Here is a 242428-nt window from a genome sequence, read left to right as displayed (position 1 = left end):
TAATGTAGATTGCAATAACATTAAATTAAAATATTTAAAAAAAATTAAGGATGTTGAACTACTCATAAGACAAGTATGTTTTATTCAACTAAATTGTACACTTATTGCGATTGTATATATTCTATAACATTTTCTATTTTAAATGGGTCAAATGTGATTAGCAGATACAAAATTTTAATTTTGAAAGATTTTTAAAAGACTTTAATTTTTTGAAAGAATCTTTAATATTGATTTTTATTATTTATATATAGGTAATGCCTATAACATAACTCAACAAGTTCGTAGAATAACCATAAAAAAAATGGGAACTTTAACATAAAATTGGAATATATTCAGGAACAGATGGTCTTAGCAGTGTGATGTTATGCACTCATTCCTACGAAATAAAAAACATCGACTTTAATAAGCAAAATAATCTTCTTCAAGCTTGCTATTATACATTCATTCAAAGACTAGTCTAACATTTCAATGCCCTTCTTTATAGAACAATTCATATTAAATCGACTTCAATTTCAGTAATCATTTCTTCTTTAGATCCAAATTGTTTCTCTAGAACATTCTTTTTAAATTTATTACAAAATGGTAGTATTCATTGTGAGTCAGTTCTGGAGAATACAGAAAATATGGAACCTTGGAACTTGGAATTTAAGTGCAATTCATACTATATTTTTTCTATTATAATGTCGATGTTTTAGTAAGAGAATAGTTTTTGCTTTTTTAGGGTTGTATGTTTTTTTTTATTTCTTTCTTTAGATGCATCATAATGTAGTATTCGCAATTAATTTTTCTTCCACCCGATACCAAGAATTAAGTTAACTCTAACTAGTTAGTTAATCAAATTAGCCAATCTAAATTCTCCATACAGTTTTTTACATACAGGTTCCAGAACTTTATTTTTAAGACAAATAATGGAACAGTTTTGAGCTATTTAATACGTTAGATGTTCAAGCACCCTTCTTAATGTTCATGTTGTAGTTGGATTTGTAATTTAACGATTTAAATGTGGTTCTGGGTAGAGATATAGAATAATTTTACAGTACTCGCTATCTCTCTCTCATACATAAACGACAATTGTTCTTTATTATGTCTTGAGGAATTATCGTATTATTTTAAATAAATCAAATTTTTCTTGAATTAAATTAATTAGTCTTAAATTAAATTATTCGCAAATAATGTTATGAACTATAAGTATCATGGATTGAGATTAAAATTTAGAGTTAAATTAAAAGCTTAGAGTCAACTGACCCAAAGTCGTACTTGATTTTTGTTAATCCAATTTGATATTTTATTCGCATTCGCCAAAGACTTCACTTGCTCTGAAAGTGTAACAGCTGTTGTGTCTATGTCCAAACTTGGCCAGAACTAGGCTTAGGTTTTTGTGGGCCCCCTTCTTTAACATATTCAACGATAACTCCAGTATTAGCATTGGCCAGGCTCTCACCTTTATAAATGCTTCTGGCTGATTCTAGTTTGATCTTCTTCTAATCATTATTATGAGAAATTGTAGATTCATGGACGGCTTTCTTACCTAATTGACGAGGATTCGTTCTTCCCTCTACTTCAAATAACTATGAAAGTGTAAATCACATTCACACATTATCGAATTAATTATTAACAAACTTAACAAATTGTTTTATAAAATAACTAAATGTTATGATAAAAGTTCACATCTCATTATTTCATATAGTAGTTTAAATCGACGTGACTTTCACATCTTATGTCAATTTACTCTACTACACAAATTTCTTTGCATTAATTATTAATGCTTGTCTCCCAAATATCTGACCTATTTATTGCACATCAGCGGATGTTATCCTCTTTCTACATTTCGTTGTTATAAATCGATAGATACATTCTTCGCTTTAGTAAATATGTTATGTTCTCTTTATGAAAGCTGTTAACCTTCTCATAATTTACAACCATCTCTTATTTTGTCCAAATTATAGAATAATAGAATATGAAATGGGGTCAGCCACTGTTGCAATTCCCACAGTAAAGAACCGACGATCAGATCAAATATTTTATATAAAGATAAAGATGTAAATTTGAGACATCGTTTAGAAATGTATATTCTAAATATTGACTAAAGTGCAACCAATGACTGTATTATTAACAAATCAGTCACTATAATTTCGTTTGCTGTATAAGAAATTCTCAAGCAGATTCTTTTTAGAATGTCAGTAGTTAGCAGCAAATGCATGCAATCAGCATCTTCCACTTGTTAATAAGATACTTCGAAATGAAAAAAAAAAAAAAACAGATGCAAAGTAACTATAAATTACAAACTATAAAATGCAATGACGTATCCATGAAATGGCTTTTGCTATAAATAACATATCCAGTTAAAAATACAATCGACTACTTAATAAAAAAAATATGAAATTTGTTAAGTGGTTAAATGTTTGTACAGATATTCATTCAGTTTTTTATTACAATTTAAGATTGATTGCCATACAGCATGCACAGGTATCTTTTAGTCGCTCGTGATATGAAACGCAAACTTAACTTCTGAGTAAAAAATTCAATTTTAATGTGTTGCGTTTTTCAGACTTTTTCCTTTTCAGTTTTTTTTGTTTTTTTTTTTTGCTTCTTAATAAGAATTTTCTCGTGCGTAAGATACTTATTAGATGCGCATCGCATCGCTTATAAAAATTTCAGTATATAAAAAATAAAACGAAAAATTCTTTTCGTCATTTTGCATATTTTAATTAAGAGCATCAGTTACAGAATCTCGTTTTACCGGATAAATTTTTTTCTTTAATATTTATTATTTTTTTCTTTTTGTTTTAATATACAATTTTTTATTTAAATGTATGCAATTCAATTTTTTTATTTAATTTTTTTTTACCCAATTTGCAATTTTTTTTCATTTCTCAGTGAATTTTTTTTTTTTTGTATCTACATTTTTAATTGAAACTTGTTCGCATCTCTTAAATGCAGGTTTTACATTAAAATTTAATGTCATTAAGCAAACTAGTATAAATTTCAATGTTTAGAATATTGATTGACATAAGAAAGTATCTTTTTTTACAGTTTTTAATGAAAAACTTACGAGCATCGTTTAATAGCTTTTTATAAAATCTAATACAAGTGCTGAGAATATAGTACACTATATATTGGGATAAATATTATTAGTACGAAAGGTAATATAATAGTAATTGCGATGTATGTATTAATGCTATAAGTGAGTGATCTCTCTCTCAAACCAGTCATGCAAAACAGTCAATTGAACTGTCCAACTATATATTCACCAATAAAATTGCAGACAATAGGAAATCGATCCAAGTCACCTTAGTTTGTTTAAAAGTCAAAAGTTCCCAGACCAGGTAGTTTCAGCGGATTTAACTTTAGAATAACTTTATCATTACTAATGACCAATTCTTCTTAATAGCCACATTTTACTAAAATTTGTTTTTATTATGATAGGCTGTATTTTACGTGGTACCATAGTGGGCCATTTGGTATACAAGGCTACCACTCAACCTAACCCATATTTCTACCAAACACCTTACTATGTCCAATAATGTCGATGTCGACGACGTAAACAAGAAGCTGAACATATTTGTAAAATATTGTTCCATTACGATGAATATCTGCCCTGTGCATGATCACTTCCATGATAAAATTGAAAAGATCACATAATAAGAGATAATACTGTCTGTACCCTAAGCACGGCCAATAATTATTATATTTATATACAATAAATTTTTTTATTCATTAGTCTCAATGAACAACATTCATTTCTAAATTTTACCAGCGTGAGCAATGCTCTTTTTATATCCATAGATTAATTTAAAATATTTTGTTAGAGAGATTTTAAATAGTAGTGAATAGTAATAACAATTTTTTATTTATTTTTAATTAAGTGAATACCAAATACCTAGCATCAGTGGTCTTGTAATTATGTTTAATTATTTGTAAGTAATTTTTTGAGACTATAAGTACCTAGGGTTGAACCTGTACTCTACCAAATTTGAAACTCAGAGTCAGTATTCTTTTGCCAAATGACCCAAAGCCGTATTTGATTTGTATGTTCGCAATTTTTTCTGAAGTTTTGTTAATTTGGTGTGAAAGTTCATTAACAAATTCACTTGCTGTGTTTACATTAGAACGAAATCATAAACCAGTTGTAGAATAATTGAATTAATTAAATATTATTTTTTATTTTTAACATTACTTTTCTTATGCATTATTTATTGCATGATTTTATTTCTTTCTTGTGCATATAATCTAATCTAGAAATGTAATACGAATCTATTTTCTGTTCAATAAATTATAATTTTACGTCAGCTATGATGGTAGTGACTATTTTACTTAATAGAAACTATTTTAATTTGTTAGAGAGATTTCGAAAACATTTTTATTTATATATTTTTAAATAATTGCTTATGAAAAAGATATTAATGTTAAATATCAAAAAATTACTACTTATATACTATTCAGCTTTATGTAAAACTTTAATTGTTACTTAATGCTTATAGCTCTATATTTTATATTGTAAAATTAAAGTTAAAGAAAAGCACACAATTTAATTAAATCAACAATTAGAATTTTTATTTTTTATTAATAATTAGTTAAATGAAATTAATAAACATATTGATATATAAATTATCTCAAACATTTTCATTATCTGAAATTAGAATTTATATTTCTGCATAAAAGAAAGAATCTATGATTAAATTAAAATTATTACTTGCGAATTTAATTTTATTTAAATTTACATTAAAAAAAATTTCTTTTTTATTTTGTATGTGTTTATTACGGTTTTAATGTTGAAGTTTATAACATATTTTTACATCTCTATTTCTTATGATGAATAAAATTTTATGACTGCAACTACCTTTGATGATTGCTTATAACCGTAAGCGAACTAAATACCGATACAATTTTCATAGCCAACATTTTTCCAAGCGTTCAACTAGAAAATTCACTAATTTATTTTATTGCTTAGAATATACGAATAAAAACTAAAAAAAAAAATTTAAAAAAAGACAACATAATTCAACTAAAAGCCTTTAGCCATTTATAGTTTACACTTCCACAAATCGCTTCATAAAACCAAAAACTTCCATTGCGATTGGCAATGGACCTTTGGCCAGGTACTTGAAATATTTTATCTTGTTTATTGTATCAACTAATAAATGCCAAAATACACTAAACGTACATATATATAAATCTATGAGTACGTGTTTATTGTATATATACATAAACTATACGTAAACCTATAAAAATCAAAGGCATATCACGATTAACGTTCCGTCCTCTCAGCCTCTCAGCCTCTCGGCCTCTCGACCACTTACCTAAAATTGCACAATATTTACTTTAGCAGAAAGTAAATTGCAGCATTTTTACTTTGCCTTCAAATTGCATGCGATAAATTCTGATTGTTAGCAAAACCCATAAAAAACGGACGAAACAACAGTGTAAAATATTCTAATATTACGACATCAAGATTGTTTGCTGTTTGTTATTGGATTTGTTTGGGTTGTTCGGGTGGTTTGTGGTGTTGTTCTTGAAGGCAATAACAGAGCAGTGATCACTTTATTAGGTTTTTAACGTAGTCTCAGTTTCAGCATCAGCTTCAGCATCAGCATCAGTTTCAGCATCAGCTTCAGTTTCAGCTTCAGTCTCAGCTTCAGCTTTAGTTTCAGCTTCAGTCTTAGCTCTAGTCAAGCAATTATTTCTCATACCAAAAACAGCTGCAACATTAGCTTCAGCCGTCGCTTAGTTTGGAAATGCCGCTAAAGCTGCAAAAGTCACAATAAAGGCAATGGTTGTTAGTTTATCGTTAGGGCTAACTAACGCCTATTTTCAACTTTAAACTGCTTAAACATTTGATAGACTGATAAAAATATAAGAGCATAAATGCAAGTAAATCAAAGCTTTGTGTACAATACATATCTGTAAAAATATATTACATTGATAGGCGGGTGGAAACAGACCACAAGGGATTGGTTAGTGAACATATCTTTATTTCTAAAATAAATTGCATTTTCCGGCAGTTAATTAAAGTCCAACATAATGTGTTGAACGAATTGTGCTTACATACGAGTACACGCAAACATCAATGATTACTAGAAATTTGAAGAAGTTAATAATTCACGTATAACTAAAATCAGATCGATTTGTATCTGTTTGACGATATCTTCTTACAACCATCAAAGCAGTAAATAATGCCGACAAAGAGAAAGATTTTTCAAGCTTTGACTGGTGTAATACAACTACAACTAATAAAGTTTTTTTAATAATAAAGAAAAATAAAAAAAATAATCATAAATTATTTCTAATTAATCTTACTGGTACAACTACCGGGGTTATGTCCTAACGCAATAACTAAAAACATTGAAGTAAACATTAAAAAATTATTTAATATTTTTGCACTTATAAAACCTCAAAATATTATACTGACATTGTTTTGTAAATTTTCGATCACTTTGCCGAAAACAATCACCTCACTTTGCCAATTCCACAATTTATCAAATCGAAAAACCTAATTAAAGTAACTTACTTCTTTAATAACGTTTTGAAATGCTTTACGTGATTTGATAACAATCTAACAGCCCTACTTGATACACCTCAAGTGCAAATCCCAATACTTATCCAACCATTCTAATTTAGGAACTTTACTTCTTTAATAATCATTTGAATTAATTTTTATGATTTTATAAAAATCCTATGGCACTACATAGTACACCTCAAGTGCCAATCCCACTACTTATCAAATCAAAAAACCTAATTTAAGAAACTTACTTCTTCAATGATCAGATGAATTACTTTGCATGATTTGATAAGAATTAAATATTTCCGAAATTCAATCTTTTTGACCGACTATTAACTTTGTCAGCGTATATATACATGATGTTTTTACTAAAGTATTTTGTTAATTTATTATAACCTAAAGCCAGCAAATCAAATAGTCATCAAAGACAATTTAAAGATATAGAGATATATCCGAATAGCGATTTTCGAAACAATGTTTTAAATATTTTTAAAAGCATTTTGCGTATTCGTTTTGAAGACTGGATGAGTCCAATGTCTTATGTAGTGTATACAGCGTGATGCAGACTCTGTCTTAAGCACAATGTCTACATTATCATCATCATTTTTTTTTCACTTAATATTTTTTTTCTTAATTTGTGAGATAATTTGATATATATAATTTTACCAATAATTCTAATTACACATTATGCGATTTCTGTTAAATATACATTTTTATGAAATTACATTTCAAATATAAATCACTTCAATGTCTTGCATAATGTCCTTAATCTGATGCGGACGCTGTCTTAAACACAATGTCTACATTATCATCATCATTTTTTTTTTCACTTAATATTTTTTTCTAAATTTTTGTGTGATAATTTAATTTATAACTTTATCAATAATTCTATTTACACATTATTATTTTTCTTAATTTCCTTACTAGTTCAACTAATAATTTTACCAAAAATATAAAATATAATGTATATTAATAACATTACATTAAAAATATAAACTAATTCAGTCATATAACTACATTTACATATGTATTTATTTTTTATTTATATATACATTCGAAATTCGAATAACTGTTTTAAAATAACTAATGACTTATGTTAACAGAAAAATAAAAAATCTTAATAATGATATCATCATCATCAGCATCACTTGTCAAGTATTTTAAAGTAAGAAACTGAAATGTTAAAAAACAAAAGAATTTATTTAAATTAAATTATTTAATCTGTATGACGCATATATTATTTTTGTGTATTGAAATAATCTCAACTCAAAGTGAGCATCTCTGAAGCAGGCGGTTCAAAATTGAGATATGAAAATGCACGATAAATGATAAATATCTTGTTTTTAATTTTAACACAATTTTAAAATTTAAAAAAATTCAACCTTGTTTCATTATTAAGCAAATTTAAACACACTTTTTTCAAGGACTTTAGTACCTAACATGATCACCACACCATCTGCCCCAAGCCCCAACCTGTAGATTCACAGCTATAGTGTCTGTGCGTGTCTGATGGGTGTGTACAGATTTTAGATACTGTATACCGGATATTGTTTGTCATTTGATGTTTGATGTTTGACAACAATTTTGACGGCTTTTTTATATTTTCAAGCAAATTTGTGTCTATAAAAAGGTGCTACCACGCATAATATTTTAATATTTTGCCATGTACACTTGATTGCAAATGTACTAATAATTGCACTTGGGTACATCAAAATAAATTACATTTATTTAGAATTTTTTTTTAATACCATGAATATTTTATTAAATAAATTGTCTCACGATTTAAAGCTATTAGTGTGCTTTTTTTATAAATTTTTTTTGTTTTTGTTACACTTAAGCTGCGCATGTGCAGATTTATATTTTTAACGCATTTGTCAAACCGTCTTAAGTTTTTTTTTTTTATTATACCTAACATAAATTATGTGTCTGATATATCTCTAAAAATGCTTAGCAAACATAACTATTCCATGTACCTATTAATTTTAACTCATTTCTGACCAATTACAAGGATCCAGAGATAAGGCACATATGCAATACTTAAATTAATTTTCTTATTTCAACGTTTGGCTAGAACTTTTCTCTACTTTTCGTTTGAAATGTCAGCTACAAAATGTAATCCATATAATTTACTATCTTCTAATTGATAGCCTTACCTTATATTGACTAATTAATTACACTTTTTCAATGTCAAACTGTCACAGTCAGTTTCAATTACATTGAACCGCCAACAACAACGTCATCGTCATTTTCATCGCCATCGCCATCGCCATCGCCATCGCCATAGTCATCATTATCATCATCATCGTCATCGACATCGTCATCGTCATCGTCATACTCATCGTCAACCTCAATGGTAACGTCATTAACATTATCAGCGGCATTGGCATGAATGTTGCCACCACCGCCACCGTAACCAATAAAATTATTACCACAGACAGATATTTACCGATAGCCCTTAATATACCAGCAAAAAACAAATAAACGCAACAACAACCACAACAACCATTCCAACAAAAAATAGAAAAAAAAACATATATAATATGTATATAACAAAAAAAAAAAATAATAATAATAATATGGACGGACTCAAATGCTCTGCTGTAGTCGTAAGTCTTTTAGGCATGACAAGTGCATATTTTTCATGCTCTTAATTTAGCTAGAAATAAATCTCGTCGCTGCGCAGATTTGCTATCGAGTGCCCAGCAAGTGCAACCTCAGAGTACGTTGTCTAAAATTAAACTTTTTCCTTTTTATTTACTTTATTTTCGTAATCATTTGAAGTTTTGTTTAATTGCATATCTGCGCAACTTAGTAAGCGCTGCAATCAACTGCATTACTCCTTTACTGCATTGCAGTATCGCTGCATTGGCGCTTACTCTGTAGCTGTAGCTGTGCTGCATTTGCCCCATGCGTGCATCCATTATCCGCGCATTGTGTCAATTTCAAAGTGACAGGTGATTTTGATAGAGCTTTTTATAGAGTCACTGGAGTTTTTTTTGCCCTAGCCCTGATTTAAATATGAAATATTGAGTTCATTTCTTTACTCCTTAGTTGGGCGCAAATTGATTTCAGATGAATTCTGTGATTAATATCGTTGTTCAAGAGGATCCTATTCCTTAGAAATAAATGACAAATGCCCATGAGCTGAGTTTGTTCACAGTTGCGTTTAAAGTACAGCACTTTCGTTTCAATAATAATGTAATATATATTATTTATATGGCTTTCTTTGAAAATATTAATAAAATCAATTTGCAAAATTAATAGATAAATGTCAAATCAACTACGTTATTTATCAATTATAGACTTCACTAAGAAAACTTAACCACAAAAATGTGATTAATTCTAAGTTACTCAAATAACGAACATACACTTTATGTTTATATAATTATTTGATTATTATGACTTTTATTTACTAAAATTAAAGTTTCGAACTACTTGAGCATTATGGTTTTCGAATTGGTCGCGAATAGTCAAATTGAAATATTTGGATCCCATATTTTAAATATATGAAAGATTATAAGCTGCACAAGAAGTTAAGAAGTGGCTCGAGATAATTGAAAAATGTTTGAGCTGCTCGAGAATGACAGAGCTGCTTGAGAATGTTCGAGCTTCTCGAGAATGTTCGAGCTTCTCGAGAATGTTCGAGCTTCTCGAGAATGTTTGAGCTGCTGGAGAATGACAGAACAGAGAATGTTCGAGCTGCTCGTGAATGTTCTACTTACTCGAGATTGTTCGCGCTTCTAGAGAATGTTAGAGCTGCTCGAGAATGTTAGAGCTGCTCGAGAATGTTAGAGCTGCTCGAGAATGTTCAAGCTGTTGAAGTCACAACTGCTAGAGAATATTTGAATGAATGCTCTAGAATGTTAAAGCTGTTGATGAATTTTTGAATTACTCGAATATGTTGGAATATATGAAAATATTAAAACTGCTTGAGAGTGTTAAAACTATTCAAGAATGTTCGAGTTGATCGAGAAAGTAACAACTATTCAGAAATGTTTGAGCTGATCGGAAATATTCAATCTGGTTAAAAAATGTGTGAACTGCTCGAGAATATTCGAGCTGCTTAAGAATATTCGAAAATGTTTATGAATGTTAGAGCTGCTCGAGAATATTATAGCTGCTCTAGAATATTCGAATTGTTTGTGAATATTCGAATTACTTGGGAATATTCGAATTGCCTAAGAACGTTTAACTCGAAATGATTTATGTTTTATTTTAATTTCGTTTCGTTTTATATAAATATATAAAGCACCATAACTCGAACATTATGTGTATAATCATATGAGAAACAGTGAACATCAAAATACCCCAAAACTTCGAACAACTCAAATAATGTTCAAAACTATAATGAAACATCTATAGTTTAAGTTTTTAATCTTATAATTAATATTGGTAAATAATATATTTCACATTAAATAAAGTGATTGTGGATGTACAATACACGAGAAATATGTCGGATGTGCTCTTTAAACTATAGTAATGTGAATTGGATACCAAGCTCATATGGTTCGTTACCTCTGAATTTTTTTGTATAGTTATGCTATGACAATTTTATGGCGTATGAAAAGATATCTATTTCGAATCAAGATGTGTGATAATAGTAAAATTATTCTTAAATGCAAAATAAATTGTTTTAACAATTTTTAATTAATATTTGGACTAATTCTTCACAAAATATTGATCATCTGATGGCCAAATATTCATCATCAGAGGTTTTTAAAAAAAATACAATTAATTGAATATTATATTTTTTCACATCAATACCATTAATAAGTGGACTGAATGTAAAGTTTGATTTTGTAGAATATATATATATAGAATATAGGATTATAAATTACATGCAGATATATGTTATGCATAATGGTTTCCATGTGAACATCAACTTTTACGATAGTTTGCCAATAAAATTTATTAGTTAAAAAATTTAGTGGTTTTATTAGAATATTCATTTTAAAATAAATTACTAAAAATTGTAAAATTGTAAATTATTAGTAGTTTTTCTACTATTTTAGTAAAATTTAACTAAGGTTCAAGATTTTCTGTTTGTTAACATAAAAAATAAATTACATCTAATAGCATATGTGTGTATACCATATAAATATGGTATGAAACATAAAAAATATATTAACGCCTTCCTGTAAATCTAAACTTATTAATGGTAAAAACGTTTTTATTTAAATTTATTTAATGCAAAAATGTCCAAATTTCAGTGCTCACACGCCCCTATCAACTGTCAAATGTCCATATACAAACAGGCACGATCATTAAAAATAAAAATTTAATGCCTGAGAATTTTAAGAATAACAAATTTATGTCTGTCTGGTAAGTGGAAGTTAAGGTGTCGTTTACTTGGCGACTTTTGTCCAAATTCCACTTGGCTTGGTTTGTATTCGACTTCGACAACTGTAGAATCTGAGGTTAATTACCTTTCACACACTTCAGTACAAAGTGAAGCCAATAATTTGGTTTGCTTGTAATCCATGTAATGCTAAAACTGTATGCTTTAATCTTAACATTATAGTTAGTGAATGCTTTAGTTAATAATTGAGATAAATCCTCTTATGCTGCAATTGTTACTTAAAGCAACAATAATATCTTTATCTACAATTGATATTAATGTCATAGCAATATATAGCAATAGAACCCCTATTTATATAGTATCGTAAGCATAGATTGAGTTTCAACACAAGTTGAAGAGACCAGCATATCTCAAAGTGTTCATAAGATTAATAGATTAGATTTGAATAAACGGAATTAAATTTGAATGATATGAATGTAAACATAAACTACACTTTATTAATTTTTATTATAAATCTGGTATTATATATGGTATTCTACTCAAAGAATATGACTTTATTTCATATCACTTGTGTTCGAGACAAGTTTAAGCAATGATAATATATAATTATTTATTGACTTAAAAGGTTTTTTACTATCTGTATGTCATTTGCATTTTGTTGCAACAATTTATATTCTATATATAAATTATAATACCGAATACATAATTTATATGTATATTGAATATATAATTTATATTTAAGTAATTTAAATTAAAAGAAACAATTTTACATCTCGACTTATAAGGTGTCTATTGTAATCTCTGTAAACAAGCTTTTACATTAACCCAAGTATCTTTAAAGTTAGCTTGCACAAATTATGCTATTGAAAAACTTAAAAGTTTGTCTTGATTTAAAGTTCCAGACCTTATATAGTTCGATAACATCTATATGGTAGTATAGAGATAAGATAAGAAAGAACAGGGTATTAGCTCCCATTTGAGCAGAGCACCGCGACCATGATTAATCTTTTGTGCTACAACAGACCTTAACTGAACAAAAGACATTCCGCCTTTCGAATGAAGGCCAAAATGTCGATTGTTGAGGACCTCCTAATGTCGGAAGGTGCAAGCAATTCCCGACCCATTGATCTCCTCCTGGTCCAGATCAAAGCTGGGCAGTCACATAGAATGAGTTCGAAGAGATAGTATAGAGATAAGTTGGATAGACAACTCGCAGTGTAATCTACAGATGCTCGAATCATATTTATAGTGCAGATTATTATTATTTAAAATTACTATATAAATGTATACAAGGTGAGATGAAAAAACTGCAACAAAGTAAAACGCCATAATTTTTTCATTTTTTTTAAATTTTATTGAATGAAAGCAAAAAATGTCGGAAATAACATCAAATTTGAGAATCGGTTTAGATTTGTTCGAATTGGCCACCTTTGGCACGAACTATGGCCTTCAAACGGCCAATGAAACCACACACGCTGCCCGAAAGTGGCTCTGCGGTATTTTGTCCCATTCTCGGCGAAGCGCTTGCTTGAGATGATCGACACTTTGGTATTTTTTAGTTCCAACCTTGCTTTCCAAAATACCCCAGGCACAATAGTCCAACGGATTGGCATCCGGAGATTTTGGTGGCCATTGTGCGGTGGAAATGAAGCGAGGAACCTCATTTCTTAACCATTCTTGGATGGCGCGTGCTGAGTGCGATGGTGCTGAGTCCTGTTGGAATGTCCAAGGTCTGCGGCCGAAATGTTTGCGTGCCCAGGGCTTCAGAACTCCCTCCAAAATATTTTCGCGATAGATTTGCGCATTTAATTTGACACCACGGTCGATGAATACGAGCGGCGAGCGACCATCGGCTGTTATGGCGGCCCACACCATCACCATGGCCGGCTTTTGAGTTGTGATGGCCAACCGAAGTTGCAAATTTTCAGCTGACCTCTCTGGCAAGTAAACACGATCATTTTGTTTGTTTACAAACTGCTGGATAACGAATGGTTTCTCATCGGAGAAAACCAAATTCGGCAGTTCACCACTTTCGGCCAAGCGAAACAACTCTTTAGCTTTTTCGAGTCTAACTTTTTTTTGCGCATCAGTAAGATCTTGCACTTTTTGGAACTTGAATGGCTTTAGTCCAAGCTCATTTTTCAATATTTGCCGAATGGCATATTGCGATATGTTCAGCTCACGAGCCATTTTTCGTCCACTGCGACGCGGATTTCGTTCAATTCGCTTTTTCACTTTTCGAACCATTTCTGCCGATGTTGCTGTTTTTTTTCGTCCACTTCCTTGACGTCGGGCTACGCTACCAGTATCATGGTAACGAGCGATGGTACGAGACACAAAACATTTATTCACTTCTAAATGCTGGAGGGCTCTAACGATAGCCACTTGTGGTTTTCCAGCCAAATGCAAAGCAATCACACTATCACGCTTGAATTCCATCACAAATAACTTTTTTTTTGAAAAATTCCCACCAAAATGCTTTTGTGCGCTTGTAAACAATATAATGAGCTGTCACTAGAATAAATCTGACAGCTGTGGGACGAGCGGTTTAGAAATGACAGCAGTCTGAAGTTGGTTGCAGTTTTTTCATCTCACCTTGTATATATGTAGTGATTATACATGACAATCTTAATAGATATTATATAAGAAAAAAAATTATTTTAAAAATCAATAATATTTTTGAAAAAAAATTTTGTTGGACATATATTAAAATATATTAAAAAGAGATTAAATAAAACCTATAAACAATTATATTATCTAACTAGTAGTGTTCGTTTGAATAAAATATATAAGTTAAATTAATATGTAGATACATTAGTCTTCAACGAAATTTCTAATTAGTAGACCTTATATGTCCAATAGATTGGCATATTAAAGCGTTACTTTCGAAAACAATCTCTTTGCCATATGTCGTATATGCAGACTTTAGTTCTGCCTGTCACTTGACTTGTTACTCTCCCCCCATTTATTGCTTGTAAGCACGTATGAATTGTGGCTCTTTCCTCCATACCTCTTGGGTGTTTGTAATTTTGGACTTTTTTGGCATTTTGTACAGTACAAAATCGTGCTCGCAATTTTAATTCATTAGTTCAACAGGAAATCGTATTATGTGTTTTGTTGCTTAACATTATTACGATCACTTGTAGTACAAGTGTTCATTCAGAATGATTGGCGAAATATCGAATTATTATATAAGCTCATTAAAAAAAAAAAATTGGAAAAACGGTTTTTGCTTTTTTGTTCTACGGTTTTTTGCACTTTTTAGCTTAATTTTTTATTTCATAATTTTTATGCTTTTGAACAAAATTTTAATTGAATTTTAATTAACAATATTTTTTTTTCTTTTCTTTTACAGCAAAAATGAAAATATTTTTGCCACTAGTCACGTGGATAGTGATACTTTCGAGTACAGTAAGTAGAATTACTGCTATATATATAATATTATATTTCACATATTTACTTATGTAAACATATACATTCAAGACTCTTAAGATTAGGCGATTTTATATAAATTATATAGATAAACTATATAATTTAAATTGAAAATATTTTTTATATATTGCTGAAAAACTTTATAAGGAATTATTTTTTATTAAAAATAGTATTAAATATATATTATGAAATATATATTATGAAATATATATATAATTTTTATAGAAAAAAATTTATTTGCCCACAAACTAATAATTTAATGAATTATTAGCGTTGGCTAAGCATACAGCAATCACTAATAATATAATAATAAATATTTAAGATGAAAAAAAAACATTCATAATAAATATTAATTTAGTTTTTATTAATTTAATTAGTTTTTATAAAATTAATTATTATAAGTATTTTATTCTAGTAAAAAATTATTTATTTAAAGGTATATAAATGTTTTATTAAAGATTTTATAAATAGTATAAAACTAATGTATAAAAACATTATTAAAGGAGACAGCATTGATATAAATATAATAATAGTTAAAATTTGAAATATAGAATTTTTTAAAATAATTTAAAATATATAAAATTTATAATCAATAATAATAATTTTTTAATAATAATTTTAATTTTTAATAAAATTAATGTGTTAATGTAAAAATATACTTATTATTAATAAACATTAGTAAATAATAATTAACATTTGAAATAAATGATTATTTATAATAAATTAATATACATAAAATTTAATAAATAATTGGTTGTTTGTTTTCAAAGACTGCTGCCTTTGCATATTCTCCTCCAATTAATAATTATATCCTACAATAGATTTTTTGTTAATCTTATTCATGAGCAGTCTAATAGACTGTCGAGAAAGTATCTCTCTAAAACTCTAGTCTTTCTATTAAACAAGATTGTGCAATCAGAGTACAAGTGTATAATTATCTTTATTTCGTTTAAATATCCACAAGCTCTACATGTTGAATGGAAGACACGGTGTTACTCTAGATAGGATCTTATATACTAAAGACCAGAAAGAACTGCGATTAGTCTAGCATGTTCTAACAATGAACATGTCAATGTTCCTCCACTTCACTAAATAATAATTCAAAAAAAAAATATTTAATATGGAGTTAAGAAGTAGTGAAAAATTAATTATTTTGGTATATATTTTATAAATTTTATAAATATTTTTAAGTTAGTAATATATAATAAAAACAAATTAGTTATGAATTATAACTTTAAATAATAAATATTCAAATATTTATTTATTGAAAAGAAAAACTATAAACAAAAAGAATTACATTTTTATTACTATTTTATTACAATTAATTGATTGCGGGAGTTAATTATTTATTGCAAATTATTTCATGTTATATATTAACAAATTAGAAAAAAAAAATAATTAGTGCACTAGAGTTTTTACTAAATAACATCATATAACAAATATCTATTTTCAATAAATAATAAATAAAAATTTTTAATATTATTTAAAATAAATAATTTTTTATAATAAATTAAAATATGTAAAATTGATAATAATAATTGACTATTAATAAAATATTTTTAATGCCAAATAATAATATATTATAAGTTTTTTATTATTTGTATTGAAATATATTTTATAAATTGTTCGTATATTTATTTTTTTATAATTTATAATAAAACAAAATCAATTATAAGTTACAATAAATATTTCATTATTGAAAATAAAAATTAATAGAGAATTCTCTTTTTATTACAATTAATTTGAATTAATTATTTGCGAGAAATAATGAATAAAAATATGATGTATATTATTTCAGGATTTGTAAATCTATATGTATTAGCGCAATAAATCAAAAAAAAAAATTAGTAAACAATTTATACTAAAAAACATAATACAAAAAATGTATATATTTCATTAATAATGTGAAAAAATTATTATTAATAATCAATATAAATAAATCATTAATTGTAAATAAAAACAAATAAACCTCCAAATACTACTAAAGACCACTGATAATAGATATTTGGAAGTATCCTCTAAACGTCTATATCGTTAAATAAAGAACTCAGTTCAAATAACAATTTGAAATTTTATAAAAATGTTTTATATCAAAGAAGTATTCACATACAATAGAAACTTATAGTATAAGCAATATAAGTCGAAGACAACTTTAATAAAAAAAAAACACAATTAATTAAAATTAAAATTAAATACTTCTAAAGACCACTGCTTATGGATATTTAAAAGTATCCCAAACAGCTATATTGTAAAACAAAGACGTCAGCTCAAAAATAATTCAACAATTTATAAAAATGTATTATATTAAAATAATTTCCATACGCATTTTAACTCATAATACATAACATAATATTAACAATATAAGTTAAAGGACATGAGAATTATAAAAATTCAGTTCAATGATGCTGAAGTTATTTTTCATATTCTAATATTTCATTAACAAAAATACTATAAAAATGTTATAAAAAGCACTATTTTAAGTGTTTCAGTTAATTCAAAGAAAATAATCAACTAACCAATAAAAAAATGAAAAAATAAATAATTTTTATAACTTCTTAATCTTAAGTTTAGCACATTTACCTTATTTTCGAGAACAAGTTTATGAATATCCAATACATAAAAATATCTAAAAAAACATAAATCTTTTCAAGGCAACGACCTAATTAATTATGTTTTAATAAATTTAATTGATCAATAAAAATATCATAAATTATTTGTTAATATCAAAATCTGAACCTTTTACGATTTTTGCAATAAAAATATTTTTATAATATCGCAAAATGTTTGTGTGTGCTAATTGTGCTTTTGAATAGATCTACGAATTATATAGTGTACTAAATTGGATTTGATATTAAACCAAAAAATAAATCACATATATTTTGTTAAAAATTTTGCATATCACAGGTGTTCGTGGAATAATCAGTGTATTGTTGTTGGCAGGCAGGGATAAATAAATTTCGAAAGCACCTTCTTTTCTATTTAAATATTACTTTTATATGAAATATACGACTCTTATATACAATATATGAGTGACCATCTTTTTACTTTCTAAAATCAAATATGGCATCAAAGAGAAATAAATAAAGCAAAATTATTTAGTCATAGCTTAAATTAGTATTGTTAAATCTCACGTATGGCTTTGTATCGAAAATGTGAGATATTTATTTGCATAAAATTATATTTTAACACAACAAAAAAAATATGTAAAAAGTAACTGTTAAATGTGAAAAGATATTTTATAAAAAATTTACCATATCAAACAATTAACCCAAACCCAACACCACACAACACTCAACACTCGAAGAGCTGAACAAATATTGTTTTGCAAACAAAATAAATAATTATTGAAATAGAGTTTTTAACGTTGGTGTCGGTACTTAAATAAGTAATTTTGGCAAAAAATTTAGTAAAAATCTGTTAAAAATCTGAAACAAAACAATCTGAAAGAAAGTACCTTTCATCAGTCATTTGAAACCATAATCGAAAAATGCTAAAAAATGTTGAAAAATGCTGAAAAAGACATTACCGCATCGGATCGGTGCTCACACTGTATTCCTGTAGACGGCGGTATTCTGCATGTCAATTTTTCTAACTTTACGGGAACGGGAACGGAAACAATGCCTTTTTCATACCTAATCACTATGCATTAAGCCAAACCAATTTCGACTAAGCAAATTCAACCTCAACAAATATAAATTACAGCTCCGCTAAACAAATCCACCCGAAACGCATACAAAAATCTAAAGAAATTTTAGCGATCAAAAAGAAAGCAGCAAACGGCGAAAGATCAACAACGGTCAACGACTGTTTATGGCAAAAGACAGCGGATTGTCGGATTGTCGGATTGGCAGATTGGCGAATTGGTGGACTGATGAATATTGGTGAATTGCTGACTGAGTTCAGCATGCTGAGTAACGCTGCTGAAACGGCCGCAGCGTTGGCATGAATAAAAATAGCAGCATTAGCTGTAAAAGTAGAAGATAGTCATCGATTACTGACAATATAAAGCAAGAGGTTAATCAAACATGGAAAAAAAATCTATACAAAAGAAGCAATAATAAATAACAAAATTTGGCCAAAAGCTCTACAAGAAGGTTATTGACTTCGCTTACAAATAGTCGAGCGGGAAAAATGCTAATACCTTTGTTATTTGACGATTGTTATTACTTCTATCTAATATCTCACATCTCACAACTTATATCGCATAATGTATATCTCAACTCAATTCGCGCTAGTATTTATTAGTTTTGATTTTATTTCTTTGATTTAATTTGATTAGCAAGAAGCTAATTAAATTGCTTTTTATTGTTTATTATTGCTTTGCAAACATTATTTCTTTTTTCTCTTTTTTCTCTTTTTTCTGTTTTTAAGTATAAAATATATTAACAATTTGAGTTAATAACAATTGATGGAATTTTGAAGTTTATAACATGACAGCAAGTTAAAGTTTTTATACGCTTGCATATAGCAACACGGATATAACAAAAGACTTAAGCGACAAACTTCCATTAAAAAAAATAAATGCCATTTCATTATATTTTATTTTGCAATAATTTTTTTGCAATTTCAAAAAATTTTATATATAATATTCAGTAAAATATGTTCAACTAATTTGAAACATTACTTATCATTGTCAGGGCTTGTGTGAGCAAATTTTGATGCCAGAAATAAACATTAATTAATTTTCCGTTTTGTATTGGCAACCAAAACTAAGTAAAAATTAATTGCTTGTAATATTTTAAGCTAATCAATTTTTTAACCAATGAAATAAAGAAAAAATATATTATATGTGCTATATAGATGCCCAATTTCTCAAAAGATATGGTTAAAACGATTTGATAAGCGCCAATACCTTAATCTGGTAGATAAAAATAAAAATAAGAGAGGAGTATTTACTTGAATCTATTCCCGCTCTTTTTAGGCGGGAAGTAGTGCATTGAAATTAGAGATTTCTAGCTAAGGGATTAAAATGTTCTATCAACCTTTTATTGTATTTTTTTTTTATTCGGATTTAACTAAGGGAATTTGTACATCTTAGTGGATACTTGCAGTCCTTATATACCATGAGGCTCCAGTGATTGTTTTCAGTATTTTTGACTGAGCTCTTTGGATTATTTCAATATTTGAAGCACTAGCATTACCGAATAGCTGGATACCATAAGTCCATATTGGTTTTATGATGCTGTAATAAAAGAGTACTTTATACTCTAGGCATAGGGAGGATATTTAGCATTATTTTATTTTAACACCAATACTATAAATATTTTTACAATTGAATATAAAGCGTATTGAGATACAAAATCTTTCAATAAAAATTATTCTTAGTCCTAATTTTAATCGTGTTGAAATTAATAACTTCTTCTGTTATTTGAACAATTCGAACCATTACTTTAAGTATTTATGTTTATTATATACAATAAAGATTGATTATGCCATAAACTTTTTAATACATACAATTTCAAATTGGAAAATAAATAATCTTTTCCATCAACTAAAAACAATTATTAAAAAATTTAAAAAATTATTAAAAATTCAATATACAATTTTAATGTGTCTTTTATGATATAGTGTTCACTCTGCGAATTCCAAAAATTAGTGTTAAACCGCAAAGAACTGAACTGATGTATGTGAACTGTTTTCAGATCATTTCTCTTGATTTTGTTTGTTTATTTAGATCTTTATTTAGATAAAAAAAAATATGTTTAGAAAAAAGAACGGACCAATACAAATCCGAAGTACTTAGCTTATCCACGTATTTAGGCCAAATTCCTTTCATTATACAACCACATAATGTGAGTAATAAATGTAATGGCTATAATTAAAAAACTAGAGTGCAAAATAAAAGACAACCAAATATATTGCCATTAAAATTAAACTGCATTAATGGAACAACAATGGAAAAAAGTAAATAAAGTCTAGGAAATACCAAAAAAGAATTGGTATAATTGAGCGAAAAATAGTTAAAATGCACGCGATAAATGCGTTAACGGTCGGCGAGAGAATTCGTTCAACCTCAAAAGTAGAAAAGATACTTCACTCGCAAGTACGAAACCGTCCGCAAGTACGTACTGTTGAAACGTTTAAGCTCCGTCAGCCGATGTCTGGATTGCATGTCAAGTTAAGGAAGAATATTATCAGCCAAATGGTTTGGAGAATTTTTTTGTAATTAAAAATGCACCTAAAATTTTTCTAACTTGACAGTTATAACGGGTGCACATTTACTGTTTACTGTTTACTATTTGCCGTTGAAGTTTTTTATGGTTACGGCATTTGCAGTTATGCAGAAAATCATTTTGCATAATTCTGAAATCAAATGGAAATTGTCTTCACATATTTTAAAGTTTCTATTTTTTTTGTAAGGGGAAAACTAAATGCTAAATACTAGATACTAAATACTATTACAGCATTCTGAAATTAAATTTATTCGTTACCGTATTCGACTCCGACCGTAGAAAATGGACGGACAGACAATTATGGCACAGACGAGATAATCATGAAGTTTTTTGTATAGACAATGTCATGAGACAATTTTTTGCATTGTTTTTTTTTAATTATTATAATTTGTTTTTTTTTTTTTTGCAGTATTTTTCTTTTAATTATTTTACTTTTAAGAATTCAATTAATATAACTCACAAAATCTGAGAAAACTGGAACAAATTATATATTAAGAAAAATATAACAAATTACTTTAGTTAGTGTAGTTAACTTCAATGAAATATAATTCTTTTAATATATAGAAATCAACTCAGTATAGATTTATTCCCATAAGGTTATTTAAGAACAAAATTTATATGAATTCAACATTTTAATTACGGAATAAAAGTATATTTGTTAAGGCTATCTCAATCAATCGTCTTCTTTTTGCAAAAAGCATAATCGCTAAGATACTAAAAATACTAAATATTATAATACGCATACATATTAAAATGCCTAGATACCTAGATTGTGATATCAGAGCCGGAATAGTCGGAACTTCTTTAAGAATTTTAATTCGATGTGAATTAGAACAACCTGGAACTTTAATTGGAAATGACCAAATTTATAATGTAATTGTTATCGCTCATGCTTTTATTATAATTTTTTTTATAGTTACACCAATTATAATTGGAGGATTTGGAAATTGATAAGTATCTCTAAACATTAAATTCATTATAACTTAGTACGACAAACTGTGCTTTGTTTTGGCTTTATCTACATTCTTATGTAAAGACATATTACACAAAACAATCAATAAGACATATTTGTAGTCATCACCTATATCTAGTCTTAACTCTAAAATCTATCTTTGCAAACAACTACTGTTACAAAATATCCACTTCAATATTTGTCAAATGACAAACTTCACAATATTCTTCCCATTTGTCAACTACATTAAGTCTTTAAGTTTATTTTTTAAAGTGTCATTTCCTTACTTTTTACAATTTACACTAAAAACACTCGAATATTCTTAACGAACCCTTAACAACAGCCGTCATTGTCCAAATTTTAGCGCCCTAGTTTGGAATCACCCATAGCACATTTTATAGTAGTGTAATTTTCAGTACTCATTATAAGCCAAGGTTTTGAGATTTTCAAATTATGACAACATACTGTATTTGTCGCTTAAATGTGGGATTGAATACTTTATCATGTTTATCTACCTGTTGATATGTTTACCTATAGCTAATCGAAACTCTTTAATCATTTGAAACAGTGATTTTCCATCTCAACGAATAAAGTTCATAATTGTTATATAAATATTACTACTTCCTAACATTATTATATACATAGCAGTTTATCCGTTCATAGTCAGATCACCTTCTCTAGTCAGATTACGGATACTAATTGCTAGTTTGTCTAAGTGTATCTTGTATTTCAAGTTAATACAACTTAAACAGCCAAATACATTATAGCAATCCTTAAAAGACTGAAAAAGTTTCGTTATATAGTTAATTAGCTGATTGCTTACTGCAGACACAGATTTAGTGCAGTAGTAGTAGTAGTAGTAATGTATGACCCATATACAACAGTCGGATAAATTACATATATTACGGGTCGGAAAAGCCTTATTAAGTAACTGATACTCTATTGGATAGCTTTACTGCACTGCCATTTGTTATAGTAATTTAATTTCATGTATTCATTACAATTGTCATCGTCAAGCTTATAGTGTTTTTGTTCTAAATATAAAAAAGGTCGGGGAATCGTCATTAAATAACTGATAATCCAGTTACCAGCTTTAGTTCGATGCCAATTTCTAAGGCGTCAATACAATTTAGCTTCATGTATTGATTAAAATTGTCATTTCTAGACTCTCGTTGATTCCTATTAGCATGACAAGATTGCTTAAAAACGGTCCGAATATAAATAGAGTCAGAAAACCATGCTCGACTTAAGTTTCGAGATGTAGTGAATTTTCTATTGTATATTGCATACACAGACTGAATGCTGTGCTGGATTGATCGACTGGATTGATTAGCCTTAAAAGCATTTCGTTCCTATTATTATTATTATTTCTATTAGCATGACAAGATTGTTAAAAGATGGTTCGAATATAAAAGGGTAGGAGAATATACTTATATGACATATATTAAGAAGATAGGAATCACTCTTATAAAGATAAAGAAACTGCTATGTTTCTGGAACTAGTCAATATTACTCCGTATAAGGATTCTGTCTCTTATACAATACATGAGTTTACAGTGTAATTGTGTAGACATAACTTTTTTTGCCGACAAATACACTTACAGACTTCAAATAGTGATGCTACCGATATATGTATATTAGAAGAACAGTTAGACTAAGCATATTACTACTCTACTGTATCAATAACTGTTTCAGTTATTTTTTAGTACGTGTATATAATTTGTTGTTATTCATTTAATGCGGTCTTTTGTAATAAAATGGACTATAGTTCAAAAAGTGCTATAAAGAAAATTAAAATACTTCGTCTATATATTTCTATGTACGAAGAAAAGTTTAAACTCAAGACAGTACTTAAAAAACGCACGACCGTGGGAAACAACGAATATTGTGCCTTGACAATCTACGATGTCTTAATAAAAATACAAAATCGCTCTCTTCAGAAACTGTCTAAAAAATAAAAATAGTTATCGTGTTAGCTGATGTTCCAGACGAATAAATCACTAGAATCACTAAAATCATAAATAAATCAAGAAATAGAAAAATGTGTTGTTCCTTTAGATTACGGAGACTGGAAATTATGACATTAACGTTTTTATTTATTATTTATAATGAGTGTAGATCATCTTTTATTCACATTAATGTTTTATTTATTTTTAACCGTACTAAGGAATTTCAATAAAAGCATATAGTAGTAAAACAAAAAAACTTAGAGATACTAAGTAATATGAAATTCAGTTTGATAAATTTATTGTATAATTACTGAATACTATTAAATGTTAATTTAATGAATATTTAATGTTTCTTAAAGTTAGTTAGATTTATTTGTATAATATTTAAATTGAAATTAGCGAAATTTTTTCATTAACTCAAACTTTTTATTAGCCCAAAGAGTGAAAATTCCTTTATGAGTGTGAATAATTATTACCTGAAAACAAATCGTAAAAATGGAAATTTTCTAAGGATTGTAGATATAAATAAAATATAAATAAAATATCTTCAAAGCTAAAGAAAATTAATAGATTTAGTTATTCGTGTTAAGAAAACCTATTAAATTAAAAGTCAAAATTCTGTTGTAAATAAGACATATGAAAATAGCAGAAGAAACTCACATTAAAGTAAAAATATCTGTAAAAATATCTATATCTGATACTCAGATACTCAGATATTCAGATACTTCACATAAATTTGCTTTAAGATATTCTAACATTGAATCATCAATTCTTCATACAAAATAAATTTTCTTTTGTTTAAAAAATTAACAAAAAAAAATAAAAAAAATTAGTTTAATTAAAAAAGTTTTTCCCTCGCGTGCGATTGTATCGCTTGTAAACCTGCGACTAACATTGTAAATTAGCAAGGTCATTCCGTACGATTGTTGGTATTATTTTTCAAATGCTTAGATTTTTTCAAATTATTTTGAAGCGAACTTATGCAATGAGCACTCATACCTAAAGAACACAGACAGCACAGCCAGTTTTTTACCACTTAATAAATTTAACGATAAAAATCTTTTACTTATGCAAAAATGCTGTGACGAGCAGCAGTACAATGTGCCTTCAACTTGAACTTGACAGCTATGACGGTTCTGAACATTAAAAATTATAAATTCATATATACATCTATACATCCACACATGTATACGTTTATATATCCGAAAAAAAACAAAATACTCCTTACACGACTAATACAACTGGTATGAAGTCATTAAATAGAAGTTCAAGACTATAAAAAATCTAATGGACTTTTAAGGCATATTTTCATGCGAATTCTAATTAAACGCTACTCATAAATTTAATTAAAATTTTAATTTTAATTTATAATAATAACACTTACATGTTCTAAAAAATGTGTACATAGCTTATAACTTCATTTGTGGCGTAATTAAGAACTTATATTATTAATCATAATAATAATAATAATAATAATTCTGTAAAATATTTTATTTAAATAAAACAAAAAATTTAACAATTAAAAACACAAAAAAAGAAACAAAATAAAAACATTAATAAAAAAAATTCTGCAAAAATATTTTAATAACTGAAAAATACATAATAAAAACAAATATGAGACACGGACAAGATACAAGATACAAGGATATAAACTGTTTCCAAGAATTATATACTTTTAAATTTAAAAATAAATAAATCCAAGCCTACAGACGAATCGTAACTATTAGCTAAATATTTATAAAAATAAAAATAATTCTCACTAAACTAAACAATTACTTGTAATTAATAAATTATTAACTATAAAAAAAAAATTGGTTTATTTGCTTTAGTGACTTAACACTTTCAACCTTTAAAAATTTAATTTATAATAGAATTCTGCAATTCATAAAACTATATATATGTTAAGCAGACTTTGAATATTTAATTATTGTTAAAAAAAAATATTTATATACATAAAATATTTTTACTTCAGAAATTACTCTTTTTGTTATTATAAGATAAGTCAACGAAGTGAAACATTTAGTACAAAATTTTAAATAGTATCTTTTTCATTTCATTTTCTTACTCTTACCGAATAGAAAGTAAACCATAATATAGAACCAAAATTAAAAAAAAAAACTTTAAATTCAAACCATTAAGTCATAATTTTTTACCAGAGACATGTTTTAAATATTACTAACAAAAAATAACTGCTATACCTTAAATATAAAACGACTTGTTGACTTTTACATTAGAATTACTAGACACGGATTTTATTGCTATAATTATTGCCATAATTATTCTACCTATATTTATTATATACTTATCATACTATATACTATAATATATATTATATTAGACTATATACTTATTTTCTGCGATTTTCTATCTTTGACTAACAGAAAGAACAGCTTTTAAAGAAATACTTACCTATAACAGTTTGTTATCGATAACTGCTGATCGATAAGCACTGATAATTGGTAATAACTGCTTAACAGTAAGTACCGCTTATCGCTGCTTATGATACGAATGAGTCGTCCTCGAATTCATTCGTAAAGACTGCTTATTAGTATGAACTGTTTATTAGTAAAAACTGCTCATCGATAATTACTGATCATTAATAAGAACTGCCGGTAAAGTCCATGTTATGTAGAGTGTCACGGACACGTCAAGATCAAAATTGTTGTTGTTTTCAATACAAATTAAAAAACTGCGAGTGAAAGAAAAAAAAATCTGTTTACATTCCGTCATGAGAGTTGAGGCTATCAATGTCATGTCACTCAGTCAAAGCCGTGTTGTATATATATATGTGCATATTTCCTTTAAAATTTAGGCCCAACCAAAAAGTACAAAAGTCATAATAAATATACGAAATTGACAAACTGATGTGACACTCTGCATAACATGTATTTTCGTCATACCCGAATAGAGGCAATTTTAACGTGCCCCTAACACTCTACCGAACATGGACATAAGGACTATTCATTAGTAAGAACTGCTCATTGGTAAGAGCTGCTCTTCAGTAAGAACTATTAGCAAAACAGTTCATACCTCAAGTAAAATTAGTATATAAGTAAAATTTATATTATGTATAAACTCGAAATGTTACAAGATTCACATTTATGGAAGCTGAAGGAAATTTAACAAGGTGCTCGCTAAACTCTACGATATTCATAAAACTGTACTGATGATTCTTTAAAGAGTGTTTATTTATACTGATCATATGTATTCATAGTATCTCATAGTATCATAGTATCTGAACTGATTTTACTAAACTTTTTTTTGACTTAATTTTCTTATAAAGTTTTCTTTATTATTTATGTTAAACTTCAAGCCTCGTTTTGGATACAGATTATGAAAATTTGTTCATCATATTATGTACAAGCTTAGTTTTTTCTTTGATTACGTTACATATAAATATGTGATATTCTGTTCCCTATTCTTTTCCTGGTCTTTCCAGGTCTTTGCAATATAAAAACGTCAAATACATTAAATTTTATTTCTTCATTTTGCCCGTTTGCAATTATTTATCTTAAGGAAAATACATAATTTTTTCTAATGCCTCGTATACCTTAGGTTAGAAACCTGATGTTGCCGCCGCTGATTTTACTGTCATTTCCGCCGTTGTTAGTTAAGAAATTTTCCCAAGTATTTTGCTTGGCACAAAAATAATGACATAAAACTGATAATTTGAGATAAAAACCAAGCAATCTGAACTTCCGCAATTATTTATATAAAATCTTAGATAACAATTATTTAACACTTAAAAATGTAGCGCAACATATATAATAAATAATAATTTTTGCTAATGCAGATTTAATTATGACTTTTATTTTTTTCTTCTTCTCACATCTAAAAGAAATATTATTAACATTTATGTATGTATATATAATGTGTATTTTTATTATTATTGTTTATTTTATCATAATTTTTAATTTTTTTATATCTGTTCTCGTTTTTGCAGGTATATTCACAACAATTATCATCACCATATCAAACAAATCTCAAAAATAGTCGATTTCGTGGCGAAGTATTTTTTCTAAATCTCGAGGATGGCTATTTCGGCTGTCAAGTTAATGAATCCACAGATTACTTACAAGTATACGACTTATCGAAATTATGCGACGGTAATCAAGATTGCTTTCTTGGTTCCGATGAGCTGAATAAGGAGCTCAAATGCACAAGTAAGTAAAAAAAATGCTATTTGAAAAAATAAATGAATAAAAATAATAAAATAATATTTGGAATATATTGAAATATAAATATTTGAAAGAAAAAAAAAACATAAAAAATTTAATAAAAAAGAAATAAAAATAAATTATGAACTTAATAACATAGAATATAAAAAAAAAAGAAATATTAAATTAAAAATAAATTTAAAAAAATAACAAATATATATGAAAAAAAAAATGAAAAATATATATGAAAAAAAAAATGAAAAAATATATAAAAAAAAAAATTAAAACTATATAAGAAAAAATAAATAAAATAAAAAGCACACAACATAAATTAAATATATGGTACATATAAAATAAAAGTAAAGAATTAAAAATAAAATCAAATACAACATAAAAAATTAAACAAAATTTAAATAAAAATTATAAAAAAATTAAAAATTAAATAAAAATTACAATTGGAAAAACAATAAAAAAACAATTTATAATTGCTTAATTTTGTTATTAAATTATCATATTTATTATCGTAATAATAAAATATAACAAAATTTATTTAAAATATAGAAATAAAGTAAATGAAAAAATTAAAAAAAAATTTTAAAAAAATAAAAAAATTTGAAAATAACAAATTTAATGAAAAAAATAAATAAAAATAAAAAAGTAAATGAAAATAAGTAGAAATAAAAAAATAAATAAAAACAATTTATTTAAAAATATTTAATTTTGTTATTAAATTGACATATTTGCTTATTTAATATTGCAGATGACTGTGATAAGGATGGCACCCACTGCACCAATGGTGTTTGCCTGAATGGTGTTTGCCACTGCAATGACGGTTACGGAGGTTGTAATTGCAATATTCAAGGTAAGATATAGTTAAGATTTTAATTTATTAAGTTTATCGGTTCATTTACCCTGGTCCAAAAAACGAAAAAAATTGTGAGGAAAGAGTGATACGTTTTTAATATTTACTGAGATTACTGATTACTGAGAGTACTTGAGAGAGCGCTACCAAAAAAAATTATACAGTCTATATGATCTTTTTCGTATCTGAAATAAAGTGATTAAAGAAAGAATTAGTATTATTATTCTTCGGTTGTTTGAAATTTTTATGTAAAAATTATATTCAAAATTTATTATTTTATAAAATTCCAAAAAATTATCCAAAAAAGGAAAAAAATTGTATAGGAAGATAAATCCGTTCTTCATATTTACTAAGATACTGACAAATCATTAATACTTCTTTCAAAAAACAAAAAATTTCGTATTTAAAAGGGAAATAGTTTTTTATTATCTATTATAATATTGATAATATTATAATATATTATAATATATAATTTAAGAGAACTCTGCCAATCGAAATTTATACAGTCTAAAAGATTTTTTTTTTGTTTTTTTTAGACTAGATGAATCATTATCTGAATTTAGAAGATATTATTGAAAAGAATTATTATTATTACTGTGTGATTTTAAATTTTTATGTAAGAATTAATATTAGAATTTATTGTTTTATAAAATATAATTACATTTTTTTCTCAATATGTATTTACATATCAAGTTCTGTATATTTTGATGTTTAGTTCATATCTATTCTTAAACAAATTAGAAAAAATGTTCATGCATTCATCATATTTTAATTACTCGACTTAAGGAAGCAATAATTTTAGTTCAAAAAAATAAAAAAGAAAAATAATAATAATAATAAATGAAAATAGTTTCCCATCACTGCCAAACCCTATTAACAATTTAGACAACAAAAAAATTATCAATTATCGCGCAATTGCTGTCAAAAGTAGCTGTTTTTTGTGTCGATTCAGAACTGAAATAATATAAATAATATTATATTAAAATGAATAATATCGTTAAAGGTGCATCTTATTAATTTGTTAATATTTTAAAATTTTTTACAGATGAGAATGAATGCAAATTTCGCCCCTGTGACGTTTTTGCACACTGCACCAATACGCTCGGTAGTTTTACGTGTACCTGTTTTCCTGGCTATCGTGGAGATGGTATTCATTGTGAAGGTAAGTACCAATGCAATCATACTGTACCTAGTAGTATAGACTACCCGTACTCTCCTTCGTTCACTGACTGCTAGTATAACTCTGTACTAAACCAAAACAATTAGCCAACAATAGAACAATGCAACGATGCACAATGCAAAGATGCAACGATGCAGTAATGCAGTAATGCACTTACTTCCGTCTGAATTGAACTTGTGTATGCGAATTCGTTAAAGCGTTGCCATATTGTTGAGTTAAACACTTTGTTGCATAGTTAACGGTAAAAAAACAGCCATTTATAATGTTTGTTGTCATGTCGTTATGTCATCATAAAAATATATATTTAATTGTGTTACCTTTAACCAACAAAAGTAAACAATAAGATACTAACTTAAAGCAAAAGGCAAAACCTCCAGTACGTAATGCAATGCAAAGAAAGAATCTAATCACAATCATAACAAAAACCAACAACTTACAATAACTCTAAGCCGAGCTTAGTGAAAAACACTTAACAAAACGAGTACAAACAAGTTTCTTGTTGGCCATTTCATTTGTTAGAAGGAAAAAAATCAAAGCAATATCAAAGGAAATTTAAACCGGTCAACAAAATAGAGTTTAATACATTATATAATAAACAAGCAAATAATCTAAGAAACTAGTTGAGAGCACACAAAACCAAGAGTTATACTCAGGGCCAGTTCAACCCACTTTAGGGCCCTCCCTAGATATTTTCATCTTACCAGGCTAACGTCTAGGAAAATCACTATCAATATATTTATTATATATTTTATTGGTTTTAGAAGAGGGTACTGATGCAATAACTGCGTATTAATTATAGAAAAATATAGTTAATATTATTCTTATTATCAAAAAAAACTAATCATAAATTATTGAGAAGAATTTGACTTTCACTAAGAATTCATAAGAGCGCATTTTCTTTAGATTTTAGAATTCGCTATTCCCTTACAGAAAGCGATATATTCCATTTTATTTATATAAAAAAGACCGTTTGATCGAACCCTAAACATTTATCTCTGCGTATATGTAGTAATCCAGCCCTGACTATACTTGTAGATACCATTACGCAAAATGTAAGATTTTCGCTGAAAAGGTGTACGGTTACACTGTAAAAAATTAATTGATATAAGCGTTCAAATAGAAATGTTTACTTAAAAAGATACTGTTAATTTTCTTGCAACGTTTTCTTTTCTTTATCTATATAGTATTGTTTGTCATTCATTTTAAAGCAAACCAAGTTTATTATCAGGCATGACTAAACACTAAACAAAATAGCAATTTACGATTAGTTTTTCTATTGTATCGATTACAATAAAAGTAGGTTTTTGAAGCTTTGAATTATAATCTTTTCGCATTTACATAAATTCCATATTTTTTTATAAAAATTTCATTACATTTGAATTAAGATTGTTTCAGATAATAATTTTCTTTCCCATTTTTTTCGTTTGAATTAGATTCGTCCGAGAAAAAAAATGTTAATTCATGCGTAATATTTCGCATGATTTAGTTATGTTCGATTTAGTTATAGTGTTCTATAGGTTATTAATGTAATAACAATAATATATTTGTATTTAAAAATCACACTTCCTATATCTTTACATATAAACTCTATATAGAAGGTATTAAATTGATATTAATAAAAAAAAATCGTTAATATACTTTCTATATGGTATAATAAATACACGGTTGTATTATTTGTCAATAGCACAGGATTGTTATCTGTTTTAAAGATTGTTATATTTTCATGATATATTCCTCAACTTTATAATTATTAAAATTATTTCGTGAACTTTTTTAATGTTTTCTAAAGCAACGGACGAATCCGGCAATCCATGGTGTTGAGTAGTATTGAAACCTGTACGGTCTTTTGTATGTGCAAACTGAGCAATTCATAGATACAGTCAGATAAAACGTTTCAAGCCATTGCTAAATTTACAGTGTATTTTCTTATCAAAAAATACTGATTCAATTTAGATTTTTCCATTATTTTGAAATTTACTACAGTAACGTCATTGAAAGTACTATAACGAATCTGCTAAACGTGACCTTTTCTTGAGATTTTGTCACAAACTGTTCGAAGATTGCCACGTTCTAAAAAAATCATGTGAATATTTCTAAATATATCGTACATCACGAATTTATTGAGTGATGTTATAAGCTATGACTAATCAACGATAGATTCTGCTCACTAAAGATTATAAATTATTGTTATATTAAAGCAAAATATTTTTGTTATTCCAATAAAATTTATTGCTTGGAATAGATGTAATAGTTGTTATAATCACTTTAAATGACAGTAAAGAATTGTTAAGCCAGTCTTAGTTTGCAAGCCTCACTCTTTCAGTTATTACACTGTATGATCTTTACAAACCCAACGAAACCTGTGTTCTGCATTAATACATAAATATAGGAATAATTATCATTCCTAAAACACACCGTAATACTCATCATCAATGCATTTTATAACAGAAAGAAATGTCAGATTATATATAATTTTGTTGGCTTTCTTTTTGTCTATGTGAAAGAAATCTCTCTCTTAACTTTGAGATGAATTATGTAATGCTATTCTTTATTTCACTTTATTTTTATTATTATTTGAAATATGAAAATTCTACTTCCATTTTTCTTTCTTCTTGCTATTGTTGCTAATGCCATTGTTTAGAGTTACATTGTTCTTTTATACGTTATTTACTGGAAACATAATCCATTGTTCAGAACATAGAAGAACAGGTGAACCCTAATATACCTATATGAATGCGGAAAACAGTAATACTGCAACGGAAATGATAAGTGGATCAAGAGTTTTATATCTTGTCCAAAAGCACCGTCATTTCACAAATAGCTTCGTTTAATCTTTTTCTTTATTAGTGTTAAATGGACATTTTAAATCCATACAAAATGTTAATTTGACTTGAGAAACTATAGGAAAATATTTTGCTGGATTAACCTTGATTAAATATATAAATGAAGCAAATTTTACATAAAACTATGTGATATATAATTAAATTATTGAGGTGAGACTCTTAAAAAGTGAAATAAGAGCAACTATATATTAAACATTGAAATACTAGAAATGTTAACAAAAAAAACTTATGATATTCTTGACATACTCGAAATTTGCGCTGAAAGAAAGGACATACTTAACTTGAAAGTTCTGTTCCAAAACTTCATTAGTACGAATCGTATTGAACTCATAATTTATTCCTTCTACTTAATTACAGAAGCGATTCTCCATAGATTTCAAAACTCAGCCTACACATTTTTATTTAAATATAATTGAACTATAGAATTATAATTTAAAAAATTTATTTATTAGTGAACCTAATAAAGTTTCATTAAGAAATATACTACCATTTTCTTTAAACAAATGTTAGACTTATCTATATTTATGACGAATAAGAATTTAAACAACATAGTCCAAAAATTATACATAAACAATTGAACCAACAGATGTTTCCAAAGACCACTGATGGCGGATATTTGGCGATATCTTAAGAATTTACTTGATTAAACATTTTTTGGATTTAAAAATTTTTTCACTATTACCCTGTATTCTATACGAAATATACTCACTGTCATAGGACCAAAATTCTTAATTCGATTTAGCAGCATATGTAACTTATTCTAATAATAAGCAAAGACAAGTAAATTTCTGTTTCAAGTTATGTTCTGTATATTATATAAAACGAGTAAATAGTCACTGAAAAATTTGTTAACCTATATAAATTATATAGCATATTAATAATACAATACCTATCAGTCTACAACATATATATTCAATGTTATCTTTTATTGTTGTCTCTCTCTCACACTCATTTTCTTGATAAAATATTGTTAAAAGCTTCATTAGAGTTAGTCAGTACCATGACATTGTTACTAGATAAAAAAGAACTTGGCTTAATAAATTTTGAATATATGAGTATTCATACTCACAGATTCATAGGGTGATTTTGTATTGATATTTACAGTCATCATCACATTTATCAATTGATATTATAATATTCCTTACACTTTCTCTCGTATCCACATATTTCACGTCTCTAGAATGTCACACATTTCTCCGATATGTGCATTATGCGTTTAAGTACCGTATTACGGTATATATTTAATATATATCGAATTTGTATATATTACGAAGCTTCTCGCTAAGACTATTGTCTTCATTGGCACGTATAATAAGGAATTCGGGGCTGAGCATTTTGAAACGCTTTATTTCCTCTGCTTATATATTCTGTTGTCATATATATTATAGGTGTCTTTTTAAATACATTTAGGAGTTCTTGTAGGTAGACATATAGGTGTCTAACTGCTGGACTCATATCCTAAAAGAAAGAAAATAATTTTCATAGAATCTCCAGTTTTCGTATAGACTGATTTAAAACGATTTCATAAAATAAATACTTTAAGTTTGCAACAAAAAAAAAAATTCGATTAAATACTATTGCAAAAAAATTACAACTTACTTCGTCTATTCTATTCTATTTAAAAGTGATTATATTTTTATATAATATATTTAAATTGTTGGCTACCACATAGTTGGTACATAAGTTGTTGGTAAGAAGAATGTAAAATGCATTGCTAACGCTCATTTTCTGTATATAATTAATGTGTTGTAAGCAATTTTTTATCACAATCACTGTAATCGCAATTTATTAGAAGAAACTTAAAAGTCAAAGTGTCAGATCGACGGGCAGATGTTACATTTTAATGCGCATGTTTGCGTCTCGACCAGCCCTCCATCCAGTAGTTTGGTCTAGTTTCTAAGTTGAACGTAATGGGAAAATGAAGAAGCCTTTCGAAAGCAATTTTTCTTCTGCATTAAAACTTCTTTCCATGCTGAAAATGGTATCTTCTTGTCTTCGTGATTGTGTGCAGTTTCCTGCAACTACAACTCTTGCTCCAGCTGCAACCAATATATGTATAACGGTCTAAAGGCCCCTCCAATTGATGAAAAAAAAAAAGAAAAGCAGCAAAGTGGAATGAAATGCATATTTAAAAATTAGCATTTTGCAAGTTGCAAGTTACCACCTGCTTTAATATTGTAAAATATTTTTGAGTTCAATAGTTTGAACGACGCACTTTAACGTCTATTCAGATGCGGCTTGGTACTTCATTGATAGCACAAAGTTATAGTTAATTTATGCCATTCAATTTAAAAATTTTTAATTGAATAATATTAGCATTTTTTGTGTAGTTTGTGTAGAACGCTATTGTCTAACTAAATAACATAAATGTGGGAGATGATTTATTGGTCTAAGAAACGATGATGAGACATAGTGAGATCTATTTTCAGTTACTAACAGGTTCACCCAAAAATAATGTTCAATCAGAAATATTTCAAAAATAGTGCATATATATAGATTATATTATATACACATATTTATTTACTTCTTCATTTATTTATATTAATTTTAAACTTAACTAAGAATAAGGAACTGGACTACTAGGTCCTTCGTCCTTTATATACATATATGTTTTATGATTGTATGCCGATTAAGTTATTAATAATTATTAATTAGATACTTAATTTAATTCGAAAATTAAATTTATTGAGCAGAATCAATTAAATTTCATTTTTCCCAAAAGTTTCAATTATTTTAATATTTTAATTTTTTATTTTTATTATTTTATCGTATATTATTTTACGAATAATTATTTTAAAAGAATTATCCACCTATCAGGCACCATTTTCCTGCAAACAAACTCTGAAGCGTTGTATAAGTACAATATATGGTTTAATTTATATATTGAGAATTGGGAATTTTATGACTAAGAGATTTCTTTGGTGGACCCATTTATGAACACTTCATAACTTATTTAATATTAATTTTGGGTTTAATACGATCAAAAAATCATGAACTATACTTATGTTATATATTTAGAAGGTACGTTGTATATATAGTAATACAAAACATATTGTTCAAATATCAAAAGTCAGAAAAAAACACCTCAGTGTGTATTACTGATAAATATATGTATATGATTTAACAGCGCTATGAGACTGAATTTAAAAGATTACCCCATATTGTTGAAAGCTATAGTAACAAAAGATTAAAAAAAAGAGATGAATCTATAGTATTTCTTTCAAACATGAATGAAGTTTTGCTTCAACTGCTTATAGGAATAGAGGTGCTTACATTCCTGCTAATTTAAAACTGTGTATAGATTACTAAACATCTTTCTTAACGAATTCCTATTTGACTAGTAATAAAAGTTTAACGGTACAACAGTTGTATATTGAAGACCTGTTTGGTTGGTTTGTTGCAATGACAAGTCAGTAGATATACATCCGCTGTCCATAATTATCAATTTTTCGCCGTTTTACTGCCACATTCCTCACAAGAACTCTTAAGATATAAAAAGACAAAAACTAAATCCATTCCATCGAACTTAGATAATCTAAAAGATGTTTTGTTCATACTTATAAATAATCACGCAAACTGTCAAGAAGGTACTTCCCCACAAAACAGTAGTAGTTGTTTCCGTTTCCTGTAAGTCACCAAAATTTCTACAGTGGGTATTGAGAGTAATTTGCAGTTTCTTTGCAATTTCTATCCAGAGAGAACTACTGCCTTGTAGTATTGAAAACCTACTTAAATGATCACCTCTGGAGAGCCTTTATCTGTATGATCAAAATAGTATTATATTATAAAAATTGGCCAAGAGTGGTGAGTTAGTTAGGAAAATAGATTTATACTCGCAAAGAAATAGTTTTAGTGATAATATGCTTTTATCAAATAACTAAATACACAAAAATTAAAAATCGTAGTAAAAAAAAATAAGTTTAAAATGTGCATACATTTTGTAATCTGGGTGTATACATCAATTTCTGTCTGTATTCTAAACTTAAACCACAGTTCGGTAGTCTAATAGACTGCGTTAACGTCGGGTATTGCATAAATTAATGATTTTAAGAACAAAATATGAAATAATGATCAACAAATGAATTACAAATTCGTTGTTTGCTCTAAAACAAAACTCCCAAGAATAGGTCATTTAAATTACGCACTGCCTATAGAGGCTGGCTCACAGCGTACGAGTAAGTCGGACAATAGTTTGGCGGATATATGGCTAATGCAGATAGACGTACTGCAAGACAAACGGACAATAAAAAACTTTACAAAACTGACCATATTTTACACCTAAGGAAGGTTGCCGTCACGTTGGAAAATTCAAATGAAAATCACGATTTATAAAGGAAGTCAAGCACTTCAAGTATCTTAAAGTGTTAAAATTATTGCAGTAATCGCAACATTAGAAGCTATTTTTTCCAGTGTTCAAGTACTTAAAACGTTTTTCCAATTAATTTTAAACATGTACATGGAAGGTTTGTGCTATTTATTTGACATGCAACCAATATTGGCATTTTCACGGAGTTTAAGTATTTTGGCACCTCCTAAAAATGGAGAGTTACTATTCAGTTCAGTTCGAAGTATTTCGTTATTAATTGTGCTCCAGGTGGGACAGATTTATACTTTAAGAGTAATAAAAACACATACCTACACATGTATATAGCGTTGTTCTTTAACGAATGTATATAAAATACAAAAAATAACTTATCATCATGCCCTTTAGACCGTTTATAGCTTAACTGGGCCAGATTATGCATACGGATAAAAATAAATAAAATAAAATTACAATTTATGCAAGTACATAAGCGGACTTTGTGGCGCTTATATCTAAATAAAAAAAGGGAGTTCGGAGTTCCGCCAACATGCATCTTGGCATAAATTGTGAACGTGTTTTTAGCTTAAGATGCCAAAAATTGATAATGCCAGACTATGATATATATCCGCCTTTAGTCAGTCAGCCTTGTTACACATGTACATGTACGCCACGGACAAGACACTGCGTCCATAAACGTATAAGCTCGCCAACTGGTACTGCTATTAGCGGCTTAAAATATCACAAATCCATACGCTACAGTCTCAGAACAACTTGGCCAGCATTTTTCTTTTATGTTTTATTATAATTTTGCATATCATTATGATGTGAGCTTATCAAAGCAAAATGGTAGAAATTCAGCGTTTAGAACAAACAAACCAAGTACACCAACAACGCACTCGGACTACGAAAAAAGTTTTAAAAAAGTTGTTAAGCTTGGCTCAGTGCGGTGCGCCGCACAGCAGATTGACACGCGTAATTACTTTTGATGTTGCCACATGATATTTAAGCGATGAACATTTTTTCTCAAACGCAGTATATGGTATGTAGTCTGAAAAAATGGTAATAATAATTTAAGACATTTAATTAATGTGCCGCTAATGATCGCAACAAAAATTAATTTATTAATAATGTAAAAGAATAATTTTCACACTGACGAATCATTAATTATTTATGTTATTCACTGGCAAAGCGAAAAGAAAAAATAATATTAAATCATTTCTTTTTCGTTATGTACCATTAACAGGTGAAAGATTCGTTCCATATGCTCTTAATAAGACATCACTAAATAACCTATCCACATGATGGGCTTCATAACAGCAAGGTCACACCTTGCTTTTGTTATTTCAAATTTATAAATAATATTTCTATAATTTTAATTCCATATGCTATACACTTGTAATCCAAACAAATTCAGGGCTCAGCAAGTATTTAAGTTCTAAATATGTAATTTTCCATATATTTTACTATACAGTATACCTGTATAATAGCTACACAATGTAATTTTTATTTTAAAAAATCATATTTATAAAATATTAAATTCTTAATAATAATTCTTATATTAATATAAACATACGTTTATTAAAACGAAACTCACATTTAAATTCAATTCGATTTGTATAATACCTTGCGAAACCCTGAGATATGGTATCTGTGTACACAGGGTACTCTATTTCAATTAAATATATCTATTTGTAATAGATAAACTTTATTAGAAAAGAAGCTTAAAGTGACTGTGAAAGACTGTGTACATGATGACATATAACGTTTTAACGATCCTCACGTTGACTATATTGATATTCAGATGTCTGAGTTGGTGAAACAGCACCTTTACTCTATTTTATCTGTGGACAGTTTTAAGTCACACTAAATACGGGGCTTTACGGGGCTTTATAATATGATGGATCTGATGTCTTTGTATCTGCCTGTGCTTATCAAATTTCGCTGTATTTTTAGGATACTGAGAGTTGGATTATTGTGACTGTCAATTGTATTGAACAGTTTCAGAGCACGATCTTTAATGTATTTTTCAACTGAATCCACTTTCAGATCTCTGTGGATATCAGCTCCTCTTACATACCATGGGGCGTTAACCAGTTTTCTTAAGGCAATATTTTGCCCTCTTTGAAGAATTTTTAAAGTTGAGCTTGACTAAGACATAATTAAATCAGTTACTGAGTGATTATTATTGACAATAATGCTTCTACAGTTGAAAAACCCTAGAACATGTTTTGATTATTTCTACGTGATTTGAGTAATTTTCACAAGGACTAATGCATGATGAATTCACTTAAATTAGCTTAAAGTAATATAAGAAGTAATACTGCTTTGAAACTGATAAATGCTTACAAGTACACGTTAGGGTAAACGTTTAATTTATTATTTCATCATTAATGTATATTATCTTGCTTTTATCTACAATTTTACAAATGAACCTACTAATTAAATTATAAAAATATTCTAGTTTAATATAATTTATTAATATATAATTTTTTCATTGCCGTTTTTTCTGTGTATACTATAACAGCACAAAAAAATTAATGTTTAATTGAAAAAAAAATATCATCACTACAAATGAAACAATATCTTTAAATTAAAGATTGATTTAAGCTAAATTCCTTAATTCGAGACCTGATACTAGATCAAAGCCCAAAAAGTTAAAAAATGTATTTAAATCATTAGTTTTCAATCTTTTTTCTATATACTTTACCTAATCCCTTCTAATCCACCTAGCACCTATACACCTATTTACAAAATCATTACTCCGAACATAGCAGACAGTAATTATCTGCTAAATAATGCATTTTGACCATACAATACAAAGTTATAGAGTTTTCTGTTCTAAACTGTTGCATTTAGGACCTAATGATTTATATTTCTAGTATATTCAAAAGTTACTATACCCATGTATCAATTTTCGGTACTACTCATAGCTACTATTATGTTTTTCAAAATTAGCCCAAGTAACCTTAATCTGTATTCGTTGACAATAACATATTATTTCGTAATAAAAAATATATTAAATAATTTAAATGAAAGTAGTTTGGATTAATTATCTTTTTCGAATGTCTTCACAAAAAATGTATATTGCCTTTTTTGTGAAGTGGGAACAATATTGCGAAATACTGTTATAGAAAAAAAAAAATTTATATAAGTTGTCGATGTTGTAGATTGCAGATATGTGCTTGTGAAATCCCTTTTGAGACTGAAGAACGACACTTGGGCATTGAACTTGATGAGTCGCTCCTAGTCGTGAAGAAAAGCGGATATACAAACATATTTTGGCAACCGACCATGATTACTAATATGAATACTGCGCTACTGTCATTTTGTCAGTGGATCAAAAGATCCTATAGAAAACAATTTGTAAACTAGTTAATATTATTAATTGAAGAAGAAAAAATTAAAAGGTTGTGTTCAAAAAAACATTTAAAACAAAAAATAAAATAGAATCATTCCAAAGACATTACGGAAACAAGCTATAAAGGCAATTACTACAAAAAAAAAAGTGATCGCAGAAGTGATCCTAAAAAGTAGCAGAAGATAATTGCTACATTCATTAGGTCTGTCCGACTGTCTTATTTTGAACTACATCAAAGGTAACTATATGAAGAATTTTAATTTGGAACATGACAAAAATTTAAAGAATGTAGAAAGGCAAATTCTATTTTATACCCGCTATTAAATTCAATTAAAGACTTTCTTGCAAGCACATTAACTTTCCACTGAAATTGCTTGCCTAGTGAAAAATTACGATTGGCAAATGCGTTCCTCACTTTTGTCAGCTGTCAGTTAAAACCTCAAAACGAGCAAGCCTCAACCTCTAATTAAGAAGAAGAATTTCGCTGCACAGTTGTTGGCACAATGTTGAAAATTCTTATTTTCCTAAGAATCACATACAGTTTAAGCTCTCAAATAGCTCTTAATATTCTATTAAAATGCTCGTAACTGTTTTCTAGTGTCCATTAATATGATTGCTTCTTTCACTTGTGACCAACCTGCCTATATATGAAATCGTTAGAATAGATAATAAATTCTTCTTACCTCCTGTTAACGTTAAATTTAATTGACTGTTTTCAATGTTTCATCGGTACACTTCCATGTGATTTAAGTGAATATATTGATTTTACTGATTCACAAAAATTCACAGAACTTGAGCTCTGGCCAGTAAAAATTGGGAAAGGCTGCTTCCATGAAATCATACGATCATACATGCAGTTTTTTTTTTTTTTTTGAAAACTAAAAAAAAAACAAGAGAAGTTTGTATTATAATAAACTATTTATTGACAATAAATGTTTGAAATAGTATATTACTGAAATCTTAAATTTGTATTTTAAACAAATTAAAATTTTTTAAATAAGTTGTTTTAATATTTGTGCAAGTGCTATAAAGCGCATTACACAGTAAAGAGAAATGCAAATATAAGGCGCAAACTAACTCACCACAGTTTCAGGTACTGCAATAAAAATCCGCAAGTGTCAGTTTGTGCTCAAAAATGGCAATTTATTGGTGTCAAATGTTGCATATATCAAATATCCTAAGATATCAAATGTTTGCACTTAAAATTTATATGTTCACATTATAATTAATCATTTGGATGATTGCTTAATATTGAAATTTATAAATAAAATTTTATTATAATTTTTTTCTTCTAAATTTTATACATTTAGCTAGAATTGTGTTAGAAGAGTCGGGCAATACCGCAATTAACTTTCTAAAAAAGTCAAATATTTTGATTTATATATTATCTTTTTAACCGAAGAAAAACTTTAACAATAATTTCATAATTAAAAAAACTTTTTTTGATTTTTATTGGGAACTATAAATGTTACATATGTAAGAAAATCAAATTTTCTTACAAGATATTTTTGGATAATTGGACCACGTTAACTTATTCAGAATGTTTTAAGAAAAAGTGATATAAGGAACGAAAAAAGAGTTTTAGGATCAATTGTTGTATTCACATTTTTGTTTTGCATATATGTATGCAAATGAAGAAAAATAATGATTTAGTTGAATTAAAGAAATATTTTCTCAATATTTTATATATTTTATATAATTTCAAAAAGTTTTATTTTATTTTATTCAAAAATAAATTAAATTTTATTAATAAGTATAAAATAATTTATAATTACTTGCTTTTTATTGTTTTCATATATATATTCATATATAAAGTATATTTCATATATAAAGTTTTATTTTACATTTGCACGCACATTTTAATGTGATTATTTAATAATTTAAAAAATTGGTTTAATTTTATTTATTTAAGAAATTAAGAATTAGTTAAAAGTTTAACATTAATAAAGTTTATGCCAGCAAATAATATAAATATTTTATTTTAAAATTAGTGAAATAAGTTTATAATTAAATTTTAAATTAATTTATTTGATGAGATTATAAATAAATTTTAGCTTTATTAAAAATAAATTGAAGCAAATTAGGTTAGATACTCTATTTTTCAAAATGTAATGCAGAAACATTTAGGTCGTAATACTTATATTTTTAAAATTTAATATATTTGGTAGTATTTTAATCAATTCAAAAGAGCTTGTCCTGTAATTGATAATTCTAATTGTTCTGATAATCCACGTTGGATCTTACTTAAATTTGTAATAGTATATATATAAATATGTAACGGCAAATTATTAAATAATTAATTACTATATAATTATAACTTATTAATTAATTATTGATCATTTATTTTTAAATAATTATTAATCATTAATCTCAATATTGATATAGAACTTTTTGTGGTCTTACTAATATATTACTAATATCTATTTTAAAATCACCATAAAACGTAACAAATAACGTGCTGTATAACATAGTATATCAATATATACTCTGCTAAAAATAAAACTGTTTTATACAGACGCAATTATTTATTTCTTGTACAATATGTATTCAAAAATTATTATCAGCATTTTTATTTGTTTACGTGAATTGAAATTATTTTGAGTAAAACAATTAAAAATTTTTAAGCAAAGCTTGCAAATAATTTATGCATTTGGTGCATCCCGTACCCTTGAAACTCACCACAGTTCGCGGCTGATGTAAACATTGACATTCACAGTGCAGTGACAACGCACGTTTCAACTTAACTTTTGCTACAAAGCGCCCATAAAAACTTGATATTAGTTTGGTATATATGAAAATATGTTAAATATTTAAAAGCGTTACAATGTGTATTTTTGTGCGTATATCGACAATAGCATTGTTTATTCTAATGTTAATACACCGTGTTGTTGCACTTGAATTTGATCAATATAAATTATGAGGCTGATACTCGTAATAAATTTTGAACAGTCAGATACGTACATTCGTACGCATTCATGCATTAAATGCATGAGTTTTAAATAATTTGGTTAGCCGAAGGTCAAATGTCACCTTAGGTTTGGTATCATAAGTAACTAACATAAAAAATAATTCTTATTAAACAATTGGTCATATTTCGATATGGATCACATCGTATTGGTATTTACGAAATACGTATGTACATATAAGTAAATACAACGTTGTGTTTGCATTTTGTTTATTATTCTAATAGGAACTAAGCTGCACATATGATTTTGGTAAAGTGAATTGTTTGTGGTGAATATAATTTATTTGTAATTTAAATCTGCTACGACAGTAAGCAGAAAATGTTTTCAAACACTTTTCATTGAATTTTGGAAATTATACAAATAGTATGAATGTAATATAGTTTTTGCCAAGCAGATGTATATTTTATATTCTTGTTAAAATATAAATTTAATTATATTTGTCAATTGAAAATGGCTTGTGTTTTGTTTTGGTTATTGCAGTTAGTGGGAGGCAAAAGTATTTAGCGGAATTTTTATTGATAATATGAAGTGGAAATAGATAAAGACTTAATTTTTTTGTATCATATAAGAAATGTTTTACTTTATAAATGATTTTGTTGCTCTTTTTCAGATATCGACGAATGCCAAGATGCATCAATAGCCGCACGGTGCGTTCAAAATGCCGAATGCTGTAATTTGCCCGCACATTTCTTATGTAAATGTAAGGACGGTTACGAAGGCGATGGTGAAGTTCTTTGCACAGGTACACTTGATTTTTCATACTTCTAATAAATATTATTCAATGTATTTCTAAAATTGTTCTCTTTACTTATTTGTTTTATTAGATATCGACGAATGTCTGAACCCGACTGCTTGTGGGGCAAACGCTCTGTGTATTAATACTCCTGGTAACTACACATGTGAGTGTCCAGAAGGTTTTTATGGCAGTCCTTATGATGGCTGTCAGGATATTGATGAATGCACGCATCCAAATGTATGCGGTCCTGGTGCCATATGTACGAACCTTGAGGGTGGTTATCGCTGCGACTGCCCGCCAGGTTATGAAGGAGATGGACGCTCAGAAAGTGGTTGCTTGGATTACGATGAATGTGCTCGTTCGCCTTGCGGACGTAATGCCGAGTGTCAAAATACAGATGGTAGTTTTAAGTGTTTATGTCCAGATGGTTATTCTGGCGATCCCGGTCAGGGCTGTGAAGGTAAGTTTTATTGTCATTATGATATTACTTTGATTTTATAATTTAACATGATTTTATAAAATTATTTTTTATATACAAATATAATATTCATTACAATGCACACATCTTGGGATACACTTATTAAACAAAATATTGGCGCTACGCATACATTTGCACACACACCAAAATAATGAAATCAAATCATTAAAAAAAAACATTAAAATTAATTATTAATTGCGCAAATAATCATAACGAAACTTTTATATCATTAATATTCCACAAAAATAAATAAAAACCGCGCTTACACCTAAAAACGTTAAAAAAGACGTCGATGAATGCGCTACTAACAATCCATGTGGCTTGGGTGCTGAATGCGTGAATATGGGCGGTAGTTTCATATGTCGTTGTCCATTGGGTTTCATGCTTGAACATGAAACGACAAATGCTTATGGCTACAGCGATACCAGTAATACCGCTTTATCAACAAATGGTGCCGGTCTTGCATGTATCGATATTGATGAATGTAATTTGCCAAATGGATTGGCTAAATGTGGTACAAACGCGAAATGCATAAATTTTCCAGGCTCATATCGTTGCTTATGTCCAAGCGGCTTTCAAGGACAGGGTTATTTACATTGCGAAAGTTAGTAATTAGTATAAGCGCATTATATCTACAATACATAAGCTATATGAGAAGCTTGCAAGCATTTAAATATATTTTTGTTTTTAAAATTACGAATACTCCTATACATAAATTATGTTATGCTCTATAATATATAGAAATTGTTTTGTGTTAAAAAACTATTTGTAAAATTAATATTGAACTTTTGTAATTGCTTGCAAGCTTTATGCTTCTATTTTTTCAGTTATTTTAAAGATTTACTTCAAATATTTTCCATTTTTTTAAACTTTATTTTCTATGCTCTGCTTCAGTTAAGAATTTAAATATATTCTATACTCGTATTAGCTTTATCACTTTTAAAATCTATTTTTCAAAAACTTTTTACACAAGTTTTTTGAAGTGCTTTTCTACTGCCTTCTTCACGCTATTCTTACTTCCTTAACCTAAGCATGTTTATTTAATTATTTTTATTTTTTAACACAATTCCCAACACTTCTCATCACAACACTCGACTTGCTTACTACGATGTCCGGTTTTATTACTCAAGATATCAACGAATGTCAGGATAATCCTTGCGGTGAGAATGCAATTTGCACCGACACAATTGGAAGTTTTGTTTGTACCTGTAAAGCAGATTACACCGGTGACCCTTTCCGCGGTTGTACTGATATTGATGAGTGCACTGCTCTTGAAAAACCCTGTGGATCTCATGCTATATGTGAAAACACCTCTCCAGGATATAATTGCAAATGCCCACAAGGGTTTGATGGTAAACCAGATCCAAAAGTTGCTTGTGAACAGGTTGACGTGAACATACTATGCCGTACTAATTTCGACTGCACAAATAATGCTGAATGTATCGAAAATCAATGCTTCTGTTTAGACGGTTTCGAGCCAATAGGCTCGAGCTGTGTTGATATCGATGAGTGTCGCACACATGTCGATGTTTGTGGTGTACATGCGCAATGTATTAATACACCAGGTTCTTATCGTTGTGATTGTGAAGCCGGATATGTAGGCACACCTCCGCGAATTGCTTGCAAAGAACCATGCGAGGATGTGCACTGTGGTGAGCATGCGTATTGCAAACCTGACGGTAATGAAGCTTATTGCATATGTGAAGATGGCTGGACTTTCAATCCATTTGATGTTGGTGCTGGCTGTGTAGATATAAATGAATGTGATCAAGCACATGGACCTTTTGGTAGCTGTGGAATAAATGCTACGTGCACGAATACGCCAGGTGGTTTTAATTGTGAATGTCCGACAGGTTTTACAGGCGATCCTCATTCAAGATGTATAGCCGTTGATGAATGCCGAGATGGCAATAAATGTGGTGAAGGTGCGGAATGCGTTAATATGAACGGCGGTTATACGTGTCGTTGCCCAACAGACTCAATACCTGATCCCGATCCTACAGTACGTTGCGTACCTGTTGTTATTTGTTCAACTGATAATGATTGTCCTGGAAACGCTATTTGCGATGGTACGAAGCGTTGTTTATGTCCTGAGCCTAATATGGGCAATGAATGTCGTCATCCGTGTGAAACAAAAAGTTGTGGAACACACGCACAGTGTCTGATTGCAAATGGTAAAGCTCAATGTCTTTGCGCTGAAGGCTTTACAGGAACTCCAAATACACCTGGTGGTTGCTCTGATATTGATGAATGTAAAGCAACTCCATGTCAAGCTAATGCTATATGTACAAACACTCCTGGTAGCTATTTATGTCAGTGCCCTAGTGGATCCAATGGAGATCCTTATCGAGAAGGCTGCGTTTCTGCTAAAGTTCCATTTAGTTGTTCTGATGCTAATCCATGTGCCGCAGGTGAAAGCTGTGTTACAAATTCTTATACTGGCAATAGTGTTTGTATTTGTCGACAGGGTTACGAGCGTAATTCGGAGACTGGTGAATGTCAAGATATTGATGAGTGTTCTGAAAATAGGCAAAAACCTGCTTGTGGTGTCAATGCTTTATGTAAAAACTTGCCTGGAAGCTACGAATGTCGGTGTACACAAGGTTTTAATGGAAATCCATTTGTTTTATGTGAGCAGTGTAATTCGCCAGAATGTCAATGTCAACCACCTTATAAACTAGTCGGAAATAGTTGTATTTTAGCTGGATGTTCACAAGGTGAAAAATGTCCGTCAGGAGCAGAATGTATTTCAATCGCAGGTGGCGTTAGTTATTGTGCTTGTCCTAAAGGCTATAAAACACAATCAGATGGTTCATGTATTGATGTAGATGAATGCGCTGAACGTGGTTCACAAGTTTGTGCATACGGTGCTGAATGCATTAATACAAAAGGAAGTTTCACATGTGTGTGTCCAGAAAGCTACAGTGGCGATCCGTATAATGGATTATGTGCACCTGCTCAACGCAAATGTGCTGCTGATAAGGAATGTAACACTAATGAAAAATGTGTACAACCTGGTGAATGTGTTTGCCCACCTCCATTTTTCTTTGATCCTTACGATAATAATAAATGCAAAAATCCTTGCGAACGTTTCCCTTGCGGTATAAATGCTAAGTGTACGCCAACTGATCCGCCACAATGCATGTGTGAGGTTGGATTTAAGGGGGATCCTTTATTGGGTTGTACAGATGAGGATGAATGTGCACATTTACCCTGCGCTTATGGAGCTCATTGTATCAACAAAAAAGGAGGATATCAATGTGTTTGTCGAAAAGGCTTTACAGGAGATCCTTACATAAGCGGTTGCATATTGGAAGCAGGAGTTACAAAAAGTAAATGCATTAGTAACGATGACTGTGCAAGTAACTTAGCTTGTGTAGAAGGCACATGTGTAAGTCCTTGTTCCAGTTTACTTTGTGGATCAAACGCTTTTTGCGAAACTGAAGATCACGCAGGCTGGTGTCGTTGCCGTGTTGGGTTTGTCAAAGATTTGAATGGCGACTGTGTATCACAATGTAAGGATGTTATTTGTGGAGAAGGTGCATTGTGTATACCCACATCTGATGGTCCAACATGTAAATGTCCTCAAGGTTCTTTAGGAAATCCGTTTCCGGGCGGAAGTTGTTCTACAGATCAATGTACTGCTTCCAGACCATGTAACTATCGTCAAATATGCATAAATGGTAGATGTAAGGAAAGATGTGATGGTGTAGTTTGTGGTGTTGGAGCTACTTGTGATGCAATTAGTGGAAAATGCATATGTGAACCTAATTTTATTGGTAATCCTGATCTTGTTTGTATGCCGCCAATTAAATATGCAGTGTGTGATCCTCCCTGTGGGGAAAATGCCCACTGTGAATACGGATTTAATAAAAATATTTGTTCTTGTAATCCTGGCACATCTGGAAATCCTTATGAAGGCTGTGGAGCTCAAAGTAAGAATATATGTTCACCAAATAGTTGTGGTCCAAACGCTGAATGTCGCGCAAATATAAACGGTATAAGTTGCATTTGTCCACAAGGCTTTTCTGGAAATGCGTATGTTGGTTGTCAAGACATTGATGAATGTCTAAATAAACCCTGTGGACTTAATGCAGTTTGTTTGAATACTCATGGCGGCTTCGAATGTCTTTGTTTGTCCGGTTTTGCTGGTGATCCATTTAGTAGCTGCCAACCTGTCGATACTGTGTTCTGTGATAATCCTGATAAATGTCAATGCAATGAACGCGTTGAATGTCCTGATGGATATACATGTGATTCTGGTAAATGTAAAAATTTGTGCTCTACAACAGCATGTGGACCAAGAGCAGTATGCGATGGTGGAAAATGTTTGTGTTCATTGGGTTATATTGGTGATCCATATGATTCTAATAATGGGTGCAGTATTCGAGGTCAATGCAATAATGATGCAGATTGCAAACATTCTGAAATTTGTTTCCAATTCAGTAAAGGATTAAGAAAATGTGTAGATGCATGCTCAAAAATCCAATGTGGACCAAATGCCTTATGTGTCTCAGATGATCACCGATCATCATGTATTTGTGCTGATGGCTATTTCGGTAATCCTAGCAATTTACAAGTTGGTTGCCATCCTGAACGAACGATTCCTGATAACGACGACAAATGTAAAAATGACGATGATTGCGATTCTGGATATACTTGCTCAGCTGATTTGCATGGCAAAAAAGCCTGTGTCAATCGCTGTTCGAAGGTTGTTTGTGGTACAAATGAAATATGTAAGATTGATAGTAATGGTCATGCTATATGTAATTGTGCAGATAGTTTTGTCTGGAATCCTTTTATTTCTGCTTGTGAAAAGCCTTCTTTACCGGATTGCACTAGTGATCAAAATTGTCCATCCACCTCAGCTTGTCGACCGGATGTTGTTGGTGTACTGAAATGTGTTTCAATTTGCGACGAATTTACATGTCCAGCTAATTCAATTTGTGTTGCACGTAATCACCAAGGTCGTTGTGATTGTTTACCAGGATTTGTTGGTAATCCAAATGATCGAAATGGTTGTCAATTGGTTCCTAAGAATCAATGTCGTTCTAATGCTGAATGTGCGGAATCGGAAGCTTGCATTAAACACGGATCCAGTGAAAATCTTTCATGTAGACCTGCTTGTGAAAGTATCAAATGTGGACCTCGTGCTGTTTGTATAACCAATAATCATTTGGCTCAATGCCAATGTCCCCCAGGAGCATTTGCAGGGGACCCATATGATCCTTTCAATGGTTGTCAAAATGTTCCTTGTGTTTATAACAACGATTGTCCAACAACAAAGTTATGTAACCGTCTGACACATACATGCTTTGATGTATGCGATGACGAATCTTGTGGGGAAAATGCCATTTGTTTAGCAGAAGATCATCGTGCAGTATGCCAATGTCCACCAGGTTTTAAAGGAAACCCAATTGCAGAAGTAGAATGTGTAAAAATTGGAGGTTGCGCTGCAAATACTTGTCATCATTCTGCTGTTTGTGAAGTCACACCACAAGGACCAATTTGCAAATGTCCAGAGAATTTCGATGGTGATCCTACTACCACAGGTTGTCGACCAGAAGGTCAATGTCCAAATGGAGATGCAGACTGTCCAGCAAATACAATTTGTGCTGGTGGACGTTGTATTAATCCATGTGAAAACGCTTGTGGGGATAATGCTGAATGCAAAGTAATCAACCGAAAACCAGTTTGCAGCTGTCCACTGAAATTCCAACCAATTAGTGAAACCGCTAAAAGTGGCTGCACACGTTCTGTATCTAAATGTACTTCTGATATTGATTGTGGAGGAGAAGTGTGCTATAACGGACAATGTCGCATTGCGTGTAGAAATTCCGAAGATTGTTCCGTAGGAGAAAAATGTTTACAAAATGTCTGCGTTATATCGTGTCTAGATCATAGTCAATGTGCTTCAGGATTAGCTTGTTTGGAAGGCTTTTGTTCTATTGGTTGTCGTAGTAATAAAGACTGTGGGCACGATCAATCGTGTATAAATAGTAAATGCACAAACCCATGTCAAAATAGCGGAATATGCGGTCCAAATGCTTTGTGCAATATTGATAATCATCGCAGTCACTGTACATGTCCTGTAGGATTTGAAGGAAATCCCACACCAGATCAAGGTTGCGTACGTGTTCCAGCGCCTTGCTTGGCTTCAAATCAATGTCCCACTAGTCATATGTGTATTGGAAACCAATGTAATTTACCATGTCAAAAGACATCTACTTGCGCTATTGGCGAACGTTGTTATCAAAATGTATGTCGCAAAGTGTGTTATACTAGTAACAACTGCTTACCTGGAGAAATATGCAATAACGATGGTACTTGTCATCCAGGCTGCGAGTCTGATGCCGACTGTCCACCCACCGAACTCTGTTTGAACGGTAAATGTAAATGTGCAATTGGTTTTATTGGAACACCTTTTGGTTGTTCTGATATTGATGAATGCACCGAAAATCCTTGCCATAAAACAGCACATTGCGAAAATTTACCCGGATCATTCCGCTGTATTTGTCCTGACGGAACAGTTGGTGACGGTTATTCGAAACAGGGTTGCACAAAACCAAAGGAGTGTTATAAAAATGATGATTGCACCACCAGCCTTGCATGTATAAACGATAAGTGTACAGATCCATGCTTGAGTTTAACATGTGGTCCGAACGCAGTTTGTCAGTCAGATTATCACGCAGCTAGCTGTATTTGTCCAGCGGGATATTTAGGTGATCCTAGCGATTCGCAGGTAGGATGTTTTAAAGTAGAATGTATAGCTGATGACGATTGTGCTAATGAGAAAACGTGCGACAGTGAAACCAATCGTTGCATGAAACCATGCGATTTCATTAACTGTGGTAAAGGAATATGTAGTGTTACTGACCATAAAGCAGTTTGCACATGTTATGATGGATATCATTTGCTCAAAAATGTATGCGAGGATATTGATGAATGTTCATCGACACCTTGTCACAGTACCGCGATTTGTAATAATTTACCTGGTAGTTTTAATTGTCAATGCCCTGAAGGACTTATAGGCGATGCAGTTCATGCTGGTTGTCGCGATCCTAACGAATGTCTTACAGATTCAGATTGTCCGTCTTCAGCAAGTTGTCAAAACTCACGTTGTAGAAGTCCATGCGATCGAGATAATGTTTGTGGTCTTAACGCAAACTGTCTCGCACAGTCCCATAACGCAATATGCACTTGCCCAACTAATTCTCGAGGTGATCCATCGGTTGAGTGTGTGCACGTTGAGTGTTCCGATAATGATGACTGCGCAAACGAAAAAGCTTGCCTCGAATCTAAATGTGTTGATCCTTGTTCATTGCCAAATGCATGTGGTACTCAAGCACATTGCACTGTACAAAACCATATCGGCATATGTTCTTGCGAAACAGGAACAACTGGTAATGCACAGCTTGGCTGTGTGCCTCTTCAGTATTGTAATACAGATAGCCAGTGCGCCTCTGGAACGATATGTTCAAATGGTATCTGCTGCTCCTTATGTAGTTCGAACCGTGATTGTATATCTGATCAACTTTGCATACAGGGTGTTTGCCAACCAACTTGTAAAACAAACTCTTCATGTCCGGAATTCCAATACTGTCAAAATAATATATGCACTAAAGAAGTATTATGTCGTGAGGATAACGATTGTGATATTAATGAAAGTTGTATATTGGATGCCTATGGACGTGCAAGTTGTGAAAACGTTTGCTTAGGACGTGCAATTTGTGGTCGTAACGCCGAGTGCATTGCTCGAAGCCATGCACCTGATTGTGAATGCAAAGAAGGATTTTTCGGCGATCCCAACACAGGTTGTCGCAAAATTGAGTGTAACTCTGATAATGACTGTTCAAACGACAAAACTTGCGATAATCATATGTGTAAAATTGCGTGTCTCATAGGCCAACCATGCGGAGAGAATGCGCTATGTACAACAGAAAACCATAAACAAGTATGTCATTGTCAACCTGGTTTCACTGGTGATCCAACAGTACGTTGCGAAGTTGTTGATTTTTGCAAAGATGCTCCTTGTGGTCCCGGTGCACGTTGTCGTAATTCACGTGGCACATTTAAATGTACTTGTCCACCTGGGTTGGTCGGAGATCCCTATAATGAAGGATGCCGAACATCTGTTGAGTGTGAAACTAATGAAGATTGCCCACCGCATGCGGAATGTTCTAAAACTAATGGAGTAGCAAAGTGTCACGATGTCTGCGCAAATGTTAAATGTGGTCCTAATGCGGAATGTGTTCCGAAAGGCCATGTTGCACAGTGTGCATGTCGTGGTGGCTATGATGGTAATCCCGCTGACCGGGTTACTGGATGCAAGCCATTACCAGTACCATGCCACGTCACCAGCGATTGCCCGACAAACACTTACTGTTCCGATAGCATATGTAAACGTAAGTACTAACACAAAAGGTTTTTCTAATATTGTAAATGGTATCTAAATATATGACACAAACCAAACGAATAACCGTAATCAAACTCATACAATAGTACACCACTACCAACTACAAATTATCAATTATTAATTATATATTTTAATATAATACTGGGAGCAGAGTGCTCACAGCTTTTCGGCTAATTTAGAGTAGAAATCTTGCGATACGTTATCGTATTTTTTTTTTTTTGATTATAATCGGCCCTTTTAATTTTCTGGTTGAGAATAAACACAAAGGCCCAATATGGGTGCAGGTGGCAATTAAACAAAGTAATTGAAATATTAAAAGTTGAACAATATATCAAACTACAAAATATTTACGTTTCTTGGTGACGACAATGACTGTGACTATACTTACTCCAACAGAACTGCGCCGGAACATAATGTTTATATAAAAAAATATGTCCCAATAATTAATTTCAAATATTTTCAGCTGCGTGCGTATTAGATACTGAATGTAGCAGTACCGAAGTATGCCAAGGAGGACAATGCATTAATCCTTGTCTGCTACAACAAGCCTGCGGTATGAACGCAAGGTGTGATATACAATCCCATTTAAAACAGTGCAGTTGTCCCGCTGGATTTACTGGAAATGCTGATGTGGAATGTGTTCGTATACCAGTTGCTTGTTCCAGTGACGTGCACTGTGATACCGGGTATACTTGCCGGGATTCCATGTGTCTACCAGCATGCATACATGATCAAGATTGTGCGTTAAATGAGAAATGCCTGCATGGTAATTGCATGTGTAAGTTCTTAGTTTATGTAACGGAAATGTTGAAAAGAAATTTCAGAAACTATATAACATACATACATATATGAATATATAAATGTGTTTAAAATGCTATGAAATGTCGACTATATATATTTTTTTATACATTTAACTTTTTATAGTGACATGCCGTGTAGACAACGATTGCTTTTTGGGCCATATTTGCTTGCACAATAAATGTGTTTTCGGTTGCCATACCGATGATGACTGTAGTGCTTCAGAATCATGTCGTAACGATAAATGTATAAACCCATGTGTAGAGAATCCCTGTGGTCCAAATGCAGTGTGCTCAGTTTCAAATCACAGAGCTGTTTGTAATTGCCAGGATGGTATGGTGCCCAATCCCACACCTCAAGTGGGATGCGTACGTACACCAGCATTGGAATGTTATCAGAATCGTGACTGCCCGAACGGTTTGGCTTGTTATGAATCATCTTGTCGACCTTTATGTGCCGATGATAATGGTTGTCTATCTAATGAACGCTGTCAAAATGGTGTTTGCAAGCCTCTTTGTCGTCGGGATGACGATTGCCGTAACAATGAAGTTTGTTTGGAACTAACCTGTGTATCAGGCTGTCGTTCAGATCAGGGATGTCCTGGAAACTTGGCTTGTGTTGGTCAGCAATGTGTAGATATTTGTAATGATCCTACTGCATGCGGTACAAACGCATTTTGTACTACGGTGAATCATCACAAAGAATGTACTTGTCGAGAAGGTCTTGTTGGAAATCCGGAAGTTGCTTGTAAGCCACCATTTAGTGCTTGTGTACATAACGAAGATTGTAAAACTAATCAACTTTGTTATGGCGGCAGTTGTCAAGGCAAATGTCGCAATGATCAAAACTGTCTCGCGGATGAACGCTGTTTGCGCGGCACGTGTCGCACTGTGTGTAATACTGATTCGGCTTGTGCTGATGGTCAAATTTGTGAAAATCGTGTATGTCAAGTAGGCTGTCGCAGTGACTTAACTTGTCCCAATGAACAGGCCTGCATGAATAAGAAATGCAAGAATCCATGTGAAACGGCCGGCCAGTGTGGTCAATGCGCTAATTGTATTGTTGTTAATCATGGTGTGCAATGCAGTTGCCCAAATGGATTTATGGGTGATGGTCTTACAGGATGTCAATTACCACCACAACGTTGTAATCCATCTTGCCAGTGCGACGAAACGAAAACATATTGTGCAGATGCATGCACTCGTTCCGAAGATTGTGCATGCGGTCAACTCTGCTCTCGCGGCAAATGCCGTGCACAATGTGGTCCTAGTAAATCATGTCCATTAGGACAATTATGTGAACGTGGTTCCTGTATAGCTGGTTGTAAGTCAAACTCTGATTGCGCAACTGATAATGTTTGTTTAAAAGGTCAATGCACGGATCCTTGCAACGACAAGAAATCATGCGGAAGAAATGCACTATGCACTGTTTCCGATCACCGTATGCTATGCTACTGTCCTGATGGTTATGAAGGTGAGCCAAGCAAAGAATGCATACAATTTGAATGTCATCAAGATGAGGAATGTGAATCAAACAAACGTTGTGATAACGGCAAATGTCGTAACCCTTGTCTAGAGTATGGATCTTGTGGCGTTAATGCACAATGTCGTGTAGTAAATCGCAAACCACAGTGCTCATGTCCGCCAGATTTCCTAGGCAATCCAGCCGTCGAATGTCAACCCGCAGATGGTGGTTGTGCAAACAGTCCATGTGGTGCTAACTCCAAATGTACAGAAGTACCTGGAGGATATGAATGCTCATGTATGGATGGCTGCATGGGTGACGCTCACAAAGGATGTGTCTGTGAAGGACACCTAGTAAATGCCTGTTACGATCAACCATGTGGAGTCAACGCTGCTTGTCGAGTTTTAGAACAAAATGAAGCACAATGTTACTGCCCAGAAGATTTTCCATACGGTGATGCTTATGTACAATGTAAGTTATACAAAATATAATAAATTAATTATGATCATAATTCTTAATTTGAAATACAAAATAGGTTATCTAAATCCACCACAGCATGATTGTCGCACTTACGGTTGTGAAGTTGGTGAATGTGTTCGTCAAGGTTTTGATTATATCTGTAGGCAAGGTAAGTTCATAGCATTAACTTTCTATGATATCAGTAAAATTATTATTTTCTTAACAAAAACAACCACAAAATTTAGAAAGTTTAGTTTTTTAAGTTGCAGACCTTTTAGTTTAGCTAATTTTATAGTAAACATTATTCCAATAGTTTTTTTTAATAAAAAATAAATATTTAAATAATATTTCGTAAGTAACAAAATTTTAAATATTTGATTTAAAACAAATATTTATTTCTAATTATAACCCAAACTATTCCAAAGGAACAAGTGTTTACTTATAGTTTAACATTATTCGTATTGCATTTGATTCAAGCAATATAATATTATTAAAATAATTAAATTTTTTTAATAGTTAAAGGAATATTGATTAGCATTTTGTTGATTTAACAAGACTAAAGAAATTTACAAAAATTTATTAATAATTAATTTAATTTTATCTAAAATATAATGTGTAGTGTGGTGTGTATTATTCAATACACATATCGTTGTTAGAACTTTGAAAATTTTACTTAATTTAATATTTGTTTTCTAATAACTAATAAGCAAATTTTTATTGTTTTCTATTTTTTTTGTATCTAAAAAAATTATTTAAATCATTAACAGAAGAAAAATTTTAAAGTTTTAATGCAACAAAACCCACCTCTAAAAAGTAAAACACACACACAATAGATCTAAACTATAGGCGCTCATAGTTTGTTATAAAAATTGTTTTACATTAAATTTAATTAGTTAGCAAGTATAAATTACTTTTTACACAAAAAACAACAATAAATAAGAAAATATTATGCACATCATCACATGAACTAGACATATTCTTACTTAACGTTGAGATGGAAAAAACCCCAAACTCTAATAAATGAGAAAAATCTTCAAGACATTAAACTCGATTCGTCTGTAGACAAAGACATAGCAGCTCTGATTGATTGTATTTCCCCTCTAACGTGATTAGTGATTACTCGGAGCATATTGAAATATTGACTAGCACAGTTAATACTACTCCTGTTAATACTACCCCTGTTAATACTACAGTCAAAACATGAACTACATGTTTGGTGTAGCCTTAAATGCTTTTCGTTTTATTCCTATTTAATGTAAGGCATACGTTTCTAGTGACCTCATAGTCTTCGCGGTAAGTCCACAATGTATTTGTCAGCATAATGGTCCATTCTTCTGAGAGCCTCTTCTGAATATCTCATCTACTACTTGTTCCTTTTAATATTACTATATCCAAAAAATTGATAAAAAGAGAGTTCATGATATTTGATATTCATCCATGAGGCACAACATCTCATCACAAACCATTATTTCACTGTTCAATTGTTACCATAGCTGCTTGACTGTCTACAAAGTTAGTGTCATTCGAAGAGTACTGAAGTCATGACAACAATATTTATAATAGCTAATAGTAACTATGTATATGTAACTGTTTTTTATGAGTTTGTTTTAAAATTAATATTTTAATACTAATAGATGTTTAAGCATAATATGCTTAAAATTTTCTACAATTTTCCAAAAATTGTATATAAACTTATAAATTAAAAAATATTTCCAAAGATCACTGATGATGAATATTTGGCAATATTTGAAACAGCTGTGTATGTTCAGTCAAAAAAAAAAATTCATTTAATAAAATAATAAAATTTTTGTTGTTATATTTCATTACTCTTAAGAGATATGAGCTCTTTCTTTTTTTTACAATTACTTATCAAATGTGTGGTATTCATAATATTTTTTTATTTAAAATAAGTTTAGTTGAATAAGATTCTTAAAGTTGATATTTCGAAAGTTTTGAATTTCATTTCGTAGTATTTCAAAAAATATAATAATTTATTAGCGGGCTAATTGGTCAATTTAAATAGAAATAAAAACACTATAATTTATTATTTATATTTAAAAAGAGTTTATCTTTAGTTTCCCTGAAGATGACTATCGAAGATAGTCGAAATATTGGAAAAAATTTTAATAATATCTGAACTGTTTTTAAATGTAAATAATAAATTATAGTCTTCTTATTTCTAATTAAATTGACCAATTAGTATATACAAATTTTATATTTAAATTTTTATTTAACTAATTTTTTGAGTATTAATTATGATCATTTTTGTAGCGAATACGAGCGTCTACAGGTCTTAATTTAACTATCCTTAAGTAATTAAATTTAAATTAAATACTTTTCGCACAAATTTTATTGAATTAGTTTGTAGTTGTTTATAAATATATAATATTTAATATTTTTTAATTATTAACTTTTTTATTTTGACACTTTTTTTATACATCTACATTAAAAGTAATTGTATGAAAATACAAAAAAAAAAAAAAAAAGACACATTTTAATATTTAAAAGATCGCATATGGAAATTCGTGGAATGTCGCTGTCGCTATCGCGGTTTCCCAATCTGTGCTTATGTTTGATAAATTTATAAAAACATTAATTAAGTCATTTTATCGAATCAATCAATTTCTTTATAACTGCTCACCAACAACCAAACCACACTAAAAACAATTCGAAACTTAAATCCAATTAAAAATGTATAATCCTTCATATCCTCTTAACAAATAACTCAAATAAAAAAATTAGTACATCATCCTTAGAAAATATTCACCGTTAAATTATTTATGCATTACTGAATCGACGCCTATTATTAACAAAACCAAATAAACTTAAAAACTCGAAACTAATTATTTATATCATATATACTCGTATATTTTTTGATTTAATTAATTATTAATAAATATATACTCAAATAATGATTTTCATTATTCCAGTGAAGTGCATTTAGTTACATTTTATGATTTATGCGCCGCTTTGAAAAATAACAACTTTGAGCTAAATAAAGCTTTTATTTTAATAATAAAATTCAGTTAAAATTATTCATAATTTAATTATTCACAAAATTGCTCTTAAACTTGGTCATATAACATCAAATATTGAGCGTTTTGCATTCAGCTATTCAGCAATTCAGCAATTAAAATTATATTCCAATTGTACTTTTAAAATTTTTTCTTTAATATAATAAAAAAAACAAAAAAAATTTAAAAATATATTTGTGGGAAATATAATTTAAACAAAAATTATATTTTTATTATTTATTAAATAAAATTAAATCTCAAAAAAGAATTTTTTTTAAGTTATTACCACTTCAGGTCCTTCAGTCTTAAGTAAATAAGTTTCAATATTGATAAAAATAATTCTTTTAATAAAGAATTTAATAAAGAATTCAGTGCAACAGATTAAGTTATTTAATATGCTATTTTATACCAAAAAAAATTTTATATAAATATATGATAGTTTCAATTATATTTTCTAAAAAATATAAACATATTCGTAAGCACGACTTTAGAACTTCAGTTTAAAGGAATGCTTAAAACAATGAATTTAACTAAATTTTAAATAATATTACTAAATATTTCATTTTATTATCTATAAAGTATATAACACACAGTTTATATATTTTTTTTAATGCTTATAATAAGTTAAATAAAAATAATTTTTTGAAATTATGTTAGCTATTTGTATTAAGTTTAAATGTAATAATAATATTAATAATTAAACATTTATTATTTTTATAAATATTATATATATAATATTATATTATATTATATTTATATTATTTATAAAATAATTTAATGTCAAAACAAAGTTATATATTTTCCTATAGAGTACATTTCATAGTGCAGAAAAAAAATTAATTTTATTAAATAATTATAAACGTATGATATTTGTATGAATAGGTTTTAATACATATATAATTTCTGTAAAATAATTATTTAGTTGAAATGGTAAGATAATAGAGACCCATTAATTATACCATAGTTAAATTCATATGTCCAATGAATATATAGTTCCTTACAAAACTAGAGATATTAATCAGTAGTGTTATAAATAGTCTTTAATAAACAATATATATATAATTAAAAATGCAGAAAGTATTCACAACAACACGTTTTAACTATTTATAACGTAAATTGTCAACGTGATTTTAAGTGTTTTCTCTACAAATTGCGCCAGCTAATAATTAAGTTTAGTTAAATAAATTTCCAAAAAAAAAAAAAAAAAAAAAAAAAAAATAAAATAAAATAAAATGCTACATACTGCACAGATGTAAGAGAAAGATGTACCAAAATTTTTCAAAATTGTCCAAAATCCAAAACCCTCCAAACAACCAATACCTGTTACCCATATTTTCAAAAGTATAAATGTGGCCTTTGATTAATTTGTTTACACGAATTTTAATATAAAAAAAAAATAAACAAAGAACAAAAATAAAACGATATATAATTTAAATATTGCAAATAATATAATATATATATTATTTTTATTATATGTAATGTTAATTAATAAAATTAAAAATACAAAAATACCGCGATAGCGATACGTATCCTGAATTGAATTATTATAGCATAAACAACACATACAAACATTGGTCACAAGAATAAGTAAAAAACGAATTCTATTTAAAATACTATAATTAAAACTATAATTCAAAAATATAATATAAACTAAACACTAATGCTACCTATTCAGAATCCTATTCAATCCTTCCCTTTTTAGTCAGAAAAAAAATCTTCCTTTTGTTTGTGTATTCCTAAAATTATACTCTTATTGTTACTGTTTGAAATGAAACAAAAAGAAAAAAAATAATAATAATAATAACTATAATTTAGAGGTATACAAATTAAGTTAAGATTAAATTTTTATAGTATGAATAATAATATATAAGAAACAAAGTCTCAGATTGGGAACTGTGGACGGAACAATTCTCACACATAGTTCACATATGCCAAAGATTTTACAAAATAACAACAAAAACCAAAGAAATTTTAAAGCAAAGTAAATTAGTTAAGAAATTCGCCTCAGCTCATGACTTTCAAAATCATTTTACAACATTATCATTCTGTATAAAACAAAAAAACAAAAAAAAAACAATATTTAATTAATAATAAAAAAGTATTTCTATAAATAAAAACAACAAATTAATTCCATCTCTAAACCGTACATTTGTACAGCTTTATAAACTAGGTGAAAACATTCGATAACTCTACCCTTTCCTATAAAAATTTTTTCATTTTATTGGTTTAAAACAAAATTTTTCAGTTAAATAGTAAAATTTAAATAAAAAACAAAAAAAAAAAACTGTAACTAAATTAAAACTAATAACACAATATATAATTATTTGGTTAATTTGAATTAGTAATTAAGTTGTGTATATACATAAAATAAAAACAAATATATAAATAAAAGTCTTACTAACATTTGTAAATATGCAATTTTGTTATATATTGTATTCATATTAATTCAAAACTGTAAAAACTCTATTGAACTCTATTTAAAAAACTCTATTTAGTATCTCTATACTTTACCTAATACTCGTATATCTCTATCTTCATGCTTCATCTACTATATAAAGCGCTTTTCAAAATTTGTAAATTATAATAAAATCACCACTGCATTCTACAGTAAATTCTACTGATCTTCTCTATATAATATTATTTAATAAAAATTTAACTAAAGATTACTTCCAATTACGTGTCTCTCGTGAGAGCAGAGCGCATGTGTTGGATGTCGTTTATTGTATTTAATTTATTTAATAAACAAAAAGAGAATAAGAACGTAATAAAATGCTTTAAATTTTAAATAATTCAATACGTAAATAATTGGGCAAAATTTATACTAAAATACAAATGAAAATCTCATTTTTCATATAACTTTCTTAATTCTATTGAAAGCTGTTAACAGTTATAAAAGTATATAACAATATTTTTATATTGATAAATAAAAAACATATATGTGAGAAGTTTCCCCTCCACAGTTCTACAATGAAAGAAACTTTCTTTTAAAACAAAAAAAAAAAAAACCAAAAAATTATAACTCAATGAAAACTAGCAACAAAAATATTAGTAAAGCAATTACTCCCAATAACATCTACTAAATAGCCTTCCTTAAAGTTATTTTTCATTATAATTATTATTTATATATTTAAAATTTTTTTTTTCATTATTTCTGTGCACCTTTTTGAACAGTACAATTTTTCCTTTAAAATATGTAACATCCATTTCACACGTTACCCAATCAAGTTCACCACACCCCAATTACCACACCCAATGTAAAAATAATCATAACTACAATAATAATAATAATAATAATAATAATAATAATAATGAAAATAATAACAGAACTACAAAAAATCTTTGCACTAAAACCCACCAAAAGTCGAAAGTTCAAATGTATCGCGTCTATTTAACTAAACCACACTTAACTACACACGTCTATCCACGACCACAATCGTTTATCACAAATATAAATAGGTTAAGTTTAAGTTATTTAATTATTATACGCACACAAAACTACCTTACACCTTTAACCTCCACTTACCACAACCTTACACCCTCACACGCACAAATTTCCTAAATCTTAATCCCAAATTAAAAACCGTTTTTTTTTTCTATTGGAAGAGAAAACTATGTTCTTTTTTATAATTGAGCACATATAACTAAATAATAAGTTTATTGCTCCTTTTTCTCTTCTTTTTTTCTCTCTTTCTCTCTCTCACTTTCTCACTTTATATTTTAAATAATTTATCTTTTTACCCAAATTCATTTAAATAAATTATCCATATTCCCTTATAAAAATTTTATATATAAAAATAAAACTCTGTTATGCACCCCTAAAAACGAAAACACAAACTACCTTTTTCTCTCTTCGACGCTTCATCATTATAGACACCGAACAATGCAACTCCGATACGGATTGTCCAAGTGAAAAATCCTGCCTGCATGGACATTGTACTGACCCTTGTACAATGCGTGGTGCTTGCGGTGCGAATGCACTTTGCAAAACCGTACTACATCGTCCACGTTGTTCATGCCCAAGCTGTTATATAGGACGTCCTGAAGTTGAATGCAAACCAGATCCGAAATGCACTGACCTAACAACACCGCAACCACGCGATCCTCAAGAACAAATAACATGTACAAGTAGTGAGGATTGTCCAGATGTTTTACAATGTACTACGTATGGTCAATGCACAGATCCTTGCCAAAATCCACTTTTCATTTGTGGTGGTAATAAAAAATGTGAAACACGTCGCCACCAACCAGTGTGCGTTTGTAAATCCGGTTTTATAGTGAATGAATATGGTGAATTAACGTGTGCACCCGAAAAACGAGAATGTTATCGCGATGATGATTGTGCCTCAAATATGGCATGCACAGAAGGTAAATGCCGTAATCCATGTATTGTGCCTATAGGTCAAAATCCTATATGTGCCGAAAATAAATCGTGCGAAGTGCAGGATCATAAACCATTATGTATATGCATGAAAGATTGTCAGCCATCAATATCAATTTGCTTGCGCGATGCTGGCTGTCCAGCTGGACTGGCATGTCGCAATTATCAATGCGTCAATCCATGCGATTTTGCAAAGTGTGCGCCCAATTCACCATGCATTGTAGAGGACCATAAGCCGATTTGTAAATTCTGCCCGCCTGGATTTATAGCCGATGCAAGAAATGGATGTCAAAAAGGTAATTCATAGACGTTCTGTCATATCACTTAGCAACACTAAGCAAACAAGATCTCCTTTACTGTTTCTCACTCTTTCCGCTGCTCTCTGCTCACAAGCTCTTACATGTAATATTTTAATGACCTTCACAGCGCTACGTCTTGAAGCAAAATCTCAAGAACAATTATATTATAATGATCAAAATATGTAAAGCAAATTAAAACCATTGAGTCTGGAATTTTGAAACCAATTTTTTTATACACAATTTCCATTTATTCTATATCTTCAATCGAGAAGGTTCTTGTAAAGAAGCTAGCAATAAATATATGCACATCTTGTGTCCTTATATATATATTTATGTATATATATATAAACATAAATATATATATATATATATGAATATAAATATATATATATATATGAAAATAATTATATATATATATACATATATGTTAACTTAAACCAATTTCACTTTATGAAAGGCTAAATTATGTATAAACAAATATATACTGCAACAAATACACTACTTGCAAATGCCCTCCAAATCCTAATATTACAGATTAACATACCCAACACCGCCGCAGTTGCTTCTTCAAGCACCCATCTTCTAACAATATCCGCGTATAAATTTTTATTTTAACAAAGCGATACCAGTGTTTATTCGCGTTAAGTTTTCACTTTATCTGTTTATAACTAAACTATACAATTAAAAATTAATTTAAAATAATTCTAATTTTAATATAAGAACCGTATTTATACGTCCCGTCTCGTCTCGTCTAACTTTTAAACATTCACACACGCTCATGCTCACAATGTAACAAAAATGTTAATTCAAAATAATATCTTAATTCCTATTAAAGTAAAATCCCTTTTAAAAATATATTTCAAATTTGTAAACTTAAAATTAATATAAAATTATTAATCATAATTAATTACGAAAATTTATTGGTAATTGTTTGTAATAATTGTAAAAATTATTTTATTCTATTTTTTAATTCATTTACTAATTGTAAAAAATTGTAGCTAACTAATTGTAAAAATTAAATAATTTAATTATTAACTTTTAATTAATTTTAAAAAAGCAAAAAAATGTTGATACTAATTATATAATTTTTAGTTGTCTTTTAATAACTCCGTAATCCTTAAAAAATTAAAAATATATAAACCAACCAAAATTAACCAATATACTTAGTTTTTAAGTCCAGACAAAGCTTTTCAGCTGCTGTCTGCCTGTAATTTTGCGTTATCCTCCTATGTATAGTCAAAGTCCAAACTATTTATTCACACTGACTTCTCTTCTATTTTAAATTTTCATCTGTTTTATTTTACCTTTTAAATTTGAATTGTAAATACAATTATATTTATATATCATAATTTATCTAATATTTTTTTATTTTATCAATATGTTGTACATTTTATTCCACCTTTCTTCAATGTGTAAAAAACTGCTACTTCGTAAAACAAAAAACAAAATAATAATAACAATAATAATAATAATATTTAAAAAATAACATAATACTGTATAATAAAATATAACAAAATAAATTAAATACACATCAACCGTTTCATCAGAACCAGTCGTCAACTGTACAAACGATGATGAGTGCCATGATTCGTTCCAGTGTAATATAAGTGGCCAGTGCGTTGATCCATGTAAGACTGAGTGTGCCAAATCTGCAGTTTGCATAGTAAAAGCACATAAAATAGCTACATGCATATGTTTAGATACTTACACAGGAAGTCCCAGCGAAGACTGTAAACCTATAACTGAAATTGACCAAACATATAACTTTACTACAGAACAAACTTTAGAAACAACGACATTAAAGTATACGACTATGTTACTTGCAAATCAGACAGAAATGCGTACACGTTATACTGATATTGAAGCATTACCAGAAACTACAGAATCTTATGACAGTACTACACAAAAGAAATACACCGAAACGTTAAAAACTGAAAGCCCATATGTCACTGTTACTACCATAAAAGGTGAGACCACAGAATCTTTTTCTATGCCGCACTTACGTACTACTACTATAATACCCCTTGAAAGTAAACCAACATCGACTACGAACTTAACAACCACACTTGAAACTGCGAGTACTCCAAAGATTGGTACTACAGTGATACCATTATCAACTTTAGTACCAGTTTCAATGCTTATAGAAAATACTACTGAAACTACTGTTACCCGACTAACCGAAATTACTACGAGCCCATATGAAGTAAAAACAACTGCTTTACCTAGTTCTCTAAGAACTACAACAGAGGAAATAATTGATACAACCCTTAAAAAAGACGTAGGGGAAAAAACAACTTTCACTTCTGTTACAACAACCACGGAAATATCAACACCAATCGAACACAAAACCACAGCTATGCCAAGTGCACGTCGAACAACTACCGAGTCGATAGTTTATACAACAGGTAGCGTGGTTCCTGTAGAGGAAACTACTATGCCTAAGGAATTGGTCGAGAAAACTACAGAAACTGTTGTACCTCGAGTGACCGAAACGTCCACTTCACCGTATGAAGTAAAAACAACAACTTCAATCAGTTCCCCAAAAACAACTACAGAAAAAAGTGGAGAGTCTACAGTTACCAAAGAACTCATTGAGGAGACTACTATCGCCGGTATTCAAACCTCAACACCATTTGAATATAAATCTACAACTATGCCAAGTGCACGTCGAACAACTACTGAGTCGATAGTTTATACAACAGGTAGCGTGGTTCCTACAGAAGGTACTACCCTTGCTAAGGAATTTGTGGAAGAAACTACAGAAACTGTTGTGCCTCGTGTGATCGAAACATCCACTTCACCGTATGAAGTAAACACAACAACTTCAATCATATCCCCACACACAACTACAGAAAAAACTGGAGAGTCTACAGTTACCAAAGAACTCATTGAGGAGACTACTGTCGCCGGTATTCAAACCTCAACACCAATTGAATACAAAACTACAACTATGCCAAGTGCACGTCGAACAACTACTGAGTCGATAGTTTATACAACAGGTAGCGTTGTTCCTGTAGAGGAAACTACTATTCCAAAGGAATTGGTCGAGAAACCTACTGAGACTGTTGTGCCTCGAGTAATCGAAACATCCACTTCACTGTATGAAGTAATAACAACAACTTCAATCAGTTCCCCAAAAACAACTACAGTAAAAACTGGAGAGTCTACAGTTACGAAAGAACTCATTGAGGAGACTACTGCCGCCGGTATTCAAACCTCAACACCAATTGAATATAAAACTACAACTATGCCAAGTGCACGTCGAACAACTACTGAGTCGATAGTTTATACAACAGGTAGCGTGGTTCCTGTGGAGGAAACTACAATTCCTCAGGAAATTGTGGAAAAAACTACAGAAACTGTTGTACCTCGAGTAATCGAAACATCTACTTCACCGTATGAAGTAAAAACAACATCTTCAATCAGTTCCCCAAAAACAACTACAGAAAAAACTGGAGAGTCTACAGTTACGAAAGAACTCATTGAGGAGACTACTGTTGCCGGTATTCAAACTTCAACACCAATTGAATATAAAACTACAACTATGCCAAGTGCACTTCGAACTACTACCGAGTCAAGTGTTCATACAACAGGCAGCGTGATTCCTGTAGAAAAATCTACTATTCCTAAGGAATTAGTCGAGAAAACTACAGAAACTGTTGTACCTCGTGTAACCGAAACATCCACTTCACCGTATGAAGTAAACACAACAACTTCAATCAGTTCCCCAAAAACAACTACAGAAAAAACTGGAGAGTCTACAGTTACGAAAGAAGTCATTGAGGAGACTACTATCGCCGGTATTCAAACCTCAACACCAATTGAATATAAAACTACAACTATGCCAAGTGCACGTCGAACAACTACTGAGTCGATAGTTCATACAACAGGTAGCGTGGTTCCTGTAGAGGAAACTACAATTCCTCAGGAAATTGTGGAAAAAACTACAGAAACTGTTGTACCTCGAGTAATCGAAACATCTACTTCACCGTATGAAGTAAAAACAACACCTTCAATCAGTTCCCCAAAAACAACTACAGAAAAAACTGGAGAGTCTACAGTTACGAAAGAAGTCATTGAGGAGACTACTATCGCCGGTATTCAAACCTCAACACCAATTGAATATAAAACTACAACTATGCCAAGTGCACGTCGAACAACTACTGAGTCGATAGTTCATACAACAGGTAGCGTGGTTCCTGTGGAGGAAACTACTATTCCTAAGGAATTAGTCGAGAAAACTACAGAAACTGTTGTACCTCGTGTAACCGAAACATCCACTTCACCGTATGAAGTAAACACAACAACTTCAATCAGTTCCCCAAAAACAACTACAGAAAAAACTGGAGAGTCTACAGTTACGAAAGAAGTCATTGAGGAGACTACTATCGCCGGTATTCAAACCTCAACACCAATTGAATATAAAACTACAACTATGCCAAGTGCACGTCGAACAACTACTGAGTCGATAGTTCATACAACAGGTAGCGTGGTTCCTGTAGAGGAAACTACAATTCCTCAGGAAATTGTGGAAAAAACTACAGAAACTGTTGTACCTCGAGTAATCGAAACATCTACTTCACCGTATGAAGTAAAAACAACACCTTCAATCAGTTCCCCAAAAACAACTACAGAAAAAACTGGAGAGTCTACAGTTACGAAAGAACTCATTGAGGAGACTACTGTCGCCGGTATTCAAACCTCAACACCAATTGAATACAAAACTACAACTATGCCAAGTGCACGTCGAACAACTACTGAGTCGATAGTTTATACAACAGGTAGCGTTGTTCCTGTAGAGGAAACTACTATTCCAAAGGAATTGGTCGAGAAACCTACTGAGACTGTTGTGCCTCGAGTAATCGAAACATCCACTTCACTGTATGAAGTAATAACAACAACTTCAATCAGTTCCCCAAAAACAACTACAGTAAAAACTGGAGAGTCTACAGTTACGAAAGAACTCATTGAGGAGACTACTGCCGCCGGTATTCAAACCTCAACACCAATTGAATATAAAACTACAACTATGCCAAGTGCACGTCGAACAACTACTGAGTCGATAGTTCATACAACAGGTAGCGTGGTTCCTGTAGAGGAAACTACAATTCCTCAGGAAATTGTGGAAAAAACTACAGAAACTGTTGTACCTCGAGTAATCGAAACATCTACTTCACCGTATGAAGTAAAAACAACAACTTCAATCAGTTCCTCAAAAACAACTACAGAAAAAACTGGAGAGTCTACAGTCACTAAAGAAGGCATTGAGGAGACTACTATCCGTGGTATTCAAACCTCAACGCCAATTGAATATAAAACTACAACTATGCCAAGTGCACGTCGAACAACTACTGAGTCGATAGTTTATACAACAGGTAGCGTGGTTCCTGTAGAGGAAACTACTATGCCTAAGGAATTGGTCGAGAAAACTACAGAAACTGTTGTACCTCGAGTAACCGAAACATCCACTTCACCGTATGAAGTAAAAACAACAACTTCAATCAGTTCCCCAAAAACAACTACAGAAAAAACTGGAGAGTCTACAGTCACTAAAGAACTCATTGAGGAGACTACTATCGCCGGTATTCAAACCTCAACACCAATTGAATATAAAACTACAACTATGCCAAGTGCACGTCGAACAACTACTGAGTCGATAGTTTATACAACAGGTAGCGTGATTCCTGTAGAGGAAACTACTATTCCTAAGGAATTGGTCGAGAAAACTACAGAAACTGTTGTACCTCGTGTAACCGAAACATCCACTTCACCGTATGAAGTAAAAACAACAACTTCAATCAGTTCCCCAAAAACAACTACAGAAAAAACTGGAGAGTCTACAGTTACGAAAGAAGTCATTGAGGAGACTACTATCGCCGGTATTCAAACCTCAACACCAATTGAATATAAAACTACAACTATGCCAAGTGCACGTCGAACAACTACTGAGTCGATAGTTCATACAACAGGTAGCGTGGTTCCTGTGGAGGAAACTACAATTCCTCAGGAAATTGTGGAAAAAACTACTGAAACTGTTGTGGCTCGAGTAACCGAAACATCCACGTCACCGTATGAAATAAAAACAACAACTTCAATCAGTTCCCCAAAAACAACTACAGAAAAAACTGGAGAGTCTACAGTTACCAAAGAACTTATTGAGGAGACTACTATCGCCGGTATTCAAACCTCAACACCAATTGAATATAAAACTACAACTATGCCAAGTGCACGTCGAACAACTACTGAGTCGATAGTTTATACAACAGGTACCGTGGTTCCTGTAGAGGAAACTACAATTCCTCAGGAAATTGTGGAAAAAACTACAGAAACTGTTGTACCTCGAGTAATCGAAACATCCACTTCGCCGTATGAAGTAAACACAACAATTTTAATCAGTTCCCCAAAAACAACTACAGAAAAAACTGGAGAGTCTGCAGTTACGAAAGAACTCATTGAGGAGACTACTATCGCCGGTATTCAAACCTCAACACCAACTGAATATAAAACTACAACTATGCCAAGTGCACGTCGAACAACTACCGAGTCAGTAGTTTATACAACTAGTAGTGAAGTTCCTACAGAAAAAACTACTATTCTTAAGGAATTGGTGGATAAAGTTACTGAAACAATTATACCTCGAGTAGTCGAAACATCCACATCTCCATACGAAGCAAAAACAACAACTTTATTTAGTTCTTCCAAATCAACTATTATGAAAATAGAAGACACTACTGTTACAACTGAATTCATGAATGAAACTACTGTCACAGGTATGCCATTGATCGCAGTAACTTCAACACCAGTCGAACATAGGACTACAACTATGCCAAGTGTACGTCAAACATCTACAGAATCAGTAATATATACTATCGGTGGTGAAGTGAAAAAAACTACAGAAACCGTTGCACCTCGAACAACGGAAACATCTACTTCTCCATATGAAATAAGAACAACAATTTCTACCATTTCTCCAAAAACTTCTACAGAAAGAATAGAAGAATCTACTATTAAGAAAGAAGTCATTGAGGAGACTACTGTCGCCGGTATTCGAACCTCAACACCGATCGAATATAAAACTACAACTATGCCAAGTGCACGTCGAACAACTATCGAGTCAATAGTTTATACAACTGGTAGTGAAGTTTCTACTGAAGGAACTACCCTTGCTAAGGAATTTGTGGAAAAAACTACAGAAACTGTTGTACCTCGAGTAACCGAAACATCCACTTCACCGTATGAAGTAAAAACAACAACTTCAATCAGTTCCCCAAAAACAACTACAGTAAAAACTGGAGAGTCTACAGTTACGAAAGAACTCATTGAGGAGACTACTATCGCCGGTATTCAAACCTCAACACCAATTGAATATAAAACTACAACTATGCCAAGTGCACGTCGAACAACTACTGAGTCAGTAATTTATACAACAGGTAGCGTGGTTCCTGTAGAGGAAACTACTATTCCAAAGGAATTGGTCGAGAAAACTACTGAAACTGTTGTGCCTCGAGTAATAGAAACATCCACTGCTCCATACGAAATAAAAACAACAACTTCAATCAGTTCCCCAAAAACAACTACAGAAAAAACTGGAGAGTCTACAGTCACTAAAGAAGTCATTGAGGAGACTACTATCGCCGGTATTCAAACCTCAATGCCAATTGAATATAAAACTACAACTATGCCAAGTGCACGTCGAACAACTACTGAGTCGATAGTTTATACAACAGGTAACGTGGTTCCTGTAGAGGAAACTACAATTCCTCAGGAAATTGTGGAAAAAACTACTGAAACTGTTGTGCCTCGAGTAATAGAAACATCCACTGCTCCATACGAAATAAAAACAACAACTTCAATCAGTTCCCCAAAAACAACTACAGAAAAAACTGGAGAGTCTACAGTTACCAAAGAAGTTATTGAGGAGACTACTATCGCCGGTATTCAAACCTCAACACCAATTGAATATAAAACTACAACTATGCCAAGTGCACGTCAAACAACCACCGAGTCAGTAATTTATACAACAGGTAGCGTGACTCCTGTAGAAGAAACTACTATTCCTAAGGAATTGGTCGAGAAAACTACAGAAACTGTTGTGCCTCGTGTAATCGAAACATCCACTTCACCGTATGAAGTAAAAGCAACAACTTCAATCATATCCCCAAAAACAACTACAGAAAAAACTGGAGAGTCTACAGTTACGAAAGAAGTCATTGAGGAGACTACTGTCACCGGTATTCAAACCTCAACACCAATTGAATATAAAACTACAACTATGCCAAGTGCACGTCGAACAACTATCGAGTCAATAGTTTATACAACTGGTAGTGAAGTTTCTACTGAAGGAACTACCCTTGCTAAGGAATTTGTTGAAAAAACTACAGAAACTGTTGTACCTCGAGTAATCGAAACATCCACTTTACCGTATGAAGTAAAAACAACTTCAATCAGTTTCCCAAAAACAACTACAGAAAAAACTGGAGAGTCTACAGTTACCAAAGAAGTCATTGAGGAGACTACTGTCGCCGGTATTCAAACCTCAACACCAATTGAATATAAAACTACAACTATGCCAAGTGCACGTCGAACAACTACTGAGTCGATAGTTTATTCAACAGGTAGCGTTGTTCCTGTAGAAGAAACTACTATGCCTAAGGAATTGGTCGAGAAAACTACAGAAACTGTTGTACCTCGAGTAACCGAAACATCCACTTCACCGTATGAAGTAAAAACAACAACTTCAATCAGTTCCCCAAAAACAACTACAGAAAAAACTGGAGAGTCTACAGTTACGAAAGAAGTCATTGAGGAGACTACTGTCGCCGGTATTCGAACCTCAACACCGATCGAATATAAAACTACAACTATGCCAAGTGCACGTCGAACAACTATCGAGTCAATAGTTTATACAACTGGTAGTGAAGTTTCTACTGAAGGAACTACCCTTGCTAAGGAATTTGTGGAAAAAACTACAGAAACTGTTGTACCTCGAGTAACCGAAACATCCACTTCACCGTATGAAGTAAAAACAACAACTTCAATCAGTTCCCCAAAAACAACTACAGAAAAAACTGGAGAGTCTACAGTTACCAAAGAACTCATTGAGGAGACTACTGTCGCCGGTATTCAAACCTCAACACCAATTGAATATAAAACTACAACTATGCCAGGTACACGTCGAACAACTACTGAGTCAGTAATTTATACAACAGGTAGCGTGGTTCCTGTAGAGGAAACTACTATTCCAAAGGAATTGGTCGAGAAAACTACTGAAACTGTTGTGCACCGTGTAATCGAAACATCTACTTCACCGTATGAAGTAAAAACAACAACTTCAATCAGTTCCCCAAAAACAACTACAGAAGAAACTGGAGAGTCTACAGTCACTAAAGAACTCATTGAGGAGACTACTATCGCCGGTATTCAAACCTTAACACCAATTGAATATAAAACTACAACTATGCCAAGTGCACGTCGAACAACTACTGAGTCGATAGTTTATACAACAGGTAGCGTGACTCCTGTAGAGGAAACTACTATGCCTAAGGAATTAGTCGAGAAAACTACAGAAACTGTTGTACCTCGTGTAACCGAAACATCCACTTCACCGTATGAAGTAAAAACAACAACTTCAATCAGTTCCTCAAAAACAACTACAGAAAAAACTGGAGAGTCTACAGTCACTAAAGAAGTCATTGAGGAGACTACTATCGCCGGTATTCAAACCTTAACACCAATTGAATATAAAACTACAACTATGCCAAGTGCACGTCGAACAACTACTGAGTCGATAGTTTATACAACAGGTAGCGTGCTTCCTGTAGAGGAAACTACTATGCCTAAGGAATTAGTCGAGAAAACTACAGAAACTGTTGTACCTCGAGTAACCGAAACGTCCACGTCACCGTATGAAATAAAAACAACATCTTCAATCAGTTCGCCAAAAACAACTACAGAAAAAACTGGAGAGTCTACAGTTACGAAAGAACTCATTGAGGAGACTACTATCGCCGGTATTCAAACCTTAACACCAATTGAATATAAAACTACAACTATGCCAAGTGCACGTCGAACAACTACTGAGTCGATAGTTTATACAACAGGTAGCGTGGTTCCTGTAGAGGAAACTACTATGCCTAAGGAATTAGTCGAGAAAACTACAGAAACTGTTGTACCTCGAGTAACCGAAACATCCACTTCACCGTATGAAGTAAACACAACAACTTCAATCAGTTCCCCAAAAACAACTACAGAAAAAACTGGAGAGTCTACAGTCACTAAAGAAATCATTGAGGAGACTACTATCGCCGGTATTCAAGCCTCAACACCAATTGAATATAAAAATACAACTATGCCAAGTGCACGTCCAACAACTACCGAGTCGATAGTTTATACAACAGGTAGCGTGGTTCCTGTAGAGAAAACTACAATTCCTCAGGAAATTGTGGAAAAAACTACAGAAACTGTTGTGCCTCGAGTAATAGAAACATCCACTGCTCCATACGAAATAAAAACAACAACTTCAATCAGTTCCCCAAAAACAACTACAGAAAAAACTGGAGAGTCTACAGTCACTAAAGAAGGCATTGAGGAGACTACTATCCGTGGTATTCAAACCTCAACGCCAATTGAATATAAAACTACAACTATGCCAAGTGCACGTCGAACAACTACCGAGTCGATAGTTTATACAACAGGTAGCGTGACTCCTGTAGAAGAAACTACAATTCCTCAGGAAATTGTGGAAAAAACTACAGAAACTGTTGTGCCTCGAGTAATAGAAACATCCACTGCTCCATACGAAATAAAAACAACAACTTCAATCAGTTCCCCAAAAACAACTACAGAAAAAACTGGAGAGTCTACAGTGACTAAAGAAGGCATTGAGGAGACTACTATCCGTGGTATTCAAACCTCAACGCCAATTGAATATAAAACTACAACTATGCCAAGTGCACGTCGAACAACTACTGAGTCGATAGTTTATACAACAGGTAGCGTGGTTCCTGTAGAGGAAACTACTATGCCTAAGGAATTGGTCGAGAAAACTACTGAAACTGTTGTACCTCGAGTAACCGAAACATCCACTTCACCGTATGAAGTAAAAACAACAACTTCAATCAGTTCCCCAAAAACAACTACAGAAAAAACTGGAGAGTCTACAGTCACTAAAGAAGTCATTGAGGAGACTACTATCGCCGGTATTCCAACCTCAACACCAATTGAATATAAAACTACAACTATGCCAAGTGCACGTCGAACAACTACTGAGTCGATAGTTTATACAACAGGTAGCGTGATTCCTGTAGAGGAAACTACTATTCCTAAGGAATTGGTCGAGAAAACTACAGAAACTGTTGTACCTCGTGTAACCGAAACATCCACTTCACCGTATGAAGTAAAAACAACAACTTCAATCAGTTCCCCAAAAACAACTACAGAAAAAACTGGAGAGTCTACAGTTACGAAAGAAGTCATTGAGGAGACTACTATCGCTGGTATTCAAACCTCAACGCCAATTGAATATAAAACTACAACTATGCCAAGTGAACATCGAACAACTACCGAGTCAGTAGTTTATACAACTGGTAGTGAAGTTCCTACTGAAGGAACTACCCTTGCTAAGGAATTTGTGGAAAAAACTACAGAAACTGTTGTACCTCGAGTAACCGAAACATTCACATCTCCATACGAAGTAAGAACAACAACACTACCTAGTTCTTCACAAACTACTACTGAGAAATTCAAAGAGTCTACATTGACTCCGATATTCACCGAAGGTTTTGGACCCAAAGATGCTTATACTACAATCGCATATGTAACTGATACAGAATCTCCAATCTCTACTTTGACACCTACAACAACTTCTTTTAATTTGACACAATTTTGTTCGACTGACTTTGACTGCGCATTTGATGAAGTCTGCTTAGGTAAGCTTTGTACAAGACTATGCGCATATGACTTGGATTTATGCGATAAATACAAACCCATGTTCCAAATTTGCCGTACTATAAATCACACAGCTATGTGCTTTTGCGATATTGCCGCAGATATTAATACTCCAGGTTGTCACGTTATAGCAGGTAACTTGAATGCATTTATACAGATTTGTAAGATCAACGTGTCATAGAATGAAATGATATTTGGTATTTTGGTTTAAGACGACGCCCAGTACTGCAAACAAAAACACCGTATGACTTGGTGAATTGTGTTGCAGCTTTCATAAAGAAAGCGTCAGATATCTTCTACATCTTTTTATTATGGCGGCAAAGTTTATATGTTATCAATTTTTTTTCCTCTCTGGCAAAAAAAAAATTTATAAGCAAAAAGTAATCATTCATGTTGATTTCTTTAAGAGAACTCGTTAGAAGTTTCTAAAATAAGAAAAGCTTGAAAGATGAAGGCTTTTGCATGCTACTGTGATAACTTTGCCGCAATTCTATTTCGGGTACTTTATAACTCTATGTGTCTTCCTATATGTTTTGCACCCCCACTTGCACATGACAATATGGTGAACTTTCTCATTCATTAAATGTTGACGTTTTTACGCTATTTTTACAGGAAAGCCTCGTATCATATGCAGAGCCATTACAAGCTCTGCGAATGCATGTTAATTGACGTTTACTCTTTGATTTTAAGTACGAACTCACTTGTGTTGCCTGTTTTTCTATGTGAACGATCTCATGTAGTTTTATGTTTACATCATGCTCTTTTACTCTTTTACTCTTCAATTCTCTTATTCATACTACTTACGCAAAAAGGACGAACTCTACATTTTTCTTCCTTTTCATTGCAAAGCATGTCTGTGTTTTTATGTGTTTACCTCTCGTACACTCACTTCCAGGCTCTAAAGGATATACGTAAAAAATGGATTGAACTCTCCCTAATGCTGAGACATCTCTATTTTTCGAATATGTTTTTGGCTACACAATTTTTTGTTTTCTTCTCACGCAGTGTTGCATGAAAATACAACATACCTAAATCGTTGCTATTCGTATATGTAATATATGTAATATATGTAAAATATGTAAAATAAGTAATATATTGTAATATTTACTATATGTTTAAATGGATCTGATATGACATATTGGATGACGTAAATAGCATTATGGCATAATGCATACAACATAAACATCCAGTTCGTTGTATATATTTATGTGTATATATTTTTTAACAAATGTAAATACTTGTATGTAAAAGACTGAGTACTTTTAGCTCTAGTAATTGTAAAGGTGATTGGTCTCTATTTGTAGTCCTTATATATTTTTTGTAGAAAATTGTTTACATAAATATTTTGTATTTGGTATTTTGTGATATATATATATAACATATATATATATATATATGTAATTTAATTAAATTGAACGCATGCCTTAAAGCTTTTAGCTTCTCTACTAACAAATTGTATTGTAGCTGTAGTACTGTTGAGATATTTAACCTGCATGTTTCTATTGCCTTTTCTGGTTTTAAAACATGTTTCAACAAACCGAAAAGACGACCAACTTAATAATAACTAATAATATAATAATGAGCATATTTCAAACTGAAATAAAGCTGAAATAAAGCCGAGAATTTTGTTTGATTTCTTGACTTTTAATCATATTTACTCTAATTTTAATAATAATTTTATTCTAAACTCAAATCAGTTTCAACTTTATTAACAATGATTAATTTTCTCATTTTCAAAATACAATTTGCATTTTTGAAATCAATTAGAAATTGGTTGTGCATCCAGCGATGAATGTCCCTCTCAACGGGCCTGTGTTAATACTATTTGCGTTGATCCCTGCTCGTACTCAAGTCCTTGTGGTCACGATCAAGAGTGTCAAGTTCTCGATCATCAGCCAGTATGTTCCAAAGGTATGTAGAATAACTTTATTTTATAAGTAATAAATTTCTAACATATAATTATTAAAAGTAAATAAAATAATTAAAAATTATTTAAAACTACAAAAATTAAAAATAATTTAGAACTACAATAATTAAAAATAAGTTGAAACTAACTAAAAATAATTATACTTAAAATAAAAGTAATTGTTAAAAACAATTAAATTTATATCTTTAATATAAATTATTTTGTAAGTCAAATTGAGGTATAGTTTAGTTGCTTTCACATCGGTCGAAAAATCTTAATTATATTTAATATTATATATAATGTAATAAAAAACATGATTTTCTTTAAAACAGAATTGAGAATAACATTTTAAGGCAAAGTTAACAAATAACCGAAATCTGATAACTATTATAATAAATATTTGCATTTATATATAGCTGTGGTTTATGCGTTCTTTAGAATAATTACATTACATAGTTGTTGTTGTTTGAAAGAAAACAATAAAGTTAATTTAAAAAATAAAAATAAAATAAATTAGGACAATAACAAGTAAAATATTTGACTTGCTTGAGAAACATGCTAGAGAGTATTTCAAATTTGATAAGTTCAAATAGGTCTTCAAAGAGCCTAGAATTTGCGAAGCTTAGAAATTGTGTACAGACAGCTTGTAATAAATATACAACAACATTTGTCAGTCTTTTTTGCTTTATTGCATTACTAGTTATCACAATAGTACTATATATCATTTTTAAAGAATTGTAGTTTTAAGTATTACAATGGTAAGAAGCGTTCCTATGTAAATAAGACTTTTTATAAATAAGAATAAAATAATAATTCCTCGGTCACTGTCCTAATGCAGTGTTTACACGATCTAAAAATATGTTGAATAAGTATTTTAAAATCGTCTGCCAAGATATCGTCCACTTATCGCTTTCTTTTCATCTGCAAATTTATTTTTCCAAGAAAATAAAAATCGCACGGTGTTGCATTAGATGAATATGGGGAGTGATTGATCGATTGATTTTTTGTACTTTTGAATGCACTTTATTAATATATATTATACATATATATTATATATTTTAATGAATTTTTATTATTATATTTTCATTCTTTATAATTTTTAGTTTGCGAATGCCAACGAAAATCTGATTGCCACTCTGGCTTTGAATGTGATGGATGTCACTGTCGACAAAGTGAGTATCAAATCATTTTGAATTATGTTTGTCTAGTACACACTATTAAAAATATTTTTTTAATTATGTATAAAATTTTATTCATAATATAACAAAACTATCTTTTATTTTTTTTATATCACAAAATATATTAAATTTTTTATAACATATTATTGAGTTTTTCATGTTTTTTCTAATAATTTTTATTACTTTTAGCCACAGGACGCACTCCTGGTTGTGAACATTGTCCGCAAGGTACTAATTGTGATCCAACTACTGGTGCTTGCATTAAAGGTAAGTTTTAAATTTTTATTTATACGCATTACCTAACGTTCATCAAAATAAACTAACTAAAATGTTAAAATGCACACTCAACTAAAATAAACTTAACATTTCATTTATTTTTTTTTTTTATGACATTAAATTAAAAAAAAATATCTAAGTTTTATTTCAAAAAGTCTGTACACTCTCACATATTTCACATATTTTTGTAAATAAACTTACAATTTATTCATTTTTGTATATATTTTTCTCCATAACACAAACAAATATATATACATGTATATCCTCCGATGTAAATATTATAGCTAAGGTATCAGTAACAAACACTACCAATATAACAACTACATCTAACCCACTCACCACTGATGAAACTACTATTACCACTACCGAAAGAGTATACGATATTGTAACTACTAGAAGCACTACTATGCACACAATAACGTCTGATACTAACACTGTACCAAGCACAACGGAGTATACTACTATCAGTTTAGATACAACAACAAAAACTGGGCCTCCAAAGGGCTATAGAGATGGTGAAAATAATATAACTGATAGTACTCCAGGTGATTTTATAACAACAACAGCTGGTACAACAACAAGCACTGGTATAACCACTACTACTATAGTTACCAGTGCTAGTAATACAACTAGTTCTATAACTACCACAGCCAATACCACAACCCGTGGTGAAGGTATTAAAGGCTCTTCCGATGCAAGAACGACAACACCAAAAATGAAAACTACACGCATTGATACATCAAACGAATTTGATTATAATATGACAACAATGTTGACAACAACACAACGTTATGATGCTTCAACATTTCCAGTACTCGTTGTCACTGATGGAATGAAACCAATAGAGACAACAACAATAATCACTGATAAGGATATGGTTACAAATGGTGAACCCACAACAACTATATTCCCTGTTTTAAAGCCAAAGACTACAACATTAATTGAAGTACCGACTGTGTCTGGTACAACTCAATCAATTTACGACATGATTGAACCACTTACAACAACACAAACCCCTGAAACGATCAGTATGATAAACACCACTAGCCAATCCATCACAACCACTACCGATATCACAATTATTAACACTTGTACAGAACATACTAATTGCGCTTCTAATCAATTGTGCGTAATGGGTACTTGTCGCAAAAAATGTCTGCCTGACGATAAAAGCGACATTGGCTGTGTAAAAGGTATAATTTTAATCCAATAATACAATCATAGTAATAGGTATAAATAAATCTAATAAAATACCATCTATTCAATACTTAATGATAACATAAATTCTTCGTTCTTTTGTAAATAAAATTTCTCAAACCTCATTTATATCTGCAAATCTGCACATATAGTTTTATTCAAAAATTCATTTATATTAAGAATTATCTATCTAAAAAAATCAAACCTTTCTTTTAATATTCATTATACTAATCCTCATGTTATGAAAAGTTATATTAAATTTACTTCCTTATCTATATTTGAAGCAGCATCTTTTGTATATGATTTCCAATAAAAGTTAGTCTGTGTTCCTAGTCTGTGTAGATGAAACTCTATGAGTACGTGCAAGTCCAACGTTATATGATATTTAGATAAATGAGTTGTATGGTTATATTTTATCAGACGAACATTATTCTAGTCTTAGTATTATTCGTTATTATTTTTAATAAGAAAATCGATTTTTATTAAATTAAAACGTTTCTTTCAATTCGAGTTATAGAGAGAGGAGGTAAAGAATGCAGATTTATAGCTTTAAAACAATCTAAATTAATTTTAGATAACTACAATTGCAAAAGATTTAAATTTTGGATTTAGAATATTAATCAATCTATTAACTGCCCGCATAAAACTCTAGAGATATCCGTTAACTTAGTTTGTGGTCCAGTGATATACAGTAGAAAAAAGTATTTATAATTATACTTAATATCAAATACTGAACTAGCCAGCCTAGTTATAGCCGACATTCTTGAATCTATTAAACAACACAATTGTATAAGATTAGAGTATACCCTGTATATTATGGTAGTATTAATATATACTCTATATTAACAGAAGGCAGTATAAGAGAGCATTTGGTCATAGTACTACATTAACATCATAGTTTAATTATGTTATATTATTAACTACTTTCAAGTCTTGTAAATAGCATTTATTTTCATAAATTTTAAAAGAAAACTATTAAATCAGTTATATTGCATGACTCTAACAACTTGGATAATGCATAAGTACTATATATTATTGATAGGTTTTGTACATTTTTATAGTACAGTTAAAAATTTAAATTACCTAGATTTATTTACCCTTGTATTTTGAGTTACCCTCTGATGAAGTAGTTCTAATAACACTCATATTTCTTTTTTCCTTTAAGATAGTAAATAATTTGCATTCCTATCATATATGGTAATATCAACTCTGGTATCTTGTCGTCTTATTGATGTAAAATAAAATACATTATCTTCGAAGCACATACTGTCTAACAAAACGAATATATAAGTCGTTGATTGTATATTTATATATATATATATATAATAGAAAATAATTATTAACGTGTACATAGTAATTTTAAAATATCAAATACTTAATTACGAATTCATTTCTATTTTAATTTAAAATAAATTTACATATATTCTAATATAATATTAACCTAATATGTCATACAATAACAATTAATTTTTAACAAGTAGAACCACCAGGCACACCAAAGAGACCTGAACCATGTCATTCAAATAACGAATGTATTGAAAGCGAAGCATGCTACATGGGTCTTTGCCAAGATCCGTGTGAGTTCGCCAATATATGCGCACCGACAGCTAAGTGCGTAGCTAAAATGCATCGTCCAATTTGTTCATGTCCAAAAGGACATGAAGGCAATCCGACTATTAAGTGCTCACCTGCCAACAAATCGAGTAAGCAACTAACTCTATTAAAAACACTCATACCTACATAAACATATTTCACAAAGTTAATAAAAAAATAATATATTAAATTAAACTTACAATATAAAATAATCATTCATTTCTTAGAAAATTCCACTTTCTAAATATATATCTTTATATCTACATTAGTTGAATGTACACACGATTCCGATTGCACTGTAACGGAAGCCTGCATCAATGAACGCTGCCAACATCCTTGCGATGCTCATAACCCTTGTGCCCAAAATGCTGTTTGCATAAACACCAATCACGTTGCGGACTGCAGTTGTGTAGATGGTTATCAAGGGAACGCTTTTGTGGGATGCCAGCCAGGTATTAATTCATTTTAATAGAATTCTCTATATACCATATATATATACACACTTATCCGTATGAGTAATTCAATAGTTACACAATCATTATATTACTATATATATAATACACTTTATAAAATCTAATATGCTAATTTCTTTGCTTGTCCTTTTTAAACACTGTAAAAAATTTTACTCACAACTCACGTGTATAAAATGTGTACTTTTCTTCGCAATACTCAACAATACCAATGCTATTTGCATAAAAATAAACCAACACACAATGATTTATAAATACACACAAATCAACTTCCCCAATCACTGTTTTGTCACAACTACCCAACAAAACACTGCAACAAACAGAAATTCAACACACCGCAGTATGTCAATATAACGAGGATTGTCCACCAACCAAATTATGTGACCGTCTTAATCGTCGTTGCATTAATCCCTGTCAAGAAGACTCATGTGGCGAAAATGCTGAATGTGTGCCTGTTAATCACGGCATTGAGTGCCGTTGTTTGCCTGGATTCCTAGGCAATGCATATATTGAATGCAGTCAAGTGCACGGTTGCCGTTCGGACTCAGAGTGTGATAGCAGTGAGGCATGTATTAATGGAAAATGCTCATCTCCTTGTCGCTGTGGAGCTTATGCACTTTGTGATATAGTTAACCACCGTGGTATATGCAAATGTCCTGCGGGTTATGCAGGCGATCCAAAAATATCATGCAGTCCACCATCGAACCCATGCGAGCCCAATCCCTGTGGTGTTAATGCTTTATGCGAACTTGATAATGGCAATCCAATTTGCTATTGCCCGAAAGGTTTAACTGGAAATCCATTCAAAAACTGCAGTAAGTAAAATCATTTACCATGGTTTTAATATTATTGATACAATTGGAGTTAAGAAAAATCCTATGTTCTTAGTCAGTTAGTAATATTTAGAATAACAAATTTAATGAAATAATTCACCTTATCTCTTAATTAAATTTTTAATGAGTTGCATTTAAATTTCTTAGCTCCAAATGATAAACTAAGAATATAAGTTTATTAATTAAATTTATAAATTGCATGTATCTTATACATAGTCACTTTTTAAATTATTATACGAAATAATTTTGTACTTTCAGTTCCTGAAGGAGATGAATGCTCACCTAATCCATGTGGGCCCAATTCCGGATGCCGTTTAGTGAATAGTGCGCCTATATGTTTCTGTTTACCAGAATATGAAGGTCAACCACCCAATATTCCATGTGAACTTCCAAGTAATCCTTGTGACCCTTCACCATGCGGTCCAAATACACAATGTGCTGTGTTAAGCAATGGATTTTCTAAATGCACGTGCTTGCCAGGTTATGTTGAAAGTCCAAACACAATTCGAGGTTGCATAGAGCCTGTAAATCCATGCGATCCCAATCCATGTGGATTGGGTGCAGTGTGCGATTCTTCCCGCAATCCAGTTTGCTTCTGCCCTGATAATAAAATTGGCAATCCGTTTAGAATATGCGAGAAACCGCCAGTGACTATTGAACTTTGTAAGCCAGGTCCTTGTGGTCGTAATGCTGATTGTTATGTAGCATCTAATCGCGAAGAATGTTATTGTCGTCCTGGCTATATAGGTGATCCTTATGAGGGTTGTCGCGAACCAACGCGGACTGTATGTGAACCGAATCCATGCGGCCCAAATGCACAATGTGTGATATCAGCTAGCGGACAAAGTTCTTGTATATGTCCAGATGGTTTATTTGGTGAACCATCATCAGTAATCGGTTGTCATGGTTATGAGTGTCAAATTGATGCTGATTGTCCCCGTGATAAGGCTTGTATGGGATTTAAATGCTATGATCCATGTCCAGGTGCTTGCGGCCCAGGTGCAAATTGTCGTGTTGAAGAACATCATCCAGTGTGCTCATGCAATGCTGGACTAACTGGCAATCCCGGTGTACGCTGTTATGCTTTAGATGTGCCGAAAAAACCAACTCGAAATCCTTGTATACCTAGTCCATGTGGTATAAACAGCGAATGCAAATTGCTTAATAATCGAGCAGTATGTTCTTGTTTACCCGGTTACTTAGGAGATCCACAATCCGGATGCCACCCAGAATGTGACATAAATTCTGATTGCAGTCAATCACAATCTTGTATTAATCACAAATGTATTGACCCATGTGGCGGTACTATATGTGGAATTAACGCCATTTGCAATGTCAGACAACATACACCAATTTGTACATGTTTAGATGGATTTACTGGTGACGCATTTTTGCAATGTGTTGCGATTGGTGTACTTAAAAATGTTTCACGTGACCCATGTACACCTTCTCCGTGCGGGCCAAATGATGTTTGCTCAATTTATGACGATGGTGTTGCGCTCTGTGATCCATGCTTTGGGCCTAATGCTCAGCAGAATCCTCGTTGCCGCCCGGAATGCTTATCTAATTCGGACTGTCCTTTCGATAGAGCTTGTTTGGGACAGCGTTGTCTGGATCCATGTCCCGGCTCTTGTGGTCATAATGCTATATGTAATGTATACGAACACAATCCAATTTGTAGTTGCCCACAAGGTTTATATGGTAATCCATATGAACATTGCTCATTACCGTCACCAGTTATACCAACTCCATCTCCAAGTTGTGAAAAATTACGTTGTGGTGCTAATGCTGAGTGTAAAAAGCATGGAAGTTCGTTAGCTTGCGTATGTCGTAAAGGATACTTTGGCGATCCTTTCATTGGCTGTCGACCAGAATGTGTTTTAAATACAGACTGTCCAGTAGACAAATCATGCGTGAATTCAAAATGTGTAGACGCATGTGTTGGTGTTTGTGGTATAAATGCTGTTTGTCATGTTGTTAATCACTCTCCAGTTTGTATATGCTCTGAAGGTTATACTGGTAATGCTTTCTTAGCATGCAACCCATATTACTTGCCACCAACAAAGACACCAAGCAAAAAGCCAATTAACCCTTGCAACCCATCCCCATGTGGTCCTAATTCTCGTTGCCTAGCATCAAATGACGGGTCTGCTGCTTGTTCTTGTTTGCCGAATTTCAAAGGGGCGCCGCCAGTTTGTCAACCAGAGTGCGTTGTTAGTTCAGAATGTGTTCTGAATAGAGCTTGCATTAACAATCGATGTGCAGACCCTTGTCCTGGAACATGTGGCGTAGGGGCACGTTGCGAAGTTTTAAATCACAATGTTATCTGTTCATGCGAACAAGGTTTTGAAGGAGATCCATTCGTTTCATGTTCACGAATACCAATGATTACTGACGAACAGCCACGTAAACCAGAAAATCCATGTGTACCTTCACCTTGTGGTCCCAATTCTATTTGTCAAATAAAGCAAGGTCGACCAGTTTGCTCTTGTATTGCCAATTACGTCGGTAGCCCACCATACTGCAGACCTGAATGCACATTAAATAGTCAATGCTCAGCCGATAAAGCTTGCATTCAGGAGAAATGTCAAAGTCCTTGTACTGATACATGTGGACACAATGCACGTTGTACAGTTATTGCACATTCTGCGCACTGTAGCTGTGAACTAGGCTATGAAGGTGATGCATTTGTGGGATGCTCAAAGGTTGAAGAAAGTAAGTTTATAATCAAATGTTATATATATGTTATCACAACTTACTATTTCCTTTTTTAGAAACTCATGATCGCATTGACCCATGCTATCCAAGTCCATGTGGGGAAAATGCTGTGTGTGCTGAACGCAATGGTGCAGCACGGTGTACATGTATTGAACCATACATTGGTGATCCATATACAACTGGATGTCGACCTGAATGTGTTTACAACTCGGAATGTTCCTCTGCATTAGCTTGCATTAAGCAACACTGTCGAGATCCTTGTATCGGCACTTGTGGCACTAACGCCGAGTGTACTGTGGTTAATCATGTACCTACTTGTAGTTGTGCATATGGTTTTGAAGGCAATCCATTTGTTGGCTGTAAGAAGGAAATTTACCGTAAGTTCAAATTCAAAACAATCAAAATGTTTAATAATAAATATAAAATGCAGCAATCGGACCATTAACACCATGTGAACCTAGCCCATGTGGACCTAATAGCATATGTCGCATTGTTGACGGTCGTCCAACTTGCTCATGTCAAGTAGGCTACTTCGGTGCTCCACCAACGTGCCGACCTGAGTGTGTTGTTAGCTCCGAGTGTAACCAAAACTTGGCTTGTATTAATCAAAAATGTGTCGATCCGTGCATAGATACGTGCGGATTCAATGCGAAATGCGATGTTGTTAATCATAATCCAATTTGTACATGCCCTGTTGATTTCGTGGGCGACCCATTCGAGCAATGCATGCCAAAACGTAAGTATTTCACACGAATATAAAATAATATTTACATAATAATAATTTATTTCTTTACAACAACAGAACCAGAACGTAAGGTAAATCCATGTATTCCCAGCCCATGTGGACCAAATGCTGAATGTCGTGTAGTTGATAATCGTTCCGCATGTAATTGCGCACCTGGCATGTTTGGAGCTCCACCAAATTGTAGACCGGAATGTGTTATACATCAAGATTGCCCATCTCATCGGGCTTGCATTCGTCAACGCTGCGAAGATCCTTGTGTAGGTGCATGTGGATTTAATGCCATTTGCAGTTCCCAAAATCATAAACCTATTTGTTCTTGCATTGAGGGTCATGAAGGTGATCCCTATGCGGGCTGTAATATGCGTCAAAGTGAGTACATTTTGCATTTTCAATTATGTAAACTAAAGAATATTTCATTTTGTTTGGGTAAGAATATACCCTTACGTGTTGATATGTATTAATATTTTTGATCTCTTTCAGTATATTGGTTATTGGTATATGTTAAAATGTTAACTCTTTTCTATTAAAGTATTTATTGCATGAATTATTGTTATGTATATAGTTATTTATGTATATTTCAAATTTTGCTATATATTTGCGATGTTATTAGCTTTACTTTATTATGAAACATATCTATGGTAATTTCTATCACTGCTATCATATCTATCATATTTAGTCGTGGTGCCTGATATACCAAGTGATCCATGTATCCCTTCACCTTGCGGTTCCAATGCCATTTGCAGCAAGCGTAATGGTGCTGGTTCATGTAAATGCATGCAAAATTACTACGGCGATCCATATATCAATTGCAGTCCAGAATGTATACAAAATAGTGAATGTCCGCATACCAAATCGTGTATCAATATGAAATGTGTTGATCCATGCATTAATTTATGTGGTATAAATGCTGTTTGTCGCGTTACAAATCATATACCTGTATGCAATTGTAATACCGGTTACATTGGTAATCCAATGCGTATTTGTCATGAAAAACCATCAAGTAGGTTAACGTTATTTATAATGAAACACAGAAATATAGAAAATAACTCTTCTCAATAGACATGTACTTACCAATACCAAAAGATCCTTGTCGACCATCACCTTGTGGTCTGTTTAGTATCTGTCGTATTGCCAACAATCGCCCAGTTTGCTCTTGTTTACCTGATTATATTGGCAGCCCCCCCAATTGCAAACCTGAATGTGTTATAAGTTCAGAGTGTCCTTCAAATAGAGCTTGTGTTAATCAACGATGCATTGACCCATGCCCAGGTACATGTGGACATAATGCAATATGCCGCGTAACGAATCACTCACCGATATGTAGCTGCAATGATGGCTATGAAGGCGATCCATTTCAACAGTGTTGGCCAGAAAGAAGTATGATTATATCAATAATGTAACAGTCCATTAAATAAACATGCGTACAACAATTTTTCAGAACCACCGCCAACAATTTCCAACGAGCCTATAGTACCTAAAAATCCCTGTATTCCCACACCATGTGGCCCTAACTCGCAATGTCAAGTGTCAAATGTAGGCGCTGTTTGCTCTTGCATTCCAAACTATGTAGGACGCGCCCCAAATTGTCGCCCAGAATGCACAATAAGTACTGAATGCGCAGCAAATATGGCCTGCATGAATTCACGTTGTGCCAATCCTTGCATTGGCTCTTGTGGTAACAACGCGTTGTGTCATGTAAGTTCCCACGTACCTGTTTGTATGTGCGAACATGGCTATACTGGTGATCCGTTTTCAGGCTGCTATAAAGTTATAAAAAGTATGTAGAATATAGACGAGCCAAAAATAATATGCCAATTCACGAAAGATGTTTTTAAATCCAGATTATATGTATTTGCAGTTTAATTTCTAATTCTAAATATTTTTCAAAATCTTTGCAGTTAACATTAATAGTCAATTGATGCAAGAATATTGCATATATATGATTTTTAAACAGTTCTTTCGAAATGCAGCATATTACATTTGATTATAGTTCTGTCGAGAAAAAATTAGCACGTTAAAATAATACTTACATTTTTTTAGTTCCTGATGAACCTGTTAGACCTTGTCACCCAAGTCCTTGTGGACAAAATGCTATTTGTGAAGAGCGCAATCAAGCGGTTTCATGTAAATGCATACCAGATTATTTCGGTGATCCATATATGGAATGTAGACCAGAGTGTGTTATTAATTTGGATTGTCCAAAGGCACGTGCTTGTATTAACAACAAGTGTGTTGATCCTTGTGTGGGTATGTGTGGACGTAATGCTGAGTGTATTGTATTTAATCATGCACCCAATTGTGAATGTTACGCTGGTTTCACTGGAAATCCAATTATTGGATGTAGTCCAATAATTCAAATACCGCCAATAAGTAAGAATTAAAAATTTTCCTTTTTCGAAAGGAAGTGAAGATGCTTAAGGGTATTCATAACATGATTGCAATAGAATTTAATTGGGATATTTTCAAAATTTAAATTCAATTTGACTCACTCTTCGTTAACTATTTAAAAACGAAACTTGAATGATATTTACAATTGATACAATTTTTCCTTACTTTAATAAAATATGGTGGTTTAACCTTTATCTGTTGAAGTGCTGTTATGAATACCCTAATAACGATTGGTAAATAAAATTAAAACCTAAAGCTGTTTCTTCACTACCTTCCATAATTCACCACCTTTCCAATTCTTGTAAACAAATCAATTTTCTGGACTTTAATAGATGAGCCAATTGTTCCTCATAATCCTTGTCAACCTACCCCTTGTGGACTCTATAGCAACTGCCGAGCTGTTAATGGGCATGCGGTGTGCTCTTGCATACCAAACTATGTGGGTCATCCACCTAATTGTCGACCCGAATGTATTAGCAGTTCTGAATGTGCTCAGGACAAATCTTGCATTAACGAACGCTGTATGAATCCTTGTCCTGGTACGTGCGGAAATAACGCGCTTTGTCGAGTGGTAAATCATAATCCAATCTGCTCATGTAAGCCTGATTTCACGGGTGATCCATTTATACGCTGTATATATGAAGAAAGTAAGAGCCGAAATTCATTCACTATCATTTTTGATTGTTCATAAATGTATAAATCTTGTGTGTGCATGACATTGTTGAGAAAGAGAAAGTTACAAGAGTCAAGTGAACATCACAGGATTTAAACATTGAATCGCTTTTCATTACAAATGGAATTATCATTTTAATCATTAATTTTATAACTTCTTTTGCTTGATTTCTTTTTTATGTTTATTTTTTATTGAACAACATTATTTGTGGTGCATGCTTATTATGGGAAATGTATATACTTAAATATATGTAAAGAGCGTCCTATTATAAGAGTTCCTGAAAATCCATGCATACCATCGCCATGCGGACCGAATTCCGAATGTCGGGTTTCGTCTGCTAATGAGCAACCCGTGTGCTCTTGCTTGACAAATTACATTGGTAGAGCGCCAAATTGCCGACCTGAATGTACTTTGAATTCAGAGTGTCGTGGCAATATGGCATGCATAAATCAACGCTGTCAAAATCCATGCCAGGGTTCATGTGGTTCATTTACGACATGTATTGTAAATAATCATAGACCTATATGTCGTTGCTTGGAAGGTTATACAGGCGATCCATTTTCAGAATGTAGTCCTCAAAGTAAGATAAAAAAAAACGTATTTTTTGCTTTAAAAAATTTGCAATATAATTATCGTAAGAAAAAGTCTACGTATTATTTTTATTGAACTTAAAAATTTCTTTAGTTACTGTGGTGCCAGAAAAAGCTGAACCTTGTAATCCTTCTCCATGTGGAACCAATGCTATATGTAAAGAGCGCAACGGTGTCGGCTCATGCACATGTTTACCCGAGTATACAGGAGATCCGTATACAGAATGCCGACCAGAATGTGTTTTGAACACAGATTGTCCCAAAAATCTTGCTTGTGTTAATAACAAATGCCGCGATCCCTGCCCAGGTGTTTGCGGTGTATCAGCTGAATGTCATGTAATTAATCATGCACCTAGTTGTAGTTGCCCTTCAGGTTATACAGGCAACCCATCAGAATTTTGTCGCGAAGCAACAAAACGTATATAGCCTTTAGACTTTTTAGTTTGATTGTTTGAAAGTATTTATATAACCTTTTACAGAAATAGAACCAGTGCAACCATGCCGTCCCTCTCCTTGTGGTCCATATAGTCAGTGTCGTGAACTAAAAGGACATGCAGTTTGTTCCTGCATTGTCAACTATGTGGGCACACCTCCAAATTGCCGCCCTGAGTGCTCAGTTAGCTCTGAGTGTTCACAAAATCATGCTTGTGTGAATTTACGCTGCGTAGACCCATGCATAGGAACTTGTGGCAATGATGCACTTTGTAAAGTCACAAGTCATAATCCAATTTGTTCTTGCCCACCGGGTTTCACTGGTGATGCATTCATACGCTGCCTACGAATTGAAAGTAAGATTCGGTTTACTATGCAATTGAGCTATTCTGTTTTTACATTTTGCTTCTTAAAATAAATAATGAGAAAATGTTTTGTAAATTAAATTGCTATATTTGCTACAAGTGATGTAAAAACAGGAATGAAGCATATAAACCACATTTGGTACAAAATTAAAAAATTTATTGTTTTGTTTAGAAGAAGAAGAAACGCGCAAACCAACAATCCCAGAAAATCCATGTATACCTAGTCCTTGCGGTCCAAACTCGCAGTGTCGTGTTGTTGGTGAAACTCCTGTTTGCTCATGTTTACCGAACTTTATCGGTCGTGCACCTAATTGTAGACCCGAATGTAGTCTGAATTCCGAATGTCCTGCCGATTTGGCTTGCATTAATGAAAAGTGTAAAGATCCCTGTCCTGGTTCATGTGGTTTCAATGCAATTTGCAATGTTGTGAACCATAAACCAATTTGCATATGTGAGAATGAATATACTGGAGATCCATTTGCTGGATGCAATCCAATGTGTAAGCAACCTTTTTGGCCTGCACTACATACGAAGAGAATTAATAGTACTCTTTGTGTTTTCTTAGCTATAACTGTCCCACCTGAACATTTGACACCTTGTAATCCTTCACCTTGCGGACCTAATGCCGAATGCAAAGAGCGCAGTGGCGCTGGTTCTTGTACATGTTTAACTGGATACTTTGGAGATCCATACAGTGGCTGTCGTCCCGAATGTGTAGTTAATTCTGACTGCTCTCGCGATAAATCCTGTGTTAATAATAAATGCTCCGATCCTTGTCCAGGAGTTTGTGGACTTAATTCCGAATGCCGTGTTAACAATCATGCACCGACATGTCATTGCCTGCAAGGATATACTGGAAATCCTTTAAGTGCATGCCGTGAAATTCCTCAAGTTATTACACCAAGTACGTCCTCACTAACTATCCTAAATGTTATGGACTATGAAAGCATTTAACTTTCATTGTTTACTTGCATATACTACTAACCCCTTTAAGTAGACACAATTAACTCTATCCATTTTATTACATAGCACCAAAAGATGTTAATCCTTGCGTACCCTCTCCATGTGGACCTTATAGTCAGTGTAGAGAAATAAATGACCACGCCGTATGCTCTTGTCAAACGAATTTTATTGGCTCTCCACCTAACTGCCGACCTGAATGCATCGTTAGTTCTGATTGTGCACAAAATCTAGCTTGTCAAAATCAAAAGTGCATTGATCCTTGCCCTGGTACTTGTGGTACTGAAGCACGATGCCAAGTAATAAATCATTATGCTGCATGTTCTTGTCCACCGGGTTATACGGGAGATCCCTTCAATCGATGTACTAGAATTAAATGTAAGCATGTATATTTATGCACTAGTGGATGTCGAGAAAGTAAACATTTTTATTAGTTTCTTAAATCATAGTCTTTGCTCAAACATGGAAAATTACAAACCGAGGCAATATCAAAAAAGTTGATACATTTTCTTTTTTTTATAACAAATTGATAAAAATGGTTACGCTTTATCCACTTTAAATTAATTTGGTTGTTTTTTTGTAAATGCATGTAAATAATTATATATTAACTATCTATTTCTTTCTTTTATTTTATGTTTTTCTTTTATATATACATATGTTTGTTTGCCTGTGTACATTTCTTCAACTACTATTATAACTGTTACCACTATCAATCATCTACTTTACTTCTACCAAAAACTATACACTATATTTCACAACTTGAGTAGTGGACCTACCTTCTGTAGAAAAGACTGGTAATCCGTGTGTACCTTCACCATGTGGACCCAACTCGAAATGCCTCGATGTTGGTGGTTCACCTGCATGTTCCTGCCTGCCAAACTATCTGGGACGTCCACCTAATTGTCGTCCTGAATGCATGAGTAGTTCTGATTGTCCTGCGAATTTGGCATGTATAAATCAAAAATGTTCAAATCCATGTATTGGTGCTTGTGGCATACATTCTTCATGTACTGTTATTAAGCACAACCCTACATGTCAATGCGAAATCGATTACACTGGAGATCCATTCTCCGGTTGTAGCGTTATACAAAAAAGTACAAAATATATTTTAATTATTTTCGACACTATAGTTGTTATTTTAAGGGATTTATTTACAATGTAATTTAATAATAATTCAATAAATAACTGTTTCCATTTAAAACCCTTAAGATAATAACTTCATGTGACTTTCAAATTTTAAGATGCAATATTTAGTATAAACTAATAAATCTTAATTGATATTTCAGTAACACCAACCGAACCTCCTCGTGATCCTTGCAACCCTAGTCCTTGTGGACCTAATGCCGTTTGTCGTGAACGCAATAATGCTGGTTCTTGTTCCTGCTTACCAGAATATTTTGGAGATCCTTACACAGGTTGCCGACCAGAATGTGTACAAAACCCAGATTGTGATCGTTCAAAGGCTTGCATTAATAACAAATGTCAAGATCCGTGCCCAGGTGTTTGTGGCATTAATGCTGAATGTAGAGTACTTATTCATGCACCAAAATGTACTTGCTTTGAAGGCTATACTGGAGACCCGTATTCATCATGTGCAGTAGTTGAAGTTACTACAATAGCCCCATCAAAGCCTTGCCAGCCATCACCATGTGGTCCTTACAGTCAGTGTCGTGAAATGAATGGCCACGCTGTTTGTTCTTGTATTGATGGATATATTGGTGCTCCACCATCATGTAAACCTGAATGTGTTGTTAGTTCTGAATGCCCACAGAATCGCGCCTGTATAAGTCAAAAATGTGATGATCCTTGTCGAGGTGCTTGTGGTAACAGTGCAAGGTGTCAAGTAGTTAACCATAATCCTATTTGTACCTGTCCTCCTGGTATGACAGGAGATCCATTTATAGTATGTACGGAGGCACGGGAAACTCCACGTGATCCACTTAATCCATGTGTACCATCTCCTTGTGGACCCAATTCTTTGTGTCGTGAAATAGCTAACCAAGCTGCCTGCTCATGCCAAACCAATTATGTTGGACGACCACCGAATTGTCGACCTGAATGTACAAATAATGATGAATGCCAAAATCATTTGTCATGTCAAAACGAACGATGCATTGATCCTTGTCCCGGATCTTGTGGTAATAATGCTATCTGCAAAGTTGTTCAACACAATGCTGTATGTTCCTGCATAGACGGTTTTGAAGGAGATCCAATAATAGGGTGTAACGTAATACAGCCTCCTTTACCAAAGCAGCCAGATAGTTCACCTTGTAAGCCATCACCGTGTGGTCCACATGCAGAATGTCGCGAACGAAATGGAGCTGGTGCTTGTTATTGTCATGAAGGTTTTGAGGGCAATGCTTATGACTTGGAACGTGGCTGCAGACGAGAATGTGAAATTAATGATGACTGTGCTTTGTCACAGTCTTGTGTACGGTTTAAATGTGTTGATCCATGTGAAAACATATGTGGTGAATTTGCAATTTGTTCAGTCGAAAATCATGTGCCCACATGTAATTGTCCTTCAGGATATACAGGGGATCCATTCTTCCAATGTAAACCAATTCCAGTTACACCACCATCTATTATAAATCCTTGCGTACCGTCACCATGCGGTCCAAATAGTATTTGCCGCAGTTTAAATGATCGTGCAGTATGTTTATGTCAAACAGGATTCATTAATCAACCACCAAATTGTCGTCCAGAATGCGTTGTTAGTTCAGAGTGTGCTTCCGATCGTGCTTGTGTTAATAAAAAATGTGTCGACCCATGCCAGCATACATGTGGAGCTCGTGCTATTTGCACAACTAAGAATCATAGTCCAATCTGCACATGTCCTCGAGGAATGACAGGCGATCCATTTGTTCAATGCTCGAAAATACGTATGTATTATTTACTTTAGTATATATATATGTAAAGTTAATCATTTTTTCTTACTTTTCAGCTATTGTTATTGAGCCTGAGCCAACTGAACGTCCCCCATCTTGCCTTCCATCTCCTTGTGGACCCAATTCAAAGTGTCAAATCGTTGGTGGAACTCCTGCTTGTTCATGTTTAGCAGATTTTATTGGTGCACCACCAAATTGTCGTCCAGAATGTGTTCTGAATTCAGAATGTGGACCAACTGAAGCATGCATCAATCAGAAATGTCGCGATCCATGCCCAGGTTCTTGCGGTTTTGAAGCAAAATGTCACGTACTTAATCATGTGCCCATCTGTAACTGCATTGATGGCTTCACTGGTGATCCATTTATTCGTTGCAGTCCAATACCAAAAGTTACAGAGAAGCCTAAGGTATCTGATGATCCTTGTGATCCAAACCCTTGTGGTCCAAATGCTGATTGCTTGCGTGGTGAATGCCGCTGTCAAGATAATTATCAAGGTAATCCTTATGATGGTTGTCGACCAGAATGTACTTTATCAGCTGATTGTGCGCGAGATAAGGCTTGTTTGCGTAATAGATGTGTAGATCCTTGTCCTGGAACGTGTGGTCTTAACGCTCTTTGTGAAGTATTAAATCATATTCCATCGTGCTCATGTTTAGATGGTTATGAAGGAGATCCATTTAATAGTTGCAGACCAAAAGAAAAAGAAAAAGACACTCCAACTTTGCCTTGTTCTCCATCACCTTGTGGACCAAATAGTCAGTGTCGAGATGTTGATAATCATCCTGTATGCTCATGTATTAATGGATACGTTGGTGCTCCACCACTATGCCGTCCTGAATGTATTGTATCCAGTGAATGCTCTGCTGTTCAAGCTTGTGTGAATAAGAAATGTGTTGACCCATGCGCTGGAGCTTGTGGCATTAATGCACGTTGTGAAGTTGTTAATCACAGTCCAATTTGCGGTTGTCCACCAAGCAAAACGGGTGATCCATTTAAAAACTGCATAGATATACCTGCTACACCAATAGATCGTGTACCAAATATAGAGAGAGATCCTTGTATCCCATCACCTTGTGGAGCTAACTCTATATGTAAAGCAAGTGCTAGTGGACCATCATGTCAGTGCCTACCAGAATTCTTTGGTTCACCACCAAATTGTCGTCCTGAATGTATTATAAATCCAGACTGTTCGTCTACGCAAGCTTGTATTAACAATAAATGCCGAGATCCTTGCCCAGGCTCTTGTGGTACTAATGCTGAGTGTCGTGTTATCAGCCATACCGTATCATGTTCTTGTCCAATTGGTTTTGCAGGAAATGCATTTGTTCAATGTGTGCAAGTACAAGAACAACCTAAACCTTGCGAACCTTCACCTTGTGGTACAAATGCGGAATGTATTGCACGTAACGAAGCAGCAATTTGTAAATGTTTTAATGATTATATTGGAAATCCCTACGAAAGCTGTCGCCCAGAATGTGTTCTAAGTTCTGATTGTGCCACTGATGAAGCTTGCATCCAGAATAAGTGTAAAGATCCATGTCCTGGTATATGCGGATCAAATGCTCAATGTTATGCAGTTAACCATGTACCAAATTGCGTTTGTATTGAAGGATACACTGGTGATCCGTTCTCAAATTGTCAACGTCAAGTTATACCGACCACTCCACCACCAATTGAAAATCCTTGCCAACCTTCACCATGTGGTCCAAATAGTAAATGTCGTGAAGCTAATAACCTAGCAGTTTGCTCTTGCTTGGAGTCATTCATTGGTGTCCCACCAAACTGTAAACCTGAATGTACCGTTAACGCAGAGTGTCCACAAAACAAAGCATGTCATAAATTTAAATGTGCTAATCCATGCGCCGGCACATGTGGTATTAATGCCAAATGTGAAGTAATTAACCATAATCCCATCTGCAGCTGCCCGTTAGACATGACTGGTGATCCATTTGCACGCTGCTATCCAACTCCGCCAATAAGTACTAAGGAAGTTTCAAAACCAAGGAATCCATGTCTTCCATCACCATGCGGATTATATTCTGAATGCCGAGTAAATGGAGACCAAGCTTCCTGTTCATGCTTACCTACTTATATAGGAGCGCCACCAAACTGTCGTCCGGAATGCATTGTTAACACTGATTGTCCATCAGATTTGTCATGTATTGCAGAAAAATGTCGCAATCCTTGTGAAGGTTCCTGTGGTGTATTATCTGAATGTCGTATACAGAACCATATTGCAATTTGTACTTGCCGCAATGGTTTTACCGGTGATCCATTCACACAATGTGTCGAAGTTATTGAAGTGAAGACGCCTCCAACTCTTTACGAAGATCCATGTGATTTACAACCATGCGGTGCAAATACAGAATGCAATAATGGCATCTGTACCTGCTTAAAAGACTACCAGGGTGATCCAAATATTGGTTGTAGACCAGAATGTACAGTTAGTACTGATTGTTCACCAAATAGAGCGTGCCTCAACAAAAAGTGTGTGGATCCATGTCCAGGCACATGTGGTCAAAATGCAGAATGCAATGTATTAAATCATATACCAATATGCAGTTGTCCAAAAGGATACACTGGTGATCCATTTATTGATTGCCGGCGTGAAGAAATACGCATAGAATCCAAGCCGAAAGATCCTTGCCAACCAAATCCATGTGGTCCAAATAGCATATGCCATACATCTGCACAAGGCGCAGTCTGTGCATGTCAACCGGGTATGCTTGGGTCACCACCAGCTTGTAAACCAGAATGCGTTGTCAGCTCTGAATGTTCATTACAAACCGCTTGTATGCAAAAGAAATGCATAGATCCTTGTCCTGGTGCGTGTGGCCAATATGCAAAATGCCAAGTAATCAATCATAATCCTATTTGTACATGCAACATTGGTTATACGGGTGATCCGTTTACACGTTGCTATCTCGAAGAAAGGAAAGAAGTACAAGAAAATCCGTGCGTACCAACACCATGCGGTCCCAACTCTGAATGCAAAATTGTCGGTGATAGCCCTGCCTGTTCATGTGCAGCAACGTTTATAGGAAAACCACCTAATTGCCGTCCAGAATGTTCAATAAATTCCGAATGCATACCTACAAAAGCATGTATTCGTCAAAGGTGTGGCGATCCCTGTATTGGGTCTTGTGGATTTAATGCACGTTGCACTGTTGCAAATCATATGCCTATTTGCAGTTGTGAAAGCGGTTATACTGGAGATCCATTTACCAGCTGTCAACCCGTTCAAGGTAGGATTTTTTTTGTACTTTTCGTAATATTTATCTTAAAACGTAACCAACCACTTTTATTTATGGAAATACTTTACATCAGTTTTTATCTTTATTATTGTGTGCTATTTAATACCAAAATACGCAGCTTCCTAACAGTATTTTTTATTGAAAATAAAATAATTAAATTAAGATTTCATTATATTTAAATGGTTACGTTTTAATGTGAAACTTTTAAAAGCACCTTTTTGCAAATTTCTTGAGACACTATGTTCGTATTTTTTTTTAAATTTTTTGCATATCTTATAAAATTAATACAAAAATTAATTATGAACTTTTAAAAGTGTAGAATGCAAATCATTTTCAAATCACAGTTTTTATATTTGTGTTCATTTAGTATATTAGACAATGATATTAAAATTTATGTTTTTGTATGTAATGCACAAATCACGAATGGCCTTTGATGGTCAGATTTATATGTTAACACGTTAATCTTGAACAAATATTTGTTAAGAAAATACTGCATATGTCTCTGTTTTTAAGGTTTCACATCTTATAAGTCGCAAATTAGAACTAAAATTATTTAATTAAATAAATTTGAAATATAATTTTATTCATAAGTTTATCTATAAATGCACAATGGTTATTAAAATGGTCACGACCCACAACCCACAGCCTGCAAACAAATGCACTAGAAAATATCTTTACTGTTACTACAATATTTTTCTACTCAATAACCCATTAAATGTAACGATTAGATTATGTTGCTAAAACCAAATTTTTGACAAAGTAATACCATCTTAAATAGGTATTAAATATTGATCCTTTTTATTAATCAGTTGTAAGCTATATAACATATTTCAAGCTTTAGAAAATAATGGAAATAGTCCTTGAAAAAACAGTTAAGTTCGACTATATTACGTACAATCAAATCTTAAGATCTTATTACCATTAAGGTATGAAAAAAGGATAAATATAAATATAAATATAAATATAAATATAAATATAAATATAAATATAAATATAATATATAAATATAAATATAAATATAAATATAAATATAAATATAATAAATATAAATATATAATAATAATAAATATAATATATATAATATAAATATAAATATAATATAAATATATAAATATGAATAAAATTATAAATACAATTAAATAATACAAATACTTTTATTATATAAGAAATATTATTTAGAACATAAACTAATAATAATAGCCTATAGTAACTTACAAACTATAATATATTATATATATAAATAATTTATGTATAAAGTAGTAAATAAACTAAAACATAATTTGGCAAGCAAAAATTAAATTTTTGAATTTGAAATTTCGTCCTTATTACCCATGGACAATAAAAATTTTATTTAATATTATATATATAATAATATAATATAATATATTATTTTAAAAGTAGAGAAGTTCGTTCGTAGGATATAAAAATTATATGGGTTGTTTTGAATCTTTTGTGCATTTATATACAAAATATATATAAAGGTGGAATTTCCTTAATAATAATAAATGTGATTATTTGAATTTAATGCTGTACATTAATATTATTTAATAAATAAATTAGTTCTAATATGCGTTCTTACGTTTTATATTATATTAATATTTACATATAATGAATGACTTTTAGACTTTTCAAGCACATTGCATTGCATAAAGGATAATTTAATAATTGTAAGCTTCACAAATGTAATTAAATAAAGTCCTCGGCAAAATGCAGATTTCAAACGACACATCATTCTGTACGAGTTGTCTGAATGTTATGAGTCTTTGGAAGTGCTTGGGAGGTTATAAAAGTCAACGCTTTTGTATTTTTATTACATATATGCAATAATTGCCTTTTAATAATTGCCTTTACAAATATATAATGCAAACTTGCTTTGTCTAAGCCTTTTGAAAACGCCTTATTACCTAACTTATATATTAAAAATTAGTGTTAAAAAAAGCTTTTTTTACAAACCCGCTTCGTTTATTATTTGGAAAGATTATAATATTATGAAACCAAAAACTCATTGCTAAGTAACCTACCTTTTGTTATAATCAAGTCTGGCCTTATTCTTATTTGATCTGGTCTGGTCTGGTATAGTCTTGTACCTAAAAACTTGACAATATAAAACCCAAAAATGCGCTTTATTGATACTCTAACCAAAAATAACCGTAACTCATGCCCCAAAAAGCAAAAACAAATATGGAATTGAAGTCTTACAAAAAAACTATGTTTTGCATTGAATTTTTTACACAACTTACATTCAAAATTTTTAATAACGACACAAAATCTGCTGAAAACACTTGCTTTTTCTAACGTTTTACCTAATGCCTTGCACCAATGTAGACATGCAGTCTCGTCCGACTGCATGTGTTAAATTTCGATTGTCATCGTTGGATTTTGAAACTGCCTCCTCTAACAATATTTTAATTCTAACAAAAGAACACTCTTAGCTGCTGTAGTTTTAATTATAGTCTTAATTTTAACAATAATGTTTAATATTTAATATAATAAATAAAGATATTATTGAGCAACAATATAAAACAAAGCCTTTTAATTCGATAATGCACTTACACAGTTCTAGCAAACGATTTTACAAATACAATTACACAAATATTTAACACGAACACGTTTGATTACGCAATTGCACATTATATAATAACAACAAAAATAACAAGAGCAAAACACAAAAGCTACAAAGTATAACTGCGATTAACACCAAACCAAATGCACTGTGATGCATTCGTTACTTAACCGTATCTAATCAATGTTGCGAAGTAGAGTTGCTGCTGTTATGCGCTCTAATACCACTACCAATAACACCACGAAAAAAAAAAAAAACAAAAAAAAAAAAAAGAATTGGATTCGCCACACAGTATAATAACATTAAAACCAATTAGAGGTGTGTTTGATACTAATACTTTACACGAGTCGTTCAAATTCTAAAGCTATTGCCTTTTCTTTCTTTCTTTACCTCTCTTTTATTTTTTCAAGCAGTGCGTGTAGAGTACGAGCAAGTAACGCCTTGTGTACCGAATCCTTGCGGATCAAATGCTATTTGTCGAGAACAAAACGGTATTGGCTCATGTCAATGCTTGCCGGAGCATTTCGGAGATCCGTATCAATCGTGTCGTCCAGAGTGTGTATTGAACTCCGATTGTCCATCAAATAAAGCGTGTATGCAAAATAAATGTCGAGATCCATGTCCTGGTGTGTGTGGTACAAACGCTGATTGTAGTGTAACAAATCATATACCCCGTTGTACTTGTCGCATTGGATATATCGGTGCGCCGTACCGACATTGTCATGCAGAGCCCATTAAACGTAAGATAGGAGTGTTTTCTTAATACAATAACTAGTCGAAAATAACATATTTTGTTACATTGAAAATAGCAATACTCAAAGAAGAACCTTTGAATCCTTGTGTTCCATCACCATGCGGACCCAATTCTCAATGTCGTGAATTGAATGGTCAAGCAGTGTGTTCTTGTGTTGAAAACTATATTGGATTACCGCCTAATTGTAGGCCTGAATGTGTCCTGACCACTGAGTGCGCTGTAGATAAAGCATGTGTAAATCAACGTTGTCAAGACCCTTGTCCGGGAACTTGTGGTATGCATACTGAATGTCGCGTGCGTAATCACAGCCCATTATGTCAGTGTCGAGTTGGTTTTACAGGGGATGCATTTACTCGTTGTTATCCTCTACCACGTAAGTTTATGTCATGTTTTTGTTTGGATACCAAATAGTAAGAATTCAATTTTAGCTCCACCACCTGCTATACCACGCATCGAACGTGATCCTTGTGTGCCCTCGCCATGTGGGCCCAATAGTCAGTGTCGGAATATAAATAGTTTACCTTCATGCTCCTGTTTAGAAACATTTATAGGTGCACCACCAAACTGTCGTCCAGAATGTACAATTAGTGCAGAATGTCCTTCTGATAGAGCTTGTATACGAAATAAATGTATTGATCCCTGCCCTGGTTCATGTGGAATCTCGGCGGTATGTAATGTTATTAATCATACGCCTGTTTGTACTTGTATCAGTGGGTACACTGGCGATCCCTTTACAAGTTGTAGACTAACGCCACCTGACTCTGTAATAAGTAAGTGTTAAAAATTACTATTGTTGATCACACACTTAATGATTCTTTGCTTAGATGAGCCTATTGATCTTTGTAATCCATCACCTTGTGGTTCAAATGCACAGTGTCAAAATGGTGTTTGTAGTTGTCTTCCTGAATATCATGGCGACCCGTATTCAGGTTGTCGTCCAGAATGTGTTTTAAATAATGATTGCCCTCGCGATAAAGCGTGTTTACGCAGCAAATGTGAAAATCCTTGCCCTGGTACTTGTGGTGAGAATGCTATATGTAATGTCGTAAACCATATTCCGATGTGTAGATGTCCAGATGGTACTGCTGGAAGTGCATTTATTCGTTGCAGTCCTATTCAAAGTACGAATCCTTTGACAATTTGTGTTTATTTCTTTATTAAAAAATTTTCTCTAAATAGAAATAAAAATAACGAATCCCTGCCAACCAAGCCCATGTGGTCCTAATTCTCAATGCCGTGAAGTTAACCAACAAGCTGTATGCTCATGCCTACTAGGTTTTATTGGTAGTCCACCAACATGTCGCCCAGAATGTGTCTCTAACTCAGAGTGTTCGCCAATATTAGCTTGCCTTAATCAGAAATGCAACGATCCCTGTTTGGGTGCTTGTGGTATAGGTGCCAAATGTACTGTTGTAAATCACAGTCCATTTTGCACCTGTCCAGAGGGCTTTACAGGAAGTCCGTTTGTACGTTGTCAACGTATAAGTAAGTTTCATAAACTTCGATTTAAAAAAAAGATGAATTATAAATAAAAATTTTTAGTTAAACCTATTGAAGACATTATTCCAAAAAATCCATGCGTACCCTCCCCATGTGGTCCATATTCTCAATGTCGTTCTCTTGGAGAAGCACCATCATGTTCTTGTCTGGAGTCATATATTGGAACGCCGCCGAATTGTCGACCCGAATGTATTACCAGCTCAGATTGCATTAGTAGCCTTACATGTATTAATCAGAAGTGCGTAGATCCTTGTCCTGGACGATGTGGTCTTAATGCCGAGTGTCGTGTAATTAGTCATGCCGTGCAATGTGTTTGTATTGTTGGGTATTTTGGAGATCCGTTTGTTCAATGTAACCCTCCAATTGAGAGAGATGTTATTGAAGTTTTAACACCTTGTAACCCAACTCCTTGCGGGCCAAATGCTGTATGCACTGAGCGTAATAAAGCAGGAGCTTGCAGTTGTTTATCAAACTATTTTGGCAATCCTTATGAAGGTTGCCGTCCTGAATGTGTTCTTAATTCAGATTGTCCATCAAATAAAGCTTGTCAACAACAAAAATGTCAAGATCCATGTCCAGGTACATGTGGACAAAATTCTGAATGTCTAGTTGTTAACCATCTGCCATCTTGTAACTGTTTAAGCGGCTTTACTGGCGATCCCTATCGATATTGTACTCGACTACTGGAACGTAAGCAAACAAATTTTCTGAATAATGTTAGTAGTTTTGATTTTATTTTAATTATTAGCGATTCAAGATAAATATATAAATCCTTGTCAACCATCTCCGTGTGGTCCTAATTCTAATTGTCGTGAGGCAAATAATCAAGCGGTCTGCTCATGCATGCCGCAATTTATTGGAACTCCACCAGCTTGTCGCCCAGAATGCACTATATCTTCTGAATGTTCTGCCGATAAAGCTTGTATAAATCAGCAGTGTATTAATCCATGTTTATCTAAACCTTGTGGAAGTAACGCTGAATGTCGTGTCCGAAACCATAGCCCAATTTGTACTTGTGAATTTGGTTATACAGGGGATGCGTTTACGCATTGTTACCTGATACCACGTAAGCTATTATTTAAGATAAACTAAAGCGTTTTTAATTAGAAAATTATCAAATAGCTCCACCAACTGAAATACAACGTGAACCTTATGACGCTTGCATTCCTTCACCATGCGGTCCAAACTCCGAGTGCCGAAATAGGGACAATGTTCCATCATGTAGTTGCCTTCCATCATTTATTGGACAACCTCCAAACTGTCGTCATGAATGTACAATAAACTCAGAATGTCCCAGTCAACAAGCTTGCATAAATAACAAATGTCGTGATCCGTGTCCAGGTGCATGTGGACTGAATACTATATGCCGTGTAATAAATCACACTCCTTCATGCGTCTGTGTCGATAATTATATTGGGAATCCATTTATATCTTGTAATCCAAAACCTCCCACTCGTAAGACTCTGCAAAATAGTTAATATTGTTATTTATATATAATGTTACGTATCCTACAATAGCGACAGAACCACCTACACGAGATGATCCTTGCATTCCATCTCCATGTGGATTGAATGCTGAGTGTAACAATGGAAAGTGTAGCTGCATAGCTGAATATCATGGTGATCCGTACTTAGAATGTCGTCCTGAATGTGTATTGAACTCGGACTGCTCCTATGATCGTGCATGTATAAGAAATAAATGTGTTGACCCTTGTCCTGGAACTTGTGGTTTGAACGCTATTTGCGTTGTAAACCATCATGTACCCATGTGTCATTGTCCAGAAAATATGTCTGGAAATGCATTCTTCGAATGTCGAGCAATAAAAAGTAATTTTTTTATAAATGTTTTCAACTACTTTGAAGTTAACTTTGATTCGTTTTTAGCTATTTTGATTAAAAAACCTTGTGAACCATCACCTTGTGGTCCTAATAGTCATTGTCGTGTTGTTCACGAAACTGCAGTTTGTTCTTGTTTAACTGATTACATTGGTAGTCCTCCACAATGTCGACCCGAATGCACAACTAATTCTGAATGCCCACCAAACCAAGCATGTCAGAACATGAAATGCCGCGATCCTTGTCCAGGATCCTGTGGCTTTAATGCAATTTGCAACGTTGTGAATCATTCTCCATATTGTTCATGTCCCAATCAGATGACTGGAAATGCATTCGTACGTTGTCAAGAAATAAGTAAGTTTAGCACTGCACATTTAAAATTCAAGATTATATAGTTCAAATTTAAATTGTTTAGTTCAACCTATCCGTGATGTTGTACAAATTAGTCCTTGTACGCCGTCACCATGTGGACCTAACTCAGAATGTAGAGTTAGTGGTGATTCACCATCATGTTCTTGCTTACCAGACTACTTAGGGTCGCCGCCGAATTGTCGTCCTGAATGCATTACTAACTCTGAATGCTCTTCAAGCCAAGCTTGCATAAATCAAAAGTGTAAAGATCCATGTACTGGACTTTGCGGCTTAAATGCCAGATGCCAAGTATTTAGTCATACATCTATGTGTCTATGTCCTGAAGGACTAACCGGCGACCCGTTCATTCAATGTTTGCCAGTTCTACATGAAGAAGTTCAACAAATCAATCCATGTCAACAAAGCCCGTGTGGTATTAATGCAATATGTGAAGCAAGAAATGAAGCGGGCTCGTGCCAATGCCTTCCAGGATATCAAGGAAATCCTTATGAAGGTTGCCGTCCGGAGTGTGTTCTAAATTCAGATTGTTCGTCAGATAAGTCATGTGTTAGTGAAAAATGTAGAGATCCATGTCCAGGTACTTGTGGACAAAATGCTATTTGTCAAGTAATTAATCACTTGGCATCATGCAGCTGTACCAATGGCTACACAGGAGATCCTTACAACTTCTGCAGTATTCCTCATATTAAACGTAAGTTATTTAACTGTTAGTGAAAGGGCAGGATATTATATGAATGCACTTACAGCTATCGAAGACTATGTTAACCCTTGTCAACCCTCACCTTGCGGACCAAACTCACAATGTCGAGAAATAAATAAACAACCTGTTTGTTCATGTTTGTCTGACTATATAGGTAGTCCACCAGCATGTCGTCCAGAATGTATTTCCAGTTCTGAGTGCCCAATAAATAAAGCCTGCGTTAATCGAAAGTGCGCTGATCCATGTCCAGGTGTTTGTGGTCAAAATGCTGCTTGTCGAGTCCGTAATCATAGTCCTATTTGCACATGTGATAATGGATATACAGGCGATGCTTTCATTCGTTGCACTCGCATACGTAAGCCTTACACTATTGTTCTTATAAATGTAAGACAATTAACAAAAATATATTTATATAGCACCTCCTCTGTTAACATCTATCAAACATGAACCAAAAGACCCCTGTGTACCTTCACCTTGCGGGCCAAATTCACTATGCCGTGATAACAATGGCTATCCTTCTTGCAGTTGCTTACCAAATTTCTTAGGATCACCGCCACAATGTCGTCCTGAATGTACAATTAATTCTGAATGTCCGAGCTCCCTCGCTTGTATAAATGAAAAATGTCAGGACCCCTGCCCAGGATCATGTGGGATAGACGCTGTTTGCAATGTCAACAATCACATGCCCATATGCGTGTGTCAAGTAGGTTATACTGGAAACCCATTCACATATTGTAATTTGATTCCACATAAATGTGAGTTTTAATTTCGTTTGTCAATGTTTCATTGCAAAAATAACTTCGAATCATTTTCATAGCTGATGTCATACCTATTGATGATCCTTGTAATCCATCACCATGCGGATCAAATGCACAATGTAATAATGGTATTTGTACTTGTATTGCTGAATACCATGGCGATCCATATGTTGGTTGTCGCCCCGAATGTGTTTTGCATACTGACTGTAGTCGAGATAGAGCATGTGTACAATACAAATGTATTGACCCTTGTCCAGGAACTTGTGCCAGTAACGCTTTATGTGAAGTAGTTAATCATATTGCAATTTGTCATTGCCCTGACGATATGGAAGGAAATGCGTTTACCTTATGCAAACCTAAACCACGTAAGCTTTAAATAAAAACATTAGTGCTTTGCTATAAATAAATAAATTATAGGTTTGGATGTAGTCACTAATCCCTGCATACCATCTCCATGTGGATCAAATAGTCAGTGTCGCGTGTTTAATGAACAACCAATATGTTCCTGTCTTCCCACATTTATCGGAAGTCCTCCCTTCTGCCGTCCCGAATGTACAGTTAATTCGGACTGTCCGCTGAACAAAGCATGTCTTAACCAAAAATGCATTGACCCTTGCCCCGGTGTGTGCGGTCACAATGCACTGTGTTTAGTAACAAATCATAGTCCGTTCTGTCGTTGTAATCCAGGATATACTGGAAATCCATTTGCTAGCTGCCAACCGGTTGTAGAAAAACCGGTAAGAATACAGCAACCTTGCATTCCTTCACCATGTGGTCCTTATGCAGAGTGTCGTGCAATCGGAGAAACACCTTCTTGCACATGCTTATCAGATTATATTGGAGCTCCACCAAATTGTAGACCAGAGTGTGTTACAAGTTCAGAGTGCACTCGAGACAAGGCATGTATAAATCAAAAGTGCAAAGATCCTTGCCCAGGACTTTGTGGAAGTGAGGCAGAATGCCGCGTAACTTCACATACGCCAAGTTGTTTCTGTTTATCTGGGTATGAAGGTGACCCATTCGTTCAGTGTATTAGAAAAACTATAACAGAATTAGATCAAATAGATCCTTGCAATCCAAACCCCTGTGGTCCAAATGCACGTTGTACTCAACGCAACAATGCTGGATCATGTGAATGTTTAACCGACTACTTTGGAAATCCTTACGAAGGTTGTCGTCCAGAATGCATGCTTGACTACGATTGTCCAGCAGACAAAGCTTGCCAGAACATGAAATGCCGCAATCCATGTCCAGGTACATGCGGATTAAATGCTCTATGTAATGTACTTAATCATGTTCCGACATGTACTTGCCTCATCGGATATGAGGGTGATCCATACATACACTGTCAAGTACAACGCCAACGTAAGAAAAATATTTATTTGAAATTAAATAAATCATTTTTATTGTGTTTTTCAATCCCCAGCTATTAAAGAATACATTAACCCATGTCAACCTTCGCCATGTGGACCAAATTCGCAATGTCGAGAAATTAATGAGCAACCGGTTTGCTCATGTCTTCCTGATTATATAGGAAAACCTCCTATTTGTAGACCAGAGTGTACGATTTCATCTGAATGTGTAATTGACAAAGCATGTGTCAACAAAAAATGTGTAGATCCCTGTCCAGGTACCTGTGGTACAAACGCAAACTGTAGAGTTCATAACCACAGCCCCTTATGTACTTGCCGTCAAGGTTTTACTGGAGATGCTTTCTATAGATGTGTTCCTATTCCACGTAAGCGGAATTATGATATTTCTTTTAAAATCTATAATATAAATGTTATACCTGTAGCGGCACCACCGGTTCAAAAGCAACGACAACCTGTTAATCCCTGTATACCATCACCATGTGGGCCTTATTCACAGTGTCGTACTATAAATGATTCTCCATCCTGCTCTTGTTTGCAAAATTATATTGGTACTCCACCAAATTGTCGTCCTGAGTGTACTATCAATGCTGAATGTCCAAGCAGTGAAGCATGTATAAATGAGAAATGTCGTGATCCTTGTCCGGGGTCATGTGGACTTGGAGCTGTATGTAATGTTATAAACCATACGCCAAATTGTGTATGTCCAGCAGGTTTTAGAGGTGATCCATTTACGTTCTGTAATCAGGAATATGATGAACAACGTAAGAATATAAACATGATTTCCAACCAGCAAAATCGGATAACAATTTTTGTATTTTAGCCATTACTCCTGATGATCCTTGCCAACCATCGCCCTGTGGGCCAAATGCAGATTGTAACAATGGCATTTGCAATTGTATACGTGAATATATTGGTGATCCATACACTGGTTGTTATCCAGAGTGTGTACTCAATACAGATTGTGCACGTGATCGTGCATGCATACGTAATAAATGTGTTGATCCCTGTCCAGGAACTTGTACGAATAAAGCGATTTGCCAAGTAATAAATCACGTACCAATGTGTTCGTGCCCAAATGGCATGTCTGGTAATGCATTCATAGAATGTACCCCTATACAAAGTAAATATATTCGAAACTATCTTTTTATTTATTCAAATTTTACGGAAAGTATGTCATTTTAGCTCCAATTGTAATTAATGTATGCCAACCATCGCCTTGTGGTCCAAATTCGCAATGTCGTGACATAAATCAACAAGCTGTCTGTTCATGTGCACCAGGCTTTATAAGTACTCCACCAACTTGCCGTCCAGAATGCACAGCCAACCAAGACTGTGCACCTACTTTAGCATGTATTAGGCAAAAATGTATTGATCCATGCCCAGGTTCTTGTGGACGAAATGCTTTATGTACTGTAGTTAATCACGCTCCATTCTGTACATGTATACCGCGTTATACCGGAAATCCATTTGTTGCTTGTCAGCAAATTATAGAACCACCACAGTTCGATGAAAAGCCACAAAACCCATGTCGGCCGTCCCCATGTGGCCCTAATTCAGAATGCCGTGCGATTGGCAACGCTCCGTCTTGCACATGTCTCGAGAACTTTGTTGGACTTCCACCTTATTGTAAGCCTGAATGTATATCTAACTCAGAATGTGCGTCAAACTTAGCATGCATTAATCAAAAATGTAAAAGCCCTTGTGTAGGACTTTGTGCGACCAATGCAGAGTGCCGAACAGTGTCTCATACGCCTATATGCACATGTATTTTAGGATATACTGGAGATCCTTTCACTTATTGCGAGCCAGAACGCATTACAGATATTGAAGTAATTAATCCTTGTATTCCGTCACCTTGCGGATCTAATGCTAATTGTATTGAACGTAATGGAGCGGGTGCCTGTAACTGTTTACCAAACTATTTTGGAAATCCATACGAAGGATGTGTACCTGAATGTGTTGTGAATTCTGATTGTCCCTCAAATAAGGCATGTCAAAACCAAAACTGTCGCGATCCATGTCCGGGCACTTGTGGACAAAATGCTGAATGCAACGTGCTTAACCATCTACCGATTTGCAACTGTATTGTGAGTTTCATTGGAGATCCCTACCAATACTGTACTCAACCCGCACAACGTAAGCAAACCAATTCAAAACATACTAATTATATTAGTTTAACACTAGTTTCTTCAATAGTATATTGTAATATTCATATAATATTTTTATTAATTTACTTAACAAAATTTAGCAAATACTTTTGAATATGTTAACCCATGCCAGCCTTCTCCTTGCGGACCAAATTCTGTTTGTCGGGAAGTTAATTCACAGGCTGTATGTGCATGTTTAAGTGATTATATTGGTGTACCTCCTACATGTCGCCCTGAATGTACATCCAGCGCTGAATGTCCTATTGATAAAGCATGCATTAATCGCAAATGTAGTGATCCATGCCCTGGTGTATGTGGTCGAAATGCTGTATGCAATGTACGCAACCATAGCCCTATATGTGTGTGTGAAAATGGGTTGACTGGTGATGCCTTCGTACAATGTGTGCCTATTCCCAGTAAGCAATAAGAAATAAATCTTTAAGTAAATATTGTTCTATTCGTTTTCTTAAATAGCTCCTCCTAAAGTGTCTTTGGATGTTTTCCAAAATCCATGCGTGCCATCTCCTTGTGGACCATATTCCATTTGCAATAATCGAAATAATTACCCATCGTGCTCTTGTTTGCAAAACTATGTTGGCAGTCCACCAAATTGCCGACCCGAGTGCGTAATTAATTCTGAATGTCAAAGTACTCATGCTTGCATTAATGAAAAATGTCAAGATCCTTGTCCTGGAGCGTGTGGTGTAAATACAATATGCGACGTAATTAATCACATACCCAGTTGTTCTTGTATAGCTGGATATGTTGGAGATGCGTTTAGCAGTTGTTATCCAGCGCCGATACCACGTAAGAAATTTGCGTTTGACTCTTGAAAAACTTTTCTAAAATATAACTTCGTGTGTAGCTAAAAGATACGATGAACCTAAAGATCCGTGCTATCCCAATCCTTGTGGCACCAACGCCGTATGTTCTGGTGATGGCCAATGTAAATGTATATCAGACTACGAAGGCGATGCTTATGTTGCTTGCAAACCAGAATGTGTTCTTAATTCTGAATGTTCACATAAACTTGCTTGCATACGACATAAATGCGTTGATCCATGTCTTGAAACATGTGCACCAAACGCAGTATGTACAGTCGTTAATCATGTACCAATGTGCTCTTGTTCAGAGGGGATGACTGGTAATGCATTTATACATTGCAGTCGTTTACAAAGTATGTTGTTACATTGAAATTAAATATTAAGTATTGATTATATCTTATCATATATTTTAGTTATCGATATATATAAAAATCCTTGCCAACCATCTCCTTGTGGTTCCAACGCCCATTGTCGCGAAATTAACTCACAAGCAGTTTGCAGCTGCTTACCTAATTATATTGGTAGTCCTCCAAGTTGTCGTCCTGAATGTATATCGAACTCTGAATGTGCGCCAAACCGATCATGTCAAAACCAGAAATGTATTGACCCGTGTCCAGGAACGTGTGGTCTAAATGCAAAATGTACAGTAGTCAATCACAATCCATTCTGTACGTGCTTTGAGGGTTATACTGGTAATTCGTTTATACATTGTCAACCTATAAGTAAGACCTAGAAATGATAACAGTTTCTATTTTAACTACATATATATATCTTTGAATAGGAGAGCCTGTTAAAGACAAAATAGAAAATCCTTGCCAACCGTCTCCATGCGGTCCAAACAGCCAATGTCGAGCAATAGGTGAGGCTCCTTCTTGTTCGTGTCTTGAAAATTTCTTCGGTCAACCACCTTATTGTCGTCCAGAGTGTGTCAGCAATAGTGAATGCGCTTCACATCAAACTTGCAGAAATAACCGATGCATAGATCCGTGTCCAGGACTTTGTGGCCAAGCGACAACTTGTCGTACCATAAGCCATACATCTATGTGCTTCTGTGAAGATGGTTATACTGGCGATCCTTTCTTACAATGTTCACCAATTATTCAGCCATTGGCAGAATTTATTGATCCTTGCACACCAAATCCATGTGGAGCATTCGCACAATGCATTCAGCAAAATGGCATCGGTTCATGTCAATGTTTACCAGAGTTCTTTGGAAATCCTTACGAAAGTTGTCGACCAGAATGTGTTATAAATACTGACTGTTCGTCAAATTATGCATGTGTTAATCAAAAATGTCGCGATCCTTGTCCAGGTACTTGTGGACAAAATGCTGAATGCTTCGTTAACAACCATTTACCAAGATGTAGCTGCATTTTAGGATATACGGGTGATCCATACAGTTACTGTTCCCCTAAAATTGAAAGTATGGAAGTGGCACATCTTTCTAAGTAAAATTTTAAGTAACTTTTTATATTACAGCTAAATTAGAAGAACCTGTAAACCCATGCCAGCCATCACCTTGCGGTCCTAACAGTCAATGTAAAGAGCTTAACAATCAAGCTATTTGTTCTTGTTTGCCTGAATTTGTAGGTAGTCCACCAGCTTGTAGACCCGAATGCACTCTAAGTTCTGAATGCGATTTTAATAAAGCGTGCATTAGCAAAAAATGTGCTGATCCCTGCCCAGGTATTTGTGGAAAGAACGCAATTTGCATGGTGCGAAATCATTCGCCACTGTGCTCTTGTAAAAACGGTTACCAAGGAGATCCATTTTCTCTCTGTTACCCAATTCCTCCTCGTAAGTTTTTTAATAACACCAATATATTCTTGCTAAAAACAAACATATATTTTTAAAGCAGCGACTTCTGTTATTGTTGAACCTGAACGAATTCGTGACCCTTGTTTCCCTTCACCATGTGGACTAAATTCCAATTGCAGAAATCTTAATGGACAAGCTTCTTGTTCGTGTTTACCTGATTTCCGAGGTGCTCCACCACAATGTCGACCGGAATGCTCTACAAATTCTGAATGCTCATCAAATTTAGCATGTATAAACAATCATTGTGTGGATCCATGTCCAGGTTCCTGTGCTTATAACGCAATTTGTTCTGTAATAAACCATATGCCAATTTGCCAATGCCCTGAAAAATTCATAGGAGATCCATTTAGTTTATGTCAACCCGCTCCTCCTCGTAAGCACAATTAAAATTACGACTTTTGCATATGTAATTATATTTTAAAAATCCTTTAGCAAAACCAACTATTAAAGATGATCCCTGTACTCCTTCGCCGTGTGGAACTAATGCAGTATGCACTAATGGTCAGTGTTCTTGTCTCGCAGAGTATCATGGAGATCCTTATGTCAACTGTCGACCAGAATGTGTTCTTAATACTGAGTGTGTAACTACCAAAGCTTGTATTCGCAATAGGTGCATCGATCCCTGTCCAGGCACTTGTGCTCAAAACGCGATATGTGAAGTTCTTAACCATATACCCATGTGCCGTTGTCCAAACGCTATGTCCGGTAATGCCTTCGATCAATGTTATCCTGTTCAAAGTAAATTTATACATAAAAAAAAGCAATTCAAACTTAAATCCATCCAAATATTTAGATAAACAATTGGTTAACCCCTGCGTTCCTACACCATGTGGTCCTAACAGCCGTTGTCGAGTTTATAATGGAAATGCAGTTTGCTCTTGTATTGAAGGATTTTCAGGCAACCCACCAACATGTCGTCCAGAATGTACAAGAAATTCAGATTGTATATTAGAAAAAGCGTGTCAAAATCAAAAATGTGTTAACCCATGTCCAGGAGTATGTGGTTTTAATGCCATTTGTTCTGTCGTCAATCATTCTCCATTCTGTTCATGCCCTGCACCTTTTGAAGGAAATCCATTTTCGAGCTGTCAAATCAGAAGTAACTTAAAAACAAATCGCTAATAACATAACGACAAAAAAAAAATAATTATTTCCTAACAACAATTTTAGTTAAACCACCACAAAAGGACGAAATTCAAAATCCATGTTATCCATCTCCTTGTGGTCTGAATGCAGATTGTCAAGTTATTGGTGAATCGCCCTCTTGTTCATGTTTGCCCGAGTTTATTGGATCCCCACCAAACTGCCATCCTGAGTGCTTAACGAATAGTGAATGCAAGCAAAATATGGCATGCATTAATAGGAAGTGTGTTGATCCATGCCCTGGAATATGCGGTCAAAATGCTATATGTCGTGTATTTAATCATATCGCCATGTGCACTTGCACGCCCGGCTTTACTGGAGATCCATTTACAGGTTGCTCATCGGAACCTATAAAGCAAATAAGTGTAACTAATCCATGCGAGCCGAGTCCTTGTGGAGCAAATGCTGAGTGTCTACAGCTTGGTAATGCTGGATCTTGTCGATGTTTAGCAGATTATTTCGGTAATCCATACGAAGGTTGTCGGCCAGAGTGTGTTCTAAATTCAGATTGTTTGTCTGATAAGTCATGTCAAAATAATAAGTGCATTGACCCTTGTCCAGGTATTTGTGCTTTAAATGCAATTTGCAAAGTAATTAATCACTTACCGACTTGCAACTGCATTAACGGTTTTATTGGTGATCCCTATAAATACTGTGAAATTTTAAAAGATCGTAAGTTCGTAAAAATATGTTTAAAAGCAAACTCGTAGATGAAAATTATATTAATTGTTTTACAGCTGTCGTAAAAGAATATTCTAATCCTTGCATCCCAACTCCATGTGGACCGAATTCACAGTGCCGCGTTGTGAACGAAAAAGCAGTTTGCTCATGTTTGCCTTCATTTGTGGGATATCCACCTACTTGTCGTCCTGAATGCACAACAAATTCCGAATGCAATATAGACAAAGCCTGCGTTAATCACAAATGTGTAGATCCTTGCAGCGATGTATGTGGCATAAATGCAGATTGTCGTGTGAGAAATCACTCTCCTATTTGCATTTGTCGAACTGGTTTTACAGGCAACTCTTTTACGAGATGTTATCCAATACCTCGTAAGATTTTATATATTCTATCATTTCAGTAATAATAAATTTACCCCTTAAATAATAGCACCGCAAGTTCCACTCAAACCCGATGTTCGCAATCCTTGCGTGCCTTCACCTTGTGGTCAGTTCGCCGAATGTCGCGATATTAATAACAGTCCGTCTTGTTCTTGCCTCCCATCGTATTTCGGCGTTCCTCCAAATTGTAGACCTGAATGTATTGTAAATTCAGATTGCCCTACAACTAAAGTATGTATCAATGAAAAATGTCGTGATCCTTGCGCTGGTGCTTGTGGTCTTAACGCTGTATGCCATACTATAAATCACACACCAATATGTCAATGTATAACTGGATATAGTGGGAACCCATTTATGTCGTGTCATCTTCCACCACCTCCACCACCAGAAATCGAACATGATTCCTGTTATCCTTCTCCTTGCGGACCGAATACAGTGTGCTTAAATGGAGTATGCAAATGTGTTGATGAATATTATGGAAATCCGAATATTGGGTGTCGTCCAGAATGTGTTCATAACAACGATTGCGCTACTAATAAAGTATGCTCCAACAACAAATGCTTAGATCCGTGCCCAGGAGCTTGTGCATCAAATGCTATCTGCGCAGTACGCAACCACGTAGTTATCTGTGAGTGTGGCGAAAGTATGACAGGCAATCCATTTACTTTATGTGTACAATTGGCACCAAAAATTATACTGAATCCATGCCAACCTTCACCATGTGGACCAAATTCACAATGTCGTGTTATAAACCAGCAAGCAGTGTGCTCCTGTTTACCTGATTATATTGGCGCACCCCCCTCATGCCGTCCGGAATGTATTAATAATGCTGAATGTGCGCTTGATCTTGCATGTCTTCAAATGAAGTGTCGGGATCCATGTCCAGGAGCTTGTGGCACGCATTCAGTTTGTAAAGTTATTAATCATGCGCCCATTTGTCGCTGTGAAAACTCTTTCACAGGCAATCCTTTTGTTGCATGTCAACCAATTAGAAGTATATTCTATTCTATTCATGTTAAGGTTTATTTCATTTATTTTAAAATATTTTAGTTCAAACACAACTTGACATCCCCACGGATTATTGTAATCCATCTCCATGTGGCCCGAATTCCGAATGTCGAAGTATTGGAACTGCACCTTCGTGCACATGTAAAAAAGATTTTGTTGGTTTGCCTCCAAATTGTCGGCCAGAATGTGTAGCCAATTCAGAATGCTCAAATAACAAAGCTTGTATTAATAACAAATGTAAAGATCCTTGTGTCGGTGTATGTGGTACAAATGCAGAATGTCATGTCTATAATCATTCACCCACATGCGTTTGTGCGACTGGTTATAGTGGAAATCCATTTAGTTTTTGTGATGTGATTAGAGACGATGTTGAAAAAGAAGTATTAAAACCCTGTGATCCAAATCCCTGTGGCTCAAATGCAGAATGCATACAACGAAACCACGCTGGAACTTGTCAATGCCTACCAGAGTTTGTTGGAAATCCTTACGAAGGGTGTCGCCCAGAGTGTGTAATAAACTCTGATTGTCCTTTAACCCTTTCGTGCTTAAGAAATAAATGCAACGATCCATGCCCTGGAACGTGCGGTAGAAATGCTGAGTGCCATGTTAGCAATCATGTACCAAATTGTTTGTGTTTGAGCGGATACACTGGAGATCCATATAGCTATTGTAATATTTTGAGGGAGCGTAAGTTTAAATGCATTAAATTGCGAACTTTATTTACATAAGCTTTGTTTATTTTTTGTTCAGCTGTAATAGAAATCGTTAATCCTTGCCAACCTTCTCCTTGTGGTCCAAACTCGGTTTGTAGAGAAGTAAATCAGCAAGCTGTCTGTACGTGCTTACAAGAATATGTCGGTGCGCCACCTGCTTGTCGCCCGGAGTGCACAACTCCAAGCGAATGCTCTCTTGATAAGACTTGCGTTAATTTTAAATGCATAGATCCTTGTATTGGCATATGCGGTAATAATGCAATGTGTCACGTACGTAACCACAGTCCATATTGCGTCTGTCGGTCTGGATACACAGGTGATGCATTTACAAAATGTACACCTATACCCCGTAAGATCAATTATAAATTTTTTTAATGAATAATTAATAATATTATTCTTCAAATTATTAGCTCCTCCAACAATTCCGTTAAAAGATAAATATCATGACGCATGCATTCCATCGCCATGTGGTATTTATGCCCAATGTCAAAATATAAATAACCAAGCATCTTGTGCTTGCCTTCCGAACTATATTGGAGCTCCACCCAATTGTCGACCGGAATGTACAATAAATGCTGATTGCTCTGCGAATTTAGCTTGCATAAGTGAAAAGTGTAGAGATCCTTGTCAAGGATCATGTGGAGTTTCAGCATTGTGTGATGTCGTAAATCATAGACCTATATGTAGTTGCCCTTCAAATTATATAGGGGATCCATTTGCTTACTGTTCAATTAAACCTATTGAAGACCAAAGTATGAACAAATTAAAAAATATATCTTTATTAATATTAATATTCAATTATCTAGTTCCTTTGAAAGATCCTTGTAATCCAACTCCATGTGGTTCAAATGCTATTTGCAATAATGGTGAATGCACGTGTATGTCTGAATATGAAGGAAATCCTTACGTTGGATGCCATCCAGAGTGTGTATTAAATACTGATTGCAGTCGTGACAAGGCTTGCATAAATAACAAGTGCATAGATCCTTGTCCGGGAACTTGTGGTATTGGAGCAATTTGTGAGGTTTATAACCATGTGCCAATGTGTAGATGTCCTGATAATATGTTAGGAAATGCATTTTTACAGTGCACAAAACTTGAAAGTAATTATAACAGAATAATAGAAATGTTAAATTAAATAATAATAAAAATGTTGACATAGGTCCACCCAAAGTAGCTACTCCATGCCAACCACACCCATGCGGTCCAAATGCACAGTGTCGTGATATAAATGAACAAGCTGTGTGTTCTTGTTTGCCAACATATTTAGGAAGTCCCCCTAATTGTCGACCTGAATGCAGTATTAATTCAGATTGCCCACCTAACATGGCATGTGTCAATCAAAAGTGTCGAGATCCATGTCCAGGCACTTGTGGTTTAAAAGCACGTTGCCTTGTAGTTAACCATGTACCTTTTTGCACATGTCCAAATGGATTTACTGGAGATGCTTTTAGTGCTTGTCAACGGTTAGCTTTGCCGCCAATACCTGAACCGACTAATCCCTGCATACCGTCACCATGTGGTCTCAATTCAATTTGTACTGATGTTAACGGCACACCGTCATGTGCTTGCTTAGTCAATTTTGTAGGAACACCGCCTAACTGTCGACCAGAATGCTTATCCTCTTCGGAATGTGCCAGCAATTTGGCATGCATTAACATGAAATGTCAGGATCCTTGTCCAGGTGTATGTGGAATATCTGCAACTTGTCAAGTTATAAGCCACACTCCGTCGTGTTTATGTATAAATGGATACATAGGAGATCCGTTTACACAATGCTATCCACAACCAATAATTGAACGTGAACTAATAAACCCATGTATGCCCAGTCCATGTGGAAGCAATGCCATATGTACACAACAAAATAATGCAGGCGCCTGCCAATGCATACCTGATTACTATGGCAATCCTTATGAAGGTTGTCGACCTGAGTGCCTATTGAATGCAGATTGCTTATTAAGTAAGGCTTGTCGAAACACAAAGTGTATTGATCCCTGTCCTGGTGTATGTGGGCATAATGCTCATTGTGATGTCATCAATCACTTACCTGTATGTAGTTGCGTCAATGGCTTCACTGGAAATCCTTACGATTACTGCAGTATACTTAAAGAACGTAAGACACATTTGAATTTAAAAATTAAATTTAGTTTGATTTATCAATTGATTTTTTAACGCTATATTTAGTACAGACATATGTATTTATTTTTTTTCTACAACATTGCTTTTATATATTTAAAACAATATGTATTTAAACATATATTCTTTAAACAGCCCAATTGCAATATGTTGATAGTTGTGCTCCCTCCCCATGTGGTCCCAATTCCGAATGTAGGCAAAAGAATAATCAAGCAGTTTGTTCATGTTTGCCTGAGTACATTGGCAGTCCACCCTTATGCCGACCCGAGTGCTCATCAAGTTCAGAATGTACATCAGACAGAGCTTGTATCAATAGAAAATGTGTTGATCCCTGTATAGATACTTGTGGAATAAACTCTAATTGTAGAGTACGGAACCATAGTCCTTTGTGTATTTGCCAACCCGGTTACACAGGAGATGCTTTTACGCGTTGTTATCCAATTTTGCCATCACCCCCTCCAGTTCGTGAACCTTATCGAAACCCATGTATTCCAACACCATGTGGCCCGCACTCCGAATGTAGAGTTATTAATAATCAACCGCAATGCTCTTGCTTGAAAAACTACGTTGATGCGCCACCAAATTGCCGTCCTGAATGCGTGCTCAATTCTGATTGCACTAGTGACAGAGCTTGTATAAATGAAAAATGTCGTGATCCGTGCCCTGGTTCTTGTGGTCTTAATGCCATTTGCAATGTTATCAACCATATACCGTCGTGTTATTGTATTTCTGGTTATATTGGTGATCCGTTCACAAATTGCGAAATAATGCCGATAAAACCTTGTAAGATACCAAAAACAACTTACGTACGTTATCTAAATTTACCTTTTACTTTCCATTATAACCTGTTATAGCTAAACCTATTGCTGAAGATCCTTGTTATCCAAATCCATGTGGTGTTAATGCTCGTTGTGAAACAGGCATTTGCACGTGTTTAGATGAATATCAAGGTAACCCTTACACTGGCTGTCGCCCTGAGTGTATCTTGAATAGCGAGTGCCCACGTACAAAAGCATGCATTAACCAAAAATGTAAAGACCCATGTCCCGGAATGTGCGGTGTTAATGCAATTTGTGATGTGCACAACCATGTACCATTATGTCGTTGCCCCGAAAATATGAATGGCAACGCTTTAATATACTGTCAACCAATTCTATGTAAATATTTAGTTTATAAATAGTTGTTATTAGTTAAAATAATGAATCTTTAAAAGCAGCTGATCCGGTGCGTGTACAAAACCCATGCCAATTATCACCATGCGGTGCAAATGCACAGTGTAGAGAAGTAAATGGCCATGCAATATGTTCTTGTTTAATTGGCATGATCGGTATACCTCCAGCTTGTCGACCTGAATGTATATCAAATTCTGAATGCTCATTAAATCGTGCTTGTATAAACAGTAAATGCCAAGATCCTTGTCCTGGTACTTGTGGTTATAAAGCACAATGTGATGTGGTCAACCATATTCCGAAATGTAGTTGTCCAAGCGGTTTCACAGGCAGTCCATATGCTTTATGTCAACCTATCATTAGTACGTATAATTAAGGCCCTTACAAAGTTTGATAAGTAAATAATTGTGTGTAATTGCTATAGTGAAACCATTGCAAGAAGAAGATAGAAATCCTTGTCAACCATCGCCATGTGGACCTTACGCGCTTTGCCAGAATGTTAATGGTGCCCCATCCTGCACTTGCTTGCCTGATTATATAAATACTCCACCGAACTGTCGCCCGGAGTGTATATCTAATTCAGAATGCGCTTCCGACAAGGCTTGTGTTAACCAAAAATGCAAAGATCCTTGTTTAGGTTTATGTGGCTTAAACAGTAAATGTCACACTATTAATCACATAGCAAACTGCGTATGCTTGCTTGGATTCGTTGGTGATCCATTCACACTATGTGAACAGCCCGTTCAGTTGCCATCACAGCCAGATCATATAAATCCTTGTAGTCCGAATCCTTGCGGTCATAATGCAGAATGCCGTAGTGCAGGTAATAAAGCACATTGCGTATGCTTGCCTCAATATTTTGGTGATCCTTATCACGGTTGTCGGCCAGAATGTGTGCTCAACAGTGACTGTCCTTCCAATAAAGCTTGCATGCAAAATATGTGCAGAAACCCATGTCCAGGAGTCTGTGGTCAAAATGCTGAATGTTATGTTAATAATCATGTACCGAATTGTATATGCCTGCCTGATTTCACCGGAAATCCATTTAATATTTGCAATCGCCAATTACACGAACAAAGTAAGGCATAAACTAACAAGAAAACTTGAACTACTTCTCATCTATCTGATCATTTTTATTGTTTAGTGAAAATAAGTAATCTAAATCCCTGTAAACCTTCACCGTGTGGCCCGAACTCCCAATGTAAAGATGTAAATCATCAAGCTGTTTGCAGTTGCTTAATAGATTTTCTCGGAGTACCACCAAACTGTCATCCGGAATGTACCACAAATGCTGAATGCGCGCTAAGCAAAGCATGCATAAACAGAAAATGTGGTGATCCCTGTCTTAACGCTTGTGGTGAAAATTCAGAATGTCGCGTTCTTAATCACAATCCTATATGTTCATGCAAAAATCATTATACAGGAGATCCTTTTACACACTGCTTCATAATGCCATGTAAGACCTCGGAATAAAAATACCATAACGTTTTCATTGTATATTTATAATTTATTATTATAATATAGCTCCTCAGCCTATAGATATAAAAACACCAACGATAAATCCGTGTTATCCATCGCCATGTGGTCCTTACTCTCAATGCCACACACGAAACGACGTTCCTGTTTGCACTTGCTTATCAAATTATTTCGGTAGCCCACCAAATTGTCGTCCAGAATGTTTGGTACCTTCTGACTGTCCAATGCATTTCACTTGCGTTAATCAGAAATGTCAAGATCCTTGCCCAGGCTCGTGTGGTTTGAATGCAGAATGTAATGTTCTAAACCACGTGCCAAACTGTAGATGTCTATCTGGATATGTTGGTGATCCATTTAGTAACTGTCGACTTCAAATATTGAAACCAATAGAACATAAACCATTGAACGATCCATGTGCATCATCATTTTGTGGTCCAAACACTGAATGTAGTAATGGGCAATGCAGTTGTTTACCTGAATACCATGGAGATCCTTACATAGGCTGTAGACCAGAATGCGTTTTAAATGACGATTGTTCACGCCAACAGGCTTGTCGAAATACAAAGTGTATAGATCCCTGCCCGGGTACTTGTGGCATTCAAGCCATTTGTAACGTATACAATCATATTTCCATGTGTTCGTGTCCTGTGAATATGTATGGAGACCCTTTTACACGTTGTGATCCCTTACCACGTATGTTTAATTGTTATTAGAAGTTGAGAAAACTTAGTGTTAATAAATATTTATTATAGCTCTATCAATACCGAATAATACAATTACTTTACCTTGCCAACCGTCTCCTTGCGGTGCTAATGCTGTATGTCGCGATATAAACCATCTGGCGGTGTGTTCTTGCTTAGCCGGGTTTGTAGGTGCTCCTCCATTCTGCAGACCCGAATGCACAACAAGTTCAGATTGTGCACTTAATAAATTTTGTTTAAATGCAAAATGTCAAGATCCTTGTGCTGGAACGTGTGGCGTAAATGCCCACTGCCGGGCACAAAACCACAATCCTATCTGTACGTGTCCTTCGGATTACACAGGAAATCCTTATATAGCATGTAATCCAATAGGTATTTATTACTACAGCAACAAATAAAAAATAAATTGTTAACAAGTATTTCAAAATCAGTTACAGCGGTTAAAATACCAGTACATGATAAAAAACCTACTAATCCATGCATACCTTCGCCATGCGGTGCTAATTCCGAATGCAGTGAAACTCCAAATGGGGCGAAGTGCTCATGTTTATTGGAGTTTATCGGCACACCTCCGAATTGTCGTCCGGAGTGTGTGAATAGTGCAAATTGTGCCGAAAATAAAGCTTGTATTAATCGTAAATGCGTTGATCCATGTCCTGGATCATGTGGTGAAGCTGCTGAATGTCGCGTAATAGCTCACTCTGCTATGTGTTATTGCCCGCCTAATTATACAGGAAATCCATTTGTATTGTGCACACGTCTCCAACAGCCACCCACAGCTGTTGTTGTACCGTGCAATCCAAGTCCATGTGGTGCGAATGCTATATGCCAACCACGAAATGGCTTAAGTACCTGCATTTGTTTACCTGATTTCTTTGGCAATCCGTACGAGGTCTGCAGGCCTGAATGTATTAGAAACTCAGACTGTACAGCAGAAAAAGTGTGTCAAAATCAGAGATGCATTGATCCATGCATTGGCTTGTGTGGAATTGATGCTTTCTGTCAGGTTGTTGCCCATGTACCTAATTGTATTTGCAAATCAGGTTATATAGGAAATCCATTCACATTATGCACACTTGCATACAATGAACGTAAGATATAAAAGAAATAACATAACACAATGCAAAACTCAATCTTTTTCTCTCTCAACGAATTTATTTGCTTTAAATTTTGCCTAACCCTTGTTTGTCCGCAACTAGACTCTCAATAATACCTTTCCAAAAAATAAGTCTTTATAATTTTTATTTAATAAATTTGCTATTTATTTATAATATGATTATATAAGTTAATATATATTAAGTTAAATATAATAATTTCTATACGCTTATCGCTCGCTTAAAAACCGCTTAAAATAAGAGATGTATTTTGCTTCTTTGCTTGCTGATATTATATTTGATAGCTTTGAGTTAAATGCTTTTTGGTAAAAATTTTATTTATTTTTACTAAATGACATATTTTTACTAAATTATAAATACAGCTGAACCACCGGTATACAAAAATCCATGTCAACCATCTCCCTGCGGTTCCAATGCTCAGTGTCGGGAATTAAACGGTCAAGCGGTATGTTCTTGTTTACCTGAATTTGTTGGCAGTCCGCCTTCTTGCCGTCCGGAATGTGTTATCAGTTCAGAATGTCCCTCCGATAAGGCTTGTATAAATCAAAAATGCAAAGATCCCTGTCCAGGCGCATGCGGTATAAATGCTGAATGTCACGTGAGAAGTCATAGTCCACTATGTTCCTGCAAAGTTGGCTTTACTGGAGAAGCTTTCACACGTTGTTATCTTATTCCACGTGAGCACTAATCATTTATAGTTATCTGAAACAGCGAACTTACAAACTTTTAAATTTACAGCAATGCAAAATCGTACTGAGCCACCAAGAAACCCTTGTGTTCCAACTCCTTGTGGTCCGTACTCTCAATGTAGAGAAATAAACGGTGCGCCTTTGTGTAGTTGTCTACCAAACTATATAGGTTCCTCGCCAAATTGTCGACCAGAGTGTACTATTAACGCTGAGTGTGCCAGCAATATGGCCTGTATTAATGAGCGTTGTCGTGATCCATGTCCTGGTTCTTGCGGTTTTGATGCCATCTGCAATGTAATAAACCACACACCTACTTGCTCGTGCCCCAATGGTTTTACAGGTGATCCATTTACAAGCTGTCGTTTATTACCACCAACTCCTCCACCAAGTTCTACACGTATGCTAAATAGCCTTAAAAGCCCTTATTATTTTTTACGTATAATTAATTTTGCAGCTGAACCTGTTGATGCGTGCATACCTTCACCTTGTGGTCCCAACACAGTTTGTAAAAACGGAATTTGTTCTTGCTTACCAGAATACTATGGGGATCCAACAGTTGGTTGTCGTCCAGAATGTATTTTAAATTCGGATTGTGCACGTGATCGTGCGTGCATTCGCAATAAATGTGCGGACCCTTGCCCAGGCATATGTGGAATTAACGCTATATGTGAGATAACAAATCATGTCGCAATGTGTCGCTGTCCTGAACGCATGACTGGAAATGCGTTTGTAGCATGTGAACCGATGCGTGATATCATACCCAAAAACCCTTGTCAACCATCACCATGCGGCCCGAATTCACAATGCATCGAACGTAACAATGAAGCTGTTTGCTCGTGTGTAACTGGTTATATAGGTAATCCACCAAATTGTCGCTTGGAATGCTACACCAGTTCAGATTGTGCACAAATTCATGCTTGTGTGAATAATAAATGTGTCGATCCATGCCCTGGTAAATGTGGCTTAAATGCTGAATGTCAATCAGTGCAGCATAGAGCACATTGTGAATGTATTCGAGGATTTACTGGTAATCCTTACACATTATGTTCATTAATAGGTACGTTTTAATTCTAAGTACGGGTAACATAGAAAAACTAATTTAACCTTTTTTGTATTGAACTCACTGCAATAAATTAATTTTTGTTAGATATTCAACAAAAACCTAAAATAAAGGATCCATGCTATCCTTCTCCTTGTGGCCCGAACTCACAATGCTCTAATAATAATGACCAAGCAAGTTGTGTGTGTCTTAGTGACTTCATTGGCGCTCCGCCAAACTGTCGTCCTGAATGTTCTAATAACGATGACTGCCCTAATAATTTAGCGTGTGTAAACCGTAAATGTCAAGATCCTTGTCCTGGTTCTTGTGGGTATAATGCTGACTGCAAAGTAACACTACATATACCCAACTGTTATTGTACAGGAACAATGACTGGTGATCCATTCCGTATGTGTTACGAAATTTCAAAAAGTAAGGCCAATACAAGACAACAAGTTTGCATTATTAATATTTTTATTAACGATCACTATTTAAATTATTTTATATATATAATTTTTTTCAGCTAAACCAACAGAACCGAAAAATCCATGTCGACCATCACCATGTGGTGCAAATGCAAACTGCAGAGTTCAAGGAAATATCTTTACTTGTGATTGCATAAACGACTATATTGGAAATCCATATGAAGGCTGTCGTCCGGAATGTGTTGGAAACTCTGAGTGTTCAGCAAATCGTGCTTGCATCCGCAGTAAATGCGCTGATCCCTGCATTGGTACTTGTGGTGTTGAAGCTATTTGTAACGTTAATAACCACGTACCAATGTGCTCATGCCCACATGGCTACACTGGCAATGCGTTTGCACAATGTTCGCCAATTATTATAACTGATATACCAACGAAGACAGTTGATCCATGTTACCCTACACCATGCGGTGTAAATACTATCTGCAAATCACAAAATGGACAAGCTGTATGTGAATGTTTGCCAGGTTTCTTTGGCAATCCAATTGGACAAGGTTGCCGTCCTGAATGCACTCTTAGTTCAGATTGTCCAAAGGATAAAGCGTGTGTTAATACGAAGTGTGTAGATCCATGTCCAGGTGTATGTGGATATGGTGCAGAATGTCGAACAGTAAATCACAATCCCATATGTAATTGCCCTGCCACAATGGTAGGCAATCCATTCGTTGAGTGCCATCAACCAAAACAAGCTGAACCACTTAACCCCTGCATTCCGTCACCATGTCGAATCAATGGCATTTGTCGGGTTGTCAACAATGCCGCCACATGTACATATCCCGAATGTGTTACAAACGAGGACTGTGCACGTGATCGCGCTTGTACCAATCAAAAATGCCGTGACCCTTGCATAAACGCATGTGGATTAAACGCTCTATGTAATACTATTAATCATAAAGCAATTTGCACATGTCCAGTCGGATTCTATGGTTCTCCATATAATCAATGCGTGCAACAAATTGAAGTAGCACCGATACCAAAACCAGAATGTGTGACTGATAACGACTGCTCCAACGACAAGGCATGCGTCAACGAAGTATGCAAAAATCCTTGTGAGTTATCAAACATTTGTGGACAAAACGCACGGTGTCATGTACAACTCCATCGACCACTTTGTGTTTGTAATGAAGGTAAATCGTATGACGAACAATTTTGCATTGGTTTTAAACTTATAAAATTATTCTCTATTTAAGGTTATACTGGCAATGCATTTAATTACTGTTATCTTATTGGCTGTCGCTCTGATGAGGAGTGCCCAGCTACAGAAGCCTGTATCAATAAACAATGTACAAATCCATGCCCATATACACAATGTGGTACAAATGCTGTTTGCCGAACTGACTATAACCACAAAGCTCGTTGCTATTGTCCGGATGGTTATCGTGGCAATCCACTGATACGGTGCGAACGTCCTGAATGTACCAGAGATGATGAGTGTGCCTTCCATTTAGCTTGCCGCAATGAAAGGTGCGAAGATCCATGCAATTGCGGTATAGGCGCACAGTGTCGCGTAGATAACCATCAAGCAAAATGTCGCTGCCCACCTGGCTATATAGGTAATCCACTTGTCAAATGCGATATTGAAGAAACCAAAATTATTCCACAATGCACGACGGATGCGGACTGCAGTAGTAAATTGGCTTGCTTTAATGGTGAATGCAAAAATCCGTGTGGTGTAACTAAGCCTTGCGGAGTACATGCCATTTGCTCCGTTGTCAATACACTGCCGTTAAGAACAATGCTTTGTGAATGTGAGCAAGGTTATATAGGTGATGCCGATGTTGGTTGTCGTAAAGGTATGCTAGAATAAAATCTAAAAGTTTATTTCTTGTAATAATATTTTTATTTGAGTTTATATTTTGTCATTACAGCTGCATTTGTAAATATAAATTTTTATCGTATGTACATAGTACTGTAGCAACTTCAAAGTTAACTTAATAATATTTTTGCAAAATGCACTTCAAATTTTATAACCATATGTCTCATATATTAATACATTGGTTTTTGTCTGTTAAAAAAATGTTTTCAATTTTTTTATTTCTGTGATAGAACCTGTACGAGATCACGGCTGTCAATCAAATGATGAATGTCCGTCTACTGATGCCTGCCGCAATACTGTCTGCGTAAATCCCTGTACAGATGCATCGCCTTGCTCTCGTAGCGCTGAATGTTTGGCTCAACATCATCGTGCCATATGCTCGTGTCCACAGGGTACTCAAGGAGATCCATTTGTAAATTGCTATCAACGTAAGCTACATAAACAGATGTTTTTATTAAGCCATGACTAAGTATTATTATAAACCTAACCTGATATTTACGATTTATTTTTGCAGCAACTCAAATAACAGCTGGTTGCACTCATGATTCAGATTGCGCACCAACGACAGCATGCATCAACAAACGTTGTCAAGATCCCTGTGCTGAGGCAAACCCATGTGCTGGTAATGCTGAATGTCGAGTACTCAACTATCGTCCAATTTGCTACTGTCCAGCAGGTTGGGGCGGTGATCCTCAAGTGCAATGCTACAAACGTAAGTGTTCACATGTTCAAATTTTAAGCTTTAAACTTTACAAATTACCTTTCCTTTATTATCAATTGAATTTTTTAGCTGAGTGTAAGGTTAATGCAGATTGTCCCTATGACAAAGCCTGCATTAGTAATAACTGCGTTAATCCTTGTATTTATGGAGAGGTTCGATGTGGAAACGGAGCTCAGTGCGCCCCACAAAATCATCAAGCTGTTTGCATTTGTCCACCCGGCACACAGGGCAATCCTTTCGTTTCCTGCATAACTGGTCACTGTCAATATAATGATGATTGCGCTGATCATGAAGCATGCGATCGTCTTAATCGTGTTTGTCGTCCGGTATGTGATGATGATACGTGTACCAGAAATGCTGTTTGCATTGGAAGAGCTCATCAACCACATTGTGAATGCAATATTGGCTATATTGGAAATCCATTTGTTGAATGTTCGCTACCCCGCGAACCACCAAAACCAAAGCCAGAGTGTATACAAGACTCAGAATGTCCAACTAAATTAGCATGTATCAATCAGCATTGCGCTAACCCTTGTGCAACGCCACATGTTTGCACACCACAACAAACTTGCACTGTATTGGATACTATTCCTTTGCGTACCATGATTTGCAAATGCCCTAGTGATACTGTCACCGACAACTCTGGCAATTGTGTACCAATCCGACATGATGTGATCAGTGGTTGTCAACACAATGAAGAATGTAAAAATACGGAAATATGTCAACGTGGTGTTTGTATTGACGCTTGTCGTTTGGAACACTGTGGTGTAAATGCACAATGCCGTTCACGGGATCACTATGCTGATTGCAGTTGTGCACGTGGATATGAAGGCAATCCCAGAATTGAATGTCATCTTATAAGTAAGTATATAAAATCATCAATAACTACATTCTTTGAAATTTAATACTTATTTAATAAAATGAATTAATAAAAAAATTTTTACCAGTCCATGAGGAACCAAAAACTCCCGGAGCTGAGTGTATTAAAAACGATGATTGCCCTAACGATAAAACCTGTCGCAATGAACGCTGCACTAATCCTTGTATTGAAGATTCTTGTGGACGAGGGGCTTATTGTCATGTACAAAATAGAGAAGCTATTTGTCGCTGTCCACCAGGATATACTGGTAACCCAAAGATTAACTGCATACCTCGTAAGTTTTTGTTTTATAGCTAAAAATTTTAATTATAATAACATTTTAACAATTTTTAATTAACAGCTGTCGATGTGTCTACTATTGGTTGCAAATCAAATGCTGACTGTCCTCTGTCAGAATCTTGTGTCAACGAACGTTGTATCAATCCTTGCAACTGCGGTAGTAACGCAGAATGTATTGTACGTAATCATCATCCTATCTGTTACTGTAAATCAGGATATTCAGGCAATGCTCAATTTGGTTGTATAAAAATCGGCTGTCAGTCAGATGATGAATGTGCTCTTGATGCTCAATGTATAAATCAAGAATGCGTGAATCCGTGTCTAGTTTCCGATCCTTGTGCTGTTAATGCAGAATGTTATGGACGCAATCACCGTCCTACATGTCGTTGCCCAGCGGGTCTAGAGGGCGATCCATTCGTACGTTGCTTGCGATTAGAGTGTCACTCGGATTATGATTGTGCCTCCCATCAAGCCTGTATTAAAAATCAATGTGTAAATCCATGCAACGAAAACCCATGTGCTCAAAATGCTGTTTGTCAAACGTTGCAGCATAAAGCAGTTTGTCGCTGCCCTGAATATATACCACTAGGTAATCCATATGCATATTGTGAACGTCGACCTGTTGAACCAGTTTGTCAAAATGATGGTGATTGTCCAAGCCGCCTTGCTTGCATCGATAACAAATGTCAAAACCCATGTTTGGAGCTATCTCCATGTGCTTCTTCATCTAAATGTAGTGTTCTAGATAGCATACCAGTTAGAACTATGGTTTGTGAATGTCCAGAATCATATGTACCTGATGTTCATGGCGAGTGCAAGCAAATCGTGCTGCAAAGTCCTCCAGGCTGTAGCTCAGATGCTGATTGTAATGATCAGGAGGCCTGCATAAATAGACAATGTCGAAATCCTTGCAATTGTGGTACAAATGCGGTTTGTAATGTTCAGAATCATCGTGCAACATGCTCTTGTCAAGTTGGCTATGAAGGTAATCCTTACTCCGCTTGTCGTACGATTGGTTGCCGTATAGATAGTGAGTGCGACTCAGGTAAAGCTTGTATAAATGGTGATTGCATTAATCCTTGTCTTGTCAATGATCCTTGTGGTATAAATGCTGAATGCTATACCCAATCAAACCGTGCTATGTGTCGCTGTAAGAGTGGTTATAGAGGCAATGCTTACGAACGTTGTCGTGTAATTGGATGTTTATCAAACAGCGATTGTCCTTCTGATAAGATGTGCCAAAATGAACAATGTGTAAACCCATGCGTGTATCATAATACATGTTCACCAAGGGCAGAATGTCGTTCACAAAATCATATGGCCGTGTGTCGTTGTCCAATTGGATTCTTAGGTAATCCGTATGTTGATTGCACTCCAGAACCGCAGCCAACATGCAAGCTTGACACTGATTGCCCCTCTAGATTAGCTTGTATTAATGATGAATGTGTCGATCCATGCTTAATAGTGGAGCCTTGCAACCAGCCTGCGGAATGCCAAGTTACACCAACGTCTCCAGTACGAACAATGATATGTGTCTGTCCTGATGGTTATGTAAGTAGCGGTAGTGGCACCTGTAAGCCTACAAAAACTGTAATTGAAGTAGGTGGTTGCATATCAGATTCAGACTGTGATGCGGAAAAATCTTGTCTTAGTGGTGTTTGCCGTAATCCATGTAATTGTGGAGTAAATTCCGAATGTCGTATTAAAGATCACAAACCTGTATGTACTTGTCGTCAAGGTTATGAAGGAAATCCTGAGTTTGAATGCTCAAAGGTAGAATGCGCTATAAATTCTGATTGTCCATCTACGCATGCTTGTAGAAATCAACTTTGTGTTCCTGCTTGCCAAGGAGAACAATGCGGTAGGAACGCTGAATGTATTGCTGTAAATCATCGTGCCGTTTGTGAATGTACACCAGGTTTCCGTGGCAACGCGCGCATATCCTGTACACAAATAGGTTGTCGTACGGATAGCGACTGTCCATTAGACAAAGCTTGCATAAATAGTAAATGTGAAAGTCCGTGTGATACAACGGCAGTATGTGCAATCGATGAAATTTGTAAAGTTTATCAACATCGTCCAAATTGTGCTTGTCCGCCGGGTACAATTGCTAGGCGCAACGGCTGTGAGCCTCTACGCGAAATACCTATTTGCCGTTATGATGGTGATTGTCACAGTCAAACTGCATGCATTCGTGGCGAATGTGTAAATCCTTGTAATGCAACTGAACCATGTGGTGTAAATGCTATATGTCGTGTACTAGATACAGTTCCCGTACGTACAATGGTATGTGAATGCTTAAAAGGTTATACTGGTAATGCTGCTGTACAATGTGACAAACGGTCTCTTTGTGTCGTTGAAAAAGGTTTTATGAGAGATATTGATGGTCAATGTGTTTGCCCACCTGGCAGTGCATTAGATATATACGAATATTGTACACCTTGTATAATTGAGCAAGGATTTAAAATTGATGAAACAGGACACTGTGTTTGTGCTTTAGAAAGAGGAATGGTAATTGATGAACGTGGCCGCTGCATATGTCCTATAAATCACGGATATCGTCTTACCTCATCTGGAGAATGTATACCAGAAGGTAGACCTGAATGCGAAATCGACAGTGACTGTGCCGATAATCGTTACTGTAATTTAGATACTAAAACATGCGATGATCCTTGTCTTCTCAAAACTTGTGGTCTAAATGCCTTCTGTAATGCTATTAACCATCGTGCACAATGCGTTTGTATTGCTGGTTATACTGGCAACCCAGACTTAGTATGCAATCATACCAACTTCCGTACCGATTTTCCACAACCCGAAATGGTCGTCAGTTGTCTAGCTGATGGTGTACAAGTAGAGATTCATATTACTGAACCTGGTTTTAATGGTGTACTTTATGTTAAAGGTCACAGCAAGGATGAAGAATGTAGACGTGTTGTAAACCTGTCTGGTGAAACTGTGCCAAGAACTGAAATATTCCGTGTTCATTTCGGTAGCTGTGGTATGCAAGCGGTTAAAGACATTGCAAGCTTTGTGCTAGTTATACAAAAGCATCCGAAATTGGTGACATATAAAGCGCAAGCATATAATATTAAATGTGTATACCAAACTGGTGAAAAGAATGTCACTATTGGATTTAATGTATCAATGTTAACAACAGCTGGTACCATTGCGAATACAGGTCCCCCACCTATTTGCCAAATGCGTATTATAACGTATGATGGTAAAGAGATTAACTCAGCTGAAATTGGTGATAATCTCAAATTACAAGTAGATGTCGAACCAGCAAGTAAGTCAAAAATAACGATGTATATGAAAATGTTCCAACAACTTAACATATTTGTTTTACTTTTCAGCAATATATGGTGGATTTGCTCGCTCCTGTATAGCAAAAACAATGGAAGACAACATTGAGAATGAGTATATTGTGACTGATGAAAATGGATGTGCTACCGATACATCTATATTTGGCGATTGGGAATATAATCCAGACACGAATAGTCTTCTTGCTAACTTCAATGCATTTAAATTCCCTTCAAGTGATAATATACGTTTCCAATGCAATATACGTGTTTGCTTCGGAAAATGTCAACCCGTTAATTGTCGTGGTTATAATGCTTTTGGCAGAAGACGTAGACGTTCAATTGCCGACAACTCTACTACGGATTCGACGGCAGTAGCTACTAACACTGGTATGGAAGGACAACTACGGGAGGAAATTACAATATCGTCAAATGCAATTTTAACATTCGAAAAACGAAGCGGTAATGGTGCAAATGACGCGAATAGTAAGTTTCAATGAAATTTTTTAAAAATCTAATATATATAAGAATATAAAATTTAAATTATTTTCTGCTATTGTCTATCATATTTAAGTGAATATTTTGAATTGGTTACAAAGCTATTTCGGGTACCATTATGTATCAGTCGTCAATGATATTAAAAAAAATCTATTAGTTTAATTATGTATATTTATTTTAACACTGCCAGTATCAGAAATTGAACCCTATTAAATTTAAATCGCGATCCCGTGTGTTAATACATAAAGCCAACGTATTAATTAACGTTATACAAATTCTGAGTTTTATAAAATTTTCGGGATTATAATGTACTCGTTATACTATGTTTAGAACTAAAACATAAACCACAGCTATATGAATTTACTTAACTATTATAAATTTTTGTTTCTTTAAATTTAAAAAGTCTTCTTTATACAAATTAGTATCCATAAATATAATGAATGTACGGTATATCTGTGTGTTTCCTAATATGCTTATGTTATTGTTGTTGTAACTCGTAAAGATTAAGAGAGTGAATATAGAGATCTCGGTATTCGGTATTCCGAGAAACTATCGATACTTATTCATATGCGTACATTTAAAAAAAAACTTTGGACTTCAGTACTTCGAGAATATCAATACTTACTCGAGTTGTTGTGATTCGTAAATTGAAGAAGTGAATATAGAAATATATGAAACAATTAATATTTATTCATATGCGTGTGTTTAAAAAATACTTTGGACTTCAATACTTACTTGTAATCATGATTACATTTATAATTTGCTATTACATACTTATAGAGGCAATTACAGTTTTAAATATTATATGTTATGAGTTTTATTTGTTCTAGTTGACATGAAACAAATATGCATATGGTATATAAAATATAGTTCATAACTTTGACTTCCATTACATTAAATTTTAGTATTTAATATACATTTTTCATGTAATATCTTCAAAGAGCTTGTTTTTTGATATAAAGTATTTTCATCTCAACGCAAACTAAGCATGGAAAGAAACTATCGAGTGAAAAAGTATCGGGAAAATTAATGGGTACATACTTATATGTTACAATATTTCGTGTTCGAAAAAATCAATTGCTTGGGTAGCTCGAGCCGACCGCTTCTGAAAGTTTTTGTTGCGAGTTATAGCATTTACATTAATCGATTTTATACAAATAAAATATTAGTTTATTTTAAATTAAATTCAATGTTAAATAAAAATCATTACACTTTATGTTTTATTATTATTGCAATCATTGCAAACATTCGAATCTAACGAACAATACTAATAAATTATATTTGTTCTTTTAGTTAAACCAGCTGCACAGCGCGTGGAGGATATCTGCGTTTCTATGGTTGGTCTAATAATTGCTTTAGTAATAACAGCACTTTTGGCCCTCGTTGCGGTTGCTGTTGCGGTGTCCTGTTGGCTAATGGCATACAGAAGGCGGCCGAAGACACTAGCACCTTTACCGCATCCACCAGAATTCCCAAACCCATTATTTACTAATCCTGAAGCTGCGCCGGAACCAACACCGGACTACTTGTCGTAAGCAGCACGTAAGATACCTAGCAAACAAAACTTTGAAAACAAAATTTAGTTTTAGTTAAGAAATGATAAAAAGTAGTGTAAGAATATTATATTGGAAATTATAAGATAAAAAAAATTTGTGAACGGCATGTGCAAAAAGGTAGTTAGAAAAATTACACTAAATGCCAGACAAGCACATGCTTGTAATATTGTATTATCAATTTTGAATGTGAAAAGAAAAACAAAAGAATATGAAGGTGACAATTAATATTTTTTCTTAAACTATTATGTACACAATCTAAATTTATATGCTGGCACTCCCAACATATATATATATACGTATGTAGAAGCAGGACCATTATCTAGAAAAGTATATTGAAATTATGATTTCATAATATAGACATATAGACATATGTATATAAATGAATATTTATATATGTTGTATATAATATACAATTGATTAATGCCACAATAAGGTGTACAATATAGGTCCAAACATATGACCTGCAAAACCTAATTAAACTAAAAAACGTGAGAATTTCAAGTAGCTTTTTTAGTTAACAAATTTTAGTAAAAAAACAAAAAACTTTCTGAAAGTATATATATATATTATTCTTTTGTACAGATATTTTGTATATTTAAAATAGTAGTTTTTTTAAATATATTTAGATTTATATATATATATATATATACCTTATGTATAGACTTCTTTATAGTTAGAAAATTAGTTACGAATAACTGCCAAAGCTACAACACTGCTTATGTTCGATAAATGGATAAAATAAAATAATACGATGAAACAGAGCAAAAATTTACACTAAATAAATTACTATAAAGTTATAATAATAAATAAAGATAATGAATAATATTTTTAAAGAATAAAACACAAGCAGCATAGAAGCTACGAAAAATTCTCATCTACGACAACTTCTTCATTAGTCGAATTTTTTATTTAATTCTGTATGTTCGTTTAGTATTGTACATACATAATATTTTATTGTTAATATTTAGACTTCATTTACACTACTAAATAGATCTTGTATGTATATCATTCTATATACGCCTGTTAACAATGTTCACATTAGTTGTTCTTTACGAGCATGTGTTGCATGTTATTTGTTAGTGTAAATGAAATTTAATACTATTTAGACTGCCTATCTTTTTTTTATATTGGTATGGGTACATTATATAATTTTCCTTAACGTTAATATTTCGGTTTCAACTAGAAGCCAATATCCTATAAACTTAATATATCGAAAGAAAAAAAAAACAACAAACGAACTGCCAAAATCCACGTTTCAAACTGCAAACTTCAAACATTTGAAACGGAAACTGAGCAATGCACGAGAATACTCTATGTAAAAGCAATTAACGGGGGAAAAATAATAATATAAGACTTAAAACCAACTCCCAATATTTCTAGTAAGCAAATATTGTAGTAAAATGAATTCAAGAATGCACAACTTATGAGGATTGAAGGATTGACGATTATAGCTTTAATTGCTTCACAACGATTTCAAAATTGAAAATTACAAATGAATTAAGTTTTCTCTTTCATAAGAGAACCCAATAAATTCTATAAATCTAATCAAAAAAATATCGTACCAAGCACAATGGTACGAACTGCGACAAATAAACTAAACACAAAACTATTTTTATTTTTTAATTAAAAATAATTAAACAAGGAAGCATTACATTTATTAAAGCTACATATCCTCACATTTTTGTGTACATTGCTACACAACCCAGCAATCAGCCAAACGCTTCAATAGCGCTATGGATATGATCCAAAGAAACAGTCAAAGTATCGCGCTCTTTGCAGATAGCACATCTTTTTTACATTGTCATGTTATTTAAAATAAGTGTTTCACTTTTGCTAAGCGGGAAACGCAATTTCTGCGTTTAAGATTTGTGCTTTCAAACAGCACTTTATAAAACATGTTTACTGAAAGCGCATTTAAAGTGCTCTAAGCATAACAAGAACCGAGTGCTTTTTTTTTAACATATAGCGTTATAGAGCGCTTCAATGAACGCTTCCAGATAAGCAAGGAGAGCGATGTGCATCATATAGATCTGCTGGAAAGCAAAGTTTTAGTGTGAAAATTAGTACTAGCCCTTTAATGCCATTTGTATTTCTGAAACGAATGCAAAAATGGAGTTTGTTTTGACTTTTACTTTATTTATTTCAATTTAAATATGTTATTTATTTAATAATATCAACGACGACTAATGGAGGATTTGATTAATGTTTTTAATTTTACAATTAATATAAGAAAAACAAAAATATTTATAATAACACTTTTTAACAACTAATTAGCTTTTTAGTCAAGCGCGTAACATTATTTTATTTTAATTACTTTAATGCTTGTTGTGATTGTTTTATATATAAAAAAATATAACTAACAAAATTTCCTATATGAATAATTTAATGTCTCTGAACAATAAAACTGCCTATGAAGTTTCGGAAATTACATTTAAAAACGAAAAGGACTCTTAACAACATCCCCTATAAAATTAAAAAAACTAATCATTTATAGTTGAGGGAACTCCTTTGTTTATTTATATTACAACAGTGCAGCGAACAATTATTGTTGTTGTATAACATATAAGCAAAATGGTCCTTCCCAAATAAATTGTTAAAATAATTTCAGAAACAAACTAACAAGATTTCAATTGAAAATCACTATAATAATTATTTATAATTAATATATTATATGTTTATAAATATATTGAATACAGAAAATGTATAGTCACTACTTTAAGTCAACGTTTCCAGAAAGAAAAAGATATATATATATATTTTTGTTAACAACGAAAATATAACAAAAACATGAAAACTGTATATAACTGACAATAAGATATAGATTTTTTATTTAACGTAATTTGTATAGATTTTATTTTTATATAAACAATTAAAATGCCTAAATAAATACAGATCCAAATGCCATTGCCAGGTAATTCTCTATGAAATACTTCTTCCAACCAAACTCCGTTCAAGTCTTCAAAGTTTTGCGTTCTCCAATTTTAGCACACTTCATAAAGTCTTTTTTTCTTCTTTTAAAATAAAAAAAATTAAAATAAAAATAATTTATTTTTCCGTGAATTAAAGCACGAATATCAAAACTTTTTGCACTGGCAGTCAAACTTTAATAAAAGATACATAAATTTATAAAAATTAAGAAAAATTGTAAATTGTTAAAGACAATAGTTGAATTGTAATTGTAAAAATTTGTATTTAATAATAAAGTATAAATATATATATTAATATTTAATCGTATATTAAAAACTAATAATAAAAGAAATAAATATGAATAAATTATTAAATCTGTTTAATTTTTATTATGGTAGCTCTGAACTGGGAAGTGATCCTCCCTACCTTAACAGAATTATTTTCAATAATATTCCGAAATTTTTTTACATAAATGTTCAGCTAATATTTAAGCTACTTACAATTACTCAAGACTAGAGAATTTTTAGCTCTGAGTCTTAAGAAGATGAGAGAAAAATATATCCATGATGTTGTCATCATCAAAAGAAAGTAGACATAAGCTTTTGTTAGTCAGATCAAGACGAAAGATTCGTTAGCGCAAGTGGTCTGAGCAATTAGTGATCTATAGTCTTTGAAAAATAAAGTCACAAGAAAATCTGTAGCTTTGCATTGGTTTCTTCAGATAGGATCAACTTTTTTATTATTACAGCTATTACGATATCGCCAGTTATTTTTTAATTCCGATTGAATACAACTGTCGGTAGTTACGGACTCAACAGCTTTCGACAACCCAAAAAGTGGTTACAGTCTACATGTTACCGTAATAAACTCGGTACTTGCAGGTTCTTACACTAAATCGTTTCCTGATATATATTCATATTCATTCATATAGCTGTCAAAATATTCGGCTTAAGTGTCGATGTATCTAACAAATTATTTAAAATTTAATTTTCATTAATTTAACAATAATAAAACTATCAAATTTTTTGATAAATATCACAAATAAGATTAGAAGCAAATTAATTAGCATTTATTCCATTAATTAATAATAAAAATAATTTAATGGCTTCAGTTAAAAATTACAAAAAATAATACTAGATTGTTATCAACCTTTCTTAAAAAAATTCCAAATATTTTGACTAAAATAACTCTTCTCTTAAGTAAATATGCATATATACATATATAAGGCGATAAAAGAATACTATATGTAGAATTATTTAAGTAATGATAAAAGCAGATAAGTTGTGGCTATCTTACCAGTCTTTACATTGATACTTATCCGTATCGATAGTAGCACTTAATTTTTAAGCCGTCGATATTCTGTTTGTAAGTATTAAATTAAATTAGATTTTGAAATCATTGAAAACTATGTCACGACGTCACTATATCCATTGAAGATAATTGTAACAAACCCACTTTAGTTCTATAGGCACATAGTAGTTAAAAATGCCATTATGTCTCTTGGAGAAATTATGCCTATTTCTGTTATAAGTAGATAGGCAGTTAACCAAAGTATCACAGTCTAAGACCAAAGGCGAGACTATCACAGTGACATAGAATGTTCTCTACTGTTTCCTCTTCTTCGTGACAAAGTCCGCAGCTATCGTTTCTTATAATACCTAGATTCGATTGATATATTTTGACTCCGCAAAGTCCACTAAGAAACCCTGTGACAAGTCCGATGCCTTTTCTGTTCAGCATTAGTAGTTCCCTAGTTCTGGCTTTTGATCGATTTGACATTCATTCTTTAGCCTATCTGCAGGCAATTACATTTCCCTAATAAGTTTAAGCTGTTTTTTCCAGCAATTCATTAATTTAAAGTTTTAAAAAGCTACTTGATGGATCGCAAAATCTTGACTTAATATAGTATGAGGCTGACCCTTTTTTGGCTAGTTCAATGGTTTCCTCGTTTCCCTTAAATCCGCTGTGTCTTGGGATTCATATTAAGTTAACCCTGTTCCTTTCAGCAAGATCTTTGAGAAGTTCGAGACATTCTCACACTAGTTTTGAAGTCACTAGAGGTAAGCTGTGTGCTAGGAGTGCTGATTTGTTGGGTTTGGTAGGCATAAATAGATTAATTAAATAAGTTTAGCTCGCACCTTGGGAACTTAGCGCAGGATATATAATCACTCGCCCAATATTTCAATTTTCTTTATGACTTTTTAAAAGTACAATATTATTAATAAAATTACTTTGAAATCAAAATTAATAAATCCAATTATTCAATCACAGAAAAAGAGTTAAGTTTAAGTAAATAGAAACTCTCTTCGGGACTTCTTTTTTTTAGAAAAATTTATTTGAATTCTTTTTGTTGGCGCTAAGTTTTGTCAATAGCAGAAGCATTCAAAAAAAGAATAGATTTTTTAATTTTAAAAAATATATTTATAAAAATAAAAAATAGATTTAGTGGCACAATAAATAAATAACTATTTTGTATGTAAAATTTTACGCAATTATTGGTTTTTATTCATTATCCAATAATGAGATAAAATCCCTGCACCGGTTAGGCGTAAGCTTACATTAACCTCCATCATACTAGCAATAAGGTTACGTGCTCCTTTAGATACGGACTTCCAACACTTATGATCAAAATTATATTTGCCTTGTTCAATAAGGTTATAACAGATTTCAGAGTCGTATTCGGTTTCATGTAGATCGATTGGAAAATATCCTGAAAGTAGTAAATACAATAGAACACCAGTTGCCCACACATCAACCTCTACATAGTAACCACAACGTTTAACTGTTTCCGGGGCCATATATGCAGGTGTGCCACAGATGTCATAAATAGGCTCGAGTGCCTCGATTGCAAATCCAAAGTCACTTAATTTAATAAAAGAAATGAAATGTGTTTCGTCCAACCTTACAAGAAGGTTTTCTGGCTTAATATCGCGATGAATTATACTTTTGGAATGCATATAAATTAATGCAGAAGCCAACTGTTCTATTATGAGTCGGGATTGTTCCTCTGAAAACTTTTTGGCGCGTTTGATAATATCGAATAAATCACCATCCCGTAGGTATTCAAATCCAATATACATATTTTCACATCTATCAAATGACATCAGCATTGTCACAATGTGTCGATGTTTCAGTTTTCTCATAATTCTAACTTCATCGTGGAAATAAGATAGATTTTGATATTTACGCTTGTCAATTATTTTAAGGGCCATCTGGTTTAGGTTATATCGATTGAACATTTTAATTACAATAGAATAATTTCCATCACCAATCACCTCCCCAAAATTATAATGCTCTCTTATTTGTACTGGAAACTTCGCTGCAGCAATGCAAAGTCTCAATTTGCTATCATCCATTAGTTTCTCAGCGCTCACATTTTTGTGTACATCCTTAATAGCGCTATCTATTTGCCCATTTGTCATGATATATACTCTTTCATGGGGATGAAGTGAGAATTTATTAGGGATTGGTTCAGTCTTCGCATCAAACACAAAAAATATATAATCGTCAGCAAACAATTGTGACAGTTTAAGTACCGGTTCACCTGAAGGTGAATATATATTTGGAAGTTGTGTAGAATCAAAGGAAAACAAATCAGAAATGGTTTTAACTGCCTGTTCGAAGTGTAAAGCATTATCCTTATTCAATAGAAGTGGCTTAATGTTACGTGGTGGTACACCATCTTTAATCAACATAAGAGTTCGTGGGATGATATCTTGATCTTCCACGTCATTCGTATTTTTATTTACAACTTTTGGATACTTACTAATTTGCAGCATCTTATTAAATTTAGAAATATAGTTGACTTCTTTTTTCTTCTTTCCTTGCACTGCAGGCACTTCCAACACTTTATATTGCACCTTCTTAAAATGTTCATTTTGATAGCAGCACGCATAACTTTTGCCCTTTTCAAGCTTATCCAAATCTGTGATCAGATCTCCATTAAGTGTACATATTGCACTTATACCTCTTGTTAAATGGTACATCTGACGAAACATTCTTGTTATATCATCAAGGAGGCTTTCGAAGGATCGGTATTTTTTTTTTGAAACTGGAATCACAATTCCGGATGTTAATATGTCACCATTTCTAATAAATCTAATTCGTTTCGCACGTGCTGCTGTTGGAATGTTGAAGATCTGTTTTCTTAACATATAAGACTTATTCCAAAACAGACCTTTATTAGTTGACTCCATTCGACTTCTCTGCTTGGATAATGTTGCTGCATTGAACTTTATTCCCAAGTTTTCAAATATTTTTGCAAATTCATTTTTTAATCCAGAATGGATGAAATCACTTCTACGAGTAGTGGAGGTAACCGGAATGTTAGTTGCACAAATGCTTTCAGGGTTTTTATCAGGCACATCATAATTAAAATGATCTTTCTGCATTTTGGCTTGGAACTATTTTTGTTAAAATTTTTAGAATTTATCAAATATGATTTTAATATTAAACTATTGACTTAAAGAGTTGAAAGCATTTGTTCCAATTCTTTTTCCAGTGCTAAATAAAATTTATTTATCGAATTATATTTGATATATCCAAATTTTGCCTTTTTTTAACTTTCTACTATGTTAACTTTGATGACATCTGTCGACAGCGATTTTACCAAATAGCGACAATAACTACGTCCTATGTTTAGTGTATCTTATTATTACTACGTTTAGTCTAGTCTAAAATATTCAGCAATATGTGCTATTTTCCATGCAAAATCCATAGAAAAATATAATAAAGAGGTTTAATAAATGTAAGTTTGGAGATGGTTTATGGTGTATTAACAAAAAAAGAAGAAGAAGAAATTTCAATGCTATACTTTTGTAGAGACATTATTTATTGTATAAGTTTAGTTTTTTCTTGTACATAGAACTTAATAGCACATTTGCACTGTCTCATTTAGGTATTTGCTTATTTATATTAATAAGAAAGCGTTCACATAAATAATGGACTCATTTATGCAGCTAAACTTCACTTAATAATATATCTTATATATAATATATAATATGTATAATAAATAGGTCTGTTCCACGAGCTACTCATAGTAACTTCGAGTAACACTACGTATACACAAGACCGTTCCAGTAAATTTTCGAGTAAATGAGAGCACCTGAGAGTGCGCAACATCCCTGTCGAAATTTGAAATGCTACACAGACTTAACTCGTACATTTTATTTCAAGTAAAATTTGTGTGCTGTGTGAATTATTTGTGCGGCACTTTTCTCACCAGATTTCAAACAAAGCTGTTCCATAAAAATCTGTGTAAAGAGCGTAACCCAGCTGGGTTCTGGGTCCCGCTGAGGGAATCGATTCCCTCAGCGCTGAATGGTAATGCCTAGCGCTGATTATTCAAAGGAAACTCTTAATTACTTTAACACGTGCATGTCATTGCGGGCAAGCGCTGAATCGTTCGATTACCTTTTCAAATTTGTAATGCAACATTTCAGCGCTGACATGCTCGCTTACCTTTTCGTATTTGTAATGCAACATATCAGCGCTGACATGTTCGTTTACTTTTTCGAATTTGTAATGCAACATATCAGCGCTGATATGTTCGCTTAAATTTTCAATTTTACCTATGCTATTGATTTTTAAATAAAATACTAAAAATTTTTTTGGATGAATTATATATTATATTTATGTTTTATAAAATAAAATATTAATATTTACATAAAAAAATATAACATATTTATATATATGAATATTTTTCTGTGAAATTGTTACTAAAACCTTGAAGAGATTTCCAGACTCGACTCGATCACTTGTTCCGGCTTATCGTCTGTACTTAAAGTATCTGTAAATACAAAGTATACGCTAAAGTTAATTATGTACAATATACCATACCAAAAAGTGCTGCTGTCACATTCTCTAACGGTCTTAAGGACTTCTTGCCTTGGGTACCATTCACCAAAATTCCACGAAATCTTTCGCGTAATTGGTTGTTTTTTAATAACGCGTCTCATTGATGCAGTCTATAAATAACGTAATAGATGAAAAGAAATGTATGAATTAGTAAAATTGTTACATGTGAATATATTAATAAGTTGAAATTGAAAGTAAGAAACATATATAATTTAAATTACAACTAATTCAACGGCAGTGATTTCTTCATTAAATTGAATTAAATCCTCCTCAGTTTGAATTGTAAAATTTTCCAATTGAAACAGCTGATTACCTTTTACCCCTTGCTTTAGAATGACTGCATTCGCAGCACATTGGTCAATTAATCGTTCTTGACGCAGTAGCATCTACATAATACAAAACAAAAATTTCAAATATCATTTTAAATATATTTACTTAATTTTGCATATACTTACAGTGAGTTTATGTGAAATTACAAATTATATTTTATTTATATTTTTGTTTTTTATTTGATTTTAAAAATTAAAAATTGTTCACTGTTCGCACTTCACTAAAATCAAAAGCAGACTAATTGTATACAATGCAGATAAAACAAGAAATTATTCATATTCAAATTCTTTTATTCTTCATTCTTTTATAATTTCAACCCCGAAATTGCCTGAGTTGAACACAAATGTCGAAAACTAAGAAAAATAAAAACGAAGAGCTATTACCTCCTCGCTTACTTTTTCAGCGCTGGCATAATGGTGCCGCTGGGAATTTGGCACTTTATTTGTGTTACGCTCTCAGTTTGTACTTGTGTTTTACTTGAGTTTTACTATGAGTAGCTCATGGAACAGACCTAATATATCATATTTATTAATATATGTAATTGATATATTCAATCATTTATATACATTTTATATATCAATTGCAAATTTAATTATATATATAAATAAAAAAATCAAAGTTATTCCTCAGTGCCTTTACTTTCAGCTCAGCTGCTGTTTGTTTACATTTTACATATAAAACATATAACAAATATATCAACCTGTGACTAATCTCCCTTATAGGAAATTTATTTTTAAGTGTTGCATACAACAATTTTCACCTTTTATGAGCTAATTTATTAATAATGAGTTTATTTATAAGAAAGATTTTTGTATGGTAAATTATTCTCATTATTGGTTATAATGAGCGAAACCGCCTAAATGAGACAGTATGAATGCGGTATAAACTAGGAACGTAATACGGAAAAAGCCATACTAATTATTAATGAACTTTCACAGCAAATTAACAAAACTTCAAGTTCAACAATATAAGCCAAGTACGGATTTGTGTCAATTGGCTAATGAATAATGACTCTGAGCTTCAAATTTGACAAAGCATGAATTCAATGCTTGGAACTTACAGTCTCGAAAAACTACTTTCGAATAATTAAATATAAGAAATAGTTCTTTATATTGCTGTGTTATCTGTAAATGTTATGTGGATATTGAAACGCCACCTTGTGGCATACCTAAATGGATTTCATGTTCTCTAGTCCTAAAAGGCTCGTGCCAAAATTTGTCAAATGTCTGTACTACATCTATTAAAATAACTGTATGAGTTTCTTTAGCATTTCTATAAACCTGTGCCACTGCCCTATGCTTTTTCTTAATCAAAATTTGTGATAAGGAATGATGTTATGGTAAGTTATACAAGGTAAAATCTTTAACAGTAGTGCCTTTTGAAAAATTTTGAAAATTTGAGATACTAGGCTAATTAGTCTACCGTTGCGAGTTCAACGGTAAGAACTTTACCCGGCTTTAGAATCATTTTTATCATAGACACTTTCCACATTTTGGATGGTATCCAAAAGATAGGGTGCCGTTATAAATGAGCACGGGTAACTAAATTGTTTTACCTTACAATTGCTTTAGCATTTTCCCATTTACTTTATTAAAGCTTGAAGCCTTTTTTTGGATTAGTCTTAATAAGAACCATTTTCTTAACTTCTTAACCTATATTTTTAGCAAACTTTTTCTTCTCCGTTTTTGCAGTAGAATACGTATTTTTTACGGTACAATCCGCTGATTTTAAAACTGTAGCAAATAAGCGAAAGCAGCTTACACGATTCCAAAAATTACTCATTTTCATTAAAATGTACTTAGTAAATAGTATTTAGTAGTATGTAGTAAATTTTTTTGTTTATTTAAGTGAAAAAGTTTAATAATATTCGCCGGTTGTTGCTTCCCAAAAGTCAGAATTATTTCAAGAACATGTAACATAAAAAATCTGAATAATAGATTATTTATGGGGCATTTAAAGTCCATCGTGTAAATGGTATGCTAGTTTTTGTACTTTACATATTCTAACGAATAAGAAACCAAGTTGGCAATGCTCTTTTAATATCTGGTAAAATCAAGTAAGGTAAGGTTTTATATCAGAAATTTTTTTGAGTTGTAGTATGTAGTTTTGGTTTTCCAAATTACAGTTGTTAAATAGCGCTTCGCCTTCTTCACCTTTGTTGCGTAATGGACAAATACTTTCAATTCTTGGCACATCACAACAATGCACAAAACGCAACAAACGGAAATGGAAGACGTCGAGAACGTTCTGAGCAGGACGACATAAGTCGGCTCAATTTTGGTATTAATGCTTTATTTTTTGAAGCTATCCGATATAACGAAAATGTGAATTTGCTGACTAAAGTAAAAGCTTTGAAACAAAAAGTATTTACGGCATACGAAAAGGGCCATATATTTTACCTGAACGGACGTGAAAGCTGGCCGATACGCGAAGAGCTACTCAAACGGGGCTGGATTGAAAAACAATCACCGGACAGTCCGATCAGAAGAAACGATTTATCTAACAAACTACTTTTAGAAAGAGCGTGCCCATGTAATGATTGTGAACAATATCTGCTGGCTAGAATTGTTAACGAAACAACACCATCATTTGTTTGGTTAACAATTAATCAGACATTTCAAGAAAATACACGCCCATACCTTAATCGTGTATATCGTGGGCTGGCTTTAGATTTCACCTCGAAGAATGGTCTAATTGCGTGTTGTCATAAGGAACGCAAAAGCCGCGAACGTGGGGATATGACTAGAAACTATCCTCGAGCGTATAGACTAAGTGATGAGCCTGATGAGGAAATGGAATTTATGGAAGACTTCCACCAAACACAATGTCGTGGCCTATTGCAGTATATCTGGAACAATTTGCACATGTATTCAAAAATTGCCGACGAGCATAATGGATCTATGCCCAAATCTGTGATTACTTTTGCGCTTACAAATGTTCGAAAACAAGTTTATGAAATGGAGTGTTCCGAGTTGGAGAGAGGAGGCTTTGATGTAAAATGTGGAGAAAATCTAATAGAAAAGGAAATTTTCTCTCACAATGCGTGCACAATAGTAAGTAATAAAGCAAAACTGAAAATATCGCTTGCAGAACTTTCTGAAAAAGCAGAAGAGGGACAAATCTATTTATTTAAATTGAAGCAATATAGGCCCGACTATAAGTGGGATGGATGTCGTAACATCTGGCTCGTTAAACCTGCTCACCAATGCCGTGGTATGGGTATTGTTGTGACTGGGCAACTAGAGAAAATACTTCAATTTTGTAGTTTACATGAAAGAAAGTATATTGTTCAAAAGTATATCGGTAAGCAAAATGACATTCACCATATATGTATGTATCTAAAATATATATATATTTTTTTTTAGAACGCCCATTTGTTATAATGAATACGAAGTTCGATATACGAGCATATATGGTTTTACGTCTTGATAAAGATAAGAATTTGTCTCTTTGGTTTTGCGATGAGTGCTACATTCGGTTTAGCTCACAGGAATTCGATATGAATAATTTATGTGAAGCAATTCATTTGACGAATCACGCTGTTCAAGAAAAGTATTGCAACCAAAAAGGCCGTGACGTTAGTCTCCCAGAATGTAATATGTGGTCTGTGTCAAAATTTAAAGATTTTCTTAACAGCCAAAAAAACATACCTCAAAATGTATGGGATGATAAAATAATGCCTGGTTTTAGAAAAATTCTGACATCAATAGTAAAATCCAGTATATGCGATCTCACAATTCGAGAAAACTGTTATGAATTATATGGGTGTGACTTTATGTTGGATAAAACTTTAGATCCCATACTAATTGAAATCAACTCTACACCAGATTTATCACCATCAACAGAAATAACACGAAGGGTATGTCCAATGGTTTTGGCACACATGATAAAAGTTGTTGTTGATTTATCTGAAGATCCTGAAGCTGATACGGGACTTTTTAAAAAGCTATTCGAAGTTCCCTTTACTATAATTAAACGAGAAACTGAATCACACAATCCAAAAGTTTCACATATGGCTCTGAAGAGATTCGCAATGAAGTTTTGATTAAAAAACTAAATTTAAGTCAATAGCAGAATTATTAAAATTACTAAAACTTCGATAGTGAATCACAGACCATATTTCCATCACTAATCAAAACAACAGGACGAAATGTATTGCATTTTAAAACATTTGCGAAACAAATTTAAGATAACCGATAAGTGAAGAAACCGCTTCTTTTATTTTGTATGGAACACTATGAAGTCGTTAAACAATTTCCAGTCAATCGGGAATATAAGAATATTTTAAGAACCACACATTCAGTCATTTTTTGCAGTGTAATAGCTTCATATAATTTGCCCAAACTTGTCAACCAAACAACCATTTAGTAACTTCCGAGGGAACTATAATTCATTCATTTGTAAGAGGAATAAAAGAAGATAGATGTATTATTATAATTTTAAGTAAACACATTAACGTAATACTTGGCCTAGATAATACTAAATGCTTACGCAGTATACGCTCATCGGATCGATATAATGTACAGCAAATAGTACGTGTGATAACTACTGAAACCATCTATCAGTTGCGAAGATGAAGCCTACGCAAGACAGTGACTAATAATAATAACTGAATTCCTTTTTAATTCATACTTCAAGTTCCGCTAGATTTCAGTGACTGTAAGCGTTTCTTGGTTACTTAGCTTAAAGCCAACCAACGATTACTATAAACATGAAGAAATGTGGAGTCTGTGATTGTTAGGAAAAATCGTACTTACTCACTGATGAAATTTGTACAATGAAACAGCTTTACTGAAGTTTATATGCAACACAAAACTGTCACAAAAGGAATAATCCAACTTGTCGTCTTCATCATTATAACAACATTGCTGTACATTACCGGCATCTTCCATAGTTGCAGTTAACCTAATCGTCCTATTAAAATCAAGTGATTGTGCCCTGAAATAAAATACTTTGAATAACACCATTTGGAATTTTGAAACAAAAAATCGATACTACCTTAGTATATAGTATAATTTAAGTAATCAGAATAACTTTTTCTATGTTTCAAAAACCAAAACATAGAAAGTATTTGTCCAAAAAAATTTGTCCAATTCTCAAAAATAAATTACATATATTTATCACCAATTAAAACTAATTTTTTACATTATTATTATTATTATTTTTGTTATTAAATAGAGCGTATAACTATCCTACTAATCGATTAGTCTGCAGTGGTGTCATTCGCACCTAAGATTTATAATGCACGAGAGAACCTAGAATAGAGTGTGAGTCTGTCCCCAAGATGAGTTAGTCTGATGCTGTGGCTCAATTTTGAGCATTCACAGAGAATGTGGTCGGATGTATTATTGATAGATATTGACCTTTTTATCTGAGCTTGTAGTCATGTAATGACAGAAACAAAATTTTTACTTGAAAAGGCACAAACATAAAAGAATATATATAGATTGTGTTGTATTAAAGCTCCTTAAATATACCATAAAAGGTCAGTAATTAGTGCAAGGAACGAAAAATAAATTTTATGGACTACGTACGGCATCATTTTTAATTGAAACCAAAATAAAGAGGGTAACTGACATCACAATTGTGTCCCAAATTTTAATTAATGATTAGCCCGTAAAATAACAGTTGAATTATTCTAGAGCCAAATTTAAAATGGAATTAAATTTTAGTTTTGTTCGATAGTATTCTAAAAAGAGAATTATATTATATATATAATTATATATATTATATATTTAACGACTCATTTCTGCTCTTAAACAGATTCTAAATATTTTGCTTGTATTATCTGATTAAAATGAGGGACTCTATAAACTTTGATGTTAGAAAAATACTACAACATTGAGAAGATGATAATAAGATTGATGACCGAAAGGACAATATGTTGATATTGCATGTTTATAATTATATAAATTATTTACAATTTAATTGTTATTCATTAAAGCTACTTTAAAAATTCAGATCGTGTTTTAAATAAATAATCTATTATTTTCTTATCTAAAAGTAAAAAATTATACAAATCTCTAAGCTGCGGTCAAAAATAAAAGCTCTTACCAAAAGTTTTCAGAAAAGCTTTTACGATTATTTTAAAGACCGTGTTGTTAGAACCAAAAAAGATCGTAAGACGCATAGACCGTAATATGTAATTAAGCGGTATACGGTCTTCGACAGTTTATTATAAAACGGTTATAACGTAATCAATCATAGACCTTTTCCATTACATACATATATTAATATAGATGAATCCATGCTTTGACGCAATTGTGTTAAATCTGTGCGAATATACAAATACCGGACTATATTCTTTTGTATGTCCGGAACTAAACGTAAATATAATATATTTTAAATTAAATAGTTAATTCTATATGTTGTTTGAACGGTGTCATTATTTATGAAATACAACAGCATTCAAGCGCAATTATACAATACTAGATCTTTTTAAAATATGATCTAGTTTGTGTTCGTCTTCAAGTGTTAAGAATTTGAGAATTGCCTACATAATTATACTTTTTTTTGTGTATCCCCACAAAAAAAGGTTCATTAGGCCTTGGTGGTTAATTCACAACACCACAACGTGAAAATACATGTCACATACCAATGTTTAAACCATCAATTTTCCATATCCGTATATTTAATTTCACTGCAAAAATAGATTATCATTTAGCTGTAATGAACAGATTTATTATCTTGTATTGGGCTTTCGTCATTTTAAAAAAAAGTAACGGCTTATTATATTTCTGACCCCTAATGCCACACCATACAGCAACTTTTTGTGGCTAAGAGTTACCTGACGAAAATTATTTGTAAATTTTCACTGATCTAAATTCGATCATTTTATTTGTGGCACCATCCCAACAAAGAATAACGATGTTTGCATTGAGAACAGACGAAAAATCACTATTGCCAATAAGTGGTACATTAGGACGAATGACATGCTCAGGAGCCTCAAGATTGATTCGATCAAAATACACATAAAGTTAGAGCCCTAAAATTATTTACGAAAACTGACAGGCTTACCAACGCCCCGTTATCGAATCTCAGAATGATTACATATCTCCTCGGGGAGATATGCAGATCTAAAGTTAGTGATTGCTTAATCTGATGAAGTGACAAATAATAATCCACTTAAGGCGTAGGGAGGGGTTATAAAGAAATCTTGCAGTTAATAGAGAGTAAAAGTGCTTAATTGCATTGACTCACCTAGCCTTAATATAATAATAATAGCTTCAGTAGGCAATTGAGATGTAAAATTCTCTTTGGAGAGACAAAACTTAGGTCGCTTATCCTACCTGTGCTTCTATATGACGCAGAAGCATGGGCGTTAACACAGAATTTATTGTTCTCTCATATCGTGATAGTGAATGAAGATGTTCTAGCTAAATAGGTATTTGAAGTGGTATAGTTAGAGGAAGATTTAACATTAAAACTGACTGAGCCTCCGGTGAAATGATCCAGTTGAAAGAGCACTACCCCACTTAATGTACGAAACTAGAGAAGGCCGGCATACAACAGTATCGCCTGAAGGAACATGGCGCGTCAGGCTGGAGAACGGTATCAGGTTGTTATGACCATTCATTTAAGTAAGTAATTAATAAAAAATTAAGTGTGTATAAAAAAAATTTGCTGAATTCTAGTCTGTATAGATTCAGTATAAAATAGTTATATACCGCAGTTGGACAAATATTATGAATCTGGTACTATTTGTAATCATTATACCATATACCATATAATATGTTTAAAAAGATTCGACATATTATTGGTGACAACAAACCATTAATCGGGTTTTCTGACGGCGATTAGTGAAAGCTTCAAAGTATAACTCACGTCTGTAATAGCCAACTAAATAAGTACGTATTAATGTTTGTTGGATTTTAACATATATCATGATTTTCATATTGAAAACAAATATCTGAAAGTATCCGAACGTATGTACTACAATATTAACTTATAAGCTTCCCTTTTAAATGTAAAAATCTTCTCTTAATCATATCTTTATGTATCTGTCTGTGTGAAAAGTATTTAAAATCTTTTTTTCTATCAAGACAACCGAATTTTGAAGTGAATTCTTTAAGATTCTCATTTCTTCAGATTTTCGTCAATTACGTTTGGAGACAAAACAAGATTTCTCTTCTATGTCATATCTTCTATGCGAAGGTGACTCACTCACCCTTTCTATGTATTAGATTGCATGCGTTCTTTTAAAGTGAAATTACAGCTTAAATTGTTATTGTTTAATATATGTTTAAACTATTTTAAATGCATATTTAAAGTGCACATACCCCCCTCCTCCCCTCTAAAAAAATTACGCCCTTATCGTGTGAGTAGTCGCACATGCGAAAGCTAGAAAGCTACAACAACAATGCCTACAGAATTGACCACAGAACTTCATTGTCAATCTAGTCAAGCGCCGATATGCGATCTACTAATTGCGAACCATACACCGTAGACCGTAGACAGCACACAGCTCACAGCACTGAGCACAAGCACACAACAATGGCAAACGGCGAACGGTGAACGGCGAACGAACATCGACAGCGAATTGCAGGTCGCACACTGCGAACCGCTTTGCGCTACGCGGATGTAATATATCTAAAATGCTTCAGCGGACTGTAAATGATATTTGTTTGTTTTGTTGTTGTTTGTTGTTTGTTGTCGTTTTTCTTTTTGTTTTTGTTTTCGCATTTGTATATCAGTTGACATTTGACAGCGCGTGTGGTTGCACGTTAGCGGCGGTAACAGAAACGCGTTAATTTCGACTCGGTAGAAAACAAACGTTGATCTTGCAAGTCGGATACTATCTCTATATGTCGGATATTCGAAAAATTAAATAAGTTTTAATTTGCAATTTTTTTTTTTAATAATAAATAACAAATATCAGAGATAAAAGAAAAGTTCATATTAACCGCAAAAAACAAAGAAAATTATTCAATAATAACGAAAAGAATGCAATAAATCGTACAGCCGCCGACTAATGCGTTGCTTCCTCTTTAGATCGCAAAAGTTAATTATAATAAAAAAATGAAATTTTAAATTTTTGTGGTTTTAAATACGTTTTCAATCAGTTCTAGAGAAATAATTCTACAGAAACTAAAAAATAGTATGTCATTAAATACAGTCGAAGTATTTGAGGTGAAAATATATGAATATTGTTTCATTTTAGTCTGAAGAATCAAAAGAACATTCTTCTTCTTTTTTGATATAGGTTTTTTCTGTCAAGAATTTTAAAAGTATACATTTTCAACAATATTATTGTATCTACAGTCTATGTTTCATCGAACAATGTATATAGTTCTTAAACCACTCGTTTCCACTTATCCCATTTAGACAGTTTTGCGCATTAATGAGGCCGTTAATGAGGATAATTTACCATTTATACCAGCTTTCATATAAATGAGCGTATTATAAATAAATCAACTGATTTAAGGTGAAAATAGTCGAATGCAATCCTTAAAAAATAAATTTCTCACAAAAGAAATAAACAAAATTTAAAAATTTTTATCATATGTTTTATATGTAACTTTAACTGTAAACAAACAAGCTATTTCACGTACATAAATCAATTTATGTCAATGAAAACGTTCAAATCTTAGCTTTATTAACATAAGTACTTTTAGCTGCAGTGGAAACATGATATTAACACTTTATTCATTATAAAAAAATAATTGCACGTAAAATGCTTAGAACAAACAAAAAGAAAGTTCAAACACTAGAATGTCTGTTACAACTGATCTTTTACAATACTTAGCTAGTAGAATGTTAGATAGAGTCAGACTAGTCTTTAATTGACCAAAAATTATCCAATGCTAGTCTATTTCATGTGAACGTTAGTAATCAATTCTAGAAAGGATATAGTGTGGCAGCGATGATGAACTTATGTATGTGTGCCACAAATATCACATTATACAAATTTTTGAATCTTCACATATACGCCTTAATCTCTATAGGCGATATTTTCCTATATTACATATGCCAATAACATTAACAAAAATTTTCAATGTTCCTTTCCTGCTTTCTCAATATCCAAATTTAAGGTTCTATATATTGTGAAGAGCTTATAAATCAACTCTTTACCTCTTCTAAACATTATCTGCTTTCTTAAAAGTTGTCGAAAATCTTGCCACACTCTTAAGCTCAGCTTTAAGATACCTGAGTCTGATATTGTAAGCAGCTTAAATATCACTTCCTGCCTTTTTCAAACTTTATCTGATTTTTTAAAGTAATCAAAAGTCTCTTTGATTGGGAATAAAATTTTTTCTCTACTCTCAAGACTCAGCCTTATTATTTTTGTGTACGACATTTTAAGCAGTTAAAATATCAACTCTTTACCTCTGCTTCCTAAAAGAAAGTCCAATAATCTTTCTATAGAAACAGAATTCCTTCTCACAGTCTCAAGAATCAGACTTAAAATATATAAGTCCGACATTGTAAGCAGCTTAAATATCAATTTCTTATAGAAGACGAAAATGGTAGTATCGGAATTGTATTTATTGTACAGTAGAACTTTACGATCTGAATCCTGTAAGTCAATCGCTGTAATGGCTTTTAATAATAACTACTGAAAAAAATAGTACGTAAAGCAAACATTTTTAATTTAAACAATTTATTAATACCAAAATTCTAATATGTAACTAGCTGTATTTCACTATATTATAACAGTATAGCAAAATAGTGTTTCGAAAAATGAGGGCTCGACTTGAATGAAATTCTCGCTACAATGGTTGGTTAGCTCAACTTACCTGAAACAAAAATTTACCCCGAATATTCAAAAGAGAATTAAAAGTGAAACCTTCTAAGTTTTAAAAGGGACTCAATTCATCGATGTTTTAAAATAAAAATTAGGCTCTATAGAATAAAGGAACTATTGTCCTTGCACAAACGTGGTAAATACAAAATACAGATGGTATTTCTCTCCGATATCTCATAAGAAAAATGTTCCAATTTATAAATTCATAGACGTTGTAACAATATTCCGCATCTGTACTTAAAGCATGCCCAAATCAATATTGAGTAAAAGACATCGCTTCCAACTTCAATGTAATCATGGTGCCGGTCATCAAAGTAAAACTTGATTTTATTAGTTTCATAATAATACTAATAATAAACTATTTGATAATAAACTATCAAAATGTTGATGTGTTTAAGTACATCCTTCCTCGTGCATTGATGAAGATTCCACAGGTCAATCGCCTAAAAGCTATGTATATTTCATTTTAAAAAGGACTATATCGAAAATTCAAATATATGTTTTTAAACATTTTCTTTTATTATTAAATTAATAAAAGATATAGTAGAGGAGTATAGAGATTATATAGCATCACAATATTCTTAGTATGAGCGGTAATGACAGCTTCTGGGTACACAGCAAGTTTTTCATCTTGATAAAAGAAGACCTTACTTTTTAAATTCGGACGCGTATTTCTTTACTATCAAACCATTGCTCATTAAGCTGACATCCCATATACTTATCGGTTATTTTTATGGCTGAACCAAATACTTTCTCCAGAAGTAGGTCGTTTAATTAAAGATTTGGTTGTAAAAAATATGTTGTTTCAACTGAACAATACCATACGCCTCACAACACCACCTGTTTCGGTATCTTTAACATAAGATCATCTAAGAACTATAGATTTTGGTAATGCAAATAGGACACCAAAATCATGTGATTTATTACCCCTGGCCTACTACTGGATCTTTTTTTTTTCAGGAATATTGTGTTTATATAAACAATTCTTAAACTCTCGATGTTTTAAAATTGATCATGCGACAATAACTTAGTCAAATCATTGTCAATTATGTGATAAAAAGCCATCGAAAACAATTTCAAAAAGATCCAATACTGTAATTCCTAGTAATAGAAGTTAGAGAACATTTGGATTATGTTGCATTTTACTACTAATGGCAACAATAAGGTCAATATGGTTCATTTGCAATTACTTTCGGAACCACAAAAGAATAATCCTGTAATAATATATCACGTACATTTATCATCTATGAATTTCTTTATTTCGATGCCCACAATTTAACTAACATATTATAGTAACACTATAAATCTGTATAGATCTTTAAATTATTGATGTTCTCAGTTAGTTGTCTTTCTAATAAATCTTTTTATTCAATCTCAAGACTTTTACTTCATCATCGCGTATTATCGTATGCAGAACCATGAGATGAGTTTGTGCTATATTGGAGAGAGAGACAGTTGTGCACAAGTTAGCCTATTAATAGATTCATATAGAGTTAACTCTATTTACCATAATATAAACACTAACTGAGTTTACTGAGTCTATTATATTTAATGGCATTAAACAAAATTATTTATATTATTCGAAATACAATCAATTATGTCATGAAATGTAAATTACACATCTCATAGAAATCTCACACTAATGTGAAATGTGAACTTGCTCCATTTTACTTAATTTCGTATTTTTTTCTAATAAAAATTTCCATTCTGAAAATACAATAAATGCACAAAAGTCTAGTCTAATTGCATATAAATGCATATAATAATCGCCAGACAAAAGCTAAAAATATTTTAATTATATTTATTAAATATACAAGAGTTTAGTTGATATTAGCTCGCGCCAATATTCAAATTCGGTGCATCACACACCCCACATAGACTCGATAAATAAACATTTTAAACTTTTTCTAACACACCACATTGTCTTTAATTAATTAGTTTGAACTGTAATAGTAACCTTTGATCTGTAACGATGGCTCAAAAATTTAAGAGTTCTTAAGAATTGCTAAGGCGGATTTGTCATGTCGGCAACTATTTAGATATTCATACGTTCTCTTAGTCTTTATAATGTCTTTGTTCTATAATGTAGTTTTTGTTTTTACTTTGTTACTAAGGATATATAATTTTATTTAATTTAAATACATAATGTCCAAATAAAAAATATATATTTATAAATTATTCCATAATGAATATTAAATATAATTGATATAAAAATTTGTTTCGAAAAATACACGAAATCCATGTTGTCATTCGATCGAAAGAACTACCCAACGCAAGTACAGAGTTTGAAATCAACTTCTGTGATGATTGTTGGAAATGTTAGAGGTCGGGCATTATAGAAGTCCTGGAGTATCTTGTTTGTTTTTGTTCAACTCTCTTGAAAACTAGAATAAAATTCTTTAGCGATACTAATTTTGAAGGGCTGACCTTTGTTTTTGATGATAGAGTGAACAATCTAATAAATTTTGCAAATGACATATATATTTTAATCAATGTGTGCTATCACTAACTGCCTTAACGGACTGTAATTTGGTACCGCTACGAACATATCACGACTACAAGTAGCCTCGGTCAAACAGCCAGCACTACCTACCTTTCTATTTATATTTATAAAATAATAATTTTGGTTAAATAAATGTATTTAAATATTCTCATTCGTATACACCACCTGTCTCTGCTAAGTAATGAGGATCCAAGAACAGCGAGGTGTACGTCCACAAACCACTCGTCAATTTCGATGACTAAATACCGTTCACCATTTTCTAAATAGATTTAATAAGCAGATCCCCATGGGCTGCAAAAACAACAGCTACATAAATAATGACAAATTTTGAGTTCAACTCACTTAACTAGTTCGTATTTAAGATTCTAATATTTCTAATATTTCAAGCAACCTCTTTATCACAATTTAAATAAATTTGTTTTATTTTTATTTTATTTGCTTTTTCATAAGCGCTCTTCATCACAAACGTTTTGGAGCTGTCAATATGAACTTCTGCAGTTCATTTTTTGTTGTAGTAGCTAAGTAGAAAGAGTATCACTTAAGAAGTCGACATTATAAACTGGTTTTAAGAATAGCTCGGTCTGAATCCCGGAGCCAGTCATCAATTTCGTGAACCTAGTCCCGGTCACCACTCTTCAAAAGGACTACACAATACCTGCGGGCTATAACAACAACAACATTATAATCTGATTAGTTGCGTTTTTCCACTTAAATCATTTCTAAGTAATCGTTAAAACGATTCTTCCGTAAAAACAACTTTACTATTGATAAATTGGATGATGTATGTACTTTGTTTTTAACTAATGAGAGGACCATCGTAGGGGACTGCTTACTTAACCGATAATGGCCTATAAATCTAACAAAAACAATAATTGTTTAACATGAAATGCTGTTTGTGTGCTTACACGGACTTAAGCTGCTCCAAAGGATTTATTTCATCCCTTAAAATTTTGAACAATTCGTTTAAGCCTCTCAGTTCTTTTTCTTTTTCGCATAAGAAAGCAACTATTATAAATACAAAAAGGTATAAATTAAGAATGCTAAAACTGGATTCACACGAGAGTTTTGTTTGTAATTTAAGCTGTTAAAAATTTTCATTTTATATTGAAAGCAATAACAATTGACAGCTAAAATTACAAACAAGACTTCGCGTGTGAATTCAGCATAACATTGAAAGGGACAGCAGCAAATGCTAGAGATAATACAAGAACAGAACAAAACAGTGTTTCTTAACACTGTTCTTAGAACATTGTTCTTAGAAATGTTCTTAGAACATTCGCATTTCGACTCTTGAAGTCTCTCTCTATAACTTATCAAAAAATAAACTTGTTATGATATGTCACAGTAAAATAGCAAAAACATAAAGGACGACAAGATGTTATTCCTGGAGTCCAAAATCATATTTACACATATTTAAGACAATACCAATAATAATTGTTCGCATTCCTTAAACAAAATATAGGTGGAAACATGATTGCGAAATATTCCAATTATAAAAAATAATACTTCGAAAATAATACGTTTGTGCTTTCGCACATAAAAATTTGAACAAAATCTTGCCAGTGTAGATGCCCAGTTAATTAACAGACAGATTCATACGTCTTTCCCTATTGATACTTTAGCGCTTATAATTAAATGAATTGCTTCTTATAAGTTCGAAGGTCGCAGCTGAATCCTTGAAGCACAACAAATTAGGCGCCTACACTGGCTAGAGTTTGGTCAGACTTTATGTTTGATTATACCTAAGTACATATATACATAAACTTTTATGTATTAATGAAAAAGTTAGTCTTTGCAAAATCTTGCCAAAGTCTAGCCAGTGTAGACGTAGGGTAATTCTGCCTTAACAGCTAGCTTTTTGCCCACACAGAAAGTGGGGTTCGAAGATATACACGAAGATTAAAACGGTCCGAAGCTTCGAAGAGCTTGAAACACTACTTTTCACACAATTTTCCAGTAGACGACATAAGGTTGTACTGGTTGTACGTTACCTCTGAATCGTCTGCTTTTACATATCAATCCAGTGCATTTGCGATAACAGTTCAACGAGATTTATACAATTTCGCTTGACTTACATACCGTAACGAAGACGAGGGTATTTGATTTAGAACGGCATTAAACGTTACACGAAATGACATATTTCAAGATCATTTTAAGTAGATTAAATTTAATAAATTTCTGCTGAGTGATTAATATCAGTATTGCACGAAGCAAAGTTTTATCTTAATTTAAAGTGTTACTGATAAGAAAAATCTCGTTCTGTTTTCGAGCAGATAAAAATGATAGTCGCGTCTCACACAAGCGGTGCAATAAATAATACACAATTTGCGGGTGCATTTCAAAGTAAATAATGTCTTCGGTGCAAATGCTAAAAATGCTTGAAATTTATTTAAACTGAAAGAAATATTTAAATTTAAATTTAAATTCGTGCATTTAATAAAAAATAAATTGCTTTTAACAAAAAATAGTTTCCGAAATAGTTGTCTCGTGAAAACTACAATAAATAAATAAAGCCAAAAAATTACAACAAAAAATATAATGGATAACGAAGGTGATAAGCAAATATCCACAAACGCTGGCAAATCGAAAACCCTATCGAAAACAGTATCATCACCCACTGCATTAAACATTACTGGTACAAGTGGCAAAACCTCAACTCCCACCCTTTCACAAATTGGCAAACAAACCTCGGTTAATTTCCGACATAGTCAACTTTATGACAGTGGTCCCGAAACGTCTGACGCTGATGAACAGACACGACTTATTCGCACACCGTCTTCACGCTCACATAAATTTATTATCATACCTTCAGTGGCAACAGGTGGCAATATTCCAACATTTCAAAAAACTAAATCCTCTTCGACATCATTGGCAGCAATTGGAACTGTTCAGAAGCCCATTTCCAGTGCACCTCAGCATGCACTATTACGACAAAAGTCAACCACACAAGTAGCAACATCACCTACAACATCTCATGGTACAATACCAAAAACAAACAAATTATTGCTATCAAAATCAAATGTAAATTTAATTAATTCAACCCTGCCGCAACATCATACACAAACACTAAGCCAATCATCGTCAGCATCGACATCGGATGTTGTTCATCAGCGTCACATATCGCCCAAAACAAGAGCAGATGAAATATCGCCAGCGACAATCACTACAACAACACCAAGCAACATTGTTAAGTTCACAATTGAAGACTATGAATCTGATAATCAAGCGTATGATGCTGCAACAAGTACAACACATCAACAACAACAACAACGAGAACAGCAACAACAGCACACTCTAGCTGAGCCGATAATTACTTCAATTAATTCAGCGGTAAATTTCACACCAACACCAATTGCAACAGAAACAGCAACAACAGCAACAGCAGCAGCAACACCACACACCCCCACACGATCATCAATGGAAGTTAATTGGCGTTCACATAACAACAATAACCGCAGCAGTGGCATGCGCACGGTTGTATCAGGTGAGTGAGGTTTGTGATTGCATTACTTTTTTAAGTGTAAATACATAAGTCCCATACGTTTCACTTAAATTTACTATCGGTCGTTACTACTAGGGGACTCAGTTTTTATTGCAAGTTTTTAAGTACAACAGTTTTAATGACAGATTAGAATAATGGTTTTTTTATGTAATAATTAAATAGATCATTATATATATTATTTTTTTGACTATTATGTTGAAGGTTTAAATAAAATCACAAATAATTACAATACGATATTACGATACGATATTACGATATTGAATCATTGAACCTACGAACTAGGGATTCAATTTTTTTTGTTATAGTTTTCATTCCGTTTTTATTTTGGCGTTTAGGTGGAAAGCATCGAAGGCCACAGTGTAAGACTTAAACCCACTAAAACCACCTACTTGAAACGAGTTGAGAAGATCTCACCCATAGGATTGCGAAAGACTTCCGGATGAAATCACATTCTAAGAATCAGGGGATAAAACATTAGAAGCATAAAACATTAGAAATCCATACCTTTTTAATTACAAAAAAAAAAAAACAATCGCATTGGTTTCATTCTCTACCCATTCTCTCTTTCTTGTGTTTTTACTAGAATTTCGGGTCAAAGTTCTCCTGTAAACTACATAAAATTAATAAAAAAAAAATTTGCACAAATATTGAATCGATCGGTAGATTAAGATATTAAGTACTTGTATATAATTCTATACTCTGACTTTAGTATATCAATAACTAAGTAATTAATCAATGCTAATTATTTTAATATTATAATGTATTGTCCTAATCATATTTACTACAGTTGTCTGTAATGCTACAATATTTCTGTTCCAATGATTCTTACAGTGACTCTACGAAAATAAGTTCGCAATTTTAGTTTAACTTATATTTTTTCTATTACAGCTTTAAATGAAATTATTTCGTGTAGTCACGGTCTTGACAATATATCAAGAACATTCTACTTAATGTCTAGCGATAGTACAAATATATTTGTTACTATCTGAAAAATAAGTTTTTCTGAATTAAGATTTGATTTCCAATATATTTTGTCCACTAATCAATAATAGTCAATTTATTAAAAAAAGAAATATGGTCAAGTGATTTCATACCTCTTTAATTAGAAGTAGCTTTGATATCACAAAATCATCGAAAATGTAGCTCTTAATGTATTCGAATTATTACAAAACACAGTATATATATACTGTGGGACATTGGGACAGCGCACTGTCCAGCAAGTGACACCATTGAAGTGAAGAATTAGCCGAAGTAGACCACGAAACGACTTGGGTCCATTTCTCGAAGGCTGAAAACATCTCTTGTTATTGCAACTACATCTCTTGTTATTGCAAGCAGCTTATTTGGCTTAATCAGAGTATCAATAGTGTTACTATTCTGATCGAAATGCTCTTTAAAAATTGTTAGATTAAATATTTTTCTTCATCAATACCCCGGTTTGCGTTGTTAAATGGGACCGACAAAATGTGACATAAATCGAATCACATTTCTTCACATATGTATTTAATTTTCAAAAATATTCTGGTTTTTGAGCACTTGTTGATAGAAAATTACCTTTCAACTCATTGAATATCGACACAGCCTTATTAGCCCTAATCGACATTCTTCTTTGATTCTGATTTTCTATCCAAGGGACTCCATTTTAACAATTAAAACTTCTATTTTTTATCACCTATTTGACCTGCAAGTGTGTGACAGTTTTTAAATTGTCCTTCATCTTGTTCGCATCACGATTACAAACTGTTCTTATAGTAGTTGGAGCTAAACCCAGAGTTCTTCCAACGTTAGCAGGTTTTTCACCAAATTTAAAACGTTTTAAAATGTCTAACTTTTGTTCCAAAGAAATTTGTTCTTTTTTGACTTTGACTTATTTTTAGACTTTATAAAGCTAAAATTTACCTTTCCACTTCACCATACAAATGTAAACTGACACCTTTTAACTAAAAACTGAATACATGTTAATCCCCATATAAACAATGTGACCTACAAGAAATAAAATAGAAATCCCCTCTGTACCCTCTGTAAAATCGACGCAAATCGAAACACAACCGAAGCAATTCAAAGCCAAAACTTAATTTTTTTGGCGACACAATGCAATGTAAATCGGGACATCGTAAATCGGGGTATAAGTGTATTAAAATTTTAAAAATAACATTAAGTTTATAAGCCAAGTCAAGTAAATAACGAAAATATTGACAAACTTCTCAATCACAATAGATCTGAACGAGTGCAGTACGTCCATACGATCTTTATTAGGGGCATTGAGGTCTGATATATTAAATCAAAAGGTATTGTTAGATTTGTCAACAGCCGCACATCAAATAAGTTATCTTAACAGACTCTTTTAAAGTATAGGTTTACAGTCCTCATAGATCACAATGTGCAAATATAATCATAATCATGATGTATTAGTCAACCAAGTACGTTTCGAAACATTTGCACTATGTTCAAATATTCTAATCTTACTATTTACGTTTGACGAGGGAGCTAATAATATAATAATAAAATAATACTTATACTAATAATGTAAAGAACTAATAAATGTAAAGAAAGGATGACTAATAAAACAGCTTATAGGCAAAATTCGATTATTAGATTATTATGTTAGATGCACATCGTATTGTTGGAAGATGTTATATATCGTAAAGGATATGCCTAATGATTAATGAACTGAAAAGTATAGTATCACAAGCCTTAAGATTATAATGGTACAGACATCTCCTGATGAGTTATGGGTAATAAAAGAGTAATTAGAGATTTTTGATGCGAAGCGTTAAGAATCCAAAAGAAGAAGACAATTACGAAACAGATGTCAAGAAGATACTGAGAAAGTCTTGAGAAAGATAAGAATAGCCAACTATTGCATAAAGGCAGAAATTAAACAAGACTGGAAGAAAATTTCACAAGAGGCAACGATGCAACAGGAACAATGATGCAGATCAATTTATATGAAATCCTTTTTTTTTATTTATGTAGATTAGAATATCTTCGTATTAAAATTGTTGAAATCATTTCCAACTTGCGTTTTTTTTAAATTGATTTCGCAATATCTAAATCAATGCTAAGTTAACATAATGTTTCTTGAAACCCTGTGGAAAAATTTTTATGCCCTCTTTTGTGATACCACCCCTAGTTGATGGTAGTATGCGACGACTGCTTCGTCATTGCAGTACTGGTTTATCAATAAATTAAACTAAAAATTTGAAATGTAAGATAGCACTTAAGGTGTTTACATATATCTTATTTACTTAAATAAATCAAAAGAAGAAGTAATTCGAACTAAGTTTTTTTTTATAATATTTTCATGTAACTCAGTTATTCGGAAATCATAAATGACGTCTGTAATATGAAATCTCCATGTTTACCTCTCACTTTATCACTTTGTCAGCAAAAAGAGTTATTTACATTTTTTAAAATTTATAAATTATTATCATATCATTCCATTTAAAAATAAATTGAATAATTGTGATACGGTGATATTGTGATATTATTGCAAATAAAAGACATTCAAGGTTGATAAATTGCATGGCCCAAAGAAGAGAATATATGAGAAATGATAATAAAACTACTGATTTGTATGGAAATTCTTGATATCTCAATATTTCAAGTATTAAAAATATTATTTATTGTAAATATGCGATGTATTTGAAAGCTGAACTATTTTACCATTGTCCATGACGCTTCATACTATATGCTTCTGTGAGACTTTCTACAATATATAGACTTTTTAATGACTATTTGATGGTTTTGTAGAGTCATTAGTAGTTCTAATTCATAGATTTTAATAGTTTTTCATAAAGTTAAATATGTTATGTTTACTTAATGGACTTCCATTGTGATCATAAGAATATGTTACAACCTTATAAGTTTGTAATTTATCAGGAAATATATATAATGCAGGAATTTAAAACGTTGCGCATATTGGTATAAGTTTATTTCTATAGGATCTAAGATACAGTCATGGTAAAGATGTTTAGTAAAAGTAGGTAGTCTTACCAAAACCATTAATACATCATTAACACTTATTTGTTTAATAATTTTTAAATCAAAAAGAATTATAAGAAACTATATACTTACCAGTTTTCAAATATTGAAACATTAAGAAGAATTAGGTAGGTAGGTAGGTAGGTAGTTAGGTAGCTTGGTAAAATGGAAGAAAGACCGAGCACTCTGCTATAACCTAAGCAATAAATTGAGTGTTTTACTACTAGCCAGTCGCGTAATAATAAATAATAATAATAATAATAAATAATAATAAACGAATAAAAACATTTGCCAATTGCCAATTTCGGATATATCATTAATTTAAATAATGAAAGAATCATTCATAAGTTGAATTCTGGATCTAAATAAGTTTTGACAGCAACAAAGCATTTATTCTGGTGTTTCATCCTTGAACGCTTGTAGACACGATCTTGAATCAGGAGTTTCACAAAGCAGAACTAACCTGATTCTATGTCGTTCTATTGTACTCTCTTCCTTAAGAACCAATATTATTTTACACACTTCTCACTTGTTCCTATGATTGACTTTATTCATACTAATCAGATAAATATATTAAGTTCTAAATTTTGATTATGTAAACCACGTCGCCCTTGATCTGGCCTAGCTTTGGCTTCATAAAATCTCTACTTTCGATTTAGACTTTACTTGTACACCTCTTGTACACTTATATTGTAATAGAAAATAATAACGCATTATAAGGATCTAGAGAATTTTTTGATTTTGATACTATTGACTATTATATTTAACTATATGAATAAATATGGTATTGTTTAGTTTAGTTCGATAGAAGCAGTTGACAATGGTAATAATAACTTCAGACTGATGTACAGCGCATTAGTAACTAACTAGACATTATTATATACTAACACCAAAGTATAGCGATTGCAATCAAAAATTCGTTAACTGAAAGTATGTAAGACGATGATGAAGATCTCAATTCTATACAATTTCTTACCAGTTTATTTAACTAGTTCAATAATAGTTACAAGCCACACATTTAAAGAGTTTCGTCATTAATTCGTATGGGAGTTGTTATTAGATACATAAAAGTACCATATTCATTTTAGGATCTTTCTTACTAAAATGTTTCTCCGATATCATTAACAAAGGCATTAAAGACAATGTCTGTTTCATTGAAACGACATAGTGGATTTCTGGTTCAGTTAAAAGTTTCCCTGGAAGAGTTGACAAGCTTTTATATTTAATATTCGTATATATTTATATGTATATATTGGGTCAAAATCTCGGGTCTAAGTGAGCCGATGTTGTTTATATAAGACAAGTTGCCACATTTACCCACCTACCTACCTAGACAAACGAAGGTTATTCTAATACCTATGGAACTTATAGAATCTGTAGATATAGAATATTTTTTAACAATAAGACAATGGAATTATAAAATAAACAAGTACTTGGGAAATCATTGGTTTGATGCAATCTCAGTCAACACTCCCAAATTATGTTTATAATAATATAAATTCTATTTATGTATTTTTTTGTAGAAAAAATCCTGAATTTCAAAACAATAAAAAATAATTAATTTTACAGCTTGCATGCCAGATCTAAACTTCTCCATACACGATCCGCTACAGCAATACCTACAGCCAACCACTTCATTGGATGGCAAAGAGTTCACTTCAAGTTCCTATTTATGTCAAGATCATGTAGCAAGTCAAATATATTCGGATGTGATGTCAGTGCGTTCCTTGGCGTCGATTGGTATTGGTTCAACAGATGGACGCAAAATAGTTATACGCCGCGTGCCCAACACACCGACAGAGCTCTTCAGCTTGGTGCATCCACCGTCGCCACCGTAAGTAAAAATACATTCATTTCAATTATGCATTCGCATCAAAATTAGTAATTAATGAGTTGAGGATAAACTTTGGACTCTGTTTTGCCTCAACAGTGGGTTAGCTTCATGTCATCAAAGCCGAATTACCGGCTTTTTTATTTTAAATTTAAAATCGCAATTTTACATAAATTAGACGCGGTTACTATTCTGCGTGGGTTTTTGTCGTAGATTTTAATTTTTCATGTTTTCTTCTCATTAAATTTTTTGATCATTTCATTTTCTGCATTTTGTCTGTGTTATTTCCTAATTTATTTCCACTTTAATCGAATGCATTTTATAATTTATAATTACGGCAATTCAAGTATGTTTATTCAAAATTCGCTAAAACTGACTTTGACATGAAGATAAGGAGAATAAATTGCTTTTTTATTACAAAATTGGAAAATCTTCTTCGGCATCATTTGCTCTCAAACGTTTTTATTTATCACGTTCTGACAAATTTTACATTGAACTATCTGCACTATCTGAGGGTCATATTTTAGAAAAAGAGACTTGAGACTCTCTTATACTCTCTTATATCTCAAGCGATCTTCATTTCTTGTAAGTGTAGAATTATCCAATTTGTGACTCCGAAAGTAAATGTAAAGAAAAAATACTTGTGATTGAGATTTTATCAAACTTTTATTTCAATGGATTGTTTAGACTATATTGTTGCCATTAGGAGTGAAATATAACATTATCCAAATGTCTTTCATTGAACATTTCACACTATTGGATCCTTAGAAGACAATTTACGGCAACTTAGCGAATGTCCTTTTTGACAGCGTCAAGAGCTTGAGGCTTATCCACATAAGCACACTAAGCAAGTAATACATATTATATGATATATGATCACATGATCTTAGTGGTCAATTTGCATCATTAAAACGTAAATTAACCGTCGGGAAAATTTCAATTATACTTACGTCTTGTGACAGTATCCCATTAACATCACATATATATACCATGTTTAGTTTCACGCCAAAGAGAAAATGTTAATCATGTGACAGTATTGATCAGACCCTCATCTGACAAAGCCACAAAATGCAAAATGACTCTCATCACTAAAGAAAATTTGATCCGAACTGCATCTACTACAAAACCACCTTATTTCTAAATAAGTTTTTGTTAAATGGGCCATATTGTAAAAAAAACAAAGCCGAAACTAAATATATGATGTCTTGAATGAAATATATCATTGAAATAGTGTAGCTAAAACGCGACCACAAGATAGATAGTACTTTATTCAAAAATACAAGAGGGTTTTCTATAACAGTCGACGCTTTATATCTACGTAAGTTTATATGCCAAAATTGAATTGATTTAAATGGAACTTTGTGCAGATATCGAATATTATTTGAACAAATCATTAAACTTATTTTTATGAAACATCTTTATTATACAATAAATAAAAGAAGTGCAGTTCCCAATATATTAGTATATGTCACACCTATGAGTTACATATATCTTTTCGATAATTATTTAAAAATATATTTATATACCAAATAACTTTAATTTATCTCAACAACTGAAAGACTGACTAAGGTTGAATAGGAACTGCAATGACTCCTTACCTACAACAAATTTTTCGTCAATCTTAACCTTTATGTGCTCGGGATATTTTTCCTACGTTGCCGGTCGGAAGTCTACATTTGTAGCAAGCAAGTATGTTATGAAGAAATCTAGACCAACATATTAAAAAAACACTTTTACACCTATGAGTTACTTATATCTTTTCGATAATTATTTGAAAATATTTATATACCAAATAACATTAATTTATCTAAACAACTGAAAGACTGACTAAGGTTGAATAGGAACAGCAATGACTCCTTACCTACAACAAATGTTTCGTCAATCTTAATATAAACAATCTAACAAGCATGCTTAAATCGATGTATCTAGTCTAGCTATTAATAATCTATTACTGTTATAGGGTCTTCGATGGCTTCTTGCCTACAACAAGTCTTTCGTTAATCTTAATATACCTTCAACATATGAAGAATTAAGCATCTATTACTGTTATAGGATCTTCGATGGCTTCTTGCCTACAACAAGTCTTTCGTCAGTCTTAATATACCTTTCACATATAGTATATCAAAGTGACCATTGAAGTCCCTGTTCAATATTGTCAATATTTAACTCAAATAAATTAAGAATAGCATGACACATTATTTTTATTTTGTCAATTTAAATATCATAAAAAAATATTTTGTTATTTAAGAGTTTTTAAATTGTATTATTTATTTTACTATTTTCATAACATTTTATAGCTTCCGAATGTAATTTCGATCACGGCATCAAAAATACTCGTAAACCAAAAAGTGTGTTTTGGTTTGACATTTTAGCTTGACATGATCCGCTCAGAAATTAACTGAATGCAAATATCTTGTAGTTGTAGTTATTATTCAATTAAACAGATTGCTAAATAATTTGAAATAAAACTGTCATGATCAATTTGACATGATTTTCAAACAAGTGTAGTTAATAGAGTTTTTTGATAGCTAAGCGGGGTGCTTCAGGAAATCATTCGAACACCTAAACAATCTGGGTATAACGCTTGCATCATGCAAACTATTACAGGCTCAACGATAAGCCGGCATCTATATGCAATTTGACCACGCTTCATTAAAAAGAAATCCAAAACTAATGTGGTAGGTTTACTCGCAATACTTTACATTCTCTTTGTTCAACACATGCGTGGCACCGCCTTACTACTCTAGGAGCTTCCTTTTTTGAGCATCTTCGTCAACTGCAAGACTTCCCATTAAATAGCATTTTGAGCTTTGCCAAATGTTTAAGATGATTTCAAATCTCTCAGCTTTTATCATACACGGTAACACAAAAGGCCAATACGCCTAGGTGGATCTCTTTAGACCGCCGATGCAACCGAACCCAACACAGTAGAGTATTCGTCCAATCCACATTTGAACCCACCCTCTTGAAGTGACCAGATTCCTCCGTCTGGATCCAAATTCATTTCAATTTAAAACCCACTAATCCACAATCCATCCCTTCTCCCTTATTCCCATCCCTCTATCTTCAACCATCACCCATCCACATCTAAACCCATGTGTTAGACTTGTAAAACCTTTCATGTTGTATGCTCTTAGGTCCTGCGGGTTAAAACAACAACATCAACATAGTGGAGTTATTTCGATTGAAAAACATGTTTTAAAGAGATATTATACTAATACACTACATCCTTAATTTGTTATCTGTTTGAGATTACGAATTATTACTTATAGCATCGCGTATTTATGATCATTTCGACTTATGTTTTCAATCCAAGTGATTTGAAGATTATTAATTCTGCTACTACTTGGGAACTAGGAATGGAGAAGTAATTATTTTTGTAGCTAGCTTATCGACTGTATTATATCCCTAAGTGAGTTCTGAAACCCACATATACCATATACTTGATTTTTGTATTCAGTTTATTGAATGCATATTACTCCGTCTGTCCGTCCGACTGTAGCTAATTATACTTATTATTTACCATGGAAAGGATATATTTAACAAACGTGCAACATTTAGTTAAATATAAGAAAATTTTTAAATAAAATATTTTTAAAACATTAAAAGGTTTTTATTTAAAAATAATATTTATACATCACTTCTCATCTAAATTGGTTCCATATTTCCTATTTATATGAATTATTTTTTTTTAATATTTTATATTATTATTATTAATTTAAAGACAGAGAGTACTAAGCTTACTAAATATTTTCACTCGTAAATTTCACAATTACAAATAATTTAACAGAAAAACTATCATTAAAATTCTATTGAAAATTTTATTTTCGAATTCCTTGGGACTATCAAAATAGATTTAATTTAATTCAATCAAAGTTTTAAAAATAAATAAAACTTATTTACAATTATTTTCTTTCAACATTCAATTTGTAACATTGTTATATATATATAATAACAGTAGGTATTTCCTCGTTTTCAACATGACTTTACACATATTATCTGAAATCGTATTATAAACTTCCTCAGTTACTGCTAGATAGATCTTAGTCCAATATTTTAAAATAATAGACAGCTGTAACAGCTCCCTCTCTCTCATTATTAAATCATCTGTTTAAATCTACTCTCCAAGAAATTGAATGTATTAAATGTTGAATGAATGTGATATTTAGCTTGAATATGATCTTCATATGGCCAAAACATAATTCAACTTTTATTATGATCATAATCTATAGAATTGAGCTATAGATTATCAATCACGAATTGATCGAGGAAAAAAAAAAATTAAAGATGTCTAGATGTGAGAAAATGAAGTTCGCATGTTTAACAATAAGAAATTGTCCCGTCAACATCATACCAATTTCCTAGGTCGCCTTCTTCCTATTTATGTCGTCATCAGACTTAAATAATATTATTTTTTAGACGTAACTAAAATAATAATATTGTGTATAATATATTATATATGTTATATGCAATATATATAATGGCTTATATATGTATATAAGTAATTCATTGGAGCCCTTTACTTTACTTACTTACTTACTTCAGTCATAACAACCCGTTACCGGATTACCTCCTGATGCAGCATCTGTGCCTTCTCCAGTCTTTTACATCAAATACGGTTAGTGCTCCCTCAACTTGATCACTCCACTGGAAAAACCTCTACGCCTTCTTCCACCAACTACCGCTCCAAATACCTTTTTCGCTGGAGCATCTTTATCCAAGATAACGAAGCCGCTGGATATTATTTCGCTGAATTATATCAATACCATGATAAACCTCGTACAGCTTGTGTTTCATTTCGATGCGGTAGTCGTCGCCAATTCGTAGAGAACCAAAAATCCTAACATATGCTAACATAGGCTAGGAAAATCTAAATGTCTAAATATCATTGTATTCACAATAAGTCACTATAAGTGTAGAGTAGAAGGTGTGATAGGCAAAGGCATGTCTGTCACTTGTAATCACGTCAGGCTTATGATCATCAATTTTTTTGGTGCGCAACTTAAAATATGGACGAGGTACCTATGTGATTACAAAGGAACAGAGTCACCAGAGTCACCGTTTAAGCTTTGTTTCATCAGAAATTTCCCGGGGATCTAATTTAATATTTTAGTGATGTGATTTGGTCACCAATACCCGTGATTTATTAACATTAGAGATTTTTTGTGAGATTACGGAAGGATCGTGCTTATGTGGACTATCTTCATACTCTCGATGCTGTGAATATAAGAACCTGTCAAGTAAGACTGAGCTATTGCCATTTATGTGGTGAAGTATTGTAGGCTATGTGCCAGATCATCAAAAATTATTTCAGAGGGATGCAGTACTATCAATCTTCGCTTAAATATTGTTTTATTTCACACCTTAAAGTCAACAATGAATTTAAATAATATGTTAAATTCAAAATTTCAATATATTTATTTAAACAATATACTAAAAAAAAAATTTTATCTTAACCAATTTTAAAATCTTAACCACAAATTTGAATTAAAATTATGTTTATATTTAGAAGCACAAAATGTATAACCCTGTATATTTTTAAAGTCAATATCTTTGAGAATATAGCGAACTCAAAAATATTTTCGTTTAAAATATGTATAAAAAAATACTATTTAAATATTTTTATCTATAAACGAAGTAATTGGAATATTAATTATTACAATCCAATGCCACTTATGGAAATAGCTACATCTGTAATTCAGAAGAGGAATCCCAAGCGAAGCTCATTATATTAAACTAAAATAGATCGCTCACATAAAAAATGTACAAAAAAAAATAACACTTTTTAAAAAGTTAATAACGTAATAGCGCCAATTAATCATATTATTCTAATTAATTGATATTAGCACATGCCTAAATCGTTTCTAAAATGTTTAAACAAATATCAAACGAGCATTATTACTAATACATTGAATTTGCTTACTCAAAGATATATAGATGAAAGTGTGTACCGCCAAAAATCTTTCCAAATAAAAAAGAAGGCAAGTAAATTTATGGAAAGTACCAGAAACTGCCCGAATTTATTAGAAAAATAAATTCAATTCTTGAAGAAATGATATTTTGAAACACTTGGAGTGGTATTCACTGAAGATATATAGCATATGTACATATGTTATAACCAGTCATTGACGTAGCTAGGACGGTGCTAATGATAGAATATACTAGAAAATATTTATTTTGACAATGTTTTTGCAGTGTATTATCTGTACATTACCTTGTTTATAGGGAGATCTATCCTCCAAACCACCTGGAGTATCCCTGTAAACCTTCACTGTTAGATTTTAATACTAACTAGCGTTCTGCAACTCTGTCGATCGAACGATAAAATAGATTTGAAATATTTCACTGAATTGATATCTCCACATGATTTTCTCGGCTTTATTGAATACTTAAGCCAGCTATCGTTTACCTATATAAGATGTATGTTCATCTAGTTGTCTATTAATATCGCACAGAGAGGTAATTACGTCACTTATTTGATGTTCTACATCATTTCTCGTTTTGCTCTTAAGAAACTTAATATAGTCACGAACAACGGCTACGAAGCAATCTATTAATTGCTTTCCTTTACTATTAAACATTTTTGGAAGGTACCCAATATGAAGAGATTGTTTTTTTGTCTGTCTACAAAAAAATTCATTAAGCACTTAGTTGATTCTTTTCAACAAATAAGTTTTGACGCTTTTTTAATAGCAAACACTTCTACCCAAAAAACAATGATTATACGATTTTCTTATATCCAGTACAAAAGACGGTGCTTTCAACTCCCTATTGTATTTTAGAATCTGTATAGCTTTTGAAGGCAGTATGTTTTCGTTTCAAGCCTTTATTTTCGATTTTTGTTTTAAACAAAAAATCCAAGATGTATAGTCCAATATATATAGTCGATATCATATTGTCTGAACCGACTGTATTATTAAAATTTATACATTGTGACCGAAAAGTTTCCGGTCACAATGTACAAACGCAAAATTCTTAATCTTCATCAATATTTATTTTATCTCCTTCAAAATATGCTCCATTAGAAGCGATACACAAATGCCAACGTTTCTTCCAATCATCAAAACATTTTTTATTGGCGCTTTCCGGTATGGCTTTGAGTTCCCTCTGCGAATTCTGTTTTTCGTCTTCTATGGATTCAAAACGCGTTCCTCTGAGTGGTAATTTGAGTTTGGGAAACAGGAAAAAGTCACACGGTGCAAGATCAGGTGAATACGGTGGCTGTTTGATGGTATTTATTGAATGTTTGGCCTTAAAATCGTTGATAATGTTGGCTCGGTGCGAGGGAGCATTATCGTCATGAAAAATCCATGAATTATCCTTCCACAATTGAGGCCGTTTACGGCGGATAGCTCTCACGACCGATGCCTAGCTCTCGTGCTATCTCTCTAACACTCACATGAGGATTTTGGAACACGATTTCCTTTGCCTTTTCAATGTTTTCGTCGGTGGTAGAGGCCGAAGGTCGTCCAGAACGCGGCATGTCTTCGACGGTCGTACGACCGTCCTGAAAGGCTTTGTACCACTCATAAACTTGAGTTTTCGATAAAACTGATTACCCATAAGCCTTTTGTAGCATTCGCAACGATTCTGCACACGAAATTTCGTTCGAAACACAAAATTTGATGCAAACTCTTTGTTCAATATTTTTTTCCATTGTTTTTTCGCAACGCACTACTGAGGGGAACTGGTTTCAACAGCTGCCGTAAACGAACTGTCTGACAGATCGCGCTCATTTTTGGCATAGTAATTAAGGAAAGTGCTGCCAAACTACATAAACTTAAAATATCGAAAAATATACAGCGCGCGAATTTTAAATGAGAACTTCCGAAAACCTTTCGGTCACAATGTAGAGCTATTTATAGAGTGAAGTTGATTTTCACTCAAATCCCAATAAATATTTTACTCTATAAATTACTTGCTTCAACTGACCTTAACATTAAGGGAGTCAAAATATTTAAACAATTACTAAATTTAGTCCTCACCGAATTCTTGTCGGTTAGTGCTATTGAACTGAAGGAAAACCACACCTATTAAAAACGCAACGCATCTACATTTACATTTACTTCTTAAGTATGATTATGTTAAGAGTTCTGAATAAAATTGAAAAGTTTTGATATATTTAACACTGTAAAGTTTCAAAAAGTTATAATAGGAGCATTCGCTTTATCTTGCAACATCATTGCAAGGTGCACGAAATGCAAGAATGCTTCACTAAACTTACAAGAGTGCGAGAATATCTTTGTTGCAGAATTGCAACATCAAAATAAAACAGCTGTTTTTGCAACGTATCACATGCATTTGAGAAGTAACAGACATCAAAACAGCTGTTTTTTTTCTTCTTTGTATCGTTGTCCATTGCAAACTCATGCAATCTGTGCATTTCGTGCACTTTGCATTGACTAAACAAGACAGAGTGAATAATGTATTAAACCAACTATTGACTTTCAAATACATGGCAAAAAGGATGGCTACTAAGCTAATTACATTGCTATGCAAAATCGGTACCAGTAGATGAAAAGTTGTTAATTGGGGCATGCAAATGGCAATGTAGCCCAACTTTGATTGCATTTTTTTATTCAGGTTTCTCTAACTGTTATATGGTAAGATTAGACATTAAATGTAAGTGCGCGAGTAAAACATTTGTCTTGAAACATTTAATATATTAAAAAAAAATATCAACATAATCCAACATAATTCGTCTAAAGTGTAAGTGCCTAACAAGTGCACTTTATACTTAAATAAACATATTAAAATAATAATCAACATAACCAAAGATTATTTAACCTTTTATTAATTTTGTCAACCAAAATGAATAAGAATTATAAATTTAACATTTTATTCATTTAGAGCATTTTGAATTAAAACTTGTATAATAAACTATTTTAGTGCTGTAATTTATTAACTTGAATTTGACTTGATCACTTGATGCAATCCATTATTCGATAATTATCTGTTTGAAAACCACATATAAAAAAACATGTTGTAAGCCACCAAACCAACAATAAAACAAATGAACCCTAAACACAACAATACACATTCAACTTTGTACAATCCCTGCTCTGATATACTTAATAATAATATGCATATAATAAAATAGTATTATTAATTATTATTAAGTATTATTAATAACTATAAACAAGTAAAACTATGGTATACAACATATGAAGCAACATTTATCGAGAAGCACTAAGAAATTACACAAACAAAAACAAATTTCGGCCTAAAAAAAAATATATATAATAAAAGTGCTACTTGCAAAAATAGATTTGGCTACAGTTCTCATTACACATCTATTTGATAATGGATTTTAACAGATATTAAGATTATTAAGCTTTAAAGTTGGATATATAACTTGACAACCACCAATAACTGTACAGTTCGCCAACTGTACAGTTGTTTTGTAATCAGATTAAAAATTGCTTATATCTATCGGTGTGAGAGAGCGTGTGTAGTTTTTATTAGTGTAATCAATGTAAAAAGTTAATCATTTTAAACCTTAATATCTCGAGATATATACAAAAAGGTATAGCTGACTATATTGAAATGTGGGGTGCACGGGATTTCGGAATTAAGTCCGAAATTGATAATTGTAGCTAATAGTAATATTATACTTTTTATTTTTAGACTGAATTTGGAAATTTGCATCGCGTCGAAATTCATTTGGGCTATACGATGCTGTTATTTCACTCTTTCTATAAATTCCGTGCTCATCAGTAATGTATAGTGATGGTTCTTTGTTACTTTCAATTCAAATTTATTCTTTTTCCAATTGCCTAAATAACTATTTTATTGTATCTACACAGATTCGGTATTTATTTCGAAAAGAAGCCTACATTTTGCCAACTATCTTTTCTAGCATTCAGTTTGATTTTATACATATATGTCATCTATAAAATATATTATTTTTTCCTCTTATATTATTATTATTGTTATTATAGAAAAGGGATAGTACAATGCAACCTAAAAGATCTATTGTACCCCTTACCCGTACCCGTACAAGTTTCTCCAAGTCCGATTTCTTTAAAAGACAGTATAGGACCTAGCTTTCCCCGCTTGTGCATCAGTGCGGGAGTCTTCCCTAACACATGGTATGCGGTTTCTCTCTCTTCTCTCAGTATCTGCAATCTGAGTTCAACTGAATTCTTAACTTCAATATGTGATTATTTAATTTACATTGATCGGTTAGTAATCCCGTAATAATTCTTAGATTATTCTTTGTTTGTTCTATGCAATACTTATGTATGTTGTAAGTCACTCAAATCATTTTAGATTGTGATAGTCTTGTTAGCTTTTCCCAATATTGCTCTCTGTCTTCTGCACCGTTCAAAAAAATGTATAAAATGCTTTTACGTAGACTGCAGAAAGGTGCTGGGCTTATCATTATTGTTAGGCCTCGTGCCTCTTCTTACGAGTTTGTCTACCATTTCATTGTCTTGGATACCAGTAAGTCCCGAAATTCATATTAATTGCAACTGATTGTTGCAGTTCTCTTACATAAATCGTTAGGATTTCAAATTATTTGAAGTAGTTTCATTTGAATTGTTTACAGGGTATAAAATATCATTACTGAAATCTTCATAACAGTTCTTCTTTATTAATCTATAACAGATATTAATTGAATGAAGTTTAAATAAGATTCTTTTCTTCTCTTTGGAATTTTATTAAAATTCAACATTTCTGTTTACTTATGTAGAATAGTCGTATAGCACATGATTGGCTTTGAATAGAGAAGATTAAAAGGTTCCCAAACGTGCTCATCTAAAACTATTTGCAATCATTTATAGATTTTTATTGAAAATGAAGAAAGCAAATTAAAATAAATTTAACGAACTGTGTAATTGAAGGTTTCCAGATCCAGATTTTATCATACATTGCTCGGAATATACACAATTGTGTTCATATTTCTTGAATTATTTTGTATTATAATTTACACTTAAATGTTTTGATATTTCATTAGCAAATCGATTGTGTTATAAGTGTAGCAATAAATATTTTTAACACAGACTATACAAAAATAATATGGATAATACAATGTTAGCTAAACTTTTGACAGAGGTTTTTAGAATTTAAAAATATACGGTCAACGTTAGTAAGGCCAAGTCGGACGTAACGATCGGACTATTTTCGAACTCCAGCAAGGCAACGATCCTTCAAAATCGCGACGCGTTTTTGAGTTGGTTGGCAATGGCTGAAATCGTGTGAAAGAAGTTTAACTTAAGAAAAATATTCAAATTAAATTAATTAACTGAAAAATAAAATTAATCAAATATCAATATTGCTTAATCGTGCTTAATTTAATATTTTTTGAAACATAATTGGCTGAACAGTTTGAGGATATCAAATTAAAAACTATCATCGCATAATGCCTGTGAAATGCCACGAAACTGATGCGGCATCTTCTAAACACTCGGAACAATCTTATTATCGTTTTAATCGAGTTGCTAAAATGTAAGAAGCCTTTTCCGTCAATTCAAATGTTATTCAAATATTAAATAATACACGTAATTAATAAAACAAAAGTTGTACACGTGATTGTTGTTTATCTTGTGATTATATCCAAACTGATATGATCCGATTTTAACAATTCATAAAAAATATTAGCGATCTTTTAACGATAATTTAAGTGATGTTGACATTTCGGTTTAGCGCTTCTTTAACTGAAAAATATTATAGCAATTTCATTGTGTACATTTCTAATTCATATTAACGAACAAATTACAAGGCTTAGAGAGATTTTTTTTCTCAAAAATAAAAATAAACAATATAAAAATAATATTTTTCAAAAAAAAAAATAAAAAATTATCTCACATTATACAATAACTCCGAATGCTATTTAAAAAAATGTAATTAAATTTCAACACACACTAGCTTAAGTTGTTACAATATACACCCAGTATATAAGATAACTATTTAGAAGACAAATCAATCCTATGGATTAAATGTGCTTCATATATTATTATTGAAAAAGCAGGAATAGTACACTGCAACCTAAAAGATCTATTGTGCCCCTAGTCGTATTAGAGTGTTTCTCCAAATCCCATTTCTATAATAAAAGACAATATAGGGCCTATTTTCTCTACTCTTAAATCCTTATGTTCCATGCAACGCCCTTCAAGGTGTTTCTTCCGCCTATTTAAAAAAATGTAATTAAATTTCAACACACACTAGCTTAAGTTGTTACAATATACACCCAGTATATAAGATAACTATTTAGAAGACAAATCAATCCTATGGATTATATGTGCTTCATATATTATTATTGAAAAAGAAGGAATAGTACACTGCAACCTAAAAGATCTTTGTGCCCTTTAATCGGATTAGAGTGTTTCTCCAAATCCCATTTCTATAATAAAAGACAATATAGGGCCTATTGTCTCTAGTCTTAAATCCTTATGTTCCATGCAACACCCTCCAAGTTGTTTCTTCCGCTTGTGCATCAGTGCCGGGCACGCCCCAAGCACATGGTATGCGGTTTCTCTCTCTTCTCTACAGTATCTGCAGTCTGAGTTGAATTGAATTCCTAACTTCAATTGATAATTATTCAATCTACAGTGACCGGTCAATAGTCCCACAATAATTTTTAGGTTATTTTTTGTTTGTGCTATATTGTGTTTAATATAAGATTCGAATGTTTTTTCTTCTATATCGGTGGAGTTAATTTTATTATTGTGTCTTTCATGGATTAAGAATATATCTTCAAGTCCAATTTCATCAATAAATTATACTATTAAAACCATATCACAGAGTTTTATTACACTTTGATACTTCTTTCGTTAAAGAATAAGTGCAGGGCAAACTTCCAGCACGTGTTTTCAGTTGTGATTCTCTTGGCTACAGAACACACAAGCTTCATTAAAATAAATTCCTAGTATTGTAAGGTGACAGTTTAATTTTCAGTGCCCTGTCGAAATTTCTATAATGATTTTCAAATTATTTTTACTTATTTGCCTACAATTTTTGAATCGTTTTAGATTTAAAGTCACTATAAACAATTTACACCTGCTAGATTATTCCAGTAAAACTTTCTTCTTTCTTTTTCTCTTTCCGAATGCGTAAGAAGACATTATCTTGTCTTAAGCTAGAGTATGATTGTCCCTTCCCTGAACATTTTTAAAACACTCCATCACCTGCATTGATCTCTTCTGGTGAAAATTGGCAGCCTATTGCTGTCTGACTATCAATCAGGATGACTATTCTATGGTTCTGATAGTTTTGTTCAATATTAAAATATATACACCTGCATATTGCATAAATTTCTGTTTGAAAGATTGTGATGTTTATAACTAGAGTTTTCGGTATTTCAACCCCAATCCATAAACACTATATACTATGGTACTATGTTATTACATTATCAGGTGTACACCAAGGTGTAAGTTTATACCAGGGTTATCAACCAGTTTTTTAATTATTGTCATAAGCGCTGTTCGATTACCTGATTATATGTAAATATATAAATATCTAGTTTATTTTTTGAATAGTAAAACTATATTACAGCAATTGGTCAACTTTGACCAGAGATCTCTCTGGTTGAATTCTTTCGTGATGTATAGTATCAAAATTGGCTTGTTGGTTTCACATTAAAATTGTTTTCTTCAATCTGGGAAAACGACTTATTTAGTTTTATAGGTTTTATAACACTCTACTGCTTTCACTATCTATTTTAGAGTTATCAATATACTTAATTCCTGCCTCGTTTATATCTTGTTTATATTTTATTTACATTTCTGGTGTTTGAATATAACATTTGTCAAAGAAATTAAACTTTTACTTCAATAATTCAGTTTATTATTTTTTAAATTTGATATGTAGTAAAAGTATATTGTATAAACAATTAATTTTTATATTTAAGTAACAATTGTATTATTTAAAATATAATATTTAATCAAACGATGTTGTTTTCTAAGAACTGCAATTGTTATTTACTGTTTTATATTTTGCCACCATTTCAATATGTAATAATATGAACCTTTCTATGTTATATTCTACTAGAAGAGGATCAATATATTAACTAGAAATGTAAGCCCAAGTATTATCAACAAAGTCCTCTAATGTCCTCTAATAGTTTCCACTTGCTCGTTTCATATGGGAACTACCCGGACTCATCGGAGTGGAAAAATATGTGGGCAAAAACGTCGTCTAATGTTCATTCTTATCGAATATATATTAAAATAGAATAAAATAATAAATAATATAATAATATAAATAATCATATAAGTTGGCACTTAAACTGTCAATGGTGTCGCCATTATAGAGACCACACTAACATTCTATAATACTTTACCATTGCCCATGGCTTACTATATTCATAACTATTATTACACCAAGCTACAAACATATATGAATCGTATATAATGCAACTTGTATACATACATTATTTATAGGTAACATTGTTATATATACCTAGTACTATTTTAAATAAAAATAATATGTAATTTTATAACTTCTGATTATTTAAATAATTTAAAAACAATCTATAGAAATTGAAATCACTGCAATAAAAATGTAGAGTAGACTTGGGTAAAAAATTTTCTAAAATTATATTAACCAAAAACATTAATATTCTGTCGATGAACTTTCAAATCGGAAAAAACGGAAATACACATTTAAAAAGGCGTAAATGTCATCAAACAAGGAACTTGACATTATTTTACCTTTTACATGGAATACTGACAGCTTTTGGATTTGCTTCGTTGGATTTTTTTTTTTTTTTTTTTTTTTTTTTTGAAAATGAAAAAAAAATTATTTTCAAAATTAATTATTGTATTTACTATTATTCTTTTTTAAGTGTATATATAAATTGTATATTTTAGACCACCTGGCATTGATGATGATGACGATGACAGTTTTATGGATATGTCCGATGAAACTGCTAATCTGAAACCACGACAACAACACTGGGGTAACAAGATGCAATTCGTATTGGCGTGTATTGGGTACTCAGTAGGGCTGGGTAACGTTTGGCGTTTTCCGTATATGTGTTACAAGAGCGGCGGAGGTAAGTAAATACAGATCGTGTTTTCGCTGAAATATGAATACATTAAAATTATTGTGTGGATTCATATATACCGAGCTTATAACGAATATCTTTTTTATTGCAAAAATAATATTTTTCAGTAAAAAAAGGTAATAAACAAAAAATACTAAAATTAAAGTTACATTTTTATATTAAAAATGTACATAATTCAATGAATAATTTTTTTTTCTTGCCAATAAAAAAAAGTACGAGTATCAGAATAAGCTGTTTCTTTATTTTTGTTCTTTTTTTTGTGTAAAATTTCAAATGAAAGTTAACATCTAATACATTACTTTTACTAAAACAGAAATAGCAAACCTTTGGCATTTATGTCACAGGTGCCACATATAAATATCTAGAGTACTCTAGCTATCCTCAAGCTATCCTCATTTAAATAGTATACTGCATAAGGTATTATAGTACGTGTGATTAAAAGTGAAATGTTTTTTTTAGTTTTTAAAACAATTAATTTGATGACGAAATCACAATGATAGCTTATATGGTTATCAAGACTTGGGCGCTCCAAAAGTTCAATGACAGCATAATTATAAAATCTGAACACGTTTATGAAAACATTAGCTTATATGGTTACCAAGACCTGAGCGCACCAAAAGCTCAACCATAGCAAAATTCTAATATCTGACCCGGCTTATAAATAGATTCGCTATCACTGCGCTAAGAAACAAGTCTTGTTCTAAAGGAAATTAAAGCGATAATCACGCAGATAGTACCCATTTCACTCTTAAACGTTCAAATAATATCATGGCAATAAATAGAACAACAAGTTCTACCCTTATAACAAAAATATACAATATTATCTTTAATCCTATATAAAAATATTATGTTTTTTCAAACTATAACGTCTAACAAAGATTAATATATCAAAAAAATTCGTATATTATTTAAAGAACTACGCTATTCTGATACTTCTGAATTTTGATAAGATAAGATTTTTATTATTTATGCGGTTATAGTTTTTAGAAATAGTTTTTTTGTGATATTTAAAAATAATTTAAACGACATGGTTTCGATTTCTCGGGCGTAGTAGAGAATAATTGTAGAGACAGCTATTTTGAAAAACTGGTTCACTTAGCTTTATACCAATGTAACAGTGTTTTTAATATATCGGTCTTTAAAATTATAGTTACTTGATAGTAAAGTATTAATACGAGATCTCATTACAAGTTTAGTAAGTATTATGTAGACAGTTATAAGATTAATGATCAATTTAATATTATTTATTGTGATGACCATAAACGCATGTTATGCAGACAGTGAAATCACAATTGTCAATTTCATACTGTTACGACTATTTTAATACTTTTTGTTCGTGCCTAAATTTGAAAAAAAAATATACAAAAATATTGCTCCAATAAAGTCCAAATTCTGACATTCTGACAAGTACAAAAAGCTTTGTCATCGTCACTAAATTTTTTTCGAATTTTCTTTTTGACTTCAAATATCACATTCTTAATCTTCATATATGAAACAGGGATTTCGCCGTGACCTTAATTGTCTGCTCACCATAAATCTAGCTCCACAAAAAATTTTACAGTTTGAATGTGATATATGTATTAATATATCCCCCTTATTCTACAGCTTTAGTACGTATGGACTATAACTTTTATCGATCTTCACAAAATTTTTTAAAGATCAAAAAGCTTTACTTCTAACGCCAATAAAGACTTAAATCAATTTTTTGTCAGCAAAAGCCATTAATTTTAATCGAATTATAAGACAAATACAGTATATAGATTAAAAATAGTCACTATAAAACATTTTCATATCACAGCCCAAGCCATAGGCAATCGTTCCAGAGATAAGAACCTGTTTTTTAAAACACAAATTAGTATTATTGGTTAAAAATTTATTTTAAACTATTTTATTTTAATTTTTATTTAGATCTAGATCTATTTATATTTATCTTTTTCAAGTTATTTTATTTTTTCTCGTTTAAAGTTTTCTACATCTATTATTTATTAAAACAATCCAACTTATTAGAAATATATATATATGAAAAAATCATTATAGAACTTCTTTTAATAGAAGTTTTACCAAACAAAAAATTTTTTTTAGAATTATTTTTTAAAAATTATTTTTTAAAAAATATTTATTTTTCAGGTGTATTTCTAGTTCCGTATTGCATTATATTGTTCATATGCAGCATACCACTTCTATTTATGGAATTATCCGTTGGTCAGTACACTGGCAGAGGACCAATAGGTGCTCTAGGACAATTATGTCCATTATTCAAAGGTAATTCATCAAGTTTTAGTATTTAAATTTAAGTTTATGTTTTTATAAATATATATATTTATATTTTTTTATATTGTAATGTGTATAAAAATAACTCTATTGAAAAGATAATTATTAAATATGATTTTGGGTATAGACGCGCTGCGGCTTCTTTGACTGAAACGCACTTAGAAAGCACGTTTTTCGAACAGCTGATATGGCATATCGGCAATAACTAACTACATGTTAGCTTTCAAGTAGTTCAAAATCTCTAACTTGCCTGATTACAACAAGCAATAGTACATCTAATCATAGAAATTTGTTGGGAGATATGATCGTGAAGGCCAATTTCCAGGATAATAAAAAATAATTTGGTGTTCATCGCAGGTTTTCTGGGAAAATCTTACTGTGTCTTGCGCTCTATGGCATATTGTGCCATTTTGTTAAAATCATCTTGTTGTTTACCATTAACTTACCATTACTTAAATTGGGAAAAAAGCAGTCATTAATCATGTACATATAATGCTCTTCATTGACCAATAATTCCAATCGGCATCTCTAAAAAAATACGAGACATTGATACCATCAGTACATAAAACACATCAAATTCTATCCATGTTAAAGTGATCAGATATATAAAGCACAAATCGGCTGTTAATTGTCAAAATGTTTTCCACTAGAAAAGGTGCAACTAACTTAAGAATCGAACTTCTTAAAACGAATACCCTCATGTCTGGTGCACATTTAGATTAAGGTATGTTTGAGCGCAAATAATGGCCCGTTGTAATAATACGGATTAGTGTTCTTCATACGCAGACTACAGTTCAACGTAGAAACCACGCCAAATGAAGTACTCCCCCATTTAAGTAAAAGCAAACCAACCTGACAAATCTATAAACTTAACCAATTCCCTAATTTTGTAGGATGACAGCTCTGTCAAGTCGGAAGGTAAAAGAACCTTAAAGATTTTGAAACTTCTCCTGATAAATGCCAAGATATAACGTGTAGTACAGTTTTCTCCTCATGTTCAAAGCTACAACCCTGCTAAAGTTATTATAGAGGAGACCTAATTTCATGTCTTTCTAGTATACAGTGAGTCGGCAGCACGAATTAGCCAATAATACACACTGACAAGTTAGTTGGAGTACAGTTTGCGCATCATTAGCAAAACCGGGGTTATGACTTAAATGAAATAGTAATTTAGATACCTAAAATATTTTTTGTTTTATAAATTAGAAGTTAATTAAGATCAAATTAAGATTTTCAACCTAACAATAAAACTATTATTGTATATGGTCCATAGTATACCCTATATAGTACGAAATATATGGGATTACTTGAGAGATTGCCAATTATAAAACTTGTGCAAACTGTTTGTTAACTGTATGGGAGCTATAATTATACGGAGAATTTCGAATATATTTATAAAAAGTTAGTGATATAAAAAAGTGTTATACACATCATATACAAATGTACGGGTATGACAGTTCCGCCTATACAAATTTGTTTGTCAACTTTAAGATGTGATTTTTTTTTTAAACAAATATATTTACTTTTACTTTGTAGCATTCGAAGACAAAAAATAATTAAAATTCAATAATCGAAATTAGAAATGCAAATGTGAGCTCGCAATCGTATTTTTTTCCGCCATAAATTCTAAGCAGTTTCAATTGCTAGACATCAATTTGCAACAGCAATGAAATGTTCTAATGCACTAATTATCATAAAATGAAATAACTTTTTAAATAGTGCAAGGTTACCCAATAAGCATCATAGGTGCAATAATATTTCTTACAGGAAATTAAATTTTTTACTAGAAAAGTCCCCCACACAGTACAGTTCGCAATATATCTCTAATGTAGCAGTCAAAATCTATTCCGTGAAATCGACGAACGTATTCGCTATGTATTGAAAGCAATTTCATTCTAATACCTATTGTTATTATTATTATTATTATTATTATTATTATTATTATTACTATTATTATTATTATTATTATTATTATTATTATTATTATTATTATTATTATTATTATTATTATTATTGCAATCTATAAAAATTTATTAGAACTTCATTTAAAATTATAGAACTAAAACAGTTGTCAATGTCATTGACTTATTCTCACCTACCATAATTAGAACTTATACTTTCTACTAAAAAGTTCTGGTGAAGCCTGCTTAATTTAATCGTGTAACAAATTTATTTCTCAACATTTACCTATATTTCTATATTTCTATTTTTTACCTTTAAGCCTAGTATTAACGTCTATTTCGCACTAAAAATTGACATAATTGTCTCCCTATAAAAAAAATATTCGACATAATTTCGACATTGTAGAAATTTTTTTTAATAATTTTCGTGCGAAATTGATGTGAGTACTAGGTTTTTGGATGTAAAGTTATAAGAAAATAAGCATTTAGGATATTTAGTTCGCATATGAACAAATCAAAACTTTGAATAATTGTATAGAGTGGTACAGAATCTTCATATTACTTGTCAAACTTTTTATAAGTCTCAGAGGTGGTGTTTTCTAGAAAAGTAGCACTTAATCAACATTCAAAATTCTTTATAATTCAATTTTGCAGACCGTAAATGGTTTATATATAAATTCCTTGAACTTCTAATAGAAACATAAGACCATAAATCGTTCATATATAAATTTCTTATATTTCTTGATGGTTTATATATAAAAGTCGTAGGATAGGGTTTTGATTAAAATTGTAAATTATACTATGCTTGACTTCTCTTTCAAAACCATTCACTTGATTAGATAGATAGACATACATCTTCTTTATTTCAAAATATTTGAATATAAGTAAGTATTATGCCTTAGATCTAAAAAAATCGATTGGAGTTACTTAAAAATATATTGGAAAATAAAGAATGCGACAATAACTTGATAGTCGTCTGTTGAAGGTATTGGATTTATATAAATTTACCTTCTAGCTTAAAACTATTCACAATTCAAAAATGAAAATATAACAAATACAAATTAATCGCTCATGTTTTAAATTTAAATTAAAAAGTATCAAATTCGTTTATAATTAGTTTTCTGTATTTCAAAGCACTAGTAAGTTAATCAATCTTTTCCTATCAGGATCATTTTTCCAATTAAGCACACTTATTACTTCCTCTTTCAAAACAAACTCGTCTAAAAGGCTCTAATATAGAACAACGGTCTAGGATGTGCTGTATGCTTTCCGTTTTATTGAGGTTGCACAGTGTACAGTTTCTATTGAACTTAATAAATTCAGTTGATTGCCTTTAATCTGTTTTATCAGACCACAAGACTGACTACTACGGCATCAGTGCTGATACATTATTGTGTATTAAAAATGCATGCAATTAGATTTGGTCTGCTCTCTAGCAAATTTTATCGGAATTGTGACTCTGCGGATAAAAAGAAACCTGCATGTCAGTACCTATCACTGGCTAACAGAAGATTAAAAATCTTTGTTGTCCCTTTACTAACTGATAGAGCTGTCATCCTTTGAAATAATGGACATATCCAACTTTATCAACTTATCAGGTAAGTTCTCTTTAATTTGAATAAGGGGAGTAACGCTTATCAGGTTAGTTCTCTTTAATTTGAATAAGGGGAGTAACGCGTTCTGGAAGGGGCGCCATTCGTGCGTTGAATGCTTTGAACTTCTACTTCTAAACTGATCGTTCAGTCGCTCATCAGTGATATGGAAACAGGCTATTATTTGTGTGTAAGTGAAGGTAACCTAACCAAAACTACCTTTAACCCTTCTCCCTCAAAAATTGACATTTCTTAAAACTCAAACATAAGAATTGAAATAAAAATTATTATATAAAATAATATTACCATTTATTAATCAACACTCTTATAAAAGCCTTCAGCATATTTAATTTGAAAGGTTTAGTAGACTGAATATAAGTAAATCTATAAATGACAACTGTAACCGATGAAACAAAAATTAAAACATTTGCATTGTTAATTACTGAAAGACATATACGTAATTTATATAAAAATACTATTTACATATTCCCAACACTTTAACATTTCCTATATTTGCAATGCCGCCCTCAACTGAACTACGTTTTTTGCAAAAATTATTCCAAACTAATTGTTTTCTATAAATTAATTCTATAAATTCAAATAGTAAATGTATATTAATATAATTATGTTAATACCTAAGATTAAACGAGATAATTAATTTAGAATCACGTGAAATTGCTAGATAAGTGATTAGAAAGTGATTATATGATTATACTAGTGATTATAAATAAATTAAATTAAAAATAATTAAATTCAATAAAATCAATTCATATATTATTATTATTCATATTTCGAGTACCTTTATTTAGAGTACCATCATGATTGATATATGTTATATATATTCACTTTGAAGTATAACGCAAACAATTTGGTCGTAGGTTAGGTTATACTGGCGATCCCAAGGGATCCAGGGAGCTCATTGTGCTACCATATGATTAAAAAACCCAAGAGTTAAAACCATTTATAACCTTTGGCAATACTATTTAGAGGGAGATTCTGAAATTCGCCAAGATTCTCAAAAGAGAAAGTCCCTAAAGTGTTAAGACGGCGTCACACATTTTTAAATACTCTTTCACTATTTATTTTGAGCTCTAAAAAAATACAATTAATCTAATATTAAGTCTAAATTATAAGTACTGTACACTATATAGTATTCATCCAAAAAGTTATCAAAAACGGCAATTTTTGATTAATAAAGAATTAAAAATATTTCTGTGCCAGACATACAGATTTCTAAAAAAGTCTATATAATTTTAAATAATATTTACAAATATTGTCCCAAATATTAATTTATATTTACATTTTTAAGATACTTTAACAAATCGCCCAACGCCTATTGCCCGTCACATTTTTTTTAAGCCCGTCTGATGTCACATTGGCCATAGCCATAATTGGTGATGTACTTATTGGAAGAACATGTCAGTTTCCACTGATGTAAATATTTTTTTATGAAATTTGATTATGTGTAACTTTTTAATTTGCATTTTTAACGCAAACCAATCGATGCTCATTAGGCGTGCATTAAATAAAAAGTTTGTCTATATTTTTAATAACACTATCCGACAAAGCTTTTTCACAAGGCCCAACTAAGTCTTTTCTAAATTATTTTAGCCTACAAAATGACAACAAGAAACAAAAATAATTTTACAAAAATCCTGACCTAATAGTCATACCTACAATAAAAATATCGTCCCAAGACAGTCATCCTCCTGCTTGCCAGTGCTGGACATTGGCACAATATATACACCGCTATCTCGTTTTCTTCTAGACATAGTCTGCAAGTGTCTTCCTCAACAAGAGTTATCTTTTTGAAGTGATACTTGAAGGTCCATGTCCAGTAATCAATGAGGTCAGTCAGATTAGGGTGCTCCACAGATAGCTAAGCACTTTTACAGCTTTCCTGGCCAACGGTTTCAATATCATGAGTTTAGTCTGTCTACAAGCGCTTATCTCTCTCCATCTATTACGATAAAGTGAAGTTATCCACTTATCGAAATAGGCTACAGTCATATTGTAGCCCAATGATATTCTGGGCTCTGGGCCACAGAAGTTATGGCTTGATCCTTGCTTTGCAAGTTCATCTGCGTTTTCGTTTTGCTCAATACCGATATGCCCTTTAACCCAAATGACTGTTACCTCACTTCCATGAACACATTCCATGAGCTTCGTGACACATTCTTGTAATAAGCCGTTGAGTATGGAAGCAACTAACTATTCCAATTAAGTAAGCATTATAGAAACTTTTCTATTGTTTTGGTAGCTTCTGTTTCAGTTGTGGAGCACTTGTAGTGGAATATTTTCTGATTTCTTATATCAGAATTTCTTTCTCAAGCGTTCTCAATGGCATTCAAAATTCAGAGACTAGTTCACATATTAAAAAGCAGTCGAACAATAGATGTACCATATTCAGATTGGATTCTATAATTCTCTAAATGATAATTTGGTTTTGTGCTGTAATTTATTTAAAACAAAACTTAATGTATGTAAATCTACCAAATACGAAGCTTCCATACAAAAACAAATTTGAAGAGCTACCGAAGTCCATCTGAATAAACCCTTTCATAAAGCTAATCATTTTTTTATATAGTTTTCTACACCTCTTCCACCACATTACAGATTTGTACCTCTTTTCGTATTATTTATATAAAATATATAATTATGAAGAATGTTTTGAGAAGACACATACTTTGCATTAGAAGAGCAACTTCACACTTATTTTAAAACATGGTTTTTATTACAGGTGCAGGTTTGGCTAGTGTTGTTGTGTCCTTTTTAATGTCCACGTATTTTAGCGTTATTATTGCCTATGCAATTTATTATTTTTTCACCGCGTTTAAGCCATACATGCCATGGGTCGATTGCAAGAACCGTTGGAACACACCATACTGTTGGGTGCCACAACGTTTAGAAGTGAACATGACGGCACCAAATTCGTCGCGTACGCCATCAGAAGAGTTTTTTGAGTACATTTTTGAAATACACACAATTTTAAAATTAATTAAAATATTTTAATAAATTTAGAAACAAAGTCCTACAAATTAGTCCAGGAATTGAATATCCGGGCTTAATGCGATGGGAGCTGTTTGCATGTCTAATTTGTGCCTGGCTAATGGTCTACTTTGCTACATGGAAATCGATTAAATCTTCTGCAAAGGTAAGCGAATTTCATACAGATACCTCTGCAGCTAACGTTTATGTTTTCTATATGTGATTAGAACTTACTAGATGCTCTTTATGAAAACCCAACCTTTTAAGACAGGATAACACATATATTCAATATGATTTTAAGTAACATAAAAAACATGAAATCACTATTCCACTTACTACTATAATTTGGAAAGACAATAAGAAATTCACAGAAAACTCTATTATATACGTTTAGAATAAGATTTATGTGCTTCATGAAATAGTATAGTGTAAGAGCATAGAGTATAGAGTAAATATTTCATTTAAATAGAGTAAGCTTAACAATTTTTTATGTTTGCACTACAAACAAAACATTTCATTTTCTAATTTCTCTTTCTAAACATTTCTCTTTTCTGGGTTCTAATGCACCCAGAATATCGTTCATTGAGAAACTACTGAATACTGATGGGGTATGAATTTTGGTTTCAAACAAGCGAAGCAATTCTTCCATACTATGAGATCGAGGAAAAAGACTTTGAAATACCAAAGTAATATCCGAATATCATATCATCTGTCATTTCGCAAATCCCTATGTCAAACATAAATACAAATAGAGTTGTGACTAACAATTTTTTCACTTATTTCATCCTACATATCTTTTTCCTTTTTATTTTATTAGACAGCCTTTTATTTTTTTTTTTTTGGATTCGATTTCTTTTGCATTTTTGTGATATTGCGGTACCCTTCGTATCCTTTGTATCCTTCGTTTACGTTTCTTAGGACCTTTCTTAATTTATTTTCATTAATTATACAGTAGTATTTTTTTTACTATTTATTTAAGGTTAGCTGTGGTAAACCATCTAATAACTGCTTCACATTTTCTTACTTGTTAATTATTTATTAATGATTTCAAAATTTCATTTTCATTGCAAACTCTCCTGTCCTGATAGTACTAGTACAACATATTGATTGTTCTATATTCTAATAGTGCAATATATGTTATGTATTCATATACCTCTGTTATAACACCTATTACTTTTTTTACTTAGGTTCGCTATTTTACGGCAACGTTCCCATTTGTGTTGATAATCATACTAATGGGACGCGCTGTAACACTTGAAGGAGCGGATGAAGGTCTGCGTTACTTTTTCAGACCCAATTGGTCTGAATTAAAAAAAGCTAATGTCTGGATAAATGCTGCCTCACAGAACTTTAATTCGCTTGGAATCACATTTGGATCGATGATATCATTCGCCAGCTACAACAAATACAACAACAATATATTACGCGACACAATTGCTGTTAGTGTGGTGAATATTCTAACGAGTCTACTAGTTGGTGTATTCGCATTTGCCACTCTAGGAAACCTGGCACTGGAACAAAACACAAACGTGAAAGATGTTATAGGGGATGGACCTGGCCTAATTTTTGTTGTATATCCCCAAGCAATGGCAAAAATGCCGTACGCACAGTTATGGGCCGTCATGTTTTTCTTTATGTTATTATGTTTAGGTTTGAATTCACAAGTAAGTATATCTTTATGCGATTTAACTAAGACAAGTGAAAATTATTTAATTTAAATTTTTAATTCATTTTTAGTTTGCTATTGTTGAAGTGGTAGTCACTTCAATACAAGATGGATTTCCTAATTGGATAAAGCGGCATTTAGGCTATCATGAAATTGTTGTACTTTTCGTCTGTGTTATATCATTTCTCTTTGGTCTACCCAATTTAATACAGGTATATTTAGTTTTATTCAAACTTATCTAAATTCACTAAGTCTTATAAATTTCTTCTCCTTAGGGTGGTATTTATTTCTTTCAATTAATGGATCATTATGCTGCCTCGGTTTCGATCATGTTTTTGGCTTTCTGCCAAATGATTGCTATAGCTTGGTTTTATGGTACAGGCAGATTGTCAAAAAATGTGAAACAAATGACTGGCAAAGCGCCATCGATTTACTTGAAGTCATGTTGGATACTTTTAGGACCTTGCCTACTATTTGTCAGTTTCTATAGTGATAACGAAAGATTATGTTATATTATTTATTGTTTTGTAATTATGTTTACAGGCCATTTGGGTATTAAGCTTAATAAATTATCAAGAACCAAGTTATCACAATGGACGTTATAAATATCCTGAATGGGCTTATGGCATTGGTTGGATGTTTGCCTCACTTTCCCTAGTTTGCATACCTAGCTATGCCTTCATAAATGTATTCCGTTCGAAGGGTCGTACTTTTGCTGAGGTAACTACATTTATTGCTTTCTTTAAATTTATAATAGTTATTGATTAATTACCATCTACAGCGTATTCAAAACACACTACGTCCCAATATATACGAATGTCGTATATGTGGTGAGCATCACTGCGAACATGATTATAGTGAGCAGGAACAGTATATGTTATCTCAGGAACTGTCTGGCATATATAAACCAACTGTGCAGTTAAAGTCCGTAGCTCCACTGCAATTTAATATGGCGCAGAACACAGCAGGGGGCTATAACCCCATGCAACTTCAACAACCGCAAGCACAAGTCGAGTACACATATGAAAAGGGTTATGAGTCTACTCAAAATGAAGAGCAGCAGGAGACAGCGCCAAAGTCATCGGCAAGATGAATCTTTAATAGATTTTAGATGTATTGAAATATAGTTTTAAGGCTGTTGATTTAATACTAATTAAGGGAGCATTTTTGTGACTTTGTCGGCTGTGTTAGCCTTGTGTTCCACACAAAAATTGCTACATTTGCTAATAATTGTCGTTTCTACAAAATGTTAGTATTGTTAAATTCATGAGCATTTATTAACTTCTTTCTTCCTTCTTTGTATTGTAGAAAAAATATTTATAATTTTACGTTGATTTAAATATTTCTGCTAAGGTCTTGTTACCAAGATTGTAGTTATAGTAGTTAATTATGTAAAAACTTATTGTTGTGAACTTCAAGAACAAATAACCAATAAGTACAATTGTTTCAATTTTCCGAATAATAAAAGAGTTTCATTAATGATTTCGCATATTGGAAGATTGGATTATTTCAACAATAACAAATTTAAATAATTTCTATTTATTTTTAATGAAAATCAAAATATATGTAAAATATTTTTGCGCCTCAGATCAAATCAAGTTAACACATTATCTCATGACATGTGGGGAACGTAGAAGAGCACTCTTGTATTCCATCTATAATACCCGTACCATCGAGAATTGTCATCTAATTTAGTGATTGGAAATGTATATTTTCCTATGTATATTTTATTAAAAATTAATTAATTATATCAAAACGATTTTACCACGACTCCAAATTAGCTTTGCAAAAACAATTTTTTGACATTGAAGATGACTCATTTCATTTGTCATTTAATTTGACGGTGTGATTTATTCAATCACCAGCAAAAGCAAAAATTAAATAAAAACAAACTAAAAGAATATTTAGAACTATCTTTAAAAAAAAAAATAATGAGTAGTTATTATTATTATTGACAAAAAAATGTAAAAACTATTATAGGTGATGATGTGCTGCAGAGTTATTGCCCTTAAATTCATCGTTTTAAAGTTGTTTGCAACCTAATTATAATCACCATTATCAATGCTAGCCCATCAATTCTAGCTACCCATTGACTACCCGTAACATTTGGTATCAGATATCTAAGGATCACCACTTTCTCATACTCAAAGCTTTGGCATGTTCGTCAACGGTGCAAATTGACTTTTTGTAAGTGTTCTTAATTCCTGGTCCTTATAATATGAGCAATTTTTTTTACTTATTCCATATTATTCATTTGAAAAAGGCAGACAGACTTATATTGCTTCATACCATCATTATAACTTCATCATTATAACTTGTTTCTTGTTTTGGTTATACACAGCCATACCGCGTAATTTGATGGTCAGATCTAAAGGGCCCTTTAGACATCAACGCTCGTTGTCAACGCGCGCTTGCCATTACACAAACAATTTTTTAAAAATTTTTTAAACACGCCCCAGATAAAACAACAAATATACTAAAAAATCGCTCTCACATTAGAATTTTTTCTCCTACTTTGTGAAATGCGAAATTTGTTTGTGTAATAGTAACATTTGAAATTTTAAGAAATGTGTTGACGAAAATCAAAAAATTTTGATATTTCTTCAAACACGCTCGTGTTTTTGCATATACAGTCGGATTTGGTCGGCATGCAAAATTTTATTTATTTTGAGAAATGGAAGCGTAAACATCGTTTAAATGCACGCATGATTTGTCGCTAGCATGCGATGCTTTGCAAATATGAATGAATTTTATTTTAAATATTTGTATTTTCTACCTAGGTAAAATTGTTTAATTTCCAAAACATTTTATTAAGAAGAATTAAAATATTAATAACCTTGGGTTACTAAAAATATATAAATAACCAAACATTAAATTACAAAGAATATTATATTTTAAATGTTATTTGAATTGTTTACCTGCGAAAAATTTATTATTTATAAAATTTTACAGGTAGAAATATTGACTAAAATCTCAAATGACTGGTTTATATTTTTTACTATTTAACCAAAGAAATATGAATTTTTGATTTAGTATTTAAATTTAAAGGTAAACTTCAATTTTATTTTGAACTTCAAATAAAAAAAAATTATTTTTCTTAAAAAATACGCATAGGTACTTACTGTTTACACTTCAGCGATTGCTTTCATACTAATGAGTGAAAAATGTTTGTATTATTTTTTGGAGGTGTGTTTTAAAAATTGTTGGTAAATTTAATGTGTAATGGAGAGAGAAGACTTCGTGTGTTTGTCAACGCGCGTTGATGTCTAAAGGCCACTTAAGCAAGAGTTAAAACATTACAGAATTTAATAGAATTGCGACGGCAACTACCGTTAACATCACATAACCCTTAGAACGTACCCCTTGAACACGCTTAATGTGATTCTATTTTTTTCGAAATTTGACGTTTTTTCTTTTTTGAAATTTCCAGCGCAAGCGCGAAAATTCCGGAAAATTCGTTTTGAAAGGAATTTCGTAGAAAACACATCACGAAAAAAGTTAGTAGATGATTTTAAAAACGTATTTATTACAATATATATTAAGTATTATTAACACATTACTTGTATTATAATATGAATTATAACAAAATTATAAAAAAAATAAAAATTATAAAAACAAAAACGATCAAAAAGAAACCGTGAATAAAATAATACATTGAATAAAAACATAAAGAAATGCAAAGCAAAGAACTTCAAAATTTAAAAATAAAATATATTTGGCGCTTATAATCAAAGCTTGTTGAAGAAATTGTCAGTATAAATGCTATGCAAAAAATTACAATTAAAATCACTTTTGGAAGAAAATAGCTTTATTTTAACATAACTGGTAGAAGTACATAAAAAAATAAAAATTAGTAAAAAATTAATTTTATAGTTTAAACACACGTTTTAAACATTTGGTAAAGACGTCTAAAACAGCACATTTTTTTAAAAGAACTTTTCATTTTAAAAAAGTACTGTGTACATGAGACCTTAATCCACTAAACCCCCCTTTTTGGAATATTTTGTGGAAATAATCATAGCTCACAAATCGTGAAGATGCATTAAATTTACGTAATAGAAATTCAAGCACTCACTCACGCAGTTGTATAAATTTATATAGTTCACGACCCAGCAGGTGAATAGTACTAGTCGCTTGATAATGCACTTTAAATGCGCACAACTGGTAAATTTTACATTCAGTTTTCATTGTTAGTGTCAATTGTCTACATACGATACACATCGGCACTAGTATTTTCTATGGCGAACTGGTACGGAGGTTATCAAGTTTTTGTGAATTCCCTTACAATGTTCACACTTACAATTATCGAAAATTGTTATCACATATTTTTATGATTTTAGGCACGAATAACATTTCTAAAATATTACGATGTTTTTTCTTATAGTATATGCCGATGTAAATTGGTTCCCAAAATATCCTAAATAAATTTTTACATATACCACTCAAACAAATATCGAACTGCAATCAAGAATAAATTATTATATATTATCAATAACAACGATCATTTTCTTATATACATATGTGAACATATACTCTCATGAGCAAAGTTCCTCGGAATATATAATTTAACTAAGATTCTTCGTCAAACTGGAAAGCCCTAAAAGTCAATGATATGTAAAACTTTTAATAAATTTTGTGTGTAAAATTGCGTTCATAACTGCGTATTTACCAGGTTTAATGCAATAATATTAACGTATTATAAGTATGATGTGCAGACAAATAATTTTTAAAAAGAATAGAATGCGTAGTAAATATATCAATTAATAAATTTTTTTAAAAATAATTCTATATGCAAGTCTAGTAAACTTATTTAATAAAAACTTTCAGTCTGGCCACACTGTGTCAAGTACATGACATATATCAAATTGCTTTTGATTAATATTTTGACATTTAATTGAAAATTGTTTAGTGAAGTTTTGTTGTTGTAGACGAAGGTTTGGTTGTACTAAATGTAAAGCTCCGTTGCTTTTTTATTGTTTAAGTATACGTATTATGTGTATTTAAACTTAGAATTTTTGATTTTAGAAAAATAAAATTCACAGTTAATCAAACCGTATATACAAGCTGCTAACGCAATGACGACTTGGAATGGGTACTGCCGTGTTTGCGGTAATCCTGCTGAATATGGAATATTTGGAAAAATTCCGGTATATTTGCATGCATCGTTGAATGAGTATGTTAAATGGCAGAAGCCTATTAATATTATGTTGGAGGACACCACCGGGCTAAAGGTATGTAATCTAATAGGTGCTAATAAATGAAAAAAATCATACCATCCAAAAGTCGCCGGTAATGGTTGTTATTGGTAACATCCACTTCGCACTAAAAATTTATATAAAATTTCATATAAAAAACTTTTCTATATTGTTAAAATTTTGACAAGATTTTTACTTATATGAAATTCTTCTGTTTTTCATGCGATCTATATTTTAGTACTAAGCTTAATACTGATCCAAGTTAGTCGTTAAGTTGACCATGTATAAAGTTTTATTTTATTTTATTTCATTTTTTTTTTTTGTAACTCTAATATTTTCAACATTTAAGATATATAATTTCCTTAATTCGTTTTCATTATATGCTTTTCATTTTTATCAGCGAATTTTTAAATGTATTACTCCCTCAGTTCCAAGCTTTTACTTTCATTATTTCACTATTTACAAGTGCTCTTTAAGTAATTTTTTATTATTTTTTACATACTTTGAAAAGCAGTTGTTGTTGTTGTAACTGCAATGATCTGCTCTTGTAGTCCATTTCGTAGATAACATTTTGTGTGGTGAACGGCACTTGATCGTCAAACTCGGCAAGTGGTTCGATTCTACGTTTAGCATACCCAAAATGGACTACACAAGCATATTATCACGGGCTACAACAAGAAATTGTGGTTCCAAGAACTATCGGGTCTACGTCTTGAAACTACTTGTCAACTACGACGACCAAGGTACCGGTTACCACCTCTTAAAGGGATTTTACAAGCAGATCCCAACGGGTTACAATAACAACGAGAAAGAATGCCATCGAGACGTAGACCCGTCCGTTCTTGGAACCACTACGCTGTATACTTTCACATTGATTTTAAAGCAATGGGGTATAACGTAAGATATTTGGATTGAATACTTAATAAATCAACTGATATAATATCTAACTCTACCGGATAAAAATAGGTACTCGTACATTCTAGTCTGTCACATCCTATCCATCGTTTCAATAAAACACGCAAGTCATATAGAATAAAATCTAAATTTGAGTGAAAGTTCCCTTTGAATATTATGGTCGTAAAAACTACAATTACGTTGAAAAAGTATTAATAATAGTACAATAGAATTCCTTAACTTGAATGTGTATATTTATTAATGTGCACATACGCACGACATAGAACTAAAGTTTCTATAAAGATTAAAACTGAAATATCTAAAACTTTATATTTTCGTTTCTATGAATAGGTATCTGAGAATGATGGCTTACCACAACATATATGTGCGTTGTGCATCTCCTATCTAAAGCACGCTATGATATTTAGAGAGCAAGCTATCAAAAACGCGTTACATTTGAAAGAAATTAACGGAGGCAATCAGCTAAATGCTCAACAAAAAGGAGAGAAAACACAGACTTCAACGGCAAAGCCAGAAACTTTGGTTATACAGGAATCACGTCCAAGCAATTCCAATGTACTTCTCAACAATGCGCAATCCGATTTAAACAAGGTGCGCAAAACATTAATTAATAATGACTTTTATACCAGTTTACCTATTCAGCAGAACACAGATCAAGAAATGCGTTACCCGAATGTACTCTTTTACAAAGATACAAATGCCAAACAAAGTAATACTACTAACTCCAAAACGTTTGATGCTCCTATTATTCCGTCATTAAGTAATAATTATTTTGATGATTATCAAACACCTACATCCAGTGAAGATAATGAGCAAGGGATGCTGCTACAACCTAATATATTTTCATATAGAGAAAAAAACTTTGAAGAGGATGATATATTCGATCAATTGCGTGATTCCATAATCATTAATATACCAGAAAGCTGCAAGGAACGCAAGTGTCGTGCATGTTTCCGGCGCTTTATGTTTGAAGAATCATATAAGGAGCACGTACGTACTTGCATTGAGATGCAGTTTTTAGAATACATTGAAACTTTAAATCGTCTTCTGGAAATAAGAAAGACCAAAACCATCTCACCACATGAATTTATACGTCGTGTTATATTTTATATGCGCAGGACATGTAATTGGGTGAAAGCAAACTACAATGAGGGATCAATACCAAACGTATCAGAATTAAATAATTTCGTAGATCTTATCGGTGCAGAAAGTGATGGCAAAAGCTCAGCATACACATCATCTGGCGAGCAAAAAGTGCAGCATAGCTTAATTGAATTAAATGATGAACCTAACTATTCGGAGGACGCAAATGCAGTAAATACGCTTTTAAGCACAAACAATGAAGATAATTTACTATTTCAAACGGTAAAGCAAGCAGTTATACAAAAGTCACCAATCAATATAAACAACAATATACTTTACAAAATTGAACGTGCAATTAGTCCTGGATTAGTTAAACCAGTTGAGGTGGTAGCGAACAGTTCAAATTATTTAAAAAAGCCAATACCTGTACTAGGTACAAATGTTACGGCAAATGGTGCTACTGTCTTGAGTTCGCAAAAGCATACTGTTTATAAATGTAAAACAGAAAATACATTGCCGGATAATGGGCCATCGACTTCGTCAAACATTTTTGGAACAGCTCAAACAATGCAAACTATCAATCGCTCTAACATACCAGTCGTTAATGATGACTCTACATTCCTGCAGAACTTTCCAAATTTTTACTCTAATCAGTCACCAACAGTTGCAATGATTCTAAAAAATGAACCAAACGGAGAAATTGACAATGATGACAATAAACCCAATATAGCACTCACAATTCAAACTTCAAGTCCTGCTGCAGCTAATTTTCCATTTAGCGCACGTTGTAATCCATGTGATCTGACTTTCCTAAGCGTCGCTTCACTTGAATTGCACAATGCTTCATGTCATAACCACAATCATAATTACAAGGATCCAGAAACACCTGCTAAATCTTCTAGAAAAGACCGCAAACAAATAATTGCAATGTTCGAAGATGTGAGTGATGATGAAGAAGAGGAAGAAGAAGAAGAAGAAGATTAGATACAACCTACAACCAAAGATTCAGCAACTCAAAATTATTTGTATGAGATTATTTATTAACCATCTTCCTTTACCAATTTATTTTATGATGACCACTTTAATCTCCACAACTTATTTGTATTAAATACTAAACTTTTAAAATATTTGGTGTTTAAATTTAATTAATTAATTTTTACGTGTAAACTAACTATCCTTATTCTATACATATTTTCATAAACTTAAAGGCAATTGTGCATTAATTTGCTTCTTATTTAAATAAGTTTGAGTAACAGGTCAGGTCAGTTTCAAAATACTGAAATACTGAGACCTCAAGTATAAATTTTTCTAAGATTGTGTATATAAATTCTTCAAATAATTAAGTTTTTTTTAATTTAAATTTATTTTTGCTAATTTAAAATGACGAAATTAAATGTGATTTAATTATAAATGTATGTACACGAATGTTTGCATGTATTATATTAGCAATGTATGTATAATTTTATGTGCACTGGTATTGATAAATTAATTTAATTTTTTTATTAATTAACTTATTTTGAAGCTTGCTAAAGTGAATGAATTATTTATTTAAATTTCAATTATGAGTGAATTATAACGATTATATTTTATAAATATAATATTATTAATGTCTAACAATCTCGAAACTATTTGTATATTTTTGTAGTGATAAGTTGGAACTTCTCGTTCGATATTTGTGAAAGCATGTTATCATAGATGAAGTTCCCAGATTGATTCCAGATTAATGTTTGAAAGACTAATTTTATATTCATATTAATAAAACTATATATAGCTATAAAATCTGAAATAATGTTTATTTAGCAGTTAATGGTTGGAGACAAATCTTTGATTTTTTACAATTTAACGGATTGTGTAAGCAATGACAATATATTATTTATACTCGTTGCAATACATATCTTTTAAGTTCTCTTTTACGTAATTTATAAGTTGTAACAACATAAGATATAACAGATTTAATCTGTTACGGATGGACAGTTAACCTCATCACATCAATTCACCAACTAAAAGTAAATGACTATAATTACAATCGCAGATACTAATAAAAACAATCGCAGCTGGAATACACACATCTTTAAGATTAACACCATAAATTAATTTAAACCAACAAAATATTTAAAATAATGAGAAAATGTTTTCCCGAATACATGCATTCCAAGTAAAACTAATTATATCGATATGCAATGGATGCAATATATTTAATAAAATTGTATTAATTTTGTTTTGCTCAACGTTGTAATATATATATTAATAAATACAATTACTGATTACAACTATACCATTTATCATTTACCTATGATATACAATCAATTCACATTCAACATTTTATTTATCTTTATTTATTTATTTATTTTCATATCCAAATAATAGCCAATGGTCAAAATCCCTTAGTAAGTCTAACTCTGCACATAGCTTTATTACGCAGGCCTCATAATTAAACAGTAAGACCCATCTTTTAATCCATTCTCACTACCAAATAATTCTCTACTCTATCACACAACCAATACCCATCCGTATCTCAACCCATGTATTCCTTTTCTAATTCCTTCAATGTTATCTGCTTTATACATCCTTTTGCGGGCTACAACAGTACAAACTTACGTACCTTTATTGGATTTCAGACTGCGCAGCTGTCCTCTCCAGGTGCGTTTGCTGCGTGTGCCCCTTCTTCAGTCTAATATATCAAGTGTAGCTAGTACACTTTCAGCTTGATCACTCCACCATAGGCACTGTCTACCTTAACGGCTTTTTCCCTCAAATACCGCTTCTATTTTTGCTGGAGCATTATCATCCATTCTCACGAGATGAACAAGCCAATTAAACCGCTGAATTTTAATTCGCTAAATTATATCAATGTCGTGATAAAGCTCATACAGCTCGTGGTTTATTCGAATACTCGTAGAGGAGCAAAGATCTTACGAAGAACTTTTCATTCGAAAAACAACAACTATTGTACTATTGTATTGCCTATTGTATTTTCTTTAAGTTTAGGCAGTAGGATTCACCAATACAACTATCCAAATTGTAATTATGCTTAATAGCAAATTTTTTCGTATATGAGTTTGTTTACATGATCATTATTAAAAACAAACAACAATTATTAAAAAAACTAATATATATAAATTTTATTTATAAATATCAACATGTATCTAATATGTATATATCTTCATTTTCAAACTTAGACCAATTACAATTCATTGTATTTAACATAGCTAAAGTCTTTAAGTTGCATGTTGTGGATCACAATTTGTACTTTTACATAAATAAAAAAAAATATATTCTATTCCATAGCCACAGATTCAGTATCATTTAGGAGTTCTTCGATTTGAGATATTTCTTGATTCTCTTCTGAAAAATTGCTTTTAATAATTTCAATCACCCATTCGATTTCTTTATTTAGGAAACTGTCGTGGAAGTTTATTAGTTTTTGCATAAAATTGTAGAAATCGTTAAGTTGATTGCCGCTAAGTTCCTCTTTTAAAATAGTAAAAGTAACTGGATTCATTTGAATGAGATTACCAAGCGCACGAATAGAGTAGAACACTCTCAAACGATTTGTTTTTTCCAATAAATTATCAGAATCATTTATATTGTTAACTATAAAAATAACTAAATATATTAACTTATGCTCATGTATGACGCAGTCTTTTTCAAAAAAACCAGCGTGTAGCAATATGGCCAAAAGATACTCAGCACCTTCTGTATACGGATTTTTCAAATTAAATGTTTTATAAATAACACATTTGTGTTCAGCGTTTATATATGAAGCACCATTGAGTGCTAAAAGATACAAGCACAAACCGGCATCACTAGATACGTCAGCGAAGCTTGTATATGTGTTCACATATAAATCAAGCAATATAGTAATTAAATTAATATTAATCAAATTCTTTGCGCAACGACCACTTGTTGAAATAATGTTTGCCAATGTCCATAAAGCAATGGACTTCATTTCATACGATCCACCTTCAAGTATAACACTTAGATAACTGCCTGCATAAGCAACTATTTTCTCGCAAATTTTGGCTTTACCCAACGATAAATTACAAATACATTGAAGCGCCAAAAGTTCTCTATCAGCACGACGTCCTAAAAAAAATAATTTTACATATTTAAAAACATTTTAAACTATTTAATAATTTATGATTTATCAGCTGTGTAAAATGTAAAATCTCACCTGTTAGCTCTTTAATGATGACTTGAAATGCGCCAGGTGTCGACATAAATGCGACAATGTGTTGTTCATCTGAAATAAATGCACGGCTAAGACGAAATAGATCTTCACAAGTCGCCGTTCTGCGACTTCTTAACTTTTCTGATAAATCTACAATTTCCTGTGTTGAGATTGCTTCGAAGTCTTCGATCATTTCGCCTAACCCGCAACGCAACATATCATTTACCTCATGTCGTTTATTGTGACGTTGAACTTCAGCCGCATTCCTCATTTTACATCTAATTGCGTCAACTGCAGTGCCACTAACTCCAAACATTGACTCTTGAGTTATTTGTGCAACGGCCATAGTAATAATATTTAATATTAATTAACAAACTAATCCACAAAAATGCCGCAAAACGATCGATTTCAATACCGATCAGTTTTGAATATTTCGCCTGTCATTGTGCTGTCAGAGCTGACAATACAGTATTGTTTGTACAGTACAAACTAAAATTGGGTTGCAATGATCTCTAAAAAAACAGTTAAAGAAAATAATAAATATGTTGTTTTTTAATACTAAGTCTATGTTGCTAACTTTAACCATTATTTACACTGTTTACACTACCGTCTTTAGGTTCTGTATCTAAATTGTTAAATGCAGAACATTAACTGGTTCAGAATATACATTACTTCAATTAATGCAATATAATTGTTTAATCTTTGTAACAGTCAAAAAAAAATTTCTACTTTTTCTTCAAAACAGCTGTTAGTGGACGATTGTTTGCAACATAAATAATTCAGTCTCAATAATATATTCCGCCAGATAACTGAAGAAGAGAATGTAAAAAAAAATATTTGCTAATAAGATTTTTAAAGTGGAGTACATATATTTCAATTATTTATTGTTTTAATGACCAAATATTTTTATTAATAATTTTATTTTTAAACGGGCTAATTAATCAATAGTTATATAAACACTATGCTCAGGTGTGTAAAAACAGCTTCAACAAATCCGGAAGAGGATAAATATATCATTCCCCTATAAATGTATTTTATATGTATTTTTTGTAGCCGTTACATAAAGGTTTCTACTTTTGCTTCGAAATAACTGTTGGTAGACGATTGTTTGCAACATAAGTAATTTAACCTTAATTATATGTTCAACCAGGTAACTGAAGAAAAGAGAAAAATATGTGCGAATAAGACTTTTTAAAATGGAATACAGAATAAATATATCATTCCCCTATATATGTATTTTATATTCATTGCCAAAATATTGTATAATTATTTCCTCTACATTTGTAATTCATGTTTTAATGTTAATGTATTGTATAATTATTTCTTTGTGATTTATACTAAAATATTGCTACATTACATTAACATTAAACTTTGATGACTATAGAATATAGTCAAATAAAGATTTTTGAAAAGTTATTATGTAACTATTGATCAATTAGCCAGTTAAAAAACAAAATTATTATACATATTTTTTTGAAAACAATTTTAATGTAATAAATAATAAAATAAATAAGAATTAGACATTTCTTAAAAAAACATTACTACTATTCAAATATATCACTCAATGTACACTGAGGTAGACGTCTCACCTGACAAATTTAGTCTAATGTTATGGGGATATCACCACTAGCGAAGCTACTTGCACCCACCTTGGTATGTGAAGAATGTAAATGTATTTGTTTTTGCATTGCTTCATTTCTTTAAAGCATTTAACGAATGTTTACTTTTCTTCCTTTCTTGAATTTTTAGAACTAGTGATCTGCTATATAAATAACAATTATTAAATGCAATTTCTGTATTTATGTGCTCTATATATAGCGGAATCTTATAAATTTTAATTAATATCAAACCAAAATAATAATAATAACCAAAAACATAGAAATATATTTCGATATATAACTGTGTTGTTGGTATTAATAAAATCTATTGTCTCAAGGAAGTGTGGATTCTGTGATTTACTAAACCAAATTTTTGTTGCGAACCTATTGATGGTCTTCTTAAAAATAAATATAGAAAATTTTCGTGCGCCTTGCGAGATCTTATATTTATTGCATATCTTTGCTTTGGAATAGTTTATTGTCCTCTTAAGTGTGATTCATATATAAACTAATTATGTTTTTTATATACTTTACATTAACCAGTTACAATATTTATAGCAACTTATAACACAATGTTTCTTTCAATTTTATAGTATACTTTTAGGAAAAAATATAATCACACTTTTTAATAGCAATAAATCTAATATAACAATAAATGTGTGACAGCAATTGCATGCAATTTTTTGCATTCGTGTAGCAATTAATATCATTTATATATTGAAATAAATAACAATAACTGACTGATAATTATATATATTAAAAAGTTAAATACTAATCAATATTTCGTATTCAATAAGAAGTGCTACATCTAACTACCAGCAGATAAATATTTTGACGTTTGTCAAATTTACATAATTTTTTGTGCGAACTGCAGTTTTGACATTTCCAAATACTTAACCTTAAATTGTATAAACAAATAAATACCTCAAATAAAATTCAATTATATTAAATAAAGAACAAAATGTCGTTTGCATTTATGCAAAAGATAACATTGCAGTGCTTAAAAGCAGATCAACCGTTGCTAAGTAAGTCCTTTCTAAAAGTTTAAAAACGTAAATATTTCATACATAATAATGTTATGTGCATGACAGACACTGTTCGCAATGCTAGTAAAAAAACTGGAGGCAGCACACGTAATAAGAAGGGTCACCCAAGACCGAAACATCGTGGTTGGCGTGTTCAAGATGGTCATTATGTTTCACAGGGCACACTTTTGGCAACACAATTGACTACACGTTTTCATCCCGGCCTAAATGTAAGCAAAAGTAAATATTTACATAATTTATGAGTACTATTTTTGGTGTAAATAATATAGGTTGGCTTCGGTGGGAACGGTACTTTATACGCTATGGAACATGGAAAGGTTTATGTAACTTGTGAGACCTTAGATCCAGATTGGGATCATACCTGGATACAGCGACATTACGCAGGGCGCAATGGTCAAGCTATATCAAAAAAATTCTTTAATGTTGTGCCCGAACGACAACATCAACGATTTCGCATAGTTGAAGAAATCTAAAACATGATTTATATAATACAAAATAGTAAAATAAGTAAATATACTACATAAAAATCAACACAAACTTAATTGAAAACGTGAAGTCTTTAATGTAAAGTAAAGAGGAAAAATTGTGCATATTTAAAGCAAATTCATATCATTTTTAATATAAATTTATGCATTTAAGTGCTGCAATATCCTCGCAATAAACGTTAATTAAAATAATTTATTTTATAAATATCTTAGTCGATCTTAATAGTTGAAAAACTTTTAGTGTTACTTGGTTAGTTATATGCATCCTACTCCGAGCATGAAATCTCTAATCGCAATATGCGTTTTTAGATTACATTATATTATAAGGTTTTTTTTTAATTTACATAAAATTTATATGAGTAATTGAACATTATACAGAATATATTCTATTTATTCTATTTATGCGAGCTAAATTGAGTTAAAACTTTATTTTGGTGATGAGTCCTTATTATTTTGTTAAATTAAGAATGATTTCTTCGTAGATAGGAAAAACTATTTTTTTTCCATTGAATCTCTTATTAAGACAATAGGGACAGAATATCTATGTAGTTTGAAAATTTATATAAAACAAATGTTTTTATTTCGCTTGAATGCAACTTTTTAACTGGAATACTTAATTAAGCATCCCAAGTCATATAGTTGTTAACAATAGATGTTAGAAAGACCTCTTAATTGCAATTTAGTAGCTTTCACAATAATTGAATTAAAGTTTAATGAGATTACATTAATAATGAAATTATATTAATTAATATCGAAATTTAATCTTTTAACATAAAATAATTTAGGATAGAATGCAAAGATAGATATACAAACCAATTAAAACAGCAAACGATACTTACTTAAACTTATTAAAAATATTAAATATTTTCGTTGTCCAGTTCTTCCAAGAGGGGAAATAAATTTCTTATAGAAATTCCACTTCGCCGAGTGGGCGGATACAATCAACACTTTCATCCTGCTCTGTTTAATAGTTACATTATATTATATATGTATGTATATAAAACTATATATGGAAACAACGCTGTCAATTTCATAATTATAGTTAATAAGGCTTATATATGACGAGGCTTAGTCGATATGGACTTTTAACAGCAAACTAAAGTTATTTAAAACTAATAACGATTATTGTTCAAAAAAATCACTGCGCTTTGCTGTTTCATATAAGAAGAATTATTTGTTGACCAGCCATTATTACTGACAGATTAATATAATAATTAATATAAAATTATTTGCTTCATTTAGGAGAGACAGACGGCACTGTAAGCACAGACAAATATGTAACATAATATATAAATTTACATAAAAGCTTTTGTGTGTACATTTATAAATACATAATAATAGAAGTATTCAAACTGAACTTGGTATTTAGTAAACTTTGACATATAATTGAGTTTTTTTTAAGTCATCTTACAAAAGCTCATAATATATTAACGTTTACTGAGTTCGGTCTGAACACCCTTACTATTCATATAGAACATAGTAAGTAGTACTCAATTATTTATGTATATATATATATATATATATATATGATGTATGTATGTATAAATAAATGTATATATAAGTGTATTACACCAATATTTCAGATAAATATTTAATATTAATAGAATCATTGCCATGATTAAGATTGACACCAATTAATTAATGTAAAAACTTTAATGTTAGTATAGTGTAAAAATTTGATTAGAAAAATTTAATTAATCAAGTTCCTTTTTTAGTTCTCCTCACTATTAGACTATAATTACAATTTAATAGCATTTTCATTAATATATTATTTATTTTTGAAACAAATTACAACAATTATTATTCGTGAAACAAATAGAATAAAATTGTATATTCCAATATTTTTAATGAATTTTAATGATAACTAAAATTTGGATGGCATATTTATAAATAATAAGTATTTAATTTTATAATAGAATAATAAAAACAATATAATTCTATATATAAATATTTATAATTAATATAATTTTAATGATAACAAAAATTTGGATGATATATGTATAAATAATGAATATTTAATTTTTAAAATTATCTTTATTATTGTTACAAAACGAACTCCGCATTCTCATCGTGTATTGATACTTAACTTTTTAAAATTTAATAATCTATTGTACTATTTTAGGATATTTTGTTTTTTTTTTTGCATTAGGGTACATATAAAGTAATTTTATTTTATCTTTCTAAAATAAAACTAATTTTATATTTTTAAAATAAAATTTTTTTATTTACAAGGTAGATTTTTTTGGTTGAATGTGATGCGTCTTATGATGAAAACAAAACTAGAGGGGTTCAAACAGTAATGAAGCTACAACAACTAGAAAAATTTGATTTATATATTGAGTAGTTGTTTTTGTAGCTGTTACTGTTCGAACACTTCTTATTTTATTCATATTCTAAACTAAAATGCACCATTATAACTGAATATAAAATAAAAATTATTTAACCATCGAAATAAATAGTCAAACATTATTGACAATAATTGTACATATATTTTCTATTTATTAATATAAATGTTCAATTACTCTCTATAATATAATATATATTAATTAATAAATAAAATTAAAATAATATTGTCGATAATATTTTATTAAGTAATGTTAAAAATAAAATGTCGTTTTTTGAACATACCCCACTGATGCTTGAATACACATGAAACACATCCAAAATTCATAATTGACTTGTGCTACTTCGGCATCTAACTTTGCTTATTTCTTTCTTTCACAAAGTTTCGTGATGGTGAGTAGTCGTCGTTTTTGTGGCAAAGGTGCGAATAAGTTTTTACACAGTTTGGATCGTACAAAATCAAAGAAGTGTGGTAAACAAAGTAAAACTAAATAATTAATTAAATTAATAATCACATACAAATGTTGAATGAAGTTATTTGGCGTTGTAAATAGAAATATCTAAAATCGCATTGAAATCTAACCTAAAACCTCTGTGCATTTTGTCACAAAAGTGACTGTAGTAACGCAAACTGTGAAAAACTGTCAAAAGCACGTGCAATGATGAATTATGTCCTCACATTAAATATAATCATTTTTTTTGTTTTGTTTGCAGTCTAACATTAAGAGGAAGAAGACCAGAAAGCTTCGTGGTCATGTAAGTCATGGTCATGGCCGTATTGGTAAACATCGTAAGCATCCCGGTGGTCGCGGTAATGCTGGTGGCATGCACCATCACCGCATCAACTTTGATAAATACCATCCTGGATACTTCGGTAAAGTAGGCATGAGGAACTTCCATTTGCGTCGTCAACATAAATTCTGCCCCACTGTCAACTTGGACAAATTGTGGTCACTTGTTGGACCTGAAAAACTTGCTGAGCTTAAAAATGAGAAAAGCACTAAGGCACCCGTTCTTGATTTAGTACAATTTGTAAGTTATCATTTCAAAATTGTTTTGCATTAAAAAATTGAATTTTTATGTGATGATATAAAGAAGGCGTCGGGCGGACTGAACGCAACCGTACAATTGCACTCTCCATGTAGCGAAAGCCTTTCTGATCTTTCAAAATAAATTCAATTTTCACTTAAAACTGCATATACTCAATATTAATGAATTTTTGCTTTTTTGCTTTTAGGGTTACTACAAATTATTGGGTCGTGGACACTTGCCCAAACAACCAATCATTGTGAAAGCCAAATACTTCTCAAAGAAAGCTGAAGATAAAATTAAGAAGGCTGGCGGCGTCTGCTTGTTGAGAGCTTAAGTTAAGGTGCGTATATAATTGATGGTTAAACAAATCTGGTGTGAACAAAATGTTTTCAGTTCCAGTATTTAAATATTCACTATGACGATTTATCTAGAACGTCAGACTACTGCTGATTGATTTCTAGTTCAACCATAACTGAACTGAGTGTATTTTTGAACACATCTAAAATGAATTACCTTACGAAATGTTCTGATGTTCTTTTTTTTTTGTATTTCAGATTCCGATTAATCTTAGGATTGACGTACATTCAAATATCGAAAATGTATTGGTTTTTTTTAATAAAACAACAAATATTTAAACGTTAAATATGTTTACATATAATATATTTGGAAGATACGCTACTCAGCTCAGGAAGTTGTTGAGAGTTTATATAAAATAAACAATTGAGGCGTAGTGCATAAATGTTTTAGTACTTTTAAGAAAATTGTAATATATAGTGGACTTCCAATTATTATTATTGGTTTTTGTATTATAATGAAAAGGTGAAGTTTTATTCAATATCGTCTAATCTAAGTTTCACAAATATAATAACCAGTATTTGATGTTGTATTGCGTGGGAATTTATATGGTAGAAAACGTGTATGAAATTGCAATACAAATAGATAGATCAGAATGTGAAGGTAGGATAAGAAAAAAAATTGTATAGGATATGGGATAAATGAGTGTGCGTGAATGTTTATTTAAACTAATCTGTGTTGAGTTGAAGGAATTGAGTCTTATAATATTCCGGTAGATAATTCTTACAATATTGAAACTTAAATTTTCTGTAATATTGTGCATGTGCTTTATATATCTCTTAACGTGAGAACGAGAGTAAACTGGGAAGAAAATAATGCATTTTTTCTATTGGAAAATACATATTTGATATAGGAAAAACTTGAATATATTTTTGAGTTCGATGAGAATTCTGTGTATTTTTTTGTAGTTAAATATGGTATATGTATGTATATTGATTATATTGTAAGATAGAAATATAGTTAATAATAAAACAGAGCTAAATTCTAGCTTAAAATGCTTACACGATCTTAAATCACGAATACAAATACATAGGAAGAAGCTAGTAGTTCTCATAGTCTCTTCATAAATTACTAACTTAGATGTAGTTGGAAAGAAAACGGGTTCAAGTGGTAATGTGGGAGAAATCGAATTTAGCTCATATTCAGTCTCAATAAGGAATTATAAATTTATAAGGGTTAAATAGTTTATGCAGACAGACAATGGAACTGACAAATATGCAATTTAATCTTGGAGTTAAATTATATGAATTCGACCTCAATACTACATCCTTACATTTTATATTATCGTAAATGGTCGACTTTTATTCAAAGATATTTTAGCAATGCAATATATAATGCAAATATAAGTCTATAATAAGATCGGAAATGGAACTTACAAGGCTAGCAGTAGATTATTCACGAATCAAAAAGTGAGAAGTACAGAGGCCAGAAGCCATTAAAATAATTGTTTTTACCGTACAAAATGATAATGTTTGCATAACAATATTTTTGCTGTTCCCTCGGGAGACATATAGCATCACATAATATGAAAGGAAGTACAGATAGGAATCCATTGGTTTCGATACTGTTAGGCAAAGAAAATGGTGAACGCTACTTCACCATCTTATAGACGAAGATAATGGTTTCGAAATGTAGATCTGGCTGCTCCTGGAATTTTTAAATAACAATCGGTTTTTTCAAACTCATAGTGCTTGAATTTTGACAAATCCGACAAATTCTATATCAATGATTTTTACTAACTTTAAGGACCCAACGCCAATGTAAATTTAATAGTATAATGACATTAGGGAGTGCTTTTCTTGTCAAATACAATTAAAGGAATATTAGTTAGTGAACTTCTTCCTAACTCGGTGATATATGTATACCGTTCAAAAATTGCATTAAAAAAATACTCAAAACCCATTATTATATAAAGTATTTATTATCGGATACCTAAAACTGAAATACAGAGATAAATGATAATTAATATAGCGGCTAGCAAAGAAGATCTTTATGAGTAGCATTCAGTATATATATTTATTTATTTTAATGATTCATAGCCAGTTGAAGCCGGACCATTAATTACATTTATCTCATTTTTTTTAGATATTAAAAATCAGTAATATCCCATTATAGTTATAAAGTATATTTAGGACTAAGTAACATTACTAATTATTAGAGGTTTAAAACAATGTTAACTAAGCTTGAATAAAGGCAAAATAAAATCTTCAAAAAATTAGTATTGAATACAAAAGGACATAGAACTATTTCAATAAATTTGTTTGCTCTCCATGTGGTGGGTTAGAACTTTTAACGAACGGGTTTTGGCCAAGTGTAATATTATACGCTGCCATAAAAAAAAGATAATGTGTGTCATAATAGAATATTCTTTTCAAAATGATCCTGCCAGGTACGAAAGTATCAGACACTTTATACAGCTTCCTCCCAAGTTGAATTTTCTACTAGGACCGCAGTTAAGTTTCTTAAAATAAAGCCGTTTAATGAGGGATGTCTAATGCATTCATCGATTAGGATAGCTGCATGGGATAGTACCATTAATCGATGGTATACCAGCTCACCTTTTGTGATAAGATTACGGATGTAGCCAATAATGATCTACGGTTAGGATGGTACTCTGACAATGAATCCTTCTTATCAAGTACTTGTTTGACATATCTTTCACATTTTTGGGTACTAATGGTCGTCATAGCTATTTCATTTGACAAAGTTGTACTCTGAGGAAAACACTTTTCAACTACATGTGTTTGAGCCAGATATTATTTTTAAGTTCATTCCCGCACTTAGACCACATGAGACTTAGAAATTGATTGACATAACCCGATGTTTTATAATCCAAGCAGACGATGAACTGTCACCTTGAAAGATTCTTCGAACTCCAGCTGTAAATCATCACTTTGCTTCCAAATATCTTTTTGCAGTATATTCTCCTTTTTTTTAGAATTTTATGTGTTTAAACTTAAAAAAACGAAAAGTAATTTATATTTTAAAATTTTCTTTTTAATATGATTCTTTGCCATATTTTTTATTATTTTTTAAAGTGAATAAAAAAAGAACTTATAGAACTAATGTCCATTTTTGATTTGAATGTACTAAATAACATCGATTTTTGATAAGAAATTATAAATTCACGAATTGCTACATTTTTTATCAAATCTTTCTCATATAATTGTTACACTTTAATGTTTTAAGCCAGTATTCACTAAACTAACGGACTTAAAATATTAGTAAACGCTTATTTCGTACATTTTTGTTTTAGATTTTTCAAAGCTTTTTATTTTTTAAATGTGTTTAAACGTATAACAAATTGCTTATCGATATAAACTCAAAAATAAGTTGAGTGCGATATCATGTTTCACACATGTTTCGGCAAATTCGTGTAGAAATTTTGTTTAGATATATCCAAATACAACACACGAAATAAGAGTTAAAATATTAAAAAACAAAACCCGACTTTAAAATATTTTCAACGTAACAACTCAAAAAATTTAAAATAAAATTATACTTTAAATCTTTATATTTATATTGTATTCGGTTTTCAAACCGAAAACTGAGTAATCAGTTATTCAAATTAAATATACAACACTAATGACAGCATATCTTGTAGGAAATTTCTTCTTCATCATCTAATTCATTTGAAATTTGTTCTTGTGTAGAAAGGTTGAATCAAAGTGGATGTGTCGCGCAATTAAATATTGTAACGGAATTAATTTTAAATTAACTATAATTTGGAGACAGAAATAATATTTTTGGAATACTTGGAAAAATTAGTGGTTTGTTGTTGTATTTGACCTTGACAGATTTGACACATATTGCTTTTCATATATGACAAAGTGAAAAAAGTATATAGGAAAGAAATTTTCTAGATAACAGCTGTTGTTGCCGCCATTCATACACTTGCCTGAAATATTTTGAAATAGTATTTACTGTTTGTGTTTTATTGCTTGAAAGCACAAACTGATATAATTAAGCATCGGCTGTGGTTAATTAATTTAAAAGGTGATAATTTATATTATTGTGTGGCTATTTCATCACAACAATAATGGTTGAGGTAAACTCCAAGATCTGCGAGAATGTCACACACTGCATTTTTGATATGGATGGACTTTTGCTTGGTAAGCCTTTTTTTATTTTAAGAAGTGTGAGATTTTTAAATATATATGTATATATTCATCATTTGGAATTAATATCGATTTTTGGATGATGCAATACGAAATCCTTGTATGTATAAAAGTTAATACAAAAAAAAAAAGTATAAATATCTTTTTACAACACCTGCATATAAGTCAATTGGAAATAAATTATTTTCTATAAATTTTCATCGTAATATTACAGCTTGACATTTGCCCTTCAAAACGTATACATAAAAAGCAAATTACATAGTCATATACACACTCATGTAAATAATAAAATATTTTCAGTAGGACAGTAAATATTATTTCTTAATTCTGTTTTCTATAAATAAAATCAATTTTAATAGCATATATATGTACATGTATTATTATTAATAAAAAACTTTAAATTATAGAAATTATTATATCAGTGTTTTACAATGTAAATTATATAAAAAAATATATATATGTATGTGCAATAGAACAGTTTGGGTTCCAAGAACGGTCTAGTTTACGTCCCAGAGCTACGCGTCGACCTCGACGACTAACTGCCGTTCAACACTCCCCAAAAGGACTACACAAGCGGTTCCAGCAAGTTGCAACAACATAGAACAGCTGAACATTCGCACATATTCTTATATCCTTATAAACTTATTTTTTACTTTGCGTCTTAAAATTGCCTTCTCAGTTATAAGACAGTTTCAGTTAGATCATGTTTAGCGCAATCTATATAACTACCAACTACTAATATATGAAGAGATCTACTTTTTTACGGTAAAAATAAGCTAAGTCATTTGAAAAAAGGAATCAAAAATCGACATACATAAAACTAAATAGTCTTTAAATTTATTAAAAACTCAACAGTCAATAATTTTAGAAGTTTCGAGTTTTTATAATTAAAAATAGTTTCTCCAACACAGTGGTTCCCAACTTTTTTTTAACCAAGCACGTCTATGATATTTTTGTTTTTAGTAGGGAGCACAAAGTTTAAGAATAATAAACTGTGTGACTTTTTTAATATGCTTTATAGTTTACAAAAAAGGTATACAATTATTTGGAAATGTTTGTTTTTATTTTCTAATAAGTGAGGTCTACATAAACAAACTACAAACTATATATTGATACCTCTTAAATTTGAATCAAGGACCGTTTTTAACTATCGGTTCGACCATCGGTTAGGAACCACTACTCTAGCATGTATAATAATATTAGTGGTATTGTTTATGAAATTTAGATCTATTAGTTTGAAAGAATACTATTTAAATTTAAAGTTCATGTAGATTTATAGTGGCCATAATGTAAGAGATATCAACGCTTTTTGCGAATCTAAGAAATGCTAACACTCAATTTTTGAAACGTTTTCCAAATCTCCAAATGAGAAGATGTTTGCTTGTACCGCTAATAAAAATCTGCCCCAATCATCTTACCAATGATAGTTTTGATTTTATTATATTTATTATTAAATTTAAATTTAATACATTCAATTTAAACTAGCTATCGTAGTAAACAATATAAACACTATACGACTATGCCTTTCGCCGTCATTCGGAATTTTAGCGGGGATGTAAAGCAATCCGATATAATAGTATATATATTAAAATTTTCACTATCAGATACTTGTTAAGAGCTCTACATAATTAGTTTTTTAATATGCAAACTCACAAGATGTGTGAAAATAATTTATTTTGGTTATATGAATTAATACCTCAAATATATATATTTGAGTTATATATATACATATATATATATATATATATATATATGTAACAAATTGTTATTAATTAGATGTAGCACTGAACTATACATATTTTTACTCTTATCTGTTGTTTATTTTTCTGATTAAAATCATTATCTCAAACCAATAATCGAGTTGCTGTTTTTTCACCGTTAATGGAAAATGTTGAAATTGTAATTTATAAAAAAAATATTCATTATAATTTTCATATCCATTAATTAGATACTGAAAAGCTCTATACGCAAGCAACACAATCAATACTTGACGAATATGGTGCTACCTATTCCTGGGAGGTGAAAATGAAAGTGATGGGTCTACATAGTCTTGAGGTGGGCAGGATCATTGTAGACACCTATAACCTGCCCATTACTCCCGAAGAATATACAAATCGACAAAGGGCTGCCACTGAAAAGAACATGCAAGATGCAGAACTAATGCCAGGTAAGGTGTAGAAAACGTTATTAATTTTGTTTTTCTGTTTCCCATTACAGACACTGAAGGCATTTACGAAGAAATCACAAGGCAAATAGTTAAGCCCTTCGGTAAAACATATCCTTTTGAAGTGCGCGTTCAGGTTCTTGGCACAAACGAACGCACATCAGCTGAAATTACAGTGAGGGAATTAGATTTACCAATAACTGTTGATGAATTTTTAGAGCAATACCACAAATTGTGTCAAGAAATGCTGGGAAATACTCCCTTAATGAAAGGTTAGATAATTGCTGCTATTTAACTGTAAAAATCGGGTGATTATTATCACTATTGAATGTGTTTTTATTGTTTTTTAAATGCCTTATCATGACTTTGTTGTCAAAACAATTCTCAGAATATCTACTTTTTCATTGTTGCTCAAATCGCAACAAAAAATAATCTATATTTTTATATAGTAGGTCTGTTCAACCAACTACTCATAGTAAAACTTAAGTAAAACACAAGTAAAGTACAAACTAAGAGCGTAACACAAATAAAGTGCCAAATTATGCTTCTTTCACAGATTTTCATGGAACAGCTTTATGTGAAGTCATGTGAAAACACCAGTGCCGCGCAAATAAACAATACAAAAATTAAAATTCAAACTAAAGAGGCTGATTTACACAACACACATTTTACTTTAAAAAAAAAATGTACGAGTAAAGTCTGTGTAGCATTTCAAATTTCGACAGGGATGTTACGCACTCTCAGATGCTCTCATGTACGCGAAAATTTGCTGGTAGAACACACTTGTGTATACACAGTGTTATTCAAAGTTACTACGAGTAGCTCGTGAAACAGATCTAGTATGATGCATCCACATTTCAGTTAGTTTTTCTCGCTTTTTTAACACTTTAAACTTTAAATTTGTACACTGCAATTATTTGCCTTTGATTTCTTTTCTTCAGTTAAATGGAATTTTTAAATTTATATATATTGTTATGTGATTTTTAATTATGATTTTGTGGAAATAATTGCTTGAACTTTAATTTATTTTTAATTTAAATATATTTTGATATACATAGTAATTAAAATATGCAAAAAAAAAAAACAGCAACTATCAAATTTACATGTGTTTATATTTTATCTAAAAATATTCCTCTGCCATAATAAACTTTAAAAATTAAATTAAATTCTAGCAAATATTTTCTTAATAAACTATACAATATTGTTTATAAGACTCAAGTTATAAGGTAGATTGATGTTGTGATATAACAAATGTCTTATACGTTTAACATGTTTATTTCGTTTTCCATTTTCATAATTTATTCATTAATTTTGTTTTTAAATTTAATATATTTATATTATAAATATAAATACATAAATAATATAATTAATATATTAAATTTAATAAAAATAATTACATATTTTTATTAATTATAAATAAAAATAAATATAATAATAATAATATAATTATAAATATAAATATATATGTTTAATAAATATAAATAAACCTATTTTATAAATATTAGTATATACATATAATAAATATAAATATGTATATACATTTAAAAAATATAAAAATATATATTTAATAAATATAAAAACATGTATTTAATAAATATAAATATGGGTTTTTAATATATATAAATTTAATAAATTTTAATTAATAAATTTAATAAATATAGATATATCTGTTTAATAAATAGAAATATACTTATTTTATAAAATAGATATATGTATTTAAAGAATATAAATATATATTTTTAATAAATATAAATATATAAATTTAATAAATATGAATATATTTACGAATATAAATATATTTATATTTAATAAAAGAAAATCTATATATTTGCTTATTATTTATTTACTTGAAATGTTAAACGTTAAAAAATAATATTCCATTTCTGTATCATTTTTCATATCAAAATTATTAAAATTTTGTGATATTTAAATTTATTTTTAAATTGAAAATTTGATTTGTTTCTTAAAATATTACATTATTTATATATGTTATTAATTTTTTCTCATATATTATTTTTAATTGTCATATATAATTTGTTAAATGTTTTGTTCAATTAATTTGTATTTTTGTTACTAATTATTTGTATTATATTATAAATTATATTTTATATTATATTATAGTATATTATACATTATATTATAGTATAAAAAATTATATTTTTAATAAAATAATAAAAATAAATTTTACCATTTTATTCATTTTAATTGATTATTAATCAATTATTTATTTATTATTTAATTTATAATTAAATTATTTTTAATATTCCTGACAAATATTATTATAATTTAATTCATTTCAATTAATTAACCTAAAATATTATTTATATTTAAATTGTAACTAATTCAATATTTTGAGCAAATATTGGTACCAACCTTAATTATTTATATGTATTTATTTGTTTTAAGTATTTTATATTAAATAATATTAAAATAAATATAATAGTTATTTTAATTTTTAATTTCAATTAAATTTGAAACTTTTTATATATACAAATATTTGTTTATTATCACTTTCAAAAATAATTTGTTTTAAAATTATAATGGATATTTTAGATGCATTTAAATATCTCTATTTTTTATGTAATTTTAAATTTATTATTTAGAACTTTATTTTTGCTTAGAATACAATTTGGTATAATTAAATAAATTAAATTTATTTCTACTGTTATTTATATTTATTAATGTAAGTTTTTTTTTAATTAAAATAAATTAAAAATGTAAACGTTTTTTATTAATTTTTGAAAATTAAAAATACATACATAATACAATAACATCATACCATTGATTGCAAAAAGCCAGGAAACGTTAAACAAATACTAATTTTTAATAAAAATTGTGTCCTTAGATATTTTCAAGAAAAAAATAAATAAAATATAATAATAAGTGTGATTTTTTTTATCATTTTTATGTGTTAAATAAACGATCTAAGTCGGATGGAAAACAAAAAATTATAACTTATCATTGTTAAAATACAATTTCTATTACTTAGCTATTGTTAATGTCAATATATCCTAATGACTACTATGGATAATATATATGTATATTGTTTATCAATCAGTATGTTGCCATTTTTTTAATTTTCAATAAAATATAACTTAAGCAAAAATAAGTTGAAGCAAATCGATAAAGTGAAAGAGTTTTGTTGCACAATTAAAACGATGGCAATAGCCAACTTGCCTACGGGCGATAATCATCGAAGTATGAAAGTCTACATTCAACATCCAACTTAAGTGACACTTTTTAATAATCAAAATTATATTTAAAAATAAATTCATTCACAACTTATTATGTTTGGATCAGTAACAGTACGAAGAAAAGCATGTACACAAAAAAAAAAAAACAATAAACAATTGTTTATTAAATTTATAATAAAAAATGATTTGTAACTTCACTATTTTTGCAAAGGGTTGTTGACTTTGCTTAATTTTTTTGTTATTGTTTATTGTTGTTGTGACGTATATAGAAGCTGGGATATAAATGTATTGGGATTACATGTATGTTATTAAATTAATTAAGTTTGCTTATTTTATTTTAATAAATAATTAATTAATATACATTTATGTAATAAAAAAATGTCATTAAAAGGTATATTTTTACTTTTTTATTTGTTTTTTATTTTTAATTTAATTATTTATAATTAATATTATTACGTATAATTAATAATTATTCGAAATTTTTAATTGATTAACTCCACTTTTTAATTTTTAATAATATTTTAATATATATGTTTATATTTTAATATATACGTTTTTATTTTAATGTATATATTTATATTTTAATATATCTTTTATTAATATTGTTTATTAATATGCATACAAATTTTTGTATTAACAAATTTCAATTTATATTATAATTTATTGTCCTAATAATTATATTATAATATTAAAAGTAGTTTAAATTTGTTTTTTGTTATAAAAATAACGTTCTAACAAAAAGAATTTCAAAAAATTTGAGATTAATTTAGAAGTAAGATAACATCTTTAAAATTAGAAAATTATGGAACCATATAGTATGTATGTAACTAATAACATGGGCTTTGGATCGATTATTCAACTTTTGTTTAGAAACCTATTTTCAGTTGTTTTTTTTTTTTGATTATAAAACTTTCAATTAATGAAAGGTTGTGTTAACACTACATAAAAACAATAGATATATGTTTATTAATTCCTATAATTTTATTAAATATGACATCTTATATTGCAAATCATTCAAATAATTCTAACTGAAAAGTGTAGATTATATTAAGATGTTCTTAACGTATTAAGTGCAAACATCTTCTGAAATTTGCACAAATTATCTTAACGACAAAAATTTTATTATATGCAGACCTCAGCGTAGATATAATATATAATTGGCAGCAGCGAAGAGCAATTTATAAATTGGTTAGTTATGATGGCGCAGTACTTTATGCCCAATGCATAACGTTATATAAAATTATAATAGACAGCTGCAGAGACTAGAAAAGTCAAGGATTAAGCTGAGTAAATGCATTTCAGTAATAATACATACGATTACACTTGTTGTTGTCGTAGCCAGCAATAATAAATTATTTAAAAGATTTTAATTCATTTATTTAAGATACCATAAAAATAAAATAATATTGATTAGAAACTTGTCGCGGCTCGTGCTTTGGACAGCCCTGATATATATTAAACTATATTACTTATTAAAGATCAGTCAGAAATTCGATAACGGGTTATTTTTTCCAATTAAATAAGTCTTGTTGAAGATTACAAGTTCGGAAAAGTTGATATCAATAAAAATTTAATTAAAAAAACGTGTTTTATAATATTAAATTTTTAATTCAGCATGCGAAATGATATTCCTTATGATTTCTAAATATATCGAATATATACAGATATATTTATAAGAATATAACTGTTCATCCATCGCTTCTCTAAGTTATTTTTAATATAAGTATATATATTTTATTGTTGTAATTTAATATTATTCGAAATACCACTCTATTGAAAACAATGGTTCGTATTAAGAATTTAGTTTAATTTAATTTAATATAAGTAATTATATAAAAATGTAATATAATTATATTTTAAATACCACATATAAAAAAGTTAAATTAGTAGTTATAATAGTTTTAATATTTAGTATAAAACTCGGAAAGTATGGAACTATATATTTTTTATATATTTTTTTCTAGGCGCTGAACGTCTGCTGCGTCACTTGAGTAAACACAAAATTCCTATTGCATTGGCTACAAGCTCTGCTGAAAATATGGTAAAAATTAAAACCCAAAATCACCAGGAACTTTTTAATTTATTTCACCATCGTGTTTGTGGATCTTCTGATCCAGAAGTTAAAAATGGCAAACCAGCACCAGACATTTTTCTGGTAGCGGCTTCACGTTTTCCGGATAAACCTCAACCAAAAAATTGTCTGGTTTTTGAGGACGCACCAAATGGTGTACAGGCCGCATGCTCCGCTTGCATGCAATCTGTTATGGTGCCCGATGAGCATATACCTCCTGAGATGCGTAAATTAGCCACAAAAGTTTTAAAGTCACTTGAAGATTTTAAACCAGAAGAATTTGGTTTGCCACCGTTCCAAGACGAATAAATTAAAGAATTTTATTCATAACAACTACAAACAGTCCCTTAAATAATATAAATATATATTTTCAGATAAATTTAGCAAAATAATTACTTTTAGAAAGTATTTTTGAACACAATAAACTAACAAACAAATCATTTGTTCCTTGAAAATGTTATTAAGTATTTATAAATACAAAATCAAAATTTTTCAACGAAAATTTTAGAGTTTGAGAAATGCAAAATTATTTAAAATATAATGTAATTTAACTAAAATTTCAAACAATAGATATGTTTTGGCTTTTCAAAATTTTATTTAGTAAATTTACAGTAAGTATCTTGCTATATTTATTTTTTAATATTATATTGTGTTCAGGTTTCGTTCTACTTGGCTGACTTGTTTATTGGAGTAAATAGATCTAGTATGACTTTAGAGCTATTAAATACGCCATTTTCCATTCATCAAATGAATTGCTATTCATCTACATCTTTTGTAAAAAGAGGTGATTAAATCGGACCACAGTCGTTGATGCAATATCTCTTGAATGTAGATATGTGATGAATAAAGATATAAATTACATGATGGATAAGTTAAAGATTTTTAAAATTTTGAATGAATGTTCCTTTGCTCTATGGATATAGTACTCTATGGATATAAGACAATTACGATGTGATCAAAACATGTTTTCAGTTACAGTTTCAAATATTTGCTTTATTGAATTAAACTTCTTTTACAAAAGTTTTCCTAAAGCTAGGTTTACATAGTTTTAGATAGTTCTTAACATACCATTTTCTAAGAGTAGTTATCTTTTTTAGGTAATTAGTTGTTTTCTTCGGTTACAATTTATAGTTTTACAATTACATCTTTTGACATATTTCTCGAAAAAATTTTTAATAAAAATGAGAATTTCATCTTGGTCCAAATATATTCTCGTTCTATCAGCTGCGAAACAATAAGAAGCACAACAACTACCATACCATCTCAAGTTATCCATAAAATCTCGAAATTACCATACCATCTCCCGTTTACCATACCATTATACCAATTTATTTGTTTCAAATTATTTAATCCAGATTTGGTTATTAACTACAAAATTGTCTTGAAAATACAATATTCCAGTTGAGAACACTCGTCGATAATCGGGAGAGAATGAAAATTATGTTTAAAATAGCATCTTATCATAGAGTTAAAAGTTATCATAGGATTAGGTATGTTAACACGTTATTAGTAACTGATTGTTTTTATATTCTAGCTACTATAGGTACACCATTTACTTCCTCAGAAATTATAAGAGGACACATGTTAAGAACAAATTGGTTATGGAAATATAATCTCAAATAATGCAGGTGTTAAAACTCCTATCGGTAATTAAGGGAGATAGAAAGGGAGAGCCAGAATATTAACTTAAAAACTACAAATCCAGTCTTTTTAATAGTCATTAGTTTTAGTTGATATATAATTAAACTCCATAATTAGTGCCATAAATTTGTATCCATATACTTTTCATCCATTTGTTGAAATATACTTTCCGCCTACCTCATGTGTAATTATATAAATTTATTAAAAGCATAGATATAAGTTAGAGACGCATACAAGTTTTTATAATCTAAAAGTCAAATATATTTTTGTAACAATCAATTTATATTTTTATCATAAAACTAATTTTAATATTAATATATTAATAATATTAATATATTTTTTTAATCCCATTCAATAGTTATTGGTTGTATATATAAATCATAGTCAAAGACCTGAAATTGTTCTTTTAGAAAATTATAAATAAAATGTAACTTGTTTTGGAAACATACAGAAGTCAAGTCGTCTCTACCATTTATCGGGATTGTCTAAGTTAGTTTATAATGTGCGAATGTAGTACTAATAAAAGGAGAAGCAAGCGTATATTTAGAAAAGTAACGCATTGCATATTTGAGCTGGATGGATTATTATTAGGTTAGTATAAAAATATTTGAGTATTTAATATTCAGTTTTAGTACGAGGCTCAAAGAATAAAGAATTAAAACTTTGTTTTCGACATTTAGATACTGAAGATAAGTATGAAATGATTATAAAAGATATGATAAAAATATTTAACAAAGAACTTACATGGGAAATACGTTTACAACTTTTCGGAAAAACTGATTTAGAAGTAGCTGAATTTCTCATTGAAGAATTTGAACTACCTGTAACGGTTAATGAATTTTTAGTACAATACTATCGAATTGCAATGAGAAAGCTAAGAGCTTCAGAATTATTTCCAGGTTAATAGTATTAGAATATTCATCATCTTATCTTAATCATATACATTTCTATATATAATAGGAGCTGAGCGCTTAATTAGGCATTTACATAAGAATCGTGTTCCCATGGCATTAGCAACCAGCTCAACAGAAGATATGGTGCGAATTAAAACGCAGGGGAATCGTGACGTATTTAGACTTTTGCATCACAAAGTATATGGGGGTTCAGATCGTGCAGTACGTGAGAGAAAACCAGCTCCAGATATATTCTTTATTGCATCACAGCGCTTTATTCCTTGGGTGACACCTATGGATTGCCTAGTATTTGAACACTCTCCAAATGGTGTACGTGGTGCAAGAACTGCTAAAATGCAGTGTGTGATGAAGCCAGATAAACGCTTTCCGGCTGAAGAAATGCGAGAAATAGCGAATGAAGTGTTAAATTCTCTAGAAGATTTTAGGCCAGAGCTATATGGACTTCCAGCATATCCACAACAATGACACAAAAGTATTGTTATATTAAATTAAATAAAATTTAAGGTGAAAAAGCTTTATACAAGTATTTATTATAAATGTTAATTTTGATTGAAATATTAAATGTAATAAAAAACTGAACTCAATATCTTACGTTAGTTTTATGAATGACAGGTTGCCTTAATTGTCTATAATGATGATTTATTATTTATATATTCCAGAAGAAATTTTTCTTTTTAGTTATAAAATTAAATTCGCCATGGAACTAAAGTTAGAAGTTAACTTAAAATTGATAAATAATTATCTTAATAAATACGAAAACATTCATTCAATATCATGATATTCACATTTTGGTTATAAACCCAGTATTAATGAAGCTTAAAAATAACACATAACAGTTAAATTAATCTGAGAATAGCTGTATATTATTATATATACATATGTATTAAATACCAAGTACATGCGTTTTTTAGAAATTTAGCTTACTGAAAGTTATATTATACACTTGTTATAGATTAAATTATGAATAAGTGAGGATCCCATCACCATTTTAACGCTATGCTCTGTGTATGGAGTAAAAATACCATTAAATGTTCAAAACCACTTTCGTAAAAGCAAGTTCTGTAAAAGCAATATGGTAAAGCTTCAAATATTTTGTTTCACTCTTGATTAGGTCTTAATAAGATTAAGATAATAATAGCAGTACTGCACACAAATTAAAGATTACTGGACAAAAAGTTGAGTGAGGCGGAAACGTGAACTGCTTTCTCTGTTCACAATTCTTTGTTATTGGTATTATATACAAGCGTCTTTCCAATATCAATTTCATCATGATCAGTTGAGAAATTCGCAATCTCGTATTTTTTATAGACTGTTGATTTTCGTTTATTTCATTTTCAATATGTAAGTTATATTCCGAAATCGTATGATTTACAAGATCCTTTAAATTGCTTTTAAATTAGAAACTTTTATTTCTCTAAGATTTATGTTGCTTAGAACAAATATTGCTTCCAAATTTTCAAAACAGTCTGCAGCTTGTAGACTGTACCCGCTTTTGGTTATTGTAACAAATATTTAAAAATAATTCCAAAAAAAAATTCATAAATTCTTTTTTTCAATATGAAGTCACAGTACATAAAACGAATTTTCGAACAGCACAAATAATTTAAATTAAATTACATATATTTATTTCTTCTTAAACACACACTGTTCCTTTTGTAATTACATTTGGTATTATTGAAAGCGATATTGATAATATATTAAAAATATATTTTATTACTTAAACAAAATAAGCTATTGAAACACATTTGCGTTTAATTCATTTCCATGTTGAAATTATTTTCCGACAGCCTCTACTTGCTTCTGTATATCTTGTGCAGATTGGTTGGTTAGCGATACCGAGGTTTCTTTACCCTTTCCTATAAAATAGAGCAAAAATATTATTTTTATGTGATATAGGAAAATTAACGAAAGTAATTGTACAAAATAATTACCATATCGTGCCCACAAACGAGGCTGTATACCTTCACATTCACGTATCAAAATAGGTAGTGTTGGATTACTCTTCTTTAAATTGGGGTAGTGTTTCTCCACATATTCCCTGTGATTATATTTAATGCATTTATATTTAATATTTTACGATTATTATAAAATTATGTAATGTGTACAAAGATTTTTTCGTGTACGGCATATAATAGTATATTACCTAGCTCCTTTTGATGCTTCACCGGTTTGACATAAATGAATACGAAGCTCTTTTAGATTTGTTGATAATTTTGATAAACGTACTACTGCCAAACGCATTTCAATAGATTTTATTAGCTATTGTCCAAACAAAATTATTTGATCAACACCAATAAATGAGAAGAGCCTGTTTATTTGTTAAACTTCAAAAGCATATGTTAGATTTTCTGTGTATCGAACTATTCACAATTATATTTCCCACTATTGCAATTATTTTACTTTCATTAATAATAAAAATGTTTATATTTTTTATTAAAATTCAAATTAAGAGTATTTAATAAGTGTGATTGGTGTGGATTTTTTAATTAAATTTTATTTATAATAATAATAGTTATTTTGCATATATGAACTTATCATAATTTTTACTATTGTGAATTTAAAAAAATAAATAAATAAAAACTAAATCAGCTGTTGCAAAAAATGGTCTGCCAGAAAATATTAATATGCACTTCATTTGTTTGAAAAACATTTATAAAAACGAGAAATATACAAAAACTTGTTAGTTTATATATAACTATATTTTAATTCTTATAAAAGCAATTTTGTATTTTGCAACAATAGCGCTATAGTTTATAGTTTAAATAATTGAAAATAAAAGTTTACAAATAAGTGGAATCTAGTGTAAACAAATTACTCTAAAAATGGTAGAAATAAGTTGACGTGTAAGTTGTGTTAAATTAAGTTTTCCAAAAATAATATCTGTAGAAGATGAGTATGGAAGAGAAATTAAAATATTCACTCCTACGCGGTGAACTGACAGATAATCAAAGCATATGGACTCGGTATATCACATATATAATCCTAAAATTTTAATAAATTCAATAATGTTTATCTATTTTAGGCATGAGAAACGTGTCTGGTTTTTAACATTAATTACTGGAACATGTATGTTGTATTCAACGCGTACGACAATGCCGTTGCTGGTGCCTGCAGTTGCAGCCGAGCAGAAATGGACCAAAACAGACTCAGGAACTGTACTGAGTTCATTTTTTTGGGGATACACCTTAACGCAGGTAATAGTTGGCACTACACAATATCAACGTGGTCATATCAGTTAATGTATAAAATATTTTAAACTGGTAAAAATAATGAATGTTCTTTAAATATTTCTGCCTTTATATACAATTTTGAACTAGAAATTAAATTACAAATTCAATTTCGTAATTTAAATTTAATTTATATTTTTAATTTCTGAAATTATTGCACTCTTGCAGAATCATATGAAAAAGAATTCAAAACAACTATAACTGTTTATATTATGTTGCAAAAGGAGTCTAAGGAAAAATGAAACTTGCGTCTCAGGTAGACTGTATTTCTTGATTTTAGAAGACATCGATTTTTGTTCATATTGAATTTATGATCCATATAAAGGCACATAAAACATAATGTACAGTTTCTACAAAAGTCACACAACTTTTATAGCTTTGCAATTTTAATTATATTTGTTCATAATCCGCATCTTTACTGACAAGTGAAAGTTCGTCATGTGTGTCCTATCACGTGCCTCTAGTACGATTTCAAGCAAATTTCCAAGTTTTAAATTGGGTTATTTTTATAAGGATGTCGCAAATTATTGTACTATTAATTATACTTCTTATATCTAGTTCAGTTAAATGCAAACTCTAAAATAAAAACTTTTTGAATTGTCAGATAATTTCATTTATGACTATAACAGTCTGTCAATTAATTATCTCAAGATTTAATTCTTATTTTATAGCAATTTATTCTGCTTTAATATTTTTAATGACAACAACCAATAACGTTTTACTATTAAAAGTAAATATTTAGTTTGTGTTGTAATCGCCGGACAGGAGAACCGTCTAAAACAAAACGATACTCTGTAATATAAACCAGCTTGATCTTGGATTGGTTTTATTTATGAGAATTAATTTATTTTTCAAAAAGCCTTCTCTTGAAATTCCTTAAATATACTTTCAGCCCTGGTAATCTTATTTACAATAATACTTCAAATTTACCACAAATAATTAACAATAGTTGTAAGCATATTGTTACTCTACGAGGTCATCTAGTTTTTCTGTTTATATTATTAATGTTTGTTCCAAGTGTTAATAGTTTATACCAGGGCTGTCCAGACCATATAAGATCGCGGACTAATATAAATCACTAAATAGTTTGGAGGACCGAAGAAATAAATATATACGTTCATAATTTTTTCATAAGGAAACCTTATGAAAAATATCGTATTTTTAATATAATGATTTACGAAACTGGATACGAGTTTTTTGAACCAGTTATACAAAGAAATATATACTAAAATCTTTGTTAATTAGGTAAATGAACGTGAAGTGTAATAAATTATTTAAAACATTTTAATTTATTTATGTGGGATCCGATAAAAATAAAATAATGTGATGTTATTAAAATATAACGAAGAAAAATTTGCATTAATGTGGTAGATTAGAAACATGTCGCGGAGCACACAAAGATTAGTTGCGGATCGCATTAGACCCATAGGCTTTGGACAGCTCTGGTTTATATGACTTATATTGTATTTTTTAAATAAGTAACTAAAAGAAAAATGTATAATAATTATCGTAATATTAATATTATATATTAATATATATAATATTAATATTATTAATATTAATATTAATGTCTCTGTATATATTTATTTATTGATATTTATAAATATATTTTTATACATATATAATAATATATAATTATTATTGTATGTATAATTATAAATATAATTGAATTTGTGGCTGACCATAAACTTGGTTCGAGTATTGCCATATACCCATGATCAATGGACTTGAAATTACTTCATATATTTAATTCGTAAAGATTGCATGTACCACGAGTTGAACTCGTTTAAATTTATCGAACAAATTTAAATAAATAATAAAATGTTTATGTATATTATATATATATAATTATACATATATTTGTATATACTCATATATATATTTATATATTTAACTTAATTAAACAACAGAAACGGATGAGAGGTATCTGAATCATATATATGTCGGAAGTAAGCATTGAATTTGTGTACAATTTTTAAAAAGTTCTTGGACAAAGGAACTTTTTATATATGGGATTGAGAGAGAGTAAGAGAGAGGAGAGGAGATCACTGCTTATTTTTTCAGATTTTAATGATTAATAAAATAAGTTGTGTATAAGAAAAACTTCTGTTGCAGTTGTTAAGTTATTGTTTTTTGAAATATGTTTAAAACAAATATTCACATATTTTTCTGAGCTATAAATTATTATTATTATTTATTATTCACATGTTCTAGCATCACATTAATAAGGGGGTAAATTAAGAACTTCGTCTATTTACATAGGGTTTCCACAAATCTCAGTTTCTAGCTATATGTCTTAACTAATTAATTGTTTTATTCGTTTCTTTATAAACGATTCTACGTCATGACATCCTCTGTTTCTTGCACCTTGGGGGTTTCATTATAGCGCTACATGTACTATTTCGTTTGCGACCTTCCGAAGTGTATGCTCAATCCACTTATATTTCCTGCGCACTACTTTTTTCTCAATAGGAATTTATTTAGATATTTGCCACAAACTAGCATCAGTTATCGTACGGGGCAATCAAATACGGACTATACGTCGTAAACATCTATTTACAAATGTTCATAGTTTACGAATCGCAGATTAGCACTGACTTGACGAAGGAATTAAATATTTGAATTTTGGTTTCTCGTTATATTGTCATAAAACTATAAATAATATATATGTATATAGTATAAATAATAAATTTTAAAACATATTTCTAGGTTGCATTGCTAACTTTCCTAACTTAACTAGTCTAATTAGTGAGGAAACAATTCAAATAAGTACATTTGTAATAATTATTCAGATAATGTTATACAGAAATTGCTAGTTTCTTAGAATTTTTGTTTCTTAATGTCGTTGAAAAATATTTTTAATCTGAAACTATACATTAATAAGTTAAAAGACTATTATTATTAAAGTCTATAATATAACTGATAATAAATGAAAATATATTTATATTCGAGAACAGCAGTTGATATGTATCTAGAATGAATATGCTGCAATTTGCTGAGTAGTTACTATGTTTAATTAATATTTGTGTTATTCTAATCTTAAATATAACTTTTTATTTACTATATATTTATTTATTTATTAATATTAATATATTTTTTTTTACCTTTGCAGGTTGTTGGCGGATATTTCAGCGATCGGTTTGGTGGTCAGAAAGTTATTTTATTTGCCGCAATTGGATGGTCACTAATAACATTCTTTATGCCAAACATAATATGGTGGGCACCTGAAATCAAAACGTATTCCATACCCTTTATAGTAACAATACGCATCATAAATGGCGCCTTTCAGGGTGTACATTTTCCAAGCATGATTAGTTTAACTAGTCAGGTAAGAGTCCATGTCTGTCGTTTTTGTTAAATTAATTTATTTTTTTTTATTTTAGCTTATTTTTATTGTGTATAAAAACATTCTTAATTTGTGTTGTAAATAATTGCAAAGAATCATGTGTTTTAACCATTGTAAAACTTATATATTATTCTGAAGCTACATTAACTGAATTTTTTAGCTAATATCTATCTTATATATTTTGTTTTTTTTTTTTATAATTATTTTGACTGTAGCTTATAATATTCATTGTGTCTATTCACTATTCTAATGTAGTCTATTCTAGTCTATTTGGACTGATCACATACATATGTATATGTTTATTATCAAAAAAAAGGGATGCTTGCTACTTCTTTCATACTTTTTAAATTATTAGTATTGATTGTTCCGAAATGTGTATTAGTCTATTATATTTTTAAGGTTGCTGTAATTTTAGCGCCTACTTTTGGGAAACACTAGTTTTTTTAGCCTGACAAGGACAATCACACTCCGAGTGATAAGGCTTTTAAAAAAGGTGTTACTTAGTTGGGTCATGACATCATAATATTTTGAATGGTTTTATATCTAAAAATTTGTTTAAGTATTTCTTTGAACAGTCGAGCCGAGAATAGTTAGTATTGATAAATTTGTATTACATATATATTTTCCAATAAAATAGAGAGTAATAGTAATGTTCCATTAGAGTTGAAATTGATTGTTAGAACTATATTAGAACTATTAGACCAATAAGTAATATAACCAGTGGCGTCGCTAGGCGTCAGCGATGTCGGCGACCGGCATTAATGGCATTAACTATATTCGAAGTATTCCCTAATGTTTATATAGTGATTAGATTCATGTTCACAGTTCCAGTCAGTATTGCTTCGACGAAAAGAAAGAAGCAAAATTAAAATTGTTTAAGACGTAATAGAAAAGTATGATGGTCCAAGAGAGACTATCTTCATTATGATATAATTTAAAAAAAAAATAGGGTGATACTAAAAGTAGGAAAATTCATTTATTTTAATTTGTGTTTATTTTAAATTGATTAGGAATAAAACTTTCAATCATGCTTTGTCGTATTAGTGAATGTAACATATTTACTTTTACAATTGGGTTATAAAGGGGGTCTCGCAATTCTGATGTTGCCGACGTGCAGAGTTGGTTTAGCTCCGCCACTGAATATAACAATCACTTAATGGTTTAATGGTGGTATAACTTCTAGATCTAGTAATGTCAGGTCTTATTTGAGAAAAAACTTATATAGAATTATATGTTCCAATATATTCTAAAATCTCTTTCATGTTGCAGAACTGAGTAAACAAGACAAATAATTTCCGTTTAATGAATTTGGACTGATTCAAGTCGAATATGTGAACAGAAATTCAATCGACAGAGAGAACAAATAACAGAAAAGTTGTAATGAATCCTAATAATAGAAAATTCTATCACTTCTTATACCAATACGAATCAAATCAAGAAATGCATTTGGGGAACGGACACTAAAAGTTTAATTTACTAAATACTTATCAAATTAACATATTGAAAATAATTTAAATAATAAATTGAATTCTCTATCTCTGTCTAAGAATGATGCAGATGTTACAGCAAGTGATCCAGTATTTTATATAATTTAAATATTATTCAGGTAAAATAAATATTTAATTTTACTGAAACTATTTTATTGTCTGTGTTCTAGTTGGCTGGTTCTCAAGATTTTAATGCTGATAGGTTATGGATTTCACTTCATGTGTTTATAAATGTTTACGAAATTTCCTGTTTTATTGATAGGACTTGAGTTATAACATATTTCTGTTAAACGCTTTATAGATTATATGTAGATGGCTAACAAAGGTTTTCTGAAAGTATTATTAGTCCGTCATTAGGATAGATTTTTTCTCTTTACAAAACTAGATATGTACGTAAGATGAACCCACGTGAATATTGCAAAGAATATGGACAATTTAATATAAACTCACTAATAATATTATTTCATATTTTTTTTTAGTTTTGAAACAAATATTCAACAACCCAATGTATTGATGCACTTATTGGTGAACATGCTTTTCTATGGTATAGAATATTATATTAACTTTAGTATTTGAAAAAATATTTTTTGGCCATATTTTTCGCCTTTTAACTCTTTTTGTTATAGAGAGATAATTTTGAGTATAACGTAAATATAATAATAATAAAGTTTCTTAGCGTGAATGATTTCAAGCAGCCTCTTTTACTGAACATAGGCTGTCTATAAGTGGCTACCGCCTTTCGCCCCGCAACGCTACGTTCTTTATATCAGTAATGTTGCTTATGCTTCTTCCAAGGAGCTGCAAAAAAGTATTTTTTTTATTTAACGTTGCCTTTCTCCATGTTGTTTTTGGATGACCTCTTCCTCTGCTATCTTGCGGGTTGTATACCAACGCCTATTGACAAATTTCGGTATGACCCTTTCGAGATGTATGCCCGAATCATCCAAATTCTCTCTTTTGCGAATTTTAAGGTTTACATATTTTACATTTGTTCTGGTCTTAAGGTCTTGATTTGATATTCTGTTTGGCCAGAAAATACGCAAAATTCTGTAAAGACAGCTGTTGACAAATACCCTCAGCTTGCTTTGTATGTTTTCCGTAACAAACCAGGTTTCGTAACCATACAGGAAAACTGAAAGAACGTATGCTCTAAAGATTTTTATCTCTGTGCGTAAACTATAGGTATTGGAGCTCCACACTTTACGAAGCCTTGTAAAAGCGCTCTGGGCTTTCTTTATTCTACTTATCACATCTTGCGCTGTACTTCCATTTTTAAACACAATACTCCCTAGATACTGGAATTCATTTACGCGTTTAATGGTCTCCATTTCCAATTTCAAAGGTTCGTCAATTTGTTTGTTTATTGTTTGCACAGAAAACAAAAGAAGTAGATAAACAATCGAATTGAGGATATTTATTGCATATTTTCAATTCCATTCCAAAATCGTCGCCCATCTGTTCTATTGTTCCACTGCACACACAAACCTCCATCCAATCGATCTTTGAACCCATCCCATTGAAGTGACCAGATTCCTCCAACTGAACACGGATTTACTTCTATTTAAATCGCAATCATTCGCAATTCACACCTTCTGCCTTATTTTCACTTCCCCGTAACTTCAAACATCACTCATCCATATCCTAACTCATATAATCGTCTTGTTAAACCTTTCATGTTATGTGTTTTTAGGTTCCAGCGGATTACAACAACAACAATAACAATCACATAATAATCTTAAAATGCTTTCTTTGTATTTATATTGAATCTTATTAGTGTATTTTTTTTTAATGCTAGTCATCTAATGATAGTCATTTTAGAAAAATAGCAAATATGTTTGTGTGATGGCACAACCTATCTATATCTATCTACTTAGATATATATACAGTGCTGTGCATAACAAAAGCAACCAAAATTTGTCCATCAAATAAATAAGTTTTTTGTCTACTTTTTACTTTTCATTCAAAAATCTAAATACACAGTTTTATTTGTTATTGTATTAGCTATTATAAAAAAACAACAAAATCTACAATTCTTCATAACGGGTTAATTAATTCACACAAATAATAAAATATTGCGAAATGCGGCTGTGCAGAACAATAGCAACTTTATTTATTATATTAAATTTTTGTATTATTTTTCTAAATTTTGTATAAAGCCCTTTGCTTTTTATTACTTGGGCACTTATACGGGTCATAGGTGATATTAAATTGTTAATAAAACTATTTGGAATTTTACACCATTCATCTTTCATGACCTCAAACAATTGGAAACTTTTCGACCCCCAAAGCGACGTTTGAGAATACCAAAATGTTCTCAATTCAATTAAAATCAGGTGTTTGGGCTGGCTAATCTAAAATTGGAATTCCATTTTTCAAAATCCATTCTCTTATCAGCTTTAAGGTGTGTTTTGGGTCGTTATCGTACTGATATACCCGTCGGAGTGACATTTTTCATCCGCCATGGGGTACCATATGGCTCTCTAAAATTTTTTTGTACACATGTTGGGCTATTATTTGATGAATTTCATGAAAAGATCTTAGTCTAAATCCTGAAAAGAACGCTCAAATTATTACTGACCCACGCCCATGCTTCACAGTCGCTTGGCAGTTATGCGGATACAAACGATTTTCTTTTTCGCGACGTACTGTGCACATCCCATCAGAATTAAAGATGTTAAATTTTGATTTATTGCTGAAAAAAATTATTTTCCATTTAGTAAAGGTCCAATTTAAGTGATTCCACGCGAAATTTGATCTAAATGAAGTATATTAATATTAATTAAAAAGCAAAACAAAAATCTGCCTCTTTTGCTAATGCTTTTTAGTCAACATTGGTTTTTTGACTGGTCTGTAACTTTTGAAACCGGCTTCGAGAGTAAGCCTGCGTACAGTATTAGAGTCAACACCTTGTTTAAGCTCGGCTACGACCTTTTTCAACGACACGAATGGTTGTTTTTTTTGTAATTCTTATGATGTTTCGATCAATTCTACAAGTAATCTTAAGAGAGCCTTCACCCAAATAAACCGTTTTAACGGTATTTTGTCTAATTATATTTTTTTATAAGCTGCGAAACAATAAATTAATTAATTTTAAATATTTTGGCTATTTCATTTGAGCACTGCCATTTAAATATTTTTCAATTCTTGCTTCTTTAAACTTCAAAGTATACGTGTCACGAGCCATGATAAAAACGTACTTCCATTACCTGATTTAATATTGAACTATTTTGTGTTTATGTTCTAATTTGCTTAAAAACATAAATCACAGCATAAAAATGCAAAAAATCAAAAAAATATCTTGCTAGAATGCACTTTGGTCATAGATCTATCATTGATCTTGTCTCAGTTGCTATTGTTCTGCACAGCCGCATTTCGCAATATTTTATTATTTGTGTGAATTAATTAACCCGTTATGAAGAATTTTAGATTTTGTTGTTTTTTTATAATAGCTAATACAATAACAAATAAAACTGTGTATTTAGATTTTTGAATGAAAAGTAAAAAGTAGACAAAAAACTTATTTATTTGATGGGCAAATTTTGGTTGCTTTTGTTATGCACAGCACTGTATATCATCACTAAACTTCTGAGTATATCATCCACATCCTGATTTATTTGGAGACAAATAGCGTTAGATTATTTCTATATTTGAATAATTAGACCTGATAAAAATAATTAAATACTAATTTATAATTTTTCTTCTTATATTTCTAGAATCTTTGCTCAAATGAACGCACAAGTTTTTTTGGACTTCTCACTGCCGGTTCTGCCATGGGCACACTGCTTACCGGTATATTGGGTTCCTTTGTTTTAGATTACTTTGGTTGGTCATATGTGTTTCGAGTAATTGGTTTCCTTGGCATTTCTTGGGCTTTAATATTGCGGTATTACGCAATGGCAGGCGAACGGAGTCGTATTATAAATGTTTCTGCACCAGCGAGACTATGTACCAATAAAGCAATTGATACTGTGCCGTGGTTGCGCTACTTTAGACGTTTATCATTTTGGGCGTGTGTTCTAACGCATGCATGCGAAATGAATTGCTTTTTTGTGCTTCTATCGTGGTTACCAACATATTTTCATGATGGATTTCCGCATGCCAAAGGTTGGATTGTAAATATGATACCTTGGTTAGCGCTACCACCCTGCACATTCTTTGCCAAATACCTCACTGGACGATTGCTGACACGCGAGTGGTCCACTTCGTCCGTGCGTAAAATTATACAAAGCTGCTGCTTTGCCGCACAAAATCTCGCACTTTTCATCATGAGCCGTACCAATAGCTTTTCCACTGCTTTAATATGCATGACAGTCATAATTGGTATGTCAATTTTATAGCAAATAGATTTTTAATAATCCAATTCTCAATTGCAGGTGGTACAGGCTTCCATAACAATGCAGTGACTGTGAATCCTCAAGACTTAGCACCTTCCCATTCGGGTAGTGTATTTGGACTAATGAATACGGTGGGAGCAGTGCCTGGTTTTCTAGGTGTTTATCTTGCTGGTCATATACTGGAAGTGACGCAAAGTTGGCCTACTGTTTTTAGTGCTGCCGCTGGTATTAACCTCATTGGATGGGCAATATTTGTTATATTTGGTTCAGCAGAAGCAATTGTGTGATTTTATATAAGCAAGCATCGTGTATTAGACAAGTTCCATTGCTATATTAATTAAACATTTCCATAAGTAAAATTCTCCGTTGACTTAACATTAGAAATGTGTACTATATTTTAATTAGGTAATTTATTAATTATTTTGTAAAATATATTGTGTGTACATATATACTTAATATGTAATCAGGTTTATTAATTTTAATAAAAGTGATATACACATAAATCAAATAATAATTTATTTATTGTCATATGCCATCATTCTGCAGACTCTGATATATGATCGTAACCCCACAAATATTAATGCATTATATTGGTATACACCTAAACAACTCAATTTGCCTTAATGTACTTATATTCATATATTTTCATTAATAGCAAAAATTATAAGCAAATGCTTACGATATAAAAACAATCACGTTTCCTTTTGAGTCAACAAATTTATTGTTTTTTATATATAAAAAGTATTAAGGGTTAACGCCCAATAAAAAAGACGAAACATTATGATTGGTTTTCGAAAAAGGAGTAAAATCTGTGTGCCTCTTTCTTAAGTGCTGAATTGCTGACTGTACAGGGTTAGGCGATTGAAGTGTTACCAAATACACAGAGGTATATCTGTTTAACTAATACGTGAAATTCATTTAAATTACACCTGTTTTTTTTTTACAAGCTACCACAAGCAATTGCGTTTAAGTTTTATAGAACAAAAATTAATCGAAATGGAATTGAAACGTCATAGTGTGATTGCGTATTATTTGACTGGAAAATCTCAACCAGCTATTGTTCGTGAGCTCAAACACCTCAAAATGAATACAATGTTTGGTTATCGTACTACAAATTGTTATAATAGCACAGGCAGCGTTGCCAAACGCTACGGTGGTGGACGAAAAAAAACAGCAACATCACCTGAAATGGTTGGGAAAATTTCGACGTGAAAAAATTCACGTCGTAGTGGTAATCAAATGGCCAAAGAACTGAAAATATCACAGCGAAGCATCTGACACATGTTTCAAAATAAGCTCAAGGTAAAGCCTTACAAGTTCTAAATGCCACAAGATTTCACACTAAAACAACAAAAAGTTTGGCTCGAAGAGCAAAGGAGTTGTTACGCTTCCACGAACATGACGAATTTCCAAACATTGTGTTCTCTGATGAGAAAAAGTTCCCTATTAACTAGTTTGGACTCTCAAAATGACCGTCTTGTTGAAGATTTGAGACTATGAATGGCCACCCGACGTAATTTTCCATCTTAAGTAATGGTATGGGCAGCTGTAACCGCCGATGGAGGCTCTCCAATAAATTTTATCGAGCCTGGTGTCAAAGACAATGCGACTTATTATCGAGAAAATGTTTTGTAAGTTGCTTTATAGCCAAACATTTCGGTCGTAGACCATGGACGTTCTAACAAGACTCGGGATCGTCTCATAAAGTTCGTGTGAACCAAGAATCAGGTTCGAAACTTTATTTCGTCTACAGATTGGTTTTCGAATTAGCCAGATGCAAATCCGATGGACTCTTCCACAAATTTTTATAATTTAAATCAATATAAAATTATTTTACACATAAAAGGTATGGTCGCTTGATGAGGTAACAATTCAATCGCCTAACCCTGTATACAAAGTAAGCATATTATTTTATACAATTATATTCCTTACAGGAATACTGTTTGCAAGAAAAATTAAATCTATTAACTTCACTAATAATAAAAACTTATAAATCCAATTATTACGCACGATATTTAGAGAAGTTTTGACATATATGGGCCATCTAGTTCATAACCAAATTTGCGATAATAATTGCGCGTCCCAACACCTGATATAACAGCCAATTTAGTACTTTCGTGTTCTTCGCGTGCAATACGCTCTGCTTCTTCCATAAGCAGCATGCCGAATCCCTAAAAATAAATTTCATAAAATATATATTTATTCTTAAAGGTTTATAATATTACTTGATGTTGGAATTTAGATGGGTCTCTTGCGTTAACAGGTACGACTGAGCCGTATACATGCAGTTCACGAATAATAGAACATTTGCCTTTTAGTTCCGGCCTAAAAGATTCCTCTGAACATTGACGTAAACGTAATAATCCAACAAGTATATCCTGTTCAGGATCTTCGTACGAAAGGAAAGTTTCCCAACCTCCATTAGCTACATAATCGCGACGTACCAATTCAATTTCGTTTGGACGTATTTTATTGTGAATTTCTTGTATACCCACTTCGCGAGTACGTATATCACGGCATTCAGTGCCAAGATCTTTCATTCGTGCTAATGCTAGCTCACGTAGGTTGCCATGTTCCACTCCAGAACTGTACAAGTTTTATAATAAGTAATGAATATAATCGACCTTATATTTGAAAAATAAACCTTACCTTACAAGCGGCATAGGTATATCACGTTGTACACGATATACTCGTGTCCATGGTGGCACTAAGGCTAAAATTTTTGCCACTAAATCAATTAACACCTCCGGTGAATATGATTTATAGCGGCCAGATTTCCACAACTCATAAAGTCCTGTTCCGCGAATAACCAATGTTGGATAAATTTTTAGGCCATCGGCCCGAAAATCGGGATTCTCAAAGAATTCCTATAATTCGGATTTAGTTTAAATATTTGTACGGATAAGTGCATAGTTTTTCTTTACCTTAAATTGTGCAATATCTCGTTCTAAACCAACATTTGGCAAATCAGGCATCATGTGTGCAACAATTTTGTATCCAGCGTCTTTACCTAGCTGAAAGCTCTCTGTTACTGCTTTTACAGTGTGCCCGCGATTGGTATCACGTGCCACATCTTCATAAACAGATTGTACACCAATTTCTAAACGTGTGCAGCCGTATGACAACATGTCAGAAAGATGACGTTTAAGGCAATAATCAGGTCGCGTTTCAATTGTGATTCCAATACACTTAGTACGCGATTTTTCTGAATAGCGTACTGCTTCAGCGACATTGCCACTTGTAAATCCTGATAGTGCGTCATGTAAATTTCGGATAAAATAATCACGATACTCTTCAGACAAACACATAAAAGTACCACCCATTATTATATATTCAACTTTATCCACAGAATGTCCAAGCTGCTTTAGTTGTTCAATTCGGTGACGTGCTTGTAAAAATGGATCATACCGTGCACGTATGGCACGCATAGATGTAGGTTCGTAACCAGTATAAGATTGGGTTGAATACTCGAAATCACTATCCGGACCACCTGGACAATAAACACAAATATTGCCTGTCATATTTATATGAGGACATCTATGTGGTTTACACATAACGGCCACAACAGCAATCTGAAATATAAAAAATGAATAAAAAAACTTATTGATGATAAAACATTTTTCGTACTCCACTGGCTGTTCTTATTGGCTTAGCTTTAAGTTTCGGCAATAGAATATTTTTCGACTCCTGTGGTACGGCAGCAATAATATCCACCAGACGTGGAGAGCTCTCTAAACCATATTGGGACGAAATTCGTGATTTGAGACGATTTAAATTAACATCTTTTTTAACTTCGTGTGCTTCTAAAAGTTCCTTAATAATTTCACCTATGACGATCACTTTCCGCTCTTCCTGAGTTAGGCCAATGGCTAAATCGGTTTATATTTAAGATAAATTATAAGATTACTAAAGAATTTTGGTATTTCGTACCCAATTTCTTCCTCTCTTTTGTCATCACAACTTATCCGGATTACTTGCCAGAGTCAATGTATACATGTGGTTATTTCAATGAAATGTCAATTGTAAACGGTTTGTTTGTATGGATCGATAACAACGAATTAATCCAACAAATAATCGATTTTTGTAGTTGTGGTCGGTGGCAACAAATGTAAAAACATGCCTGTGTATCAAAGAACAATTTTCGAAAACGAAGTCAATGAAATTTTCGTTCACTTAAAACGTTAAGAAAATTTTATATTCGCTCGAGGTAGTTCACTCTTCGGGCTCATGACACATTTTATAATTATTTACAAATTATATTCTAATTGATTTTAGTTTATTTATCTTCAGTTATATAAATATATATATATATGTATGTCTGTAATCAATTTTTAATTTTTTAAAAAAGTTTGTCAGCTTTTTTAAAAAAAATATGTGTCATATTATAATATAAAATCGAACATACATTTAAATGTTGTTTTCGCTTCCGCCCATTAAAACAAAATGAAATATGCATGGAAGTCGATAAACATGCGACTGTACACGAAAAAAACGAGTAAGGGCCATATTATGTAGAGTGTTACAGACAAATTACTACAATTCTAATAAGTTTTAAAGAAACAATGTTAGGAAGCCACACAGCATATTTTAAAAACCGCTAATAATCTAATTACCACACTTTCCGATTTTAGGGAAAGGTGTATAATTTTATAGCTACTGTTAACAATCGTTATAAGAATATATAATAATAAGTCAACATATTTACAGTCTCCGAATTTTTTCTTGCTGGTTATTTTTGGTGGCAAATTGAAAGCGAGCATATTTACATTTCCTTTTAAATTTAGACACAACCAAGAAGTACTAAAAAATAGTGAAAATACGAAATTGGCAATACTGAAGTTACACTCTACATAACATGCATTTTCAGCATAGCTCGAAAGAAGCAATTTTGCCGTGCCTGTGACACTCTACCTAACATGGTTCCAAGACTTAAGAGAAATCGAAATATTTTGATTTTTATTGCTTCCCTTGTCATTTCTGCAAATCTTGCTATAACACATGAAACTTGACATAAATTTCGCATTTAACGCGCTCGGCGAACAAGTCAGGCATCATGTGTAATACCCCTTTTATGATTGTAGCAATTGTTGTGTTCAATGCAAAATGAACATTTAACACTGACAGTTCACTTTATTTTGCATTGAAAGCAAAAATTGCGTGATGTAACTGGAAACATGACATACCCCTAATACAGCATTTACACTGACCGAAAATGGCTCATTTTGGTCAAAAATTGAAAATGAGAAGCGAATAGCTCATTCTTGTATATAAAACTTCAAGCGCGTATGCGATCCATTTCATCACATTCTATATGAATGCATTCCAACGACGTTCAAATGCGTTCCAAATACAAAGGAATACATTGAGCATACTCTAAATAAAACCTCTTCAGGGCATTTTTATAGTTTGAGAAAGCTGATTTTGACATATTTACAAAAAAGGTAAACAAATGTTTGGTGGTTGCATTTTCTTGAAAACGATGTACCTCTTTTTAAAACTTCTACTTGCCAAAAAGTATTTAATCGAAGTTAAAAATAAATTTTCAGTATATATTTTAAGGTTTGAAGGTATATTTAACCTTCATGCAACATTTTTTTGGCACAGGACAAAAATCAAATCAACAGGCAAATTGAAAAATCAGTTGTTTGAAATGAGAACAAACGAATTACAACGAATGTAAACACTTTCAAATGGCTTATTCAAAATGAGCCATTTTCGGGCAATGTAAACGCCGTATTACAACGAATGTAAACTCTTTCAAATGGCTCATTCA

At 31.7% G+C, this 242428-nt stretch overlaps 13 protein-coding genes and 1 long non-coding RNA gene across 20 annotated transcripts; 9 read left to right on the top strand and 5 right to left on the bottom strand.

Moving 5' to 3' along the window:
* Positions 1 to 15158: 15158 nt before the first annotated feature.
* On the top strand, positions 15159 to 135427 carry LOC119662554. The gene is made up of 94 exons (XM_038072194.1): positions 15159 to 15209; positions 28248 to 28467; positions 29222 to 29323; positions 30369 to 30485; positions 44584 to 44715; positions 44798 to 45169; positions 45474 to 45791; positions 46318 to 53592; positions 54067 to 54381; positions 54528 to 56336; positions 56401 to 56493; positions 63209 to 64012; positions 77729 to 77872; positions 78971 to 79039; positions 79235 to 79312; positions 79606 to 80514; positions 82000 to 82221; positions 82381 to 82563; positions 82905 to 83396; positions 83673 to 86129; positions 86189 to 86509; positions 86563 to 86868; positions 86935 to 87246; positions 87554 to 87877; positions 87937 to 88254; positions 88316 to 88654; positions 88918 to 89247; positions 89598 to 89912; positions 90195 to 90518; positions 90623 to 90946; positions 91008 to 91316; positions 91498 to 91824; positions 91891 to 92229; positions 92355 to 92663; positions 93053 to 93379; positions 93572 to 95167; positions 95230 to 98418; positions 101404 to 101730; positions 101800 to 102117; positions 102173 to 102514; positions 102569 to 102865; positions 102924 to 103229; positions 103287 to 103934; positions 103993 to 104310; positions 104367 to 104699; positions 104762 to 105070; positions 105128 to 105433; positions 105495 to 106142; positions 106198 to 106506; positions 106568 to 106906; positions 106969 to 107274; positions 107327 to 108274; positions 108336 to 108647; positions 108705 to 109043; positions 109103 to 109402; positions 109465 to 110418; positions 110531 to 110845; positions 110904 to 111236; positions 111295 to 111606; positions 111667 to 111975; positions 112035 to 112676; positions 112733 to 113050; positions 113109 to 113444; positions 113504 to 113809; positions 113865 to 114170; positions 114242 to 114886; positions 114952 to 115266; positions 115325 to 116269; positions 116326 to 116970; positions 117034 to 117345; positions 117407 to 117748; positions 117803 to 118099; positions 118159 to 119109; positions 119268 to 119915; positions 119987 to 120289; positions 120349 to 120663; positions 120726 to 121379; positions 121446 to 121757; positions 121826 to 122470; positions 122530 to 122850; positions 122910 to 123569; positions 123956 to 124270; positions 124332 to 124679; positions 124737 to 125339; positions 125430 to 125753; positions 125845 to 126930; positions 126994 to 127596; positions 127850 to 128047; positions 128134 to 128331; positions 128410 to 129201; positions 129288 to 129494; positions 129561 to 132785; positions 132853 to 133284; positions 134590 to 135427. Exons 1-94 carry the CDS (start codon positions 15159 to 15161, stop codon positions 134829 to 134831), a joined length of 53790 nt encoding a protein of 17929 aa, XP_037928122.1. The 3' UTR covers positions 134832 to 135427.
* LOC119662555 lies at positions 29330 to 41879 on the bottom strand. Its single transcript, XR_005250811.1, has 4 exons — positions 41691 to 41879; positions 34416 to 34804; positions 34236 to 34358; positions 29330 to 29508 (listed from the first exon to the last, which is right to left on the bottom strand). It is a non-coding gene; the product is annotated as an uncharacterized LOC119662555 (long non-coding RNA).
* Positions 135428 to 140212: 4785 nt separating the features above from the next.
* LOC119662643 (serine/threonine-protein kinase GA29083-like) lies at positions 140213 to 142367 on the bottom strand. The gene has a single exon (XM_038072308.1). It carries the CDS (start codon positions 142148 to 142150, stop codon positions 140252 to 140254), a length of 1899 nt encoding a protein of 632 aa, XP_037928236.1. The 5' UTR covers positions 142151 to 142367; the 3' UTR covers positions 140213 to 140251.
* A 3624-nt stretch (positions 142368 to 145991) lies between these two features.
* Positions 145992 to 149024, top strand: LOC119690135 (tubulin glycylase 3B-like). 2 transcript variants are annotated; one of them, XM_038105127.1, is made up of 3 exons: positions 145992 to 146006; positions 146071 to 147248; positions 147311 to 149024. In XM_038105127.1, exons 2-3 carry the CDS (start codon positions 146111 to 146113, stop codon positions 147988 to 147990), a joined length of 1818 nt encoding a protein of 605 aa, XP_037961055.1. In that variant the 5' UTR covers positions 145992 to 146006; positions 146071 to 146110; the 3' UTR covers positions 147991 to 149024. The 2 variants fall into 2 exon arrangements, with proteins under 2 accessions (XP_037961055.1, XP_037961054.1); XM_038105126.1 differs by lacking the exon at positions 145992 to 146006 and having other exon boundaries at positions 146038 to 147248.
* Positions 149025 to 159666: 10642 nt separating this feature from the next.
* Positions 159667 to 193723, top strand: LOC119687769 (sodium- and chloride-dependent GABA transporter ine). Of its 3 annotated transcripts, none has more exons than XM_038102236.1 (11): positions 159667 to 160676; positions 166248 to 166512; positions 181323 to 181507; positions 183647 to 183781; positions 190024 to 190246; positions 190305 to 190437; positions 191459 to 191935; positions 192009 to 192149; positions 192213 to 192413; positions 192481 to 192657; positions 192719 to 193723. In XM_038102236.1, exons 1-11 carry the CDS (start codon positions 159731 to 159733, stop codon positions 193028 to 193030), a joined length of 3195 nt encoding a protein of 1064 aa, XP_037958164.1. In that variant the 5' UTR covers positions 159667 to 159730; the 3' UTR covers positions 193031 to 193723. The 3 variants fall into 3 exon arrangements, with proteins under 3 accessions (XP_037958164.1, XP_037958165.1, XP_037958166.1); XM_038102237.1 differs by having other exon boundaries at positions 160601 to 160685; positions 192719 to 193719; XM_038102238.1 differs by lacking the exons at positions 159667 to 160676; positions 166248 to 166512 and adding an exon at positions 177625 to 177960 and having other exon boundaries at positions 192719 to 193719.
* A 3069-nt stretch (positions 193724 to 196792) lies between these two features.
* LOC119688380 lies at positions 196793 to 200425 on the top strand. Of its 3 annotated transcripts, none has more exons than XM_038103059.1 (3): positions 196793 to 196888; positions 196963 to 197168; positions 198378 to 200425. In XM_038103059.1, the coding sequence occupies exons 2-3, from the start codon at positions 197013 to 197015 to the stop codon at positions 200112 to 200114; spliced, it is 1893 nt and encodes a 630-aa protein (XP_037958987.1). In that variant the 5' UTR covers positions 196793 to 196888; positions 196963 to 197012; the 3' UTR covers positions 200115 to 200425. The 3 variants fall into 3 exon arrangements, with proteins under 3 accessions (XP_037958987.1, XP_037958988.1, XP_037958986.1); XM_038103060.1 differs by having other exon boundaries at positions 196831 to 197168; positions 198378 to 198638; positions 198693 to 200425; XM_038103058.1 differs by having other exon boundaries at positions 196831 to 197168.
* A 1857-nt stretch (positions 200426 to 202282) lies between these two features.
* LOC119689057 lies at positions 202283 to 203797 on the bottom strand. Its single transcript, XM_038103798.1, has 2 exons — positions 203305 to 203797; positions 202283 to 203216 (listed from the first exon to the last, which is right to left on the bottom strand). The coding sequence occupies exons 1-2, from the start codon at positions 203645 to 203647 to the stop codon at positions 202408 to 202410; spliced, it is 1152 nt and encodes a 383-aa protein (XP_037959726.1). The 5' UTR covers positions 203648 to 203797; the 3' UTR covers positions 202283 to 202407.
* A 1978-nt stretch (positions 203798 to 205775) lies between these two features.
* LOC119689577 (39S ribosomal protein L27, mitochondrial) lies at positions 205776 to 206567 on the top strand. The gene is made up of 3 exons (XM_038104435.1): positions 205776 to 205924; positions 205991 to 206154; positions 206215 to 206567. The coding sequence occupies exons 1-3, from the start codon at positions 205861 to 205863 to the stop codon at positions 206416 to 206418; spliced, it is 432 nt and encodes a 143-aa protein (XP_037960363.1). The 5' UTR covers positions 205776 to 205860; the 3' UTR covers positions 206419 to 206567.
* Positions 206568 to 209095: 2528 nt separating this feature from the next.
* Positions 209096 to 210448, top strand: LOC119690042 (60S ribosomal protein L27a). The gene is made up of 4 exons (XM_038105024.1): positions 209096 to 209166; positions 209488 to 209805; positions 210011 to 210145; positions 210360 to 210448. Exons 1-3 carry the CDS (start codon positions 209164 to 209166, stop codon positions 210137 to 210139), a joined length of 450 nt encoding a protein of 149 aa, XP_037960952.1. The 5' UTR covers positions 209096 to 209163; the 3' UTR covers positions 210140 to 210145; positions 210360 to 210448.
* A 3304-nt stretch (positions 210449 to 213752) lies between these two features.
* LOC119687146 (probable pseudouridine-5'-phosphatase) lies at positions 213753 to 222169 on the top strand. Of its 2 annotated transcripts, XM_038101349.1 has the most exons (4): positions 213754 to 213929; positions 214023 to 214271; positions 216226 to 216444; positions 221600 to 222169. In XM_038101349.1, the coding sequence occupies exons 2-4, from the start codon at positions 214199 to 214201 to the stop codon at positions 222013 to 222015; spliced, it is 708 nt and encodes a 235-aa protein (XP_037957277.1). In that variant the 5' UTR covers positions 213754 to 213929; positions 214023 to 214198; the 3' UTR covers positions 222016 to 222169. The 2 variants fall into 2 exon arrangements, with proteins under 2 accessions (XP_037957276.1, XP_037957277.1); XM_038101348.1 differs by lacking the exon at positions 216226 to 216444 and adding an exon at positions 216495 to 216713 and having other exon boundaries at positions 213753 to 214271.
* A 121-nt stretch (positions 222170 to 222290) lies between these two features.
* LOC119687143 (probable pseudouridine-5'-phosphatase) lies at positions 222291 to 224793 on the top strand. Its single transcript, XM_038101346.1, has 4 exons — positions 222291 to 222317; positions 223706 to 223938; positions 224028 to 224246; positions 224308 to 224793. The coding sequence occupies exons 2-4, from the start codon at positions 223848 to 223850 to the stop codon at positions 224724 to 224726; spliced, it is 729 nt and encodes a 242-aa protein (XP_037957274.1). The 5' UTR covers positions 222291 to 222317; positions 223706 to 223847; the 3' UTR covers positions 224727 to 224793.
* A 1070-nt stretch (positions 224794 to 225863) lies between these two features.
* Positions 225864 to 226593, bottom strand: LOC119687144 (NADH dehydrogenase [ubiquinone] 1 alpha subcomplex subunit 2). Its single transcript, XM_038101347.1, has 3 exons — positions 226405 to 226593; positions 226193 to 226299; positions 225864 to 226117 (listed from the first exon to the last, which is right to left on the bottom strand). Exons 1-3 carry the CDS (start codon positions 226500 to 226502, stop codon positions 226035 to 226037), a joined length of 288 nt encoding a protein of 95 aa, XP_037957275.1. The 5' UTR covers positions 226503 to 226593; the 3' UTR covers positions 225864 to 226034.
* A 415-nt stretch (positions 226594 to 227008) lies between these two features.
* On the top strand, positions 227009 to 237252 carry LOC119687184 (solute carrier family 17 member 9). The gene is made up of 5 exons (XM_038101431.1): positions 227009 to 227224; positions 227284 to 227455; positions 230601 to 230816; positions 236035 to 236641; positions 236695 to 237252. Exons 1-5 carry the CDS (start codon positions 227151 to 227153, stop codon positions 236940 to 236942), a joined length of 1317 nt encoding a protein of 438 aa, XP_037957359.1. The 5' UTR covers positions 227009 to 227150; the 3' UTR covers positions 236943 to 237252.
* Positions 237253 to 237352: 100 nt separating this feature from the next.
* LOC119687183 (elongator complex protein 3) lies at positions 237353 to 240610 on the bottom strand. Its single transcript, XM_038101430.1, has 6 exons — positions 240586 to 240610; positions 240283 to 240524; positions 239580 to 240227; positions 239305 to 239522; positions 238881 to 239241; positions 237353 to 238826 (listed from the first exon to the last, which is right to left on the bottom strand). The coding sequence occupies exons 1-6, from the start codon at positions 240608 to 240610 to the stop codon at positions 238671 to 238673; spliced, it is 1650 nt and encodes a 549-aa protein (XP_037957358.1). The 3' UTR covers positions 237353 to 238670.
* Positions 240611 to 242428: the final 1818 nt, after the last annotated feature.

The sequence above is a fragment of the Teleopsis dalmanni genome, chromosome X (assembly GCF_002237135.1).
Source record: "Teleopsis dalmanni isolate 2A chromosome X, ASM223713v2, whole genome shotgun sequence".
Classification (NCBI taxonomy): domain Eukaryota; kingdom Metazoa; phylum Arthropoda; class Insecta; order Diptera; family Diopsidae; genus Teleopsis; species Teleopsis dalmanni.
This window is presented reverse-complemented; position numbering and strand designations above follow the sequence as displayed.

Coding starts and splice junctions, on each gene's coding strand:
- LOC119662554 (XM_038072194.1), top strand. CDS start 15,159: ATGAAAATATTTTTGCCACTAGTCACGTGGATAGTGATACTTTCGAGT. Junction 121,380..121,445: donor TCGCCAATTACACGAACAAA/GTAAGGCATAAA, acceptor TTTATTGTTTAG/TGAAAATAAGTAATCTAAAT. Junction 126,931..126,993: donor ACTTTGTGTTTGTAATGAAG/GTAAATCGTATG, acceptor TCTCTATTTAAG/GTTATACTGGCAATGCATTT.
- LOC119662643 (XM_038072308.1), bottom strand. CDS start 142,150: ATGCAGAAAGATCATTTTAATTATGATGTGCCTGATAAAAACCCTGAA.
- LOC119687183 (XM_038101430.1), bottom strand. CDS start 240,610: ATGACAAAAGAGAGGAAGAAATTGG. Junction 240,228..240,282: donor CAATAAGAACAGCCAGTGGA/GTACGAAAAATG, acceptor TTTATATTTCAG/ATTGCTGTTGTGGCCGTTAT. Junction 239,242..239,304: donor ATACCTATGCCGCTTGTAAG/GTAAGGTTTATT, acceptor AAACTTGTACAG/TTCTGGAGTGGAACATGGCA.
- LOC119689057 (XM_038103798.1), bottom strand. CDS start 203,647: ATGGCCGTTGCACAAATAACTCAAGAGTCAATGTTTGGAGTTAGTGGC. Junction 203,217..203,304: donor CATCATTAAAGAGCTAACAG/GTGAGATTTTAC, acceptor TATTTTTTTTAG/GACGTCGTGCTGATAGAGAA.
- LOC119688380 (XM_038103059.1), top strand. CDS start 197,013: ATGACGACTTGGAATGGGTACTGCCGTGTTTGCGGTAATCCTGCTGAA. Junction 197,169..198,377: donor AGGACACCACCGGGCTAAAG/GTATGTAATCTA, acceptor TTCTATGAATAG/GTATCTGAGAATGATGGCTT.
- LOC119690042 (XM_038105024.1), top strand. Junction 209,806..210,010: donor TTCTTGATTTAGTACAATTT/GTAAGTTATCAT, acceptor TTTTGCTTTTAG/GGTTACTACAAATTATTGGG.
- LOC119687146 (XM_038101348.1), top strand. CDS start 214,199: ATGGTTGAGGTAAACTCCAAGATCTGCGAGAATGTCACACACTGCATT. Junction 214,272..216,494: donor TATGGATGGACTTTTGCTTG/GTAAGCCTTTTT, acceptor TTCCCATTACAG/ACACTGAAGGCATTTACGAA. Junction 216,714..221,599: donor AAATACTCCCTTAATGAAAG/GTTAGATAATTG, acceptor ATTTTTTTCTAG/GCGCTGAACGTCTGCTGCGT.
- LOC119689577 (XM_038104435.1), top strand. CDS start 205,861: ATGTCGTTTGCATTTATGCAAAAGATAACATTGCAGTGCTTAAAAGCA. Junction 205,925..205,990: donor AGCAGATCAACCGTTGCTAA/GTAAGTCCTTTC, acceptor TGTGCATGACAG/ACACTGTTCGCAATGCTAGT. Junction 206,155..206,214: donor GTTTTCATCCCGGCCTAAAT/GTAAGCAAAAGT, acceptor TAAATAATATAG/GTTGGCTTCGGTGGGAACGG.
- LOC119687184 (XM_038101431.1), top strand. CDS start 227,151: ATGAGTATGGAAGAGAAATTAAAATATTCACTCCTACGCGGTGAACTG. Junction 227,456..230,600: donor GGGGATACACCTTAACGCAG/GTAATAGTTGGC, acceptor TTACCTTTGCAG/GTTGTTGGCGGATATTTCAG. Junction 236,642..236,694: donor ATGCATGACAGTCATAATTG/GTATGTCAATTT, acceptor TCTCAATTGCAG/GTGGTACAGGCTTCCATAAC.
- LOC119687769 (XM_038102236.1), top strand. CDS start 159,731: ATGGATAACGAAGGTGATAAGCAAATATCCACAAACGCTGGCAAATCG. Junction 190,247..190,304: donor CCATCAGAAGAGTTTTTTGA/GTACATTTTTGA, acceptor TAATAAATTTAG/AAACAAAGTCCTACAAATTA. Junction 191,936..192,008: donor GTTTAGGTTTGAATTCACAA/GTAAGTATATCT, acceptor ATTCATTTTTAG/TTTGCTATTGTTGAAGTGGT.
- LOC119687143 (XM_038101346.1), top strand. CDS start 223,848: ATGTGCGAATGTAGTACTAATAAAAGGAGAAGCAAGCGTATATTTAGA. Junction 223,939..224,027: donor GCTGGATGGATTATTATTAG/GTTAGTATAAAA, acceptor TTCGACATTTAG/ATACTGAAGATAAGTATGAA. Junction 224,247..224,307: donor AGCTTCAGAATTATTTCCAG/GTTAATAGTATT, acceptor TATATATAATAG/GAGCTGAGCGCTTAATTAGG.
- LOC119690135 (XM_038105127.1), top strand. CDS start 146,111: ATGGACAAATACTTTCAATTCTTGGCACATCACAACAATGCACAAAAC. Junction 147,249..147,310: donor TATTGTTCAAAAGTATATCG/GTAAGCAAAATG, acceptor ATTTTTTTTTAG/AACGCCCATTTGTTATAATG.
- LOC119687144 (XM_038101347.1), bottom strand. CDS start 226,502: ATGCGTTTGGCAGTAGTACGTTTATCAAAATTATCAACAAATCTAAAA. Junction 226,300..226,404: donor GAAGCATCAAAAGGAGCTAG/GTAATATACTAT, acceptor ATATAATCACAG/GGAATATGTGGAGAAACACT. Junction 226,118..226,192: donor TCGTTTGTGGGCACGATATG/GTAATTATTTTG, acceptor TCTATTTTATAG/GAAAGGGTAAAGAAACCTCG.